Source organism: Pituophis catenifer, unplaced genomic scaffold, assembly GCF_029215685.1.
Source record: "Pituophis catenifer annectens isolate HBS135680 unplaced genomic scaffold, rPitCat1.0.hap2 SCAF_2, whole genome shotgun sequence".
Lineage (NCBI taxonomy): Eukaryota > Metazoa > Chordata > Lepidosauria > Squamata > Colubridae > Pituophis > Pituophis catenifer.
In genome coordinates this window covers 262,661,928-262,907,984 of record NW_027256882.1, presented here as the reverse complement: position 1 = coordinate 262,907,984, position 246,057 = coordinate 262,661,928, and the positions used below count along the sequence as shown (strand labels likewise).

Here is a 246,057-nt window from a genome sequence, read left to right as displayed (position 1 = left end):
AATCAAGGGATACTGTAATGTAGAATGGACGTTGTCTTACCTGAACGTCCTTTTTCTGGGCACTGCGTACACTATCCATGCATGCATGGGTTAATCCTTCAGTATTTGGCAACAACTGAGTGAAAAAAACAAAAGGCTCTTCCCCTTTCCGGCCCCCAAGCCACGCCTCTGTTCCCATGATCCCCCAGTCTGAACGAAAGGCGCAGCTAACAAGGAGTCCACAAGAGTAACTTTATCAAACTCAACTTTATTAACATCAACTTGAAAAAGGGGCCGATGAAAAAAGCCCAGACAGTCACAAAGGGATCAGTCAGCCCAAGAGGGAGGGTTATGGATAGTGTACGCAGCGCCCAGAAAAAGGACGTTCAGGTAAGACAACGTCCATTTTCCTGTGCGCTGCTCCCACTATCCATGCATGGGATATACCCAAGCTCAAATCCCCTGGGCGGGAGGCTGACTGTCTCCACCGTTGTCCTCCGACACCACTTTCTGAAGTACTCTGCGGCCAAATGACGCCTCAGCAGAGTTGAACACATCGATCTTGTAGTGGCGAATGAACGGCGTGAGGGACGACCAGGTCGCTGCCCTGCAGATGTCCACTACCGAGGCTTGAGTGGCCCAGGCCGCCGACGTGGCCGCACTGCGGGTAGAGTGGGGGAGGATTCTGTCCGGTGCCGGCCTGGAGCTTGAATCGTAGGCCATAGCGATGCAGGCCTTAATCCATCTGCTGACCGTGGCTGGTGATACCTTCTGACCCATGGACCTCGGACTAAAGGAAACCAGAAGGCCCTCGGTACGGCGGAAGGGCTTGGTCCGACGGATGTAGATGCGGATAGCACGTCGGACGTCCAGCGTGTGCCACCTCTCCTCCCTGGCATCTCGAGGTGAAGGACAGAAATCCGGTAGGATGAGTTCCTGGGCCCGATGAAACCACGAGTTGACCTTCGGGATGAAAGCCGGGTCCAGGCGTAGCGTCACTGTGGATTCACGAAATATGCATAAGTCCTTGCGGACTGAGAGAGCCGCTATCTCTGAGACTCTTCTTGCCGAGGTGATCGCCAGCAAGAAGGTCACCTTAAATGAGAGGTACTTGAGAGATACTGAGTTTAGGGGTTCGAAGGGGGGCTCGGTCAGTGCCCGCAGAACTAGAGTCAAGTCCCATGATGGGTACCGATGCACAGCGGGGGGTCGAAGGTTTGTGGCCCCATGAAGAAACCCCTTAATGCGTGGGTGGTGCGTGAGGGACTGGTACGGGGGGCAAGCGATGACCGTCGATAGCGCAGCTGTCTGCCTCCTTAAAGTTGCGGGGGTCAGGCCCTTGTCAAGGCCAGCTTGAAGGAATTGCAGGATATCACGAACATCGGCTGATGTAGGGTCGGTGTGTTGTCGGGTACTCCAGCGACAGAACGCCTGCCAAGACGCCTCGTAGATGCGGGTTGTAGACGGGCGTCTAGCCGCTTGGATGGTGGCCACGACTTCATCTGGTAGGTTGTCCTTTTTCAGGATGACACGTTCAAATGCCAGACGGCTAATTGCAGCCACTGGGGCTCTGGGTGCATGACCTCCCCCTGGCGAAGGACGAGCCGCCGTGGTGGGATCACCCACGGTTGGTCCACGGAGAGCGCCACTAGGTCGGCGTACCACGGCCGCCGGGGCCAGTTCGGGGCTACCAGGAGCAGATCGGCCTTCTCCGATAGCAGCTTTCGGATGAGGCGGGGAATTAGCGGCACTGGTGGAAACGCGTACAGGAGACCTTCGGGCCACCTGCAGCGCAGCGCGTCGTGGTCCTCCGCCAGAGGTGTCGGGTAGCGTGACACGAAGCGGGGAAGCTGAGCATTGGCCGGGGTTGCAAAGAGATCCACCACCGGGCTTCCGAAGCGTGAGGCAAGCTCCCGGAACAGTTGTGGGTGGAGTTGCCATTCCGCTTGGTCTATAGTCTCTCTGCTGAGCCAGTCTGCTCTGACATTGGATGCCCCCGAGATGTGATCTGCCCTGATCGAAAGGAGGTGGCTCTCTGCCCAGCTGAAGAGATCGGCGGCCTCTCGCATCAGGGTGCGGGACCTTGTGCCCCCCTCTCTGTTGACGTGCGCCTTGGCCGAGATGTTGTCGGTCAGGATCAGAACGTGATGTCCTCGCACCGTCGATTGGAACTCCCGAAGGGCCAGTCTGATCGCCCGAAGTTCCAGGAGGTTGATGCTGCACTGACTCTCCCGCCGGGACCACTTCCCTTGTGCCACCAGGTTGTGGAGGTGGGCTCCCCACCCTCGAAGGCTTGCGTCGGTGGTGATGATCAGTCGGTCCGGCTCTAGGAAACTGGACCCCTTGAGAAGCGATGGCGATGTCCACCACTTGAGGGACTGGCGGACCTGAAGAGTGAGGAGTACTGCCTGTTTGGAGTTGGCCCTGCCTGCTCGCTGAAATGGGAGCAAGAACCACTGCAGAGGTCTCGAATGTCTGCGTGCCCACGGAACGATGCCGAAGCAGGATACCATCTTTCCGAGTAGGCAAGACAGATGGATCAGGGCAACTCTCCTCTTCGACAGGATCTGTTGTATCAGAGTGCGGATGCTCTGGACTCTGTCCGGTGATAGGTAAACCTGGCCGCTGGCCGAGTCTATCAGTGCCCCCAGATGAAGTAGTCTGGTGGTGGGCTGCAGATGACTCTTTTCGAAGTTTATGGTGAAGCCATGATCCTGGAAGACCTGCAGGACTCTCCTCATGTCTTCGGTGGCCTGATCTCGAGTGGAGGACAGGATCAGAATGTCGTCCAGGTAGCAGAGCAACCGGATCGGGATGGTTCGAAGCCTGGCTGCTACCACCGCCACCAATTTGGTAAAGGTGCGGGGGGCTGACGACAGTCCGAATGGCATCGCACGGTACTGGTAATGTGTTCCCGCGAATTCGAATCTCAGGAACTGCCTGTGCTCCGGGTGAATGGGCACGTGAAGATAGGCCTCCCTGAGGTCGACCGATTGGAGCAAATCGCCCTGTCTCACCCCCGCTAGGATGGACTTGAGGGAGTGCATTTTGAACCTGTGGTATTGAACCGACAGGTTTAGCCGCTTTAAGTTTAGTATGCCCCTCCAGCCCCCGGAGTTCTTGGGTACTAGGAAGAGGGTTGAATAGAACCCGGAACCCCTCTGGGCGTGCGGCACTGCTTCGATGGCATTGACTTCCAGGAGGTGTTCTATCTCCTGCGACATTAAGTTCCGCTGTTCTGCGGAGCGGGGCATTGGACAGCGGACAAACCGATGGGGTGGCTGACCGGAGAATTCGATAGAAAGTCCCGAACCAGTCGTACGCCTTACCCAGGAGTCCGAGGTTGATCTGGCCCATTGCTGGTGGAAGTGAATGAGCCTTCCCCCTATGGGGCCTGCGAGCCTGGAGTCATTTCCCTCGTTTGGCTGGCTTCGACCCAGCACCACGAAAGTTGCGCCTCGGCTGTTGGTTTCGCCCTCGGTCTCGGAACTGCTGCCGGTCCTGGAACCTATCTCCTCCCTGATAGTGGGGACGATGAGAGGAGGACCCCCTGGGTCCCGCGCTGGCACGAAAGGGCTGTTGTAGCGGGTAAGGAGTGTACCGGCGTTCCTGGTGGCGGTAAGTCGATGGGAGGATCTTTCTCTTGTCCTTCCCCTCCACCAACAAAGGCTCCAGCGCGGCGCCGAAGAGCTCTGGGGCTTTGTAAGGTGCGGCCGCCAATTTCCATTTTGCTTTGAAATCGGCCTTCCAGGGCCTGAGCCAGAAGAGTCTTCTAGCCGAAAGGGTTGAGGCTAGAGTCCTCGAGGCAAATTTGGCTGCATTCAATGAACTGTCTGCTGAGTATTCAGTGGCGGCTATTATCTTGTTTATATCCTGCTGGAGCCTGGTGTCCTCAGGGGGTAGTCTGTCCTGCAGGTGCCGGAGCCAAATAAGCGACACGCGGTTGAAGAAGGACGTTGCTGTCGCAGCTCTGATTGCCCAGCCCGCCGCCTGATGTGCCTTTCGGAAGGCCCCCTCCATCCTCTTCTCCTCTGCCTTGAGAGAGTCAAGAGGGTCAGTGGAGATCAAGGAACCGGAGGACAAGGCTGCCACAGGCTGGTCAACCGTAGGGAGTGTTAGGAGGTCCTCTAGCTCCGGGGCTGCGCAGTAGAGCTTCTTGTCCAGATTGCTGGGTGTGGCCATGGAGGCTGGTTGTCCCCAGGGGTTCTGGATGACCTCCGCAAACAGCTGAGGGCACGGGATGAAATCCCTCTGCGGCTTTGATGAGTTGAAAAGCGCGTCGTGCGGCCCCGCTGCTGGTGGGGCGGCGGTTGTGACGTCCCCTGGCACTCCGAGATTGGTTGTGAGTCGAGCCTTGTGGAGGAGGGACTTGAACAAGGCTGGACGGAAGAGGCCTGTAAATGCCAGTGTGTCGGGTGCTAGGCCCTCATCCTCTGATAGCTCCATCTCCTCAGGCCCCTCCTCTGCTTGGTCTGACTCCTCCGAAGAGGAGTCCTGCCCTCGTCTGGGGAGAGGCTGGGGCTGGGGTTGGTGGCGCCGCGACTGGCTCGGGGCGGCTTGGGCTGGAGCCTGAGACGACTGCTGCAGGGTTGCGCTGAAGAAGGAGTAAAGTGCGGCCGAAAACATGGCCTGGAAGTCCAATGGGGGAGCCGTCCCTGGCCCCCCCTGGAGGTGCGGGTCAGCGCTTGGCGACGGGCTAGCTGCTTCCCTGGCCCGGTGATGTTGTGCAGGAAGGAGGGTCGATGAGGCCTCCGCTGCAAGCCCTGTGCCTGGCTCCGGGCGAGGTGTGCTGTGGCCAGACCTGGGCACATCTGGAGTTCTTGGGGTCACTGCAATGTCGGATACAGTTGAGATCCCCAACTCCATGCCTCTAGGGGAAGCACGCACTGGGTCCAAGGTCGCGGGCTCCCTGGATGGTGTTGCTGCCACAGCCCTCTGGGCCTTCTCCCACTGTCTCTCGAGAGCGTTGTGCCTCCTTAACGCATCTCTGTCCTGGAAGGGCAAGGCCCCCTCCGACGCAGCTCTGCTGGTGGTGCTTGTGTGCCTCTTTTTGGATTTCTTCTTGCCCCCTTTGCTGCTTTTGTGAGGGGGGCTAAGCTCCAATTCCATATCCGAAGAAGGAGGGGAGTGTGGCATGGTTGAGGCTTGAGAGCGCTGGGCAGACCCCCTGATGCTGCACTCCGCCACCAGAGGGCAGATCTCTCCAAAGGAGTTCAGCGTGTGCACAATCTTCTCCTCAGGTGGTAGAGGAGGAAGATGCTCAGCCCCCTTTTCAGGCGTGGGGGGGGGTCTGCAGCCGGCCCGCTGGTCTCTGAAGGTGCCGGCTGAAGAGTCTGTCCAAAATGGCGGCCCGCAGGTCCACCAATATGGCGCTGGCACGTGGCTCCGCTGTGCCTGACTCTGGCAGGGTCTTACACTGGCGGCCCGAGGGTCCGACCAGCTGCCGTGCGACTCCCCTGTGCCGGGGAAGGCTGCTGAGGCGTCTGGCGCTTTCCTCTTCGTCGCGCTAGTGCCAGCAGGTGGTTATCGGCGGCGGCTCGATCGGCGCTGCGTGGGCGGCCGGGGTTTTCAAACCCGCCGCCCAGCTGATGAGCGCGAAGCCGCCCGCAGTCCTCTCCCTCGTGTTCCGAGTGCCTGCTTAGAACGAGGGTGTGGGGCGAGGGAATCCGATGCCGCCGGCCAGCTGGAGGGGCGCGAATTGCTAGCGGGCGCGCCGCACGTGGGGAGAGGAATCCGATCAGATAAGAAGCCTGCCGAATGGATTCGGGCTGCAAGGCTCCGCTCCCCCCCCCCACCAGCTGTTAGAAAGTGCCTCGCGCCGGAGCGCCAGGCACAAGAGAAAAGGGGCGCGAAAAAACCACTATTCAAAATGAAAACAAACAAACGCCTAGACGCTTAAGAGAAGAGGAGAGCCTAGACTCTAAGAAAATTTAAAGAGAAGGAAGGAGCTGATCCCCACAGAAGCACAATACCTGGAAACCTGTGGAGCTCCAAAAATCACTTCAGTAGTTGCCAGCAACTGAGTGAAGACTGGGAACAGAGGCGTGGCTTGGGGGCCGGAAAGGGGAAGAGCCTTTTGTTTTTTTCACTCAGTTGTTGCCAAATACTGAAGGATTAACCCATGCATGCATGGATAGTGGGAGCAGCGCACAGGAAAAAAGTTTTGTTTCATAGTTCTTGAAGAAATCTATTTTAAAAGGCAGAAACTAGTTCCATCGCATTTATTCAAGTGTATAGTTAAGTATAAATGAAACAGGAGGTTCTTTCACCAATCAAGACCCTAAATTAGTTTGGAGCTCCCAAAGTTAAACCAACACATTTTTGTTTTAATCTGGAAAGAATTGTTTAATCTTATCAAGCATTCAATGTAGCTCTTTTGATGATGGATTCATCATAGTCTGAATCAGTAGCTTAGGTGTCATATTTTGCAATTCTGATTTTATTTAAGAACTGTTCTTTAAAAAAATGCATTTCAATTGTTTAGTCATTACATAAATAATACATGGATACCTGTTACCTGGTTAGCTAGCTAAGGAATGGTTGCAGGTGACACTAAAAATAATTGTTTTGCAGGATCCTTGCTGCCATCATCTGGGAAATCCAGGGTCAATATCAGATCAGAAAGCTTGTCCAGAATGTACATTTCTTTTTTCAAGGGAACCTATAATGTGTTTCTAGAATATGTTAAATCCCAACCATTAAGTTTTATTTTATAATGACTACAAGCCTTTTTGTTCCTCTGATTTAATTTCAATTGATTTATCCTGATTCAGACATTCAAGTGGGCAAACCAAATTTAAGTCTTTTTGGAACAGAGTGTGCTGCAAACTTTTTATTTTTTGGAATGAGTATGGACAATTTTCTTCCAAGAAGAGTTTCAACGGGGTTTTTTTCTGCCGTTCAATTGAATCCAGTTTTCAGAAACCATCTGGACAAGTCCCTGTTGGCAAGGTTTTCCAAAAGTGGCTTGCCATTGCCCATTTCCTCTAGGGCTGAGAGAAAATGGTTAGCCCAAGGATTCCCAGCTGCCTTTGTGCCTAAAGCAGAACTGGAACTCACAGTCTCCCAGTTTCTAATCTGAAGTTTTAAACACTACTCTAAACTTACTGTCTTCAAAAGTATATTGGATTTTTAAAACTTGGCAACATGATACATTAATAATCTACACTGACATTGGTATAAAAATAGAACTGAAACAATACTTATACCAGAGTTCTTCAAACTTGGCAGCTTTAAAACTTGTGGACTTCAACTCCCATAATTCTCCAGCCAGCATAGCTGGTTGGAGAATTCTGGGAGTTGAAGTCCATAAGTCTTAAAGCTGCCAAGTTTGGGGACCCCTGACTTATACTAATGTAATTCAGAACAACCAAAATATGAATTTTGATGTCTATTTAACAGATTTATAGGACTATCAGAGTCAAAGTGACTATGAATGATGTACATCAGAAACAAAACAATAAACAAAGTCAATAACCAAACCGTGTTTAAAAAGAAGTTGCTCTTACATTTGTCTGTATGGAATTTTTAACAACTTTAATACCGTATTTTCCAGCGTATAAGACGACTTAACACATGAAAATCTTCTCAAAAGTGGGGAGGTCATCTTATATGCCAGGTGTCGTTCTCCTGTAACCAGGCAGACCAGCCCAAAAGGCTCTGACGAGCCAAGCTCTGACCATCCCAGCTGAGTTGCCTGCTAATCAGGCAACTCAGCTTGGATCGCCAGAGCCATGTAAAAGGATAAAACTTTTTTTCTTTTACATGGCTCTGGCGATCCAAGCTCTGACGATCCCAGCTGAGTTGCCTGCTAATCAGGCAACTCAGCTGGGATCACCAGAGCCATGTAAAAGGAAAAAAGTTTTCCCCCTCCAGCTTGCTTACCTTAGCTGCTAGTCGCAACGCTTGCTTTGCTTCGCTTGCCTGAATCCATTCCATCAGCAAGCAACTCCCTGCCTGCAATCAAGCAGGCAGGGAGTTGTGGACTTCAACTCCCAGAATTCCTCAGCCAGCAAAACAAAGCTGGCTGAGGAATTCTGGGAGTTGAAGTCTACAAGTCTTAAAGTTGCCAAGGTTGGAGACCCCTGTTCTATTGGGTAAGTTTTTTTCCCCTTTGGGAGCTTTAAAAAAAATAGTTAATTGGGGTTTTTTTTAGTTGTTCTTTTTTAGACCTAGCCATTTAAAGTTTAGGAAGTTTTAAATTTAGCTTTCATATAAAAATAAAAATAAAAATAATATTTGTGCAGCTTTCTGAGATTTAGTGTGTTTCTGTAGTGTTTCACTCTAACTACACAAACACACAAAATCTCACAAAGCTGTATATGGAATTTTGGGTGTGTAAAGTGTGAAAGTTGGGTTTTTGGGCTTTTTGTGGCTGTATGAGGTTCCTGCTTGTTGCAGGGGCCATTTTGGGTCTAGCACAGCTGCTTTTACATTGTTGGTGAGCTAGTTGATGTTTTTTAATTTTTATTTGGTGTGCGTTGGAAGAGGGGTAGTCTTATATGGCGAGTATAGCCCAAACCCTATATTTTAACAGGAAAAGTCGGGGGCCGTCTTATATGCCGGAAAATACGGTAATTTGTCTGCAAGGTGGTACATGAATTTTATTTTTATTCTAATAGATGGATTCCTTATTTTATTAGATGTACATCTAGTTATTCTCCGGGACAGTCAGAATGCATAACTTAATAATAATATATTTGAAAATAAAGTAACTGGTACTCTAGAGTAGCTGTAATATATGGACGTTTTAGGTCTTGAAACTTTTCAGATAGGAAAATTTTATGTGTATTTATAATTTAACAAATTATACCTTTTGTGTGCAGCTTGGCAAAAGAAAAGGTTATGTATGAAAAAGAAGCAAAGCAACAAGAAGAAAAGATTGAAAAGATGAAAGCTGAAGATGGAGATAACTATGCAATTAAAAAGCAGGTAAAGTTCATGAGTGAGTGGCTGCTTCTGGGTGGGGGAGGGAGCGAAGTATTTGTAAGACTCACTGGGAAATTGGCACTGTTGAAAATGAAGATCACATGACTGCAGCAGCACTGAAGCAGCCACAATTTTCCCAAATGTCATTTCCGCGAGAGTCATGGGTCCAAATTATAACATAATTTGAATACAATTGTTTAACAATTGGGAGCTGCAAGTCTGCCACTAAGCAATGTGGTTCTTAAATGAAACATTACATGAACTTAACAAGCTTACAATTTCACTTCCATGATGGTCATTAACTAAATCACCTGCAAAACATCATTATGACTCTGCTTTGCAATTTTACTTCAGTTTTCTTCAATAAATCTGGTTTTCAGAATCCAGTTCTGAAGTATATAAATGGCGATCACCTCAGCATTGTGATGCTTTGACAGTCATAAGTGCAAGGACTAATCATAAAGTTAACTTTTCAGTGCTTCGTACCATTGAACGGGTTACTAAACAGTTACTAATCTGTTAAAAACTAGCTGTAGTCCAAGTCCAGTAGCTAATAAGTATAATTAAAAAAATATTCTTATCAACTGCTCTATAGGAAGGGAAAAGCAATAATGAAAATTCCAAGTTAGAATTTGTATATTTGGAATATATCATTGGATATTCCTTAGTGCACTCTGAATGTTGCAAAAAGTGAAATATCTATGCTGCCTATATACCAACTTTATCTTGGAATCTTTTCACAACTATGTATAGTCGTGTATACTGAACCTTATTTATAGTTCTAGAAATTACTGTTTCTGTTGGAATCTTCATGCTTAGTAATTTGCTAATTGATTTTTATTTCTAGCTACATTATACAGATATTTTTTTACAGATCTTTTCAGTTCATAAATTTGAGAGTTGAAAATACTCCATTAAAAAAAGGATGGTGTTGTGGAAAATTACAACATTGTCTTCTGGAGATGTATACAAGATGTTCAAATACATTGGGGTGCCAGATCAGTAATTTCTCACAAAAAGCATGGTGAGAATAATCTTTCGCCTAAAACAAAACCCAAGGATGAGTAATAACTTTTTTATGCATGATAAGCATCAAAAATATGAGCCTGCTGGTCTTTGCTTTTCATTTTTCTTTACCTTTTTCTCAGTCAGAACCTCCTGCAGTGAGCATCCAATGTGATCAATAACTCAATAACTTTTTTCATGCAGTAATTATCTCTGTGCGGTATTATCTGAACACTGTTTTTATTTATTACCCAAAAGATGTAGGAGATATTTATATAACCAGCTGATCCCATTTTGGATGAAGCTGTTTCTAACCGCAGGGGAAATAGTTTATATCAAATAGTATTTTAAATAACTATTTCATAGAAAGCTTTCTAATAGTTTTTGCTTGAAGGTAGAAATAATATTGAATACTCTTTCTTTAATAAAATACTGTTTATGCGTATGAATATATACATCAATGTGAGGTCTGGTTTTAGGCAGCTAATATCAAAATGGAAAGTTATCTCTTATTTCACTTTTTAGACTGAGATCTTGCAAGAATCTCGAATGATGATTCCTGATTGCCAACGCCGACTAGAAGCTGCACATTCTGACCTTGTTCAACTATTAGTAAGTATGGAAGAGGAATTTTTCTATAGGACTGCCAGCTGAACTTAGATTAGTTTATACATCTTGTTTTGATATATTACCAACTGTTAATGTGCATATCTCATTATTGCCAGCTCTTCAAAATAGACACATTAAAAATATGAATATATGAATATTTAAGAATAAAATTGGCAGTTTTACAGAAAAAGTATACTTCTTGAGACTTATTTATGTTTAAATGGCCAACTCAAAATAGTCTTCCTCCCCCCCTCTGTTTTTCAGTGATTTAAGAATTTCCATTTACAATCAGTCAGTTAATGCTTGATGCGAAATTTTAATCAGATGTTTAAATTGAAATATGGTTGATATAAAATATATGAAATGCAACGGGTGAAATATCAAAGTTGGCTTGAGGTAAGCAGGTTGACAATTAAGCTTGAGTATTGTGTGGAAATATAGTGGAAAGAAAATCATTTGTGGGTATTGGGATAAAAGAGAAACAAGAGCATAATCAGTCACTGAACATAATTCTTAAATGGGAGCTTTAGACAACCCTGTATTTAAGTTAGACTTTAAAAGAAATAACTTAAATATTTGCAGTACCAGTTCTTCTGAAAATTGCCATAGTCTTACTTTTCAGAATGACTGCTCTAAAGTGTTGGAAGCTATGCTTCAATGTATTAACAAATACAGAGCCTGATTCGTATGTTTTCCTCTTCAAGTCTATTTCAGAGTTGTAAGCTAAAGGAAATTTTCTAACCCAGCATTCACTGTTTATTAAAAGTTCTCATAGCTTTAGGAAACATTTCTTCAGCTGTGGCGCATAGGATCTTCATTTTAGATCTTTTCTGGAAGCTTTTTTCTGTAGCAATAGAAATAGCACTCAAACGGTTTAGAATCGGCATCCTTATTGGTAACACCAAAGGCAAAACTTGTTTAGCATCCTGTTTTTGACAGTAGAAAATCAGATGTTGCCAAGCCCAGAGTCAACACAATGAAGTCCAGTCAAGGTTCAGTCCTTTATTTGCTTACAGCTAATGGGCAGAATCTTGTCAAATGATGAAAGCTATACTCTTCTAACCTACTAGATATACCCTGTTTTCCTAAAAACAAAACCCAATCAGAAAATAAGCCATAGCATGATTTTTCAGGATGCTTGTAATTTAAACTCTACCCCAAAAATAAGCCCCAGTTAAGCAACCAAGAGGGATGCTGTACTGAATTGTATTTCCCCCAAAATAAGACCTAACCAGAAAATAAGCTCCAATGCGTCTTTTGGAGCAAAAATTGATATAAGACCTGGTCTTATTTTCATGGAAACATGAGTATCCTGAGAGATTCTAGGGCAGGGCTTATCTGAATCTCTTCTCCTATCCCCCATTCAGTTTGGGACTGTGTAGTCTCTTAATCCGGGCCTCTCTCTGGTAACCCAAACCCACCCACCCCCCACAGTACTTCAGGTGCACATTCCAGCACAAATGCCTTTGGGAAACCTTCATGTAGGATATAATTGCTTTCTCCTGCTGCTTTCTCCCAAAAATTGATGTTCATAGATAGATAGATAGATAGATAGATAGATAGATAGATAGATAGATAGATAGATAGATATTTAATTATTTAATTATTTAATTATTTAATTATTTTATTTGATTTCTATACCGCCCTACTCCCGAAGGACTCAGGGCGGTGCACAGCCAAACAATAAAATACATACATACAAAATTTAAAAGTGGAATTAAAATCAAATTAAATAGCTTTGGCCCAGACAAATTAAAACCCCAATCAATTTAAAACCAATTTTAAAATTTGAATATATAAAATACTAAAAAATATTAAAAATTAAAAATCTTTTATAAAAGAGGGAGAAAATTAGGCCAGGCCCGCCTGGTGAAATAAAAAGGTCTTTAAAGCGCAGCGGAAGGTGCGCAGATCCGGGATCCTCCGTATCTCCAGGGGGAGCTCGTTCCAGTTCGGCATTGTTTGGCCGACGGCACCCGGAGGAGCCCCTCTCTATGGGAGCGTACCGGCTGGTGGGAGGCTATTGGTGGTAGTAGGTGGTCCCACAAGTACCCAGGTCCTGAGCCATGGAGCGCTTTAAAGGTGGTAACCAAAACCTTGAAGCGCACCCGGAAGACCACCGGGAGCCAGTGCAGCTCGCGCAGGAGGGGTGTTACATGGGAACGCCATGTCGCTCCCATTACCATCCGCGCGGCCGCACTCTGCGCCAGTTGGAGCCTCCAGGTGCTCCTCAAGGGGAGCCCCATGTAGAGAGCGTTACAATAGTCCAGACGGGAGGTGACAAGGGCATGAGTGACTGTGTGTAAAGAGTCCCGATCCAGAAAGGGACACAACTGGCGAATCAGGCGAACCTGATGAAAAATCCTCCCGGTCACGGCCGTCAAGTGCTCAGCCATGAGTCCAGGAGGACGCCCAAGTTGCGAGCCCTCTCCGTGGGGCCCAGCGATTCGCCCCCAATAATCAGCGATGGCATCAACTGACTATATCGGGACGTTGGAAACCACAGCCACTCGGTCTTGGATGGGTTGAGCCTGAGCCTATTCCTCCCCATCCAGATCCGCACGGCCTCCAGGCACCGGGACATCACTTCAAGGGCATCGTTGGGGTGGTCTGGGGTGGAGATGTACTGCTGGGTGTCGTCAGCATACTGGTGGTACTTCACCCCAAAACCACGGATGATCTCGCCCAGTGGCTTCACATAAATGTTGAACAGGAGGGGCGAGAGGACCGACCCTTGCGGCACTCCGCATATGAGGGGCCTCGGGGTCGACCTCTGCCCCCCTATCAACACAGACTGCGACCGGTCAGAGAGAAAGGAGGAGAACCACTGCAACACAGTGCCTCCCACCCCTAACTCTTCCAACCGGTGCAGCATGATACCATGGTCGATGGTATCAAAAGCCGCTGAGAGATCTAATAGGACCAGGACAGAGGAGCACCCCCTGTCCCGAGCCCTCTAGAGATCATCAACCAACGCGACCAATGCCGTTTCCATGCTGTACCGGGCCTGAAGCCCAACTGGAACGGATCCAGATACGTCGTTTCATCCAGGTGCTGGGGGAGCTGTCGCGCAACCACACTCTCAACAACCTTCACCACAAAGCGAAGGTTGGAGACCGGACGATAGTTGGCCAATATTGCCGGATCCAGGGACGGCTTCTTGAGGAGAGGCCTCACCACCGCCTCTTTTAAGGCGGCGGGAAAGTCACCCTCACCCAAGGAAGCATTTATAATCCCTTGGAGCCAGCCTCATGTCACTTCCCGGGAAGCCAGCACTAACCAGGAAGGACATGGGTCCAATAAACAAGTGGTCGCATTCAGTCTGCCCAGAATCCTGTCCACGTCCTCAGGAGTCACAGGATCAAACTCATCCCAGATAACATTCTCAAGACCTGCCCCTGTCTCTCCCACCCAGTTGGAGTTCAAATCTTCCCGAATCTGAGTGATTTTGTCATACAGATACTGAACAAAATCCTCGGCTCTACCCTCCAAGGGGTCCTCCCGTGCTTCCTGATATGTTGGCTATTGTTTATGAGATACTATCATCACAGCTAATGTAGTCATTAATGGTATCTAATCTTGTTTCAGGTGTATTAGGCTGATTGGCATCACCTTGTGGCAGCTTTAAATTCCATATATTGTATATGAAAAAGGATTTCATTTTTGTCTTCTTACAATTGGATTTAAATCTCCAGATAAGGCTTACCAATTTAAAGATGGACTTTTGCGGAACACCATCTGAAATACCAGACAGTACTGTTTTAAATTAACTATAACAAAGTCCACGTATCTTGTCCTAGCCAAATAACTCTATGATCCCATTGTTTATTATTCCTAATGCCATTGGTACTAATAACAACAATTTCAGCATTATAGGATGTTATTTCTAAAGGTTGGAGGCATACTTTTAAAAATATTTAGAAGTTTTTATTTATTTTCAGGAAAATGAAAAAGAGTTGGAAGAAACTGAAGAATATAAAGATGCACAATCAGTACTGGGATCGATAAAGTTAGAAGCCTAGACTGATTTTTCCCCACGTAATGAATATGCTTCAATGTTGGGTCCATTGCTACTTTTTACAGTTTGGTCATTGCTATACATTTGTTCTAGTAATAATAAGAATGATAGTGTACTAAAATTGTATTTTATGCTATTACAAATTATTTAGTTCTTTTTATTTAATTTTTTGAGGAAAGCATTGTATAATCATACGAGATAAAAATAAAAACTTAAATCAAAACAAAAGAGCATTTTTCTAATTATTTTTAGCATAAATAATATATCCAGGATTGAATCAGGCTATCAACTGCATTCTCTGCCCCTAATAATGGGTACTGTTTCTGATTCTCATTTGCACATAATTTTCAGGAATTTACTAATATCCAGAATCCAAGATTTTTATCCATTGAAGTCAATGATGAGATAATAAGAAATACAGGTAGTCCTCGATTTACAATAGTTCATTTAGCAACTGTTCGAAGGCACAACAGCAGTGAAAAAAGTAACATGACCATTTTTCAGTTTTGACCATTGCAGCATCTCCATGGTCATGTGATTTACATTTGGATGCTTGGCAACTGACTCACATTTATGAGGATTGCAGTGTCCCCAGGTCATCTGATCCCCTTTTGCGACCTTCTGACAAGCAAAGTCAGTGGGGAAACCAGATTCACTTGACAGCTCTGTAACTTATTTAAGAACTGCAATGATTCACTTAACAAATGTGGTGAGAAAAGTCGTAAAATGGGACAAAAGTCACTTAACAAATTTCTCACTTAACAACATAAATTTTGGGCTGAATTGTGGTTGTAAATTGAGGACTACCTATAGAAAGTTTGATTCAAAACATGAGTGAGGGGAGTTTAACATTTCTCAGCAATTATTGCAGTTGTGAAAATATGTGTACTTGCATGTATTGGATTTATATACTGCTATTCTGCACACTTGAGCATCTCCAAAGGATTTCACAACCAATACATTTCTCCTCTTGTGCCACATCCAAACAACATGCTCATTTTTTTTCAATGGCTTGCCATAAGTAAGTATTACAGTACTACAAGTGCTAGGATGTCAAGTTTCTCTAACAACAAGGAACAGAAATGGTATTGGTAAATTCTTCATTGTGGAACTCAGACATAAAGAGCCTTGATGGCGCAGCAGATTAAAGTGGTGGTAAGTGACACCAACTGACTGCAATTACTGCAAGTTCGAATCTCACCAAGCTCAAGGTTGACTCAGCCTTCCATCCTTTCGAGGTAGGTAAAATGAGGACCCGGATTGTGGGGGCAATAAACTGACTTTGTATAAAAAAGAACACTGCTGGGTGGAGCCAAAAGCCCTACTAAGCAGGTATATACAAAAGTATGAAGGCTATTGCTTAATGCATTGTAAGCCACCCTGAGTCTCCGGAGAAGGGCAGCATATAAATTGAACCAATAAATAAATAAATTACTGTATTTCTCCCATGTATATTGTAGAGATTTGTATGCCAACAGAAGATTAAAATTGTTTTGTTTGTCTGCAAAATTCTGATATCCAGAATTTAAAGAGAGAGGGGGAGGGGGAGAGAGAGAGAGATACATAGATAGATACATAGATATAATTTTTTATTGGCCAAGTGTAATTGGACACACAAGGAATTTGTCTTTGGTGCATATGCTCTCAGTGTACAGAAAAAAAAAGATCTAATAAAGGACTCAGTGTACATAAAAAGAAAAGATATATTTGTCAAGAATCATAAGGTACAACACTTAATGATAGTCATAGGGTATAAATAAGCAATTGAATCATACTAGGAAACAATCAATATAAATCGTAAGGATACAGCCACAAGCTACAGTCATAAGTGGGAGGAGATGGATGATAGGAACAATGAGATATTCAAATCTCTTAAAACAGAGTTCTATTAATATAAATTCATTCATCGCCATTCTCCAGAGTGCCCCAAATAACTTCCAACACCTTTTATATCATCTTAACACCTGTTTTGAAAAAGCCTTTTACACTGACTTCCTTGTTGGTTAGAATCCTGCATTATTGGCATCCTAGATCATGTGAAAAGAGCCAATGTATAAAATATATAAAGGGTTCGCTTCCTGCACGTATTAGTATCAAGTAGAGTTATTTTTTCAGGAGGCTGTCATGCCTTGAATAACATCAGCAGAGGATGTGAGTATTACGGATAACATAATACTTAATATAGCTGTTATAGTCTCAAATTATGCTGAAACAGTATATTGCTTGCCCATGATATTAGACTGAAAAACTAAGATTGGAGAATTTGTTGCAATGACAAAATTGACATATTGCAACAGAAGTTTAACTAAATTCAAGTAGAAATAGCCTCCCTTATTTACAGTATATCAAAGAGATAGATTTAGATAAGGAATATTATTCTCAGGACTCACTACTAATGATTGAAAGTTCAAATATGGTTAGGGGATGGGTATGCAAATAGGGAAAGGGAAGATATATCAAAACATAAATTACTTCTTGTTTTACTATGTATTTTTAATACAAATGTAACCATTGATTTTCCTTTTAAAAAACATTCTTTGTATTTTAATATTTGTTTTTTCTACTTACTTTGTATTTCAGTATTTTAACAATAAACATATGGAAAAAATAAATAAAATGGTATGTATTCAAGACCCTAAATAGGGCAAATGTATCTAGGAGATATTTTCACCCATCCTGGTCACCAATATCTCTCTAAGCTGGAAATCTTTTGTAAATGGTGCGTATCCAAAGATCACAGAATACTAGTGGATTTAAATCATAGCATAAACTTCCTGAGCTCAAAGTGATAGTGTTGGCTGCTTTCCCTTTCCCCCAAAAATAGAACCCAATGAAATTGAACACTGAAAGAATCAAGATGGACAAAAGAATATTTGTTTGCACAATTTGTAATAAAATTTTGGAATTTGCTACCATGAAGTATGCTGGTTACCAGCTTGGCTGACTTCAAAGAAGGTTGGACTAATTTATAGAAGTCATAGGGATCGGTGACTAATAGCTTTGGTGGCAGTGTAGCTGCTTTGGAAAGCCATCAGCTGGGAGATGAGTAGGCTTCCTTGTGCAGTTGGCTGGCTGCTGTGTGAACAGGCTAATGGCCTAAATCAGCATCCCTCAACCAGGGACCAGTTCCATGGAGAAAAACTGGAGGGGTGTGGTTTTGCAAGCTGCCTGCATCCCATGGATGGGGCTTCGATTGATTCTATGGCCCAGTTCTAGCATGCTGTGGCCCAGTGGCGGTCTGCTTATATTCTTATGTACAATAACATGGCCTCAGTAAAGTGATGTACTAGGATGAAATCAAATCCTGTTATTAAGATAGTGGAAGGGGCAATGTTACATCATTGTCTCAACAGAACATGACGGGGACTCCTTCAATATGACTGATTTATTTTATCACATATAGAAACTGCCCATTTCCCCCACAGAGACTCTGATCTAACATGGACATGGGATAGTGGAGTTTATATTCACAGATGTTCTACAAGATTTGTCCGACCTTCAGAATATCTCTTTACTTCACCAGAAACCATAAGCTAAGACAGCTCCAGTTCTGTATGGAAGGAGCCCTACCCTCAAATGTTATGAATATTAAAATCTCTTTAAATATATGAAACAAGCTGGATGAATGAAAAGCTATCAAAATGGGCCTTTAAGAGGACCAAGGATTGATGCCAGTCAAGCAATCTTTCCCTTCCAGCACACCTGCCTTGACAATTAGGGTCAATGATCACCATGCCAGGTGGATCAAAGCTTGAGTATCCTACTATGGAACCTACTGAGCAGGTACAGAGGGCACCTCCACTAAAAGGAGTCACTATTTGCCTTTGCCACTATATTTAAGAGGGACTGCTGACAACATTTGCAAAGAGGAAATTATTTGGAAAAGTTGCTTGTGGACAAGGATAGAATTACCTTTTTGATTACCTTTTGATTATTCAATTAGGATGAGCTTCTAAATGCAGCTAGAACTGGGAACACACAGACTTTTGTTCTTCACAAGCAATTTAAGAAACTCAATATTATATTGCAATAGTTATTCCAGTTTCTAGCAGTGTATGTTTTAAATCCAGGGTATGCAACTAACTAGGGCAGTGATGGCTAACCTTTTTGCCATTGCGTGCCAAAAGCGGGGGGAACGCGGTGGGGTCACACGCACACGTGCCCACATCCATAATTCTATGTGCCACCCCGGGCTCCCCCCACTTTTAGCACATGATGGCACGGTGGGCCCGGTAGGCCCATTTTTTGCTCTCCCCAGGCTCCAGAGCAAAAACGGCCTTCCCCTCCCCCAGAGGCCCTTTGGAGGCTGGAAACAATGTGTTTCCTGACTTCTGGTGGGCCCAGAAGGCCTGAAAATCAGCTGGCTGGCACACACATCCATGCCGGAGCTGAGCTCACGTGCCCACCGATATGGCTCCACGTGCCACCTGTGGCACCCGTGCCATAGGTTTGCCATCATGGAACTAGGGCAAACAGCCACACTATAAATGCATTATTTTAAATATATTAAAACTATGTATAATGAATATGACTGCCAGCTCTGTTTTTTAATAATGTTTTCCTTCTGCTACATTAAAAGTGATCATTTGGGGGCAATTCTTCAAAACGCTCTAGAGTAGGGATGTCAAACTTGATTTATTGAGGGCCGCATCAGGGTTGTGTTTGACCTCAGGAGGCTGGGTGGGCGTGGCCAGGACAGGTGTGGCCAGATAGACGTCACTTGTGTCAGGGGCACCTGGTAGCCCTGGTGGCCCAGGCGGGGCTGGGGGTGGATCCTCCTGCAGCCCTCTGCCAGCAAAAACAGAGCCCGGGGTCTCCCTTTTCGCTGGCAGAGGCACTGTGGGCCAATCCTTCTCTATTTTGAGGGCACCCCACAGGCTGGATCCGGCCCACGGGCCTTGAGTTTGTCACCCCTGCTCTAGAGCTTCTTGAGTGTTTGGGGAAAGTATGCAACCCTATGACGGACTCTATACCTCTGGCACAATTTTGTATACAACTATTTTTTATAAAATTGCTCTAGTGGATCTAACATCTTTGAAAAGGTTATATGTTTTCTATACAACAGAGGGGATGGAAAGTTGTTGCAGTGTTGAAAAAACTATCATGCAGATCAGATACTTATTTCTCAGTTATGCTATTGAAGTGCACAAAGGCTGGGTCAACAAATGATAGCCGCTTCTAAATCTGTCTTAACCACTGCGTTAAGAACTCTCTGGTTCAACATTCTAACATTTAAATTTCAGTTTGCATTTTCCAGTTTTTTTTTTTTTTTGTTCAGATTTCAGTTCTGTTTCCCTTGATAACCTCTCTGGTTCAGGCTGGTTTTTCAAATGCTTGAATATAGTCAAAAGTAACATTTTAAATAAGTTAAACACAATATGCTACCTGCTACCATCAATAGCCTCCCACCGGCCGGTACGCTCCCATAGAGAGGGGCTCCTCCGGGTGCCGTCGGCCAAACAATGTCGACTGGCGGCCCCTAGGGGGAGAGCCTTCTCTGTGGGGGCACCTATGATCTGGAACGAGCTCCCCCCGGAGATACGGAGGATCCCGGATCTGCGCACCTTCCGTCGCGCGCTTAAAACGTTTTTATTTCATCAAGCTGGCCTGGCCTAAATCTTCTCCTCTTTTAAATTTAAATTTTAAATTTTAAATACAAATTTTAATTTGTTATGGGGTATTTTAAAATTCAGCCAAATTATTTAATTCGTTTTAATCTATTTTAAATTTTGTATCTCTGTGTTTTATCTTCTGGCTGTTCACCGCCCTGAGTCCTTCGGGAGAAGGGCGATATAGAAATTTAATAAAATAAATAAAATAAATAAATAAAATAAATATGGTCACTATTTCATTTTTTTTATTGGAGAGGCTTTATGATGCTTCCTCATTTTGAAGTAAATTCTTCATACATAGTTCATAGTGTGTAGAATTTCAGCTGCTAACTGAAGATACTGGCAATGTTTTCATTTTGTTGCAGCTGCTGTTTTGAGGACTCTTCACAAGCAAGTCTTACTATAACTACTGTTGTACTTTCCAAAATATGAATATTGTTTGATTTTTTATAAAACATTTTTCAAACCATTGTGTAAGGAAAGCTAAGTGGAGGAAGCCATTTAGGCCAATGAATCCAATTCTCTGTTCAACACAAGAATCCAATTTAAAGCATTTGTGCCAAATGGCAGACCATGGAATCAAACAAATTTGAACACTGAAACAGAATGATCAAATGCCTTTCATGACATAGCAAAGCTCTTTGAACCATTCCTTCTTAGATAATGCGTTATTGCATTTGCTTTAGCTTCAAGTGCTGTTCAGGAAAAAAATATTGCAGTAAGATGAATGTCCAAACATCTAAGTTAAAACTTTTGTTGTATCTGATGGCAAACCATGACTGGTGAAGCTTGTTGAATAAATGTTTGTATCTGATATGAACTTCTTTTTCATTCACTTTAAAACTTTTTCAACTGAGCCCAAAATTTCTGTTCTTAAGTTAAACACTTAAGTGTATTTTGCCTGATTTTATGACCTGTCCTGCCACAGTTGTTAAGTTAATCAGTGTAGTTGATAAATTAGTAATCTGGATGTTAAATGATCACATGACCCTGGGTCACTGCAACTATCATAAATATGAACCAATTGCCAAGCATCTGAATTTTGATCATATGATCATGGGAATTCTGCAATTTGAAAAAATGATCATAAATTTCTGAGCTGTTGTAACTTTGATCACTAAATGAACTATTGTAAGTCAAAGACAACCTGTACTTCAATATGATGGTTCATTAAAATATGTACATTATAAATTGATGATTATAAATCAGGAATACTGAGTGTCATGTGGTTTAATGACCTGAAAGTATTTCTAAACAAAGGAAAGTGTCTCAGTGAAAAATGAAACTTACCTAATCTCCTAACATCTATCCTGCAAAGTAGACACAGTGAGATATGAATGTTTAGATCAGTCCATTTGGTCATTTCCTTTGCTCTTGATGATTATTTGTGACCAATCAAACATATTAATAAAAATCTTCAGTGCTTAACTGGGATTCAGTTAATGTAAACCAGCATTGCAAAAATGATTTATGGCTAATAGTTCAGACTAGATTAGTTTCATTTTTCCTACCATAGCATTATACAAAGTACAATACAATTACTTGCACACTGAACATCTATTCAGGGTTGTCTAACTCCACAATTTTTGCTTCTAATCAATGTTTCAGGTTGGATTTTTTGGGAATCAAGTTAAGTAGTGGGCTTTTTCATGAACAGCTTATTGTTTGTGGTCTTGATCAGAAATTCCACCCAGCATAGGAAAAGGTTGCAAGTACTATATATTTGCTGAATGTTGCTGTACTCAGATATGTGTAACAGCAGTACAAATTGTTTTTATTGTTTATAGAGTTGACAGCTATAAATGTAAGTATTCTTATCCTAATAATAAATATATATTTTTATCCTATAAAGCCTATTGTTAAACTATGAACTTAACATTCTAAATTATACTTTAGTTTGTATGATAAAGAAGTTCAGAAAGACAAAAGATGTGTTGAGTACAATTCCTTTAACCAAGTCATCAAGGTCCAAGAATGGAAAAGCTGAACTCTGACCAGATCTCAAAAGGGGAGCATACCAAACAATCCAAAATATACATGACCATAAACTATGTAATCTGAGTTAACAGTCTCCTCTTTTCTGTTTTATATGATCATGCTGTGGTAATGCTTATGATCAATTTAAAAAGAACCATTGTGGTTTACATTGAATTTACGCAAGAGAAGTGATTCATCTTTCTGATAACAACTTGTTGATCAGAGAGGATACTGGATCTCCTCAAAGAAGAAAACAGTTTGCATTTTATAAGAAAGGGGAAATACAGAAATAAATACACTCTAAAGATGCAAATGAGTAGAAAGGATTAAGAATTAGAAAAAAAACCCATATGGAATATAAATACACACCCAGGTTATATGCTTTGAAAAAACTGTTGCAGTGTAGAAACTCACACCTAACAGTCTAAAATGAGATTGAAAGAAATAGTTAAAAGTTAACACTCAAGTAAATTATGCTCAGGGCAGGGCTTTTCACCACAATAAATGAGGGAATTAATCATGAGGTCTAAGACTTTTAACTATCAGGCCCTGACTACAAGAAGCAAGGGTAAATAACCATTTTATAGATCCCCAAGTCTAAAATCAAAATGCCCTAAAAGGAGCAAAGAAAATGAACATCACTAAACCAGAAAGAACAAAACACTGCAAACTTTGGAAGGAAGGTAAAGGATAAAGAACTGATCTTGTTGAATTAAAATAGGAACAAAAGCACCCACTAGATATGGTAGATATGAAGCTGGGCAGGAGATACAGATGCAAAGTGGAGTCACAAAACAAGATCAATTAAACAAGATCAATTTCACTTTCAACAAATGCACCAGGAAATTGTTGTCTCCTTTTGAATCTAGCTTTTCCCAAAGACAAGGCCAGCAAATATCAGAAATCTATCTTCTTAGGTCCGGGGTTTAACACCTTGTGAGTTTAAATTTTATAATATAGTCTATTCTTAGTTTAGATAATGTTGATTTTACCATGAAAGCATGTGCATCTTAGGACAGAAGAATCATGCTAAATGTGCTTAATATACCAAGGTCCCAATTGCTTTTAAATCATGGAATCTCCCATCCCTAGTCCATAAAATAGAACAGGCCAGGAAAAACTGCTCCAAATTCCCATCCACTGCATCTGTCTTGTGAGGCATTCTAAATTTGGAATAAAATACATGTAACAATCACAAAAAAGGGCTAATCACAAATGTCTTTTTTATTTTCTTGTAACGGGGCACATTAGGTATTGGATTAAGGATTTAGAAATTTCAATTATAGGTTGTAAATCATGCACGAGTACAAGTATGTTCAGTTAACATTTACTTTTCAGTTATTTCCTAGGATACTCTCCAGTTATTTCTTCCAGTATACCTGCTACTAAGTAAATAATATTTAATTCAGTGTTTTTCAACTTTGACACCTTTTAGATGTGTGAACTTCAACTTCCAGAATCCCACGGCCAAGCATGCTGGCTAAGGAATTCTGGGGATGGAAATCCATACATCTTAAAGATCCTAAGGTTGAAAAACACTGAATTTCTAGCTGCCCAAAGATAGCTGCATTATATGATGTTCAGTGATCTTTTCAGTCCCCTAGCATGGACACTTTATTATGACTATTTGTTATTGGTGCAGCAGACTAAAGTACTGTTAAGTAGCACCAGCTGCCTGCAATTACTGCAAGTTCGAATCTCACCAGGCTCAAGGTCGACTCAGCCTTCCATCCTTTCGAGGTAGGTAAAATGAGAACCCGGATTGTGGGGGCAATAAGCTGACTTTGTATAAAAAAGAACACCGCTTTGGGGCGGGGGGGGGCGAAAGCCCTACTAAGCAGGTATATACAAAAGTATGAAGGCAATTGCTTAATGCATTGTAAGCCGCCCTGAGTCCCCGGAGAAGGGCAGCATATAAATCAAACCAATAAAAAAAAAAAAAAATTTGAAGGGTGCCTGCAAGGAAGAGGCATTAGATATCCCAAACCCTGTATTGTAGGCTTGAACTTTGACAAATTTGTGGGTCCTTTTTAATATCCTTGTAATTTTCATTACTTTACTAAAAGATGTAACATACAACTAGACTGATTGCTACAATTAAAGGCTAATCAGTTTAGAAGTTTTGTGCTAGACCTTGAAATTAACCCTCTAAAAACAATGTAAAGAGATTCACTCATCCGTTCACACTATCACTTGGTTTTGGGTTCTTACCCAGAAAAAAACAAGAACACCATTTGAAAGAGTATCTTTTTTGTAGGTAGTTAACACAGATGTCTTCTTAGTAGAATGTATTCATTATTTGGTTAGTACTTTCCCTTGTCTTTCTCCAAAAGCAACATGGAGACCTCCCTCCCTTCTTTTTATGTTTACACCTTACAAACCCTATGCAGTAGATTGGACTATAAAGATATTGTAGCTTGATTCAGGGGTAATCTTTCCTAAGACAGCTTTACTACAGAACTGGCATATTAATTTAGCTTTTTGCTGTTGCTGAGATCTGTGTACAAATGTTTTGGCTTTTCTATAGCTGTAAAAGATATAATCAGAAGGCAAAGATGGAAATGGAAGTATCATGCTTTTTATTTGATGCTAAAACTGGTCTTCTGCACTGAGATGCTTAATATTAGTGTTGTCTAGCTATGCCATAAAGAGAGCTTTATAAAAATGGGAAACCAGAAATGATGGCATTAGCAATTACTTTGGCTGAAAATGGCTCCAATGGAGGGCAGGACTTGTCTCTTACACTTACCAGGTGGTTTCATCATTTCAATGGCACTGACAACAGAAAATTATAGCACCAGGCAGTTCTTAGAAGAGGATGAGCTACCACTAGGAGAGCCTATTTAACACTATAAGGACGAGAGCTATTCACTATTAGATTCAAAAAAAGTGGTGAGGATAAGAGCAATTAAAAGAAACTATCTGCAAATATTTTATTACATTTTTTTATCTGGAAATAGTTATTCACAACAGTCTTGAGGAATAATCATGCTTTCTGAAAGATGAAGCTGAGCTTTTTTTCTCATTCTCTACACAAAGGATGGGCAGAATTCTGGCTTGCAAAATCTACTTTGTTTCATTACTAGCAGCCCAAATGTCATTTACTGCAAAAGAAAGACATGTAATATTAAAGGTGTTTGAGCCCAGAAATTCAATCTTTACTGGATTGAAGGATTACAGAGTCCTTCTATTCAAGATTAGCTCCTGGTTTTTCCTAGCTTTCTAAATTTAAAAAATATAATTTAAGGCAGCAAGCAACTCATTTTGCAGGTATTGTTAAACATGAGGACCAATGCCTCTTTTGCAAAACAGTAGAGATCAACCTACATGGACCTATCCAGCCATTGCCTATTCCATAAATAGGAGTATATGGAGACACAAGTCACGGAGAAATATAAAATGTATGAGTAGAGCATTTATTGATGGCTGGGAAACCCTTACAGTTTTTTTGCATAAAACAGAAAAAAATGAATTTATGATCAATGGTTTTGACAATTGGACTGGATAATCTAATTTATTTAATTATTTTTCACATTTCCGTACCATCCATCTCCCTCAAAGAAGATCATTTTTTTCAGAGCTTCACTGGGTAAGAGATATGGAAAACCAGCAATTCCTTCACAATCAGAAGCAAATAATATAAATTTTAGATACAATGGCTAACAATTGATTCAATAATCAATTAAATATGAATTAAATACTATATATTATTGATTTAATCAACATGATTTGTAAATGTTTTAATTAAGTATTTATTTATTACAGTAGCTTATATCGTTGCTTCTTCAATTAAAAAGCAAAGAAAATAAAATATAGCAAATGAATGGAACATTCTTTAGCTAACAAGCACTTCAGAAGAGGAGGCAAAGTGACTATGACTCTTCAAACAACAAGTTTGTTCATCTTTGCTTACATTCATTTTCTAAAGAGAGTTGGTTTTTCCTAATTTTTTATGCCTACATTATGTAAACACGGTGAACTATTTTAATTAGCATTAGTTTGATTAGTAGTACAATGAGTAATTGAATAAACGAAACAGCAAGAAATAGAATATATTTGGAAGTAAGTCTTGAGTGGTGCCAACAATATAGTAAGTAGGTTTAGAATTGCAATTAAGAATCCTTTAATTAAGTCACAATTCTACCTTAGAGATTGAATTTTTTAGGGTTTTTACATTTATTAAGAACAATAATATTTAAAAGCTTTTAGACATTTATGAGCACATTTCTTCAATAGACATCTTCTACAGAAAGAATAGATTTATAGACAAATTTATGTGGAGTCCTACAAGATTTGAGTATAATGGAAAATTAATTAAGATTGCCTCATACTAAAAGACCAGCAAAGAAAACCTTAAGGACTTTAATAGTATCTATTAAATGCATAGTTTTAACATTATTTGTAAGAAATACTTTGAATCTTATCTCAACGCAGCTTCTCAGCTATTCAATAAAACAGCTGTTTTTTAAGGTTTTAATAACTTTAATACTTTAAGGAGTTGACTCATTAAAATTAATGTAACTCTGAAAACAGCAGTATTTTATTTCCAGACGTCTTTAATGCTGCTTTAATGAATAGCAGAGAGAAGTTGCATTCACTCCAGGTCTGAATAACTTTGTGCAAATTAGTTTCAAAGCCTGCAACACCCCAATATACAACCATACTTGGTTATCTAACACCCTTGAATTAACTTGGGAGGGGAAATAAATTCCTGTTAGTCACAGCTTGGAAAGGGCTTTCAGGGGGCTTGAGGAAACTTTTAAGTGACCTTGCAGCAATGGTGGGTTGCTTTTGGTTCTGTCCGGTTCTAAAGAACCGGTAGTAAAAGCGGCAGGAGGCTCCACCCACCCACCTGGACATCATAATTGATGATGTGTGCATGCGCGGGCGTGGGCATTCCCGTTGCAAACCAGTAATAAAGGTAAGTAGAACCCACTCCTGCCTTGCAGGGAAAAAGAGACGGAATCCTTGCCATTTTCTGCTTCTGAAGAAGTTACCGATGTTGCATTGTTAAACATTTTAAACTTGATTTAGAAAGGGAGGGGCAACCAGCTCAGTAGCAGATCACATGCTTACTATGGAGTCAGCAGAGAAACGGTTCACATAATAAAATAATCACTGCACCATTGTGATGCAAGCTTTGTCTCTTTCTTACATGCCCTCTGACCCTACAAACGCATACCAAAGAGCTGGAGCTTCTGATGGGAACAATACTTCGTCCCTCATTTTGATAAATGCATCAGATCCTTCAGACACTTCTGTTCCAGATTCAGTCCCAGATAACAGAAGCCTGCACTGGGTTGCTGCTGATGTTGAAGGCTTTCCCAGGTAAATGCACAAACATATCCTTGGATGGACGGCAAAGCAACTCAGACTTGGTCCAATGCTCAACACAGACTCCAGTTCCCTGGAAATGACAGCAGGATCCCCGTGACCTTGTGATACAATGTTTTTCTTAAATTACATTATTTTTCTTTCTAAAAATAAGCAAAGGAGTTGAGATAGCCGAGTTGGCCCTAAAAGTGAACTGTCCTTCCCCATTGATCAATTCGCTTCCATTTCCAAAGTCAGCACAGTGTAATCGAATGCATTGAACCAACTTGGGATGATTGAAAGGGTTTATCAATAGTTCCAAGGGAAAAGGCTGTAAAAGAGGGTTCTGCTTTCCAGAAGTTTTGGATACAACTCCCAGTATCTCTGACTAGTGGCAAAGCTGTCTGTGGATGATGGGGAGATTAACCCGCTCTTGTCAGCAGGCATGTTTGCACAGGAGAGAGATATATCTATAATATATCTCTCTCCTATATATATTATATAGATTCCATATCTATATCTATATCTATATCTATATCTATATGTATAGATATATAGATATACAAAGATGTGGCTGCATCTTTGTGCTTGAAATCCCATCATTTTTAACATGGATTCCATTTCATAACACAACTGAAAAGGGCAATTGTTTCATTCTGCCACCCTCTTAATTTTTTTGATACTCTCTCCCATACAGATGACGCTGTCCTACAGGACATCATGTTGCTGCCAGACAAATTCCATCACACAAATCTCAATTTTAACTCCCTCCCTTGACTCCTTTCATTCATCACACTTACCAGTATTTTCTTCTATGCCCCATCAAAGCCACTGCTGCCCCCACCAAGTTCTGGGAACCCTGTAATGAAGATCTGCAATCTACTACCTTTGCAGCTAATCCACCACTGCTACTTAAAACATAATAGTATCTTTGAAACACATACAGTATACCTAGCAAATCTCTTACAGATAATTCTCATGTGGCAACCACAATTGGGAATGGCAACTTGGCCGTTAACTAAGGTGGTCACTAAGTAAAACTGCAACTGTGCTTATGACCTTACTTTAGCTTTGCTTTGCTTTGCAGATCTGCAAAGGTTGTAAATGTGAGGACTGGTCATAAGTTTTTATCTCCATTGTAACTGCAAACAGTCACTAAATGAAGTGGTTGCTAAACAAGGACTACCTGTATGAAAAAAGGGTTCACTATAAGGTACCACCTAAAAATTAAAATTGTTCTTAGCAAAGCGAATGTTTTGGATAAACATACTGAATGTGCAAGTTTTGTTTCTGGTCTTTCTTAATAATTTTTGTGAGGGGTGTGAGGTAGTGGGTGGATGGGGGTATATGCAGTTATACAATTATATATTTGATTGTATTCTATGTTTATAGTACCCTGTTTCCCCCAAAATAAGACATCCCCTGATAATAAGCCCAATTGGGCTTTTGAGAGCATGGCAATAAAGCCAAGCGCTTATTTCAGGGTTCAAAAAAATATAAGACAGGGTCTTATTTTCAGGCAAACACGGTATTTAAATGAAGGTTAGTCTGTTTCTTTCCCCATGTCATGGGGAAAGTGTACCCAAGTGTATTCTCATCAAGCATTGGTTCAATAGTTCAGCAGTAATTTGTTTATATGGGACAAACTTCAAAGATTAAATGATATAAATACTGTACTTTATACTTGTGGCCTAAAACCTGCAAGATTTCTTTTAACCTTATGGTTTTACTATTTTTTCAGATAGATATTATTTACAATGAAAAGTTCACACATTCAACCAGTAATCATAGACAAAGATGATATATTGAAAAATGCAGACTCCTGATATCCTTCAGATTCTTTAATTCCCTGTGAATGTTTGGGCTTTTGTCTTCTTTTGTTACATTTATGAGTGCAAGCAGATAATTTTGCAGCAACTAATCTAGAATACTTCTATGCAACAGATCCTCAGTGATTTTGTATCAACGGCTATTGATGACCTCTCCAAGGTCTGAAGTTTCTGGAATAGAAGCCGATCAGAAGGGTATATATTGTACAGTCCAACTTCCCTTAAACTCCCAGAGAAGAGAGATATAGGTGTTACATGCTGTGATGCCTCAGTGTATGGGGGTTTACATGATTTCCACACTTGGAGAGAGGTGGGGAAAGAAATTTCTCTATTTTTTGCCTGGTGTATATTCCATATGGTTTGTGGTAAAGTATCTACCAGAATTAAAAGATAAGGTGAAAATGAATCAAACACAAAACTTACTTATTTTTAACTAATATTTCTCAGGACTCTCAGGACTTACCTTTGGTTACATTCAGGGGTGAAATCTAAATTTTTTCCCTACCAGTTCTGTGGGCGTGGCTTTGTGGGCGTGGCAGGGGAAGGATATTGCAAAATCTCCATTCCCATCCCACTCCAGATGAAGGATACTGCAACATCTCCATTCCCACCCCACTCTGGGGCCAGCCAGAGGGGGTATTTGCCGGTTCTCTGAACTACTCAAAATTTCCGCTACCGGTTCTCCGGAACCTGTTAGAACCTGCTGGATTTCACCCCTGGTTACATTAATATAGTATAAGGCTTATTCACCCTTTATCTGGTCAATAGATTATTAAAAAATTGAAAAATAGACCTGCAATTGTCATATGGATTTCAGCTGGACTAAACTGCTGAGTGTGAATCTATTATAAGACTGGAGTTGTACAAGTTACACTTTGCTTATGTGCATTCATGCTTTGTTGTGTAGACCACAAATGGCTAGTTCATGCAGTAAACACACTAAAGCAATGCCAAATAATTAAATTATAATTCAGTGTGATGCATAAAGCAGGTCTATTTTTCAATCTGTTGTGTTAAATGTAAACTGTTATTGTAAAAGACCAAATAATAATAACTGGAGACTATTTTGTCTTGTAGAGCCTATTATAACTTCAAGGAATATATTGTGAAGGAATTGTACAGCAGCTGTCTAAATTAAGTCAGAGACACTAACACAAACTTGTAGTTTTAACTACAAGTAGTAAACCCACACTTTACATGGACAGCAACCAATCATAGTGTAGATTACCTCGTGCATGAGCCAGCACACTTCATTCAATCAACTATAACTATTGTACTGTATTGTATTGTATTGTGTCCATTGTACACTTTACTGTTCCAGCTACTAAATTTAATATCCTAACAATCTTCCTGTTAGAAAAACTTCTAAAAAGAACATTTGAGATGTCTTCACTTTAATAGGAAACAAATGTGATAGCAAGAAAGAGTATGTTGGTATTGTTCCTTAGACCAATTCCAGCTTCCTCTGACCTGGTGCCCATCCCAGATGATGGATACTTAATTGGTTGGAAGTTATAATTTCAAGATACTTGGAATACATCAAGAAGGGACAGACAGACTTTATATTCACTGAATGCACAACAGATGTCTGCAAGTTGGGGTTCCTTAATATTTACAGAAGGAGCCTGGATAGCTCTGCGGACAAGACACTGTAATTTAACACCAGCTGTCTGCAATTAAAGTAAGTTCGAATCTTGCCAGGCTCAAGGTTGACTCAGCCTTCTATCCTTTCTAAGGTAGGTAAATTGAGGACCTAGTTTGTGGGGGCAATAAGCTGACTTTGTATAAAATATACAAAAGTATGAAGGCTATTGCTTAACGCAGTATAAGCCGCCCTGAGTCTCTGGAGAAGGGCGGCATATAAATCAAATTAAAAAAAAAAAAAGCCATTTCCACATACTGTGTTTTTATTTTTTTCCAGTCCAACAAAATGTTAGAAGGTGATTTAAAAAGGGCCTAGAACTCTGTCCATGCATTATCTGGATAATTCACTGAAAACATTGCAGAAAATGACCACATTTTTGGTGAGACAGAAGAACCTGACAAAACAAAGTTGGAGTTGACTTGGTTGGAGTACTTACAGTGCATCTGTATGGCCAGTGACTCCAAATGTTGCTGACTCCTCCTTTCCAAATCCTCCTTCTTTCCATCAGACACAGCCTATGACACCTGCTCTGCAATATCCCCCAAACACAAACAGGTTGCAACACTTATGTACCCATGCTGATTACAGGTAGTCCTTGACTTATCACCATAATAGAGCCCAACATTTCCATTGCTAAGCAAGCAGGCGTTAAGTGAGTGTTACCCCATTTTTACAACCTTTTTGGCAGAGTTGTTAGGCAAATCATGTCATTAAGCAAATCTGGCTTCCCCCATTGACTCTGCATGTCAGAAGCCAGCTGGGAAGAATATAAATGGTGATTGCATGACTCAGGGATGATGAAACTGTCATAAATACATGGCACTTGCCAAGTGCCTGAATTATGATCACGTGGCCATGGGAATGCTGTGAAAACTGTTCATGTCATCTTTTCAGTGCGGTTATGCAGTAGTGGGTTTCAATTTAGTTTGCGACTGGTTCGCTCGGGCGCGTGTGTGTGTGTGCACTCGTGCATGCATGCAATGCTTCTGCACATGTGCAGAAACATCCAGGTGGGTGGGCGGAACCTCCCTCTGCCGCCACCAGTTTGCCCGATCCAGGGCGAACTGGTAGCAACCTACCACTGCAGTTATGACTTCAAACAATCATTAAACAAGTAGTTGTAAATTGAAGACTACCTGTAATCCCCAAGAAGATGCACACAGACACACACACTGATTGATGTGTGCGTATGTGTGTGTGTATCTTCTTGGGGATTACACACACACTCATGCATGCTTACATTAATATATATGTGTGTGAGTGTGTGTGTATTTGTATGTGTACGTGTATGGATATGTGTACTTTTTTGAAAGTGGGCATCAGAATTTTATTTTTAAATGTGTGCCATTGTGTTCGCAGAAAAAAGTGACAATAAAGGTTATCTTATCTTATTATTACATAGAATTAAATGCAGACACTGCCCTGACTATTGCTGATAACAAAATTGGAAAGAATTTCCAAAGCCATGATACGCATGTTACTCTGCATTGAATTTTGGAAAGAAATTAGTTAATAGTCTCAGGATTGTGTTTACCTGATAGCAGAATAACTCAAAACTATGTAGTATTTGGTCTGGCAAGATAAGCCACCGCAACAACGACCAAGCTAAAAGATGAGCTGGATATGGCTCCAGCCTATGAAGAAAAAAAGGAAATCCAGAAAATAAGCCCCTCCTCCAGGATTCCAACGGAAGACCCCATTGGTCAGCAGTTTGAATGGCGTGGCTGCCCCTATTCCAAGGCTCAGCCTGTGGAATACCTCGTTGTCCCTTGACCCAGAGCGGAACTCTTATCAAGGGCTTAGGTGAGGCCTGCTGGCTTGCCTTGCTTTGTTTTGCCCGGGACTCTGCGCCTAGAAGGGGCCATTCATAGTACGATTCGAAACGGCCAGATGGATTTCTGTCTTTCCTTTCAGGCAATAAGATTAATAAAGTCCAACGTGATTTTCGGTTGCTGCTTATCCCAACGCTCGCTTTGACAGGCCGTTGATTTCAATGGGAAAAGGAACTGAGGTGGTGGGGGAGGGGAAATGCTGCCTCGCGGGCTACGGGGAGAACAGCGCCCTTTGCGGGGAGGGGCTGAGAGACACATTTTGCTTCTCCTCTCGGGCCTTCCAAAGGCGGCTGCAGGCGTCTCCGCTGACGGCGGGGGCTTCCTTCCAGGAACCGCTCCGAAACTTTGCTGGACAGAAGGGAGCGCCACATAGCGCCCCGCCTAGCCACGCTCTGGGCCTCCGCCGACGGCCTTTCCTTTCTCGCGGGAAGGGTCGGGAGGCGCCTTTGCCCGAGAGGGGCAGCTGGTTGCGCTCCCCCTGCTGCCTGGGTAGAGGCTGTGGTCACTGTCTCTCCCTCTCAGTCCCAGCTCCGGGGCCTGCGCGCTGCGGCCTGCTCCGAGGATCCTCGGGCCTTTGGAGAGACTGACGGCCCCTCTGCCAGGGCCCGGCAACCGGCTGGGCGGGAGAGCGACTGGGCCGGGCCGGGCCGGGCCGGGTGGCGGCGCGCTGGTTCTTCGTCTTCTCCGCCCCAGGCTCATTACCAGCCCTTAATGAGACCCCTTTACTCCGTGACGTGCAACCGCTCCATCTCATTAAGGAAATCGCTCTTCAATGCTGATTATTTTATTTGCAGCCATAATTATATTTCTTTCGGCTAAATCACGGTTTAATCGAGCCCACATGGAGGGCAGCAGCGCTAATTACGGCGGGAGATGCGGTGGCGGTAGCTCGCCTCTTGGACTGCTCGGCTGAAGCAGAAGGCGACCGAGGCGGGGCCCGTCCAGGATGCCCAGGCGCTTCTCGCCACGGGGCGGGGGGCGAAGCCGGAGAAGAAGCGGTCGGGAAGAGGAGCGGGGGGGGGAAGGGGGCCTGAAGCACAACAACTTATTACTTCTAATTCCCCAACTGTCACCAAATCACCTGCACGAAACAAGAATCTAATTTGTTAAGCTGGCATTTCTGCAGATGGAAGATCGATTTTCTCTTTAGATTTCTCTAATTGAGTGAATATAGACGCCCCGAATTAGCCGCATTTGGGGGCTGGAGGGAAAGGAGAAGAGGAATGGAGGTGGGTGCGAAGGGAGAGAATAAAAGAACCGGGTGGCCGGGGAGAGTCAACAAAAATCATCCTGGCAAAATAAGGCATCGCCACCTCCCGACCTGCCCCCGCTCCCCCCAGTAATAAAGGAGGGCTCGAAGGCCCCTCGATTGAGTGACAATCATATTTGTGGCACTAACTGGGTTTTAAAAGAAAAGGTTAGGACGGCTGGCGAATGCTAACCAAGCGGCAAAGGGGAAGAGAGAGAGAGGGCTGATCGCTGAAATTGCTTACAGAATTACATTTGTTTTTCTTGTGATTTTATTAAAAGTCACTCCTCATCTCCAGAATGCGTGAAAATATCTACTTTCCACTCAGATACACCGCATTAACTTGTTGGAGGCGAATTTGTTTGTTTGTCTATTTTATTTCTTTGGCTAGATAAGATTGATGCAGTCTTATTAGCGCTATATCTAGTTATAGAAAGAGATAAGGATGAGATGTTTTCTTTTTATTCCAATTACGAGGCTTGTCACCTAACTGAATAACTGATATATGATTATTTATCCTGAGCAAATAGAAATCAGAAAAGCGGCCCAACTTAACACATACAAACAAAAATATGTATGTTTCTTATTATAGTCAACCCCGGTAATTGGCCAGATTAACAGGGTGGCGTTGAAGACAGAAAGAAGGGAAACTTAAACGCTCGCTGTCAAGCTGCAGATAAATATTTTTGCCGCAGTCGCGTCTGATCGCCGATTTAGTAGTGGGGAGGGGGGCATTTTAGAAATACAAGCGAGGGTGATTTGTTGTTCTGCTCAGGTTGGGCTATTGCCAAAAATTGAGAGTCCTGGATAAACTTCGCAATACCTGTTTGGCCAAAGTTGTTTGGCTTTCAAGTTATATGTGTGTGTGTGTGTGTGTTTGTGTGTATGCACAGACACGCAATCGGTTGAATTAAGCGAAATAGCATGTTTCTTTCAAGTGGGCCTACTGAGAAGAAGGAAGCCGCTAATCATACTAATGCAAATAAAATACGAACACCACCACTAATAAAAGTAGGGTTTGGAATTGTCTGATTTGGTTTGTGCTAGAACATTGGGTTTTTTTTTGAGATGAAAGCTGTCTCTTAGTTTAGCAGCTTGCTCTCCCCCCCCCCCCAGGAAACCGATTGATGAGAAATTAATTGAAACGAGCCGGGCTCAAACACACCCTGGCGCACATAACTGGCGCCACGCCTCAGATTCTGCAAGCTGCGCTCTCTTTCTGCCTGCCTGGTCTATTTAGAAAGATACGTTTGCGGCATAAGAATCGGGGGGGGGGGAGGGAAGGGGGAGAAAGGAAAGGAGCCGGGCGGGGGCCGCGATCTCGCTCTCCTTTTGGGTGGGCGTCCTCCTCCATTGGAGCTTTTCTCTTTGTGGCCGTTTCAACTCTGGGCACAGTGGTGAAAAAATACATCCCAGTTAGATCCTTCGATTGAACCGAAATGCGAACCGAGCCGGAGTTTTCAAGCCAACCAGTGATCTGAGAAGCGGCTTGCTGAAATCCCTTTTCCTCTCCGTCCCCCTTTCCTTCTACCGTCTGATCCTTCAGAACAGACCAGGACCACCAGCTGCCTGCCCGCCTCGGTTCGTCGGCGGCTCTCCAGTCCAGGGAGGGCAGGAGGCGCAAAGAGCTGAAGGAGTGGCGCGACAGGCCTTCCGACCCGGGGTCTCTTACTATCGCCGCGGCAGCCTGTTCCACTCACGTGGCCGCGCCCCTCCTGCCTTCCTTTTCTAAAAGTGGGCCTGTAATTTACAAGGAATTAAAATTGATTCTTTTCATCAAGCACAGAAAATAGGAAAATGTGAGATCGTTAATTATTGAGGGAGGCGCTTTCTCATTAGAGGCACCGCTGTTACAATTCAGCATTTAAATAACTGCAAAGTGAGAATAATAATTATTGTAAGAATTCACATTTCAGCCTTTAAAAGACGCACTGATTTTTTTTTTCAGTGATTTCGTCCCCTTCCAGGGAAAACACAAAAGATGACACTTGTCTTCCAAAAACCAAAAAAGAGAGGTCCAAAACCGGCTACTCGGGCTGGGATTTTTTCCCAATAGAATCTAGATATAGCGCGGAAATAGAATTCTGCAAATCTGTGCCCTTTATGCCTGTCTTTGAATCAAAGTAACAATGGACTGGGTTTTAATAATATTAGCAATAATATAAAATAAGGCAAAATAAAATAAAAGTTTTAAAAAAGGGATCCACTCCTTCTGAGCACGGAACATTTATAAACTGTACAGATTCTGCACACCAGGATTGCCACGAAGATGACAACATCACGCTCTTCGAAGTTTCAGAACACACATTTCTATTTGCCATTTCTGTTTCTCCGGCCCCCAACCCTCTGTGCCCCAGGTGGCGCGAGACTTGCCAAATCAGGACCCCGGTCGGTCCCTGTGATGCCGTTTGGTCCCCCTGAAGAAATCGGGAAGGGAGCGAGGAAAAACCAGGGGTGGTGGCGAGGTTAGAATTTCCCTGCACGGAGCCCTTTGGCAGGCACTCTGGTACGAAATTCAATCTCTATTTTTTATGAGAAGTAAACCGTCTAAATAAATTTTATTAGGGGCAACCAATATATTTTTCTAGTCGCTCCCTTTGTTCCAGCCCTACGTGTGTGTAACAATCTAAAACCTATTTATGGTGGGAAAACTTGCCGGATCCGTCATAGAAAACCCGTTTACTTTGCGGAGAAAGTGATTTTCCCAAGCACGCCCTTGTCATGGTGGAGATTTGGGGACCAGAGCGCTAAGCCGAGCCTTGTTAGGGACTTCACTTTGCCTGATCAGGTGGGAAATACCTTCCATTATCCACGGAATGGCCTGACTGGCACTTTTCTGGCTGCGGAGGGGCGGGAGTGGGGGGTGGATAAAGCGAGGGGCGATGGAAAGGAAAGCGGGGGGGGGATGACGAGGGGCGGCCCGCGAGAGGCTTCTGTAAGTGCACCTCGGCTTCAACTCTGGCAGCATCAAATCTTCCTTCCCAAATCTTTGGATCGCAAAGCCGGAGAGGACCGCAGGGGGAGGAGGAACCAGGGCGAGCCCAACTCTGGCAACCCAAGCTGCCCTTTCGCCTTCTCCGCCTTAGAGCCCCTTCGTTCCTTCCCTTCCTTTTCTCTTTTCGCCTCCTTTTTTTTTCCCCTTTTCCCAACCCCTCGCCCCCGCGCTTTCAACTCTCGGAAGGAATGATTTAGTTTGTTTATCCTGCTATAAAAATCAAGAGCAATAGAAAAGTCATAAAAAGCAACGCGCCATCCATCACGCCGCAGCCTTGTTTTCCCGCGGCTCCTAAGCGAGATGGATCAGCCGCGGGCTTCGGCCCCCTTGTTAGCGCGCGGAGGGGCCTGCCCATTAACGATCACGCTTTTTATTTATCGACCTGGCAGCGGCCGAGCCCAGGATCAGTGGAGGGAGCCGAAGCGGGGGCTGGGGGGAGAGCAGCGTAGGAATACCCCGGAAGTTGGGATCGGGCCCCTAACTGAGAGGGAGGGGGGGTTGGGATCGGGTACAGAGAGCCGCCCTCCAAGGTGGGACGTGAGAAAAGAAGGTATGCGGGAAGCGAGTCGGCGGAACTCAGGGACACTTGCTTTCTCTCGGCTTCGGGCGATTTGCCTTCAGGAGAGAAGGAAGGCCCGCAGTCAGTCTTTGCCCCCACAGGCTTAGTCCTACTCCCTTAAGAGAAGGAGGAGGGGGCTCTCGGTATAGAGGAAAGCGACCATCGCAGCCGTCTTGAGCCGCGGCTCCCGGTCTCAAACCGCGCCCGCAGGCTGGCGCCCCTGTGCAGCATCCTGAGCCGAGAAGCCAGGCGCTTAGCGACCGGCGCATCCTTTGTCTCCCCCTCGAGGGCCAGGCAGAACCAACCTGCCCAAGACCCCCCCCCTTCACCCTTTCAACGACTGCCCGCTGCGCCCGGTTTGTGGGAGACACTTGGGCGGCGAAATGCCGCTGCCACCTCCCTCCCACAGAATCTTTTTTTGGCCTTTGGAGTCTTCAGCCCATAGGCTACGGGGTGAATCTCGCGGCCTCGCTCTCCCCGCCCCCCCCTTCCTTCCTTTTTCTTTGGGTGCAAGCTTTCTTTGCACTAAATGAATAATCTTAATTGCATCACTTTCGAATTAAAAATCAATGTTAATCAAGCTAGAAGTAGGAAATATCAGTTTTCATTGTGCCTGGCCTAGTTGGCATTTCCCTCCTTTTGAGAGTAAGGGGGAGATTAAAAAAATCAAATAACTTTAAAAGGCCATTCTGTTCTGCTACAAATACAATTGAAACGGATTGTTTAGAAGCGGATCAGAAACGGTACAGAATTTTGCACTTAATTTCCTCCGTTATCTTTTACAATAAGGACCTCTTGCCTTGACAGCCAAGTCTAAACAGTAGTAAATTAGTACAAATTTATACTGATTTTACTCTAATAATCGTAATAAAAGCTTATAGATTTGGCACTAATTACATAAATGCCTAATGATCTTGAAAATTACTCTGGTTAGAAATATATTACTAATCTAAACTTTGTTGTTGGCTGGCTTTGAAAAATCAGAACATTAGAAATGGTTCGCTTCCCTTGTGCAAAGCACTTAAAATTGTTGGGATAGTTTAACATATTCAAGAAGAAAATAATGTTTTCGATTTATTTTTTTTAAAACTTTATTTACTGCCTTCAATTGAGTTTGGAGAAGATGAACTTAGAAACTTTCACACCCGCCAAATGGGCCGATGCCGACCGGCATTTCTGGCGCTAGTTTTCTAAGCCAAACCGACAGCTGGAATTACATCTTGTTTTTAAATATACAAATATTTAATTCAAGGGGACTAAGATCATAGGAGGAGGGAGAGCGAAGAGGCATCCCGATTGGAGTATAAATTTCATCAGGGTTACACTCCACTTTGTTCCAATCATCCCAGACTGTAGCTTTACCAAGTTTGAAGTGGTCGGATTAGAGACCCTTTAAATAAAGACATCCAGCAAGTCATCCCTCTCTGCAGTTGTGTGGGACCTCTTGGCCCCTCTTTCCCCCGGGCCAAAAAAGGTGGGAGAAGTGCCCACCAGAGGGCTCAAGGCCTCCCTGCGATGAGGAGGAGGCCAGGCACCCCTCCAGCCATTGGCGTTTCCCCCCCAAAATGCCCCTTTTATTGCCTTGGCTTTGTCAGTCATTTCCAATTAATTTGATCAGGAGGTCAGAAGAAGAAGAAGAGGACGACGAGGACAAGGAGGAGGCGGGCGGGTTGTGGGGGAAGATTGTCCCTAATGCAGTCAATCAGTCGGGGGACCGAATTGGAAAGGGGGCTTTAAAAGCCCAGCCCGCGCGGCGTTCGGCTGGCGCGGCAGCGGCGGGTGCCGTGGCTGCGGGCGGGTGGAGCGGGGACTCTCTGGGTGCTGACATTTGCAGGCTGCCCTCCTGATTGGTCCCTTCGCTGAGCTGCTCACGGGTTCACTGAAGTGTTAAGCACCTCCCCGTCTCTCTAAAGGACATTATAATGCAAGAGACCCCCTTTTTAACCACACACCGAATTTTCTTTCATTTAGGCGATCTATATATAAATATATATCCATAAGCTGTGCGGAGGACCTAGATCTATTTTAACTTGCCCCCCTTTTTTTCTCATAAAAAAAATCAACAACCAACCGCTAAAATTTGGGGGGGAACAGCTTTCGCCCTGGAGCGGTGCGCGATGCTCTCACACGCCGACCTCCTGGACGCCCGGCTCGGTGAGTTGCCCCCAAGCTTTTTCCCCCCTTTTCCCCTGCTCCCTCTCCTCATCGCCAGCAGCCCAGGAAGAAACCGAGAGCAGGAAATTGACAATTTGTGCCTGATTTTACCTTAATGCGATCTAAATGGGCTAATTTCTTTAAAAGTAATTGTACTGTATTAAAGTTTAATTTGATTTAACATCGCCTCTTTAAAAAAAAAAAACAACAACTATGGAATATGTAGATCTAAAAGCGCAATTGGGGGCCATTTCGCTTGGAGTTTTGCCCCCTCTTCCTCCTCCTCCTCTTCTTCCTCCTCCTGGTCTTCGCCTTGGTTGTTTTCTTTCTTTCTTTCTTTTTTATTTATTTTGTTTCCCTTAAGTTCTTGTTAAAGAATTGAAGACATAGACTGATTTATAATTTCAGACATTTGTTGGGGTTTGGATAAATGGCTGTTGAGCCAAAGGAACTTACTTCTCGCTCGGGCGGGAAAGGGGCGGCCAGGGCCCCCATGCCGGGGCTCCTATTTAAGCGGGATGGTACTCGAGTTCCTTCCAAGTTGGCGGCTCCCTTCCTCCGGCGTGCCCGGGGCAGGATCCCGGCTCCGGCGCTCGGGGAAGGCTGCCGCCTTGCCCGCCTTTAGTGGATCCGACGCTGAAGCGGGGTGGGCCGCTGCTTTGCCTCCGCAGGAATGAAAGACGCCGCCGAGCTGTTGGGCCACCGGGAGGCCGTGAAGTGCCGCTTGGGCGTCGGAGGCTCGGAGCCCGGAGGCCACCCGGGGGACCTGGCGCCCAACTCGGACGCGGTGGAAGGGGCCACGTTGCTACCCGGAGAGGACATCACCACGGTGGGTTCGACGCCGAGCGCGCTGGCCGTGAGCGCCAAAGACCCCGACAAGCAGCCCGGGCCGCCGCAGAACCCCAGCCAGGCCGGACCGCAGCAGGGCCAGCAAAAGCAGAAACGGCACCGGACGCGCTTTACCCCGGCTCAGCTCAACGAGCTGGAGCGCAGCTTCGCCAAGACCCACTACCCGGACATCTTCATGCGCGAGGAGCTGGCTCTGCGCATCGGCCTCACCGAGTCGCGAGTCCAGGTATGCGGCTGAGCCACGGCAAGCCGGCCCTCTGCCTCCTTGCTTTCCTTCGGCCTCGGCAAGGGCCGGAGCAGCGCTTCCCCCTCCCCACCCACCCCCGGGAGCCCAGGGCCCTGCCAGGCCAAGGCTGGTCCTCCTCCTTAGGTCCCGGCCCGAGCAGTCAGGCGCAGAACAGGGAGAGTCAGAAAGGCGAGCCAAGCAAACGCTACAGCCATCCCGATTCCCTAACCCCGGGATAGAAAAGCTTTCAGGTTGCCGTGGCCCTTCTAAAGTTTGCCTGAAATGAAAGGATAAAAAGGCATCACGGGGCAAAGGCTTTTGCTTTCAAGAGGTGAAGACGAGTAATAATAATAATAATAATAATAATAATAATAATAATAATAATAATAATAATAATAATAATAATAATAATAATAATTTCGCCCGATTTGCTCCCAGCGCAAGGTTGAGCGGCATCCTAGATTTCTAGCAATGCTTTTATTTTGAACCTGCAAATTTAGTTGCTGCACTGCAACGCTAGGAAATTGGTTTCTGGTGCAACAGACTCCTTACTTAATTTAACTGCCACCAATTTCAGGGGGACAGATCTCCGAATAAAATCTTTGTGAAAGAAAGCTTAGAGGTTTTTATTCGTTCAGAGAATCTCTAGATCGACTCAAACTTTTTATTTGTGAACGTGATAAATATATTTGAGAAAAGATAATATATTTGTAAAACGTTGATTAAATTTGGTACATAGAAATAAATTTGGATTCACTTTAGTTCATCAAGTAGATATTATTATTTTAATTGTTCTAATTCTGATATCAAAATGATTTGAACTGGATTTGTGAGTCATTTTAAAGCAACTGCGCTGTCCTTAGTCCTGAACTTTTCTTTCCCTGATTATTTCGACCTTAGATTACACTACTTAAATATTTTGAAATCTAGTTTTACTTAGAGTCTAAAAAAATTCCATCGAAAGTTCGTGTTTTAATCTTACTAAATGTAGTTGGATCCAATAGAAATTGTCTTGGCTTGGCATTAAAAGGACAAAGAGAATTAAAAATCTGCTAATTTATTTCCAAACAAATTTTGATACAATTGGAGTATTGTCTGACTTTGCAGAGCAGATCTAATTAATTCATTGGCAACTGGAGAATGCCAGGGGAAATTCAATGGCATTTTTAAACTTGCATTTAGAAATCCTTAAGAGTTTAAAATATGTCTTTTCTGGATTGTTATCACCCATCTCTTTATTTTAAACACTTCCAGAAAAATAATAAACATACTTAAAAGGGAGATATCTGAAAATTAGGCCTATATTGTACAAAAATAAAAAGTGTCCAATGGCATGTTTTAATGAATAAAACTTAAGACATTTTTAAAAAGAAAATATTTTTCACAAGTAATAAGATTTAGTTAGAATACAACAGATATTACTATGAATTATATCTCAAGATTTCAGCTAAAATAAGAGGATCATTTAGTTGGTGACAAAATTAAAGAAAACAAGGTCATGTAAATTTCATTGGATTTTGGCAAAGGTTAATCAAAGCAGTTTTATTACCAGAAACTTGATTTTTTAAAAAAGCCAAAATGCAATATATTAAGGAAATGGTGGTTATTCATGTATTCTTCCTTCAACCAATACATTCCACAGAATGTTATTATTTATATGCCACTACAAATGTTTAATAAAAAAGGCAAATACACAGATTTTAAACTAAATGATTTTAGTTTTATTCTCATGAACTGAAAATGTACATTGACTTTGATTTACAATCATGTGGTAATATCCATGCCCTTAAAACCTCTTACCCTGGCTCTTTGCAACTATCTAAATTATTAGTTTAAAAATACAATTAAAATGTAGATTTTTTTAAAAAATTGAAAATATATAATTGCCTTTCTCTAGTTACATCTTACCTAAAGCCAATTTCCATAGACTTCAAGACTTTCTTATAAGCAAGCACAATTACATCAATTGGATTTATCTCTCAGTGAATTGCAAGCTAGAAAAAAATATCTTAATAACCGCTACATAATCCTACAGTCTTCTAATGGCTTCAGGCAGCTGAATAGAAACAGTTTAATCGAGTGGCAATTTAAATATTCTTTACAATAATGTTCTGCAGTTTAAAAAGTAATCAAATCAACATAACCTTCTTAATTAACACTTCAGAATGATTAACACTATGTAAGCTTGTGCAAAAAATAAATTATGGGAAATGTATTTACTTCCCAGTTCATTGTATTCTTGCTACTTGATGAAATGGAAGAGTAATGGCTGAGTTTATGGTCTCATACCACCTTTTCGGTGCGTGGGGACTCTACACATATCCAAAATGCTTCACACGCCCGCTTTTACTGCAGCAGCCTTGAATGTACCCTTACATGCAAGAATAAATTATATCTTTTCTATTTTCTGGTCTACATTTTAAAAAGCTATTCCTGCTTGTCAAGGCAGAAGCTTATTCTCCTTTATGTTACTGCTGTACTATTCCCCCATCTCCCCCCCCCCATCTTCTCAGACTGGGTGTAATAGTAATAAAACCATTCTTTTTATAGCATGCCATTATTAGAAACCAATTTCAGAATTATTTATAACCCAGAATGGCTTATTAAGCAGCAATGTGAGAATCATGCAAATGACAGCGATCCAATGCAATATAATAAGCATAATCATTAGTCTCTCGTGCTGATTAATTAACTTTCAATATTTTATTTACATAAAAAGCAAATCAGTGAAATAACTTCTGCTCAGCCCAAGCTTGCCTTTCAATATTTTACACCAACCTAAAAATAATGTGCAAGGATTCCATTGACCGTGTCCCTCTGCGCTGCCCATGTCACCTGCCACATCTTAATAGGGGACAAGCTGAGAGTATTTTCTAGTTTTCTAATGGAATGAGAAATTGCATTTTCTTCCTCTCCCAGCAACTATTAAAGCGTAATGAATTCGGCCTAGAGTTCACGGCTGGCTGATCGAAATGAACCTCAGATCTGAGCTTTAATGCAGCTCTCCAGATTTCCTACCAAATCTTCCCATTAATCATCTGATGGATTCCAGTGAGATCTTCATAAGGCTTTGGGAGAAGATAGAGAGGGGAATAAAAAGAGGAAGGAAGGAAGGAAGGAAGGAAGGAAGGAAGGAAGGAAGGAAGGAAGGAAGGAAGGAAGGAAGATAATATTCCCTTGACTACTTCTCCCGTTTATAGCTGGGGGATTAACAGGGCTATGTATCTCTAAATACATTTACAGTGTGTCTATATTACTGTAACTGCAGATTATCATGAAAATAGAGTTTCAAATTGCAAACTCCATTAGACCCTTAATACCATATTAATATCATTGGCTGATGCAGAAGCTGAGAGATAATTGTTGGTATGCCAATCTCAAGGCAAAGTTGCCCAAATGCCTCTGGCTAATATATTTCCAGAGCCAAGCTGTCAAGTGTGCTTTTTCCAAGTATCCTTCTGGTTCTTGCTCCTGTTTAATCTGTCATGCACTGGTTTCCAAGTGGATACATCCACATTTTCAAAAGCATATGCACTGTTGCTCTGAAATGAGGTGATCCAGACTTGATGGAAATTCTTTTACAACCCCAGTAAACCATGACACATAAAATGATTTTGTGGCCACCATTTAACTAACCCTAAAAGGTAATTGAACAAAATTCTTTCCCCTCTGCTCCACATCTTCCCCTCCCTTCTATTCAATTATTATTCTTATAACATTTAGACACTTAACAGCTGTTCTTTCTTGCTAATGGGCCCAAGCACGTTTCCCAGTCTAAATAAAAGGGATTGGAAAAATATGTCTCTTCTTGGGGCCCATACACCCCCAAAGTCAAGGCTCAGAAAGTGTCCTGGAGATTGTTTGAACAATGGTATTGTTGAAAAAAGCAAAGAGCAATCTCATTTTCAAACAAGGTGGAAATTGTGGACAAATCTGTAGTCCATATTACTCTGAAATTAACAAATGTGCTCCCTAAGGAGTTATGGTATTCTTAATACATGAACACAAAGATTAAAGATCTGTTAAAAGCGTTTAACAGAGTTAAAAGATTTGGAGAAAAAAAATGATAGAAACTAATCAGGAAACAACTAGTTTCTCCTTATCTGAATAGTATCTTTATTATCTTTTAAACAAGTGGATTTTTTAAAATATATTTTTACCCTACCTTTATAACTCAAGATGGCAAACATACATAATACTCTTTCCTCCTCCTATTTTTCTCATGTCAACAACCCTGTGAGGCAGATTGGGCTGAGAAAGTGTTTGGCCCAAAGTCACCTAGCTGACTTTCATACCTAAAAAACTGGACTAGAACTCAAGTCTTCTGGTTTCCAGATCAACATTACCACTACACCAAACTGGCTCTATGCTTGAGAATGCAAAACGAAACAAAATACTTACACCACTTGCCAGTTGACATCACCCAGGCTGATTAAAAACAAACCATATTCGCATAAAGCAAGAACAGACAATAGGAAAAGCCAAGCCAATTGGCTAAACAATAAAACAACAATAAAAGTTTAGCCTGGTTAAACTTTAGCTGGAGGAAGAGGACTGAAGGGCCAGCAACACATTCTTTTCAAACAGTAATTCATGAGCAGGCCCCTTCACTTAAAACAAATGACAGTTTTATAGATAAATATTGTATTTGAGATATGAACTGAAACAAAGTATACAAAGCCTAAATAGAAAATAGAGAAAGCTAACTGAAGGACACAGGTCTATATGTGAATTAAATGGAGTTTGTTTAGCATTATATTTAGAGCTAAGTGTGACAATCCTATTATACTTATTGTCATGCTTAAAATCATAGTGGTTGTTAGTTTTGAAGAGAAATTACACATGTAATTTCCAAAAGCTTTTAAATAAGTACTTACTTTTAGGAGTGGATTTTTAAAGGGTTCTTGAATTAAAAGGTTAAATGGAAGTGAAAAAATAAGCATAGGTAAGGTCAATAGTAGATGAAACTAATGAAAGCTTGGTTAACTAAAGCATCAGTGTGAATGCCTAAAACAAAATTCTGTACACATGCCAGCGCAGCTCCCTTGAGGTAACATTTTAGTAAGTAATCTTGCAGCATTTGAGTTTAATCCCCAATTTCAAAATGAATACTGAACTGTTTTCATTGAAATATCTAGATAATTGCTTAACTTTACTGAAATTTAGCTGAAGAAAATTTAAATTGCACACCTATTATACCTAAGCAATGGCTTTTCATTTCCAGTGTGGAAAATATGGTTATTTTAGATGATTAGAAAATATGAGACCCAATATAAAATAATTATGTCCATTCTCATTATAAATACATTTGGAATTTCTGGGAAAAAATGGGGAACTATTGGACAATTAGTCTAGGGTACCTCTTTCTTTTAAAACCAAATGCAATATTTGAACTGCTGTATAATTTATTAGATCTTGGTGGAACTCATTGTATACTGTTACACTGAGCCCTGAGACATCTTTTATTTTCAAAGGCATTATTTTAATTCTTGGGTCAGAGGAGGATGCATTGAACCATATAGTGTAATCTTCTTTGGGTTATGAATAAAAAAGTCACATACATGAATATATTTGGAAAAAAATAGACTGAATCATACTGGATAAACATTTATCTGGTCTGGATTCTTCTTAAAACATTTTAACTGGTGGGGTTTATGATGAGTTTACTCCAATAATCTGAACTGGTGGCAGTTACCATACTAGTATTAGGCATACCACTGATTTAGAAGAACCAGTAAGTATTCAAATGGTACTTACTTGCACCAAATATCAACATACAGTGGGTCTCAGTAAGTTGCTGCTTTAGGATATTTGTATGCAACATGACACTCTGTGTGTTACTGAATCCAAGGCTGAACTTAACGATTTAGCAATAATGGTTGTTTGTATGACTTCCATCCTTAAGACTGAGAATTAAGGATATAAAGTCCAACACAGAAACAGATAAAATGAAGGCTGCCATGTATTTTTCAACCTTCCTTTTGCTGTGGTTTGGAATGTAAATCTCCACATCTTTAATATTATACCATTTCAGTATTAGTGTGTGTGTGTGAGTGAGAGAGAGAGAGAGAGAGGGAGAGACAAAAGATTTATCAGGAATGTGCTACTAATTCTTGAACATATAGCAATAATGGAAAGGTAGAAGTACTATTTGGATATATTTGTTGATTAATAGAAGTCAGTGTCAAACGTATCAAAATAAGGAGTACTATATAAATTTAGACTTCCCTCTCCTTTCTTTTAAAATATAAAAATGCAGCCCAAATTACCATGACTCCCTCAATCATGTTGCATTATAGCTATAGTCTAATCTAATGTGATGATGTATCTGCTTTGATTATACTGTTTGGCTATTGTGTATTTCTGATAAGTTGGTCAAATAATAGCTTCAGTGGAATGAAGTACAATACTCAGCAATGAAGTAAAGTACTTATCAATAAACTATAATCTTGCACCAGGTAGTTTAATCTGAATTCTAAAACTTCATTAGATTTAAATGCAAGGATTTTATTATTCAGCAATGTGGAGATAAATACAATTATACTTATTTAAAAGTATTTATTTTTAAATCAGTGCTAGTAACATGCTGGGGCAGAAAATAACAATTGGATGTTAATGGAATGTTATAGCCGATAAGCAATTTAAATCCCACCCTACATTTTAGTTTCTTTTTTTTTTTTTCTATTTGCCCACTACCGGTAGCATCCCCTGAATGTAACAAAGTTCTCAATATTTAAGCAGATAAAAGTAACAACTACAGTACAGCAAAATTATCCTGACAAAAATAACCTAAATGTTTATTAAATGCAATGTATATTATTAGTAAGGTAATGGTGATGCTTGAGACAAATACTGTATTTCATTACAGAACAGAAATTAAGCATTGTATATTTACAATACAAGTTCAGTTTTGTTCTGTCCCTCGGACCATCTGTGTTTCGAACTGGCAGATGCCCCTTATTTAAAAGGAGATTCTTCCTTTTTCTACCAAAATCCCAATGGAAATATAATAGCCGCCCTTCACTATATATTCCTTTGTTTGTTAATTGAGTAACCATTCCCTGCTTCAGACGAAGTAGGAGAAAGCTCGCTTTCGCACAGAGGTTTCCACAGGGTAGCCCTCCTCTGGGTCTTCGGGGTTTCCTCGGCCGCTCAGGCCTTCCCGGGGACCGGGTGGCCTTGCGGGGATGGGGGTGGGGGCACGCCCTTGCGGCTTCGCCCGATGACAGCGCAGTCCTCCGTCGGTCTAACCCGGCCTTCTTTTCTCTTTCATGGGCCCTCTCTTCTCCTTTCCTTCTCCGGCGGCGACGGCTGATCCGAGCAGGTCTGGTTCCAGAACCGACGGGCCAAGTGGAAGAAGCGCAAGAAGACCACCAACGTGTTCCGCGCCCCCGGCACGCTGCTGCCCACGCCCGGCCTGCCCCAGTTCCCTTCCGCCGCCGCCGCCGCCGCGGCAGCCATGGGCGACAGCTTGTGTTCTTTCCACGCCAACGACACGCGTTGGGCCGCGGCCGCCATGCCGGGGGTGTCGCAGCTGCCCCTGCCGCCGGCCCTGGGCAGGCAGCAGGCCATGGCGCAGTCCCTGTCGCAGTGCAGCCTGGCGGCGGGCCCCCCACCCAACTCCATGGGCTTGTCCAACAGCCTGGCGGGCTCCAACGGCGCCGGCCTGCAGTCGCACCTCTACCAGCCCGCTTTCCCTGGCATGGTGCCCGCTTCCCTGCCAGGCCCCAGCAACGTGACGGGCTCGCCGCAGCTCTGCAGCTCCCCGGACAGCAGCGACGTGTGGCGGGGCACGAGCATCGCCTCCCTCCGCCGGAAAGCGCTGGAGCACACAGTCTCCATGAGTTTCACCTAATGGCGCCCCCGCCTTCCCAGCCAGCAGCCTCTCCCAGCCGCGCCTCCCGTTTTCCCGCCTTTTTCTTCACCTCCGTCCGGCCTCCCTGCTCTGACCCGAGCGGATCGCCTCGTTCCCGCCATTTTTTCCCCACCTTTTTAACCTAAAAGAGGAGGGGGAACCACTCACTTACCAGGGAGCCGACTCAGGATCTGAAACCAATGGGCTAGTTTTGTGAGGGAGAGAAAGACGCAAGTAAGGGCGCGCACACACACACACACACACGCGATCTCCGGTGAGCAACCCGGGCAAGTTCGAGTTGCAAAGGCGGAGACGGAGCCAACGCGTGTCTTAATTAAGATTTAAGAAATTCCTATCCTAAGGACTCAGCGGACCTCGTTTAAGTTCTGTCGAAGTTGCTCCCCGACCTACTCCTCACCCAGATCCACAGGAAAACGATAGATATATGTGCGTGCGTGCGTATGTATAAAGTATATATGTATACACACACACATGTACGTGTACATGTATACACACGTATGCATGTGTGTGCGTGTGGGTGTATACATACATGCATACAAAAACAATAGCCACGTTTTTTGCAGGGGTTTTGATAGCAGGTTTTTGAACGGGCGGCCGAGCTCGACCTTCGGGCGGGCGCGGTGGCGGCGGTGGGAACAGTGGCGATGACGTGAATCGTCCAGGGAAAACAGCCCATTTGATAACCCTTTTTAAGCGACGGGAGTCGAATTCAAATGATTTTTTTTTTTTAAAGGCGGCACAGAAACCTCCGCCCCTTCTTTTCCCGTCCTTCCCATTTTTGATGGGCTATTTAATTTCTAGGGCGATCCCGTTTCAGCTTTGGCGCCCCTCATTTTTTTCGCTTTGTTTCGGCCGCAGCCCCGCGCCCTCTCGGAACAGCGGGCGAGCGACGCCTGGCTGGCGTGGACCCGAGAGACCTCCAATCTGGCGAAGACTTTGTACAGATACAGCAAGCCGCTATTTCTCCCCCCTTTTCTGCATGTGCTGGTCCAAATCCAGAGAACAGAAGCTGTTTCGAAGAATGAACCCACGGTGAAATAGGATGTTTTGTGTAGATAAAGCATTCTTGTTACATACTGGTCGATTTGTGATATGTTTTAAAAAAAAATACTGTCTGTGCTTATTTATTATGGAATTTTGGGTTTCTTAATAAATGTTTGAGCCTATTACAAACCTATGATTTGACTTTTCCCAGCGAGTTGGCACCACATTAATGTAAATGGATAAATAAACTCATTTGCTAAGCGCCTAGTGGGAACCACGGTTGTGAGATAAGAGGTATTTTAAAACGAGTGAGCAAATAATTCATCCCCCCCCCAGTTTGAAATGGGGAGAATTGTCACATGTTTTGGGAATAGTTGGCTGATTTTCCAGTGAAGCTACAGCATTCCTTAATTACAATTTCAATAAACCGCTTGATCTCTTTGTGTCAAATGACTTAGTATAAGAAGCAAGGTTCTAATGGAAATAGCAGCAGCAAGAAGTATCTGAATCTAAAACAAGCACTTGCTTGCTTGATGCACATATAAGGGTTACAATAAAAATGGCAAATACCCAAGTTCCTTTGTTCTGGTGGTGAACCATTTGCAACAAATAATATTTTTCTTGGTAAGTTCTGAGCAAAACATTTGATCAGACCAAGCTACCATAGAGGACACAAGGCATTCAATAGGAAAAAACCCTCTTCAGATTTCTTAAAAATAATATTGCTTGTGTATATTTCATGTGGATTACGAACTCTGAACGACAGAGAGAAAAACAGAAGCTACCTTTTGTGACTATATTGGTAGTAAAAGGCAAATATTAAGATGGTAGGCTTAAATAATGCCCCATTTTTTTAAATCTTAAATTGAGTAAAGATTGGAGGGAGGGTGAAATGAAATTGAATGTACTCGGTGAAAACAGAAGGTATATTTGCCATTCATCTTTTTCCTGGCTCTGGAATTAGTGCCTGTTCTGGTTGCTGAGACTTGCTGCCACGGCAGAAGATGCTCACTTCCCTTCCTTGCGCTTTTGCAAAGTTGGTCTCAGAAAGGCCAAGTGAGGTTGCCAGGCATCAGGCAGAAAAGGACTCTGTCCTATTAATGGGATGCGCTCACTTCGTTTATGTCTGCACATCAATTACACATTTCTTAATTACACACTGGAGGATGCCATGTCCGGGAGCCTTTCACAGGAGGGCATTGCTGGCTCCCAGCAAGCATCACCCAGGATACACACACACACATAGAGTAATAATTTTGCTCCCCCCCTCAATATTTTAAGGAATTTTTAATTTCAAAATGATAACTGTTTATGATTAAATAATGCCTCTGAAAAAGACGTCTAATTAATGTGAGCTTTATGATACAGCATTTAAACAGCCAACACAAAGGCTGAAAATGTTTCAACATAAGCAATCATTCAAAAAATAAGTTCTAAAGACTCCCTATGCTTCAAGCAAAAATATTACCCTTATGGTACTCCTGATGACCCACTATTGCTTTGGAAAATGGCTACAGTACTCTTGAAATTTTAATATGCTGTTTGTTAAACTGGGAACAGCATCTTTATCCAAACAATGAGTTTAATGTTTTAATTATTTTAAACATGCAGCATCAGAGGAAATTTGGTCTTGAGTATACATTTAGAAGAATGGTTCTGTTTTGTTTTTTTATTTTAAAATCACTTTTGTGTTCTCTTGGGCCAGGATTCATTTACTGGTGTACTCTAATCTCTGTATTTTTCTATACTTCAGCTAGGAATCTCTGATGGATTCTAAATAATAGTGTATATTTAAATATTAACCTTGAACACAATAGTGGTTTTGAAACATAATAAAGAGTTCTTATTTAACCAGGGCCCCGTTTGGTATTTCCCTATAAAGAGGCATCTTTCTAGCCTGCCTTTTGTCTCTTAATTTAGATCATGGTATCCTTATCGTGTGCTTTTATTCCATTTTTGTGTCTTTTACCTACTTTTAATGTATTTTTTTAAAATAAAAGAATCTCCCTCTTCTTCGGATCTTGTTTGTGTGGTGTTCTTGGATTAAAAAGGTCCTAATTTTGAGCAGTTCTATTAACTCCATTTGGCACATAGAAAATCTAGTTTATGACAATTAAAATGGCTATGAGGGCAGACTTAGGGTTCGTCTATTCAACGCTTTAGCATTGCTTCAAAAGCAACATCACCCCTTGATCTCACACCACTTATCCTGATAGGCAGCTGAGCCGGGTTTTTTCCAGTTCAGTTGTGAAGCAAGTAAAATTGGAACACTTCTGTATTTTTCTTCCCTTGCAACTGTTAACCTGCTATAACATTTTAGTATTCTCACATTATGCTTCAGATCAGTTTTGCCTAATGACCTGTTTGTTTGTTATTTTATTGTTTTTTTTTTCCAGCCTTCTACCACAAAAGCAAACACAGTGGCAAGCTTTGGGGGTTCCCTATAGGTCAACAGGAGGGACTGCTGGCTGGTTCATCATGAGTTCTCACACTGGCATGGGTGAAGACAATTGTGGGTCATTATAAGATGAATTCAGAAGATTTGAGGAGTGACAATGGTGACTGTGTGGAAATGTCCATAGTTAGGAAACTGCAGCAATGTCTAAAATTAAACTAGGAGATCCCAAGCAAATTCTAACTTCTAACTGAAAGTACCTGCTAAGGCCTAAGGCAAGTAACTGTTCTTTCGCTTTGTGAGTTTCCTAATGAGGCACAAGAAAACCTTGAATTATTCAACAAAGAGCTGTCTCCAGACATGGTTCTTTGACTAGGGTTCTTACATAATGTATCTTTTAAATGAATGTATTATTTTCATGTAGAAAATGCTTATGTGCATAATTACAATATTAATGACGAGCACCCAAAAATGTAGCATACAAAATAACTCTTCGGTCCTCACATCCCAATTTGCAATATGGAGGTAATGATATATCTAATGTTATTAAATAATATTGATATAGCATTTTGAGTGCCTTTTTTGCAAAGTCAGAATAACCCAACTGCCAAGCTAGCTAGGTTACAAGCATTGTTAAACTATAGGAAGAATTAGCAATACTCCTAAGAGAATTCCACTGAAATCAGTAGTGATATTGGTATTTTAGTAGAGCCAGTTCAGTGTAATGGTTCAGGCACCAGGCTAGAAACCAGGATACCCTGAGTTCTAGTCTTGCTTTAGGTACAAAGTCAGCTGGGTGGCCCTTGGACCAGTCACTCAGCTCTAGGAAGGAGGCAATGAAAAATCACCTATGAAAAACCTTGCCACAAAAACTGCAGGGACTTGTCGAGACAATCTCCAGGAGTCAAGATTGACTGGAAGGCTCTTATTTATTTATTAATGATAGTAACATGACAGAAAAGCAGTAAACATACACTATAATATGCACAATAATCACCAATGTCCATAGCATTCCTGGGCTCCCTGGCTGGTGCTAAATGGGTGACAACTATCAGATGCAGCCAAACTGCCTCTTGGGTTTCATGGCCATGATAAAGTATATACCTCAAAAGTATTTAAATAAATAAATGAAATCACTATATAGTATTTAAGATGGAAAAGTATATTAAAATTGACCAGCTGGTATAAAGCAGTCTTCCTCAATCTGGTCCCTCACAGAAATGTTGAGATTAGAATTTCAGAACTCCTAACTTGCCTGATTGATAGCCTTCATGGCTGAGTATTTCGGCTGTTGTACAGTAGTCCAAAAACATTTGAAGGATAGCAGATGGGGAAAGGGCTCTTTCAAAGTCTGGTGCTTTAATATACCTAAGTATTTAATCTCACTAATGTCTGTTCTGGATACATGAACATGGACTGCAGTGTTCCTCATGTTAATTTAAAAATGCATTTAAATATCATGACACATGTCTGTACATTCAGATAAAATAGGATTGAAATAATTGTTACACTTGTCTGAATAAAACTGACTATATATCAATTCCTACACATTCCAAAGAACTGAACCAATGGCAACTATGTCCTGATGATATAGTTGTAATGTTAACACAACATAATCATGTCAATATGGGAACAGTATGGTTTTGTTTATCCATTTGAAATTGTGGATAACAGGATCATTTCACTTTTAGGAGATCTGTACATATCTGCCAGTTTCTACTTTCCAAAAAGTAGCAAAGGTTGTTTACAAGTATGTTAATTTTAATATGATATAACTTTAAGTGCAACAGGTTTATGATGTAGCTATGCAACAAAACAGTGTTTTCAAAAGCTTTTAAAAACTCCCAACCACATGCTTTAAGACGGTAGGGTGAAATGAGCACTTAAATTGGAGTGAGGTGAAAATTCTGAGCCAAAAGTAGAACTCCTTTCACTAATGGAAAATTCTGAAGCGTTGTAAAAACATTTTCACTTAATTATCATCCTTCCCAAATATCCATCATATTATCAAGAGTTTAATGAAAAATGTTGTGCTGATTCTGAATGAAGTTTCTTGATTTCATGCAGGCATTTGTTTCCATGGCAATAGATGTTTGCCTTAGATAAAGGCTTGGAAATTAGTGGAACCAGATGATCTGGGGTCCTATAGGGGAAATACTTGCTTCTGTCTATCATAGGAAAAATGATGCACTTAAATCAGGAATGCGGGGGGAAATGGAGTGCAATGTATTGGTGATTTTTATTGTGCAAAGTGCCTTACAAACTCTACTTCATACACATCCACATCCACAACAACATTTTACATATCGGACTCATTAATTTATGATTGAGGTAGATCATGGCTTGCTCAGGCCCTTTAGTTAATAGCCAGAAACTTTCATGCTTAATTTTAACATGACTTTTTTGTTATTAATAAGCCTACACAATTAATAAGTATTCTGTACTACTAAATAGGAGCCGAGAGTCACATGATTCTGAAAAGCTATTTTGTTCAAGGCTACCACATTCAGAAAGTCAGAATATTTATAGTTGAGGATTAAACTGTGGGGTCCTTTAGAAGACCCCCCTCCCCGCCCATGTGATAATTCATTTTCCCTTAATTTTGCACATTTTGTGATGCCTTTACTTTTGATATGTTAAGCTGTACTCTTCTGAGTTCTGAAGGATGAAAATATTTCAAATACATAAATGTAGGCATCTTCATGCTGGAATTAGCAAAAAGCATATAGGCTTACTGTATATTATCATAGGCTAATTTCATCCATAGGTTTCCGTGCATTTACATGCAGTAGCAAGACACAATTGATCATATCTTTCCATAATTTGAGGATGGTATAATATACATGGATGCAGCAAAGAACTAATATTTAACATTGTCAGATGAAAATATCTGTAGACCTGTTTCACATTTTGCAGTACCAAAGAGGTCCTAAAATTACTGATACAAAGCACATTTGGAGAGTATTTGACTGTAAATCAATTATCCCTTTAAAACTATTAATCAGAGTATTCTTACACCAATCAAATCAATATAATAAATAAATAGACAATCCCTCCTATATTAAGTCAACAGCGGTCAACCTTCGGATGCTTGGAAGATGGCTTCAGGGGCTGACAATAATATATGGTGAATGAGGTTTTGTCACATATTTGGAAAAGGACAATTTTTGACCTGAATTTTGGTAGCCTTTTTAGGACTACAGTTTTAATGAATATCCATAGTACTACAGTACTGTTCCAGTAGTAGACATCAGAGAAGCTAGTGTATTTATAGAGTCCTACAGCTTCAGATTGTCTACTCCTATATTATGCACCGGGTTTTGATGTGAAGAGCCTTCCTTAGCTTGTTTTCCAAAGAGTTAAGCAAAAGTGACCTCTCTGGATTCTTATGAGAACAAAGAAGGCAAAGTTTTTAATATAGCTCTCCTCCCATACAACTAAACATATGCAATGATGAATGGTCACACTTGGGATGTTCTTGCATGATTCAGATCATATATCCAGTCAATTTAATGATTGCTGATGTGCAAATACGAAAATAAATGCAGATAGAAATGCTTCTGTATCAGCACTGCACTGGCCTACATGTCACACTCCCTTGTTGGGCTGTAATAAAAGACTGCAGTGCATTGCCTATTAAGAGTGCTTTAAGAAGTAACTTCACAATACAAAGCAAATACATATATTCATCCCCCACACAAAATAAATTTATATTTAGACCCTTCCCTCATCTTCCAGCATAAGTGTGTTTTACTGTTTGACTGGGGTTACATTTACTCAACCCATTTGCTTGCCTTAGCTCCACTGACAATGTTAATCCAATTCAGGTATTAGTGAGTAGATATCGATTTATTTTCATGCCAGCATGCCTCCAAATACATTTGCGCTCTTTTAAATATTGCTTCACCCCGAATACCTACAGATGGTTACATAACTAAGCAAACACTGTTATTTATGTTTAGTGCTACATCGCTTTCTTTCTTACTTACTTTCTTCTCCTACACTTCTTTCTCATGAGAATGAAAAATATTTTCTCTTTTCTGTAGATCTGGGAGAGTTGCATTAAAAATCATTGACCCATTTACCTTCTCCTGCTTTCTGTTTGACAAACGATAATCCAAAGGATCTAACTAAGGTGGCAAAGCAATGAAGGATTATACTGGAATATTTCTTGTCATTGCTTCCTCCTTGATAGTTCTATAAGAGGCTTTAGTGGATAATGACTTCAGGTTGCAGAAACTTTGGAAAAGAGACACTATGGAATAGATTTTGCTACTTTAGTATCACTGGCAATAAATCTGGCCACTAACACACACCCCACACCCAAAATGAAAGAATGCAAAAAAGTATTAATTGGTGTTGTGCACCTTAAATCTTCATGTTCAGAATAAAAACCTCAAATCATTAAAATGTTTCTTGCAGCAATGGAAGGATGGTAGTTAACCTGTCAGATGAAACTGTATAACCTTTTCCTGCTCCTTTTCATGACAAAGATAATCTCAGCTGAGAACATTTATGTGAAAAAATAGAACTACAGCATGGAGAGATGCTTGGATCATTAATCCAGGCATCGACTTCCTACAGAGTTCTTTGATTAGTCCGATTCAATCGGGGGATGTTTCAGAGTAGTTATTTCCTTCATTTCTCACTATTGTTAGGTTCACCAAGTTCAGACTAAACTGAGGTAGAAGCAATGTTTATTAGTAATTTAGTAATACAGATTCTCCTAATAAAGCAGCATACATATCTTCTCTAAAAAACTGCAGCCCTTCCTTCTTATATCCTTGTACAAGATACAGCCATATTCAGAAGACATGGGTAATTAGACATCTATTTGGCATATTATATTATATTTTGAATATATTACATTGCAGGATTGCTGTATTTTATTTGGTACCAACATAGATAACATCCTTGTGTATCAGACATTTTTTTTAAAAAATATTCCTTTTAATTATTTTAAGAACAGAAGATAAAAGGCATAATATACACAGACATTATGATAAATGAATGGTTCTATTAATTTAAATAGGGTGAGTTTCAGGTGAGTTGTGCTTGTAAAAATATTTCATTTTGCTTCACATGTTAAAGAAATATTATATTTAGTGGCTAAAATTCATGCGCTAAGCAGTTGATATATACTGAGAATATTACGGTACTAGATTTCAATCCTACGTATTTTCTCACAACTGAATAACAGTTTGATCCTACCAGAGACCTCAAAACACCATCTAAGCTAAGGCTACTCATCATCTACCCACCTTCATTTTCACTGTCTCTGTTCATTCTGCTCCAGTTGATCATTCCCTTCTGTTGTCTTTTGCCTCTCATCAAGTCCCTCCATAAAAGGTGATCTCACTAAATTATACTTAGATTTGCTTTTTGGCACTGTCCCAAAAGTTCTGCCTCAAATTTCCCTTATTTTGTCTTGTTTTGTAACCTAGCATATTTACATTCAAAATAATGACACCGAGAATTATTTTAATAGTTACATATTTTGCATTTTTGTATTAAATTTCTAAATATATTTGAGAATTTGTGGCATCTTTAAACATTTTTAGTTAGAATTCCCTACAGTTTTGCAAGCCATAATCAATTAAACTATAATGCCTAAACAAAGCCAGATTGTTGTAGTAGTTGTGACATCAAGTTAGAAACCAGAAGACAAAATTCTAGTCCTGCCTTAGGCATGAAAGCCAATTTAGGTGACATTCCCACTCAGCCTTAATAAAGCAGACAATGGCAAATCACTTCTTCAATCTTGCCAAGAGAACTTCAAGGACTTATCCAAGCAGTTGCCAGGAGCCAAAAACTGACTGAAATCACCAACTCAGTTTTAGATGCTGAAATGGCCATCTCTAAAGCTAGAATGTTTTTTTTAGTAATAATGATATTTTGAAGGAAACTAGAGCAACAGTAGAGTGTTTTGAAACATTATTGACTGCCTTTTGCAAGGCTTGCAATTATTTGAAGTCTTAAATATTTGGGGAGTTCTAGAAACATCATCATTTCTCATTGTCTATACCTGTGATGGAAAGGGGTGGGTTCTACTTACCTTTACTACTGGTTCGCAATGGGAGTGTGCACACATTCTGTGCATGCGCAGATTGTCAATTATAACGTCCGGGCAGGTGGGCGGAGCCTCCTGCCACTTTTACTACCAGTTCTAAAGAACCGGACAGAACTGGGAGCAACCCACCATTGGTGATGGGGAATCTATGGCACACGTGCCGGAAGTGGCACACAGAGCCATCTCTCCAGGCATGTGAGCCGTTGCCCTTTGCTCTTCCAGGTTCTGGCGCACTGGCCAGCTGGTCTTCACACATGCGGGAGCACCAGAAACTGAAAGAGGAGCCTCCTAGTGTGCATGCGCGTGCCAGGAAGCTGATCTTCTGGTTTCCGGCATGCACATGTGGACCGGCCACTTGGTCTTCCGGTTTCTGGCATGCATGCATGTGCGGAGACCAGCTGGCCAGTGCACATGCATGCACCAGAAACCGGAAGATCATCTTCCTGGTGTGTGTACGCGCACTGGCCAGCTGCTCTTCCAGTTTCTGGTGCTCCCTCATGAGTGAAGTCCAGGTGGCCAGCGTGCTGGAACTCGTAAGAGTAAGGGGAGCAGAGCTGCCAGCCAGGACGGGGGGGCTGGGGCTTCCCTCCCTCCCTGCCTGAACAGGCTTCTTGCGTGACCCCAGCCCTCCAGCCTGCAGCACCGATGCGAGTCTGTGGTCCAGAACGCCTGGGCACATGGGGCAGCGGGCCAGTGTTTGCTGGCTGAGTGGTCATCCGCCCCGCCCTCTGCTCCTGGCACCGCGAGGGGTGAGGTGGTGGCAGTGATTCTCGTGCTGCCACTTCCGGCCGGGATGCTGGAGCAACCAGGAGGAAAAGGAAGAGGAGCTGCCTTTGGGGAGGCGAGCTGCCCCAGGAGGGCCAGAGGAGAATGCAGCTCCTCATGCATGGAGATGCCACCGAGGGGTAAGAGGCATGCCGGCCAGGGAGCAGGAAGGTGCTGCCAAGGGGTAAGAGGCACACAGGCCAGGAAGCGGCCAGGAAGGGGGGGCAGCACTGGCTTGTTCTCAGTGGTGGGCTGGGGAGGCTTCATCCTGGCCAGAGTTGGGGTGAAGCTCTCCCACATGCTGGCCTGCCAACCCAAGCCCCAGGAACACTGATGTCCCTTACCTTTGAGGCCGGGAAGGGGCTCTGGTTTTCCAGCGGAGGGAGGTGGCATTTCCCGCCCAACTTTCTCTCCCTGTCCGGGGCTGCAAAACTGGGTGGGCATGTCCCGCCACCCTGATGGGGACCAGGGGGGCGGGCAGGGATGTGCGAGGACCCCCAAAAGGCCACATGGAGCTGGCGCATGCACACCGGACAGCTGGTCTCATGCGTGGATGCATGCCAGAAACCTGCTGTTCTGGTTTCTGGCATGTGGGCCTGCTCCTGCGCTCCCATTTTGGCATTCGGTGCTGAAAAGGTTTGCCAACACTGGTCTACACATTTGAGAATGACCAAGACATGTAGCTTGTTTAGGGTGGTTTTAATTATAAACTACAGAGTTCAAATATTCTCTTACCCACCGGAAACTGCATATTCTGAGCAATCATTAAAAAGAAAAAGAGTTAATAATACAAAATGTTCTAGTTTTTTTTCTCACTCTACTTTAAATTTCAATGAAAATACAATAATTAAATCTGCAGTACAATAATTCTCATGTGCCTTTACACCCACATACCCCTCCCCTTGTCTCCTCTGTCTGGATAATAAATCCTTATGAAAGCTGCTGCTGTGACCAAGATGAGTTGTGAAATTGTTTAATAATGTTGGCTTTGATGGTGACATCACTTTTGGAGTTATTTATTTGTTATCATACCACCATTATAGCATGATGGTAGGACAATCAACATAAAACAAACCAAAATGGAAGAGAGATATAGTATGTGACTAAGGAAAAATGAGAAACCAAGAATCAGGACAAGCGAACAACTGCTTCTTTATCTTTTTCATTTTTAATTAAGAATTTTACCTGAAGTAAAAGGCAAATCTAAAGAAAAAGAAAAGGAAAAGAGAAGTATGAGAAAAAGAAAAAGAAAAAAAGAAACAAGAAGAGAAACTAAAGTTATGAAATATGACTTCTGACCTCTTCAAGCCGTTAATCATAATCTTATTCTTCCCTCCCTCCTAGATATTATATAATTCCCTTCAAATCCCCACAGTCGTTTTTAATCCTCAAACCCATAAATTATTTTATAATTTTTTCTTTTTTCAGCAAAAAGACCGTAAAGTTTCCAGTAAAGTTTTGTTGTTCTTCCATCACTGAGCATACAATAATCTTGGTACAATTACTAAATACAAAATTTAATTTTAATTTAATTTAATTTCGAATTTATATACCGCCCTTCTCCCTGAGGACTCAGGGCGGTGTACAGCCAAGATAAAAAACATAGAATACAAATATTAAAACATTTAAAAATATATATAAAATTTGGCCCAAAAAATTAAAAATCGCAGACTAATTAAAAGGATTTAAAATTTTTAAAAATTTCTTCTTAAGCCAACCCGGCTTGCTGAAAAAGATAGGTTTTCAGGGAACGACGGAAGGCATTGAGGTCCTGGATTCTTCTTATCTCCGGGGGCAACTGATTCCAGAGGGTGGGAGCCCCCACAGAGAAAGCCCTCCCCCTGGGGGCCACCAGCCTACATTGTTTGGCTGATGGCACCCTGAGGAGGCCCTCTCTGTGGGAGCGCACGGGTCGATGGGAGGTCATCGGTAGCAGCAGGCGGTCTCGGAGATAGCTAGGCCCTATGCCATGGAGCGCTTTAAAGGTGATAACCAACACCTTGAAGCGCACCCGGAAGACCACCGGGAGCCAGTGCAGCTCGCGCAGGAGTGGTGTTACATGGGAGCGCCATGTTGCTCCCATCACTACCCGCGCTGCTGCATTCTGGACCAGCTGGAGCCTCCGGGTGCTCTTCAAGGGGAGCCCCATGTAGAGAGCGTTACAGTAGTCAAGGCGAGAGGTGACGAGGGCGTGAGTGACTGTGCACAGGGAATCCCGATCAAGAAAGGGCCGCAACTGACGAATCAGGCGAACCTGATAAAAGGTCCCCCTGGTAACAGCCGTCAGATGTTCCTCCAAAGACAGCTGCCTATCCAGGAGGACTCCCAGATTGCGAGCCCTTTCAGTGGGGGCCAAAGACTCGCCCCCAATAGTCAGTGATGGAGTCAACTGACTATATCGGGATGCCGGGAGCCACAGCCACTCAGTCTTGGAAGGGTTGAGCCTGAGCCTGTCAGGGATAAATGCTCTGCCCGTGCCAGGGATCAGCTATAGTGCAGTAGTGCAGGGGTTAACCCAGACTCCCACCTGGTCAGCTCCTCCCATAGGCCCCTCCTTACCTGAATCCCCGCCCACAGGTATAAAAGGTGGGCACACCTCTCCTCACCCCAGTTCCTGATGCATTCAAGTGATGATGTGATGAACCTGCAAATAAAAGAGTTATATTTTACCAGATGACTCAAGTCTCTTTATTGGGCCTGATCCACCATTCCTTGTAACAAAATGGTAGCAGAGGATGGTTGGTAAGGCCCAAAGATCCCAAGCCACAAAACAAGGACCCATACCTACCTGCAGAATGGCGACACCTCCGAAGCAACGGGAGAGCAACCCATCGGACTCGCCAGGGAAGGCAGGAACCTCAGCCACCCCCAAAGCCACAGCGACAGAAGAAAGGGGGGAGATCGAAAAAGGAAAAAGGGCCCACCACCACGACCAAGAGGAAGAGAAGCTGCGACTCGACGTCCTGCAGCTGCTGAAAGAGCGAGCCGGTGACAAGAACCTCCTTGCCGACCTGCGGAGCTTCATAATCGACCGCGAAGTGGCAAGGAGCGAAGAGGGCTCGGACTCTGAACTTGAGGAGCTGGACTCGGTGAGTGGATCGCCCAAAAGGGCACTTCCAACGGCCACCGAGCCCCAAAGCCCTGCTCTAAATTTGAAACGGCGGCCATCTTTGTCCACATGGTCAGACAAGATGGCCGACCCCCAACCAATCAGCGATCAGAATTCAAAATGGCCGGCGCGCGAAAAATGCCGGGCCATAAACAATGATGAAAGTGACCAGGGAGAGGGAACCGAATCTGACTCCGACCCCTGGTACACCCCCAGCGAGCGGCAAGTCGATAGGGCCATGAAGACCCTTGCCGCCGCCTTCGGCCCAGGCCTCAAAATTACCAAAGAGAAGCCGGAGAGGCCGAAGCAGAAGGGAAGACGAGGAGAGGGACAGCGGAGCGCCCACCCAAGAGCCACCGACGCCCGCGGCGATTCGCCAGCCCACCTTCGCACCCCAGGGACACCGCGCCTCCGATCGCCCAGGCCGCGCACCCCGGACCGCATGGATTGGGGCAGCTACTTACAGCCGTCACCGGAGCCCCAACGCCGCCAGGATCTTCACTCGGGAGAAGCAGCCGCTGGACGATGCCCCCAGGAGCACATCTGGACCCCCAAGTACGAAGCCGAGGCCTACCCGACCGGCAGAGGCCTCCACAGCGGAGCCGCGATGAACAGGTCCTTCCTCGGCGACGGCGGAGCTGAAATGGACTTCGCGCATGCGCTCTTCCGCCTAGAAGAAGAAAAAAGAAAAAAATTACAAAGCGGGACTTTTAAATTACCGGCAAGCGTTCCTATGCCCTATTGCTGCTATAGAGACATAAGGAACCATGGACAGCAGCCAGCAGTAAGTAATTTTACTACTAGTGCTGGGAACTTACCTGTTGACTTTCCCAAGTTGAGGATGGATGGGGGCAATATCCTAGAGTGGTCACAGCAGCTCCAGGTGGTATTTCTGAAAGAAAACATGTCTCATTTTATTAATGACCCCCCTGAGAGACCATGGACTTTAGAGCTAGATTGCATGCACCATAAGGCATTTTACCTTTTAATTGCCAGTATTTCCCCCACCATTTACCACTGTATTGGCCACAACCTCACAGTATCCGAAATCATAGGGAAAATGTTTGGGTTGTTTTATAGTGAGAGTGTGTCCACCACCACACAAATTTCCAAGGAATTCTTTTCCGCCAGACTTAAGCCAGGGACACCCATGAGTGAGCACCTAGTGTCCTTAAGCGGTACCAGAGCAGAGCTACATCTTAGGGGAGAAGTTATTTCTGACCAAATCATGAAGAGTGTGATAATCAACTCTTTAGATCACTCATGGAATAGCTTCCTGACACACTTAGACACCGTCAGCCTAGGGATGCTGTCTGTGGAGAGGCTATCCAACAGGCTCATCGCAGAAGATAATCTGAGGAGGGGCCGCCCCGGCCCTCCCAGAGAACACAAGAGTGAGAAGAGAGTAGTCTTCCAAGAGAAACAACACAACACGCCCGAGTGCTACATCTGCGGGTCGAGGGGACACATCAAAAGGGACTGCCCCAAGAACTATAGGGAGAGAGGCAGGCCAGAGCATAGGTACAGACAAACAGAAAGGCACACATCCGAAGATAGGTATAGGCGTAGAGACTCACCCATCCCCAGGGATAGGAAGGGAAACAGGGACAGCTCACGCGACAGCAGGACAGGGTCCCTATATGGGATAGGGGAGCACACACACACCACACACCAAAACAAAGACACCAGCTCTTGGCTCCTGGACTCGGGAGCCTCCAACCACACCACATACAATCAGGAACTACTCTCATCATTCAAGAGAGAGGATTTTTCTATCAAAGTTGCAGACCAAAACCAAGTTAGAGTAACAGGCAAAGGGGCAATTACATTACCAGGCGTAGGGAAAATAGAGGGGGTACTACTAGTCCCGGAGATACCCCACAACATCCTGGCTGCAGTAAAACTTAGCAGGGAATCAGGGATTGAGGTGATATTCTCAAAAGGCAACGTGAAGGTTAGCAAGGACGGGAAGGATATAGGGAGAGTAACCATTGACCAAGGGTTACCATACATAACTTTCTGTGAGGATTACGCCCACAGCATAAACACCAGCTCAGAGAATGCAGAAGACACTGACCAAGGCAGGGCTGAGGGTGAACAGGTAGACGGGAGGGAGGTAGATAACAATGACAACACGACACCAGAGACACAACACAACAAATACACCCAAAGGAGACCCTCAATAGGCAAACCAATGCACGACAACTGTGCCCACCTGCTGCATCGCAAGCTTGGACACGCCAGTTTTCCTGTGATACAAAAAATGGCCAATTGTACCGAGGGTGCCATAATAAAAAACTGTGAAAACTACCTCGAGTGCTCGGTGTGCAAGTGTTCAAAACTAAAAGTAAAACCCAGACCCAAGAAGTCATTACGCGCCGCCAACCAAATATTCGACCTAGTACACATGGACCTGGTAGGGCCCCTAAGGCCATCCATAACTTATAAAAAAAGGTACTTCCTCACCATAGTGGATGACCATAGTCGATATGGCTTCGTCTACACCTTAAGAAAAAAGGATGAGGCCTTCCAAAAATTCAAAGAATTCTATAAAAGAGTAGAAATCCAAAACAACAAACAGATCAAACAGATCATGACCGACAGAGGGTCTGAGTTTCTATCTAAGGACTTCTCACATTGGCTCAGGTCCAAAGGCGTGATTCACTTTACGTCGTCCCCGTTTTCCGCCTTTCAGAACGGGGTCGCAGAACGACGGAACTCCACGCTGCAAACGATGGTCAGGTGCGCCCTAGAGGACGCGGGAATTGGCCAACACTTCTGGTCTGAAGCCCTGGTCTACTCCAACTATACATTAAATAGAACATGGTCCAGTGTGATAGACAAAACACCCTACGAGGTCATGTATAACAAGAAGCCGCAGATAGCACACCTACATGTGTTCGGTGTAACGGCTGATGTACACATACCCAAGCAGTTGCGCAAGAAAGGGGATAAGGTGTCCAGAAGGCTCAGGTTTATGGGGTACGAGCCAGGAACCAAGGGCTTCAGGTTTGTGGACAATAATAATAGGTTTGTGGTCTCCAGAACAGCGGCATTCCATGAGCAAGCCAACTGGTCCAGGTTACACCTAAATGAGGTACCCACCAAGCAGGAGGATAGCCCAATCGAGCAAACCCAAAACAAAAACAAGACAGTGAGTAAGCAGGAAGGGAGCAGGCCCAAGCCCGACCTCCAAGGCATCAAGGTTGAGGGATGGAAAGAGAATCATCCCAAGATAAGTGTCGAATCACTGACACAAAGAGAAGCCAGATATCTGCATGACACTGAGCAGGCAGCAACCAGGCCGGTCAGATCGACCAGAAACCAGCTGCCAAAAAGGTTAAATGATTACGTGATGCACGTGCATGCAAACCACGTTACGCCAAACTCATACGAAGAGGTGCTAAGACTACCCCAGGGGGAGAGGGTAAAGTGGGAGTTAGCCATGGCCAAGGAACTGGACAGCCTGAGGAAGCTGGAGGTGTACACCCCCACCAAAGTCCCAGAGGGCAAGAACACAATAGGCACCCGATGGATATTCAAAGTCAAGAACTTAGAGGGGGGCCAAAGCCTATACAAGGCAAGATTAGTTGCCCAGGGGTTTGCTCAAAGGTTTCCGGAGGATTACACAGACACCTATTCGCCCACCGTAAGAACAGAGAGCGTCAAGAGCGCCCTGGTCATCGCATCCTTGCTAGGGCTGGAAGTACACCAGTTCGATGTGCAGACCGCTTACCTGCACGCCAACCTAGACAAGGAGATATACATCAGAGCCCCCCACAGCAAAGAAACCAACAGAGGGGACACCTGGTTACTTCATAAGAGCCTGTATGGACTAAAGCAATCAGGCAAACGGTGGTACGAATGCCTGGTAGAGGCCCTGAAGTCTATGGGATTCACGGCGACCATAGCTGACAACTGTTTCTTCACCAGGAAAGAGGGGGACTCACCAGAATACATCCTAGTTTACGTGGATGACATTCTATACATCAGCAAACACGAAGCCAACCGCAACACCTTCGCCAGCAGGCTGAGCGAGCATTTCACCCTAAAGTACCTTGGGAGGATAAACCGATACCTGGGAGTACAAGTCAACCAGACGCCAAAGGGTTTCCAACTGTCGCAGAAAGAGAAGATAGAAGAGTTGCTCCATAAATGCAACATGGCAGACGCCAAGGGATGTGATTCACCCATGCAGGCGGACTTTCTAAAAAACATGCATGATGAATCACCCGAATTTGGAGACAACACGCTGTACAGGTCAATCATAGGCTCCCTCCTGTATATCGCCAACTGGACCAGACCGGACATTGCCCTATCCGTTAATTTACTATCCAGGCACGTGAGCAAACCCACCACATACCACTGGGACGCAGTGAAAAGGGTACTAAGATACCTGAAACAGAGTGTCAATGCATGCTTAACCCTAGAGCCTGAAAAATCCGAAGAACCCATCCTCTCATGCTACGCTGATGCTGACTGGGCCGGAGACGCCAAAGGCCGCAAAAGCACATCTGGGTACATATTCTACTTAAATAACTGCCCAGTGCATTGGTACTCAGGCAAACAAATCCTGGTGGCAACTTCGACTACCGAAGCCGAATACATATGCCTCTCCAAAGCCGCCAACAACCTCATCTGGTTCGACGACCTACTTGCCAGCGTGTGGAGAGAACCAGCTTACCCAATAAATATATATGAAGATAACAAAGCCGCCATAGAGATATCCATGTCCGACGCTGTAGGACAAAGGTCAAGGCACATAGACATAAAATATAAGCACGTTAGACAGCTCTCCAGAATTGGTTTCATAAAAGCCATACACTGCGATACAGAGGAACAGACCGCAGACATACTCACGAAACCCCTACAAGGCAAACAACACTCACACTTAGTTTCCAAGCTCAACATCCACCCCAGGGTACCAACTAGTCAGTCAGGCCTACAGACACGGGTCAGGCATTTAGAGGGGGATTTGTCAGGGATAAATGCTCTGCCCGTGCCAGGGATCAGCTATAGTGCAGTAGTGCAGGGGTTAACCCAGACTCCCACCTGGTCAGCTCCTCCCATAGGCCCCTCCTTACCTGAATCCCCGCCCACAGGTATAAAAGGTGGGCACACCTCTCCTCACCCCAGTTCCTGATGCATTCAAGTGATGATGTGATGAACCTGCAAATAAAAGAGTTATATTTTACCAGATGACTCAAGTCTCTTTATTGGGCCTGATCCACCATTCCTTGTAACAGAGCCTGGGGAATCAATCTCCCGTGAGTCTTTTCTAATACATTACCCTTAAAGTCCCAATAAGAAGAGTTCTGTTTTTTCCCAATATTTATCTTTAAAATCCACCGGCAATTTCCACTACTGGTTCGGGCAAACCGATCCAAACCAGCTGAATATACCCCTTGTAGCATCCCCATGATCATGTGATCAAAATTCATATGCTTGTCAACTGGTTCATACTTATGATCGTTGTTGTGTCCCAAGGTCGTGTGATCCCCTTTTGTGACTTTCTGACAAGCAAAGTCAATGGGGAAGCCAGATTCGCTTAACAACCGGGTTACTAATTTAACAACTGTAGTGATTCACTTAACAACTGTGGCAAGAAAGGTTGCAAAATGGGGCAAAACTCACTTAACAAATGTTTCACTTAACAACAGAAATTTTAGGCTCAATTGTGGTCGTAAATTGAGGATTAACTGTATGCCATTTAATAATGCTTTACAACCCTCTCTAAGTAGTCATCCTTAGAATTATAATGCTTCTCATTTGTCCCTTCCATTTTAATTTGATGATCAGCTTTCCAAACATACTTTTGTATTCTTCTCAGCAGCTCCAACATACTCTTCCTAAAGATAATCCCTAATTCCAACTGGAATTAGCCAGTTGTAAAGAGTAGATATGAACCAACGTATCATTTGTTGTTTTTTACTTCATGAAAATTGGCAGGCTTTAGACTACTAGCTTTGTACAGTTAATTGCTGCAAACCATGTCAGATATGAATTTGAATTTGCAAAACAAATGTCTGGTGAATTATTCAGTGACTGTTCTATTACCCATAAACCAAGTAAATTAAGCTAAGATTAAAGCATTATTTAATTGGTTAGCTAAATTTAGGGAAGGATCCTTTTAATTGATACAAAAGTTATTCTAATAATTCATCCGATAGTATTATAGAAATAAAGAGATATATATAGTATAAATCCTGCAAAAAAAGGCTTTTTACATTATAAAATTATAAGCCCAACTTTCCAGTTAAAATTATGCTAAAAATAAATTAAATGTGAAGCAAACATGATGCATGTCTTAGTTAAATCTTCATTTTGAAGCCACATCATAAAAATTTAATCCTAATTCTGATAACACTAGGGGTGGAAAAAAATTACTACCAGTAGTAACAGATGTGAAATTACATTAGATAAATATAATCATTAGTTTCAGTCTCACCCTGGTTAATTTGTTTGTGGAAATGTGCAACCCATTATTCATTAGGTAATTTTTCACACATTGATTAGAAAGCCATGTCAAATTGTGATCCCAACACATTTGGGCTTACCTATCTCACAGTGAACTGTATAGCTTACAATAGTGGAAATGGGGGACAAAATGTTTATCTCAGGCTGATTTTGTGCCAATAAATAAAGTAAATCAATAGCCAGTGAAGTGTGAACAGCATTTCTCTGCTGTATAATATGGTTTTGGGGGCAATTTGACATGCTACAAGGGGAAACAAGGGTCTTGAACAGAAAGGTAATAAAAGCAAATCATGCTGGTAACAGTTATTGAAGTTCTGTGTTTTTCTATACTTGGACAATTTTAGGATGTGAAAAATAATGCTCATAAAATTATAAAAACAATGAGACACTCCCAAATTTATTAGCTTATTAGATCTTATTTGTATAGTGAATGAAAGTGATGTTCACTGGAACCTTTTGATGAATGAGCCTTTTATTAAACAAAGATTCTTTTCCCCATTTCACTTTCTATTTCTGATACATTTAAAGAGGATCTGAAAAATGTTTGCAACTTTGAGCTGGGGTAAATTCAAAAGAAGAGCTGCTTTGCTTTGTGAAACTATCCCACCTATATCCACTTTGAATGTGATGCCAACTGATAAGAATTCTGAAACTTTATCATAACTGACTAGACTGGCATGAGAAATTAAGGAGAGTATTTCATTGCAGTATTTTGAGAGGGTTTTTTTGTGGGTCAGTGAGAGTATTAAATATTAAAAGCTACACAAAAAGAATAAATGTTTTTTAATTACACTTATTTTACAGCACACGGTCCCCAGCCTTTGTGGCCTGGCGGCCTGGTGAAGAGGATGGGGTGAGGAACCCGCCGCACGAGAAGCAGGCCTGGATGCATGCGTGCATCCACGCGACTCAATTTGTGTAAGTTGAGTTGCTCATGTGCACATGTGCACTGCCCTGCCACTCTCATGGCCCGGATGCGAATAGGCCATGACCCAGCAGTGGGCTGCGGTCCAGGGGTTGGGGTTGGAGACCCCTGTTTTACCGCAAAAGTGGCTAACCCTTTTCTTTTGAAGGTTACATTCCTTGAGAAGAAAAGTGTCAGAAAGTATATGCAAGGTAAGGTAAATGGATGCTATGATGGAAGCTCTGTTTGGGGTTTGTGTGTGTGTGTGTGTGTGTGTGTGTGTGTGTGTGTGTGTGTATGTGTGTTAGTTAGTTAGTTAGTTTATTATATTTGTATACCGCCCTTCTCCCGAAGGGGGCAGTGGAACAGCCATGATAAAAACAATGTACAACAAAAAATAAAAGCTTATTAAAATAATTAAATCATTCGGCCAAATTTAAAACATCCAACTAAGATCATTTTAAAACCCCTATCAAAACCCAATTTAAAAACCTTTATCCTGTCAGTCCAGCTTGCTGGAATAATAGGGTCTTCAGAGCGCGCCGGAAGGCACGGAGGTCGGAGATCCTTCGTATCCTCCGGGGGCAGTTCATTCCATAGGGCCGGGGCCCCCACAGAGAAGGCTCTCCCCCTGGGGGTCGCCAGCCTACACTGTTTGGCTGACGGCACCCTGAGGAGGCCCTCTCTGTGGGAGCGTATTGGTCGGTGGGAGGCAATCGGTGACAGAATGTGGTCCTGTAGATAACCAGGTCCTAAGCCATGGAGCACTTTAAAGGTGGTAACCAACACCTTGAAGCGCACCTGGAAGACCACCGGGAGCCAGTGCAGCTCGCGCAAGATGGGTGTTACATGGGAGTGACGAGTCGCCCCCATTATTACTCACGCGGCTGCATTCTGGACCAGCTGGAGCCTCCGGTTGCTCCTCAAGGGGAGCCCCATGTAGAGAGCATTACAATAGTCCAGCCGGGAAGTGACGAGGGCGTGAGTGACTGTGCGCAGGGCGTCCTGATCCAGAAAGGGACGCAACTGGGAGATCAGGCAAACCTGATAAAAGCCCCCCCTGGCCACGGCCATAATATGATCCTCCAAGGACAGCCGTGAGTCCAGGAGGACGCCCAAGTTGCAAGCCATCTCTGAGGGGGATAAGATCTCATCCCCAATAGTCAGCGATGGTGTCAGCTGGCTATATCGGGCCGTTGGGAGCCACAGCCACTCAGTCTTGGAGGGGTTGAGTCTGAGCCTGTTCCTCCCCATCCAGATCCGCACGGCCTCCAAGCAGCGGGACATCACGTCAAGGGCATCATTGGGGTGGCCTGGGGTAGAAATGTACAACTGCGTGTCATAGGCATACAGTTGACACTTCACCCCAAAGCCACGGATGATCTCACCCAGCGGCTTCACATAAATGTTAAACAGAAGAGGCGAGAGGACCGACCCTTGCGGCACCCCACAAGTGAGGAACCTCGAGGTCGACCTCTGCCCCCCCCCGTCAACACAAACTGCGTACGGTCAGAGAGGAAGGAGGAGAACCACCGTAGCACGGTGCCTCCCACCCCCTCTAGCCGACGCAGCATGATACCATGATCGATGGTATCAAAAGCCGCTGAGAGATCTAGGAGGACCAGGACAGAGGAGCAACCCCTGTCCCGGGCCCTCCAGAGATCATCAACCAATGCGATCAATGCCGTTTCCATGCTGTAACCTGCCCTGAAGCCCGACTGGCACCGATCTAGATAGACAGCTTCATCCAAGAATCGAGGAAGTTGTTGCGCCACCACACTCTCAACAACCTTCGCCGTGAAGCGGAAGTTGGAGACAGGACGATAATTAGCTAATACAACCGGGTCCAGGGAAGGCTTCTTGAGGAGGGGCCTCACCACCGCCTCTTTCAGGGTGGATGGGAAGACCCCCGTGTGTGTGTGTGTGTGTGTGTGTGTGTGTGTGTGTGTGTGAATCTCATACACTACTTTTTGGACTGTGTCCCCTGTGGACACACTACTTTGTAATTTTTTTCTCCACTATTTTCTATCTAATGTCAACAGCCCCATGTACATGTATAATAAATGCCACCCAAAATATAATATTAGATTTATATCAGTATTTTAACAGATGAGTTCTACTGCGTTGAATGGAAATAAATAGCATTTATTCAGTAGTAATAGTACTATTAATACTAGAAGTATAGTATCTTGTTTATTTATACTAGAGTTCTATCAATACAAAAGACTGTAGGTCTTTTTAATTAAAGTTAGCAATTTGAGGAAGGGATATGCAGCACATTATCTTAGTGAGGCTAATAAGACACTCCCACCCTCTGTCCAATCTCTCTCTCTCTCTCTCTCTCCCTCCCCCCCCTCTCGTCTCTGAACATGAAGGTCTGATATCCAAGGGGAGAATGGAATCTACAATTCACTGGACTTGCCCCAGACTTTGGCCCACAAAAAGCTCTTTGAATCTTTCATCTTCTAACTGTTTCCAATGATGGCTCAAGGCCTCAGATGTTTCTTTTTTTAAAATCCAGATTAAAATAATTTGAGGTTTCCGCATAATGCAAGCTGCATTAAAGCAATTAACATGTAATTAAAAACAGGTTTTCCTCAGCAGGTCAGATTCTGAAGGGCTCAGCGGTTGTTGCCATTGAAAATGGGGAAGGAGGGGAGGCCAAGTTGTTCAATCTGCAAAGAAAGAAGAGCTGTACTGGAGTTTCTGAGAGGTAGAAATCACAGCTGGAAGGATTGATGGATGGAAAAGTCATAGAGAATATGGCTTTTAAAAAAATAAATGTGGTACATTTGATGATAGAGTCTTTTAGACATCTTATTCTTTGATTGCTTGTAACCTAGACATGTAACCAGACTTTAACTCATAACATCTTGACATTCTATACTGAATGACACACAACCGTGATTCTCAGTCTGTGGTCCGTGGACCCCTGAGGGCCCGCGATGTCATCACAGGGGGTGAAGGCTTGAAGAAATGTTGAGTTAATATTGAATTAAGTCTGGGGGGGATCTGTGGCCACAGAAGGTATTTAAAGGGGGTCCGTGGTGAAGAAAAGATGGCAAACCACTGACACACAAAAGTTTCTTTAAAGGCCTTGTTTTCCATCTTTTATTCAATTTTTTTAAACCTTGATTTCCTTTCCTCTCTTCATTTAAAGTCATACAGGAAAAAAAAAAACCCTTTTAATTTCAGTTGCTCTGATTTTAGATACAATTCCCCATAACTTTGCTTTGGTCAGGAAAATTCAGGCAGTGTTGTGCCAAAATCTACCTACCTAAGGTTACTTTTTTTAAGTGGCAAAAAAGAACATAGCCCAATTAACTGGGAGGGGTCTATTTGTGCATTTAAATTAATGGGAAGTTAGGACCTTATCCTTTAAAGAGTAATATAGTTGATGCATTATGCAATATGCATAGGCCTTGAGAATACTGAAAATGTTTATTATTGGAGATCCCATGAATACATTGCACAACTTTAAAGAAAGATTTCTTTTCCAGAATTTGAAAGTCTAGGACCAAAGCTAACAATTTGTTTTGAGGACTGTTTTATATAGACAGTATAGAACTTTCACCATAAGAATATTGTCTGTACCTAGTGAAAAGAACCACCCCACTCTAATTATGAGACTGGATGTATGATAAAATGCGCAAATCTCCAGTTTGTTCTGTGTTATCTGCAGTGATGATATGAAAGCATGTTTGTGTAGATTCACCCATGTGCCAAAAATAATGTGCCACATTTGCTATTTATCCTGGTAAGATCTATTTCAAAGATGTCAATGCCTCTGGACATTTAATGTTGCTTATAAACTGAATATGCAAAGCCCATATGCTGTAAATTTGCTGCCATGGATTTCTTCCCACACTTGCATTTTTCTTTTGTTTTAGCATTATTATAAAATTGGTAGATTGATAGGATTACAAGTCCAGGGCAAAACTAATCATATATTTAGTGTATGGACATTTAAATATTTAAACAGATGGTTCCTGTGACCTTACACATCTCCTTTATAAATGTATGCTCTGTCTTATAGAACCATCTGCATCCTAATATGCAGGTCATATGTTTCCAAGTGTTTCCTTGTTAACCAGCGGAAAGCTCCAACGTCATCTCCTCCCTGCTGCTGGTTCAGATATTTCTCTCCATTACTTGAGTGGAACTTCAATTGACACCATGTGGAATTTGCTACTGTAAATTATCCCCAAGTGTCATATAGCTCACATGTTTTGTAATATAACATTTATCTTTGATTTATCTGTTAGTCAATAATTGGTAGAAATTCATACTGCATGATTTTTGTAAAGTAGCTTTGGGGACATTTCTAGTAAATAGATTTTCATTTCAGATCTGAAGAAAAATAATATTATTAGGCAAAGCTTAGTTATGTCTTATTTCCCAAAATTGTATTTAGTGTGAAGAAACTGTCTGCTAATTTCACCAATTTTATTTTCAAATCAGCCACATACCCAAAATGGGAAAAGAAAGGGGTCCATTCAATAGCATATGAGCTAACTTTTCATAACGCTATGAAATTTCCCCTTTGTCTCTCCTTCCTATGTTCCAGACTCCAAACCTATTTTAGAGTATTACTTATTCTTCTGCAGCAGATTTAGATATGTGCACGGAGAAAGTGAATCTGTTCCCACAGATAAAGTTGGATACAATCATTCACACTAATCCAGGGGTGAAATTCAGCAGGTTCTGACAGATTCTGGAGAACCGGTAGTGGAAATTTTGAGCAGTTGGCCCCAGAGTGGGGAGGGAATGCAGATTTTGCAATATCCCTCCCCCTGGAGTGGGGAGGGAATGGAGATTTTGCAGTATCCTTCCTCTGCCATGCCCCCCAAGCCACGCCTACAGAACCGGTAGGGAAAAATTTTGAATTTCACCCCTGACACTAATCATAAGAAAACTATTTTTAAAGCCATACAGTGATCAATTTTGAGATTCAGGCTGAAATCATCTCACCCAAGAGGCTTAAAGGTGAATATTGCTTAAAGCAGGTTTGTAATTTGAATGTCAAAACCTGCCTTGGCCTGAATATTTATTCACATTACAGAAATCACACTTTTAACCTCTACAATCAAATACTCATAAAAATAGCATAAGATAGGATTAAAAACAATCTAGCTTCACATATAATGACCCCAATCTAAACTAAAAATATAATGATTTTTTAAATTCATTGCTGGAAAGTTCTCACAACATGTTGTGCAAACACATTTGACCATGCGTCCTAGATAGCTTTGGCAAATTAATGCCCTTGTGCAGTCCTATTAAAACACTGTATAAGGTACTGTAGAAACTAGGTGCTATACAGAACTGAATAGGGCTAGGTATGTTTGGAAAATGATTGGGATGCATTGCAGGCAGCGCCTTTCTTCAGATTTATATGGAAGTTTGTAGAGGGGCTGCTTCAACTGATAGTAAAGAGAGATCCTGCTTTTGCCCCAAGGTCCGGAGCACTTCTTCCAAATTATTTTCCTAGCATGCATAACTTGCAGAACCAATTGGTTGTCCTGCACCAAAGTATACAGTATTGAAAATCTATTCTTAAAATTACTTAGCAGGTTCTAATGGGAGAAGCATGAATGGAAACAACTTGAAAAAAAAAGGAGAAGTCAAAGTAACAGCTGATTTGTCATCCAAGCTAATAGAGTTCATCCAGTTCTCCCACACAGAGATCTTGGTAGATGAGAAATGATGTAAAGAGGGGACCAAATGACAGCTTGTTCCATCTCCTCCCCTCCCTTCTCTCCAAAGTAAATATTGCAGCATTCTGATATTCTGGTGATATATAGTGAACAGTTTCCACCTAAATGATGTTCTGTGAAACTTCATTTGTAATTCAGGAAATCATCTTAAATGAACTAAATCAAAATCTTTGCCTAGATGCCACTTGGAAAAGTGTTTGGGGAAGCCCCAACTCATTTTTTTTAAGTTGGGGATTTAACTGTCATCTTCCTCCCTCCCTCCCTTCCAATGAACAATACAATTTTTTTTTAATAAGGAATGAAACATAAGAAGCTTTGAATAGTTGAATGGAAATAGCACATCATTAATTTATATTTCAATTAGGAAAAAAGGCAAAATGATACATGATGAGATATTGGCAAGAATCATACAGAACATTGTGCTTTAAGATTAACTGTAGTTCTATGCTAGTGCCTATGTGAATGAGCGTAATTAGCACCTATATTTTCAGTCATATCAGACTAAAGGTAATGGGGTGTAAGAAATGGTTCATTAGGCTTTCTGAAGTACTTTTATTTTGTCCATTCTATTTATATCAGCAAGAATGGAAAATCAGTGTCTTTAAATATCTCATCAAAGTGTTTGCCTTAAGCTTTTTTTCAGTTCAGGGCCTGAATAAAGTTTTTGTAACATTAAATGATAAAACCTGCATATAGTTGAAAGCTTAAGGCTTTCTTATTAGTAAGCACTACACATTATTTGATGTGTAGCAAATATTCATGGATACAAAATGCTTCTTCCTTCCCTATGTTTGACATGCAGAGTTGAACTATTGTAGTGGATGTTGTAATAAAGTGCTAGAGAGCTGTACTTCTAATATAATTATTTTTAAGAAACAGTATTTTTTTTCCTATTGGACTGGTATTGGGAATAATAGGTGCATATCTGGAAATAACCTCTACTGAACACAGTGGAGTTTATATCCATGAAGAAAAGCATCAAATTCTGTTTTAAATAAAAATACACAAAGCTTGATAAAGGAGTTATTGGTTCTCCACTGGAAAAAAATGAAGACGTATATTCCATTGGCTTCAATAGATCTTATTTCTATACAAAGATAGCTCTATCTAAAGATTAAATACATTTGAAGAAGTTCAAGCTTTACCAATTCATTGTTATTTTTATGCACTGAATATTTAATATATCCATGAATGTAGCTTGTTTTTTTCCCACCTAGAGTAATTTTTGCTGGCTACGTAGCTAGAGCTATAGAGGTTTCTTATTCCCAAATTGCCCTGCATGAAATACAGACTACCGTCTGCTAGTTCCTCTCAATTTGGTGCATAGGTGTCCCCAAGGGTAGGACAAAAAAGGCAGCCACTATATGAGAAATTAAATGGCTTAGATTGCCAACAAATATGCAAAGAGGATAAAAGCTAGTGAAGGAAATGAATGACTGTTTGGCCAAAATATTTGGATTTAAGGCAAATTATACAGATATTATTTAAGTCGGGCTGTTGCCTTATTTCTGAAAATAATATTCATGTTTTCATAGTTTTGATTTTGAAAAAAAAAGTGCCAGTTTAAAAAGGTAGTAAATTGCAGAGGACACTCAGAGCATGGTTATGGATCAGAGTATGCCTGGGGGAAATGGTCTAAGTATGAATAATGGCATAAAATTAAGAAAAGGAAATTTTAATTTAAACATCACGAAACGTTTCCTGGCAATTGAATCTCTACTATGGAGCTATCCCTTAAAGGAGAGTGTGAAGGCTCATCACATAAGAAATGTAAACAAGAATGGACAAACCACTTGAAAAAAGGAGAAGAAGAAGAACATTCAGAAGAGCCAGGAGAGAAGAATCAATGGCTTCGTGCTATTGTATATTTATACCATATTTTTCGCACTATAAGATGCTCTGGGCCATAAGACACACCTAGCTTTTGGGGAGGAAAACAAGAAAAAAAAATCTGCCTCTGCCTTCCAGCAATTTGCCTCCTTGCAGCAAACAGCAAACAGCCTGTTCAGCTTCAGCACAGCCTGATTTAGCACGAGCAGATGATTGGCGGTTGGAATACTGCCAATCAGCTGTTCCAGGCTGTGGGGATTGCTGCCGCCCATGACCACCATCGCTGCCCATCGCTGCCATCGTCACCTATCACTGCCTCTGCGTGCCCCATTTTTGGCCTCCACATGTTCTGTTTTTGCCCTCCATGCACCCCATTTTTGGCCTCTACGTGTCCCATTTTCGGCCCATTCCAGGTTGTGATAGGCAGCGGCAGGGGCAATCCCTGCCGCCTCGAACAGGCCAAAAACGGGACACAGAGGCTGAAAATGGGGCATGTGGAGGCCGAAAATGGGGCGTGTGGAGCCGGTGATAGGCAGAGGTGGCGATGGCAGCGATGGGCGGTGATGGCAGTGATGGGCAGCGGTGATCCCCGCAGCCTGGAACAGCTGATTGGCAGTATTCCCGGAGGCCGATCCAACTGCCAATCAGCTGCTTGTGCTAAATCAGGCTGTGCTGAAGCTGACCAGGCTGTTTGCTGTTTGCTGCAAGAAGGAAAATTGCTGGGAGGCAGAGGCTGAAGGATGGGGTTGGTGGGTGGGTGGGGCTTCAGTAACATTTGCTCTATAAAACGCACAGACATTTCCACCCACTTTGGGGGTGGGGAAGTGTGTCTTATAGACTAAAAAATATGGTAACTTAGTTTTCTGTAATTTCTGTACAAGTAAACAAAGCAGCCTGGCCATGCCCCCCGGCCCCCCGAGGTCAAATACAACCCTGATGTGGCCCTCAATGAAATCTAGTTTGACACCCCTGTCCTTCATTAATAGAGCACATTGCCATTCAGGGAACTTAACCATGGTTAGATTATGGATCCATGATTGGGAAGCTATACTCTCTTATCTCCTGCAGGAGGATCTAGAGTCCATGCATGAAGAACTAGCATGACACATTAATTGCTTAACCATTTTATGATTAAGTGGATATTTAAATGCATTTTAATGTATGCAGTTTGAAAGCATATTTTTCCTTACTGATGAGCATTTATATTTAGCCAACAAGGGGGAGTAATTAGAGTATTACTCATTATACTCCTAAAATTCTGTATTTCAGGAGTATAATTTAGGAAAGTAGAACTGAAGTTCAGTAACTGCTACGATCACTGAGAAGTTGAAAGTCAGAGATCACTAGCTGGAAAGATTGTCTTTACCCCACTTCCCTTAAAAAATAGTTGTGAGGAAACAGCCAGGGCAGCCAATATGCGGTTCTGAAATCTTTATAAATCTTTATAAAAAGTATTTATTTACTTGCTTTCATTTGCAACTATTTATTTAAACTATTATTATACATGGTCTTCTCTTGGGACATATTCTATGTGGCTGCAGTCCATAATAGGTTGTAGCTACCGTCCACATGAGTTGAATTCTGGAAATTGTATATTGTATCATATCTAATGGCCACCAAGTCAGAGAAGGAGAACTTATGCCATAATGAATATTAATCATTAAGTTCCTTGAAGCCTCAAAGCTCTATGATGTTTCTAAGTATGTACTAGGTTTTCATCACACCATTTAGAATATAAGATGGTTAATTTAACAGTGACAGCACTCTTTGAGATGTATTCCTGTAATGCAGTCACTTCAGGTTTATCCAATAATGCTGTAGGCCAGGCATCTCCAGAAATAGTAAGATGCTTGAATCATTCTAACCCTACATAGCTTTGATCAGCCTTGTGAATTTTGACAAAAGAAAGCAAAGCAAAGCAAAGCAAAGCAAAGCAAAGCAAAGCAAAGCAAAGCAAAGCAAAGCAAAGCAAAGCAAAGCAAAGCAAAGCAAAGCAAAGCAAAGCAAAGCAAAGCACACAAAAAATGTTCTCCACTCCTTCTCTATCATATATGATGACATTCTCCCTTTCTGCTTTCTGACCTATTTAAAGACACTTCTACTTTTCCATTGCACGGTTAGGTGATATGAGAGCCTGCTCTGATCTTTATTATTGTCAGTCTGGTCTAATGTTGCATTAATCTTGTAAACCAACATTTTTGGAGTACGAGCTATGACATGTGCCTGATACTATAATATCATGTTGCAAAAGACACAGTGCATAAACATGTAAGCAGGCAGTCTGGGATAGGACGTTGGCTCAGAAAAGATGAGTTAGAGCATTGTTCCTGCTTCACGACACGTCAAATAAATTGCTGTGTGAAACTGGCCACATGAGGTGTCCCAAGTCTTCCTGGATAGTTAAAAACAGGAAGGTAATGGAGGCAAAGGGCTTTCAGGATAGTTTTCAATATTAGAATCATTTTTAATTATCCACCTGCAAGCCTTTGGTTCTTAGTCTACAGTTAAAGTAGTTTTCAGCTATTCCAAAGGTGCTTTTTCATGAGGCAACTGGACTTTCTGATTTTTCTTTGGAGACGTTTCACTTCTCATCCAAGAAGCTTCTTCAGCTCTGAGGACAACCATGACCTGGATGACTGAGAATCTCCATAGATATTTAATTTTCAGCTACTTTAGGCAAAAGAAGTCAGGATTTTAAGGAAAAATCATGGGTACGTATGAACACCCCCTGACTCACAAGTTCTCCCTAATTCATGTTGCAATGCAAAGTGGCAGAGCTGTTACTCAGTTCAGTTTGTCTGAACACATTGTTTGTTCTGAGGAAGGAGATGCTTAGAAAGGCAAAGGGGCAATGGCGCAGCCCCACTGCAGGTTCCTGGGGGCCACCCCAGAACTGCCAGGACTAAGCCTGGGAGCCTGCTGCTCCCAACTGTCCAAAGAAACAAATGGGAGCAGGAGAAGAAGCTCCTCCACTGAGATCAGCCATACCCAAATACATTGGTTCCTTTGGTCTTGCCTTCATTGTTCAGCTTGCCATACTCATTACTTGCTTAGTCGTTACCTAATTTAGTTATATTCTTGCTCATCATTACCCTCTAGCATCCTCCTCATTTACAGAATTTCCTACAGTACCACATAGGGCCTGCGACATTCTTAGAAATTAAAACGATGGTGGTCTGCAAGCCAGAAGATGGTTAGACATGTCAGCAGTTCAGAAAGAAAAAAACATAAATAACCTAGGTTGGTAAAGAACATCTCAGCATGTGTGACACATTGGAGGAGAAGGGAAGGAGGAAACAGATGTCAAGGATCAACCCCACTAATTTATAACTGGTTTAATATACCTACCATGTCTAATTTACAGAGTCACCCATCTCACAGCAGCGACTCTGCTCATGGCTTCCATTATTTGAAAGAAAAGAATGTTCTTATGGTAGCCATTTTGTGAGCATGCCCACAACATGCTCTTAAACTTCCAGATGAACATTTTGTCCACTAGCCAAACTCCTGCCCTAATTTTATCTGAATTAAGTCTTTTGGCTTGCTTTCCCCCTATGTGCAGCCAACATTAGAGTGTAGTAGCTTTTTCTGTTATAAACCTCCTGATCACTTTGGCAAAGATTCCTGTGAATAAAAATCATACTTATGAACTATTTCACATATTTTCTTAGCTGCAGTTTCCTCTCCTTTCCACCTGAAAATTCAGGGGAATTCTAACACATTTTGCAATTAGTTAAGGATTATATTTCCTTATTTTTTATTAATTTTATGTAAAGTGGGATTTATCAGTGGAGCATTCATTGACACTGACTTCAATTTATTCTGATGAAACTGACTGACATCTGTGTGTGCTGTTCATCAGTCATAATTTAAACCATTCTTAATTGCATTAAATGTAAATTAAGACATTCAATTTCAGCCATTATTTTTCATAAAACACTGTGAACTGAATTTTAGTGGGTCATGAGATATTACGTTCAAGATAAATAGGGTAAATTCAAAACTTACCATTGATGTTCATATTTCACCCTTTGTCGACTGTATTTCTTTCATAGCTTACTAGATTGGAACAATTAATTTTAGCTGTGATAGGTGCATTATTGGATAAGAATAATGTGGCTAAATTTTCTCCCCCAAATAAATGACTTTCTTAGCCTTAGAGCTATCACTGAAGAACATTGCACAGTTTGAGTCAATTAAATTGCATTTTAGTTTAGAAGAAAAACTAAATTAAGCAGAAAAGATTAATATTCAGGAATCTAGTTTGAAGTGTCTTAAACATAAGCTTCTTAGGATAAAAATCTGGCTCTGCTGGGACACTTTAACCATGCGAGTTATTTCATCATGGGTGGAGAACATTATGCTATTTAGTTCTCCATTTTAAATATATTTATTTTCTTCTTGGAGAAAAGCAGAGGGAATGGCAGTGTTATAGGGAGAACATCCATGGGGGAAGTGCTTCTTTTTTTTTTTAGCCACTTCTAAGGAAGTTCTCCCTCCCTCGCTTTTTACAGGGGAGTAAACTTAATGGCAGTTTACACTATCACTGACTTCAGCAGGAAACACAAGGTATTGTCAGCCTCTTGCAAAGACCTGGGATACTTGGGTGCACAGAAGTATGAAAATACAATTTTCAAAGACTGTATAATATTGTTCACTGAAACAGAGACTACTGGACATCACTGAAGAATACTAATTCAGCAAGATATTTATCCAGGCAATGGGTCAAATATTCAAATACTGTGTATTACCAGGACTATAATTTAACCTGATGCCAGTTGGGTACTACCTTACTAACTGGAATTTTAGTGAATACTGGATGTTTCTATGCATGTTAAACATGGGCCACTTTTTGTAAAATAATTGTAACTGAGCCAATTTTTTTTTAAATGATGGAAATTAACACAGAACAAAATAAGAAAATTATTCCCAATCTGATAGGCATGCTCCCGAAAAAGAGAGTTCAAACAGAATACAAAGAAGTATTTTAGTCTAATTGATGGTAAAATTATCAGTTGTAAACTGTTATGGCATAGCATGATAAGAGCATTTGAGGGCGCTCACAAAACTTATACAAGCAAATCTATCTTTCATTTTAATTTGAACCATAGAGCTGACCAAAGTCCAGTTCCCTAGTAGTTCTCTGTCTCAATTTCACTACTGCCTTTCTTTTATCTAGCCATGCAGCCACCCACCTACCCATTCACCCACCCATTGTCTGTCATTCAGAATGATAAAACATTTTTCAAACTTCTCAGAAGCTAAGTCTACTAAGAGTCAGAGGTCCAACATATTCTTGACCTTTCTTGTTGACAATTTCATTTGTCAGAAGTGGAAGTAAGAACAACAGGCTCTCTTATCTTGGACCTAATCCCCACCAAGATTGAAAAACTGAAAGTGACTGGCAGCTTGGTGGAAACTGGCCATGTTAGCATTGAACTGGTGATATGAAAGGAGGAAGAACTAAGAGTCCAACATGCAACTTAGACTTCAGAAGCTCAGGTTTTGATGAACTCTGGTGACATTAAGGTAGCATCCAATGATTGAAATCCCAAAGAGAAGAATGTCCAGGAAGGTTGGGAAATTCTATGAAATGAGATACTGAAGATATAACTGCAAACAATTCTCATAAGGAGGACAAATGGAAGAAATCTAGACAGAGACTAGCCTGAATACATGCAGGGCTCTAAAATGTTTCAGAGAAAAGTGGGACATGTATGGGAAATGGAAAGGAGATTTACCAAAGAAAAATACAAAATAGGTTCCATAAATTGTAGTAATTATGTCAGAAAGAATCAGTTCAGAATGAATTGAGGCTTATGAGAGATACCAAAAAAACCAAACCAGCTAAATATCAAAGTTGGGTATATTAAAAAAGAAAAAAAGACAGAGAATGTAGGCCGTTCCCAAATAGAGATTGGAGATTAGAATATATTACGACTAGTAACTTGCATGGTTCCTACTTTTCTGATGTTTTGGGAGGCATTTAGAATCATTCTTTTTCAATGGCCCTTTGCTCCAAGATGAAGATTCTGAGAACAGTGTTTTCACTCTTTGGAATTTGCGTTCATTTTTGTGCATTACATTTATCCAGTCTCCCGTACAGTGTATCTATCAAGCTGTTTCCGTCTGAAGTTCAAGTCTAAATCCAGATTGTAAAGGATTGAAATAATTTTTTAATTCCACAAATTTTGGTTCTAGAACAACTGGCATGGTCCATCATGTATCATGTTGCAGGATAAAGATAAAGATGTGCTAGTACCTCGCAAATATGTGCTAGTTGTTCCTGACTCTAGGGGGCGGTGCTCATCTGTTTTCAAAGCCAAAGAGCCAAAGTCGTCTCTGTGGTCATGTGACCGGCATGACTAAACGCCAAAGGCACATGGAACGCTGTTACCTTCCCACCAAAGGTGGTCTCTATTTTTCTACTTGCATTTTTTACATGCTTTTGAATTGCTAGGTTGGCAGAAGCTGGGACAAGTAACGGGAGCTCACCCCGTTACGATACACTAGAGATTTGAACCACTGAACTGCTGACCTTTTGACGGACAAGCTCAGCATCTTAGCCACTGAACCACTGCGTCCCATATGTTGCAGGATACATAAGGCTTTAACCCATGCACTTTTGTTGGGAGTGGTTTCTACTGAATGTTGCATGATTCTGGTGAATCCTTTCTAAGACCTACTTTCTTGCTGTAATGCATTTATATTTTCACAGTAAAAAATAAGGCAGTCTTCTAAATGTATTGAAAACAATTGCTACTTGGGCACACATTCTCCTTCTCATATTTACTGTCCCATCTCTATTGCAGAAGAGAGAGGCAGCATGCAAAGCTATGAGTATTTACTCAGAAGTGAGGCCATGAAACTCAATAAAGTTTTCTTGTAAGCAGCTATGTATAGGATCACATAATGCAAAATTCTCGTGCATAAAGCACATTGGCATAAAAAAACAAACCCTGAAAAAGCTATACGCTAGATCTTTACATACAATGAACAATTTTGTGCAATGCTCTCACACTGTCCCATCTTTATATATCATGATCAAATCCTACATTAGTTGGTCATTAGTTCTGTGTTTATGCCACATACTAAATGGCAACAGCCCAATTCATACATCTGTTGAGGATCTGCAGCACAAGGAAATAAAACCCATGTCCATCAACTACAACGTCATGCCAGGGTTTCTATGCAAAACTCTTTTCAAGAAAGCATTTTGAAGGTGCTTCTCTCCTTGGAGAATATGCAACACAGGGAGGAATCCTTTTTGCCAAGAAAAAGTTGGACCTCAAAGGGATAACTGTGGCAAGCTGTGCTTCTTCTTGTAGTAAAATTTTAACGGACTACTCTATACGACATTTACACTGCCATGTCAGTTGAACTGATGGAGAATGAAGTGTTGCAATAAGTCTGGAGATGGGCAGTGATGCAATCACCCTCTCAGTTTCTTGCTATTAATATATGTCTCTTACTCATTTTTAAAGATAGCCTAAATGAGAGTACTGAATATAAATGGCTTTTGTAAGTCATTCAGGTCAGTGAAGCATGTCATTGTTTGCATCTACTGTTCCACAAAAGCCTCGGTTGGATGACAGGTTCACTATATATTTTTCTCATAGATAAAAAAAAACCATAAACAATATTCAGTATTTTTAATTAAAATGAAAAGAGAATATTGTCTACAGTGAATTTCCAGAGGCAGAAATGGTTGCCAGTGTTTTCTAACAGTATGACCTTACCAGCCTATCTTTTGAGGAGGACGTGATGCCTATATGCCAGTAGCATATAAATTATTTCCCTGCCTATGCATTAGCAAATGTTTGATTATGATTTATTTTGGGGTTCCCTGAAAGATGAAGGGAGTTCTTTCTAATATTAGCATTACTAATGATTTTAATGAGGCATTAAAATGTTGCAAGATTCTAGGAACATTTTTCTTTTTAAATATAATTTCATTAATAGTTTACATGAACATTCTTGCAGAATTAAGAAACCCACAAGCTGTCAGTGCCCTTCGTAGACTACCAGATGGGATTTCCCAATTTATCTGAAAACACTAGAAAAACACTCTAAGAGCTAAGTGAGGACAGGGATGTTTGGAGAACGCCATCTTCGGGACGTTAAAATGAACTAATCCAGTGTCCATCAGACCAGAGTTATTTTGGAGACTTCATGCTTCTCTGGATTTTGCAGATGGACCAGAACTTGGTGAAAGTTGTAATGGTTCTCTGAATTCTGTGCAACAAAGCACAGATCAACGAAATATCAGAAACAAAAACCATCCTGAGATGCTACTTTTGCAAATATGCATTTTGTACGAAAATATATTTAAAAATTCTGACTTAAATACATAATTACACTTTTTTTCTTAAAAGAAAAACCACAAGTTAATGCAGAAGTATGTAAGAATGGATTCTTGAACAGATATAATTAGAAAACAGAATTTGCTAAAACATCAGTCTTTAAATTTTCGTGCCTGAAAACATGTCCTACATTATTCACTGAGGTTTAATCCCAAGAACATGCTAGGCTGATACAGAATCTAGGCTGAAGAAGGTTTACTCTGCAGAAGGTCAGTGAATAATTCAGCATGATTTAAATAAAGCAGTGTGTGCAGAGGGATGTGTGAGTCAAAGCAGGCGAGGTCAGTATTGTGACATTGTCCTCAAAGCTTCACCCCTTTATATGTACATGCAACACACAAAGGACCTGGGCTTGGGTCACAATACCTTGACCACTAGCTTGCCTCTTTGGACATTGCCAAGCCCTAATGGCGGGTTGTGGGGTGATAAGTTGAATTGCAAAGTTGTCTCTAGTTTAGAGATCATAATATAGCTTGCATAATATAGCATGAGCATGTTTGTGGTGAATCTGAGCACTGGTTGTGTTGTGACATATTGGCCAAAATGTATCAGAAGGTAACTGGAACTGCATTGTTAGCAGGAAATACTGTAGGTGGGATGGGTACTACTAAAGTTGATGTTCTGATTTATTCCTTCTCTAACTTAATATTATATTATTATTATTATTATTATTATTATTATTATTATTATTATTGAGATTTATATGCCGCCCTATTTCAAGCCGGACTCAGGGTGGCTCACAACAGTAAGAAACATCTAATAAAAAGTTAAAAAATAAAATCCATATATAAATATATGTATGTATGTATATATATATATGTATGTATGTATATGTATATGTATGCATGTATATATATATGTGTGTGTGTGTGTGTGTGTGTGTGTGTGTGTGTATGTATGTGTGTGTGTGTGTGTGTGTGCAAAAGCCTCAGTTTTGACCAAAGTTATCATGGTTGAGTGAAATCATATAGGAAATCACTATTTGAAATGTGAAAGGAGTAAATTATAAACATGGGGATTAATATTTTCTTTTTCCTTTTTCATGCATTTATTTTTGTTTGTTTCATACTTCTTATTTCTTTATTTCTTTTCTTCTTTTTGCTTTGCATAATGTTACTTACCTTGAAATGAATAACATATGCATGCATGTATATTCAATCAGAGTTACCTCCAAGGAAACTGCATAGGATCTATCTACAAGTTAGCTTTCAGGAGCTAAAGATTCATGTCCCAAAGAACTTAGTTCACAATTAATCTGTTATCTTTACAATACAAACAGAGACCATTAGCTCTATAGCTAACACAGAGCAAATAGCAGTATTAACCTATAGAGTGCAAAAGGGCAAAAACAAAACAATGCATTAACAGTATTTCTGTTATATTTAATTCTTTCTCCAACCTTGGCCCCTCTGATGTGTTGAACTGGCTCAGTGGCAATTTCAAGGGAATTGTCTGCACAAATTGAGGCAAAGAACATAACATTTTTTTGCTGCTATCTACGACAAATCTGCATTCACACTAAACAACCCATTTGTTGAGTTAATACAATAGAATAGAGCCATGAACTAAACATACAGAGCCACCTGCTAAGTCACAAAACGTGCATGCAAAATTAATAGAACCAAGCTTAGTTTATGCTTCCATTTTCTCTGCTTGAGCTATACCTACTTGACTAGGTCCATTGTATTCTGTATCCATGGTCAAAGAACAGTACAGTCAATATATCTAGATCCATTCCAGTCGGGCTTCAGGCCTGGATACAGCACGAAAACGGCATTGGTCGCATTGGTAGATGATCTCTGAAGGGCCCGGGACAGGGGTTGTTCCTCTGTCCTGGTCCTATTAGACCTCTCAGCAGCTTTTGATACCATCGACCATGGTATCATGCTGCACCGGTTGGAAGAGTTAGGGGTGGGGGGCACCGTGTTGCGGTGGTTCTCCTCCTTTCTCTCTGATTGGTCGCAGTCTGTGTTGACAGGGGGGCAGAGGTCGACCCCGAGGCCCCTTGTATATGGGGTGCCACAGGGGTCGGTTCTCTCACCCCTTCTGTTCAACATTTATGTGAAGCCGCTGGGTGAGATCATCCGTGGTTTTGGGGTGAAGTATCATCAGTATGCTGATGATACTCAGCTTTACATCTCCACCCCGGACCACCCCAATGATGCCCTTAAAGTGATGTTCCAGTGCCTGGAGGCTGTACGGATCTGGATGGGGAGGAACAGACTCAGGCTCAACCCATCCAAGACCGAGTGGCTGTGGTTTCCAACGTCCTGATATAGTCAATTGGTGCCATCACTGACTATTGGGGATGAGTCATTGCCCCCCACGGAGAGGGTTCACAACTTAGGCGTCCTCTTGGACTCATGGCTGTCTTTAGAAGAACACTTGACGGCTGTGGCCGGGAGGTCTTTTTATCAGGTTCGCCTGATTCGCCAGTTGCGCCCCTTTCTGGATCGGGACTCGTTAAATACGGTCACTCATGCCCTCGTCACTTCACGCCTGGACTACTGTAATGCTCTCTACATGGGGCTCCCCTTGAGGAGCACCCGGAGGCTCCAGCTGGTCCAGAATGCGGCCGCGCGGGTAGTTATGGGAGCAGCATGGCGCTCCCATGTGGCTCCCCTCCTGCACAAGCTGCACTTGCTCCCTGTGGTCTTCCGGGTGCGCTTCAAGGTCTTAGTTACCACCTTTAGAGTGCTCCATGGCTTAGGACCTGGGTACTTACGAGACCGCCTTCTGCCACCAATAGCCTCTCACCACCCAGTACGCTCCCATAGAGAGGGGCTTCTCAGGGTGCCGTCAGCCAAACAGCGTCGACTGGCGGCCCCCAGGGGGAGAGCCTTTTCTGTGAGGGCACCCACCATCTGGAACGAGCTCCCCCCAGAGATACAGAAGATTCCGGATCTGCGCACTTTCCGCCGTGCCCTCAAAACATTCCTGTTTCAGCAGGCCGGCCTGGCCTAACTTTCCCTTTATATTGCTTTTCGATTTTATTTTAAACTGGGATGTCTTGAATTATCTAGGACCAGGGTGTTTAGTATATTTTAATTGGTTTTTTATTAACGTTTGTATTACATGTATTTTTATCGTTCGCTGTTCACCACCCTGAATCCCTTAGGAATAGGGCGGTATATAAATTTAATAAATAAATAAATAAATAAATAAATAAATAAATAAATAAATAAATAAATAAATAAATAAATATATGATGGTGTTGACTTGAATTAGGGAGACGAAGTTCGAGTTTCAAATAGACCATGGAAATCACTAGGTGTTTGAGGGCAAAGCATGGTCTCTCAGCCCAATTTACCACATATGATTGTTGTGAGGAAAAATTACAGAAGACCTCACCTTCAGCAACACAGGTTGCCTTGAATCCAGAAGATGTAATAAATGTAATTTTCATTCATGATTCACATATACATTCTATATATAAAAGATGTCACCGCAGGTCATTGAATCTTACCTAAATACATAGGGTTGATGAATGGGCAGTTTCTCTCACCACATCTGGGAAGCAGGGGAACCTAGTTTGGGAAATTTCTACTATTTATCTTCCAACATTTAGTGGGATCTATCTTTTTCTGCTTAATGGTAATGTTAGTCTTTTAATGTAGGCTGTTCAACAATTTCAAGTTGAACAACAGCCAAAACTGATGTCTGTGTTCTTGAAATTACAGAGTTGAAAGACATTTACTGCCAAAGAAGCAAGCATCAGATTAAAGAACTACTGCTAAATTTGGAACAAGGATCCATTATCTTCTGACAGCATCTGTAAGGTACTACTTACAGTTCTTTAGTAGAACTTCTTGTTTGGATATATTTTAATTTGGGTAAGGAGAAGACAAATGCATGGATGATTTCACTTTGGATAAAGGAACATCATCAATAACAAAAACCATGCTGGAATCTGACAAATCAATAAAATCATGTTTATTGCTACTATTATGGGATTGTTCCTCTTCCAGAGAGATTAATTGACTCATGATAAATACTGACTAGGGGGTCATTTTCAAGTTGGAATCTCTCCCAATATATCATTTTGCAAGAAGTTTGAAACATTTCTTCATTAAATCACCTACTGTGTTGCATTTCTGGGTGTAGAATTCTAGAAGAAACAGAAGGAAGTTTGCAGGACTTGGAAAAATTTGGAAGAGTCCTATGATATATAGGCAGAAGCTGCTAAACGTTTAAAAGGTATTACATCTGACTTGGCCATTTTTTGGTGGCTGGATCTGCACATCATATGGGGTCCTGAAAACCATGGTGGGTCAGAATAAATCCTAGCTAGCTTTTAGATGAGACAGAAATAGGAAGTCCCATAGCTATATGTTAGACTGAGACACTGAAAAATATTATGGGAAAAAGCCACATCACTTCCTTACTCAAGAAAACAGCAAGGTTGAGTTCATCAAGTCATCAGGAGACAAGTTTGACCTAAGGGAAACTTTATTATTTGGCCGTACTCCAGTCTTACAACTAGAAAAGGATCAGTGGTGGGTTGCCCCAGTTCGCACCGGTTCTATAGAACCGGTAATAAAACTGGCAGGAGGCTCTGCCCACCGACCCCAATGTCATCAGAATGCTTCTGTGCATGCGCAGAAGAGTGCACGTGTGCACGAGCAAAGCAAGCACGCGCATGCAGCCCTGTTGCAAACCAGTAGTAAAGGTAAGTAGAACCCACCCCTGAAAAGGATAGATTTGAAAGGCAGCACAGAGGTCATGATTGAGTGAATAAATGTTATATTCCTTTCCTATTTCAAGGGAAAGTAGACATCCCATTGCAAATTTTAAAGATCAGCCTTCTTCGTTTGAAGCAAGCCTCCAAAGACTTTGCTTCTTAATTTGGACCAGTGCAAGCATTTAGCATGGAAAAAGTGCAGGATTGCCAGAATTGAAGAGCCCAATTAGCTGTTACACTATTACCTATTCTGCATTACTTTTTTTTGCTTTCTCTTTTGCCAGGAGCAACCACAGTGGCCCGATGTGGCGTATAACTAAAATGCTGTGAGAGGAAATGGGCACTTTTTTACCTGACATCTTCTAGCAGTAGCTACTTATAGTGACACCTGCTTCAGTGGCAAGATAGAGACAGCAGCTACGTAGGGAAATGGTTAATTCTCATGCTATCAACCTGATCTAGACCTGACCAGGTATGGTTCAAAATCAGCTCACTGAAGCTGATTGCTTCCCTCTGTTGCATGGAAGGAGCCTCCGCTGTTTGATTCATTGGGAAAGAAAGAAGCACATACCTTTTGAAAAGAGCCTGCAAAGAAGACATTCCTATGGCCTCTGCAGATTTTGGCGAGGTGCGTGCATGGAATCATGCAAAGGTAAGAAAACCAGGAAGTCCTGCTGTTCAGTCGCCTGCATTCCAGCAAAACATCCCGAACTCACAAAATGCACATCTTCTTCCCTTCTTTATGGGCCCAGAGGCAGGATGATTTTCATCCACATTTCTGTATGGTTTATGCATTAGCTTACCTCTCTCTAATGTCACCATTATCGTTTTCTATAACCGCACAAAACATGAACAATTAAACGTTTCAAACTGACAGGATGATTAGCAACATTAGTCAATGAACATCACATATGAGCACCACTGTTTATACTGGGCCTTTTTAAAGACTAAATAATAATATTAGATTCCCCATCTTATAAAAAAGATAACTTCTTCATCCTAAAGGCAGCTCAGTAGCCAGAGCTTCAATTGCAGCATTAAAAAAAATTTACCCCCAAATTACTACCCTTCTCTTTCGAAGTTTGATTAAGGATGCCAAAGTGCTTATATAAAAAAGGTCAGTTTACCCTTTTCGCTACTAGAGGGGATTATTCTAACATGACATGTTTGCCTCCTATTGTGAGTTGCGAAAATCCCTCTGTATCCAGTGTGTTTTGTTTGGATTGAGATGGCATGCGGCTGATGTCTGTGACCTTCATGGTGGCTTAGATCCCTGGCTGGCACTGATTTTTGATTTAGTGCCGATCTGCTGCGCTTGTCACAGACTGCAAGGTGCTTTCCATGCACTAATGGAACAGCTCAAGGGCAGAGGGGCCCTGTAAATGTCTATCTCTCACCAGCAATGTGTTAAATAGAGAGCTGAGTTTTCTACATGTGAATGACAGACACTGAAATTGCAAAGGAGAAGGAAACATGGAGCTCTCGTATCTAGGCCAGCCCTGGGAAATAAGGAAAAGCAGCAATTGTAAAAGTGCAAACCTACTCTTATTCCAGGTGCTAATGAATATATATGCAGAGTGTTAAAACAGAATGCTTAAGACAAATACGGATAATATATCTTCATTTAATAGGAGGGGGATAACAGTTATGCATTCAAGATGCCATATTAAACACCATTGAAGTGAAGGGAATCTCACTGGGATAGGTTTGTGCTTATGTGTCCAGCCATGCATCTAAAGTTGCTAATAAATTTTGTTCCTTAATGATACATTGGGGGGGGGGGGGCGAGAGAGGAGGAGGAATCCAACCAGAAATTTTGCTTGGTAAGAAATCATCAAATTATTTTGCATACTGCCCCAAGCCAAAATTAGGAAGGCTAATATATTTATTATCCTGCTTTCGTTGTGACATTTCTGTATAAAATGCAGCCAACTTTCTGATATTTACTAGGATTAAATTGCCGTGATAGCTAGTTGGAGCTATCTTTGAAGTATTGATTTTTTAAAAAAATTAAATACAGTACATAAATAGAGACAGTGACAATAACACACACAAATAACCCCAAAATTGTTTTTTTAAAGATACGATTTGTTTAAGCAAATCATCAGTATCATTTCAAATATCTAAACATGATCTATGTGTATTTTAGAATGCAATTCAAATGATTGATGTCGGCTGGGAAGAAAATTATTAAGTAGGCCTTAATGATCACTTGAAAGGCATGAATCATATTTTTCCAAAGTTGAACTCTACAGAGAACTAAACAGTCTTTTGAGAGATCAACAAAGGCAGAAGGAATCTATTTCAAATCCTTAGCCCTGAGGCTCAGAAAAGCTTGCTCTGATCTTGGCTCCAGAAGTAAGCAGATGATGTGCTGTGGGGTTGATTATTTTAGTATAGGATGAAGCAAGCAATTTCCACCATTAATAAACTGGTGCTATACTTTAGCCTCTGTTAAATGCCAAAATGCCAAGTTTCTTTAATCAATGGCAGGAAGCAGATGATATTTGGATAATGTTGCTAAACGTGATTTTAAAAATATTTTTTTTCCTGGGATGAAGTGGATGGATTGCCAGAGGGTATATGGGGCAGAGTCGGAGAACCCATTTGCTTAGTGCACTAAGGGCTATTTTTAATTTTTAACCATTAGCTCTGGAGATGGAGGCATTCCAGTGGTGGGTTCCTCCCGGTTCAGCCCGGTTCTCCCGAGCCAGTAGCGGTGACGATATGACATAACTGAACCGGTTCTGCCCCCCCAAGCCCTCGCGCCCCCCACCCCCGCGTTATTCTTACCTTTTATTTGGCCCCACCCCCAATCTATTTCTGCGTCCTGAGTCCCAGCTGATGGCTAGAGGGGAAAAAAACTGTTTAAACTCTTGCCGCGGGGCTTCAAAGGGCTGCCCTACAGCTGATCAGTGTTAAAAGAAAATAAATGAGTAGACCAGTGCTGCAAAAATACATGAGTAGATCAGTGCCTGCAAAAATAAATGGGAGGACCAGTGCCTGCAAAAATACATGAGAAGATCAGTGCCTGCAAAAATAAATGGGAGAACCAGTGCCTGCAAAAATACATGAGTAAATCAGTGCCTGCAAAAATAAATGGGTAGACCAGTGCCTGCAAAAAATAGATCGATACAGCTCTGCAAGCAGTTAAAAGCCTGGTAGATCAGTACCTCTGCTAAATCCTAAATCATTGTCACATGACCATCAAGCCATGCCCACAAAATAAGCCACGCCCACAGAACCGGTAGTAAAAAAATTTAGAACCCACCCCCTCTGGTCTTCATATCAGAAGCAAAAGATAAAGAGTAGCAGAAAGTTGCAAGATTGCAGATAATGCAGAGATAGAAAATTGCTCTTCTCATTGGGTAGGCTATAAACAGGTAGTATAGGTTCTGCCGCTTGAGTAGCGGGCTGGACTAGAAGACCTTGAATGTCCCTTCCAGCTCATTCATTCTAAATCAGGTAACCAAATAAACTTCTTTCCTCCTATAAGCTGCATTTTACCTCTGCTCAGAAATGTTTTTAGAGCAAAAAAAAAAAGCAGTTTAACTACTTGCTTTTCCTTTGGATTGCTCTTGGGGGAGGTGAGCATTTCTCCTGGGAATATATCTGCCTCTTTCAGAGATTTCTAGGATCCTCCGCTTCTTTTGATATTGCATGCTGTTTTTAACAGCCGTTGGACAAGGGATCTGTTTTGAAATTGTGCCTAGAATTCAAAGCAGCCTCCCTAAACATGATTCTCCTCTGATGAGCTGGTACTAAAACAGAATTCCAAACCACCATGACCAAGGTGAGCCCACCATAGAATTTGTCTTTTGGTGGTTCTGACTGTTGCTTTTACATTTGGATTGGACCACATCCTGGAAGGAGTGGAACCAGAATAGATAGCATAAAGCAGCGGTTTCCCAACCTTTTTGGCACCGGGGATAGGTTTCATGGAAGATAATTTTACCATGAACCGGGTGGGTGGGTGGGTGGGAGCGAATTGGTTTTATTTTTCCTCACTTGCCTGCTGCTCACCTCCAGTTGTGTGGCTGGGACCGGTCCATGGCCGAGTTTGGGGACCCCTGGTATAAAAGCATGATAAGTGCCTTCTTTCTTTTTTATTCTTCATAAAATGCTCATAAAGAAAGAACAGGCATTCAACTGTGTGATTGCAGTCACCATCTTGACTGTTCTGATGCTTTCCCCATGCAGATGCTCCACAGCTCAGAATCCTACATCATTCGTAACTTTCATAGCAAAGAATTGAATTGGATAGATTCACTCGCATAGCTAAGGAAGCTTAAATATTTCATTCTCGGTGAATTTCATTGCACGTTTGAGCTATATAGGTAATGCTTGTTAAGCAACTGCCTCATTTAGCAATTGCTTGTAGTTACAATGAAGATGAAAGAGTAACTTTATCACCTGTCCTCGCATTTGTGACCTTTGCCCAGGTCTGTAAAGCAAAGGAAAATTGAAGTAAGGTTATAAGCAGGGTTGCAGTTTCATTTTGCAGTTGCTTCACTTAACGACCAATGTTGGTCATTAAATGAGGACAACCTGCATGCTCTGGTCTAATATATAAACAAGACTGTACAGTACTGTGTGAATTTTGCACTTCTGTAAATTTTGCATTGCAGTTTTCAACTCTAAAACATGTATTAAAAAGCATTTAAAATTTAACTTTTAGGGAAAAATATAAAGCAAAATCTGTAGTTTAATGGACCAGCTAGAGGGATGGGGGTGTCCATTATTCCTGATTGTCCATTAAATCGGAAAGTATGTCATCAACAGCAATGTTATTATGCAAATTATATTTGTGTCATTTCATGTCAATTGCATAATGACACAAATTGATGCAAATGATGTAATTATGCAAATGACCTAAATGATGTAAATACCACAAGAATTCATCTGTTGCATCCAAAATTCATTGCCTTAAGATCTGCCTTAAGGCAAAATTCATTGCCTTAAGATTTGGAATAAAATACATTCAGTCATGTATTGTGAGAAAATATGTACTTATATGTGTATGTATTTATTTATAGAGGTTACAATTTTTATATGCCTGTGAACAATCCATTTTTTTGTAAAACATTCCAAGGAGCAAAGCAGAATAAGAAGGGTATCACATGAAAAGAAGAAAAATCCTGAATGCCAGTACTTTGTTTTTCAGAAACATCAAGAGTATCAAAGCAATTTTGCACAATCTAATGCTATGAGAAATGCAGTCTAAGAAGCAAGAAGACATTGGGGCTGCCTTAAGACCAAAAGTGACACAGCTTAAATTGTTCAGCACCCAGTAATACTGACTTAGACTGTGTTGACTTTGAAGGAGAATATTTGTAGCTCATGGTTGAAATGAGGGGTCCTCTCTGAGCTTGCTTATTTTCTTGCAGACTTTTCATTACTCTAACTAGGTAGCATCATGTGTTGACTTTGTAGTGCAGCTCAAAAATAAGGGAATATCACTTTTAAGCCACCATGCCATTGGACTGATGACAACCAGCTCTTAGTGGCTAAATTTAAGCTGATTAAGTTTAGTCTAAATGAAGAAATAGTCATTCTAAAGGCACTCACAGCAACTGGCATATTGCCCCTATGTATTTATTGGGACTGAGAGCTGCATTCTTCCCGATGACTCCATGAGTTTACATCCATTCACACAAAAGCTGGAGCTGCTCACCCGAGAATGGAATGAGCTTCCTGTTCAGCTGCCACCCCTTCCACTTTGAGAAGATTAATCACAACTTTTTTTCTTGCTTTTTAGTTTGATCTTGTAAATATGCTTGTATGACTTATCTGTATTTACAGATTTATTATCTGTATCTTACTTTTTGTGGTTAGAGGCCTCAAGCCTCCTATAGGCAGAAAGACAAGATATATACAATGTAAATACATACTGCAGTGGTGAAATCCAATCTTTTTTTACTACCGGTTCTGTGGGCGTGGCTTGGTGGGCATGGTGTGCCTTGGTGGCCATGGCAGGGGAAGGATACTGCAAAATTCCCATTGCCACCCCACTCCTGGGGGAAGGATATTGCAAAATCTCCATTGCCACCCTACTCTGGGGCCAGCCTGAGGTGGTATTTGCCTGTTCTCCGAACTGCTCAAAATTTCCGCTACTGGTTCTCCAGAAGCTGTCAGAACCTGCTGGATTTCACCCCTGACATACTGAAATAGGAATAAATGAGGTTACCTGCCTCCCTGTCAATTCTTAAGAGCCCACATATATGTCAAAATGTCATAAGAATGCCAACTGCAATGTGGTATAATGTGTTCTGTAAACACACCTTTTATCTAATTTCCTTAAAAGATTAAATGTAATTGACTTAGTTTATTTTTTATGTTATTATTTCATTTCTTGGCTCAGTTCCACCTCTTATTTATTTTCCTACACATTATAAGATGCTCATATTATATGGGGCAAAACCCGGTCTTTTAACGTTGAACTCTACCCTTGGAGGGTAGAGCTGAGGACTTTGTACAGTATCTGTATGACAAAATCACTCAGATTCGAGAAGACCTGGACTCTGACTGGGTAGTTTCAGGGGGGATGACGGAGGCAGGTCTTGAGAATGTTATCTGGGATGAGTTTGATCCTGTGACTCCTGAGGACGTGGACAGGATTCTGGGCAGACTGAATGCGACCACGTTTGTTGGACCTGTGTCCCCCCTGGTTAGTGCTGGCTTCCCGGGAGGTGATGCGAGGCTGGCTCCAGGGGATTATAAATGCTTCATTGGGTGAGGGTGACTTCCCCGCCACCTTGAAAGAGGCGGTGGTGAGGCCTCTCCTCAAGAAGCCTTCCCTGGACCCGGCAGTGTTGGCTAATTATCGTTCGGTCTCCAACCTTCACTTTGTGGCGAAGGTTGTTGAGAGTGTGGTTGTGCGACAGCTCCCCCAGCACCTGGATGAAACAACGTATCTGGATTCGTTCCAGTCGGGCTTCAGGCCTGGGTACAGCACAGAAATGGCATTGGTCGCGTTGGTTGATGATCTCTGGAGGGCTCGGGACAGGGGTTGTTCCTCTGTCCTGGTCCTATTAGATCTCTCAGCGGCTTTTGATACCATCGACCATGGTATCATGCTGCACTGGTTGGAAGAGTTAGGGGTGGGGGTGTGTTGCGGTGGTTCTCCTCCTTTCTCTCCGACCGGTTGCAGTCTGTGTTGGCAGGGGGGCAGAGGTCGACCCCGAGGCCCCTCATATGTGGGGTGCCACAAGGGTCGGTCCTCTTGCCCCTTTTGTTCAACATTTATGTAAAGCCGCTGGGCAAGATCATCCGTGGTTTCGGGGTGAAGTACCACCAGTACGCTGACAAAACTCAGCTGTACATCTCCACCCCGGACCACCCCAACAATGCCCTTGAAGTGATGTCCCGGTGCCTGGAGGCCGTGCGGATCTGGATGGGGAGAAACAGGCTCAGGCTCAACCCATCCAAGACCGAGTGGCTGTGGTTTCCGATGTCCCGATATAGTCAGTTGGCGCCATCACTGACTATTGGGGGTGAATCTTTGGCCCCCACGAAGAGGGCTCACAACTTGGGCATCCTCCTGGATTCACGGCTGTCTTTAGAAGAGCATCTGACGGCCGTGACCGGGAAGATTTTTCATCAGGTTCGCCTGATTCGCCAGTTGCGTCCCTTTCTGGATCGGGACTCCTTACTCACGGTCACTCATGCCCTTGTCACTTCCCACCTGGACTATTGCAACGCTCTCTACATGGGGCTCCCCTTGAGGAGCACCTGGAGGCTCCAACTGGCGCAGAGTGCGGCCACACGGATGATTATGGGAGCGACATGGCGTTCCCATGTAACACCTCTCTTGCGCGAGCTGCACTGGCTCCTGGTGGTCTTCTGGGTGCGCTTCAAGGTTTTGGTTACCACTTATAGAGTGCTCCATGGCTTAGGACCTGGTTACCTACAGGACCGCCTGCTGCCACCAATAGCCTCCCACCGGCTGGTACGCTCTCATAGAGAGGGGCTCCTCCGGGTGCCATCAGCCAAACAATGTCGACTGGCGGCCCCCAGGGGGAGAGCCTTCTCTGTGGGGGCACCTACTATCTTGAATGACTCCCCCCGGAGATACGGAGGATCCTGGATCTGTGCACCTTCTGCCGTGCTCTTAAAACCTTTTTATTCCATCAGGCTGGCCTGGCCTAATCTTTTCCCTTTTTTCCCTTTTTAAAATGTAAATTTTAATCTGTTTTAAATTATTGGGGTGTTTTAAATCTGTCTTTGGCCAAATTGTTTAATTCGGTTTTACTTTGTTTTTAAATTTTGTATTTATGTGTTTTATCTTGTGGCTGTTCACCGCCCTGAGTCCTTCAGGAGTAGGGCTGTATATGAAAAAAAAATGAAAATGAAACTACGTTTTAAGAAGAAATACCTATCAGTGTGCATCTCAAGAGGATTTAGCTCTGAGGTCTAATCGCTGATATGCATCACGCATCCTTCTACTGAATTTAAAATACGGTATAGTCCTTCTCCTTGACTGGCCAAGGAGGTTGTAGAACCTGTGTAGAGGATCTTAATGGCAACTCCCGTGGAGGATGCAGAGCTGAAATGGGCACATTTGTTCAACCACTCAAGCTGAATACATATGCAATAAATACATGTGTGTATTTACATAATCACATTCAGCGGCTCCATTATGATGAAATGAGACATGCAAATAGGTGATGGATGCCACTTATCTGAATTTACAGTTAGTATGTTGTATGAATGTACCCAAAGGCGTGAAGAAAGAAAATATAACATACCGGGCTGCTCTGCAATCTGGCATGTGTGGTTTTGGTGTGCCTTGTGAACACAACCAACAGTGTATCTTCAGAATCTGAGCTTTAGCACAAGAAAATAAAAGACATTTTTCAACAATCTAGTTTTTAGATACGTTGTTGATTCCTTGGAAGAAAAATCATGGAAAGCAGTAATCAGTGCAATTTTTATGTTTATGTTTATGTTTATTAGATTTCTATACCGCCCTTCTCCCGAAGGACTCAGGGCGGTGTACAGCCATATTAAAACACATATAAATTTACAAAATTAAAACAATTTAAAATTGAATATATAAAAATTTGGCCCATAAATTAAAACACACATACACCCATTCTAAAATTCATATTAGGCCAGGCTGGCTTGTTGGAACAGAAGGGTCTTCAAGCGCGGAGAAAGGTACGCAGGTCGGGGATGAGACGAATCTCAAGGGGCAGCTCATTCCAGTGGACTGGCCCCCCCACAGAGAAGGCTCTCCCCCCGGGTATCGCCAGTTGGCATTGTCTGGCAGACGGCACCCTGACTTTTAGACATTTCTTATAGTTATAGACAGTCTAGAAATGTTTTATCTCTGTGGTAAAAAGTAAAGGTAATATAGTTTAAGAGACAAAAGCTATGTTGGCATAACATGCTCACCCATGGTTAACTTATCCATGTTTACCTCAGTGTTAACTCAGTGTTCTGGATTTATACTACACAGAGAATGATTAAATAATTATTTTTGCTGCAGTAGCAAAATATGCTATTTATTAAATAAACTATTAAATAGCAAATATTGCTATTTATAATATGCCACTGTAGGTCACCAAATTTGTCTTTCATCTTGAATCTGCTTTGGGGGGGGCATTGAAGGAAGAGCTCAAATCTTGGGGGTTTAGATGGCTCTGTGAGTGTAGCTCAAATCTCATTTCTCCTCCTGAAGTAAATAATTGGGTTACTTTCATGGTCTCAGATAAAAATCCTAATTAAAGGGAGGGATTGAGGATTATATAATCAACTCCTGTCAAAGTTCAGACTTGCTACTTTAATTTCCTAACTGAAAATACTGCTGATTGATATGTGGTCCTATACACAGAAAGTATGCATTCAGGATATACATTAAAGCACTTAGCACAAATATTTGCTTAAAATCCCACTAGATATGCCTACAATATTTTTTTGCTTTGGCTCTCTGATGTATTTTTGACCATTTGTTTATTATAAAGAGAATCCATATTGTCACAGTTCAAAGAATTGGTAGACCATTTCTTTCTGTCTGAGAAAAATGTAGTAAGGATGGGGGATTGGTTCTCTAATTCCACAATATGTGTAGTTAATAAATTTATATGGCTGCCCATGTCTGGGTGGCTAACAATACATTAAAACAACAAAAGTTAGTTTTCACTTCCCAATCCCCAACTTCTAATACTGACAAACAGAGCAAATATTCATTGTCCTATGAACCTGCTGTGGAATTTTTTTAAAAAAAACCTTATTCTCACTTCAAACAAAAGTGGAATAAAATAAATTGCCTGTACATCCTTATTTCTATCCTTACCTTATTTTGTGTACATTTGCTTAACTACATGCCCAAAGAATTGATCACGTTCCTCCACCTTTCTCCTTGAAAGGCCTACTTGGTTGCTGAAACTTAATAGCCAGGGGTCAGATTGCACATGGATGGGTATGCAAGCATTTGTACTAATAGGGAAATGTACCTCACCTGAGTCCAACGGAGCTCCAGCTTTTTTGTGCTACTTCTTTTCCAAACATACCATGTTTAAGTTAGAAACAGATTCCATTCTCAAACATAGCAGACAGTATGAGATCCAGAACTACTTCCAAATTGGTGCAGAATTATCATGTGACCTAAGTCAGTTTTCAATAGACCAAGTGAGAACTTGGTCTTCAATGGGGCTGAAAGATCTAAGAGTATATTTCAACGAAAGAAGGCAAGGTGAATTATGGAACAAGCAGAATGTCAACTTCTGGAGGGCTTAGCAACTATTTAACCTTCACCAGAGATGATGACCTCTCAGGAAAGCTGGTCCCAAGTTGTTTATGGATTTGCAATGAATGCTACTTGATATTTCCTTGACATCCAGCTGCAGCAATAGAATATAGAAAGGATTCCTCATTAAAAATTGTCTTTCAGTTGCACCAGTCAATGCATTTTTCCCTTCTAAATTGGGTTGCTGGAAAAAAAAAAAACCTTGGAGAAATCTTGTTCTAGTCACTCCTGAGTGAACACATGCTCAGAAGCAGTTGGGCCTGTATTCACACAACTTCTTCAGCCAAAAGATTCCAATAACCTCCCAGCAAGCACATTCTTACTTCAAACTTTACCCAAAGGCTAAATGATGGAGCAGTCACCATTTTAGATTTATCAGTCTGATTTCCAGGAATTCAAAATGCAGATGTTTCTGGGCTCAGACAACACAGTCAGTTTAAGATTTTGGATAAGGAGATGCATATTGATGGAGTAAAATGTGCATTCATTAGTTATTTCTATTAGTTTCCAGCATGTTGTATAAATCAAGTTTTTATGCTGATCTTTTGCACCTCAGGGTTATCACTGAAAAATAGAAATGTAGCAGGAAGAAATGTGCTCATGCATATTTGGAACACCAGTTCATGATACTGTGTTCAACTGTTACAGTAGTCCCAAATGATATCACATAGACAACGTTATGTGAAGAAAAGCAGCGAAGGCTTTTATCCAGATTTCTATGGATTTGAGACAAAAGGAGAAACAGAAGAGAATCGAGTAGCTTATAACACACTGCCATCTAGTGGCCAATCTCCATACAGGAGAAAGCTCAGAGAAAAAAACGTGGCAACCAAAAAGTTTGTCAGACTTTTTGCTTCTATTCCCGCCCCCCCTACTCTTCCATTTTCCTGAGTCTTCTACTAAGTTCTGAATCTGCTGTCAAAGTTTTATCACTTATCCATCCACTTTAAGGTGTGCTTAAAGTGAAGCACATCTTTGAGTTACATTATTCATTTAAAATTAACTGTATTACCAGCTTCACCGAACCATTAGCGGTGAAAGCTTTTGCAAAAGAAAGGCGCGCGCCCGGTGCCTCTCTCTGCCTCCCCCGTCAATTAACAAACTTTTTATGTTCATCACTCATCAATCGTCAGCCAGCGAGTCTGTTCTATTTAAATATGCAGGCTTTTTTTTTTCACTTAATGCATCCCATCTGTTTCTGAAATAAATTGCAATAATCCGTGTTTAATGTTAATCAATGTATTACTAAATATGCAAATTATATTAAAAGACGTGATTTGAAAAAGCTTTCATTTGTAAATATGGGAGCTCAAAAGAAGAAGCATATCTAAAAGGCATTTAGCTACAGTAGCCTAACTCTAACACTGTGGCAGATTTATAAAGCGGTTTGCGAGTTGATCTTTTCCCCACAAGGGGATATGTAAAACTATTGCATATCAGATGTTGTTAACATCTTATGGGCTAACAGAGTAGGAGCATAGTTTTGGAGGCATCTCTTTTTATATTTAAATTAATCCTAGTCTATCTTTTAAATTGTATTTGTTTATTATGGAAGATCATCTCAACACCAGCATGTTCTTCAAGAGTTGATGAACCAGAGTGAAAATTGCAACCTAAGGCAAAAGAATATAAGAACATCAAGATGTTCTTTCAGGCAGTGGCACCATAGAAATAAGACTAGAGGAGCAGATCTCTAGGGCTCCACTCCACAGAATAAGATGGGCCCGAAACAAGCTAACAACTTAACTTCTGAGATTTTACGGTTTTTTCCCCACAGCTGAATTGAAATGGCTATCCACCAATCCTTGAATCAGCAGAAACAATACTGGTATAAAGTTTCTGTCCCCATTGCTAATCCCACTCCTGACTTGGTTTCCAGACACTGCTGGAAGTGGAAAACAGTTTCTCTTGAGGAGATTCCCTAGTAGATTTGGAACAATTGCCCTTGTGTGATGTTGGAATTAGAGGGAAAGCATTACTTTAAGACTGGTATAGCTAAGGACAACTGTCCCAAAGGTGCTTTTTCAAGAGGCAACTGGACTTTCTGGTTTTTCTTTGAAGATGTTTCACTTTTCATCCAAGAAGCTTTTTCAGAGCTGAAGAAGCTGAAGAAGCTTCTTGGATGAGAAGCAAAATGTCTTTAAAGAAAAAACAGAAAGTCCAGTTGCCTCTTGAAAAAGCATCTTTGGGACAACCATGACCTGGATGACTGAGTACAGCTGAAATTCAAGATTAAAACAAAGTGATGGGGATATGGCAAACAGAATATTGCCAATGTTTATGCAAGGCCCTAAGTAAAGCACTGGAGACACATAGAGATAAACCACATTTATACACAATTCAAAAGAGACAATAAAGGCCTAAGAAGAAAACAAAAAGACTACCACATCTCCTTCAGCAGCCCACATTCAGATAAGCAGGGATCAGCACCAGACAAACAAGTAGTAAACAATAAACTAATCAAGAAACTACCAAGGAGAAAACCATATCCCCATCAACACTGGCAAGGCAACCAACTGTATATCAACAGCCAACAAACCCCATATTGATTTCTACTGATGATGTTACCTAGTCGGTTAATGAAATGTCTGCAAGCAAACAACCAGGCTCAGATAGCACCAAAGACTCCACAGTTCTACCTGGGTTTGCAGATATTTTCTATTTCGAAGTAATGTAATTTGCCATTCCCCAAAAAAGAAACATTAAGAATGCTTCTCTGTTGTCAAGTTAATGCGCTCTCCACCGGCCCTTGTAACAGCAGAAAACTATACTAACATAAAACATATTGTCCTCACTACTGATTGCTATCCTGCTACAGGTTAAGTACTACTTTAGTTACAATGTACAGAGCATATTAAGGGCAGAGATTTGTGGAGTCCCCTGAGTTTTCTTTTGTCCAGCTTACCAAAGATCACCAGCTGGCAGGAAAACATCCATTAATGAAACTGCTATATGTACCTCCAGCTGTTGCCTTGTGTTTTGGAGAGGGAGAGAGTTGCTTATTTTAATGTGTACCAAGTCCCCGAACTCATCCATCCATCCACCCACCCACCCACCCATCCATCCATCCATCCATCCATCCATCCATCCATCCATCCATCTGCATGACCAATTCTTGAGTCTGTGGGCAAGTTTATCAGGAGAACAAAATAGAGGAGATTTCTCCAGCTGTTAACTGGAGAAAAAAAAAGGATTTGAACAGGTCTTTCTATACATTTCTCTTAAACACTGCATACTGTTACATTGTTTTGGTTAAATGGTAAATTAAATCTGACTTTTAACAGATAGGGAATATATTTTCAATAACAACTTAAATATTTTTCCTGGTTTTATTCATCACATTTCTCTTACTCATTCACTTTTCAAATGTCTAGGATAGACAACCTAGAGTTCTCCAAAACAAAATACAATTCACTTATTTTCATCTTCTCTCTTAGAAATAATTACTCTTCTAAATTTCTCCAAAGACATAACAGGGATTTCTTCTCCCTCTCCCACCAGTACAAGAATCATGTAATTCTATAAGATTTGGTTAATTGACCCTCCACAATATAACACACAAATTCAAGGAATATAGAGCCTTGGTGGCGCAGCAGACTAAAGCACTGTTAAGTAACACCAGCTGCCTGCAATTACTGCAAGTTCAAATCTCACCAGGCTCAAGGTTGACTCAGCCTTCCATCCTTTCGAGGTAGGTAAAATGAGGACCCGGTTTGTGGGGCAATAAGCTGACTTTGTATAAAAAAGAACACCGCTTGGGGGGGGCAAAAGCGCTACTAAGCAGGTATATACAAAAGTATGAAGGCTATTGCTTAACGCATTGTAAGCCGCCCTGAGTCTCCGGAAAAGGGCGGCATATAAATCGAACCAATAAATAAATAAATAAATTTTCGGTCTTCAATAGTGGATATTCGTGGGAGAACACCAGAATGGAAGGAACCACTTATTTTTAAATGTATAGAAGATATATTTATTGTTACCTAGCAAATACCCTCTTTGTTTGTTTTCTCTAATTACAGTGTATTTCTTTGGTGTGATACTTGGATAATTAATCTTGCCATTACCCATCTTCCACATGGATACCTTTACCTGTCATGTTTTCCTAATAGAACTATGCGAGACAGATAGGGGAACCACTGCCTATATAAGAAGAAAAATGATAAAAGTGAAATACATTTTATAGCATGACTTTCTGATGCTGTTGAGGCATATGCCTAGGAAATTAGATCATCTCGTATAAACAAAATTCAACATTTTTCTTAAAAAAAGGAAAAGAAAAAAAAATTGCAAAACTTTCAGCGTTGGGCAAGATAAAAATAGAAAGGTGTGAAAACATAGGCAGATGGAAAATGCAAAAACAATAAACTCTGAACAGAACTTAAGTTTATATTAGTCTGTAACTTAAGATAACCTGAATAGAGAAAATGCACATTGGAGATCATAAAGCTTAAATAATTATATCCGTTCCCAAAATAAAAATAACATAAAGCCATGTTTCTAGTTCAAAATTGTTATCTATTTCTTAGAGACAAACATATAAACAAATTTTCCGATTACTTTCCTGGATCTTTCCAGGGTATAATAGCCTTTAATTAGAGGCTCCAGAGCAACATAACTTAACTTCATTCTCTTGCTTTTCTCTTGGATGACAAAAGCTCCTTATCTATTAAATAGGACACATTGGGAAAATCTACTTTTACAAGTAGTTCTCTTTTAGTAACTGCCTTGTACAGCAACTTTTCAAAGTTGTGGGGGTGATGAAAAAATAACGTTATGATCCATCCTTGCATTTACGACCTTTGCAGGTCTGTAAAACAAAGAAAAGCTAAAGTAAGATCATAAGTACAATTGCAGTTTTACTTGGTAACTCCTTGGTTTAATGAAGGAGTTGCCGCTCTTCTATGTTCACTAAAGGGGGGTTACCTAAGGGAAGTATTCTTCCTTTAAGATGTTGATTGAGCCTCTTGAGCATCCTTCACCTAAATATAGAAGCACCTCCCCAATTTTGGTTGATCTTGAAGGAAGGCAGAATCAGGCCTACCTTGTATTTGGATGAAATACTGGGAATTGGAGGCCGAAGATTAGATTGTGAAGTTAAAAAAAACAGAGCCCAACAAGATGGCAACTCTAAAATTCTTCTTGCATGGGGGATGTAGTTCTATGCTATTATGTCTTGGCAGTGAGTTCTGTAATGAAGAAATTAGGGTTTTTTTCTCAGTCTTTCTGTAACTCTAACTCTTTTCTTTGGAGGACTAGATATGCACAATAGTTCTCTAACATGATTGACTAGATTGAATTGGTTTAACTTTATATTCTTTCCTTTTACTTTTTGATTTTAAGTCCCCTCAAATAATGTCCTAGACCTAGAATTTGATTTCTTTTCATGGTTTCTTTATCACAAAATTCTTCAAAGCTTTAACAATTCTTTTTTTATAAATCCAATATAGGAAAACTATCCAGATCACTTTTGCGATTTGTTATTTGCCCTTTTAATTATTAAGATATTAGTTGGAATCTTTTATATGTCCAGTATAAGACCTTTCTCCATGTCATTCTTATAGCCTATCACTTTTGAATCCATTTTCAAATCTGTTTCAATCTTATCAAGTAGAAATTGTTCCTCTTCAATAGCATCTTTTAAAAAGAGTCTATCTATAGAGGAAGATACTGTTAAAATTAATTTCTGGGACTTTTGTTCAAAAATATCCTTCAATCTTAAAATCTTATTTTATTTTTTAAGAATTCAATCCAGAATTATTTTCCCCTGGGAAGGATCCTTTATAGTTAATTCCAAAATGTTTCAAATTTATTTAGATCCTTAGTATGTTTGTGATTTTCTAAAATTGAAGGTTTAATCACCTTTTGCTGTTTATTAAAAACACATTTAATGTCCTTAAACTTCTTTTTAAAGCTTCTATCACTAAAGATTGAAGGAAACTCACTTGGTGCTATAAAATTTGTTGATCCAAAAGTTCCGAATAGCTGACCAGCAGTTTCCAAAAGTGATTGAAAAGAAAATATGAAAATCTAGTATCGTTTTATAGGCATCAACTGTATTTTGAGGAAGATGGCTATTTCCTCATTTTCCAGAACTCTAAATCCTCCACAGACCACTACCTTGTGGTCTTTTTACAAGGAGCAACTGCCTGGAGCACTTCTAGGCAATCTCAAGTTATCTCCTTGTCCAGAGAGGAGTTATCAAAATATGGTCTACTCACCAGCACCTCATTCCGCTGCAGTCACTGACTCTGCTTTCTGTTGCATACCTTCTTCCCCATAAGTCCCCCAGTAGCATCAAGTTTCTATTTGGTAGAGGTTTCCCTAATACATTTTAGCAAAAATCCTTTTCTTTGACTTACATGAAAATGAGTGACCCTCCTATCAGCCTAAAAGAAGTTAATAGAGGGTAATGAAAAAACACACCATTTTTCCCTTCAAAAGAACGAATATTTTCCATGACAATATGAAGTGCCATAACAAAACTGCTAGTTAACTGATGCCTTCAACAATATGACAATAATCTTATCCAGGTTCCATCATACATAGCATCACTTTAATATTTGTGTGCAATAAAACTTTAGTAAATTCACGTTTCTCATAAATCTGTTAAAATGTAAATAATCTGACCGCAGCTATAACAATTAAAATCTATGGGGAGGTTTTTACAGAAGAGTGGCTGCAAGATCTCATTATGCAGTAAGCATTAATTTGCTGAATGCATTAAGAGTACAATTTCTGCTCTCATAGATGGGTCCTAGAATACCTGGAATCTTTAAAAGTAAACAGAAGAAAGTAAGATTCTATTTCTTTTGATCAAATCTATCATGAGGAATTGGAAAGGGAAAAAAGAAGCCTAAATCAAAGTAAAAATTCCTTCAGTACAAAAACATAATAAACCAAGGCTATAATGCCATCTGGGGGTTCACAGTCATATCACAGCAGCTCTCTTTTGGCATGTGACACATGAGGTCCTGATCCAACAGCATCCCTGACAACTGAAGTGATCTGCTCTGAACTCCATTTATCAAATGGTGTATGAATATGCAAACAGCTTCCTATTATTAATCATTGTTTTACAAGGAGCATGATGAGAAAATAAGGTGCAATGTTTATACAGGATAGATGGCAATCTATATAATTTCTCATGGCTGACTATGTGCAGTTACACCAATAAACCATTTACTAAAAAGCCTGTCTTGGAATGAGGCACTGTGGATAATAGGCAAAATATTTGTGTCATCACCAAAATACTCATTAGAAATTCTGTAACAACAAATGAAAAACTACAGCATGTCTCTTGGTTCCCATTAAGCAATCTACAACTGCTCCTTAGAATATAAAGATGGTGACAAAAAGAGAGAGAGAGAGAGAGAGAGAGAGAGAGAGAGAGAGAGTGTGTGTGTGTGTGTGTGTGAGAGAGAGAGAGAGAGAGAGAGAGAGAGGGAGGGATAGAAAGAATCAATGAACTCACAAAGACTTGGACTAGTAAAAGCTCCTTATAGCTAATTTGCATTAAAAGCTCTCCTAACAGTAGTAATTTTCTTTAAACACAGGGGATGTTTTAGTTCCTTCTGTTGCTTTGTACAGTGATTGTACTTGATTGTGCCTTAGCCAATTGATGCATTGCTAAGGGATGTCTATTACAGATATCAATATTAAAAATGTAAAAGATCAAGACAGAGTACCTCTGATCATATGCCAACTTCCAAAATAAATATCCAATGGGAGTGTGTGGCCAAGTGCAGCATGACTTCAGAACACATGCAGAGAAATCTAGCACATCATTACAAAGTGTCAAACGCCCACTTCCAATTCCACCCTCTCTCTAGTCCAGATAATAAACTCTTGCTAAATTTGTTCTGAAGATAACCAAGCAGATGTCGGACATGGATAAATTCTATAATGTTTTTTTCCAAAAACAAATCATCAACTTGACTAGTATCTGACCCTTCCTTCAAAAAATTAATGCCACTGCAGAATATATTAATAGAACTTGGGGGAAAGCACTGGATTGGGAAACATTGCTATGTAAATGCACTCTAGGTAAACCCAAACCACAAACTTAAGTAGTAACATTATTCTTTCTGGCCTTTTGATCGATTAAAACAATAATTATTATGTATTACGGTTATATCCCAACCTTTATTTGTACAACTTGAGGCAGCATACATAATGGCCACTCCTCCTATTTTCCCCACGACTAAAATCCGGTAGGTGGATTGACCTAAGAAAGAATGACTGCCTCAAAATCATACAGCTGGCTTCCATGACTAAAGGAGGACCAGAATTCATGGTCTCCCAGTTTTTAGTTCAGCTTCTGAGCCACTACACGAAAGGAGCTCTCAGTTGTTTGGATATCTTAATAAATGTTTATTTATTAAATACATTTAATAAATACATAAAGAAGATGTTTTGTTTGGAATACTTACTTATTCCTACAAAACGGTGAGCAAGAGTTAAAATAATAGACTTATGGAATTCTCTTGCATCAATAAAATGGACAGAATCAGTATCCTGTAGGCTTTCTAATGGGTAGGCCTTCTATAGCTTTTGGTGCAATACCACAAACTTTTCCTGGTTTAGATCTGAAAACTGTTAAGTAGCACTAAATAATTTAATACTGGTCAATAAACCTCACAAGGTTTATTTGTTATGCAAGTAACAAACTGTTTCGTGAAATGTCCAGAGAGGAAATTCTGTTTCAATTGCCACTGCAGGGTGATCTTTCTCCATGATAATTACCTAAGATAATTAGGTATTTAACTATCTATGATAGAGAGCCAGAACAGTTTCCATAGATTTATTAATTTCTTTACCTGCTGTATTTGTTAACAGCTCAATCTTATATTCTGCACAATATACAATTATAAAAACAGTTTTAAAACTCTTGTAAAAACAGAATATTATAATATGGTAATATTCAATTAAAGATTAAACAAAAATATACATGCTTGAAGGAAGACTCGTGGACTAATTATCTGGAGCAGAAAGTTAATTGTAAAACAACGGTTTTCACAACCTACTTAAATGCAAGAAGGTAACTTCTGACACTTTCTGACATTTGAACTGTGCCTGGAAATAATCTAGTTATTAGTGCATCAATGTATTAGCCATGTAAAACAGAACCCTTCAAAGGACCACACTCCACCCTATGAATCAGGTTACCCTATATAAGGACAACCCTAAAGTGTTGGGGTTTTAATGATTAACAGCACAGGGTGAGGAGATATTAATTCTTAAACTGGACAACCCATGATCTTATCAGACTTTTTAGAATAATCAAGGGGTATTCTTCATTCAATATGTATCCTGTTCTGTAATAACCAATATAATATTACTTAATATAACCTTCATCTTCTTTATTTTAAAAAGTGGAGACTGAACTTAGAAGGCTACCTGTTTAAGAAAGACAGAGATGGCATTATGGTAGGTGCTTCTCCAAATTTTGTGCTGGATTACTCCAATAGTTGACTCTTTCCCATGTTAGTTTGAGTTGGAGCTCAAAATCTGGAAAATCAGAGTGCTCATTCCTGCTTCAAAATACCACAAAATACCAATAGGAGATAAACACTTGACGGTATTCCCACTTACAGGCAAGGAGAAAAAATGGCTCCTGTTGGATTTTATGCCTGTCAAGCAATTGCTGAAAACTGTGACTCCCCTTATAAAAGCATCCAACCTCCCATAACCTGTGGATATTTCAAATCCAGATCCCTCCATTCCTAGCCAGTTCAGGTCATGCTGGCTGGGAATCGAGGGAATTGAAAGCCTATATATTGGGAGAGCACCAGGTTGACGGAAGACCTCCTGGCTCATGTATTAAGATTGACAGGGTGCCAATTTGGCACCTGATATACCATATAACAGTGGTCCCCAACCCCCGGTCCGCGGACCGGTGCCGGGCCGTGGAGTACCTGGCACCGGGCCGCGCAGCGGCCGGGGGACATGAACGCTGCAGCGCAAAGGCTCCTGGGCTGTGCGCAATGGGCCGTGCGCAAAAGCTCCTGGGCCGTGCCCCCACCCCTGCGCGCGCTCAGTGGGCCGCGGCGATAAAAAGGTTGGGGACCACTGCCATATAACATAGAATTGTTGGGCTGGAAGGGACCTTAGAGGCCTTCTAGTCCAACCCCTTGCTCAAGGCAAGAAACTTATAACATCCTGGTCAAATGGTTGTCCATTTGTTGGATCTAGTTTAGCAAAGTTGGATCTAGTTTAGCCGGATCTAGTTTAGCATCTAGTTCAATCTAGTTTAGCCGGATCTAGTTTAGCATTTAGTTCGATCTACTTTAGCCAGATCTAGTTTAGCATCTAGTTCGATCTACTCTAGTCGGATCTAGTTTAACATCTAGTCGGATCTACTTTAGTTGGATCTACTTTAGTATCTAGTTCGATCTAGTTTAGCCGGATCTAGTTAAGCATCTAGTCGGATCTACTTTAGTCGGATCTACTTTAGTATCTAGTTCGATCTAGTTTAGCCGGCTCTAATTTAGCATCTAGTCGGATCTACTTTAGTATCTAGTTCGATCTAGTTTAGCCGGATCTAGTTAAGCATCTAGTCGGATCTACTTTAGTCGGATCTAGTTTAACATCCAGGAAACCTGCAGAGGAGTTGAGGGAAAAACCAGTGTTTCTATCTCATGAGCCGATTAGCCGCGGAGGTATCTTCTGAATTTCCTCCCGCGACCAGCCGCCTCATTCCAATACCGGCCTCTCTGTTGCCGACTCTTCCCCTCCCCTCTCCCTGCCACCCCCCCCGCCCCCTTGCAAGTACGGCGAGAGGTGAGGGACAAGCCTTCCGCGTTAAGCCCAGGGACGCCAGCTGTGCCTGACAACTACCGGCATTTCAACCGGAGACGCGAAGGCCGTCATTCCAGGCGCCCGGACTCCGCCTCTCGCAATGCTGCGGTGGCTGATAGGAGGGGGCCGCGAGCCGCAAGGGTTGGCCGAGGTAAAAGCCCGCGATGGGTCTCGAGGAGGGGCGTTGATAAGTGGAGGTGCGGCGCGTCAACGGAATCCTTCCTTTTTCCTGTCCTGACAAAGGGAGGCATTTTGTTGATTTCCTTTCTGCCCGGTGGACGCAGCGCCGCATCTGCCTTTGAGGAAACCAGAGCAGTGTCGAGGGCTTTTTTTTCCTTATGCGTAGGCCAGTTACACAGCCTTGAGCCTTGGCAGGTGGTAGTTTTCTCCAAGCCCCCCCGAAGAGGCGGCCCTTCCCAATTCCCAGAGTTCCCACGTTGCTGGGAATTAGGGAAGTTGGTTATTTTTTTTAGAGACCTCGCAAGTTGCGAAAGACCGACCCCCTTGGTAACTACAGAAGAACCTTTATCCCTGCAACTGGTTTGCTCCAAGTAGGAGAATCGCCTCTTATTTTTCAAACGGAGTTCCTGCCCCTTCTCTGTGTGATTGTTTTAAGTGAATATGAAACACAACTGCGCAGCTACTCTTTCTTCCTCTTTTAAAAGAAAGGAATAAATAAAGGAAACCGAGGCAACAGACTGAAGAAACATGGAAGAGAAATCGTTGAAAGTGAGAGAGAACTCTTGAGAAAAGAAAAGTGGATTTAAAATGGGAAATGGCTGATATTCAGCTTCTTAGACTAAATGCACTCCTTTTTCAATGGAAACGATATGAGTTTAACAGCCACCTAGAAGACTTAAGGACTTGGCTTACTAATTTTCCTGTCACTTAGATTACAATAGAGGAAGAAATTGCCAAATGTTTTGTCAAGTTCATCCTCACTCCTAAATTGTTAAGTATCTAAACAATATAGTGCTGCCAGTGATTGGCTACAGTCTGCAGGATCTGGAAGTACATAAAATGGCCTTAGAACATATAGAATGGTATTGCCTCCCTCTCACTTAATAAGAATAGGAGAGTTATGCAAAACCCACTATTGACAGAAATAGCAGAAACCTTTAAATGATTCATTTAAGACTGAACCAGCAATCTCTCTCTCCCAGGTTAAATGTAATTCCCCCTTTTGTTTACAGACAGCAATGTATAGGCTGTTAAACAGATCAGTAGATAGAAGGCAAGTGAGGAAGAAGTGGTTGAGAAGTCATATACAGTCTTCCTACTTCATTATGCCTATTTCCTTTGCCAGCTGACTATCAGCTATGCTATTTTTGGACATACAAGGTAGTCCTTGACATACGACTGGTCATTTAACAACCATGACCATTCAAAATTAACAATGGGCTCAGAAAAGGTGCTTTCTAGTCTGCTTATCACTTTCAGCTACTTTCACTATTCAGACACCAAGTTATAACTTAAAGGAAAATTGGTACAAAATGCATTTATTTAAATTTATTAGATGCCTACCTCCAGCTGACTCTGGATGTCATACAAAGCTAGCAAAAAAGGAAAGAAAGAAAAACCAAAACCATAAAATCATAGAGATAGCCCAGACTGAAATAGTCTGATAACAAATGAAGACAAGCAATGTCTGAGATACCAGTCCCTATGCCCTAGATATTTTAAAATGTTGTATAGATGGTATACAACTCCACCAATAATAACTGAAACGAATCAGACTGCAATAAATGTTGGAAATGTCACGAAACAGAAGGAACATTTTACCACGTGATGACATGTAAAAGATCTTAAATGTACTAGAAAGCCATACATAATATAATGCAGAAAATTGTGATTTGAAATAAAATCACAATTTTTCCTAGTAGTAAATCTCAAGAAAAAAAAATCAAGAAAATAATTTAAAGAGATACATGATTAGAGCAGCAAAAATCAACTAGACTCAATATTGGAAGGCAAAATACAATTCCAACAATATCTGACTGGGAACTTAAACTTGGAAAATATGCAGCTATGCTTAAACTAACAGGATACTTATACAATAGAATTTTAACTAAATTTAAGAAAAATTGTTTCCATACATACAATATATTAGCATGGTAAATATATCTGCTTATACTCTGGCTTTTAAGTGGGGCTGAATATACAAATATTGTATATTAAATCAGGAGTTAGGATCAGACTAAGAGGAGTAGAAAATGGGTATAATCTATTGATTGAAAAATATTAAGACTATAAATTGTGTGATGCTCAGTTTTATTTTTCTAGAAATCTATACAGACTATTGGTGAAGAACAAGCTCAGAATCCATATACTGAGCTTCTTGTGCTGAAAGGTCACCATGATATAGTGCGTTTTCTAGTGGCAATTGATGACTACAGGTGAGACATTACTTCTGTATTCCTCGTTTGCACTGTAAAGATGACTTCAATTATTTTTTTAAAATGAATCTTAATGTTTTGCTTTCCCAAATTGAAAAATATATGATGAACAGCTTAGTTCTTATATATGAATTGATACAAGAAATCCCTACAAGCCTTCAGCTAAAACCCAATTAAAAGACATCTGTCAAAGATTTTGACAGAGCAAGTTGTATGATTTTAATTGCCATTAGCTTTCCCCACTTCACTGGAAACAGATGTCTCAAAATGCATTATTTCACAACAGTTATATACATTTTATAAGTTTTCTTATCAGCAAAATTGGAAAGAAAGCATTTTACACAAAACAAAAGATACCTTACTGTGATTTTGGTGAATCACAGAACAGATAGAATAAACTGTACAAATTATCTATTGTTATCAATTATATTTCTCAGACGTATGACATTTATTCCATATTTTTGAAGAGCAGGTTCTGTTAATTTGTACAAATGTTAAATTCAAGTTTCTTTACTTGAATAGTTTAAGTTTACACAGTGAAATGTAGTACCGAGTTTTAAAGTAAATTTGACATATTAAACTAAAATCACTTTTTGGATAATATTTAAAGAGGAATAATTTATACACAAGAACATTGCATCTTCCTTTAATTATAATACAATTTTATTTTCATTGTTCCTAATTCAGTCATTAGAGGATTTTTAACTAAAACATGATTATCTTATTTGAATACTTCCAACAATATTAGCATTGTTACCTGGTTTCTGAAACAATTTCATTTAGTTTTCATAGTTCTTTGATTGCATTTTTGTCAACTGTTGTAAGCCAGGTTTCATGCTTCAGCTCTCTAGATAATTTCATCTTATTGAGAATTTTGCAGAGGGATTTTCTTGTTTTCTCTGTGGCTCAGCTAAAACCAGTGAGTGGAAAATTTTCTCAGATTGGTTTCTGAAGATACTAAATAAATCCTGTATCAACCTAACAGGCAGCTGCTTTTCACTTCTTTTCTTTTATGTTTTTGAACATGAAGAGAAGGTCATATTGATTGCAAGATCACTAAAGAAGGCTAAGCCTTAGCAAGCATCTTTCAAAAAATGGAATGAAATAAAATTGCAAGTAATACTCTAGCATTTGACACATTAAACTGGACTGAATTCGTAACACACTTTAAAAATTGCTTGTTTGACCATTTGGTGCTCCTCCAGGAAATAGACAAGATTATAGAGGATGGTGATCATGACTGGAAAAGAATCAGATGACCCATGAAACACCAACTTGGTGAAAAGAAATCCATTTGCAATATGAGATTGATCTGGCAGGGGAATGTCACATGAAAGCCTGAGTTTCATAGTTTAATTTAAAAAAAAAAACATTGTTCTTATTGAGACATTAATTCTTTCTAGAAGATTTTAAAAAGTATGTGTTACATAATGTGATAGTAGTAATTCAATATATAGTTTCAGAATTAAATTTAGCTTGTAGGGGGCTAGTGTTTCTTATCTGGATTCAACCATTACTTTTTAAATAATGAATACCAAAAGTGTTTTAGGGTTACAACAAATGAATGCAGAGGTGCTAGAAATGGAAGCCTGATCAAATAAAAATATAATACACATTTATTCAATAATAAAAACAAAATCTCATTTTGGAGATTTAAGTATACTTTCTAAGGTTCTGTTAATGTTTTATCTCTCTTTGTATATATATCTGTCACTGGTCTATTTAAATAATGATTATCAATAAACATTTTTATTGCTTTTTTGTAATGTAATTACAGATGTCTTCAATATGTTTTTTTCATTACTAGGTTTGCATCTGCTGGTGATGATGGAATTGTATGTCTCTGGAATGTCCAGGTTTGTTTAGGAAATTAAACAATTGTTTATAAAAATATCCATAGATGTAGATGGTGATGTGGGTGATGTCTAAATTCATGACCTGCTGGAACATAAAATTAGCTATTATTTGTAATTCATATTCCAAAGATTTATAACAGAGGCATTATTGCAGAAGTAGAAATATAAATTTAAAAATGCATTCTGTAGGTCATAATAAAGAACCATGGGTTTGTGAATGTAATTTACAGTTGACAGGTGAAGATGAAACAGGCATTTAGATTATCAATACATTTGCATATCTGCAGTATTAGAATATGTGTGCAGAAATTATTTAACTACATCTTTTGTAATACTGTTAACAAACCAATGGACTATTTTTTAATTTTATATAACCAGACACTTATGCAATATAGATAGTCCTTGAGTTATGACAGCAATAGGGACTAGGATTGAGATAGCTCAACTATCTGATCTAAAGCGTGACATCATGTGATTGCATTGTTTAGCAATGACAATCCATGCAGTTCCATTTGTTATTGTAACCCCAAGATCTTTGGTTGTTTATCAGGAACCAGAGTGAGTCCCAGGTACAGACTGTTGGGGTACTGTGGGGGGGGGAGGGTACTGGAGGAAATTGGGGAAAGTCCTGAAAGGCTTGTTACAGGTGCACACAGGAGCTCACTAATTGCTCATTTATAATCAGACCACAACTGTTTATTACTTTGCTTCAGCTTTCCTTTTTCTCCCATTCTCCCATTCTCCCATTTTGAATGTTCATCCAGGTGCTGGGATAATTAGCAAAAAAGGAATTATTGTTTGTATTTACATTTATTAGAGAGGAAGGGATTGCAAGAGAGTAAGTAGTCACACAATAGGACATACACATAGAAAGAAATGTGCTAGCTTGTGCATGACTCCCTGCTCTGAATGCACCAGGCAAACAGCTGTGCTAGCAGATGTGTGTTCCTCATTGTATGTCTGCTTATTCTTTGTCATTTCTTCCTCTCCCGTCTCTCTGTTCTGCAAGACAGAGGGGATAAAAAACAATGGGTCAGTCACAGCAGAAATTTTCTAAAAATACTGCTTAAGGCATCTCTCCATTCTGCAAAGGGGGGGGGAGGATCCCATCAAGCACAAGACAATGCGTACTAACTGTAATGGCAAACTTGTGGAGAGACATACGTTGAAAAGGTCCTAATGTCTTGGCCTGGGTCACAAACTTACATTGTCAGCACCATCATATTGTTCAGTACCTTGGAAGGGTTGCTGTACCAAATCTACAGTACTTGTAGATGGCAGAATAGGTTGAAGCAGATCCTTCAGCTGTTCCTTGTGTGGCTGATGTCAGTTTTTACCTTTTTCTTTTTAAAAAGCATTTAAAGTCTAAAGTAGTAAAAACAAACGTCGTATTCTGTTCAAAGTGCCAACTAAATTTAAGAAGTCAGAGCAAAAATTTTACTTGGCTTAGGGATTCTGCATATCTATTCATTATGTTCCATACCTAGCATTAATACAATAAATAATTTTAGTTAATATAAACACAAATCAAATACGGTAATTTTTAAAAAAAACTATTTTGTCTTACTAACAAAATTCAACTTTCTAGTATAAGAACTCTGGTACATTTTTAGAAAAGGCTCTAAAATTGTATTTTAGAAAAGGCAGAATGTACTTCATACTGGCATTGAAACTTGCATGGTGAAATATACAAATATTTTTCAGATTTTGCTATAAGAATAGTTACAAAGGAATTGAAAGTCATCATTCTGGGGTAGATTTTCATTCATTCATGCTTGCATTCATTCATTCATTCACTTTGTATAGCCACCCATCTCACATTTATGACCCCATACAGAATCTGTGGTATTGCTAGAAAAGATCCTGCCTGAAATTTTGAGAGTTTCTACCACACAATGCTGGTTAACCTTCCTCAGCCTACCATTATCCAGATGTGTTTTCCGTCACTTAATGTAATCGTTAGCTAGCACAGTGAACAGATTTATAGGAATTGGCTGGGCTTTCTGGTAAATAACAGCAGCAGGTGAGGGAAGGTTAAGATAGATGGACCAGTTATTTGCATTGTATAGTATCAGTTCTCATTTTAAAATAAATAATATTTTGAAGATTCTGTATTGTTTCTTCATAACACATGTTTCTGTATTCATTTAGCACTGTTATAATACCAAGTTTGTTTTTGTTTTTCAGACTGGAGAAAAGTTATTTGAGCTACATGCACATACACAAAAAATCACAGCTCTTGCAGCTTTTCCTTTGTCAGATACATGTGAAGAAAAATGCCATATGATTTTGACAGCAAGTGCTGACAGAACTGTAGTTGTATCCTTTACTTTTTGGCTAGAGAAATGCAGAATTGGTTTGTGTTGCATAATAAATGATGCATATGGCTCATAGTGTTATTACATCAAAGTTTGGGGTTTTAATGAGCAAACTGCTATAAAAGCAATAGACTTTCATCATTTCCACGACAAATTGATGTATGGCTAAAGAGGTCAGTGATAAAATGCATTGTGAAACTGCACAATTCTTCATTGCATGGACAAAAAGGGCTGTTGGCGATAATAATCTTCAGGTTGATCAATAAAAACACTCAGGACAAGTTTTTACATGTTTGCATACCTGGTGCTTTTTCTTCTCTTACAGTCAGGAAATAATGACTTCTATCATTTGTGTGGTAGTAAGAGGCTCAAGGAAACACTTTTGCATAGGAAATCGTGTGGGAAATAGAATAATATCTAATGGACTCCTCCATTTTATGCCTCAATTTTTTTTTATTATAGTCATATAAGATATTTCAGCTGCTATTCTTAGTCCTTAATAATTGAAACCAGGTTTGGGATTGTGATAATGGCAGACAAATTCACAAAGTATCATGTTTTCATTCCACCGTAAAGGTAAGTAAAACTGGATGTGATTTTATCTATTTCATTTATTTAGATTTTAATCCTACGCCATCAGTTTTAAGGATGCAACTCTATCAGCTACATATTTGTTACATGCTGTAGAACCCAATTGCGGCTAACAAATTTGCAGGTTTAGTGTTTGCCTGTGTCTAATCTTAGATACTTTGGGTTCCTTTTTAGATACCTTGAGAGTTCAGTGAACCATATATTTTCAATCTTCTTAATTAGAACACATTATAATAGGATGGATTCAATCACTTTGTCCATTTTACAAGAATATTAATCACTAGTATAAATAGCTTTGTATAATCTTGGAAGCCTATGGATTGCAACCAATGTATTCTTGATTACTTCTCAAATTACATCTTTGAGATTATGGTGAAAGACTCCTTTAAATGCACAAATACATGTTTCTATCATTTATTAGAGAATTGCACAAAATTCTCATTTAATGATCACAATGGAAACCGGAATCTTGATTGCTGAATGAAGCAATCATTAAACAAAATGCTCACATGACTGCTTTGCTCAACAACTACAATCCCAGCACTACTAGTTGCAGTTGTTAAGTGATCCAAAAGATGGATCAAAAGAGCTCCCTGTCTTTCATTCTTAAGCTTTCCTGCAGCCACCAAAGGATTTCAGCTCCCCACTGTGTACCAAAAGGAGATCCTTCAGCAGACTGCAGGTACGGAGATGAAATCTTGAAGGATTTCAGTTTCCCTTTTCTCCTTTGCTTGCAACCTTCATGCTGTCTTCTCTATTGACTTTCAGGGAAAGCTGGTAGAGAAGATAGAAAATGACAACCACATGATCATGGGGCACTTGGCAATCAGTTGTAAATGTGAGTCAGTTTCTCAATGCCCGAAATGTGGTCATGTGACCAAGGGTGTGCAATGTTTTATGATAGGCAGAAATGCTTTACAGGCCACAAAGTAGTCTTTACAAGCTGACATCTTTGAATGGTCATTAAACAACTAGTCATAAGTCAAGATTGTCTGTACTAGGTTTCTATCTGACACAGAATGTGGAAAGCAATGTTAGTATTGGTCTTTAATATTGATACTTTTCAGGTGGCATACTGAGCTACTACTATATGGTAACTTCTCTGTAATGTAAAATCTTAATTTCAGTTTTGTATATTTAATGTTGACCTATTTGAAAAACCTGGAACATCTCAAGGACTAATTATTTTTGTGGTATTTAAAGTTTCATTTTGAGTTGCTTCCTTTTAAACAAAATTAGATGTGGGATATAAAAACTTTCTTAATGTGATATTGTCTTCACAAAAAATCTATTTCAAAGATTTGAAAAATATAGATTGCAATCCTACTTAATTTAAAAATAAGTGTTATTGAATATAGGGGGCACAATGGCTCAGAGGGTAAAGATGCTGAACTTGTCAGCTGGAAAGCTGACAGCCTGGGATCAAGACCGGAGTCCTGTGTGACCTAGCAGTTTGAAAGCATGCAAATGCAAGTAGATAAAAAGGTATCACTTTGATGAGAAGCTAACTGCATTCTGTGTGCCTTGGATATAGTCATACTAGCCATATAATCATGGAAATTTCCTTGGACAATGCTGGCTTCCTCAGCTAAGAAAGAGACATAAGCATTACCCCTAGAGTCAGGAATGTCCAGACGGGAAACCTTTACCTTTTTGCCTTTGAGAAGACATATTCAACTGCATTTATAATTCAACATGATCTTGAAATATTAGAATTCCCTTTTTTCCCTTTTTTCCTTTCTGCTTCATAAACTGCATAAAGCTCTATAAATGATTATAAATGTCACTGGGAGGAAATTAAATGTTTTAGTATCTGAATGATAGTAGGAAATTGAATGTTTTAGTATTGAAAACTGATGATTTTATTTGAAAACATACTTCAAAAATATTACACATTATATATCTGTATTTTGTATTTTGTAGTGTTTGACTGTTCTTCAAAGAATGGATGTATGGCTTTCTGGAGGAAGTGATTTGTGTGTTTGGAACCGAAAATTAGATCTCTTGTGTAAGACAAGTCATCTAACTGATGCAGGTAAACAAATTTAAATAACTTATTAAACAGTAGAATGAATCTATAAAATGTTATAGCATTAATTTGGCAAAGTCTCTTTGATTCTAATGATAACATATATTGAAGCTTAATAAAAGTTAAAATGGTTACTATTAACATTTCATACAGATGTTGATATGTAATATTTTATATAAATTACGTTAAATATACAGCTGTATAAAAATTGCATTTTAGAAGAAAAACTAATATTAAATAATACACTATATGCTATACAAAAAAATCCTACATATTACTAAAGCAAATATTAAATTTTAATATTTTATTTAAAATAAGATATTAATAAAGGAAGGAGACAGAAATGAAAAACATTGAATAAAAATATAAGTACAAAACTGAACCAAGCAAAGGAAATTTATATTGAATATGTATAGAGACAGAAAAAAATAATTAAAATTTTAGGTTATTCAAGTTTTGAAGTTTATAGTTTGGAATTTTGTCACTATTTTATTTTTAAAGAATGAATTAAATATGGATCATACTTGTCTTGCCACTCCTTCAGTATAAGTTAATTTGAAAAAGGGAATTGACAAATTATACATCCAAAGTTTTTCATCAATTGAGAAATTTATGTTTGTTTATATTTCTTGTTTCTAGAATGCCCGTCTTCTCAAATTTCAGAATTGGGAGATACAATTTAACAGTGTATATGGAACTATAAATTTACATACCCATACCAAATTTATTGATTTCAAATATATTAATTTCTGTTTCTAAAATATGAGTAAAAAAGGAATACCTCTTAGAATTTATTTTCTTACTGGACACATGTAGGACTTTCAAATATAACAGCAACAAAATCTTACTTGCATTTCCCATCATTTTTGTTGTGTCTTTTCATAACCCAATTAGTTTGCTTATCATCCTTGACTGAGATATCCTTTCATCTTTGATTATTCTTTGAATGGCTTATTGTTTGTTTCTTTATTCTTGTTTATCTGACACTGATTCCAACTTATCTGGTTGTTTATTAGATCTGTGATGGGATCTGATGTATCAGATAGAGCTGTTGGCCTCTTTCCTTGATTTATCTGCTAATGACTGACTTGTTTGTGTGCCAAGTCTTTAGGAATTATTTTGCATTCTTGGATCTGGCTCGGTCTAAAATTGCTATTATGTAGAAGAAACAGGTAGTAGATTGGCTGAACATATCTTTAAATGTGAATTGACAGAAGACATGTTGAAAGCTCCTTTTAATTTCATAATATACTGACAATTTCAAACACAGTTTGATTTGAAAACTGGACATTTTGACAATTGCCAGATGTAAACATGCAAAAGATTCCTAGAGAAGCCTGACATATATGTCTGGATTGAGACATGTATGTTTTGGCCTGGACATGGAATAGAATACAAATGTTCCAAGAATAAGTATTTGTATGTGGGAGAAGAAGAAAAATCCAAGATCATTGGTAGTATGCAGTAGCAAAGGTGAAGCAGTAAAAATAAAATGCTGGGAATATTGGGAGATGGATGGACCCAATGGGATATCCACCACCCCTGACTTTAAGTTCAGCATGTCCAAACTGCCTGCCCATTTCCCCAGTTTTCCTAGAGCTTGCCTTTCCGTACCTCCCTTTATACTGGTGTCCTTGGTTTCAAGTGCAACATAAGAAAAGATAGGGAATGAAAGGCACTTGGCTAATTAGTAGATGGGCCAGCTCACAGAGCGTTCAGGGAAAGATAGAAGAAATGGAGAAAACACACCAGTCTTGCCCTATTATGCTTGTGTGATTACCCTGGATTTTCTTTCAACTGAAGTCCAAACCCACCAATTTTTGGGGGAGGAGGGTTTGGTTTTTGCTGAACCACACTACATCCAGCACAATTTGGCAGAACTGCTGAACATAGTATTTGTTTCAGGTTTAAACGCATTTTCTGCTTCATGCACACCTTTAGCTATATCCAATAAGCGCTCCCAACACTAGCCATTGTCTCAAAATCTGTTGATAAAAAAAATCGGAACATCTTTCAGTGCGGGTGTCTTTGTGTTTCATCTCCTACAAAGATAAAAATGGTTTTCTATAACTTTTTTTTTTCATGGCTTTCATGGGAAGTGTTCCTAAGAAGAGCAAAACACCTGGAAATCATATATTGACTGGTTTAAGTAGCTCTCTGAGAGTAGTCAGAGAGTAGCACATAATTATTTTTTGAAATAACATGTAAGCTAGATATTAATTTCCTATTTGTTCTGCTTTCTCCCTTTCTTAATAAAGATATCAGTGCTATGATTGAATTGCCAAAAAATTGTGTGGCAGCAGCTGTTGGCAAAGAATTGAGTAAGTATCACTATAAATTAGAGGAGTACCAGCTCTTGTGGCTGAGCACCACATCTGATCTTTGAATGGCTAGAGCTGGAATCCACATTTCACATTTCAAACAATTGATGGAGCCAGAATAAGAAATGGAGTTTAACTTGTATATAATATAATTAATTAAAATGTAATATACCTAAATATAGATAAATTGATAGTTCACTGAGAATGGAATATTTTTTTTCTTCTGTCATTCAGATTTACATGTGGTTGTACACTCCTGCTATAAATAGTTATAGAGATAAGGAAGATGATCTTGATGGAGATAGGCAAACTCCAATAAGCCGTAAAACATTGTGATGTCCAGTGTATGTCCAGAGTATTCAGAAGTAGCTTGAGCAGACTCCTCCTTATAAGAGGAATAGAAAGTACAATATATTCAGAATTGAAGATCTTGCTCCTATAGCCAATCTTAATAAAACTAATTTTAGCCTTACTGTGGAGTTGATTTCTTGGCCTAGTCTAACTAGTGGGACTGACCTCAATCTTGCAAGCCACTTCCAAACATCTTGATATTCTCGACTTAGTGTTTAGGTTGGCAATGTAGCTTGTATAGCTCCATGAAGTTATCTTCTTTACTCTCTACAGTAGGGAAAATCTTATTCAGCTTTTTATATGTTAAAATGTGTTTATCAGTATTAGAATGATGATATTCTTTCCTTGAACATGTAATCTTTGAATTACAAGAGTTCATTTAGTGACCGTTTGAAGTTATAATGGCACTGAAAAAAGGGACTTATCGTTTTTCACATTTATGATCATTGTAGCATTCCCATGATCACTTAATCAAAATTCTTGACAATTGATTCATATTTATGACGGTTGTAGTGTCTCAGGGTCATGTGGTCACCCTTGGCAACCTTCTGATAAGCAAAGTCAATGGGGAAGCCTGATTCACTTAACAACTGCAGTGATTCACTTAACAAATGTGGCAAGAAAGGTCATAACATGGGGCAAAACTTATTTAACAAATGTCTCACTTAGCAACAGAAATTTTTAGCTCAATTGTCGTAAATTAAGGACTGCTGTAGTTAACTATAGTTATGAATTGTGATATCTAGTTTTTTCATTGAAATCAAGGAAAGGAGCCTAGATGATTTGCAGCATAGTGTACTGATAGATAATTTTCTAGCATCTCTATTATATATAACAAAACATTGTAATTTCAAACATTAAAAGGGATTTTTCACCCCTTTCATCCTCCCCAAATACTTCCTAACAATAATCTCAAGTAAACACAGAAAAAAAGGCATGATAATGGAATGGTATATCCTGGAAAAAAGTAGCATGGGCGAAAACTACTACAAACATGTTGCTGATAGGAAGTAAAGAACAATATTTCAGTTAATATAGTTTCCTATACTTTAATAAAGTTTTTTTTTTAACATGAATCTTGTCTTCCAAGTAATTCTAAAATTGAAAGCTTCCAGAGATGGAACCGAATGGGATGTGTCTGAAATAAAACGACTTATTGATCACCAGGATAATATTGTGTCATTGGTCAGTGTCAGTGGTAAGCTTGTTTCCAGTTTTATTATTTGTAACGATTGGTACAACACTCATTACACATTACATATTTTCATAACCATCTTCTACCTCTGCCAACTGGAGTTTATATACCTCTATAAACCTTTCCCTAATAAAGTTAGAAGTTTTTGTTTTTAAATATTCCAAATGTCTATACTAGAAATATGGAGAAGGAGGTCGGCAGTTCAGCGGTTCGAATCCTTAGTGCCGCGTAACGGGGTGAGCTCCCGTTACTTGTCCCAACTTCTGCCAACCTAGCAGTTCGAAAGCACATAAAAAATGCAAGTAGAAAAATAGGGACCACTTTTGGTGGGAAGGTAACAGCATTCCGTGCACCTTTGGCATTTATTCATGCTGGCCATATGACCATGGAGACGTCTTCAGACAGCGCTGGCTCTTTGGCTTTGAAACGGAGATGAGCACCGCCCCTTAGAGTCAGGAACGACTAGCACATATGTGCGAGGGAAACCTTTACACTTACCTTATGGGGAGGGGGGCAGGGAGGAATAAAGATGTTACATTCTTGTAGGCTGACTTGGTAAAGATACAGAATCTTTATATCTTATAAAGATGAGTCTTTTGTGATACACTAAGAGACAACATAGTTCTGCTGTCTAGTAGAAAGTTATGGTTTCTATTTTAGAGAGCTGAGACTAATGTAACAGCAAAGTGAAATTAAGCTTCTGGGAAATATTTTAATGGTTGGTTTCAGCAAGCCATAGTTAGTTTAAAGTTCATCTGTTACCAGTCAGTAGCCTGCAGTAATAAAACATTTTACTCTATGTTCTCTATGACTTTACTAAATCTTCCTGTTTGGAAAGGATTATACCCATTGCAAACATTTCTCTTTATAAAACATAATATATTGTTCATTTTTAAAATCCAAATGTTTGAATAAAGAATAGATTGCTATTTATCAATATCAATATTTACTATTTTGATATCTAGATTTGATTTTTGCGACTGGCTCCCATGCTGGTGAAATGATTGTGTGGAATTCATTGGACTGGACAATGCAAGGGTATGAATGCAATTGGGATGCATCTCTTCATGTGAACCCCCAACAAGAAATAAAATTATCACAAAGTCAAAATGAAATGTCAATTCAGGATTTAACTTCTGATCATGAGGTAAAAATAATACTATAAAAAGTATGTAAATTACATGTTTCATTGTTAATAAATGATACCTTATTACATAATTGGATTATTTTTCAGTTTTATTTTACGTTCAACCCAACTAGAAATACTGTTAATCAGTCCTAAGCAAAGGGTCTATGGATAAAGTAGTCTTAAGTTTGAAAATTTCCTTTAGCAGTGTAGATGAAAATCATTCATACATAAGACCATTAAATGCAGATGGATGACTTCATTTCAAAACTGAAGTAGAATATACTTTAATGTATTTTGTACAATATTAGTAATAATAAGGTACATGGGAATATGAAAAATATAATTTGTGAGTGAAATCCTCATTGAAATGAATTCTTATTCAGAAAAAAATTAAATTCTTTAATATTCCTCTTGTTTTTCTATTTTCCTTATATTTAATAGTAATCTTAACATTTTGGTTTACTTCATTGACTAACCATAATTTACTAAGAGTATTTGGCAGTCTGTGTACGTCAAGTTGATCTTGCTATATGAGTCAGAGGATTTATGATGCAGCTAGGAATACTATGCATGTTCTTTAAAGTTCCATGAAGGAAGGCGAAATGTACATGTACTAAACACATAAAATAATGATAACTTCCTTTGCAATTAAGTAAATTTTTGTATAATTGGTGCACATGAAGAGAAATATTGGCAAATTATTTTTTTTAAAATGTAAAACCTCAAATGCTGTAACACCCAGGAAATCACCTATACTTTGAGTTAGTGCAAACCTTGCATCTGATGGTGAATATTGAATTTGAGATTATTGAATTTGCTTCATCTCCAATTCACATGTTTATGATGGTCCTTGACTTACAACCAAAATTGAGTTCAAAATCTCTGTTGCTAAGCATTTGAATGAATACTGAATGATCTGTATATAGAGCAGTACAAAATGCTGGAAATACCAGGAGTTTTGTCCACAATCCAAAATAATTTTTTTTAAAGAAAAATTTCTGTTTAGCTCTTAGTAGGGAGGAAGAACATTAGATTCAGTGACTATCAGTGCTGTTCTTAAATCGGAGTGATTTTTGCAACTGCTTGTCAAAGTGCAGCCAGTTGGATAGATTAGGCCTGCGATGGCGAACCTATGGCACGCGTGCCACAGCTCGCACGCAGAGCCCTCTCTGCAGGCATGCGAGCCGTCACCCAGCTCAGCTCCATTGCGCATGTGTGTGCCTCCCGCTGGCCAGCTGATTTTTGGGATGCATGGGACGGGGCACATGTGGGAGACACGCGCACATGCGCGGGGTTCATATGCATGCGTGGAAGGAGTGCAGGGGTAGTGGCACGTTTGTATCAGAAGTGCAGAAACGGGCCAATTTCCAGCCTTCGGAGGGCCTCTGGAGCCTGGGGGAGGCTGTTTTCACTGTCCCAGAGGCTTGAGGAAAGCCTCCAGAGCCTGGGGAGGGCAAAAACACCCCCCCCACTGTGATACAAGTTGCTAAAAATTTTGAATCCCACCCCTTGCGCGCATGCATGGAGGGGGCGTGCATGCATGCGTGGGGGGCACACATTGCATTATGGCTGCCGGCACGAGCGTTGTACAGGCTCGCTTTTGGCACACAAAGAGAAAAAGGTTAGCCATCACTGGATTAGGCGATCATAGCGGGTGAAGAGACATAGCTGTATATTTAGGGATGCTGCAATAAAACATTATTTTCAATGAGGTTTCTTTTCATAAGGTTTCATAAGGAGCAGATAGAGGTAAATCCTAGAGAGGCAGGAAATACATCACTAAACAATGGAGATGAATGCTAGAGAGGAATAAAGCTGCATACAAGGCAGACATAACACCAGTAACAGCTTAGGCATGCGGGGAGGGGGCACGGGGAGCACATATGTGTGTGGAGCGCCCCCCCCGTGCCCTTATTTTGGTCCCAGGAGGGTTCAGGGAGGCCTGCTAGGCCCAAAACAGGGCACGGGGGGTCACATGCGCAGGGGGAAGGGGAGCTTGTGGGTTGGTGGTGCGCGCATGCGCAGGGGGGTGTTGTGCATGCATTGTATTATGGCTGTGGGCACGCGTGTGTGTGCTGCCATGCACACATGCGCACTTTCGGCACACAAGGACAAAAAGGTTAGCCCTCACTGGTATAGGGTCTCCTACTTGTACAGGGGTTGGCCTTAGAAGACCTTCAAGGTCCCTTCCAACTCTGTTATTCTGTTAAATAATTGAGTCGCTGGCAAAGACCTAATAAAATAGTTTTGTAGTTTTGAGTCCACTGAAATTTGGTGGCCAATAAATTTTGACAACAGTAGTAGTAATAATAATATCTGAAAAAAGTGTTTTTATGTTTCATATTAGATATAATTAATAATTTGATTATACTACTAATATAAACTGAAGTCTAATATATTTTAATAAATATAGTAGTTATAAATCAGGATGTGCATAGTTCTTCTCTTCTTACATATTTGACTTAATTAGAAATAATTGGAAACCTCTTACATAAAATATGTACCTTTTGTTAAGATGTTTTACTGACTTATTTTTTCCAGTGTGTTTTTGCTGCTGTTGGCAAAGGCATCTATGTATATAACCTTCAGATGAAACGTGTGATTGCCTTCCAGAAGACTGCTCATGATTCCACTGTCCTGCATATTACCAACATTCCCAATAGGTGCCATTTACATTACATAATTCATACATTCTTTACTTTCAGAAAAATGATCAGGGACATGCTTAATATTTATGCATTTTCTGTCTTAAACTTTCCTTACATTGAATTCTGTCATAGTCTGTGTGCAAGCAACCTAATCTTTAGCCTAAACAACCTGTTTTTAAATTTAAGATAATTTTTTAAAAAAGTATTAACAAAGAAACAAAAGTCTCGGATCTGTGAGAATCCCTAGATTTTATCCTTTGAGATAGCATAGCTCCACAGCATAGCTCCACAGAGGAGAAGCAAAACCTATCATAGAATCTTCCACAGACATGTTTTTCCCTCTTCCATTCTGGTTTAAATTGGATTATCTCATTTGTGATGAAACCACTTGTTTTAGCCTTAATTGTACGTGGTTTTTTTAACCATGATTGGTTATAAGCTGCCTAGACTGGTTGATAAAATAGCAAATTGCTATTGCTGAGCACATTGTAAGCCGCCCTGAGTCTTCGGAGAAGGGCGGCATATAAATCAAATTAAAAAAAAAAAAAAAATTGCATAGGTAAATCAATAAAAGCAATTCTAGAGATAAACGCTACTTTTAAAAAATTAGTGTCAACTGATTTTGTAGAGTTGTGCAAATATGCTTCTTCACAACTATTTGATTTATTCTTATAGAAAATTAATATCTTGTTCAGAAGATGGTAGTGTTCGTATGTGGGAATTACATGAAAAACAACATCTTACAGCTGAACCTGTTCCATCAGGTCTGTATACAAAAAAATAAGATTAATTGCATAAAAATGAGTGTGATCAGCCATAGCTTATCTACTTTAGAGTCCCATTTATAATAGTAAAGATGTTCTTCTGTCCTTTTATTATTAGTAGTATTTGTGAAAATTTTGAAAACAAAGCAGATCCTTTTTAATTTGAATCTAGCCAATATTTTATTTTCATTTTAGGAAAAAAGTAAAAAGCCTTTAGTAGAAAAATACACGTTCTCTAAATGGAACAATATTTCTCAGCTTAAGAATTGCATTTAATCCTAGAGCCACTTTATGGGTAAAGTAGAATTATTCCTTCTGAATAAGAAACTTATTGCCATATTATAGCCTTGAATAAAAATAGGTTACAGTAGGTTGTGGTGGTGTGGCTTTTCTCATAGATTGTCTTGGAATGGCAAGAATACATTTTATCCCATTAAATTTAATGAATAGCTAAATGAATTAGAGGTATGGTTGTTTCAGCCAAAAGGGTGTATACCAATATTGAAGAAAAGGCATGTCTGTGTATTGCTATATGGAGAATAAGCAGTCCTGTTTATAATCATGATAGCACTGTTCCAATATCTAAGGGGCTGGCATAAAGAAGAGGGGACCAACCTATTCTAAAGCACCTGAAGGTAGGACAAGAAGAAATGGATGGAAACTAATCAAGGAGAGAACTAACCTAGAACCAAGTAGACAATTAGAACAATTACCGGTAATCAGTGGAACAATTTGCCTCCAGAAGTTGTAAATGCTCCAACTCTAGAAGTTTTTTAAAAAGATATTGGACAACCATTTGGATCTTCTACTTGTGCTGGGGTTGGACTGGAAGACCTCCAAGGTCCCTTCCAATTCTGTTATTCTACACTGCTCAAAAAAATAAAGGGAACACAAGCAGAAGACATCCGAGATCTGAATGAATGAAATAGCCTTATTAAATACTTTGTTCGTTACATACAGTAGTTTTGTGTTCCCTTTAGTTGTTTGAGCAGTGTATAAACTACTATATATAAAGAACAAAGTATTTAATAAGGCTATTTCATTCATTCGGATCTTGGATGTCTTCTGCTTGTGTTCCCTTTATTTTTTTGAGCAGTATATTTTTCTGTTAAAAGTAGTCAAAATAAATCAATTTAAAAGTGCCAATGCAAGTTATTACTGGAACTTTCAAGCAAGTTCTCTAGTTCCAAAAATGTCATACATTAGGGAGGCACTGGTATCCAGATATACCATAAATCTGCCTTCCAGCTACACATTTAACTATGCCTTTCAGATAGCCCCTTATTTAGAAATGATAATAATAATAGCAAATATCAGGTTGTTTTAACAAACTAGATTAAATGCTTTTTCCTCACTGGCTGAAACATAATTTGAGTGGAATACCTTTTGCAAGAGGACTTTGTCATTGCAACAGCAAAGTGGTGGGGTTAGTGAAAATTAATCTGGCCTTTACAAAAAAAAACCAAGTCAAGGTTTATGTAATAAGTCAAGGTTTATATAAAAACCAAGGTTGATATAACTATAATTATATAGGTATAATTGTATAGGTTGAGGTAACTATAATTACCTCAGGCTCTTGTCCTGAAGTTATGACATGACTCTTCAGAAGGCTCTGGCAGTGGCTATTGAACTAAGGACACAGATAGTAAATTAAAGTACAATGGGCAGATTATCTTAGCTACATTTTTATCCATTTATTGTGGCTGCATATTTTATGGCTCAAAAATGTATATTATTTAATGTAAATAGTTAGTATTATTTATAACTGATTTCAGTCAACATTGGATCTATTGTTCACAATAAATGTTAGCATTTAATGATTTAGCTTATTCCAAACTATGTGATCTGAATTAGACATTTTTGTTCCTACATATAACATGTTTATGATTACATAATATTTTGAAGTGAAATGTAGTCTTCAGTGGCTGATAACTCACCCTCTATACATAGGCAATAGCAAGAATGGATGCAAATAAAAGAAATGCTAATTCAACAAAGTTTTTGATTATCAGATTTTGGGTGTGAACAAACAGAACAATGGTGGCTAGACAAACAACTCCTTTTTTTAAAAAAAACCTTTTCTTTATATTCCAGGTTTTTTCAATATATGGGGATTTGGTAGGACAAGCAAACAAGCAAATCACATAGCTAAAAAGGCACCAGAGTGTGCTACTATTTTTTCCCTTGACCTTACTGGGGATCTGATTGGACACTCTGCAGCTGTGCAGGTTTGTTGGATCGAGAACAGCAGTAACAGAAGTTGCTTTTGTATGGTGGCTACTTTTTAAGATAACTGTTACCTTGGCTTTGGTTATTTCATCCTTGGGGATTTTTTTGGTCCTAAGAACATTTTATCTTATACCTGCATTGGTGTAGGAAAAATGTTTGATAACTATGTATGAAATTACATGATCATGTTTAAACTGCAGTATTGCAGGTTAACTCTGCCCACAACCTGGAGTTCGATCCTGACTCAGGTTGACTCAACCTTCCATCTTTCCGAGGTTGGTAAAATGAGGATCCAGACTGTAAACATTATAACCACTTAGAGAGGACTGTAAAGCACTGTGAAGCGGTATATAAGTCTAAGTGCTACGGCTTTGCTATCATGGCAAAACAAAATGATCATGTTAAAAAGGTTCCCTAAAAACTGGTGAAATATGCAATATACTTGTCATTTCTGTCTATGAAGATTTATTTATGAGGTGACTCTTTAAAAATGGTTTCTTTTGTTTAGTGGGAATACAGGTAGTCCTCGATTTACGACCACAATTTCTCTTCTTAAGTGAGACATTTGTTAAGTGAGTTTTGCCCCATTTTACGACCTTTCTTGCCACAGTTGTTAAGGGAATCACTGCAGTTGATAAGTTAGTAACCCAGTTGTTAAATGAATCTGGCTTCCCTTTTGACTTTGCTTGTCAGACAGGTGATCCCAGGATGCTGCAACAGTCCTAAATATGAACCCACTGTCAAGCTTCCGAATTTTGATCACATGATCATGGAATGCTGCAAAGATCATTACTATAAAAAATGGACATAAATCACTTCAGTGCTATTATAACTTTGAATGGTTATTAAACGAGGGCTACCTGTATATTATTTTAACAAAACTCACCTGTTTATGCCTACAGTGTCACTTTGTGGATTGATACCAGTGGTGGGTTTCAAAATGTTTTACTACCAGTTCTTGGGTGTGGCTTGGTGGGCATGGCATGGCTTGGTGGGTGTGGCTTGGTGGGCATGTCAGGGGAAGGATACTGTAAAATCTCCATTCCCTCCCCAATCCAGGGGAAGGTTACTGCAAAATCCCCATTTCCTCCGGATCAGCTGGGACTTGGGAATAGAGAATAGATGGGGGCGGGGCCAGTAAGAATTTTTACTACCGGTTCTCCGAACTACTCAAAATTTCCGCCTCCGGTTCTCCAGAACTGGTCAGAACCTGCTGAAACCCACCTCTGATTGATACCAATCTGTCTTCAGCTATTTGAGTTACACTGAAATTTGCTATATGTTTATTCATTTGATATTCTGCTCGCCCAGAATTCTCAGATACTAAATTATTACTATTCTTTGCATTTTATTTAACACTTTATTGTTAAATGATGATTTTATCATGCAGATTTAGTATATTTGAACTAAAAACTAGATATAGATTTAATCAAAATGGAAACAATAATTCCACACAATGCTATTTACATAACATTATACCAAAGATAGAATAAGTTGTCTTTTTCATATAAAGATGTGGGCATACTGTTGTAATTTGATTGCATTTTGGTAATTTGCCAGCTACTTCATATGACATTTTGGATTTATTTCATAAAAAATATGAAGGCCTATTATAATAGGGGAATGTTTGTACAGTGTCTTGTACAATGAGGCTACAAACCTCATGCAGTGTAATCAAGCCTTTTAATATATCTCAAATCACTTTTTAGATCTTGACCTTTATGTTCACTTTTGGAATTATAATTTTATTATTTACAGCTGTTCTGAATTTTTTTTTTACCATTGCTAGTTTGCTTGGATGTTCTGAAGATAAATCTTGAACATGTTCATTACTATTCATTGCTTTGCTACTATTGTAATGAATTTGTACAATTATGTAAAAACACTTAACTAATTTTATTTTTAGGAATGTTTCTGACATCTGATAGTTGAGTACATTATTTTGATATTTTTAATTGCAGATGTTCCTTTATTTTGGTGAGCACGGCCTAGCAACATGTTCTGCTGATCATCTTATTATTTTATGGAAAGATGGAGAACGAGAATCAAGACTGCGCAGCTTAATATTATTTCATAAGTTGGAACAAATTGAAGATTTGCACTTAAGGTCTGAGATAAAGTAATGTATAAAATACAAATAGGATGTTTATATTAAATATTTAAAATAACTGTGGGTATAATTTTGTTTTGTTTTAAAAAATATATTTAAGGGGTGTTTTGAATTTGCCATAAATTTAGATGAATGAGGACCCAGCACTGTTAGTTTCTACACAGAAACTGAATTTTGGTACACAGACCATTCTGTTTAGCCCACAATGCCTTAATCAGGGATATTGCCAAATTTTGGATTTTTCACCAAATAAATACACCAAGGTTCTGATGCTGCCTTCAAGCAGTTCTTCACATTTCCTTAAGGACAGGTGAAACAAATGCAAATCTACAGTTTGAATTCAGTCACTAGTTATTTAGAACTGCATGACTGCCCTTTGCCAGATCCCAGGAAAAGCAAAATTTCATTTAAGGAATGGCAAGCAGTTGGTGTATGAGTATCCTACATATCCCGAAGCACCTTTTTGACTGAATCCAGATTGCTGTACAGCCCTATTAAATACTAGATATTAGAATGGCATATTTTCTTGCCAAGAAATAGCGTTTGATGATAGATAATAGAAGCAGTCAATTGGTATTTCATTTTGAAGATCTTGCTTTGCTCTAATTTAATATACAGCATAATAAATACACTTATGATTTTATGCCAAATGTTGAGATTCTGGCCAGATAAGTCTTCAGTGAATTTCTGTGATAACTTATTTATTTGTGAGTTTGAAGGATCCTCTCTGTCAGGAAGTAACAGTTTAGGATCTATAGATTGTCAAACTATTCTTTCCCCATATACCGCCAGGGGTTAAACTGAACATTGAGACAGACTTCTACAGAGAATTGTCTAGAGCTTTAGAAATATGTTGCAGATTTGTACAAAATAAACCTTTTAGGCAAAGAATTTCACTGAATGATTTGCCACCTCAAATATTTTGACAAAATAGTGTAGTCTATATTTGTTCTTCGAAGTCTACATTATATAGGACAATGTGTGAACAAAGAAAGTTAGTGTGCAAATCAGTAGAAGTATGCTGAAACATACAGGTTCAAAGCCAGCTCTGTTGAATTCTGCACGTCAAAATTCTTTGCTAACAAAGACTTGCAAGTAAATACAGAAGTGGAGGATTCTTGAAAGTCGAGGCTTTTGTTATATGAGGCATATTTTACAGTATTGTTGTCTTCATTGCTTATTATTTTGTGATTGAAAAACTGAATAGTGTACATGAGGAAAAATAAAATTTGGGCATGTATATAAAGATTTGAATTCAGTTTTTATTTCACAAGCGAGAGCAGCTCTTGAGCAGGGTTAATACAAAACACTCGCAGTGAAAGCAAAATGTGATCTACTATTACTTCCAACACATTTCACTGTTTTGGACAATATCCCCTGCCAATTTTTTTCTGAAGGGAAGGGTTCTCCTCCTGGATCAAATCCATTCCAAATAAAATGGCAAGTAAGGCAATATGAATAAAAGTTAATTAAAATTTAGTTAGATATAGGCTTTGATAGAAATACATAATAGCAATGATGAATTCTGCAGGAAATGCAAAATTTTTAAACACAATGTAGCACTTTAATACATAGCAACCAAAGTTAGATCCTATTACATTTTTAACAAAAATATAGCTTTTGTACATTTCTCAGCATGGGAATTATGAGAGTATACTTTTACATAACTTGATACAAAACATTGAAAAATGTTGGCACATTCTTTAAGCTACAATCATTGTCATTTTTCAGTTCACCTGTTTTATTTTCTCTGACTATACAGAAGAGAATCGGAGTCCTTTTTGATGGGCAGTATACTACTCTACATTAAATGTCAATTTTTCAAGAGCTGCTTATAAAGTACTATATAAATTATTAGTTAAGTAGAATAATATCTGAGTAATGACCAAGTAAGTGAAGATTGTCTAAACTCATGAGCTTATTTAAAGAATGCTTCTATTTTAATGAAAACTAGAAGTCAAGGTAATTAAAAAAAAACACCTCAATTTGTTAGGAATAGCTCCTGTGTGATCTCAGTTTAAATCAATGGCAGTTGTGTAAAAGCACAGATTTCATTCATTGTCCAGTGCAAGCCCCATCACAGTTTTCCACTATGTTTAAAGTAAATGTAAAAATATTTGTGCTTTGGCATCTAATGTAAAAACTTCATACTTGAATGAGAAAGTTACATTCAGTATATGAACCACATCATTAGGGCTATATTATTTTAGTTTTTTAAGTACATAGTTTTAATATTAGAGGTTTCAGCATTCAGCATATAAGTGGCTTATGTTCTTAACACTAAGGTCTTTAGAGTAATTGCTATGGCTGCAATCCAGGACATCAAGGCACTGGGGTTTCCTACCCCTCATAGAGGGATGAGCATCCATTTCCCTTCTTTAAGAAAGAGGGTTGGAGGTCTTTGTATGGGTGTCAGTTCTGGAGATTTTCTATTAATATGGCTCATATATTACATAATATATAAGCAGGACTTGTTTTATTTACGGCTCATGTATATAAAGCATCTGTCACTTTCTGCTCATAGGATCTGTCCCAGCAATTCCTCTTCTAAGCATGTAGATGAAATCTGGAACTGTACAACATCATAGAGCATGACATACTGTGGCAGATGCAAAGAAATGTTTTAAGATGGAGTGTTAGTTGTTCATTTTACTAGTTGTCTAGACTTTCATATATGGCTGATGTTACCTATTAAAAGGCAGAGAAAACGATGGGCTTGTTTAATTTGTGAATTTATATCAACTACAATTTTCTAAAAGATTAGTTAACAAGCAAAACACATACAAGGATTTCTTGTGTGTAAAAATCACAGTGTGCAGCAAGTCCTCACTGTAAAAAGGGCCAGTGAGGGAGCTATCTCTGTGCATACAAACTTGCCCCTGATAATGAAATCTGCTGGGAAACCTGCATAGGGAGGAGGGCTCCACACATAGACAGTCTTGAATCACAGTAATCATAAATGTATAAATGAGAACAAAGTCTGGCAGATCAGCAATTACATTAAGAAACGATTTCTCATTCAGTGGGGTCAACACATATGCTTTTTTGCTCTACTAATTGGAAGAAAGCAAGCAAATGGGTCCTTATAAGATTGTCTAGCTATCTGAAGGTAGAGCTCTGTCTCCCATGGCTGTGGCAGGAGGAAACCCAGAGATCTGCAGTAGATCCTGGAAGTAGATACAATGGGAAATGAGATATCGCCATGTTTGAGATATTAGAGTCTCTATGGATGAATTCAAATCAGTTGTTCTCAGGGTCAAAAAAGTGACCAGTGTATAATATAATACTTGCTATGAACAAGGCTTTTGTAAAATAAACTTTAAATTAAATATTGTTGATAATTTTTTTCAAAGAAGCTATTTTTTCTTGTTTTATATTTTATGTATAGAATTGATTTTGGCTAATAAATTAAATATCATTTGACAAATTACAATCATTTTATAAAACTACCCTTAAAAGGATCTATTATTCCACAAAAAACAGGATAGCATTTATAAACCATTTCTTGTCTTTAAATTATGTCCTTTATTTCAAAAAAAAGTCCACAGTTTTATAGAATTTTGAACTATTTAAAATTGAGAAACAATATTTTTCTCCGCATTTCCCAGTTGGTTACTTCATTGTGAAGGAAATTCAACCCTTCTTGGGTCCATACCAGTATATGGTTCACAGTGTACATGGTAGGCTATGATCTTTCTTTTGTTCTCTTCAGCTTCCAAGATTATTCTCTGAAGGGAGACGAAGACTCCTACACTTTGATTCATCTAATTTTTTCCAGTGTTTGTAGTTATTTGCTAGGTGTTGCATCAGACCAGGTAGATATGCAAATGCTGAGAGATACAGAAGGGTGGGATGGGGGAAGCAATGCCATACTTGTTTTAAAAGCATGAACAATTTCTGCATTCTTTCAGCCTTTGTATATTTAGGATCAATTGTTAGCATTATACAAAGAATCATTTTATATGCCTAGGAGTAGCACAACCAGGTAACGTAGCCCTTCTCTTCAAAATTTTTCCTCCCCCAGGTATAGCTTACAACAGAATGTGGGGTATCATTTCCAGTTTAGAACTTAATACGTCTTTTGCACATGTTCATTAACAAATTTATTCCATCATGCATCTGACTTAAAGTCATTTTTAAAAATACATGAAAATGTATATTTAAACATTTGTGAAATTTGGAGAATTCTGATTCATATAATTACATTCCAATTCATTTATGGGAGAAATCCACTGAGTTAATTTCAGACTCCTCCAGCAATGAACTCTTGCTGTAAATCACAGCTTTTAACATATAGAGCCAAGGTGACACAGTGGTTAGAGTGCAGTACTGCAGGCTACTTCAGCTGACTGCTAGCTGCAGTTTGGCAGTTCAAATCTCACCGGTTCAAGGTTGACTCAGCCTTCCATCCTTCCGAGGTGGGTAAAATGAGGACCCAAATTGTTTGGGGCAATAAGCTGACTCAGTAAACCGCTTAGAGAGGGCTGTAAAAGCACTGTGAAGCGGTATATAAATCTAAGTGCTATTGTTAAGTACTATTGCTATTGTCCTTGCCAATGATCAGCGTTCCGTGGCCCCTGAGCATGGCCAATCCTTATCAAACTGGTTTTCATCTCGCACCTATATTATATGGGAAACCATGCTGTTTTTCGTACTGATATTTTATGGTTTCATTTTCCCTTTACAATAACTCAGTGCTTCTGCCAGATTTAAAAACAAACAGCTGTAGAATTAAGAGTTGTAGAATTGTTAAATCCCATACAGCTGTCACTTAAATATAATCTCTCTCCATGCTAGCCTTTTAAAAATAGTTTTAAAATAACTTTAACTAGCATGAAACTCTAAGCTTCTTTTCAGAAGGCCACATAATCAATGGGCAGAGTTCCCCCTCCTCACCTCCACCCTCATATTCTCTTGCCAGAACAACTGTGTCTGGCTAGGGAACAACCTTCAGGCTCTAAATAACAGAAAGGACAAGGATATCCTTTAACACATAAGACCTGTTGGGCCACTTGGCAAAACAATAAAAAATGCATTGCTCAAAAGGGAAGAGGAAAAATGAAAATTCTTACCATCCCAAGCATCAAACATGTCCATTATAAAGTAATCAATGAAGGATATCTGAGACTTAGGGATGCTGCAGGTATTTCGATCAAATACGGGCATCACAACTGGTAGGCCCTGCTTCTTTTCTTCATCAGTCTGTGGGGGGAAATTTTCAACTTTACAACCAGGATGAAAATTACAAAAGTAGATCAATGGTCTGTTTTATAATTAATTATTGGGCTCATACTGATCTAGCAAAGACAACTTATATAACTCAATGAACAAAACTGAGTTTGTTGGCAACTGAAAATATAATCCTAAATGAAACTCGATCTACTGTCCTACTTTTTATAAGGGGAAATGTTAAATCATGGTCTGCTTTAACCAAACTGTACCCTAAGATAAACAGACATGTAATAGATCATGTGCATTTCACTTCTTATTTAGGATTATTTTACTGCTGCTTTTCTCACACATAATTCATATCTCAAGATCAGAATTTGTTTTGTCAGCAATTAACATGGTAGGAGCTGATGGTATTGCTCTGGCATTAGAGTCTATCTCTTACAAGATGATTGAGAAGCAGATTGTCCATTTTAACATGTTAATCACCCAAAGCCAAATATGTAAGTAGGGCACCATACAAATGGAATTAAATTAAAAACTATTGGGGAATGGGAAATAGTTGGTCAGTAAAGCGAATAAAATTATTACATTAAGATTTTCATACAGAAGCATTAGATTTTAGAATTATAAACTAAAACATTTATTTTCTAACAACAGTAAATTCATACCTGTGCAAAATATTCTTCAGAAATTCTCCCAGCCCATTCAATACACAATTCTAGGGGACGACATGGATTTGCAACATCTGCACATTTTATCATCATGCGCTTGATCAATGTTTGATTATCCGGAAAGTTCTTGAGACTGTTTGTGTATTCACAATCACCACTATCATTCTGGAAAATGATTGTTCATTCTGTCAGTTGGCATTACTGCTCAAGACGCTATATTATGTTATCATAATACTCTGTAAATATGCACTATAAGGAAAACTACACAGTTGCTTGGTTTTGGCTGGAATTCAATAGATTTGAGCAAGGTGAAGAAGTTGCTTTCTTACTTAGACTTATCAGAAGGTACAATAATTTTTTTAACTGAAATCATGTACTGCATTTATGATTTTACATTGCTTTTTGGGGCAGGGTGATGGTTTGTATGTTATTGTACAATCCTCAGGAAACGTGACTATTGGGTAGTCTCAGAATTCAGTCTAATGAATTCAAGGTTGTTAGAGAAATATTGTAAATCTCAATTTATAGTAATGTGATGACAATGAATCAACCAAAATAGAGATGAGGGATTCCTGTTTAGATGTGTCTGTCTTTGGCCACTCATTTATTGTATATCTTTATCTCACTATACAATAAACACATTTGTGTCAAGTGTCACAACATCTTGAAGCATTTTTAATAATAGAATATTAACTGCATACACTACACTTATTTCATTGAACCAATTTATTTTTATATATGCACTGGCTCATAACTTAACTGTAGAAAAATTTAAAAGTCCTATTTGAAATTATGCTATGTAAAACTCCAAAATATAACACAATTTGATAATATAATCAAAACAAAAGTATAAAAAGCCATAGATGTTCATTATACTGTATAGAAATAGCAATAGCATTTAGACTTACATACTGCACCATAGTGCTATAAAGCACTCTCTGGGCAGTTTACAATGTAAGCATTATTTGTATGTGGGTCCTTATTTTACCGGCCTCGGAAGGATGGAAGGCTGAGTCATCCTTGAGCCCCATCAGGATCAAACTCCAGGCTGTGGGCAGAATTTGCCTGCAATACTGCATTTTAACCACAGCCCCACCAGGGCTCTTGTATTTAGCACCTAATGCATAAGAACTAAGTATGCTGGCTCAGGAATTCTGGACTTGAAGTCCGCAGATTTTAAACTTGCCAAAGTTGAGAATTACTGGTGTAGATATAGGTGACTCCAATAGGAAAAATATTGTAAAAACTATTTATTGCAAATTTTCCTCTAGCCCTTTGTATATTTTTAGAAATCTTTCCACATGGATATTTATATTAATACAGTTATGAAAGTAACTCTCCCAAATCCATAGGAATATAAAATTATCATTTTGCCTGTAAATCTGAAGTCTTTTTATGCCTTCATTACTGCATGTGAACAGGTACATATTTAAAAGAATGTTGTGTTGGAGTTACTCTAAATAAAATCTTAGATCTCTACACATTGCTAAATTCCCACAAATACCAATCTTCAGTTAAGGGTGCTTATATTTACATATTCAGTGATGGCACCGTTCATAGAAAAGAAAGGGTCAGGAGAATCTGAGAACACTATGATTTGCAAAAGAACTAAAAAAAGTTAGGCTGAACATTTTCAGCATTCAATGAATGCTACCTGACTGCAAAGAACTTTAAAAGCCAAAGGCTCCAGTTTTACTTTGCTTTTTCAATGAGGATTGGCCGGGATGGAATGGGGTAAAGTGGTTGTAGACCAACTTCGCATCATTGCACAATGCAACATTTTATTGCAGCAGCTTATTTCCTGGACCAAAATGTAAGCTCCTTATGTAGCAACACCTCACTGAAAACTCTTTAAGAACCACAGCCAGACAGAAAGAGATAAAAACTGCTTGTGGGAACCAATCTTCCAATCTATCCTGAGTTAAACTGATTAAGGCTATTTTGTATGATCTCATGTATCGTTCACAAAGCCTTGAAACATTATTATTAATAATTTCCATGTTACTCAGTCTTTCCATTTTAATAAAACCTTCAAATTGTGAAGAAGCATGCATTACATTAATAATTCAAAATGCAAACATTAAAATAACATAAAAATAAAGAAGAATATACTCAGGCAAAATTATGGGCACTTATGGTTGAAAATGAAATGCAAATCACCCTTGTTCCCATTAGAATACTGCTGTCATATGAATGAAAGATGACCAAAGCTGAGAAAAGACATCTGACTGAAATGCTTTGGTTTATTCACAAGGTCTGGTGCTTACGTTGGAGTTGCTTTCATCTGAGGACAAGGGCTTGATGATGCTGTTCACAAACTTGTTCACATGCTCAAAGTGCTTTGTCATTTCTGTTGCCAAGACCATGTCAATAATTGCTTGACGAAGGGTTCGATAATGATTTCTGAAAAGAGAAAGAGCAATCTGAATAGGTATTGGTAGAACTGATTCCTGATTTCCCATGTATCAGGATAACATTGGCGAATCCATTTTTGACTGTACAGGTATCTCCTTGCAATGCAGCAATTATGTGTTACTAAAACATGCAATTTGACTGCACTACAAGTGGGCTTTAGCTTTTGAGGCCCACGAAAGCAGGTATGGCCAAAGCCAGCAGGCATTTGAGGTGGTCACAAACTCAACAGTAGGCTTCCTTTGGGGTAGGGCAGGGGTCAGCAACCTAAAATTCTCAAAGAACCATTTGGACCCATTTCCGACAGAAAAGAAAACACCGGGAGCCACAAAACCTGGATGGGTGTGGCCAACTTGACGTCACTCACTCCCACCCAGTCACATGATTCCCCCCCAGCCACGCCTACCCAGCTGGTCATTAGGGCAGAGAACTGGGTGTTAAATTATTTGCCACGTCTGGCCATGCCTCTCTCTCTCTCTTTCTCTTTCTCTCTGTCTATTTGTCTCTCTCTCTTTCTCTCTCTCCTTTCCACTATTTGAGCCCCTCTGGAAAAATTAAGCTTTCAAGTACAACTAAAGTTTAGCTCTCAGGTAGTTCAAAGACTTTAATCTGTTATATCAAAGAAAAGAAAAGTGTGCTAGAAGAGTAAATGGGGGTGGGGAAGAGAAACCAGGACATGGATTGCTTGATGGGTACAGAGATGAGAGTGGCTCCTGGGGCATCTTTTGCAGCATTCCCTTCAACACTGGCAGTGCCCTGGGATACCTCACTGAATTAAGAGGACACAGAGAAATACATTTTTCTGAAATTTAAATCATAGGGCACATGACAAGAAACTGCGTCAGGGAGAATGCACCCCTCTGTTATGACTTATCACCACTTAGTTTCAATGTGAGGAATTTCAATCACTCTCACAACTTGACTTCTCCCTGGGGTTAATTCTGAGAGCATGTTTTGGATGCTCTCATAAAATGGAAGCAGTGACAAATTTACTACTTCGTTGACAGTGGCCAATTACAAAGCATCTGATTATTAAAAGATCTGCTTCATTCCATCCCTTTTCCCAGTTTATCTTTGTCTTCCTTTTATGGGCAAATAGGCTCCTTTCTTAGTTGCAATACATAGGAATTAGTTGCCATCACTATTCAACTTGGTCCTAAATCTGTCTTGTAAAATACAATATTTACATTCATAATTTTATTTTTAATAAAACTTATATCCTATTGGATTATAAATGTTGTTTACTTCACTATTCTATTAATTTACGTTATATACTGGGAATATTTATACAATATTGAACTGAATATTTCTATTTCTTTGGGTATTATGATGTTGGCATTTGGTGTTATTTTAATTGCTTAACACAGGTAATCTGTGACTTACAACTATTTCCTGTGATTATTTGAAGTCACAACGGCACTGAAAAAAATGACCTATGATTGTTTATGACCGTTGCAGCATCCCCATGGTCACATGATCAAAATTCAGATGCATGGCAACTGGCTTGTATTTATGACAGATGCAATGTCCCAGGGTCATGTGATCACCTTTTCTGATCCTCTGACAAGCAAACCAATGGGGAAGCCAGACTCACTTAACAACCATATTACTAGCTTTACAATTGGAGTGAATCACATATCAACTGTGGCAAGAAAGATCATAAAATAGGGCAAAACCAGGGATGAAATGCTCTCAGTTCAGACCGGATCACCTGATCCGTTAGTGATGGCGACGGGTGGTTTGGAGGAAAAAAATCCCTGCACGCTCCCCCCCATGCCCAGCTAAGCCACGCGATCATCAGAGGCTTTTTTTTTTACTTTTAAAAGCATTTTTTCTACAACCTCTTCAGCTGAAAAGTAAAAAAAAAAAGCCTCTGATGATCGCGCGGCTCAGCTGGGATCGTCAGAGCCTTTTAAAAGCATTTTTTTACAACATCTTCGGCCGAAGAGGTTGTAGAAAGAATGGTTTTAAAAGTTAAAAAAAAAAAAAAAAAAGTTGGCCACGGCCACCCAGTCACATTCCCCCCCACCAAGCCACGCCCACAGAACCAGTAGTAACAAATTTTACATTTCACCACTGGACAAAACTCACTTAACAACTGTCTTTCTTAGTAATGGAAATTTTGGGCTCAATTGTGGTCATAAGTTGAGAACTAATTGTAAAGCAAAAATAAATTCACCATATTAATTTACTGGAACCATACTGCTATTGTGTTGCCTATGTCAAAATAATAAATTATCGGGGTAGTCCTCGACTTACAACAGTTCATTTAGTGACCGTTCAAAGTTACTACAGCACTGTGAAGTGACTTATGACTATTTTTCACACTTATGACCATTACAGCATCCCCATGGTCACATGATTTACATTTGGATGCTTGACAGTTGGTTCATATTTATGACCATTGCAGTGTCCCAGGGTCATATGATCATCTTTTGAGACCTTCTGACAAGCTAAGTCAATGGGGAAGCCAGCTTCACTTAACAACTGGGTTATTAATTTAACAACTGCAGTGATTCACTTAACAAATGTGGCAAGAAAAGTCATAAAACAGAGCAAAACTTGTTCAACAAATTTCTCACTTAGCAACATAAATTCTGGGCTCAATTGTGGCAATAAGTTAAGGACTAACTGTATACAGATAGTTCTTGATTTACAGCCATTCGTTTAAAGTTATGACAGCCTTGGAAAAAGTGATTTATGACCTATCCATCAAGTTATGATTATCATACCACTCCCGCACCATTTGGGCATTTGGGCAATCAGCTCACACTTACGAGATTAAATTGCATCCTACAGTAATCCTGTGGATCATCATTTGTGATCTTCTCTGCCGGTCTCCACTGAGCAACGTCAGTTGGAAAGGCCAGATTCACTTAAAGATCATATGATTCACTTAATCATAGTGATTTTCTTAATGACCTTAGTAAAATGATAATAAAATCAGGTCCGGTCATGTCATGACTTGCTTCATGACCACACTGCTTGGTGACCAAAATTCCAATCCCAATCGTGATTGTAAATTGAGAACTAGTATCTTTCCATAGTTGTTAGAAATATATTTTCATATTAACACATTCCATTGCAACGTATTTAATACGCACTTTATGCAAACATACAGTATACCGTATCTCCACAACGAAAAGAGTTCTGATAGAGATATAAATGTGAATTTCATTTGGAATCACATTTTTCAGATTTGGATATTCTGGTGAACTGATATTCATGAATGTCAGCAGTTTGCTATATTACACATACTGCAGTGGTGGGTTCCTCCCGGTTCGGCCCGGTTCTGCCGAGCTGGTAGCGGTGACGATATGATGTCACCGAAACGGTTCTGCCCCCCGCCCTCCCCGCCCCCCCCACCCCCACGTTATTCTTACCTTTTATTTGGCCCCACCCCCAATCTATTGCTGCCTCCTGAGACCCAGCTGATGGGCTATAATGAAAAAAACTGTTTAAACTCTTGCCTCAGGGCTTCAAAGGGCCGCCCTACAGCTGATCAGTGGTAAAAGGCAGTTTGGTGGTAGACTGGTGCCTCCAAAAACAAATGAGTAGACCAGTGCCTGCAAAAATAAATGGGTAGACCAGTGCCTGCAAAAATACATGAGTAGACCGGTACAGCTCTGCAAGCAGTTAAAAGCCTGGTAGACCAGTACCTCTGCTAAATCCTAAAGAATTGTTACATGACCATCAAGCCACGCCCACAAAATACAGAACCGGTAGTAAAAAAATTTAGAACCCACCCCTGACATACTGACTATTAAAGGAGACTAAATTTATACACTATACAGAGATCCAAACCCTATTCCCAGGCTCAAATCCAAGAAAAGTTTGAGGAGTCTAACCTGTTGAGATTTTTAAAAATGTTGCACTTGTTGTCTTTTGTTGTCAGCTGGAAGGCCAGAGCTGCGTGATGGCTTTCTAAGACAGCAGTGTCATTGTAGAGAACAGCTAGTTCACTGCCTGCATTGCACAAAAAAGAATTGGTCCGTCCTGGATGATCCACGTCATGAATTGTTGCCGCTATTAATGCAGCCACTTGGTCTAAATGATCAAGGCTTCCCTAGAAGGAAAAATTAAGTCTTTATCAGTTAAAATGTGTCAATCATCAATAAATCTGCATTCATATATGGATTCATGTAGGCAATATACATGGCTTTTCAGTAACATTGCCCTGTGATTCTTCATTAGTTTACCTATTCTTGTAAATGCAATAGGAAAATGCAGACTCAATTATATGAAATGCAGAGTCACATTCCAGAAGTATCTGGGGGGTGGGGGGATGGCTACAAAAAAAATAAAGATGGCGGACAGAATGCTACAGATGAAGCTCCATCTCTTTTGTACCTGCATCACAGACCACTCTGGCTACACAATTGCAGTGGTAGGTTGCTATCAGTTCGCCCCGGGTCAGGCGAACCGGTAGCAGCGGTGGCGAGAGGCTCCGCCCACCTGCCCGGACATCTCTGCGCATGTGCAGAAGCTTCTCCGCATGCACAGAAGCATTGTGTGTGCACACATCCACGAGCAAACCAGTTGCCTTACAGCAGATGGAAGCACCAAGTTAATCCTAGTGTGTTAAAAAAATTAAGCAGGATTGGATTTCCTTGGTGTGCCGTTTTTTTCTTATTCAGTGAAAGAATCTGAATTTATAATTTGGGAAAGGCTTCCAGTTAGGGTGCTTAGAGGCAAATCTTTTGTTATGTTGTTGCCCAATCCCATTCTCAAACTGTTTGATCATAGTAGGGAGAAACCCAGTATTTTTGTCCATTTGTAACTTCTTATTTTTCTCTAACTTCCATCTTTTATTTTAGCAAAACGAATAAGTTAGGAAAGGAAAGATGGATGCCTTTTTCCTCAGCATTTCATCTAAATGTACCTTCCTGTGATTTTCAAATCACTGCTTCTTGACTAATCTTTCTTTCTTATAAAATGAACTTGTTAATAACTCTTGAACCGGAATAGATAATTATCAGCACAAGCTGTACCTTAACTTTTTCTTTCCCCAGAAAAAATGCTGTAGCATGCAGAACATCTGCTGCGTGAGTGGAGTTATGGTAAGAATTGGAGGAGTGGTAGTTTGTTTCAATCACTTGGAACCATGCGCGCAGGGTGGCTTCTGAACAGTTTAAGAATTCACAGATGCCAAAACGGGAAAAAGTTTTCAAACCCAGGTAAACTAATGGCCTGGAACATAACAAGAGAGAAATTAAGAAACAAGGTCACTCATCACTGAACTTCTTATGTTTATAGACTTTGGTTACTGATAGTTTAACTTTATTAGATAAATTACAGGTAGGTCTTGACTTACAACAGTTTGTTTAGTGACCATTCAAAGTTACAATGGCACTGAAAAAAGTGACTTATGACACTTTTCACAGTTAGACGGTTGCACCATTTCCATGGTCACATGATCACATGATCACAATTCAGATGTTTTGGCAACTGGTTCATATTTGTGACGGTCGCAGTGTCCCTGGGTCATGTGATCACCTTTTGTGATCTTTTAACAAGCAAAGTCAATAGGGAAGCCTGATTCATTTAACAATTAACTGTTACTAACAGAACTGAAGTGATTCACTTAACAACTGTGACAAGAAAGATCATAAAATGACCAAAACCTCACTTAACAACTGTCTCACTTAGTGACATGAATTTTGGGCTCAATTGTGGTCGTAAGTCGAGGACCACCTGTATACCATCACTCTTGCTTCATTATAAATAGAGGTACAGCGTTCCATTTCCCCAAAGATAAACAACTAAACGACATCTGAAAGAAATTAGAGAAGGGAGACTAAAGGAAAGAAATAAAGGCCCAACTTGCGCCTTATCTGAAATGTAAGTTAGGTGTGTCCAGTTTGTACCTGACAGGAAAGGAATCTTTGGAATTTCAGATGAGAGGATTAGAAAAACAGAAAATGCCATTTTAGTAACATACATTCTTACAATCGAAGGTACCCAAAATTCATGTTTAATGAAATGAGGCTTAACGAGAGAAGGGTAATAAAGATATACTCTTAAATATTTAGAATAGCTTAGTTTCAATTTCTTCATGAAAGGAGAGGATATTTAGATACAATTTTGCAGATAAAATGTGATTCTATGTAGTTCTATCCATAAAAGTCACAAGTGGTAGAAACATGCTGTATCTTGGTTTAATCTATAGATTTCAAAGGAATTGACCATGAATTTCTATGGGAATAGTTTTAAAAGACAGATTAAACACAGCAACATTGAAGAGTCTGTTTTGCAGTTATTCTATCCTTTCTGATAAAAAATCCATCTAAAAATGTTTATGATGAATATGAAACTTCTTGAAACTTACATATGAAAGGAAATAGTTATATTTTTAAAAGTATAATATAAAGATTGTACCGGTATTAAAAAGACTGGATTTCGGAAATTAAGATAGCATTAACGAAAATGACTTTTAAACTATTTATTTGAAAATATATAGTATCAGCACAGTATTTTAGGGAACGTTTCATTTAAAAAAAGCTTATGTATTTTAGGAAAGCTGTGAATGACAATAAATGCTATTTTGTACCACCTTAAGTACTGTCAGCCCAGAACATGGCAATGTGCCATACCACATTGTTAACCAAACAATAAAACATATTTAACTATAATATATGAATTTCTATAAAATAATAAAATGATTAGATGGAATTAAAAAGGCTATTTTTAATATATTTAAAATTTACAAACCACTTGCATCAAACCTAGAAGCACAGAAAGAAAAGCACATCATTTACAGGTTTTACTCTGTTGATATTCATAATCCTGCCAGGGCTAGGTGACTGTCATGACCCTGTCGATTCCCAGTTTGGAGGAGGAAGAGTTGGAATTGGGACATTTCAGCAGAACATCCGGCTGTTCCAGGCCCTTCCGGCATTGGGGAAAGTGGTCGACTGGATGGGGAGCCACCTGCCTTCACAAACGCAGGGGAGGATCAGCTACAGATGGGCAGCAACAATGGGGAACGCTGAGGGGAATAAGATCCCCTCTGACAAGGAAAAGCTGCCTCCCCCACCTAATTCACGGTCATGGAGAGTGGAGCGGAGGGAAGCTCAGAGAAGGTCTGCAAAGCTGCTCATGAGGAGGCTGCCCTGCCCCTCTTCACAAGGAATACTTGGCTCGGGGTGATTTGACCAGAGACGGGGGAAGGTGTGTTTGTTGGGAACAACCATTTGTCTCAGCATGCATTCCCCAGACTTTTGGAAACCTTGACTCATGGACTTTGACTCATATTTCAGCCTTTGGATTTTCATACATTGCTTTACGGGCACTGACTCTGGATTGTAGTTTATGGATCTTATTTTGCAAACCATGCACCTGGTTTGTAGACCAACTTTCTTCCTGTTTGGGGTCTTGGTTCTGGTGGAACTGGGTTACACTGACTGTTGGTGGTTGTTTTGTGAGGGAAAGTGGAGTGGAGTTTTACCAACACCCCTGGAGGGCCTTCTGTTTAGTGGTGCAATAAAAGACTTTATTGATGCCTGCATTTGCCTAGGCGACCTGGGACAGCACAAAGACACAGCCAAACCAATTATAAATAAGCCACACATATTTAATTTATGACAAAACTGCAACTGCCCGCAACTTCTATTTTTATCCATCTAATGAACACAGGTATAAAGCTTGCCTTTTATTTGTAACAGCTTCCAGTTCAAAAATGTTGAAGTCCCAGCTCTCTTCATTATCCAATAAGTGTGCAATACAGGGTGGAGCATCACTGATGGTGACTGGCACTGATTGGTTCTGGTTCATATCTGTAGAAATGGGGAACAGGAAGGTTATGAATCTGTAAGCATGAGCCCAATTGAAGAACCCTTAATAAAAAGGAAGTCTCAAGGCTAAGCTGGAGATGTTAGCAGGCTTAAACAGAGAGAAGCCTCATGCCTGGGGAAAAACATGGATGTAAAATGGGGCTGCTGGAAAGGAGTGCCTTACCTTCTTATATTGTTATATTCAATTTGTATCATCTTACCCATTTACTGATGAAAAGAAGCTACTCCAAATCTCAACCAAATCCAAATCTCAACCAACAAATGCACTGGCAAAAAAAAAATCAGAGTACAAAATACAAGCTGGATGGATACGACCTCGTAGATGACCCTCACTCTGTCAAGGACCTTGGAATACTCATCTCAAATAATCTAAGTGCCAGGCTCACTGTAATAGCATTGCCAAAAAGGCATTAAGAGTTGTTAACCTAATCTTGCGAAGCTTCTTCTCCGGTAATATTGTACTGCAAACTAAGGCATATAAAAACTTTGCTAGACCAATTCTCAAATACAGCTCATCTGTCTGGAACCCGCACTGCATATTGGATGTTAATACAATTGAGCGAGTCCAGAGATATTTCACGAGAAAAGTCCTCCACTTCTCTGCTCACAACAGAATACCTTATGCCATCAGGCTCGAAATTTTGGGCTTAGACAATTTAGAACTACGCCACCTTCAGTCTGACCTAACTGTAGTACACAAAATTATCTGCTACAACATCCTACCTGTCAATAACTACTTCAGCTTCATCCGCAACAATACACAAGCACACAATAGATACAAACTTAAGGTAAACCGCTCCAAACTTGATTGCAGAAAATACGACTTCAGCAACAGAGTGGTCAATGCCTGGAATGCACTACCTGACTCTGGGGTTACTTCCCCAAACCCCCATAACTTTAACCTTAGACTGTCTACTGTTGACCTCACCCAGAAGTACACAGTCAAAGTCCCACTTTTGGTTTGCTTAATGTCTATGGAGATTCTCAGTCATCCAGGTCATGGTTGTCCCAAAGGTGCTTTTTTCATGAGGCAACTGGACTTTCTGGTTTTTCTTTGAAGACATTTTGCTTCTCATCCAAGAAGCTTCTTCAGCTCTTTTGGCTTGCTTATTTGGGGGGAAATGGCAGATTGATACATCTCTGTGAACAGCTGAGACAATGCTGCAGCAAAGACCAGCAATGTGGCATTAATCAATGGCACCTCTCCAGATAAGGACAGGCTGGGAGATTGCCCACCTATGCGGCTAAAGCCTGCTCCTTATGAGAAGACCTGCAAGATCTGAAAAGGTTCTGCAGGCTTATTGTGAGTCTGAAGGTCAAAGGCTGCAGAAGAAACAGCAAGCTCATAGCTGCAGTGGAGCCTGCAAAAGCTCTCACTTTCTTAAACTGGTTCTTAAAGGAACAATTTAAAGAATTTTAAATACAATAGAATGGAATAGAATATAATTCTTTATTGGCCAAGTATGATTGGACACACAAGAAATTTGTCTCTGGTGAATAAGCTCTCAGTGTACATGCAAGCAACAAGTGATAATCATGGTCATAATCATAAAATACAATCATTGTAAGTCATAAGATACAGCACAGTGATAGTCCTAGGATACTAAATAAAAACAATCAACATAATCATAAGACACAAACAACAAAGTTATAGTCATAAGATACTAAGGAATAGGTAATAGGAAAGATGAGAAGGATAGTAGTAGTACAGCCCTACTACAGCCCTACTACGTGGTTTGACATCCTAGGGCAGTGATGGTTAACCTTTTCGGCATCCAGTGCACACTGGAGCGCTGGAACCCAAAAGAGAGCAGCTGGCCAGTGCGCATGCATGCGGTGGCCAGCTGCTCTTCTGGGTTCCGTCACGCGCATGTGCGCCAGTCAGCTGGTCTGGCACACATGCGCACTGGCCAACTGCTCTCTTCCGGGTTCCGGCATATGCACCGGACCAGCTGGCTTTCTGAGTTGGTGCAGGAAGAACATTCTTTGTTGTGCTTTTTTATGAAGTTTTTGAAGTTAGGTGTTCATTTCAAGCCTTGAGATATTATAAAACCCAGAAACTTGAAGGTCTCTGTGGTTGATATTGTGTTGTCTAGTATTGTAAGAGGTGGTAGAATAGGGAGACTTCTCCTAAAATCTATTATCATCTCTATAATTTTGAGTGTGTTCAATTCAAGATTATTCCAGCTGCACCACAAGACCAGTTGTTCAATTTCCCATCTATATGCAGGCAAATAATAAATTACTCTATCTATAAATAAATAAATTATCCCATCTATAACTAAAGGCAAAAAGCTTGCCAATGGTTTAAATTAAAAAAATTTAAAATGAACTTGAGATTCTTGAAAGTTGAGGCTCTGGAAAGAGTGCAGAGAAGAGCAACAAAGATTATTAGGGACTGGAGGCTAAAACATATGAGGAATGGTTGCAGGAATTGAGTATATCTAGTCTGGTGAAAAGAAGGACTGGAGTGACATGATAGCAGTCTTTTAATATTTGAGGGTCACAAAGAAGAGGAAGTAAACCAATTTTTAAAGCACCAGAAGGCAGGTCAAGAAGCAATGGATGGAATCTAATTAAGGAGAGAACCAACCTAGAATTAAGGAGAAATTTCCTGACAATGAGAACAATTAACCTGTGGAAAGGCTTGCCTTCAGAAGTTGTGAAGTTGCTTCTTCACTCACAACTTTTAAGAAGAAATTGGACAGCCATTTGTCCAGAATGGTAAAGGCTTCCCCTTGAGCAGGGGACAGGATTAGAAAACCTCCAAAGTCCCTTCCAACTCTGTTATTCTGTTATTTCTTGTATTACAGCAAAACAAACTTAATGAATATTTCCTGTCTACTGCATTACAAGTAGTTTGGAATGATAAAAAGGGATAAACTTATCTTTCCAAATGTTGTGTGAAAACCTATTACATCTAAACTCTTTATGCACCAAATTCAATAGACAACTAATGAAATAAATTAAGATAATTCGTTTTGTATTTCTGATTTTTTTTCAGCAAAAGCAATTTTTCTGCAATGTTAACATGAATGAATGAATAAATAAAAAGAGAGTTTAACATAGAAACTTACTTTTAGAAAAGATATACTCATTTCCTGACAGTTTTTTCAAGCCATCCTGAAATAATGAAAAGAAGAAAAACATTCCATATACCAAGACAAAAAAGATTAAATTACATTTTAATAAATGTAATTTATTACATATATTATAGTTAAACAGCAAGAAAATTACATTTTTAATTTTTTTTTTTAATTTGATTTATATGCCGCCCTTCTCCGGAGACTCAGGGCGGCTTACAATGTGTTAAGCAATAGCCTTCATACTTTTGTATATTTATACAAAGTCAGCTTATTGCCCCCATAATCTGGGTCCTCATTTTACCTACCTTAGAAAGGATGGAAGGCTGAGTCAACCTTGAGCCTGGTGAGATTTGAACTTGCAGTAGTTGCAGGCAGCACATATAAGTGGATGTTAATTAGTCTGCTGAGCCACCAGAGCTCTTTGCTAATAGATACTATATGAATATGAACGTTAAAAATAATTATAAAGTGTCTATATGTCTATATAAAATTTCTACATAATCTGCAAAAAATCACTGCAACCTGATTCCTATCCAATATCTAATAAATACTGTTTTATTTCCTCAAGGTCTACTAAAGGACGTACCCCGGGTTTTCGAGTAAAAATGAGAAGATAACAACTAATCTCTTCTACCACACTTTCAACATTCATAAAAGCAAGATGTAGGTTTACAGAATTTTCATCACAACTTCATCTCAGTTTATGAAGGCTGTTTTATAATTAATCTAGAAGAGGTCTCTCATGTGAGGGGTCTCCAACCTTGGCAACTTTAAGACTTGTGGACTTCAACTCCCAGAAGCAAAGCTGGCTGAGGAATTCTGGGAGTTGAAGTCCACAATTCTTAAAGTTGCCAAGGTTGGAGATCCCTGTCTCATGACATTCTGTTCTCCTTATGGCCAAGAATCTAGAACTGTTTCTCCTGCAATGACTACAACTGCTTCGTTTTATACATTTATTTTTAGTATGTTTTTAATGGTAGAGATGTACAGCAAAAGGGCCCCTGACCTCAGCCACCAATTTTATAGTGATTCAGATTGTGTGATTTATGTCTCTTTACTCACCATCATCAGACCTCCGACAAGATCACTAGTATGAGGGTCATCATCTTTGGTTCCTAACTGTGGAGAATAGAGTTCTGTTGTTCGTAAGATTTCCAACACTCTATCCAAGGCTTCTGCTACAGTCACGGAACTATTCTCTTGAGCTGAATTGATTATATTAATAACCTGTAGGATTACAAATGGAAAAGAAATAACAAGGCCATTGCTGATTTCAATCCGGTATATTTATAAAATCTGTATGCAATATTGAGTTATCAATGTAAAAGAACTATGAACTGAATAAAGGAGTTTATTTATTTATTTATTTATTTGTCGCATTTCTATGCTGCCCAACTCCCAAGGGACTCTGGGCCGCTTACAACAAAGAATAAAACAATGCGAACAATATCCCATACAAAAGTTTAAAAGAAAGCTTTTTATTTATTTATTAAAATCCATACACTCCAATTCGTGGCCGAGTCTCGCAAGATAACTGTAGCGAGATCAACAGCCCCAAGCCTGCCGGAAGAGCCAGGTCTTCACCGGTTTCTGGAAGGCCAGTAGGGTGGGGGCAGTCCGGACTTCAGGGGGTAATTGGTTCCAGAGAGCCGGGGCAGCCACAGAGAAGGCCCTCCCCCGCGGGCCTGCCAACCGACATTGTTTAGCTGACGGGACCCGGAGGAGACCGACTCTGTGGGATCTTACCGGTCGCTGGGAGCTATGCGGTAGAAGGCGGTCTCGAAGATAGCCTGGTTCTGAGCCATGTAGGGCTTTAAAGGTAATAACCAACACCTTGAATTGCGCCCGGAGACTGATAGGGAGCCAGTGCAGCTTGCGGAGTATTGGTGCAATGTGGGTGTATCTAGGTGCACCCACAATAGCTCGTGCGGCTGCATTCTGGACCAACTGTAGTCTCCGAACGCTTTTCAAGGGTAGCCCCATGTAGAGCGCATTGCAATAATCCAACCGTGAGGTGACAAGGGCATGAGTGACTGTAAGGAGAGCCTCCTGATCCAAGTAGGGTCGCAATTGGTGCACCAGACAAACCTGTGCAAAGGTCCCCCTAGCTACAGCCGTCAGATGTTGTTCCAATCTCAGCTGTGAGTCTAGGAGGACACCCAAATTGCGAGCCCATTCTGAGGGGGGCACTTTATTGGTTGGCTTTTAAAATGATAAACTAATTCTTCAATCAATTAAATTTTTAAAAATGCGTATTTTAAAAAATCACTATACTATAAAGGTAAAGGTAAAGGTTCCCCCCTTTTGACTTTGTGCAAAACAACCATCTTATGTATAGTAAATCCCAACATCTCTGTGTGACATGAATTGATATATCAATAAGTATAATAAAAATAGACGTGCTCATTTTTATTTATTTTTTGCAAAGGATTGTTGATGCATAAAATGACATCAGAAAGTTTTTTGCCTCATACCTTTGTAATTGGAGCTTCTATTGTCATGGAGTGGATTCTTGCTATAGATGAATATCGATGATTCTGTAAACTTGTTGCTGCATTAAACGGAAAAGGCTTTTTAAAAAGGCTACTTGAAAAATTTAAAAATGCTACTTGTTTTTACATTGTATTATTTGAAATTAGATTGTTCCAAATAATATGTTCTTATGTTGTGTATATAGGTAGTCCCCACCTATTGACTGCTGGTTCAGTGACTGTTCAAAGTTATTAAAGTGTTGAAAAAAGAGATTTATGAGCACTCCTTGAAGATGTGGCCTTTGCAGCATCCCTTTGGATATGTGATTGCAATATGGGCACTTGGCAACCGACACATGTTGTCAGTTGTCAGTTACAGAATCCTATTGTCATGTGATCGTCATTTGCAACCTTCACTGCCAGTTTCCAGGAAGCAAAGTCAGTGGGGAAGTTAGCAAGAATTCTCAAATCGCAATCATGTGATGACTTGCTCAATGACCAAGGGTGATCCATTTAAGGACCACAGCTGAATGTCGTAGATCAGGCGTGATAACATGACATTTCACTTTGCATCTGTGTTGCTGAGTAAGAGAATTGCTAGTCCTAATTGTGGTCGGTACAAGAGGACTACCTGTATGATTAAAAAGTAAGAAGTTGCCTATTTTTTCCATAGTTTAAACTTAGCCTGCCTCTTCCTGCTATTAAATAGCCAAGATAGTTGGAAAAAGATTATAAAAAAATATTAAATCAAATGCCAGTCACTTAAATCATCAATTGCAGTTCCTTTTAACATAGGGCTCTGAATAGTATATCTCGCATATTTCATTTCTTACCATCACTACTTTGAGAAGTTATTGATTTTGCATCAATGGATTCTTTCCTCCTGTTCTTGCATCTGAAGGAGTGAGAGTCTATAAATGTTAAAGGAAAGGATTTAAAAAGGAGTAGGATTTATTTTCACAGCCACATTTGTCCACTAATTGCCTCCCAACTACAGATCAGAAATTTAAAAATTAACCCTTCCTCAATTACCAGTAAATAGGGAAGGATAACAGAAAACAAAGAAACCAAATTCTTTAATTTCCTAGCTTCAAAGGCAATTTTGCTACTGCCTTATTATATACTAAACTTGATTTGATTTAAAGATAATATGTTGTTAAAAAGCCTATCAGAGAATAACCAGGAATATATTAAGCCCATGAGTTTGACACCTCTGATCTATACCCTTAAAGTCAATCTCTTTATTCTATATTCTTCTATTTTCTTGCAATATTATGTCACAAATTATTTTAATGAAATATTCTTCCATTTTATTGCATATATTGAAAATTATATTTTTCAGCCTAGTGAAACATACGTGGACTGAAAAGACTGATTAGCTTAAGATTCTCTTCATATATAATAGAAGCAATCTACTAAAGAGTAATAACTCCTAATTTTAGAGTTTAAACTACTTCCAGATTTCAGATAGAACTTCCACTCCAGAATCAACTACCTCTGTATAAGTGCCATAATATATAAAGCATCCTTCAGCCTAACAGTAAGACTGGTTCTGATTCTTCAAATAATAGAAAGACTATTTTCTAACCTGATTGAAACTGATCTCCTGTGCACTTTTCATCATGATGTATTCTGTAAGTCTTGTGTTATATGAAAAAGGAAACATATAAGAGACATATAAGCACCCATCATAATAGCTAGATAAAGATCTGCCACAAAGCAGTGACTATCCCTTAACTTTCTTAATCAAAAACTGTTGAAGGCCACCAAAACAATTTTTTTAGACAGCTGCAACTTGGAGGTGTTCAGGGAATTGATTTTGTCTTCTATCAGCTTTTTGGTGGGATGTCAAAGAGAAAGTTAAGTTATTGTTGGAGGCCAAGGGTTTCCCATCTCTACTATATAGTCTGCTTGTGCTTATATCATATATCATCTGTTAAAAAGTTGAACCAGCTGTTATCTCTGTATAGCTACCTCCTCATTACATTGAATCTGAATGACTATAACAGTATAATTTGAAATACCATAACTTTCCACTACAAAACAGAGAAATTTGAATCTCATTAGCTGTATATAATAAGACATAGGAGAAGCCGCTAAAATAAATGCAAATCATCTTGCCAAGCAGCAAGATCCATTTTTTGATAATGTGATTTGACATTTATATTTTAAATAATACATAATTAAAGACTTTGGAAACATCCAGTTGTTAATAAGGAGGCAACAAGCAATTGTACAAAGGGAAAATCATACCTGTTTGCTTCTATCATTGCTGCAACACAGTTTTTTGATAGATACAAAATGTCGAATTTTTCTATGAATATAAAAAGAATCTACTATTATCAAATGCAGTATAAAAAAATCTCGATCCAATTAGTTTATTTCAATGCTGTATTTATTACTTATGGCAATTATTGAAGTCATTCTATAAAACACCCATAACTTATAATTGGCATACACTAATATTGGTGTGAGAAAAAAAGGGATCAAGAACACTAGATGATCTTTCAGCAGAATCCTGTACATGTAGAGCAAGGGTGTTAAACTCGCGACGTCACACTGCCATCACATGATGTATCGCAACCTTTTCCCCCTTCGCTAAAATGGGGTTGGGGAGTGGCCAGTGTGTGACGCATCCAGCTCGTGGGCTGCGAGTTTGACACTTCTGATGCAGAGCAGCATCATGATGTTAACAAAACTCTAAGGCTGCAACAAAAACTTCCGCCATCTCACTGAATGAGATAAATGGTATTTAATTTGTATAAAGTTTCTAACATGCCTGAGATAATCAAATCCTTAACTTCTGTCATTTTAATTTAGCAAAAGGTATTGGACATTCCAATGATGGAATTCCTTTACATTGTCAACTTTAATCTTTTGTAAGTTCACAGATGAGCAAGGACTAGAGTTATCATATACAGTTATCATACTTCACCAAAGTAGATCCTTTGAAAAGTAAATTAAGTATTAAGCATTTACTTATTTAAGTATTGTATTCTTGTCATTCTTTCTGATTTTTTTCTGTTTTCTTATATTCTAAATACATCCTATATTTTCAATTTATTTTATAAACTTGAGGATTAAATGTTGCTCTTTCATTATCTCTGAATTCATTAATTGCATAAATTAATGAATTCTAAGATAATGAAAGAGCAACATTTAATTTTTTTCCCTACAGAAAATAGAAGAAAAAACTAACAAGCTGCATCATGGATGGCAACATTTGTCATCTGAGTTCTGCTATGTAGCCTCTCAGTCTTTTGAAATGCCAGAGACCACTTAGCAAGATTTGAAGCAGATGAAATTATTTCAACCCCTTCGGTGCAGAGTTTAAGGGTAGATAAAGTGATAGAGCCCCCTACATCTACTCTGATTTCCACCTTAAATGAATATGTGAGTGAGTGAATGAGTGAATGAATGAATGAAAATCTAAAGATAATATTACTCAGATTTAATTATTTTGTCAACTTAAAAGCGCAGAAATGCAACCTATAGGATAGGTGCTACTTATCCCTGGTTGGATTTAAAACAAAGAGAAACCATGTCACCAGAACCTGATTCGAGAGGCAATCTTATCACCTGTAAATATGATAAATAAACAAACTTGATACACATTGCTTACGGTCAATGCATTTTTTTCATTAACACACTTACCCTCCTTGACCTGTCACAGGTGTTATCTTAACATGCTGTTGGATATTATCGCCTGATTTTCTTCGTGCGTAATAAACTCCTTGCCATTCCTAAAGAAGCCAAATGAAGCCATAGTAAAAAAAAAGGTAGTCAATCCGCCTTACTAAAAATAATAAAGCCCGTTGCAGTCCTTCTCTATGTGAGATCCACAAAGTTGCTGTCTATTCTTTCCCAGTCAGGTGGCCTTCTGACGCTTTCATGCAGCATGTCATATTCATATGTACCAAACATACAGAGAATCATAGAGTTAAAAGTCCCAAAGGTGCTTTTTCAGGAAGCAACTGGACTTTCTTATTAAAAAAAAAAAAAACACAAGAAAATCCAGTTGCCTCCTGAAAAAGCACCTTTGGGACAACCATGACCTGGGTCCAGTGGTGGGATTCAGCCGGTTTGGGTTGGTTTGAGTGAACCAGTAGTTAAATTACTGGCTGGCCCTGCCCCTCCCCTCCCCTTCCAGGAGTCTCCATGTGCCCCATTTTGGCTCCCAGGTAAATGCAGGGAGGCCTACTAGGCTCAAAATGGGACACTGGTGGGTGCGGCGTCCCCCCTGCCATCCGTTTTTGCTCCCAGGAGGCTTCAGAGAGGCTCCTAGGCCCAAAACAGGGCACGGGGGAGATGCGGCCCGTTTTTGCTCCAAGGACGCTGCAGGGAGGCCTACTGGGCCCAAAACGGGGCGCGGGGGGTGCAGCACATCCCCCTTGGCCTGGTTTTGCTCCCAGGGGGGTACAGGAGGTGAAGTGCTACCTGTCACACCCCTGGCCACATCCACCATGGCCATGCCCATCCAGCCGGTCATTAGGTCACTGAGAATCTCCATAGATTTATAAAAGGGGTCATGGACAGCACTGAGCCCAACCTTCTGCTCCAAGTTAAAACATCCATGGCAAATAACTACCCATTCTTTGCCTAATCCTCTCCAGTAAAGGAGAATCCACATCACAGTGATTTTTCATATTCAGATTGTAATAAATAAATTACATTAAAGAATGCAAAACACATTGGGTAATTATCACCCACTTTTCCTCTTTTGATGCATGTGTTGATTGTATCCAACAGGTCTGCATGGTTTCTGTCACTTTTTGGAAGCTCTGTAAGTTCTTTCCCTATTAATTCTCCCTTCTGATAGCCCATCATCTGTTCAAAGGCTGGGTTAACATACTGTAAAAAAAATTAAAATGAAATGAAGTTTATAAGCAAGTACAGAAAACTTAAAATCAAATTTTGATAATTTTCATATTCTGTTTGCATAATCCCAGTGTGGGAAACCTCCAATGCAAATACTTAAATAGAAAGGCTTTGCTTTGTATTCACTCAGTGCAAATGCACTGAGAATGCAATAGAAAAGGATTCCAAAATAAAATACAGAAAACTTTGCATGTTACCTCCCTAGACCAATAATATCTAAACAGAATTGATACCTATGTGCATATACTTCAGGCAAAATGGTGATTCTTTCCTTTATTGACATCTAGTTACATTGATAAATAAATTTTCTGAGGACAGTTGTACTTTTTTCCATACCTGAATAATATGATCTTCACTAGTTATTTCTATTGCTTCATGACAGTGCTCTAGTGCAGTGAATACCGAATTACAAGCCCTGTAATTAATCAATAAATAGAAACTATTAGAATCTATGACAGAACAATTCAGGATGCCATAACTGATTAATTCCTATGCAAATTCATGGAAATACGTCACCTTCCTGTAAAAATATACTTTTTAGAATATATTAGTTTACTATTAAACTATGCAACATTAATGTCATTAATATATGAATGATATACTATTAGTATTAATATAAATATTACTAATATATTACTATATATTACTATTAATAGTAATATAAATAGATCCCATTTCTCAAATAAAATTATAACTTTTATTTGGCAGGAGGAAAGAAATCAGAAAGGCATGGACTCAACAGAATTTTTCCAGATGTTTCCTCAGACGTATTAAATATGTATGTTTTTATTTATGTAACAATTTGCATCTTGCATGAGTGTGGAGAAAATCCAGTGATAAGTCTACCTTTGCAACCTAACACAAAGTGGCACTTTGTGGGGAAAATGTTTCTGATTAGGGAAGTTTAGAGTTCCACATAGTAAAGCAGGAGGAGGCAACCCATAACATACAAATTGAGGGTAGTTGAAATATATTTATGTGTCTTCCTGAGATTGTACCAACTAACATTTGGTGCTGCTCACGGAGGCAAATATTTCCATTGATTTTTCAAATAAAAATACATTTACAAAAATAGGCAAATCTCTGGATAAATAAATAAATAAATAAATAAATAAATAAATAAATAAATAAGCTAAAACCATAAACGGAATGCAATCCATCAAATAGCATTAAAAAATTAGTCCCACACATTCTCTGCAACATTGATCTGGTGTCTACTGAGTTGTTGGTTATTTTTTTCCCAAGTTTTTTTACTTTTTATTTTTTATCAAAATATCAAATCAATGTGTGAACAGTGTGGCAGCTGAGTGTCATACATTGTAATACAAATAAAACTAATCAAGTTAATCATAATCCTTACATTCAATCCGCTTATATATTTCTAATAATGCATACTTATATTAAGTTATAGTCTATCATTGTTCAATTATTCCACATTTTCTCTTGTTATTACTTTCATTTTATGATGTCAAAAAGTATATGCTAATGTTCCCCCTTTTCTTATTTCTATCACTTATTCTAGCTTTTGATCATATCACCCTTTGTTAAGAAACTTTTTCTTTCTTTCTTATCTAACTTCTAATCATATCACCTACTTAAAAAAAGAAAAAAGGGAAAGAAGAAGAGAGCGAGAGAAAAGAAAAAGTAACTCAAAACAACAGAAAAAAATCATTGTTGGCTATTTTTAAAGGGTAGTTGTAGCCATTAAGAAATTATCTGATCTGGAGATACAAAGGTATGGAAGTACCATAGTATAGATGAGACCTGAAAGACTCTTGGATGAAAAAAAAATCCTCATGCAAAACCTATCTGGCAATTATTCCTGAAATATAGGCAATTAGTTATTTGAGATTCTTTTTTTAGACTATGTTTATTTTAACAATCACAAACCTACAATCCAAAAGTCAGAAAAGCTATTCGTAATACATACAGATTAACAGATTAACAGAGTTAGAAGGGACTTTATAGGTCATCTAGTCCAACCCCCCGCTCAAGCAGGAGACCCTACACCATTTCTGACAAGTGGCATCCAATATTTTCTTGAAAGTCTCAAGTGATGAAGCTCCCACAACTTCTGAAGACAACTTCTGTTCCATTGCTTGATTGTTCTCACTGTCAGAAAGTTCCTCTTCATTTCTAGGCTGAATCTCTTCTCGGTCAGTTTCCATCCATTATTCCTTGTCTGGCCTTCAGGTGTTTTGGAAAACAGCTTGACCCCTCCTCTCTCTGGCAGCCCCTCAAGTATTGGAAGATGACTATCATGTCTCCCTTGGTCCTTCTTTTAATAAATACATAAATACCCAGCATCGGGGATACAGAATAACAGAGTTGTAAGGGACTTTGGAAGTCTTCTAATCCAACTCCCTGCTCAAGCAGGAAACCCTATACCATTTCAGACAAATAATTATCCAATTTCTTTTTAAAAGTTTCCAGTGTTGGAGCACCCACAATTTCTGGAGGCAAGTCATTCCACTGATTACTTGTTCTAACTTAGTTCTAGGTTTGTTCTCTCCTTGATTAATTTCCATTCTTCTTATTCTGCCAAAGATCTGGACAGAGTTATCTTAATATAATACTAGGACTCTGCTTTTCCTACTAACCCAGGGGATGAATGGTAACAAATATGCTTACATACCGTAATTTGAACTGTGATCGCACCTCACCATGTTCTATTTGAATCAGTTCATTGTAACAAGCAATGATGCTGTTATTCTCCAAAAATCTCTGGGAAATACGAAAACAAAAAGTAGATGTCACTGTTATAATAATTAACTTCTACAATCATCTGTCTCAGAGGTGGGTTTCAGCAGGTTCTGACCAGTTCTGGAGAACCGGTAGTGGAATTTTTGAGTAGTTCGGAGAACCGGTAGAAAAATTCTGACTGGTCCCACCCCCATCTATTCTCTGCCTCCCAAGTCCCAGCTGATCGGGAGGAAATGGGGATTTTGCAGTATCCTTCCCCTGGAGTGGGGTGGGAATGGAGATTTTACAGTATCTTCCCCTGTCACTCCCACCAAGCCACGCCCACCATGCCATGCCACGCCCACCAAGCCACACCCACAGAACCATTAGTAAAAAAATTTGAAACCCACGACCGATCTGTCTACTGATGAGTTAACCAATAAATACTTTTAGCTTACAAAACACCAAACTCAAGGGAATGCAATTCTAAAAGGCAAACAATATAGGGAAACCATGTAGACATTGGCTCCTGGTTTTTTTCAAATCCTTAATACAGAGGACTTCAAACTTGGCAGCTTTAAGACTTGTGGACTTCAACTCCCAGAATTCTCTAGCCAGCTATGCTAATTCTCCAGAAGCTATGCTGGCTGGAGAATTCTGGGAGTTGAAGTCCACAAGTCTTAAAGCTGCCAAGTTTGAAGACCTCTGCCTTAATAAATAGCAATGCTTTGAGCCAGATGAACCAGAAGAAGGAAGTGTCTTTGAATAAGGCATGAACAGTATTTAGGGATGCGGCCCAATTGCATCTCCAAAGCAATGCATTTGGTGATTCTTTTGTTCTCTACAGCTGCCAGGCAATCCAGTAGCTATAATGGCAGGCATAACTAATCACTGAAGCACCAATTTAAGGAAATGAGAATGAGTCTTCTGGGTGTTCACTGTTGTTCCAGAGGGATTTTTGTAAAGGTAAAAGCATTTCTGCACTAGAAGCTGGTGCCTGAATTTACATACGTCAGCTTCATATGTAATTTTTTTTAAAAAAATTAAATGACTTTTAAAAAATCTTTGGGCAAGAAGTATGGGAGATCACATTAGTGCCCATTCACATCATGTTGCCAACTTTGTGTTTTAATAAGAGAGGCCAGGATCCTGTTATTATCGACATATATTGATATTACAACTCTTAGAATTACAATCTCTGACACTGGCTTGCAGTCCTAGAAGTAATACTTCCATTTGGATGAGACGATTATCAGATTGGGGAAGCTATACTTCATCCTTCAGATGAAGGATACAACATCTCTCAATAAAAAATATGACTAAAGATTTTCATAAAAATAATTACCAAGGGAAAACAAGCGCTGTATTAGAAACTTGAATTGAAGTTATTCAGTGGTGGCATTCTTTTTTTTTTTTACTACCAGTTCTGTGGGCGTGGCTTGGTGGGGGTGGCAGGAGAAGGATACTGTAAAATCTCCATTCCCTCCCCACTCCAGGAGAAGATTACTGCAAAATCCCCATTTCCTCCTGATCAGCTGGGACTTGGGAAGCAGAGAATAGATGGGGGCGGGGCCAGTCAGAGATGTTATTTACCGGTTCTCCGAACTACTCAAAATTTCCACTCCAGAACTGGTCAGAACCTGCTGAATACCACCTCTGAAGTTATTGTATATATGCATCTTCTTTGCTTACAAAATAATATGCTGCTAGTGCAAGGTGAATGTATGCGTGCCTCCAGATTAGTCTTCTCTTCTGGCAACTATCTGGACAAGTCCCTGAAGTTTTCTTGGCAGGATCTTGGAAGTGGTTTTTTCCATTGCCTCTTTCCTAGGGTTGAGAAAGAGGGGCTGGCCAATGTCACCCAGTTGGCTTCATGCCTAAAATGGGACTAGAACTCATGATGTCTCACTTTCTAACCTGCCACCTTAACTATTACACTAAGTATAACAGTTTAATTGGACAAAATTAGGACAGAATTTCCTAATAGAAATTACTAACTAGCACATAACATGGATGTTTACTAATATCTGTCCATGGCACAATTGACAGGAAACTTCAACTGCTTTTGATTAATGCAAAAAGAATGCTCAGGCATACGGTAGTACATGAAAACTATGGTTTTAAGATACTTCAAACATCATTGGTATTCCTCTGGGAAATAAAGACAATAAATCATAGCCAAAATAATTATGGTTTCCTGTTATTTCCAATATTGATGATAGTGGATTTTGCCAGTGAAACTGCATATTATAGTAATATACAACTGGGGGAAAAAAAGCTTCTTTTAAGAGGACACATAACTTTGATGGCAATCTCAATGGATAATGCTATTTCTGATGTTACTTGCCCTAAATAAGAACAAACTGTCCCAGGGTCAACATACAAATCTTTGAAAAAATTTCAAAGGCACACAATGAAAGAAATGTAACATTAAAAGTGTGTCTCATATTCTTTATTTCTGTTTTGTCTTGAAAAAATACCAATGTTCATGTCATAACTGTAGCCTCCACCAACCATTCTGTATAATAGTCTCCCCTTTAGATGAGAAAGGGCGGTACCTAAATCTAATAAAAAATAAAATAGGCATGTACAAATGACAGCTGCACCTCAGGAACGGAATCTCTTAAAAGTAAGCAACGTCATCATTAACAGAAATAATTTCTATATAAATATGATTTGAACCTGTTGGATTTGCAACAATTATTCATGCCTTTGTGACATCACAACTGGAATATTGTAAAATATTGCTCTTGATAAAGATACTCTTGAAATATGTCTGGAAAGTGGCTGCTGAAGATTGTGGTAGTTAGGCTAGTACTAATCCAATACTAAGTAAGCTATGTCCACGATGAAAAGCCCGCACTGACTGGAAGTTATTTTCCAGGTATAATTTCAGGATTTGTGTTAATCTTGAATGCCCAGTACACCTTGCAATGTGTGATTATCTGAAGGACTGTATCTCTTAGCACAGATGCTAAAATCTTCAGGAGATGCATTTTAAATGCTTTTAGCCACCAAATTGCCAGGTACAGTATACCCAAAAGGACAAACTAATGAGAATGGGCAAGGTTTTATTAGTTCAAAGAAAAGAGACATTGCAACAAAAGACGAGGAGAATGCAGTCTAACTATATATAGTATCACCATTTACCAAGTCCACCAGCAATTTCCCTTCCTAAAATATAAGTGGATAAATGATACACGAAAAGAATCTCAAGATCCCGCAGGTCAGGTAAATTCTCATCCATCCTTCCACTCTATGAAAGGGGAGAGGAAATAGAAATAAGAATACTGCAATTGAAAGATTAGCTCTGCAAATGGTATCAATGGAAGATATTTTCTTTCTGGGATATGGCCTGAGCTACCCAGGTGATGTGTTGCTGGCATAAAATGGGTTGTATTTCATAAGGACAAATAAATATATGTTTATCAGAACAAGCTTTAAGCTTGATTAAGGTTGAAACAAAACCCTGAAATAAGGACCTTGAATGAACATTTGTATATAGTAGAATGTGGGAGTGTTTGTGAAACTGAGCTTTTAAAACCATTTTGTGGAAGAAGCCAGAAAGAACATTGACCTATAAAGTTCATTGGCCCATGCAGCGCATAACCTTTATGAGTTTGAGTTCATTTTGTTTATTTCCCATACTCTGAACTAAAATTCAGATTATGGAAAATAAACAAGATGAGTTCTCCATACAGAAATGCATGTGGGATATATTAGATGTAACAGAAATCTAGTGACATGATTCCCATTGTTAGAATATAGCAACCAAAAGATGCAATACTGTTTATTGAAAAGTAGAATTAGAAAACATTAAGTTGTATGTTAAACAGCATCTATTTTTGCTTAGAAATCCAAACAAATGAACTTAGTAACGTTGTAGAGATCAGCTAGGTAAATATAAATGAAGGAACAAATAAAAGCACTGTCTTTGGTATCTACATATTAAAAAAAAAGATGAAGATTTATTAATTTATTGATCATATGCAAAAAAGTAATGTATGCATATTGATACACATTTCAGGATTAGATAACAAAAATACTATTTTGAAAGGATAATTCTAATATTTAAATATATGATTTATTAATTGGTAAGTATGATACTTTTAATTTACTTTTCTATTTATTATGTAGTTATGAACTTTACTTATAAAGAATTATGTTTAGAAGGAAAGAAGGATATTTATTAGGTAAGGAAGAAGGGAGTCTCAGCTTTTTTCTCCTTGAACAAACAACCGTTCAAGTTAATCACTGAGGCATAGGAAGTGCCTCTGTTACTCTGTTCAATAATTACGTTAACGTCCATTCTTTGTTATGCTTATCTTTTTTTTTCCTGCAACTTATGAAATATACTGCGCAGGCTAACGATGGCAGGGGACTTTGTCTGAACAAGTTGGTTATTATTGTTGCTGCTCTGATGGCAAGTGTGCAAATATGCAAGAAAGATAAGAAAGAAATCTCAGTTGGTTATGATTCATGCCAGTGGAGGATGAAAATATAAGAGATGGTTATCAGCAGGGGTAAGCAACCTTTTGGGTTCAGTGGACAGACATGGAATATTAGAGCCTTTACACATTTTTATCAAATATTTAGATGGGATGGCCAGCCACAAAATATCAACTTGCTACTTGCAATTATTTCTTTACACTATACTGTATCTTAGTTATCTGAATATATTTACTCTCCCTATAGGATCCAAAAGCATTGGATGCTAGAGATTGGGGGCTTTCTTTTACATCAGGCAGCTTCCCTTTTTTAAGAAAATAAAAGTCAATTTCATTGACTTTTTACTTAGAGTCATTTGGGATTCCAGTAGGTAAGGTGTTGTCTAGCCCTAATTTCATATGAACTTAGATCTAGTGGTTACAAAGTTTTAGTATTTATAATGCTCCCATTCAGAGTAACACACTACCATCACAATTCCTTTTCTTTTCTTCTCCCTTTCCCTTAGGTTGTCCTATAGGCCTTCATAACACTTCCTGATGCTCTCTTCAGTTATCTTCCTTCCAGCTGCAGTTTCTTCACAAGGACAGTTTTTCCCCAAATGTCATCACTCTGCTAAACAACCAATTCCCACAACACTGTCAAATTATTTACTAAGACTGTATTTGTATTACTATTATTCTTCTCATCCTTCCTAGTACCTATCTCTTCCCATTCATGACTATAACCATATTGCTTGTATCTTTACAATTTATATTGTTTTATTTCCTACTACAATTTTATTTATTTATTTATTTATTATTTACATTTTTATACCGCCCTTCTCCCGAAGGACTCAGGATGGTGCACAGCCACAATAAAATAACATAGCTCCATAAAATTTAAAAACAGTTTAAAACATATTAAATAATTTGGCCCTTATTAAAAACTAAGAAACTAAAATACCCATTAAAATTATTTAAGCCAGCCCAGCCTGTTGAAATAGTAAGGTCTTAAGGGCACGGCGAAAGGTACGTAGGTCAGGGATCATACGTATCTCTGGAGGCAGTTCATTCCAGAGGGCAGGTGCCCCCAAAGAGAACGCCCTCCCCCTGGGGGTCGCCAATCAACATTGTTTGGCTGACAGCACCCTGAGGAGTCCCTCTCTGTGGGAGCATATTGGCCGGTGGGAGGCTATCGGTGGCAGAAGGCAATCTCGTAAGTACCCAGGTCCTAAGCCATGGAGCGCTTTAAAGATGGTAACCATCACCTTGAACCGCAGCTGGAAGACCACCGGCAGCCAGTGCAGCTCGCGCAGGAGAGGTGTTACATGGGTGCGTCGTGTCGCTCCCATAATCACCCACGCAGCCGCATTTTGGACAAGTTGGAGCCTCCGAGTGCTCTTCAAGGGGAGCCCCATGTAGAGAGCATTACAGTAGTCCAGATGGGAAGTGACGAGGGCATGAATGACCGTTTGATTGCTTATTAGTAACCTATGACTATCACTAAGTGTTGTATCTTATGATTCTTGATGAATGTATTTTATTTTTCTTTATGTACACTTAGAGCATATGTGCCAAAGACAAATTCCTTGTGTATCCAATCACATTTGGCCAATAAAGAATTCTATTCTATTCTATTCTATTCTATTCTATTCTATTCTATTCTATTCTATTCTATTCTATTCTATTCTATTCTATTCTATTCTATTCTTCTTATCCTAAACCTAAGTCTTAGTGTCTTTTCTATTTCCCTTCTATATCAGCTTTTTTCCAGATAGTTCATAAATGTATTGATGGCTGATGGCGAGAGAGAATGTTTCCTGCTGAAGCATTCTCAGAAAAAAAAAAACAATTTAGAGAGAGAAATAGTGGTGTATGTAATAAGTCTCATCAGAGTACTTTGTACACTTAAATATCTGAGGGGAGAGGTCAACAAATATATCAGTAACAATTACATCATAAGGAGCCAATAAATGCAATATTTTTGCAGGACCATATGGTATATTATGAAAACAGGAAGATACATATAGCAAGGAGGCATGCTAAAAGGATGGAACTAAAAGTTAGAAGGGAGACTGATTTTTAAAAAGTAACATCAGTTAAGTAAAGGCTAACTAAAGCTTTGTTCTTTCAGAAAAAACAACAACCATAGAATGAAGGCTTAATGGGACAAATCTCACCTATCAAGATATTCCAAAAACATAGAGCTAAGTAAAAGAGTACATCTTCAAGAATGAAATCTGGCAAGAAATCTGAGGTTTAATTTAAATCATTTAGAGGTAGTCCCCAACTTACAATTATTCGTTTGGCTACTATTCCAAGTTACAACTCTGATGAAAAAAGTGATTTATGATTGTCCCAATCATAAACGATCGCAGCAAACCCAAGTGATCAAAAATTGGGTGCTTGGCAACTGGCGTATATTTATGATAGTGGCAGCATCCCAGGGACATGTCATTGCCATTTGTGACCCTCCCAGCAATGTTCTAACAAATTAAGTCAAGAAGCCAGATTTGCTAAATGACCATGTGATTCACTTAACAACAGCAGTGATTCGCTTAATAACCATGGCAAAAAGGTAATAAAATTGGGCAGGAGTCACTTAATGCTCTCTACATGGGGCTCCCCTTGAAGAGCACTCGGAGGCTCCAGCTGGTCCAGAATGCGGCCGTGCGGGTGGTTATGGGCGCACCTCGTTGTGCCCGCGTGACACCCCTCCTGCGCGAGCTGCACTGGCTCTCAGTGGTCTTCCGGGTGCGATTCAAGGTATTGGTTACCACCTTTAAAGCGCTCCATGGCACAGGACCCGGGTACCTTCGAGACCGTCTTCTGCCACCAATAGCCTCCCACCGACCAGTCCGTTCCCACAGAGAGGGTCTCCTCAGGGTGCCATCAGCCAAGTTATGTCGGCTGGCGACACCCAGGGGGAGGGCCTTCTCTGTGGGAGCCCCAACCCTGTGGAATGAACTGCCCCCGGAAATACGTAAGATCTCCGACCTCCGGGTGTTCCGCTGCGCACTGAAGACCCTGTTGTTCCGCCAGGCAGGGCTGTCAATATAATAATTTTAAATTGGGGTATTTTAATTTTTGGGGTTTTAAATCGGCCAAATCTATTTAATTATTTTAATTTTTAATTATTGTTGTGTCTTGTGTTTTTAAATTGGCTGTACACCGCCCTGAGTCCTTCGGGAGAAGGGCGGTATAGAAATAAAATTATTATTATTATTATTATTATTATTATTATTATTATTATTATTATTATTATTATTATTATTATTATTATTATTAGCTGCCTTGTTTAGTAACAGAAGCTGTGATCCTAAATCAACAATTCCTTGTGTAGCACATTTTTCTTTTTAATTTCTGAAATCTGTTTCTTTTACACAGTCCAACATGCTGCTAGGAAAGGTGTGATCCTCCTTCCTAACCCCACCACCCAGGCCTATTTTCTCTTTACATAGTGATTGTGAAGGCAAAATTCCAACCAATTTCTTGAGTTCTTTTTCAATCAGCATTGGCTATGCTGCACCAGCAAATACAGAGCTTGAGGCAGTTACAGATGATTTATGTGATTACATTAGACAACCTTATTTTCAAACTGAACACACTTTTCTTGGTCTCTATTACAGGAAATCATGTCCAGGCTTGTAGAAATTTATTTGTCAGTATCTTTTCACCCCCTTATATCTAGCCAACAATAATACTCCTATAACTTAGTGTTTATTTATGGACTAAAATGTGGAGGAGCTGAAGGGGCCGCAGTTGTCACATGCAACAAATGCTTGCATGACAACAACACGAATGTCATGTTGACATGAAGGTTGATAAATCAATTGTTTATGGCCTAAGCAATCTGCAATAACTTTAACATACCCTATTAAATCCCGCATGGAGAAGTGGGAGAACAGAAGCTTCTTCCTGACCAGCAGATCTACAGAAATACAAAATATATTATCAGTCAATAGAGTCGATGTATGCGGTTGCTAAGAGTTGATACCACACCAACATGATGGCACTGAATCAATCAATCATTCAAAAAATCCATTTTTTGTGGTTGTATTTTATTTTGGTGTGGGGAGGTTAATATCTCTATGGACTACAGAAGAAATGGCAGAACTGTAGTAACATCTTCAGAGAGAGCAAGACTAAAAGGCTTGGTTTTTCTTTCCTTGATTTTTTTAAAAATCAAAATAGGTGTGTCATGCTTTTGGGGTTTTTTTAAAAAATAAAAGTCACATGAAAAACCATACATTTGCTGCCAAATTTTGCAAAGATCATTCTGAGAAGCTCTGGAGGCCACAAGAAAAAAAAATGGAGACACGGAGAGGCACCCTTCCTTACTGCCAAAGAAATATTCATGTTGCATTCACAAATGACAACTCATGATGGATATATTTATTGTTGTTCTTTCAGCTTCCCAACTATTATGAATTTTCTAAAATTTGGTCTTTTTTATGTGTTGCTAAGATGGGCACAGAAAAACCCAACTAAGCTGTGGTTTGTATGGTGTTTGATGGTAAAAGGTTTGAACTCGTCTCTTGGAACCCCTGTCAGAAACTCTGCTGCAGAGAAGGCTTGAGCGTTGTTTGCTTTGATCTCAAGTTTCCTTCCAGGAGCAACCATACCATGTCCTAATGGTTTCTAAATGAGGTTTCAACCATGTAATGATTTATGTGTCAAAAGAATCTTCTGATGGTTTTCTGATCATTTTCTAGGCCGGGAAAAAAATGAATTTCAATGACATGTTGATAATGGCAGTCCAGAAAGTAGTACCTTTCACCAGAACAAAGCTAGTTTTTATTACATTTACATTTAATTAAAATCAAATGTAATTATATTTGAGAGCTACATAGTTCTCCTTCTGTCCCCATTAACCATTACAATATTTGGTGGTCTTCAGCGGACACTACAGGCTTTAAAGAGTTGTATGCAGGTATGGGGCCTCAGCTTATCCACTGACATAAACTAAGATGTTCATAAGAAACTGCTACTTATTCACTGAATAACCATACCCATTAAAAAAAGTATATAAAATAAGCATGCGTCCCCAAAATACTTACACTTGTAAGGTAACAGCTATTATCACAGTATGTTCAGCAGGTTTTGTAGCACGAATTGACCTGGAATGAAGAAAGTTCAGGCCATATTTGATTAAACAATTTTATTAACAAAAATTTACCAACCACATTTTAAAATGGGTTGCATAATTATGTGAATCTTATTCTCTCTCTCTCTGTTTTTACACAGTGTAAAGACAGCAAGCAAATCGAATGTTGTTTTACTCACTGTTCTATTTTATGAAAGGCCAGGCCTAGATTGCTAAAAAAACAGATGAAACAATAAATTCTGCTAAATTGAAACAGATTCTTGGCAAGCAAGATTGGATCATATAGAACCAATATACTGAAAGCATATCTGTAGTTATGCAGGCTAGTAAGAAGAGAGTCCTTATTAAACTTGGGTTTTGAATTCTAAATAGATTATATTGGCTAAAACTCTTCCGTTAGAAGGATATTGTCTCAGAAGTCATTCAACTGAAACATTATATGGACTATATGGATGGTGGTCAGCAGTCAGAGAAGGAATATGGGTTGTTCAAAGCTTAACATAACAGTTTTGGCTTCTATAAAGCTGGCAAGAACAAGGTTCTATCAAAGCCCATAGTGACTGATTATTCAATTATCCCGCTCAGCTTATTATAACAAAACAGTGATTTTTTTGTCACAAGATCCTGAATATGGGATCATGTGTCCTTTCCCAAGAAAAGCAATATAAGCCTCATTTTCATCATTCTACTGCAGTATCCTGATTTTTTACACATGTACTTAATGCTGAAGATACAAGTTTTAGGCAGAGCTTAGACGCAGTGTTAAAGCAAAACATCTATTGGCTCTTTTGCAGTATATATGATTTGAAACAAATTACATGTTTGTGTACTCCAGAACCTAGTCTATAAATTAGAATCTGGCTAAGTCTTCATTTATGCTTCTCTATGCCAGCCCAGCTGATTGTTGCCATTTTTTTCCATCAAATATCAGACTTCAAGAGCATTTTTCCTAGCCACATTTGACATATTACCTTCAGCTGTTAGACATGATAAGATCCACTGTTTTGAATTTTTTTGCTACTATGGTTCTCATGCAACAGAGGATGTAGGCCTTGTTTTGTTATTTTGCAGTTTTTACAGAGATTTATGAGCCATATTAAACATGCCCCTTCTAAAAGACTTTTCTGGCATAGAAGATGAAATATAGATCTCATTCCTCCTATCCCATTATCAGATCAATATTACATATTTCACAGACAAATTTTGTTTAGCAGTCATGAAAATACACTCTTGGATTTGCCATAGCATATCAGAATAATTACAAAATTTTTGAAACTCCTCAGATTACTAATGATGCTACTACTATAAATAACGTGTGGAGGTCCAGGGTCCAGAGGTAAAAACGTTTACTTTGATTTTACTTTTGAGTTTAATTTTTCTATGTTACTTTTTTTGTATTTGCATGCTTCATCCGACCAGCCAGGGATAATCAATAGAATGTACTTCTACTGTTTATACAGGAATTGAATTTCATAAATGCCTTAATGGATGGACTTCGGAGGATCTGATCATTAACTGCACTGCTATGTAAGTAACTATCTGCAATATAGATCAGAGGTGAAATCCAATTTTTTTAAACTACCGGTTCTGTGGGCGTGGCTTGGTGGGTGTGGTGTGGCTTGGTGGATGTGGCTTGGTGGGCGTGGCAGGGGAAGGATACTGCAAAATCTCCATTTCCACCCCACTCCAGGGGAAGGATACTGAAAAATCCCCATTCCCTCCCCACTCTGGGGCCAGCCAGAGGTGGTATTTGTCGGTTCTCTGAACTGCTCAAAATTTCCGCTACCGATTCTCCCGAACCTGCTGGATTTCACCCCTGATATAAATGCATCTGACCCAACCATCAGTTAAAATGGCCAGAGCAATGGTCAGTTTAGTCTTTACTTTCTCAGCAAGACTCCTGATCTTATTTTTGGTTTATGGAGAGCCATCTCCCAGGCATGTCTTTTATTTGACTTTATGCCTGTCATTGGAAGACAGAACAAGGAAGAAATACCCTGGTTCCACAAGATTCTGGCATATGAAAACATCTTCCTAGAACCTCCACAGACTGGGAAGTTGCCATGACTCCATGATCAAAGCCCTGCTGCTTTTTCATATATGTTGCACATGTAACACATATAAAAAGGATGCAGCTATCACCTTGATTTTTTTTACCTCTTTCTCATATATGCCCCATGTAGAGAATTGATAAATCCTTCTCCTTAAAATCTAACTTTTTTTATATTCAGAGATTTCACACATTGATTTCATATGGAAGAACATCTCATCATATGACAGCCCACTCAATTGTCCAGAAACAGTTTCGATACTAAAGTTAGGAAGTGAATATAGAAATTGCATAATAGTATTTTCCTATACTGCCAGGGTCATATGAAATACAAGAATAAGTAATTACCTACAGATGGCTTCTGCATCAAAGTGTCTGGGGTTTCGATAATCTATAACAATTATTTCATGATGTTTATCAAGAAAGCATTCAAGTGCTGATTCTGGTGTCCGAGCAATGTTACACCTATACCCAGCTTTATTACAAGCCCACCAGAATCCATCACTCTGTTTGTCTTCTTTTGCAAAGATTAACAATACCTATAAAAATACAGAAGATAGTTTAAAATTACTATGCATTTAAAACAATAATTTTAGCCTATGACAATAAAATAAAATAAAATAAAATAAAGTAACAACTAAACTAACTCTTTCACTGTATAATTGACTCAGTAATGTTTAGTATTAAATTATTATTTTTTAAATATCCTCATAGCCCCCATGGATGCATTCACTTTTCAAAAGCAAGAAATAAAAAGCAATGTTTTAAATGTGTGTACATATTTGAATGTTATTTTTACTTTTAAAGACATAAGCTTTATATTGCCGAAGGGATATGTGTGAGCTTGTGAATGTGTCTATAAAGTTTCTATTCTTAACTATGTCTATTTCATTTCTAATGATGTCATCAATGGTCCAGAATATAATGATGCCACTACCTCCACCTTTCAGTTCAGTGAATAATATACATCTAGACTATCTATCTATCTATCTATCTATCTATCTATCTATCTATCTATCTATCTATCTACCTACCTACCTACCTACCTACCTACCTACCTACCTATCACCCAAATTATTGGGGTCAATATGCTGACTTTGTAAGCCTTAGAGAGGGTTGGAAAGCACTGTAAAGCGGTATATAAGTCTAAGTGCTATTGCTATTGCTATCTATCTATCTATCTTTATTTTATTATTTTATTAGTCATATTTCTATGCCGCCCACTCTCCGAAGACTCTGGGCGGCTTACACCAAAGACAGTATACTAAATAGCATATTTCCCCCAACAATCTGGGTCCCCATTTTACTCACCTCAGAAGATGGAAGGCTGAGTCAACCTTGAGCCGGTGAGATTTGATCCACTGATCTGTGAACTAGCAGTCAGCTGAAGTAGCTGCAGTACTGCACTCTAACCACTGCGCCACCTCGGCTCTTTTTATCTATCTATCTATCTATCTATCTATCTATCTATCTATCTATCTATCTATCATCTATCGTCTATCTATCTGTAGACTTTCTTAAACTTCCAGGAGGTATCCCCCAAGTATCTTTAAAGGATTCTTAAACCCTACAAAATGAGTTTTTTTGGGGGGGGGGGCTGTAGAACTTAATGTTTATTGGTAAAGACAGATAGGTTTTTTATTGCCAAATAAAAGAAGTCCTACCTGAATAGGATCTTGTGTCAGTCTCATAGGTCCAATTTCTGTCTCAGTAGTTGAAGCCTGCTTAAAAAAAAAAAGCAGCATGTAAGTCTTTGTTTTGTCCCATTGTGAGTCTATATTAATGACATTTCATTACAATGATTAAACTAATGAATAAAAATAATTTATTGTTTGATAATTTTCTCTACAGTTCTGGTTTCAAACAAAGCCCAGTCATATACTGTAAATTTTTGTGTTTTAAGCCAGAAGAATGATCCTTAGGTCTATACTGAATTATTCTTTCTATTTATACAGACTTCAGAATTCTGGACTTTCCTGCTAGGAAGCATAGCTATCAGTCTCTAGAAATTTATCAACAGCTTATTTATTGAGAGTTCTGCAACAGGAACTCTTCCAGTTATTCTTAGCACAACTCAGTCAAAATCACATTTTGCTCTTGAAACAAATCAGATTAACTATTCCTCTGGCAGGAAAAGACTATGGAAATGATTGGGGCTTGTGATTTCATAATCATATTCTGTCAGAACAGTCTTGCTTATTGTTCTATTCACACAATTTAAATGTCAGGTACTGAAGTGTAGCCTAACAGACCCTTTCTCTATATAGAAGACTAGGTTTCAGTGTTCAAAGATATTTTTATTCCTGTAAGACATGAAGCACTATAGTACATCATTTTGATTCTAAATGCTCCTTGAAGCGAATTAATGTTTAAAGACACATTCCATAACCATAAGCTAAAATCATACTTGGAATAAGTACAATTGAATTGAGTGAAACCTATTCAAGAAGAATATTTGTCAGATATCAACTGCAGACCACTGGGACTTCTTTGGGTTTCTGAAGTTTCACTCAATTTTATAAACTTCCAGTGGACTACCCTTGTATTTATATTTATCATTTTACCTAGAGCTGTGCAAAGAGTTCAAATTAGGTGTCCACAAAATACTTTAGTGCAAACAAAGCACCTCTCTTAAATGATTAAAGGAGCCACATCCTTTGGGAACTTCATTCAGCTGCTTCAAAAGCCTTCTTCCAATTATTTGCACATTTGTGTATTTAGACAGGCAATATTTTTGTTATGACTGCCAATGAAATGAGATTACTAGGCACGGACATGCTTGCAGTCAGGAACAGTTATATGAGCTTTAGATGAGCTTGCTCTCCCACAGACATCATACCAGATAGATTCTTTATTGCAAGTCATGAAGAACTGCCTGAAGAACACAGTTGCTAAAGTATCCAGGAGTCGAATCATATTTAATTATTTGAAGAGAGGTTTTTATTTGCTGTCATAAATTTTGTACAGCATCTTTCAAAAGTTTTGCTCAGTCCTAATTTTAGTTAGCTTACTTATTTATTTTACAAATTTCTATTCCATTGTTAGATTCTGGATAGTTGTCAAAAATGACCAACAGAATAACCACCATCAACAAAAGCCATGGTAAAATTAAACATTATAAAATCTTTACAAACAATGCAACTAATCCACAGCCCAAATCCTGATGATCCCATTACTTGACAAATACTTGACATAATTGGTTTTTCCATCCTCTTAAAATATTGTCTACCCTTTGGGGCAGGAGGACCCCTTCACAGCTAAAGAAGAAACAATTGAGAGGATTTATCATCAGCACTACCCCTTTTAGGCAAGAAGCCCCAAGGTTGCCCTCCATTGACATCATACCAGATAGGTTCTTTATTGCCAAGTAATGAAGAACTGCCTGAAGAAGACAGTTACTTAAGTATCCAGGAATCAAGCCACATAGAACTTCATAGATTAACCAGAACTTTGAATTGCAATCAGAAACTTTAATGAAATCTTTAATGAAAAGGACTAGGAGTGACATGATAGCAGTGTTCCAATATCTAAGGACCTGCCACAAAGAAGACGGTGACCAACCTATTCTTCAAAGCACCTGAAGGCAGAACTAGAAGCAATGGATGGAAACTAATCAAGGAGAGAAACAACCTAGAACTAAGGAAAAATTTATTCACAACTAGAATAATTCATCATTGGAATAACTTGCCTCCAGAAGTTGTGGGTACTCTGATGCTGGAGGTTTTTAAGAAAAGACTGGACAACCATTTGTCTGAAATAGTATAGGGTTTTTGCTTAAGCAGGGGGTTGAACTGGAAAACCTCCAAGGTCCTTTCCAACTCTGTTATTCTGTTAAAATTACTAGAAACTGGTGCAACATCTACAAAAGCATTGTAATGTGACTATAGCAGTGTCACTGGCCAAGAACTGAGTGGATGCAATATTGGACCAACTTTAGTTTCCAAGTGGTCTTCATGACAGCCCCAAGTAAAGCACATCACAATAGGCACTGCCCTATGATAAGGGCATGAGTCATTGTTGCAAGGACCCAGATTCAAATGACCCACTCCTTCAGCATGAATCTAGTTCACCCAAGCTTCTTTGATTGCCAAAAAAATAAAATAAAATGAAATTTTAGTGAAGAGAATTTGAAAAATGCTTTTGAGAATTATAACTGGTTTAATATGGTGATACAATTCTACTTTTATTGGAGTAAACATTCCGTTGTTTGGAACACTTCAAAAAACAGTTTCCCAGAAAAACACATCAAGAAATAATGCTCAACATGAATCCTATGTTTTCCTGATCTATAATTTGCCTCATTGATGCTTCTTTAGTGGTATCCAACATAAACTAAATTGTTTATTCTAACATTAATAGGCTGCTCAATTAGCCCAACTCAAACTCTCTTACTGAGTTACACCATAAGCACAATGCAGAATGAACGTACATTTCATTAACACTGTCAGTAATATGTAGCTAAGCATTTACATTAACTGCAGCTCACGAAAAACATGGCTGCACTGCACAAAAGAGTACCACAAAGCTGTCATTGTGCCAATTTCATGATAATTTTTGTGCAGCAAGTTAAATTAGTATTATTGTAAGATTCCTGTGCCAGTTTTTCCTTTAAAGACAGACTTGTTTGAGATTCATAAGTACTCCAAATAGCTATTCTCAACATGGTACATGCCTTTAAAGGTAGGCATTTTAAATGCAACCATATAATTTTTATTATTGCAGAATGGGGTGTGATGATGGGAGGGGTATCCAAGCATATCAACATGGAAAAGGCTATAGTTAAACAGACTTTTTTTTTCATAATAATGTGTGGTGTATAAGATATCTCAGAAGTTCTCCTTGAGATACTCTCATCCCTCTATAATAGAATATGATTCCTATAAACATGAAATAAAATTTGGATATATAAGCATGCCAATTAAGTACGCTGTCTTTTTTTTTTTTTAGTGCACATTTTAACATCTAGTTCCAACTACTATCTCAGGGTGGAGATTCTTTTATGCCTTTGAGTCAGTGTTGACATCTGGTAACTGCGGTTTTCTTGGCAATGTTTTTTTAATGTGGTTTGCTGTTGTCTCCTTCCTAGGAGTGAGAGAAAGTGTCTGGCCCAAGGTTATCCAATTGGCTTTGTGCCTAAGAAAGGAGTAGAACTCCATGTCATCAGGTTTCTAGCCTAATGCCTTAATCACTACACCGATCTGGCTCAGTGTAGAACTACCAGCTCTGGGGAGGTAAAAATCTGACTAGATGGCAAAAAAAAAAAAAAAAAAGAAATTCCTAATTCTTTCCTGCCAGTTAGTGGTTCCTTTGATTTCCATCACCCAAATCTGGTAGACCTAACTGAGTTAAAAATTTAAAGAAGCATTGATCTGTTTCTTAGATTTGTACTCTGATCTTTTTTTTTTTCCACACACCTCAGAATAACAAAACAAGCATCTATGTATTGTGATGAAAGCATCATCCCTTGCACATGTTTGTACAATGCCAACACACTTATATAAGGACAGAACTTGTATTGTAAGGCCGTGATAGTTGATTTGTTATGTACCTCATCCTGCCCATCCCTGCAAACAACGATGGCAGGGTATATGTTACATGAGCACAAAGTCCCAAATCCACTCCTCCCTGGCATCCTAGAAAGATTCTGCCCATCACTACTTATTGATGGAATAGAAATCTAACCTCAGAATAAGGCAATTCTAAATTTTTAATTTAGGTATCCAATGATCTGTTTCTAAGACATAGCTGAACAGCATCGTGATGTCTCTTACTCTCCGAGAATATGCATCAATCCATGCTACTGATTCATCCATTCCTGCTAAAGAATTTAGAACAAAGAAATGTGAACGCATTTGAAAGCTAATGACACACGATGAATAACAAACTTTTTTCATTTCATAACTGATTAAGAGTTTTGATGTCTTTTCTGTGCAGAGACTTCAAAATATCACACGAATAGCTTCTTATGACTGGCAGAATCATTTTCAGAACAATAGTTCTTACTGATTTGTTGGAAGCTCTATGTATTTTTCTTCAAGACTACTATTTTCTGGACACTAAAACTACTCCACTTTTGTACAGTACCAGGGAAACTAGACATCGTGCTCTAATGTAATTGCGGCATTGAATAGTGCTGCATCACTTGTCAGGAGTACATAGCCTATATTATTCGTGACAGAACTAGTAATGAGATTCACCAATATTTCTCTTTCATTGCCATGCCACTGTGCAAACTTCTAAGAGCCAAACTAGATGTGACAATGGGTGCTGTATAATGCACAGATGACATACCAGTTTTAATAATCAAAGGGGTTTGTTGCTAAAGAGCAGCTTTACTTCATCACAGACAACCACAAGGCCATTCTCCAAAGCTGAGGGCAATGGTGGTGTTAAAGACACTTCTATATTTGCTGCCTGAAGAAGCTCTTTTTATTCTGCCTAACGGCTGTCAGGGTACCCTAATAGGAACAAAAAGACTGAATGACGTCAGCAGGAGTTAAAAGCTCAGTTAACCTCTGGGGTACTGAGGTATCATTTCAGCTGACAGATTCTGGGACCACGTACTGCATGCCTGCAGAATATTTATCCTTGAGCTCTGTATTCTATTTTTGGCACTAACATCATGCTCTCCTGGGGGATTCCTCTTTTGAGAGAGAAGAAAAGCAGAGAATTCAGCCCAAGATACTTCTGCAGACCTACAACTTTCATGAAATAAGTACTTTAATTATTCATACCCATTCCTGCACATTGAATTCATGGTTTTTCCAAGGCTCTGAATGGCTTCAGTATGTGCTATTGATCTAGATTGGCAATTAGTCTGAATTAGCATAAGATAACTTCCAGTGTTCCTAGCCACACATTGTAATCTTCACATTACTAAAATGAAACCAGTCCACAGAATAGTTTCATTACAATGTGTTTTTATATAAAGAGCTTTTGGCTCATTGCTTGATTATTAATCCAGCCTAGGGTTTTTTTCGGGGTGGGGGGGAAGGAGGAGAATACAGCAGAGAAGGAGCAATGCATATGTCCCAGCATTTAATGAACATTTCATTTTATTTTTCTTGCTATTATTGAAAAAACACTATATGTTACCCCATTTCTTTATGCTGAAGTCTCTGTACACATTTCCAAAGCATCCTTAGAACACTGGCACAAAATTGTCAGCAATTTAAGCCAAAACCTGATAGATCAGGCTCTTTCTGTAACACAGTTTTAATGGAACTAATATGCTTTGGGGGTTTTTTTGATACATGGAATGAAATGACAGAAAAAATAACATAATGATAGGACTGCCATATTCAACTAAGATAAGATCTAAAACTAACTAGAAATGCATTATTATAGTAATCCCTAGACTTATTATGGAGAAATATGTTACTAATGTGACTGAATTTGTATTTTTTAACCATAGAAATAGCACTTAGACTTACTTACCACTTCACAGTGCTTTACAGCCCTCTCTAAGCAGTTTACAGAGTCAGCATATTGCCCCCAACATCTGGATCCTCATTTTACTGACCTCGGAAGAATGGAAGGCTGAGTCAATCTTGAACAGCTTAGAATCGAATTCCTGGGGTGAGCAGTGAGTTAGCACTGCAGTACTGCATTTTAACCACTGTACCACCATGGCTCTATCTATTCTATAGGGACTAAAAACACTTATTTTGAACATAATTTGTATATTTCCTTGGGTAAAACAGTAGGCCATTAGGAACACATGCTATCATGTCCTATGAAAGAAAAAAAATCATCATTACTGATTTATATATTATATATTTTATAATATAAAATGCATGCAAATCCAAAGTTGGAAATATTAAACTTACTACTGAACTTACTGATTATTTCATCTGCCCTTGCTGATTTGATCCTTTTAATTTTATTGCCTAACAAAAATCGCCTGGTTTTGCCAACAAAAGTACATATAGTCAAGACTATGATTTTCCCAGTTGCAATGTATGGCTGTGAAAGTTGGACCATAAGAAAGGCTGAGCACCAAAGAATTGAGGCATTTGAACTATGGTGCTGGAGAAGACTCTTGCGAGTCCCTTGGACTGCAAGGCATCAAACCGGTGAGTCCTAGAGGAGATCAACCCTGACTACTCTTTAGAAGGCCAGATCTTGAAGATGAAACTCAAATACTTTGGCCACTTAACGAGAAGGAAGGACTCACTGGAGAAGAACCTAATGCTGAGAAAGATTGAGGGCAAAAGAAGAACGGGATGACGGAGAATGAGGTGGCTGGATGGAGTCACTGAAGCAGTAGGCGTGAGCTTAAATGGAGTCCAGAGGCTGGTAGAGGACAGGAAGGCCTGGAGGAATGTTGTCCATGGGGTTGCGATGGGTCAGACACGACTTCTCAACTAACAACAACAAACCTGGTTATCTTATTAAAGGTAAACACAACTTTATCCTTGAGTAGAGTCCAGCTCCTAGAGAGCATAGGGAGACAACTGAATGGTTTTCCTAGCAACATTATAGAAGCATTTTGCCATTCTTTTGGGGGAGGGCAGATTTTTAAAAATTATTTCCCAATCTAATACAAAAAATTTCCTGATGGTCTCCTACTCAAGTACTGTACTAAATCTATCCAACATTTCTTATCTTTTGTAATAAATGGGCAGGAAATGATCAAGAAAATCACAGCGGAGATAGGGGGTAAGAAAGAGGGATTCTGCTCCAACTAGTCTGTTCCAGAGAGAAAAATAATGTTGACCGAACAGTATGTTATTGATCTTTTATCTATTTGAGTTGCTCTTTAAGCTTTATTGTCTCTTGGATTTGTTTTATATCCCTTCTCAGTTTTTTATACAACTTCTTTGGACCTTCTTAGAGCAGAGATCCTCTAATGTAGGGACAGATCAGCTTCCCTTATGTCTGCCCAGAGTCTGCCTTTTATAGTTTTCTATGGGAGAATCTTTTAAGCTGCTGAGCTCAGCCCTAATTGCTATATTTTCCAGATTCAGATATGGCCGGATAGCTGCTGAGACAATTATTTTACTGCTCTAGCAAAATATCCATCCCATCTGGGAATTTGAGAGAATACAAGTCCAATTCTTTTTTTCTCTGTTGAGTATTTCTACAGAAAGCAAATTTCCCTTTATTTTCAATCAGAAACTTCAGCGATGTGCTAATGAAATAAAGGAGTCTCTATGGAATTTTACTTGATTAGTCATTGTTGACTTTAGGGGACGGTGCTAATCTCCATTTCAAGGCCATTCAGCCAATGTCAGGAGAGCTTTCCATGGTACTGTGGCCAGCATGACATCACGGAGTCCTGTTACCTTCCCACTGAAGTGGTTCCTATTTATCTACTCACATTTGCATGCTTTCTAACTGCTAGGCTGGCAGGAGTTGGGGCGAGGATAGGAGCTCTGTTGCGTGGCACAAGCTGGCAGTCTCAAACCTGGACTGCTGGCTTTCCAGCTGACAAGCCCAGCGTCTTAATCACTGAGCACTGCGCCATCCACTAGTGAAATAAGAGAGTTTTAAAAGGATTTCACACACACACTCCCCATTCAGTTGTGTCTGATTCTTAGAGACTACCTGGATGAGTCCCTGCAGTTTTCTTGACAAGGTTCTTCAGAAGTGATTTGCTATTGCCTGCTTTCTAGGACTGAGAAAAAGTGACTGGCAGAAGATTATCTAGCTGGTTTTAAGCCCAGGAAGAAAAAAGTAGAATTCATTATCTTCTCATTTCTAGCCTGATGCCTTCACTACTACATCAAACTGGCTCTCTTAAAGTGTTTTACTTTGCTTAATTTATAGTCTATTGATATTTATTTATTCTATTTCTATAGCCATACAACTCAACCAGATGACTCTGGGCGGTTTACAATTCTAAAATTATAAAACAATTAAGAACATTAAAACAGTAACAACATCTACAAAATAAATAAATACAAACAGCAGCTATGATGATTAATCAACTAATAGTAAAGTTAGATAATGGTCCCTTAACACATTCCGAGCCCCAGGTCTGGGTATATAGCCAAGTTTTTAAAGCCTTATGAAATATAATATAATATAATATAATATTTATTTATTTATTTATTTATTTATTTATTTATTTATTTATTTATTTATTTATTTATTTATTTATTTATTGGTTCGATTTATATGCCGCTCTTCTCCGGAGACTCAGGGCGGCTTATAATGCGTTAAGCAATAGCCTTCATACTTTTGTATATACCGCTTAGTAGGGCTTTCGGCCCCCACCTAAGCGGTGTTCTTTTTTATACAAAGTCAGCTTATTGCCCCCACAATCCGGCTCCTCATTTTACCTACCTCGAAAAGATGGAAGGCTGAGTCAACCTTGAGCCTGGTAAGATTTGAACTTGCAGTAATCGCAGACAGCTGGTGCTACTTAACAGCACTTTAGTCTGCTGCACCACCAAGGCTCTTTAATAAACAGATATAATCTATATTTCACTCAAAGAATTCGAATAATTATTAGTTTGTTACTATTAGTTGCTTCAGTAGTGCATTTTCCATTAATTTGTATTAATATCAGGATTTTATTCCTACAACTCTAATCTTCATATTTTAGACATGATCTCAGAATATGATAAAATGAGCAGTTTACATGATAGCACATGCATTAGGAAAGAAATATGGAAAATTATTTTTTCTGTAGCACAAGTATAATCATTAGCTGAGTATTATGAGGAACAAATTTTAATACATGTAGTACAATGTGTTAGCAATGTTCTTTTCCATTATTTCATTATAATTCTGTGCAATAATTGTAATCCTTTGTTAAAGCAAAGGCATCTGAAACCATTTAGTAAAATTATAGTTTTAAAGGGTTTAGAAATCTATGTTTATGATTTCCCATATTATAAAGGAGCAAAAATCTTTCTTGGCTACAGCGAAAAATGGATTTTACTATGCCATGTTAGAGAGGATTCAGAGGAAAGCAACAAAGCTGATAGAGACTTGAGATGCCTTGTGAACACAGACTGAAAGAACTTGGGATATTTGGTTTGGAGAAAAGAAGACTAGGAGGAGACATGAAAGCTGCATCCAGATAGATAAATGGAATCTCCATGGAAGATGGGCAAGAACTATGTTCCAGGCTAGAGAAACTAAGACCAGAAGTAAGCAATCAGCCTTAGAAGTGACAATGAAGATATTGAAGTAGTAGATAGCTTTTGCCTTTAGGGTTGGCTATCAATAGTAAAGGATCCAGTAGAAATACACCACAGAGTTGCACGTTGTAGAGCCTTAATGAAAGCTGTGGAAAAGGTGTTCGGAGATCATGATGTGCCTATGCCTGCAAAGAGCAGAATGGTGCAGGCAATGCAGGCAGTCCTTGTAAATCCTTGACTTACAACCATTTGCTTAATGATCATTCAAAATTACAGCAGCACTGAAAAAAAGGGACCTCTGGCCAGTTTTCATACTTATGACCGTTGCTGCATCCCCATGGTCATGTGATCAAAACTTGGGCTCTCTGCAACTGGCACATATTTATGACAGTTACATTGTCCCAGGGTTATGCGATCACCATTTGTAACCTTCTTCGCAGCTGGCTTCCTTCCAGCAAGCAAAGTCAATGGGGAAAGCAGAATTTGCTTAATGACCACATAGTTCACTTAACAACTTCACTGTGGCAAAAAAGATTATAAGATGGGAGGCAACTCACTTAACAACTGTATTGTTAGCACTGGAAATTTTGGGCTCAATTCTGGCCATAGATTGAGGCCATAGTTTTCCCTGTGATATTTTATGGGAGCAAAGATTGGATTCTGGAGACTCACAATAGAAAAAGTATTGACTCTTTCGTGAATGGTACAGTGAAATAAACACTATAAAAAAGAATGCTAAAGTCACAATACATTATTGCTTAAAATTGGCTCACTACAGTAGCAGCAGCAAAACTGTTAGTCAACGACAAACAGATCTGAATTTCCATTTGTCAGTGAAACTGTTGAATAGTTCAAGGCTACAGAATCTCAATAATTCCTTCCCTCTTTTGGAGAACACTGTAGTGACATTGTCCAATGTAGGATAACTTTGTCCCAAAAAACTTGCTTTTAGTGAAAGGACAGTGCACACCAAGAACATTATTATTGCACAAAAAAACTTAGCTCTTCCAAAAACCTCTTTAATATAATTATGGAGAGAAAGTGCCTGGTACCCAGTATTAAGTAATCCAGTAATCCTAAATTTGCAAGGAAGATGACCTATTTGCTTGCTCTTCTGAAGTGGTTTCAAAAAAATTGTCACATCATTCTAATGAACACGAGTGCAATGTGTAAGTTTAATTTTATAACAAATCTTGGACCTGAATTTTAAATACTCCATGTGCTCATTTTGGATTGTTATAATGCACTGAGCCAGCATATTCACACTGCTGAATGTTTAATGTACTTTTTTTTCTCCTTTCAGCTGTCATTTGCAAAATATCATTTTGAGCTCTCTTCAATATTAAAAAAATAAAAAAATAACCTTTATTCTGCAGAGTAAGTATTAACCAAACTTAGAAATCCTTTAAGAAATTTCTTTTGCTGTATCAAATTATCTCATTTTAGTTGCGGTATTATTATAGAAGAGGATACATTAGCATAAAATGGCATGTTCTTCTTAGCTCATCTTAGATTACAATAAAACAGGGCCAATTTTCAGACTGCTCTTTGCCCAACTTTATTGTTATATAAATGACTTTAATATAAGAACAGAAGGGGGAAAATTGTCCCCCTTTCTCCTCAAGAAAAGTACATTCCTAATTTAAGTTATATAACTAATGGCTGAATATATTCACAATGAAAATAACTGACAGCTCTGAAATTTTACTAGAAGCCTTATTTATGGAAATTTCACAGAAAGTCTTCTGCATTATCTTGAAAGCAAAATGGGCTGTGCAAAGCAGTGATTGGTATTCTTTAATATCCCATATCTCTTCTCTTTTTTGAGGCCTCCAAGGTTCTGTCTGAGACTATTATTTGAAATCAGTGGTATGACCTTCCCACAGGTGATTCTCCAAAATCTGAGGAAGAGAACACAATAAGGACACCTATAACACAGTACATTTGGCTTAATTGTCCCATCTACTGCTGCCCTCTTATTCTGTGGTACTCTCAACCATCAAAAGTTTATCCAGTAACCCAGTGAAACTGGCTAGTAGAATCCCATCTATTTTTGAGGGTTATGCACCCATTTAGCCTAACACAAATGTGTCCTGTCTATAAAAGATGGATTTATATTAAACTATAGTTAAACAGTAATAATAAATCACTACCATGTACCTGTGTTGGCTAAAGCTGCTGACATAACTCTATGATTGATAGGTCTGTATCCAGATAATACCATATTTCAATATAATTGTGGACTGACTTGAAGGAACTTCACAGAAGACAGATGGCATTGAACTTCCAAATGTAAACCATGAGATTACTGGTTCTTTACAAAGTGACTCATCTTTAAATATAGAGAGAGGTGAGAATAACAATATATGAAGTGGAAGTGTTTTCATTGTTGTTACTCTTCTTAAAAGAGCTGCAATACTCTCTTTAAACTTTTGCAGAATGTAGTAGTTGAGGAAAAAACTTAACAAATTATGTCAAGAGAATATAGCAAGTTGCAACTTGACATTTTTATTTTGCAAAGCATTTGAATTCGCAGCCATCTAATCAATGGTTTTATGCTTAGTTGAACTATAATGGAATATATATGCACTCATATTTATAGTAGAATACAGGAGGTTCTTCCAATGATGCAGGGGTGGGTTCTACTTACCTTTACTACCAGTTCACAGCAGGGCCGCATGCACGCGCTCGCTTTGCTCCAGCAGAAGCATTTTGTTGATGTCAGGGTCGATGGGTGGAGCCTCCTGCTGGTTTTACTACCAGTTCTAAAGAACCAGTGCGAACCGAGGGCAACCCACCACTGCAATGATGGGTCGTATGCTTTTGTCCGCTTACTTGTATAGTGGGAAAATATGCAAATACAGTTCTGTGCATCAGGTTGCAACATTTTTAACTAGATTTAGATGGTTTCCATTTATGCATTTATATACCAAGTATATTTATTAGCCATATATTAAAACTTCATCTTTTTCCAAGGTATTTATTCATCCATATATATTATGGATCATTCTTTCTTCTGAAAGAATAGATGCTATTTACCATACAAAAAGAAAAGAGATTATGTAATCAAATACATCATACAAATCAACAACTTATTCATAAAACCACAAATCAATGTTTAAGCAAACCTAAGAGTAAATTAGTTGAAATAAACCAAATACAGAGCATAAATGCAACTTGACTATTATTACATTACATGTATATTAATAATAAGAACTGCGATCCAGAAGCTAAAAGAATATATACGGTATATATATTATATCTATCTATCTTGTAAAAAAATAAACAGATGGGACCAACCTTCTCTTGCCAGGGAGAGAATTCTATAGGGAATCAGTACAAAGAAATTACAAATAGGCAACTTTTTAATATCTGAGAATTATACTTTATTTCTCTCCCTCTTCCTAGGCTATTATTTTATATGGTCACTAAACAATCAGGACCAGAATTATTTGTGCATATTCTTTTCTAGGAAGAAGGGAATGTAATGTTTCTGCTTATCTAAAACTTATCAGATGAGCTATTTATCCATGCTGCCATTATTTGACAATTTATTGCCAAATTTTAGTGCTTCGTGACCAGTGGATTTCAGGGCTGCAAAAGATCTGGAGATCACATGTAATCTATGAGCTCACCAGTACCTCTCCCAATCAGGAGCTGATCTTAGCTTGAGCCTTAACCCTTTGCCAGCCTTAGCTTGCCTTTTACTAAGCAGTCTTGGGCTGACCTCATAGAAATTATATTTGTTGCTTATAATCTCAATTCCCGCACATTGGGCTTAATGTATAAGAATAAACAGTATAGTAAGTCTGTTCAGAAAAGGTACCAAAATACTGAAGAAAAGGAGTTCTGAGCACCTCCAAATTTCCATCCCTATATTCATTTTTTATTTGGCCCATATGTATGTCCATGGATCAGGTACAGATGGCCCTTGACTTACAACCATTTGTTGAGGGACTGTTCAAAGTTACAACAACACTGAAAAAAGTGACTTACAAGTTGTACTTATAACTGTTGCAGCATCCCTATGGTCACCTATTCAAAATTCAGTTGCTTGGCAACTGGCATGTATTTATGACAATCGCAGTGTCCCATTCATGTGATCCCCATTCCCGAACATCATGTGAACATCATTCCCGATCAGCTTCTGACAAGCAAAATCATTGGGAGAAGCTGGATTTGCTTAACGACTGCATGATTCACTTAATAACGGCAGTGATTTGCTTAATAATCATGGTAAAAAAGGTAAAATAGGATACAACTCACGTAACAATCACCTTGCTTAGGAACAGAAACTCTGGTCCTAATTTTGGTTGTAAAGCAAAGACTAGCTGTAATTTACTTCAGTCCCCCATGTACCTTTTAAGAACCATCTAGTGAATACTAATCCACCATGCTGGCTTTCTAAGATCTGTGCTGGTGCAGTGGTTAGAATGCAGTATTGCAGACTAATTCTGCTCACTGCCAGCAGTTCAATTCTCACCAGGACCCAGATTGTTGAGGGCATAATGCTGACTCTGTAAATCACTTAGAGGACTCTAAAGCACAATGAAGTGGTATATAAGCCTAAATTCTATTGCTATTGCTATTTTGTTAGCCTCTTATTTCCTTTCTTTCAGTTCCACTCTAATATGTATTTCAAAATGTCCAATATGTAATTTAAAATGTTGTTTATGAAAATGCAATGGTTAGAAATTCCAAAGAGGCATATAAATGACTCCTGCCCTTATTTCTTAAAATTCCACCAAAGAGTTCCAAGAAATGAACAAGTTATCTCCATTTAAGAATCAAAATAGAAGAAAGATATGTTTAGAGTTAATAACTATTTCAGATAAATTACATGAAGAAGCAGGGGCCCTAGGTTCAAGTTCTATATTCTAACCAAGAATAAAGCAACCAAGTCCAAATATTTTGAACTCGACTCCAGTTGATGCCAGCCAACATGGCGAAGACCACAAGATTCCCAAACTCTTCTGTGATCACTGTAGCAATCCTGTCAAATCCCAGGGATTCCCACTGTTTAAGTCTTCTTTGAGCACTTACTACTCACATCTGACAGTTTCCCAGGAATACTGAATGTGCTGCCTGGAGGAACTAGGCAAATATTATCCTTCATCCCTGCACCAGCTTAAATGAATTTATGTATTCTCTATTGTTGTTAAGAAAATTAATGGACTTGTTAACGTGGTCACCAAGAATTGACCTCTCTCAAGGGAGATTTTACTTACTTTGTGCTTTCATAAGGTGGTTCTGTTTTAACTCATATTCCACCATGTGTATTTAGATAAAGATGCATTTGGGATACATTCTGGTAGACAAAGCACATGGATTGATAAAGGTAAATACAATGAAGTTCCCAAAATATACAGAAACTTAACCCTGAATTTCAACATGATTCCTACCAGCCAATATACAGGAGAGGACATTGGCCAATGTACTTGTACCTGACCAGACAGGAAAAACCTGGAGAAGAAGTAAGCCATTGGATGCCATGGCAACCACCGCATCCCATGTGCATCTGCTGCAGCCTTTCTGATCGTCAACCTCGTGCTCTCTCCCTTATCACCTTCTGTAGAGCATGGGAGGTTCTGCCCCGACAGCCAAAACAATATCGTATGGAAGACTAAACGCACTGCCTTTTTTCTAGTCCCCTCGTCTCATAGTGGCTTTTATTGCTCATCTCCTGGGAAACAGATAAAAAAAACCTTGACTGAACAGCCCAAAGACAGTTTTAAGTTAGGTGGCTCAAGGCGCTTCATCTGTTCCTTTTTAGGCAGTTTTTAAATCAGCCTTTCCTCAGCTGAAGCCAGATGTGCTGGAATTTGAGACTGTCGAAAACAAAAGCTGCAGCTGAATCCAATAAGAGAATCTTAGATGGGGGAAAAACTGGACTAAACTATGAAAGGGAGTGTGAGCTAAACTTGGCAAAGGTACTCAGGAGTGAACTTCTGGCTTGGCTGGTTATTTCAAATGAGTGATTCCTAGTTAGGAGTTAAGGAATACTGGAGAGGGAAAGAATTGCCCAAGTAAAGTTCTTCTTCTGGGGAATATTGAGAGTCCCACTGAGATAATTACTATTTTGACCATAGGGTCAGGTGTTAGTTAGAAATCTCTGTTCCTGTGACTTCCTCAAGATGTCTCTGTTACCTGAAAGGATGATCTCTGGTGATGGAAGGACAAAAAAGTTTCTCCTTTTCTTCATCATGAGGTTCTTCCTCTTCAACCCAACCTCATGCCCTTCTGACCTTCCCCTCCTGGTGCCCTCCTAATGTGTTGGACTACAGCTTCCATGATCCCCATGTCAGTCCCAGACCTACCCCCCTTCACATCAGGTAAGGTTGATGACAGCTGTAGGGAGTCTGGTCCAACACACCTGGAAGGAAGCAGGTTGAAGGAAGGCTGCTCCGTCTTCCAGCTAGATGCAAGAGATCTGGATAGCGCCCAACAAGTGCAGTCCTTACCTTGACGCTACTCTGGCTGGTCTGGGTTTCCGCCTCGACGACGCCACAGCAGTGGTGACCCCCGCTCCTGCGCACCTCCCTGCGCGGGTAGGCCGGGCAGTTCGGCGGCGGCGGCGGCTGGCGACTCTGGTAGGCGAGCACCGAAGGGATGGAGTCGGCCGCGTCAGTCTTGATGAAGAGCCCGTGCAAAGTGGCGGCCGTTCCCTGCGAGACGGCGGCGGTCTGATGCGGCGAACTGGACTCTTCCGAGTCGCGGCAGTAGATCACGCCGCTCTGCGAGACGTGGATGCTGGGGGCGCAGCCCATCCCTCTGCCGCGCCGCCGCCGCCGCCGCCGCGCCGCCCTCGCTCGCTCCCACCGACCGAACAAGCCGGCGGGGGCCACACCAAGCCGCCCTCGCGCCTCTCGAGCTCTGCGGAACGCCGAGCCGAGCCGAGCGGGCAGCTCAGCCCAGAGCGGGAACATCGGCCGTCGGCCTTGGGCGGCGGCGGCGGCGACGGCGCCGATTGCGACTCGCCATCTCCTCCTCTCCGTCGGCGGAGGCTACGCGCTGCCCGACTCGGGGCGCAGGGAGCAGCCCTCCGGAGAGCCTCGCCGGTCCCCGCAGTGCTCTTTCCCTGCGGCGAGGGCGCCCTGTCCTTCCCCGCCGCCAGGCAGAGACGGGAGTGCGAGTCCGCCGCGCTCCATCATGGGGGCATCCCTCACAGCCCGCGTCAGGGAGGAGGCGGAGGCTGCCCGCCTGACGGAAACTTGGAGCAAGGCGGCCAGGCGCCCGGCGCTGCGCAGCCCAACCCAGACGGCAGCCGCCGCTCCCCGCTCCCTCAATTCGCCTTCAGGAATCGGGCAGCCTCCTCTCGGACTCCACTTCGGGCTTCCTCGTCTCTACCTCGGTCCCTTTATCTTATATCCCCCCCCCATTTCTCCTCTACGGATCGTCTGCAGCCGCTGGTTCCAGGGCACTGAAGCAACAGCTGCCTCAGTGCGTTTCGCCTGAGAATAAACCAAAGTGCATTCAGTTTTTGGTCGCCACGGTGTAAAAAAGATGTGGAGACTCTAGAAAGAGTGCGGAAAAGAGCAACAAATATGATTATTAGGGGACTGGAGGCTAAAACATATAAAGAACGGTTGCAGGAATTGGGTAGGTCTAGCCTGATGAAAAGAAGGACCAGGGGTTCCAATATCTCAGGAGTTGCCACAAAGGAGAGGGAGTCAAGCTATTCTCCAAAGCACCTAAAGGCAGGACAAGAAGCAATGGGTGGAAACTAACCAAGGAGAGAAGCAACTTAGAACTAAGGAGAAATTTCCTGAGAGTTAGAACAATTAATCAGTGGGACGACTTGCCTCCAGAAGTTGTAAATGCTCCCAACACTGGGAGTTTTTAAGAAGAGATTGGATAACCATTTGTCTGAAGTGATGTAGGGTTTCCTGCCTAAGCAGGGGGTTGGACTAGAAGACCTCCAAGGTCCCTTCCAACTCTGTTATTCTATTCTATTCTAAAGGAAACGGCGGGCGAGCTGAATATTTGTGAAAGGAGAACAGGCCACATTCTTTCTCCACCCTTCAGTACAGAAAGGGCATGGGAGGATCAGCTGGGCTGCATTTATCTATCTTAGCCTCCCCTCCTAGAAGAGGAAGAATTTTCGCCCCAAAGTTTTGTGAGGCCAAAAATATTGGATTAGAGCAGAGGTCTTCAAACTTGGCAGCTTTAAGACTTGTGGACTTCAACTCCCAGCTGGCTGAAAAATTCTGGGAGTTGAAGTCCACAAGTCTTAAAGCTGCCAACTTTGGGGACCCCTGGACTAGAGCAACAAGCAGCTGGCACCCCAGTCAACTACTTCATCCCACTGGGGAAACAGTACATCACTGTATGAAGTGAAAAAGAGCCTTCTCACTCCCCTTGAATGAAATTTTACCCCCTTTCTCTCTGGCAAATCCAGAGTTTTCTTTGAATGCTCTTCCAAATTTGCCATTAGTTTGTTTTCTCCAAACTGCCTTAATGAGAATCTTTGGGCACTGAGTGGGTTTCAGCAGGGACTCCTTCTCTTCAAACATACCAGCCATCCTATAGTTTCTGGATTATGGACTGTCCTCAAATCAAGGAATGTCTTTGGATTACAAAAACTGGCTTCAAAAATAAAATATAGTACATTAAACCAGGTGACTTGGGGGAGGACTATTGAGCACAAAGGTAGCATTTCTTTACAAGGTCTTTTTGAATCTTGAGTGCAATATAACCCAGGGTTTTTAACTTCAGCAACATTAAGATGTGTGAACTTCGATTCCCAAAATTCCCTGAGTAATATACTGACTAGGGAATTCTGAGAGCTGAAAACCATATAGGCAGTCCTCGACTTACGGCCACAGTGAGCCCAAAATTTTTGATGCTAAGTGAGACATCTGTTATATGAATTTTGCCCCATTTTATGATCTTTCTTGACACATTTGTTAAGTGAATTACTGCAGTTGATGAGTTAGTAACATGGTTGTAAAATGAATCTGGCTTCCCAATTGACTTTGCTTGTCAGAAAGTTGCAAAAGGTGATCACATGATCTTGGCATCATATTGCCAAGCGTTTGAATTTTGATCACATGTCCATGGAGATGCAGTAAAAAGTCATAAGTGTGGGAAATGATCATAAGTCACTTTTTTCATTGCTGTTGTAACTTTGAACAGTCACTAAAGAAAGAAGAGATCCAGAGCCCCTCTAAAAGTTGCTATTCAATTGTAATTTTTAAAAAATGAAAGGCGAAAGAAATGATTACCGGTACATATAGATATTCCATACATATATGGAATAATATTTGAGGGCTTGCTTTTAATTTAATTTATTAAAAAAATATTTAGGCTTCTGGTATATCTCTTGAAGGTTTTAAATGCAGTTCTCAAACAAAACAAAAAAGGTTATACATTCTTTATGTACCACTAAATTCATATTTTATATTTAAACAAGGCCTACTTTTATGTTCTTTAATTATTTATTAGTCTTAGATTTTTACACAAGTTTAAGGACACTTAGATATAGGTGCCTTGTAAGCACTATGTATTCCTAATAAATGTATGAATGCAGCTAATTCTGACATTCACAGGATTAATACAGATGTTTTCCATACTTTGGAAGATAATAATTCAGAGAAGGAAAATAAATTTGGAGTACTGTCATCAGTTTTAACTGTCATCAGCCTTGCATTCTGTATTTTTATTTTGAATTTTGATACAATGACAATAATTCAAATAGAAGCTTTAAGAATAGTAATGCATATCAATCCTAAGGCCTAACACCTACTAAGATAACTGACCAAATTTCAGATCATGAAAAGAAATGAGTCCTTGACAGACATGGGGTGAGAAAAGTCAACAGTAATGGCCTACTGCTTCTGAGTAAGTGTGCCAAGCACAATCTGTGCATCACTAACACAATGTTCAGACTTGCAACAACCTGCATGCATCCCAGGTCCAAACACTGGTATGTACTTAACTATGCCATAGTATGTCAGCACAACCTTAACAATGTCACCATTACCTGGATTATGTGAGATGCTGAGAGCTGGACAGATCATAGGCTGGTCTAGTCAATTCTCAACCTGCACATAATCCCTTTCATATTGTAAGCCGCCAAGGACTACCAGAGCATCATTCATCTTTAGCAGACTGCAAGATCCAGTCCAAATCCACTGTTTACAAAGTTACTTCATTTACTGCTTGTAGGAGCCTATTCTGAAAAGTGAACACAGTTTAAAGATGTTATAATACACACTACGACAACTGTACTCTTACTGAAAACCTGGTCATACCCTGGTTTGATGAAAATCACAAGACAATTTCAACAGCCCTCCAGGCCAAGAACAAGGCCTATGCAGACTAACAGAATGATCCATCATCTGTCTCAAAGAAAGGCAAGTTTAAACACCTGCTGTCCAAAGTACAGGCAGAACCTCAAGTAATGCAAAACAAGTTGTGGCAGAGAAAGGCTGAGAGCTGGTGGAGTTATGCAGACATGCGTGCCACCAGAGAGTTTATTCAGTGCCATAAAGCAGTTTATGGACCTTCTAAATCAGGATGTTCCCTCTTGCTGTCATCTGATGGGCCAAGCCTGACCAAAGACCAGGAAGGACTGAAAAATTGCTGGGCTGAACACTTTTCTAACCTACTCAGTAGACTATCCACAGTTGATCCTGTTGTCTTACAGCAGATTCCTCAGCAGCCAGTCTTGGTTGCCCTAGACCAGACTCCCTCTACTTACCGGATCAAGAAAGCAATCTTACAAATGAATTCAGATAAAACAACAGGGCAGGAGGGCATTCCTGCTGAGTCCTACAAAGCACTAAAGCTAAACACGTTGCAGGAGTTTCAAGATATCATGGAAGACATTTGCTCCACAGAGGGGATGCCTGACAATTTCCCCAATGTGGTCATTGAGTCTCTCTATAAAAATAAGGGAAGCAAATGAGATTGCGGAAACTACAGAGGTCTCTCACTGTTATACAAATACCAAGAACCAAAAATCACTGTTGACAATACCCAGGAGAAAAGGGCAAAAAGAAGTGTCGGAGGTAAAAGTAAAACACTTAGAAAATAACATTTCTATTTGTCTAGCTTGTTTTCTCTAGATCTATTGTAGGGAAATCACTCCTACCTTAGTAAATGTTCTCATATTTCCAAACTAAGCAAAAAAAAAAAATTAAAGATGGTTTAAGTGTCCTTTTTTATTATAAGGAAGCACAGCTTCTTAGCAATATTCATAGAACTTTCCACCACTAGGAAAAACGTGTAAAAGCATACAACAATGGATTATTGGAAGATTTCCTGTATAAAGTTTAAAAATGGGCATGAGCTGAAACAGTAAATTAAGGGATCATGGACTACAGCCTGAGACTGCACAATAAACAAAGCTCATTGCTACATAAGCATTAAGCAGCTTATCTGTTGTTTTGAAACACTTCTATGAATGGTTGGTTTTACAGCAAGAAGCTGCAAGTAACATAGAAAATATATTAGAGAAACAGAAACAAATTACTCTTTGTTTATCTTATATCCTTACAAAGGACTCTCTGCCTCCATGAATTCAAGGGCATATAGAAGAGTAACAAGTCAGACATTGGTTAAATATAATGATACATTTGTTGGAATTAGGAACAGCAATCATAATTTACTGACAGATGACTATGGCAGTTTGGTCATTTCCAGGATATAAAATATAAAATCAACCCTGATTCCAGCACTTAGAACACATTGATTCCATTCATTATCTAATCCTTCTATTGTATTATTTAGCAAAATTAAAAGCATCAAATTGTATTTGATACTAATGGACCACTAGTGGAACGGAAGTAGGGAGAAACTGTGTAACAGACTGGGTACCATTCAGAGAGAGGAGATAGGGAGAAAACTAATTATGTAACATTGATCACCGTACAACACAATTAAAATACATTTACCATGAGAAAAAAATCGCTAACTATCCGTGTTCCTTCAGTTTTCCTTTCTGTTTAACGTATCTCTAACATTCTCTGTCATTCATGCTTTACCTTCCCATGTGGTACAGTCAAACTCTGGTGACTACTTCCATTCACTTTTAAAGCAGTCATTCTTAGGCTGGAAATAGGGCTGTCCAAGCCAAAATGGCTTTAGATTTTCTTTCAGTGTCCATTTATTTTCAGGTTGGCCTCAGCAAGCCAGATGCATCTCACTGGGCTGTTTGCTTCAAAGCTCAGATGTTGCAACAGAAATGTTGGGTATATATGCTTCCAGCTAAGATCAGTTACGGCTACAGTTCCTCTACCAGTTTTCATATCTCTCTCATCTCACTTTCCTCGCATTTCCAATTCTTAAAAGACTCTGGCTTATGCTGACATTATTGTAAGAAGAGTCGGTTCCTTTTCTGTAACTGCAGCTTCCTAAAGTTCCAGCAGCACCCAGCAATCTCCTGTCACACAATAGTATAGGGACTGTCGCAGATCGCTATCTGCATCAGAAAGATGGAGCAGCAAAAGCAATCCATCTTGATCATGTCATGACTGTCAAGTCGGCTTCTCCAAATAAGAAACTTAGAAGAACATGCATTATAGCTGAAGCAGTTTGCTGCATTTGGGGTAAGTACATTCCAAGTTTTGTACCAATGTGGGGTACTTTCAGACGGTGGGGTACCCTATTTAGAACCACGAAAAGGCATGGCACTGCGGGTGTTTCAAAAAGAAGCCAGGATCTTAAATGAATGAATGAGGCTGCATATCCTCCTACAAAAGCCCTTTTTGCAAAGCAACCATGAGATAGCTGATGAAAAGCAGACAGTGCAAAATAATTATTGCTTTGTAATTTGACCTATCCAATAGTCACCAAACTGGATCGTTATTCTTAAAACTAAAGATCTTTGAAAATAAAAGTACCTGATTCAATTCCAAGGATCCCTGGTTGCAAAATCTAATAAAAAGAAAATACATTGCCGGCTCCCAATATCCTGATTTTTTTTGGTCAAATCTCCTCTGGGCATTTATTTCACCTCTGAAATCAATTGTATTCTGCAAAGATTCTTGCATTAATGTAAGAGCCACAGTGAGGGTATGGTTTGTTATTCTAAGCCAGAATCGGTGATTTAAATGCTACTAGGGAGGAAGTTGTTTACTCCCAGGAAATAACAAATCATATTAGAGGTTTTATTTAATGTGACAGCTAATTATAATTGATAGATCTATCACATTGTGTATGTGTGTGTGGTTCAGATTAATATCTACTGGGCACACAGTGAAATAAAATGCACATTTCACTTTCACTCTGAAAGTCCTCCGCAAATACAATTTGATACTTTTATATTTGGAGAAATTCATGCCCCCTTGAGTATGAATGCCCCCTTTAGGTGTCCTCAGCTAAGAAATAGCTGGTCAGTACTGGCGGTTATAGAATATTCTTAGCAAAATTGACTTCTCTGGAACTTACTTATGTATTTTTTCCAATAGCAAAGACTTTTTCATTCTCCCAAGTCTTTCCTACAATACTGTAGTCTTTAACATGCTTGTTGATCTTTTTTTCTTTGCTTTAATGTTTCTGCTATAACAACTGAATCCAAAATAAAACCTAGAGATCCAAAGGGAAGGGAGGGAGTACCCAGCAACTGCAAGGGACTATTGTCAACCAAGTCAGTGACTGAAATACTACATGTTGGTATTAAAAGTCAGTACAGGTAGTCCTTGATTTATTACCATAATTGAGCCCAACATTTCCGTTGCTAAGCAAGACATTGTTCCTTTTAAAAGGAAAAGTGTGCAGGCAAATTCTGATGGTTTGCTGCCAAATTTCAGCAGAGGAAATTGAGTCTGCAAGGTGACCTACAGATGCTAGGACAATTTTAGCAGCTAAGCTATGTAACAGTTAGAGCTTTGAAATGGTTGTCAAGAATAGTTATTCCATATTATAAATCCCAAATGCCTCCTCAACGTGGAGGTTAGTAGAGTACAGGAGCAATTCCTGTAACTTGGCTACCTTTATCCAGCCATTAAATCTTAAAAGTAATAGCAAACTCAATCTCCTCTCTATTTTAAATATTCTTGATCCATCAGCACCTGAACATAACTATACGCAACGCATTCTCAAAATAAAATTTATTGGGAAACTTTGTCATATGTTCTTTAATGCTGTTGGAATTATCCCCATGAACACAAAGCCAAACAAGAATGAATGGCCAGAAAATAAAACAAAGGAAGCTCATGAAGAACAATACTTGGCCCCTAAAGTGATACAGGTGCTCAGCAAGCTAAGATGAGATCATTTGAGACGTGCCAGCTGGTGATGGGATAACATGACAATTGATGTAAACATTAATGAACAACAATCAAGACCAAAACCAGAAGCCAAGGTCCAAGCACCACCCTGTGGCTTCCAGATGTTCAAAGGACAGGGGCTAAGGATTTTGCAAATAACAAACCTTATAATCAGAAACCACAGAACATTGCAAAATCTATTTCTTCCATACAGATATTATAACAATAAAAAATTGTTGCCTGATGGAATGGGGGAAAAAAATCACAATAGTATAATTTGACCGTTAACAAGTCCCAGTCCAAATATTGCAGGATAAAGTTGGAGTCAACTCAACTTGACTGATCAGCATATGGCTTCCTTAAGACCTACAGAAATTAATAATTATGCTTCAGAAGACACAGCTGGATGTATTCATAATTGCAGTGAAATATAAATAGTAAACTTTCAGTTTTACCAGTTTTTGTACAAAGAATGGAGGAGAAACAGGTAGAGTTTGATCACACCATCACAGCTGCCATCTTGACTGTTGTTGTTTTTTTTTAAATCTCATCCTTTGGACGTTCCTGGACAGCAAATTATCCTAGGCCAAATCTACTTAGTTTTGCCTTCACACTTTTTTGAGTGCTTTCAGATCTCTGAAATTAAGGCCTCTATATTTTATAAAGACCTGTTTTTTCACTGCTATTCTTATTCCTGTTATTCTTCATTTCACTGATGGGGAGTGACAGGTGAACCATAGTGCATAATGCAACAAGGCCCAGTGCTACCTGAATCTGTGACAATCATTATCTATGCAGGGAGCGTAAGGCTTCTTTGTTCATAAATATGCATAGTTTGAGCAGTCCTTTTTAAGTGAAAAAATACAGATTGAGAATGTGGAGGCACAAGAAGATAATTTAAGGCAAGTTTACTAATATTGCTGCACAGACTTCCTCTTGTGGCAACACTGTGTCTATGAAACTCTCTACATTACAATACCGTATTAATTAAAATCAGAACCTGTTCAAGTTAATTCATTTCAATAATATTTACCAGGTATAGGACATCTCGGTTACGGTATACACAATTATTTCCTAGATTTCAAAATGTGCCTTTGGACCCCAAACACTTATTAATAATTTTTGGAAAGATCTGAGATATCAATGTGCCATTTTTATATTAAAACAGCAAAATTCAAAGCTTGAGATACAATAAAAGATGAATATGTTCATAAAATAATCAAATTATAGCAAAGTAATTAAAAATTCAGGAAAACATGACAAAAATGAAAGAGGGATCAGCAAAAAAATCTGCTGATGTGTAGATGTATGTGTATACATATATGCAGTCTTCGATTTAACAACTCAATTAGTGACAGTTCAAAGTTACAATTGTGTATGTGTATATGCAGTCCTCGACTTAACAACTCATTTAGTGACCTTTCAAAGTTACAATAGCACTGGAAAAAGTGATTTATGACAATTTTTCACATTTATGATTGTTGCAGCCATCCCCATGGTCATGTGATCAAAATTCAGATGCTTGGCAACTGACTCATATTTATGATGGTGTCCCAGTGTCATGTGATCACTTTTTGCGATCTTCTGACAAGCAAAGCCAATTCACTCAACAACTGTGTTACTAACTTAACAACTGCAGTGATTCATTTAACAACTGTGGCAAACACAGTCATAAAATGGGGCAAAGCTCACTTAACTGTTTTGTTTAGCCACAGAAATTTTGGGTTCAATTGTGATTGTAAGCCGAGGGCTATATGTACTGTATATGTGTATGTGTATATGTATTTGTATGTGTATGTACACACTATGTGTGTATAATACAAGTGTACATAATGTGTCAGAGAGAGTGTAAGAGACAGTTTATATGCACACATACTCACTCACTCACTCCTATTCCTCCCACCTGCAAAATGGTCTGAGGCCTTCACCAGAAAACAATCTCCCTTCTGGTAGTAAATACAGTTAATGAGCAAGGGAAGATGGCAGCTATGCCAAGCAACTTCACAGAATCTACCACATTGTTGTGCACTGAGCTGTGAAAAAGGTAGGCTTTGATCAATAACAGAAAATAAATATTTTAGTCTCCAAACACACTGAAGTAAATAAATATTCTCAGTTGATTTCCATTCAATATAACCACAAAGGGAAGATATAATTAAATCATTTCAGGGTCAGTTTCAGAGTCTTTCTATTTCATCCACTAAAATAACAGAAAACAGGGATAATATCTCTGAGTTGATCTGAACATACCGCATTCCAGTCATTCGCTGTAGCTCTTTTTCAATAATAATAGTTTTAGGCTATGTACGAAGAGGTATAAAAAGCAAGGGGTGCCAAAACCTACTGTTCATTTCAAGAAGAACTGGATTTGACCTTGGTTATATTTAAAAAACAGTAGTAGGGGTGCAATCTCCACTTTGTTTGTCAAGTTTATTTTGTCCATTATAGGCTAATTCATTAATTCTGTATAGCTACTTAAATGTGTGAAAGATACATATAATAGCCAATAACAAATCTGCAAAAAAAAATTAGGGTATATACATATTCCATTGATATTCCTTAGTTCCAGATAAACAAAATTTACAGCCAATATGTTCAGGAAGATTCAACACAGTACTGAATATGAGTCTTGCAGTGGTGGAATTCAATTTTTTTTACTACCGGTTCTGTGAGTGAGGCTTTGTGGGTGTGGTGTGGCTTGGTGGGCATGGCTTGGTGGGCGTGGCAGGGGAAGGATACTGCAAAGTCTCATTCCCACCCCACTCCAGGGGAAGGATACTGCAAAATCCCCATTCCCTCCCTACTCCTGGGGGAAGGATATTGCAAAATCTCCATTCCCACCCCACTCTTGGGCCAGCCAGAGGTGGTATTTGCCAGCTCTCCGAACAACTCAAAATTTCCGCTACCGGTTCTCCAGAACCTGTCAGAACCTGCTGAATAGCACCCTTGGAGTCTTGATTCTGTGACCGTGTTTTCATGGAAAAAAATAAAGGACAAGCCTGACATCTGGAAGAAGAAATTATGGACTGAAGAAAAGCTGCACAAAAATGAAAGCCAATAATAACTGCAGTAAGGAAGGAAGAGATGGCATGCTGACCGTCTCTTTGAACTTCTCCCAATCAAGGAGTGGACGAGCCACAAGGAATCCAGACAGTTGCTCTTGAAAGGAGACCACAAGACAGAGTCTCCAATGGATTTTGACCACTAGAAGATGAGGTAATAGTCATCTTGCTCATACTATGGTCAATGCCTTCTGAAAACACACTAACTTTGCATACTTCTTTTTCTAATCATGTTTGGAAATTTCTTATTAACTACTTTTCAGTTATTATAAATGGTTTGATCCAACAAGTTTGAAAACACCAGGTGACTGTGCCTTCAATTCTTAGTAAAAGATAATTTTAACTACAAGCTGAATTTAAAAAAAAAAAGTTTTTGAAATAAATGCAAAATATTGATTAAAACTTTGATTTTATAAAGCTACAAATAAGTAAGGATCCAGATAAATTTGAAATAAGGTTTTTGGATTAATTATAAAAATCCTTCTAGTGGTAGAATACTTTTATTTTTAATTTTTTAAAAATCATAAAATTGTTAAAAATTGAACAATACAGGGAATTAGTGATTTCATTTAAAGGAGTAGAGCACATAAACTTGACTAACAGTTAGAGATTGGTGCAAAATATTCTAACATGAAATATTGATACTTTCAAAAAATCATGTCAGAAATTAATGTTAACAATGTCAAGTGCAATATCTGTCTTTATGGATAAACAGTGTCTAAAAGATGTAACGAAAGAGGAACAAGGCAGAGACTGAGTTAAAAGTGGACTTATAAATGACAGGTTACAGGAATGACATGGAAAAATATATTATATTGGACATACAAAAGAAATTAGCTGATGTTTTAATAATTAAGCAGAGCCTTAAACAATAAGCCAAGAGAGGAAATGATACACCAGCTCAATTTAATTAGAATCTGCAATCGCTGACTAAAACAGTGGTGGGTTGCCCCCAGTTCGGACCGGTTCTATAGAACCGGTAGTAAAACCGGAGGGAGGCTCCACCCACCGACCCTGTCATCATCAGAACTCTTCTGCACAGAAGAGTGCACGTGCGTGAGCGAAGCAAACGCGCACGCGCGGCCCCCATTGCAAACCGGTAGTAAAGGTAAGTAGAACCCACCCCTGGACTAAAAGGTTCTCTTCTTTAATCCCAGATGCATGAGAACTAGTCAAGAGTGCTCATAACTAAAAAAGGAGAAGGTTACAACCGTGATCTTGACATATACATTCAAATATACACATGTATTTGCCATGTACTTAAATGCACCCATATGTCACTAGTTACATTGCTGGACAGTTAGCATTTAGGTGCAATTTAAGATGCCAGTTGTCATCTAAAAAAATCTTCATGGCATATAGGGTGTTGAGGCACCACTTGTCTCCAGTTATTTCTGCCTATCTAATAAGATACAGTAGGGATGATCTGGGTGCCTTCATTTAAACAATGCCACCTAGTAGCATCCAGAGACATGCCTTCTCTGTCAATGTGTTTGCCCTCTGGCACAGCATCTCCCCAGAGGTGTGCATGACTCCCACCCTACATGGTTTTATAAGTCTGTTGTGGCCCATCAGCGGCCTGTGCAGATTGTAGCTGATTCCGACAATGAGGAGGCTGGTGTGGTGCTGCGTCAGCAGCCTGTGCAGCTGGCGCTCGAGTCGGACAGTGAGGAGGCTGTGGAAGATGTGGTGCTAGAGGCAGGGATTCAGCCAGAGCCTTCAGACCCTCCTTTAAGTGAAGGAGGAACCTCTTCTCAATGCACGGGCGTGCAGAGCTGCCAAAAGGCAGGAGTGGCTCCTCAGGAGGAGGTCTCCTCGAGAGTAAGGCTTGGGGCTAATTCGCCACTCCCTTAGCCTATTTAAGAAGGAACGCCACTTGCAACAAGCTGTAGAGAACAACTTTAGTTCACTCTCCTTCGTGTCTGCAAAATTGTTTCTGGGCTTTCTGCCAACTCTAGTAAGACTGTGATTACCTTATCTTAGAATTCTGGTAGGCTGTTAAGACAGTTCATTAACAGCCTTTGAATGATAAAGACTAAGTTATTTGAGTAAAATAAGCTTTGTATAGAGTTTGTGTGTGCTGCGTTCTTTGGGGTCCGTAGCTGGGGCAGAACAAAGTCTTTGAAAAGGTTCCTTTACTCCAGGCCTAAGGTTGTTGGTTTGTTGAGCAATGTGGGGTTGTTGTTTTTTGCAATGGGTGATGTTATTCAGGTGTACATGTTTTTTTAAAAAATTCTTTGAACTATGTAAGCTGCCCAGAGTCCTTTGGGAGCTGGGTAGCCTTTCCAAAACTACATAAATGTGTTCATTTTTCTCAACTTCAGAGAAATAAAGCTGAGAATAAAGCTGTGGCAACTGAACACCTATGGCAATAGCCCCCAATCTTTTCGGCACTAGCAACCGATTCCATGGAGAAAGGTTTTTCCGCGGACCAGAGGGGGCGAGGTTTTGCGTGCTGCCTGCATTCCATGGATGGGATTTTGCGTGTTTGTGTGGCCTGGTTGCTGGCATGCCACGGACCAGTGCTGGTCCATGGACCAAGAGTTAGGACCTGTGACCTATGGGAACAGGAGATAGAGTGGGGCAAATTTTCACCTACAAGCTCTGCAAATTTCACGTAAACAAGTCAGTAAATCACTTTTGTTACAATTTTGGATGTACCAGATAAGAACCTTTTAAAAAAGTTTTAGTAATAAATTGGCTCAGATCTCGGGCATGATCAACACTGTGATATTGGCCAAGTGTATAACTGATTCAAAGGTCTCTTATGGAAATGTTCTAGAAGGCATTCATGGAAGAAATTCCGTATTTCAAAATTCTGACCTTAATCCAACTGAAATGCTGTGGCATTTCAGTTTTTGTAAGACAGACTGAAATGAATTGTTCTCTGTGAACAAATCAACTGGTACAGGATATATTTGGTTGAAGTGATTGTGCTAGAGGAAGGGTCATCAGTTGCAATTCCAAAGCTTCTCGTATAGGTGGTCCTCATTTAATGATGGTAATTGCACCAGAATTTCCTTTGCTAACAAATAACTACCAGGATTTTTAATTACTGTTATTCCTTTCACTCTTATTCTTTACAGCTCACCCAAGTTTGCTGATTGATTCTCGTATAGCTATGGCGGCGTCTAGTGGCCAAAAGGAGCAATTGGAACAAAAATCTACAAATCCAGGAAGTTTAACACTATAGGTAGTCCTCAGTTAATGAAAATAATCCGGACTGGAATTTTCATTGCTAACCAATGCAGTCTAACAGATTTAACAGATTAACAGAGTTGGAAGGGACCTTGTAGGTCATCTAGTCCAACCCCCAACCCAAGCAGGAGACCCTACACCATTTCTGACAAATGGCAGTCCAATCTCTTCTTGAAAGCCTCCAGTGATGAAGTTCCCACAATTTCCAAAGGCAAGCTGTTCCATTGGTTGATTGTTCTCACTGTCAGAAAATTTCTCCTTATTTCTAGGATGAATTTCTCCTTGATAAGTTTCCATCCATTATTCCTTGTCTGGCTTTCGGGTGCTTTGGAAAATGGCTTGACTTCCTCCTCTCTGTGGTAGCCCCTCAAATATTGGAACACTTCTATCATGTCTGCCCTGGTCCTTCTCTTCACTAGACTAGCCATGCCCAGTTCCTGTAACCGTTCTTCATATGTTTTAGTCTCCAGTCCCTTAATCATCTTGATTAGTCCCCTAATGATCTAGTCATAAAGAATGATGTCACATGACCACACCACTTAGCGACAGCAGTTCCAGCACTTCTGGCTCTGTCATTAAGGGAATCCCCAGCCTTGTTAAATGCAACATTCAAGGTTGACTCAGCCTTCCATCCTTTCGAGGTAGGTAAAATGAGGACCCGGATTGTGGGGGCAATAAGCTGACTTTGTATATATAAAAAAAGAACACCGCTTGGGGGGGGAAAGCCCTACTAAAGCAGGTATATACAAAAGTATGAAGGCTATTGCTTAACGCATTGTAAGCCGCCCTGAGTCTCCAGAGAAGGGAGGCATATAAATCGAACCAATAAATAAATAAATAAACAAACAAACAAAGAAACAAACAAACAAACATCACGTAGTTGCCATATGTTGTAATTCTGAGCTGTTCTCTGAGCACCTGGATCATGAAAATGGGACCAGGGAAACACTACAAAGGAATGGTTGGTTATATGTTCTACTTGTTCAGCACAATTATAAGTTCTAACAGTCACTGAAGGAGTAGCTATTAATAATGTTGCCAGGTGTCCACTATTTGAGCGGACAGTCTGCTTTTTTCACATTATGTTCACTATTTTTTTTTCACAAAATAGTGGACATTTTTTTTATTCAAAAGCTTTATGATGAAATAAAATGTAATTTAATATTTTACATATTATTATAATATATTTGATGTTTTGAATTTTAAGTAAAGTTTTGAAGTGATTATTTTAATACATGTTAAAATGTTTGTAAGAAAATATATAATTTAATTGTAATTTTTTTTTATTTTTTTACTACTTAACACCCCCCCCCCCCGCTTGTCCGCTATTTTTTGGAAGCAGACCTGGCAACCCTAGCTATTAAGCAAGAATTATTTGTACTTTTCCCAGAAAAGTTGGCAAATGCAGTACACAATTTAATCTGTATCTCTTTAATAATGAAGTTTAGGTGAAACTCAAGATCATATTCTGTGTCATCAAACTACAGGCTAAGGAACAGTCTTCTCTCCCTTAATATCCAGCTTGGCTGGCAAAACATTAATCCGCTGTAAAGCTTTTCTAAAGCTTCGTCTTCATCTTGAGGGAATCTAAAGAGTAAATGGTTATTTACTCTTTAGTTATATTAAATAAATAAATGGAATTTTCTGGCAGAAAAATGTAAACAGCATTTTGGCTTTGGCTGTTCAACACCACAGACCAGAGGTTGTGGAGTGTACACGACCATTACATATCTTTAATGCTGGGAGTTACAAGATATAAAATATGAGATATAGAGAGATATGGTGGCACCTTTATATGATTAAGTTTTGTATTAAATATAAAATAGGAGAGTCCGTTTGGTGTAATAGTTAAGGCACCAGAAACCAAGAGACTCTGAGGGTGTTTTTCAAACTTGGCAACTTTAAGATGTGTGGACTTCAACTCCCAGAATCCTTCAGCCAGTTAAAGGAATCGTCAGTTGAAATGCAGAAAACTGCACGGATAAAATTGCGCACGGGTTCTTTAAGGCAAAGCACGTGATGGCCCGTGCCTCAAAAGAGGAAGTCGATGGGGAAAATTGGGGAATTGGTGAAGATATTTTCTTTCTTGTGTTTTTAAAAGGACAGCGATTGCTTTGCGTAAGGCTGTTGTCGAGAGTATTCTATAAAGGTCAGGATTTATTGAAAATGAGTTGGGTAGATTAAAGCTGCTTACAATTTGGAAGATCTTGCCGGGAAGGGTAAGTAGTTGGAAAGACAATACAAATTAAATCCGAACAAAATGGGCGGGAATATAAGCGTTAAATTCAAAAACCTTTTTGTATATCTCATTGGCTGGATTTATACCTTGTCCCAAAAGTAAAATCTAAAAGGAGACAAAAGGCAGCATGGCGTAGTTTGCTACCAATTTTTTTTGTAGCGCTTGCTGTTTAAAAAAAAGTTGAGAATGATTTTTACTCTCCTACCTTTTAGGCAGAAAGAGAGAAAGCTTCTTACAAACTTAAAAGTGTAATTCCTAGTGTAATTAAAGCTAGGGGAGATCTTAGGAAATGCTCACACATCTTTAGGATAAACAAGATTTTACATTCTTTTCAAAGTTAAACTGTACTGCTGCTGCACGTGGAGCAAAACCCACACACAATTGCGCCTTAGCCTTTCAAGCTCACACGTTGCCAGCAACAAGAGAATCGAGAATCTGGTGACTTGCATTTAGTAGATTATTACAGCAGTGATGCTTACATGCGTATACTGGGACAATGAGACAAACTCAATACACTGAAGTTTATTTGCATGTACTCTAAATGTGAAAAATAACAAATTATTTTCTTAAACTATTTGCATTTTCAGTTCCTTTATTTGTTCAGTATATCTGGGGACTGTTCTTTGTATTTGGGGGTGAGTGAAGAATTGGCAGATACTTTTATTGTATCACAATGAAAAAAATAAGCTTAATAAAATAACTTTCACTGTTGGGCCAAAGCGAATTCTTGATTGTTGTGTAAGTTCTCTGCCTGTAGCCACTTTTCCAGATATTGCAAACCGTCTATGAAATCTCTAGGGCTAAATGTTATTGCCTCCTGTGCAATTTATAAGTGGCCCATGGAAGGAGGTCTGAGAAAATAAGGCAGTTCCAAGTACTGCATTTATTGGTTACAACCTCCAAAATCAAATTGTGCAAAAGCAAGTCACATTCCTTTAACTTACTAGATATAGGAATACCTTTGCTACTTGCACATATTTTTCTCAAACTTCATGGCAGCTTAAAGTAGCTTTTCTAGCATTATTAAATAGCATTTTATAAATCATGTTTGATATTGAAACATATATAAAATTTTGTTGATTTGTAAATCTATAGCACGATAGGTTGCATACCTGAGTATAGATGTAGATGAATTATATGGTAAATATTAATTCAAACCTGTTTTCCTCCCAATAGGATTATCAAAAAAACTGAAAAACAGATCTTGCTACAGTAGGTATCTTATAAACATCAAACAAGATTTCCTTTCAACATGCCCTTTACAGAGCAATTTTAAATATCTAAGTTTACCATAGAATCACCACATTGTTACATTTGTTATATAACTTTTTCATATTATAGTTGATGAACTTCCACACATATATTCAACATTTTCACTTGTTACTGCATTGAAAAATGCAGTATTGTGACAATACTTTCAAAGAATCTAGGGCCTCTGTTGTGTACTTCTAAATCAAAATCAAATAAATGCCTTTATAATTTGATTTAATACATAAACTCAGCATATTCGAGTACCTTTCCACTTTTCACACTTATGTGAACCTATTTAAACATTCTTCAATTAAAATATATTATCATCAAATAATACATGCTGCCTTGGACCCAATTCTATTAATACTTAAAAACATGGTGGCTTGCTTTGAGAATTGTCTTGTTTTTGTATGAAACGGTTAAAAGTTTCATTTCTAAATTATAATTTAAACTATCACAACTGTCATTTTGTTCTTAGGCAGAACAAGGCAGTTGAAAAAAATTCCATAAAAACATGTCTGTTCCTGAAACGTTGCTGTTTGATGATCACAGAACTATGTGGATGATTGATATTAGCATTATTATGTTACAATTATTTCAATACAATTTTTTATTATTAGCTGTTTGAGAGCTAAGGAAGAAGACATAATTGAGCTATAATAGGTGCCTTTTAAAGAACTGAAGGCATTTTTGAATAATTAAGAAGGAACATGCCACCTCAAGCTGCTATTCCCAGTAATTTAATCTGAAAGATTAACTAGTTTTAAAATTAAATTAAATCAGTTTTACCCCTAGAAATTTAAATAGTGATATTTGGATGAAATGTGGGCTGAATGATCTTTGATGTAAGAATTCCAGCATCTTAAAAAAAAACAAAAAATAAAACCAAGTATTGGTCTATTAGCCATTGTTCAGATCAATTACCCACAATGCAGATTATTCTATATAATTATAAAACACAAATACAAATGTCATGTCATAACCTGGATGACTGAAAATATCCATAGACCCAAATATAAATGAAATTTGATTCAATTTTTCTTGTTTATCTTTTTTGTGATTTAAAAATTCACAGTACATCTTTTGAAAGCATGTTTATTAACATTTCAATAAATAAATCAGTCTCTACCTTGAAGAAAAATGGAGGAAAAAATAGAATCCAGCCTAAATTCCATTGCCAGCAACGGACAAAGGTTAATAAATAGTGCTTGTCTATTAAAAATCTTAAAGTGTATGGCAGTATAGACTGAAGATAAGAAGGCTAATAAGGCTAATAATAATAGGGCTTCAAGACAAGTTTATGGTACCAAAGTCCTAGACTGCCACTTCCAAATCTCTGATTGCATTTTCTACCTCAGAATTCCCTTCATACTGAAAAAACTAAACTGGATTAGAAACATCCTTGCATGTCATCAAAAACAATAATTAAATCCAGGAAGATTCTGAATTTTATAATAGTTCAGCCCCTGAACTATGTAATTCTGAATTCTAAAAAGTACAGATCAGACTATAGTATCATTTTCTAAACATGCTACCTGAATAGAATATTAGAAGCTTAATGTACAACCCTTAATAATTCTTCACAGAAGAAAATAAGGCCTTCTATATGGCCTTTGGTATATTGTTTTCTCACCAAAAATAGTGATATTGCATTTAGAACAGAATTGTCTAATTTTACTGTGTTTCCCCAAAAATATGACGTGTCCTGAAAATAAGGCCAAGCCTGATTTTTTTGGGGGGGAGCCGTAAATATTCACCCTCCCCCGAAAATAAGTCCTAGTGAAGAGGTGGGCGTGGCTAGCACAGGATGCAGCCCTTTATCCCTGGTCAGCTAATGGCTGCAGGGCCCCTTAATCGCAACCCACAGATCAGCTGAGCTTATTGGGAACTGCCTCTCTGTTCTATCTCTCCCCAGTGTTGTTGGCACTTACCCACCTCCCATCCATCCCCCTTGCCTGCAAATTCCCACCCCTCTCGCAAGAGCAGCCGCCTGGTACCTCTTGCCATGTAGTGCCCACCCAGCGGAGAACCCCCCCTCTGGCCAGTCAGAGTGCCACTCACAGACTGAGAAGTAAGAGACTGGTCAGGCCAGCCGCCTGCTGCTGAGTCTTCCAGGAGCCGGGGCAGGAGAGTCTTCTGGCAGTGGCCGCTCTGTGAGTGCGCTTCCCACTCTATGATTCCAGCTCCATGCGGGGCTGCAGCTCCCTTTGCTGCCTCTCTGCCCCGGCTGCCAGAAGACACGGCAGCAGGCGGCTGGCCCGACTGGTCTCTTCTCCACTTCCAGCCGGGATTTATGTCTTGTGGCCCGCCCCACCTGCCACCTCCAAATTGCGCCCTGCCACAAGATGCACATCTTACTGGAGACTGGCAGCTCCATCGCATCTCTCGGCCGGTCTGTGCAGGGAAACACCTTGCACAGTAAAGAAAAACTTCTTGCGAGTATGAGCAATTCGTGAGAAGTTTTTCTTGACCGTGCAAGACCCTGCAGAGACTGGCCAAAACGCGACAGAGCTGCCAGTCTCTGGCGAGACTCGTGGCCCGCCCCACCTGCCACCCCCAAATTGCACCCCACTGTGAGACAAGCATCTTACCGGAGACTGGCAGCTCCATCACGTTCCCTGCCGTTATGTCCAGGGAAACACATAAAAAAAACCTAGTGAGTTTGAGAAGTTTAATTGAACTTGCAAGGTTTTTTTTTACGTGTTTCCCTGGACACAACGGCAAGGAATGTGATGGAGGTGGAAAGGTAAGATGCGCGTCTTGCTTCTCACCCGCCCCACCTGCCAGAAATGAGTCTTTGTGAGACTCGTCCCGCCACTGCCTCGTGGAGCAGGGCTCTGCAAGACTTGTTGTGCTGTTGCATGCATGAACAGCAGCACTACCGCGAGGTTCGACATACCAGTGCAGCCATGAGCTGCAGGACACCAGCTGTGCCGGTATGATGAAGTTTGCAGTGATGCTGCAGTTCGTGCATGCAAGGCACAAGCCACGAGACGGAGGCGGGACACACCAGGGCAGCACCACCAGCTGCTTGGCTGGCGCGAAGAACAGGGAGGGGAGGCACTGGCGGCGACAGGACATCCAGTTCGATGCTCGCCACCTCCTGCAAATAATAAGAACCCCCCTGATAATAAGGCTACACCCTTATTTTGGGGGTCAAAAGAAAATAAGGCTGTCTTATTTTCGGGGAAACACGGTAGAAAATCTATTGATTTCATTTTATGAAAGTGAGATGCATCAGTATTGCTTTTCTTTTGGCTCTTGTTTCTTGGTTTCTGTTGCATCAGGCCACAGAATCCTTTGAGATCCATGAGGAATCAAAAAAGTGACAGAAATTAATTATTTCAACAAAGTGGTAGAATAAAAAAAAATCCTGAATTACCCTCATACTCGCTTCCAAAATTCTTCAAAAAGAACTGGGCCACTTAAGGCCATGCACATCTTATGATTAAAATTGGTGTCAGAGAAATAAATCAACATGTACAATGACAGTGCTTTACAATTAAGTGAGCGTATATAGCAGTTAATATACAACAAATACATTTCCACCTTTAAGGGAAAAAAACCATAATTACATAAACAAGCTAACAAATTATGAATTTAATTCTGGTGCTCTTCTAATTCAGGTTAGCTTCTTCGGTGCATTTTTGTGGAGTTTTAGAATCCTGAAACGTTTCTGCAAATCTTTCTCTCGCTTTTTCCCAGTTCCTTTTGTTTTTGGTACTGATGATCTGAATCTCTTCAGCAGAAATAGGCATACTTGCACCTAAGCCTGCATGCTTTCTGTGTAACTGAAGTTTGATCTGTTAAACATTAAATTTTTATAAATTAAATTCAGTAAATATGCATTCTATAATTTTAATTATGTTTTTAGGCATGGAAAAACACTGTTGTGTGCAGAACCTGGAAATAATGATCTTATTACTTTGCTAAAATATTAAGGTACTGTTGGTGTGTATTCATGCTTTGCATATACAAGTCCATCTGTCTTTTGGGGCACTAAGACACCCAAAATGGCCAATGGGAAAATATAATAACATATAGTTTGTTCTTCTGATATAGTTTGTTCTTCTGGCTACATTCTCAAAATATATTCAGGCTACAGAGAGAGAGGGAGGAAGATGGGAAGTCACACTCCATAGTACACTTAGATTTTATCAAGTATATTACAAGATCAGACATTAATCGAGAAATTTCCAGTATATTCAAGTGTGTTTAAGACTAATTTGTTTTAACAAAACAAGTAAATATGCCATGTCAAATTTCAAGTGTATGTTTCAATCTAGTAGACTACTAGTTCACCATTTAATTTTATCATACTATAGAACCTCTGGTCACAAACGCTTCTGACCATGACCAAATCAGGTTCCGCCCAAATAATTCACCCTCCCCCCACTCCCTCCCCCCCAGCTGATTTCCCTTTCTGCACCATTTTTTTGTAAGCACCAAATTTCCAAAATTAGGTTTGGGTCATGACTAAATCGAGTTGTGACCAAAGTTATGGAACTAATTATGGTCATGACCAGAGGTTCTACTGTACATGGGAAACTTTTCAATTTTCTTAGACAACTTAATTAAGCCTAATGTGAGTTTGGCAGCCACCATTCAGACACTAACATTTAATTCCCAGTTTCCCTCCTAAATTATCAGATCTGAAAAACTGAACTTATTACCTCTGACAAAAGCTCTTACAGTTTGAAAGACTTTTTCCAAATTTAATCATCCTTGTGTCTTACTGCTGTTTCAGACCAGATTTCTTAATTTCTTAACCCTGTTGCATATCATGTTAGCAAGACAGCCATGCGTATCATGCATGCATATCATGTTTCTTAGGCTTGTTAGTAAGCAGTAAAAATGAAAAGGTCACTGAGAAATTTGAATTTGTTTGCTTTATCAGTTCCAGTAAACATATTACAGTGCAGAAACTATATCCTTGCAAATACAATTTCATATGACATCTGTGCCTAGAACCCTTTGCTTTTAAAACAAAACTTTGCATTTTGTCAAAAACGGCAAGTTATTCCAACGCCATATGCCTGTGTGTAGGATTGTGCAAAACATTTGAAAGAGGTATTTTGCAAAGCAAACAATCATGTATAAAGTCAACTTTTCAATTATTGAAACATAATATATTTTAAAAGATTCACACAGATGCCTCTGCGTGTATACAAATGCACAGCTACTTTACTACAGCTGTTCGCAGGCTGATGGGAGATAGCTGCACCAACCTTACAAAAAATGCAGCTTTTGTTTTAATGATTGAATATATGCTTTGCTATTGTTTCTGCACACTGTAAAAGCATCTCATTGGAATGATTTGCTCATCCATACTACATTGTCAGGATGGTCAGTTCCCAATCACAAATATTTTAATACTGTAGTAGTAGGGATTACAAAATGTTGCATGCATGGAACAAGCAATACTTGTCCAAAGCACGTGTGTTATGTTCAGGCAGAAACTAGAATATTCATTCTGGGTCTGTGCCTGAACATAACATAACATTCTGAGCAGAGCTGTTCTGGTATGGGAAACCGAGGAGAAAATGCAAAACCATCAATATATTTGCATACTGCAGCAGTAAAGTGCATGTAATGGAGAATAAGGTGATGAAAAGATGGGATGGAGAGCAAGTGGGTAAGGTTGGGGGTGCCGTACACTACAGCAGTGACAGGGAAAGAAGGGAAAGAAAGGCACTAGACAACTGAGGAGGGACAGGTGGGCTCTGGCAGGAGACTGGTAGCCACGGATGAAGGAGGGTGCTGGGAGATCATGAAGACGGGTGGAGGGCAGCAGGTATCTTGCACCTGAACGTACATGTGGCAGCAGAAAGGAAATAAGCCGAGCACATGAGCACAGGGAACAGGATGGGCAAGACATCATATTCTACTTGCTTGTAAAACCCTTAAAATTTTCCCAGATGAAACCAGAAGCAATTAAAATGCTTATTAGAGTTTCAGCCTGGATAAATCATGACCTGCTCAGAATTGGCCAACTGAATTTCTGAACTTCTTGTTGGCAGATATAGAGGCTTAGCAGAACCTGAATAAGCAGCAGCAAATCTTAGGCTCTTCTCCAAGGGAATTGTGATGGCAGAAATTATGTGCCTCTGATAACCCTAAGTAACTAGAGAATTATACACCCAAGGTTCTTCGGGGCTAAAATCTAGTTTGCATTAGGCCCTAAGTGGTTATAACTATCCTTACTTAACAACCTTAATTGGGACCTGCAATTCCACAGTTAAGCAAAGCAGATGGCTAAATGGGAAATCACATGACTGCAACTGTGTTTTCTGTTTGGAAAGAGACAAAACTAGGCAGTTTCACACTTTCAGCTTTTGTTTGCTTCCCACCCATTCCTCTGCCCTTTGGAAAGGACAGTGGCCGCTTACTGTCTTGTACACATTAAAAAAAATGCAATGGTGCCAGCAGCTTAGGCTGAGAGCCACAGGCTTGCTACACAAACAACTAATAGTACTCTTTAAATCCCTTCTCCAATGTCTCCATTATGTGAGGGGATGGGGGGAAAGCAAGCACTTTCTGAAGGCAATTCTTTCCCAGAACTTCCCCCATTTGTAGAAGTGGAGAGATTGGAGAGGGATTTCAAGGGGGTACCGTAAGCTATTTCCCTAGTGTACCTGTAGCTCTCAACTCCAGGCTGCTGGTGGGATTGCTTTGCTTTCAGAGGATAGAAGAATAAATTGCTTACTCTCTTGCAGTCCCTTTCTTTCTGCACTGCAAGGAGCTAAAAAATGAAAAAACCCACAGGTCCGGTTCAGGATACTGACTATAATGGTGATCATGTGACTGCGGGTTGTAAATAGTCTTAAATTGGCCATAAAGTTATTTTTGCAGCACCGCTGTACTTCAAATGGTCACTGAGCAAGTGGTCAGTAAGTGAGGACTACCTGTAATGACTTTTTATGTAATTCAAAAATTAATTATGATAGATTTATCAATCAGATTATATATCTAATAACTGCCAAACAGTTGATTGCATTTTGATTGGAGAAGAAAAACCTGAAATGATACATGATTGTTATCTTGAAGTATGTAAAGGACTGTCATATAGAAGGCAAGGCAGAATTATTCAGACTCCTCCAGAAAACAGCATAAAAAACCCCAACAGGTTTAAATGACAAGGAAGCAGATTTAACTGGACACCAAAAAAAAGTCTTAAGGGTAAGAATTAAACAATGGAACAGGCTGCCTCATGAGATGATGAGCTGCCCTTTACTGGAGGTTGGCCATGTGCTGTTCCAGATGTGATGGTACTGGTTTCTTGCACTTGGGAAGGGTTTGGATGGAGTAATCTCCAAGGTCCTTTTCAACTCATAATATCCACCTTTTTTGGTATACGGAATATCTGTGTGTGCTCAGAAATCCATATAGTAAGTCTGCAGAGGTTTGCAAGACAAGTGCGTCCTACAGCACGGCACAAGTATACTTAAATTCTACTTATTTTAACAGGGTTCTTTTTTGATAAACAGAATTAAGAAGGTATTATTTATATGGGATTGCTCACTGAAAAAAAAAAAACCTACCGGATCTTTTATTCCACCACCACTTTTTCCAAGTCCTTCTCCTTTCTTCCATCCCATCTTCTCCAATAGTTTGTGTCCTTTGTTATTCTCACTAATTTCCCTTCAAAAGTAAAACAGCAAATATGGAAAAGAGGAATAATTGTTTAAATTTTTCAATAATGGAAGATACTGGGGTTATATTTTAATACTTATTTTGAAAATATATTTATATAAAATATGCCTTCTTATGCAAGGAAATATCTCTGAGTACCAAAGCTAACATACAACTACGACCAAAATACCTCACCAGCAATCTACATCCAGATGAACAGAGATTAACACCAAGATTAACATTAAAGTAGCAATCAAGAAGCAATAGCCCAATCAAGGAACTGCCAAACAAGCTAACAGTAACCAGCTCAACCAAGAGCACTCCCACCAACACGGACAGGGCAAGCCAGTAGAATATAGAATGAGAGCAAATCCCATTCCCTACAGTATTGATGATGTTACCTAATTTGGGTAATAAAAACAAGGAAAGAACTCAGCTCAGAGAGCATCAAGAACGCTTCATATAACTATGATATTTTGCAGTGTCTATTCTGATCATATTATACCAATCCTGACTTCCAATTAATGCAGATGTCAAATTCTTATCAAACCCAATTTAAAGTGCTTGTCTCTTACCATAATTTTAATGTATTTTAATCTTCGCTGTGATTGCAACATTGGTTGTTTTGACTTATTTTAATCAATATTTGTAATGTGCCAAATTATTTTAATTTTTTTAAGAAAATTGAATCTATGCAGTATTGTATATTAGTGCAACACCTTCTAATTATGAAAATAAAAGAAACCAACCAACTTACACATGTATAGAGGCTGGAGCATCATCTTTATAAAAGTTCCCTTCACTTCCAACTGTTTCACGGCGCTTTCCTGCTCTGTCTTTGTAATTCGGATTTTTCATAACCTTATCAACTTCATATTCTGTATTCTTTAAAAAACAAAAATAAATCTCATAAATTAAGTGTACTTTTAAAATCTTAGTTATATATATATATTGCTACAGGAAAGTGCAGTAAAAATAATGGGGCTTGAAAGATCTTAAAAAACAGACTGAGTTATTAATATTCTTTTAATTTAGAAAGAAATGACTAGGAGAGATAGAAAATAGTACAGGCTCATAAAGTATGCATAATAAATAGAATAGAACAGAACAGAACAGAATTTTTTATTGGCCAAGTGTGATTGGACACACACGGAATTTGTCTTCGGTGCATGTGCTCTCAGTGTACATAAAAGGAAAAGAAAAAAAATACATTCATCAAGAATCATTAAGATACAATACTTAGTGATAGTCATAGGTTACTAATAAGCAATCAAATCATATTGGAAACAAACAGAACAATATAAATTGTAAAAATACAAGCAACATGGTTATAGTCATAAGTGGGAGGAGATAGGTAATAGGAAGGATGAGAAGAATAATAGTAATACAATCTTAGTAAATAGTTTGACAGATTTTGCTTGTCAGAAGCCAGCTGGGAAGGTTAGAAATGGCAATCACATGACACCCTGGAACAGTGTAAGTCATAAATACATGCCAGTTGTCAAGCGTCCAAATTCTGATCATGTGACCATGCTGCTTTAGTCATAAGTGTGAAAACCAGCCATGTCACTTTTTTCAATGCTGTTGTAACTTCCAACGGTCTCTAAATGAATTGTTAAGTCAAAAACAACCTGTACACCCACATAGTTGTCAAAAACCCAGTTATTTGTGGGTTTTTGACAAGGAGCTCATTACCTGCAATAGGAGCTAGGTGTTGGATTAGAAGGGTCTCTTGATTTTATCCAGTAGGTCTGCTTTTACATTCTTAAGTTACTATAAAAATGAACCCCTTTAAAAGGCAATATTATGTTTACAATGGTGGTGTTAGAGCCTTTGCCTGTGGTCTAATCAGGCAAAAAAACACTCCTATAAATATGTGTTAAATGCTCACATAATCCATAAATGGAGCATAATTCATGCACTTATACCTGCCTTTTCTTTGGTAGTGCAGGGCAGTATATCCCCATGACACATAAAATAGCTTGGGTGAGAGAGAAGGACTAATTCAAAATTACTAAATGCGTTCCATGATTGAATAAGGACTTGAGCTAATGTCTCCACCATTTCAATCCAGTATGGTATCCTGATTCTTATTTGTAGTACATCTCATTCTGTATTACAGACCTTGATAACTATCATAATTGAGGAATATCGGAATAGACTAGAGTCCAAATGCTTAAAAAAAGTTCCAAAATGCATTATCAATTAAGAATACATTTAAAAATAAATCTACCTGTAAACCATATTTTACACGTATTTGTTTTAATTCTTTTCTTCTAACTAATTCCTTTTCTTCTTTTGTCAATGCAGGAACAACTGAAATACAAAGGATTTCATCAAGTAACAAAACCAATAACTTACTGCATGTAGATAGGAATCAAATTAGCCACATTAGACGTACACCAATCTACCTCATAGTACCTTTTTTTTTTTTTTTTTAAATTTGATTTATATGCCACCCTTCTCCGGAGACTCAGGGTGGCTTACAATGTGTTAAGCAACAGCCTTCATACTTTTGTATATTTATACGAAGTCAGCTTATTGCCCCCCAAACTGGATCCTCATTTAACCTACCTTAGAAAGGATGGAAGGCTGAGTCAACCTTGAGCCTGGTAAGATTCGAACCTGCAGTAATTGCAGGCAGCTGTGTTAATAACAGGGTGCTTTAAACCACTGTACTACCAAGGTTCTCTACCTTCAAGACTAACCAACATTAATGCGTGATCATTCGCAAGCAGGAGCTCACTCTCAGATGTTTAGAATGGGCATGGTTTTAATTGTAGAGACTGAGAGGAAGAGGTTGAGTACCTTATCAATTAGCAAATGGAAAAGGATAAGAACATTTGTTATTTGCTAAAAACACTCACTGTATTTAAAGTCCTATAAGAACAAACTATTCTATGCATCCAATAAACTATTGCTCACAAAGGTTTAAGCCCTAATGAAATTAGCTAGCTTTAAAAACGCTTCCAAATTCAACTAACACAATCTTCCCCTTCCATTATAAACCTGTGAAGGAGCTTAAGTTATTTACTATTTCTGAATTAATTTATTTCTGCCGATGAAAGACTAAGTTTTTATGTTCAATTGCTTTGAGATGAACAGGATACAAGTGCATATTCTTTTAATTGTCAGATGACTATGTACACAGGACAGCAGTATCCTATCTAACACTATACTTTTTAGCTTCTAACACTTGATACTTTTTAGCTTCACTTATAACTGAAGATGGTAATAAAGGAGTAATAACCTCATTATACAGACTATTGATTATCTAAATTCTTGTACTTGTATTACTGTGTAGTAACTACTTCGTTGGGTAGACTGGTAGATGAACTCCTGTACACTTTTTTTGCAATTCCCAGAACAACAGAAATCATGGTATCAAAATTCAGCAGTAAGCAGAGACATTATTTCTAGCCAATTTTCATCATCATACAAAATATAAAGTATGTCTGAGAATAGGACTAATATTAAGAAGCAGCCTATCACCGTGATGGTAAACCTATGGCATACATGCTGGAAGTGGCACGCAGAGCCATTGCCCGTTGCTCTTCCGGGTTCTGGCGTGCCAGCCAGCTGGACTTCTTACATGCGGGAGCGCCGGAAACCAGAAGAGCAGCTGGCCGGTGTGCATGCCGGGAAGATGATCTTCCGGTTTCTGGCACGCGCAAGCCCACCAGCCAGTTGGTGATAGTGCACACATGCACGCCATAAACTGGAAGACTAGATGGCTGGTATGCGTCGTAAACCGGAAGAGCAGCTGCGCGGCATGTGCATGTGCACTGGGTTGCTGCTCTTCCGGTTTCTGGCACGCGTGCACGTACACTCCCATTTCGGCACTCAATGCCAAAAAGGTTCTCTACCACTGGCTTATCACTTGGAAAAAACACATATGTAAAATTCCAAAATCCAGTCCTACCCATAACATTCTGCATAATTACCCAGATTGTTGTGGTTCTTAGTCACCCCCACAAAAATGTAGCCCTCCCCCCGAATGCAGAAATAAATATTGTCTTGAGCTATCTGTGAAGTTAATCTTATGCTAAACTGAGCACTGAGACTGGTTAATCCAATTAGAAAGGAGGCAAAGAACTGTGTTTTCCTCTAATATAGCTAGGATGAGATCAGATATAGCATAAGAGCTGTCAATTGACTAAAAGGTATAAATATATGTCTATATATTCTGCATCCTGAATTGAGAGAGAATTTGAGACTCTAACTTAAAACAGAGATGAAAAAATTAAGTTTGAAAACTTTCAGTTCTTGAATTCAGGCTGCTTAATATGGCTAAGACCATTAACGTACATCATTAGACAAACACCATTAGGTTGAATATTTTTGTGCATTAAAAACACAAAAAGTTTCAGTATTGAAAAGATCCATCTGCTTTTTTAAATATTAAGAATTTTCAGCAAATCTCAGTAAATGTTAAACATCAGCATTTTCAGTGGTCTGAAAAGTATACATCTTATAAATCTAATTTATTAAATAAACTCATTTTCTTTTTTATCTTAAGACTCTAACCATGCAAGCTTCATGACTTCAACTTTCTATTATTCTCTTTCTATCCTATCTGGGTTTTATAATATATTGCCTCATAAAAAGATCTTGAATGTTTCCTAACTTTGGATGATCCACATATCTATGTCTAAGAGTTTTTGAGGTTGACTTACTGATTTTACTCAATTTACTTACTGATTTTTTTTGGTGAGCTATGTTAAACTTAACTATACAATATTATTTTCAATATAATATTTTGTTTAAACTTTTCCTTAGAAGTTAACTTTAATATTTCATTACTTACTAGAAGATTCATTTTTCTTATCAAGGCGAAGATGAGCTCTGACTTGTCCTGGTTCACATCCATCACAAGTTTCACTACCAGGATGTATATGAAAAGATAGTACAGTTTCTCCAATCTTCACTTCATCACCGTGTTCCAGAACATGGGGCTCACTTTTTGTTTTAGGCTGTAAATAAATTAACACAAGAACTAGAAAGCAGAAAATTAAATGCTAATAAAAGAGCCTGGGACCATTACTTCAGAGAGAAAGGTACAGGGAGTGTGGCATGTGACACAGCAAAAACTTGCATTTAGCAGTGTCACAGCTGAGCAGAAAGGATAGAGAAGTGGCCATTTGAAGTGCTGGGCAAAGGCAGGGGTCAACAAAATCAGCCAAGAACAGGTCTCATTGTTATACTCACCTGAAGAATTTGGTTTCCATTAACCACAGTGCCATTCTGACTGCCTTGGTCCACAAGAACATAACTTTGCAATTCATGATCAAAGTATACTTCCACGTGGAACTAACAGAAAAATCAAATATTTTGATAGCAAGTACATAAATATTGTAAAGCATTTAAAATGTAATAAATCAATTTTTTCTACTGTAATCATCTTTACAATTCCATAAAAATCCTTAAAGAATAAACTACCTTGCTGACCGAGGCCTCTGGAATCTGCAGAGTATGTTCCATCCCTTTCTCTCTGTAAAAATTAGTAATTGTTAAAGTCTGGGGATACATGGCACACAAATTCACTCAGAAACAAGACTAGCCTCAGCAGTCCATGGCAGACTTGAGTTCACTGGCAGAATCCCTCATAGTGATTAGGTCAGCATTCCTTTAATTGCCTGATGGAAGCCTTTGGGTTACCAGAGGCACACTTTTTAAGAATTACCTTTTGAAAGCTGTAAGAACACTAGACACACAACTCTTTGAATTTTGAGGCTAAAATTATTTTTAGTAAAATAGTACCTTTCATATTAGAAAAGTTGAATGCTGATCTTTTAGTACTTTTTTATTTGGTTAAATAATGAACAGTATATCCTGGTTCCATCAAAATGGGCTTAGACAAGCCCTCTAAAGGTTGCCCGAAATTGATTCTTTTTTATTTCCCCACTTCACTGCGGAGCATTTGAATCTAGTTATTTTCATAACTTTCTACAAAGCCCTAGTGTAAATTGAATTAAATAGTAATTTCCTCCAGTATTGCTAGAAATGCCCATTAGGACACAGTTATTGCCAATATTATCCAGAGACATCAGTCAATTTAGAAGGGATTATTATTAGAAAGGAGCAGGGTTCAGATAGTCACCTACACACACACACAAAATGCTGGTTTTCTCATATCCAGCAGACCAGATTCAAGAGTCCATCAAAATGCCTTATAATGAGATGATAAACTAAGAGAAAAAGTGGAATTTACAAAAAAGAAGAAAAAATCCCAACCCCCAATGGATGCAAATGCCTTTAATGCAAGGATAGAAGTCTCTACCTAAGTAGCAATAAGGAAAGAAAAAAGGAGAAATGTGGACATAACTTGAGGACATCTTTCTTCACCTGTATCTCTTCAGTGCTCTTCCTACATATATAGTTACATATACATGCATCTGTTTTTGTGTATGTAATGAAAAAAAAATCTAATTTACTTGTTTTAAAAATGGTAAATCAGTACATTCATTATAATCAATACTTATACAAGATGAATTCAAAATGAAGTCTTAATTAAAGATGATCATTAAAAATATTACAAATATGAATAAACAGGATGGAATTAATGAGGAAATCTAGACATTAACAATTGTGTGGTACCTTCCAATTGTGGCAGGTTTCACAGCTGTGATGATATACAGAGACCCCATCTGCAGTACTGGTGACCTAATTACGATCACTCTGATACAAGGTGGCCAGATCTTGTCTTCATCTAAATAAATAAATCAATATCAGGCTAAGAAAGACAAACTTTCCTGTATTATGCAATCTGCATCTCCCGAAGAGAATTAGAAAGCACATTTGATTTTCAGCCATTATATATCTGGAAGCAATATATAAAATGTGCAAAAACTATGTAAAAATTAAAGTATGAATAATGCAACCATATCTACAAGTGAAAAATTGGCAAACTTATTTTCTCAAGGTGTAGCCATTAAAGATCAATGTTAATCAAGGTAACCCTTGATCTTGGTTACATGCATATCAAGGTAACCCTACCTTGGTTACATGCATATATGGGAAAAAATATAGCATTACTACAGTTAAAATAATCTTAGAGTAACCAAAGCAAAATTCAGACGCTTGGCAACTGACTCATATTTATGATGGTTGCAGTGTCTTAGGATCATGTGATCATCTTTTGCAACATTCTGATAGCAAAATCAATGGGGAAGCCAGATTCACTTAACAACCATGTTACTAACTTAACAACAGTGATTCACTTGACAACTACAGCAGTAAAGGCCATACAATGGGTCAAAATTCACAAGTGTTTTGCACAGAAATTTTGGGCTCAATTGTGATTGTAAATTGAGGAATACCTCGGTTGTCTATTTTTCTGGAGCAGTCTGGAACAAAGCAGAAGTGATACTTTTTCTCAGCAGTAGACTAAATGTTATTGAACATTTTGTGAACTTTAAATATTTTTTAAAGAGAATTACCATCTTAATAACTAATTGATATCAATAAGCATCTTATATCCACATGTAAAAATAGTTTTTCTGAACATGTGTTTTCAAGTCCGTTTACTTTTTTCTATCAGTATAAACAACAATGTGCACAGTAAGTTTTTACCTGATATATTTTTCTAATTATAGATCATACTTAACTGCAATATTCATAAGCAAGATATTGGGTTATATACTTCACTGAAGAACCTGATTTTGACAGTTTTGCATTCAAATGTGTATATTTCAACTTTCTGACAATTATTTTTTATCATTCCCAATCTGCAAATATTATTCCTAAATATCCTTCATAAAAACCTTCACCTTCACTGTCCACATCTTCTGAATTTACAGTTTCTTCACTTGTCGCTTCATTTTCACTGCTATATTCCTCCTGTTCGGTGTCTGTGATTTCACCTTCTTCTGGCTCACTTTCTGTATCTGTTTTACTGTCTTCTGTACTAGCAGTAAACTCTGTGTTTATACTACTTCCGTTGGCAGTAACTGATTCCTTAGTCTGTTGAGTGTTTCTAGTATCAATATCCACTTTAGCCTTTTTCACATCTGGACATTCTTCCTCTCCTGGAGAACTTGGTTCATTAGGGGCAAAAATGCAATTCAGATTGCTAGATGATTTTTGCTCCTCTGTGTTCAGATTCTGAAGATTTATAGAAAAAGGAATGTAGTTAAGTTTTAAAATTAGTGTGTGTGTGTTTGTGTGTACACATACAGACAGTATATAGCAGGATAATGAGAAATAACTGATCGCTTTTACAATTATGGCAAAATACAATGGTTGCATTCCCTTACTACTCTCAACACTTTTTTTTTTTTAAACAAATTGTGCCTTGCACTTGGGGATGTCACTTTCCTCCTAGCCTTTTGCCCCTAATGCATTTCCTACATTTTCCTTTAGTTCAGTAGTCTGTTAGAATAAACAGCTGGCCAACTAAGCATCATTTCCAAATTCTGTCAATAAACCTAGGAAAAATAGTTAGACTTTGTCTTCTCAAAAATAACTTTTAATTTCTCTTCTTAGGAAAAAACATATAGCTCCAACTGAATTACTTGACAAAAGAGAAGGACAAGACCAATTTTTTCTTTTACAGAAGTGAGTTTATTATATTCTGGATAGAATTGTTAGGATAGTTTTTTTATGGGAGAAAGACTGTCAACCATTGTTTTGTTAATTCTTTGTTACTTTTCTGGTTATCTATCCATATACTATTAAAACTCTTATTCCCATAATCTTTAACTGGACAACATGCTGCATTTTGTCAATTGTTTTCAACCAAGGTACCTCAGATGGGCTAACATAAAATGCATCCAAAATCCAGGATCTATAATTCCCAAAGGAAAGAATTTGTGCCTGTTTCAGTGCTGTTGAGCTGCTGCTAACTTATTTTATATTCACTTTTAAGGATACAAATTCTTACAATGAAGCCATAAGCAATTTAAGCTCCTTGTTTTATCTACCACTCATTTTACTTATTGTTAAGGCCAAAAAATTACTTACCTCAAAGCAGGAGAAGCAACTTCATGCATAATTTAGGACAAAGTGTAACACATATAGAGCCCATAAGTGTATTTTTAAAATTATCTGTAAGAACAGATAATTTCTGATGACTTACACCTAAATTCATTAGGGGGTGTTACTTGGAACCCTGACACCTGCCTTAATCTAACTAAAGGCAAAAAAGCAAATAAATCAAATTTCCTTCCAATCATCAGTATACATTTTTTTAAATAATCAAAATAATTTTATTGGGAAGTACGGCTTATTGGGGGGCATAATCCAACTCAGTATTCCAAAAGGAAACTTCTTTGTCAGTTCCAATTGGCCTTGAGATAATCAGAAAAAAAGCCACAAATTATGCTTTACTGTGACATCAAATATACAATAATTGTTGCCATAACTGCTCTGTATTTCAAATTATAATCACCATATTTTTCCTGAAGGGAAGACCTCCCCCCTCTCAAATTATTACCTGTGGAGGCCAAATTCAATTAAGTACATAGTACCGCACCTGGGAGTAAGAGCCACTGAATTCATTGGATCTTATTATATAGTAAGCATAGGATTTCTTATGCTTTCAGTTCAGAAGGAAGGTTTCTACTGATCCAGTTCAACTAAAGGAAGGTCCCAATTTTCACACACACCCAAAAAAATAAATGGGTATAAACATCTAGTCTGAACATAACAGCAATTTACACGTACTCACTTAGCAAAGAGAGTCACAGAATTCAATAGGATTTACTAAACATGCAGATTTAGGCCTGCTGAGCACAAGTGTCTGTAATTTCGGTCAGAGCATGCATGCCTGTGTGAGTGAGTGATCAACATAATTGCTTACACAAGAGATCAATACACAAGAGATCAATAAATGTTACCAAGGGGGCATATTATTTTACTGCATTTAATTATTATTTGATTATTACTACTAATGCACCACAAGCTGCCTTTTTACGAACTAAAAATCATTTGTTAAGTAAATACCTTGTGCTCATTTGTCCTAGAGCATTCTGCATCTTTTCGTTTCTTTTTGCTTTTTCTGTCTTTGCTGCTCTGAAGTGTTTCAGTTCCATAAGACTGTAGATCCACTCGAGAGTGGAACTGATATCGGCCACTTTCAACATCACAGTAATAATAAATTCCAGTGGTTGGATCATAATACAGCTGATTTTCCTTTAATAAAGTTAAATATGCATCATATCTTTACATCTGGTATTTTATACATGTTACTAGGTACTTTGACAGATACATACTATAACAACATTTGACAATACATTTGATAAAAATACTTTGCAAGAGATATAATCCCTAAAAGCAATTGATTTTAAAAATGATGTCATTTGATTCAAACAACTCTTCTGCTTTCCCTTACTGTATATATCATCCCAATTCCTTTCTGGACAATTGTGGACACTCTGGAACAAGTTCTGTATACTGTATATAATGAGTGGTGGAGAGGGAGGCATAAAATAAGTCTTGGTATATCTGCAAAAACCCATCTATGTAATGTTGAATGTAGTCCTTGACATAACTTTAATTCCAGAAAGTAATGGCAACATTCCTACTTCTGTTTGTGTAACAGATATCACTTGTGCCATTTTGTCTTCTCCTGTATGAATTACTGTAATTCACTTTAAACAAGACTGTTCTTTAAGATTATATGTAAACAATTACTGTATATCATATAGTAATTTCACTACCTATATCAACAGATTTCATAGCAGAATTCAAAGTACTAGTTTTCATAAATAAAGCCTTTTGTAGTTCAAATATCTACAAAATCATTTATCTCAGACAGATTCTGTCTCCCTTACCCAAGTGAATACCTGGAACAGGTTGCCCCCTAAGGATAGTTTCTACTATCATCCATTTTTGGAAGCTTGTAAAAAGTTGGGAATTTTAGAAGGCCTCTGAGACCGAATTGATATGGAATTGCTGGCACCAAATGTGTAACTGTTAAGTATAATACCATCCTTCTTGCAGTTTTTTGTACTTTTGTTTACATTGACTGTGTCATTCAAGGAAAAAAATGTGAAGAGGAAAGGAAGAGACAAAAAAAAAAGTAGATAGAAAAAATATTTTTTCTAATGCTTTTTCTTCATTCCTATTTTCTCCCCCCCCCCCCCATTTACTATATATTTTTCTTTGAATGTATTTCTTATTATATATTTCTCTGGAACCAATTACCTCCTGAAGTCCGGACCGCCCCCACCCTATTGGCCTTCTGGAAAGCGGTGAAGACCTGGCTCTTGGGCAGGCCTGGGGCCGTTGATCTCGTTATAGTGATTTTGCGAGACCTTGCAGGGGGTCTTCCCGCGCTCCCTGATATAGGAGGGAGCGGGTCACCCTAAACAAGGCGGCTGGGCGGTTATCTGCCGATGCAATAAGAGCGGAAAAGTGGTTACGCTTTGCCGCTTTTATCGCCACTAGATAGGTCTTAATATGAGACCTAACTAGTGTTCGGTCGGATTCGGAGCGACTAGCCCTCCAACCACTCTCTAGGCGTCTTTTCCGGCGCTTCATCTCCCTCAGCTCCTCGGAGAACCAAGGGGCCGGGCAGGTTCGGCGTCGGGTCAGAGGCCGCAAAGGCACGACTCGGTCCAGAGCACCGGCGGCTGTCCTATCCCAGGCAGCCACCAGATCTTCAGCCGAGTCGTGAGCCAGAGTTTCAGGAACTGGCCCAAGCTCCCTCTGGAACCTATCAGGATCCATCAGGCGCCTGGGGCGGAACCACCTGGTCGGTTCCGCCTCCCTGCAGTGGGGTGCAGCGGTCAAAAGGTCCAGTCTCAGGAGAGAATGGTCCGACCATGACAGGGGTTCAATAACTATATCCCCTATATCCAGACCACTCCGCCACTGACCAGAGATAAAAACCAAGTCCAGAGTGTGTCCTCCCAATTAATTATAAAATTGATGATAAAAATCAGTACCTTATTTTGTCATTGTTAGGTTAGTCCTAAAATATATGTTTAAGAATGTTTAATTGATACCGTTACATTAAACTCTTCTTCTGATTGCATCACTGATCTCTGAATATGAATATTAATTGGGTCACCCTACTGTAATTTCAATGCCCCTCTGCCCTCTGTAATTCAAAGCATTCCAACATGCTACTTTAAGGGGGGACAGTTCATGAACTATGCATTTGTAGATGCCCTTGAAAATATTCTCTGGTATCTGCTGAAACAAATTTCAGAGGCATGTCATCCTGTATATATTTTCTCATATTACTTTTACAATCCTTCCTTTACACAAACCAGTTTGAGATACACAAGCCCTGTTTTTAGTCAACCCATTTGTTAAATAGAACTGCTGATTACTTTCAAACAAACAACATGATGATTTGCTAACAGATTCTAATGGTTAAAATTTACTCACAAGAACATACTTTAGGTAAACAATGAAAACTTCAATGTAAAAAAACTTTACCGAATTATAATAGAATCCAGTGCTATGGTCATAATATAATCCAGTATTTTCATCATATGTAAATCCTGTTTGTGAAACAGCAGCTTCTGCAGCAGCTCTCAGACTTTCTGCTAATGTGCCTTCTGTTAATGAAACATCTTTTGATTTCTAGGATTAAGAAATACAATATGACATAATAAATTATGATATGTAGGAATATTGCAATTTTTATTTTGCAAACTTTATTTTATAGTAACTTTATAAAGGATTCACCAAATCCCAAACTAAGTTTAGATTTCATTCTGTGTGATAAGATTTCATTCCATATGTTCATTCGAAAATATTATCTGTTAAATGTATTAGTTTATAAAAGCAACCAATCCCATTTTTTTATTATAAATTATTTGTGTGTGAATCTCTAACATAATACAGTAATGTATGAATTGCTTCTTATATTTTTAAAAAGAAAAATTTTCCATATAAAATATTTAAAAAAATCATACTAACAAAAGAATTGTACAAACTTTGTAGAAAAGTACACTGTAAAAAAGGTATGTTTATTGTACAGAATAACAGAGTTAGAAAGGACCTTGAAGATCTTCTAGCCCAACCTCCGGCTTAGGCAGGAAACCCTACACCACTTCAGACAAGTGGTTATCCAATCTCCTCTTAAAAATTTCCAGCGTTGGAGCATTCACAACTTCTGCAGGCAAGTTGTTCCACTGATTAATTGTTCTAACTCTCAGGAAATTTCTCCTTAGTTCTAAGTTGCTTCTCTCCTTGGTTAGTTTCCACCCATTGCTTCTTGTCCTGCCCTCAGGTGCTTTGGAGAATAGCTTGACTCCCTCTCCTTTCTGGCAGCACCTGAGATATTGGAACACTGCTATCATGTCACTCCTGGTCCTTCTTTTCATCAAACTAGACATACCCAGTTCCAGCAACCGTTCTTTATGTGTTTTAGCCTCCAGTCCCCTAATCATCTTTGTTGCTCTTCTCTGCACTCTTTCTAGAGTCTCAACATCTTTTTTACATTGTGGTGACCAAAACTAGATGCAGTATTCAAAGTGTGGCCTTATCAAGGCATTATAAAGTGGTATTAACACTTCATGTGATCTTGATTCAGAATGATCTTGATACAGAATAAAGTATTTTTAAATTACTCCAAACTTTTCTTTTAGTAATTCTTAAAAGTCTCCAGAATCATGCAAATAAAATTCAGTGGCAGATTCCCAAATAGTTTTATTCATAGTTTTCTGCTAATTTCCAAAAGAACAGAAAGTAGTGACTGTTGCTAAAATTAACTCCATCTGTTCGTGAAATGCACTGATGTTATTACTGTAGTCACTAAAAATAGAATTTTAAAAAATATTATTTCATCTCTTCACTACAAAGCATTGCCTATGCAGACACAATCCTTCCACAATTAAAATAGACTATAAGGCTATTTTAAGATTATATCAAGAATGATCAATATGGAGGGAAGTTGCTAAAACGTAAAGTAGCACTTAGCGGCATGTGCTTTATCAATAATACACAGCTACTGTACAATAATATACAGCTACAATTAAGAATTTTAAGTTTATTTAGAGAAACATGTTTCTTCTTTCATGCATCATTATCTACATTTCATGTAGAAAATTCAAAATAATGCCTCAAGCACCAATAGACAGTATAATGACATATATAATTAATTGTTGACCCGGTAATTAATCTTAGTATCCTTTTAGTACATTGTTGTTTATTAGTGAACTTCCAGCATTTCTAAACAAAAACTAATTTAAAAGATGTTAGAAAAATGAAATGAACAATGAAATATGCCACAAACAATTTTTGGATGAAAAAAATATATAAATTTGACAAATAAGCAATCTTACCTGCACATTATTTATTATGTTGCCCTGTTCCTCAAGCTCATCCTGCTGTCTGTCTTTAACTTCTAAATGATTGTCTAATTGTAAATGATCTGTACAATTTGAGTTCAATATTTCATTATCGTTATTTGGCTGCACTGGTGCACTGGATAATTCAGAACAGTTGTAATAATTATGAGGATAGTAATAATCTGTTAAAAATCAGAGTGAAGAATTAGAAAAACTATTTTACATACGAGACAATATTCATTTTATTGATATATATAAAACCTATTTCCTAGTGTTCATGCATTAAAGTCCATCACAATTTAAATACCAAAGATTTTATTGACTTTTAAGAAGGTGGCTTTTAGTTCTCAGTTTAATTTCTACTGCATTATTTATCACAAAATAATAATGTACAGCAATTTGGTATTTGTAAACCTGCTTGGAAATCTTTTTAGTTTCATTAAGACAAGATAGACAGACAGACAGCTATGGATACACATCATATAAATAAATAGCATCAAAGCATGCAAAAAATATGAAGTGTTGTTAATCTGCCTATGCTAGGGCTCTGTGTAATATTGAGACTATTGACACTTCTAGAGTACCATATTTTCCTCCCAAAAGTGGGTGGAAATGTCTGTACGTCTTATGGAGCGAAACCAGGGCACGGCAGTGGGCGAGGGGAGGTGTCGGCGGCAACAGGCAGCAGCGACGAATGGTCTGCCGCCGCCGCATATTGCTGCCACTGCCACCAGGGAATGCTGGAGCCTTCGCCACTGAGCAGCTGATCGGTGGTTGTATTGGCCTCCCAGAATACCGTTGATCAGCTGTTCTAGGCGGTGGGGATCGCTGGTGCCTATCGCTGCTGCCACCTATCGCCAGCAAACAGTGCTGGCGGCAAACAGCGATCCCCGCCACCTGGAACAGCTGATTGACAGTATTCCAGAAGGCCGATCCAACCACTCAGCTGCTCAGCAGTGAAGACTCCAGCGTTCCCCGGAGGAGGCAGCAATGGCACGGAGGAGGCAACAATGGCAGCATTTCTGGTCAGCCAGCTCACTGATCGGCGGGGCTACGGGAGGCCAGGATCCAGCCGTTGCTCAGGTAACCGGTGGTGGGCACAACGCAGAGGAGCTCTGATGAGCCACGTGCTGGGGCTCAGAGCAGAGGCAGATTTTTTTTCTTGTTTTCCTCCTTTAAAGCTAGGTGCGTCTTATGGTCTGGAGCATCTTACGGAGTGAAAAATGTGGTAATTCAAAGATACACAAGAAAACTATAAGACATTCCAATCATTGTGAACACTTAAAAGCATATTTTTCCTCAGTGGATTTGCCTCGGGGAATAGCCTTAACTATTTTGATAGCAACTGATTTTGATAGCTTCTCTGGAGAGGTAGAAGCTAGGGATAAGCAAACAGGAATGTTAGATTTGTTACCCATTTATTTTTTAGTTTTAAAGTATATTGTCATTATGAATCTTTACTGTTGGACAAAATATTAAACCCAAAGATAGCACAGGGATTAATAATGAATTTATATAACCAAATAGATACTTGAAAAAGGCAGGGTTGATTTTGATTGACTCAAATTGTATCATATCTAGTTATTTGATTGAACTTTTGTCATTATAGCTGGTCATGATATGAACTGTAATTTTAAACACTGCTACATTAAACTTCCTTCTACCTTCTCTTTCCCACCACCCTTTTTTATTTTCAAATAATGTATTTGTGTCTATAAAGGGAAGTAATTATTTAAATATTACTATTTTTAGGTTGCACTGGCAGCTATTGTCTAAATAATTTCATAACAAAGTTTTAATAATAAATGTAGACTTACAATGCAACTTGGAGCATTTTGTATCGGTTAGGACAAAGTACTTTATCAGCAAGAAAAAAACAACAGGCATGTATCTAATAGCCACAAGTTTATTTTGAATCTAATAAAGGAGAATATTTGTAGTTCAGGGTTCAAACAAGAGGTCCTTGTTGCTCTCTGAGCTTGGTTGTTTTTTTGCAGACGTTCCATTATCCAAACTAGGTAACATCATCAGCGCTAACAAACAATGTTAGAAAACAAACCAAGCTCAGAGCAACAAGGGCCCCTTATTTTGTATTTTCATAGGATTTCCATTATTTCTTATTACCTGCATATAACCATGCAGCAGAGTCTTCAGTTTGCACTTCTACAGTAGATGTTGTCCTATCATTTCTTTCACTATTGCTGACTTTACAAAGTTTTTCAACCTATAAAATAAAACAAGCAGTTAAAAATTAAACCCACAACATAGATTAGTATGACTTATTCAACCAAAAAATATTATTTCAAATAGATCAGGCCCTCCTTTGTTTAGAAAGGAAAAAAAGTGTTGCTGGACATGCATGTTAATTTGACTGCCAGACAAAATTTAATACTTTCAGATAACTACATTCTTTTGAATTACTAGCACTTAGAAATTGACCACTGAACAACCAAAATGGATTTTCCATGCTCTGCTTAACAGTAACAGGGTTGTCCTTCATCACTGGAAAGGTACACTTATGGTGCATAGTTCAAATGTTACTTGCAATATATGAAAGAGTTGCTTACAGACGTGGATTATGTATTGAAAATAATAGTCAAACTTTATTGAAACTTTGTGTGCATATATATGTTATAGTGTATATATTTTTATTGTTGGTTGCTTCTTTTTTGCTTTTGCTTTTTGTGTCTATTCTCTTTAATTAAGGGGAGGGGGAAATAAAAAAAACTGAGCCCAAAACAAAATCTTGTAAGATATGGTCATGCCTGCCAGTCTAATCATCTTCTAGCATGCCATTAGCTGTATAGCTAATCCTCAATTTATAACTGCAATTAGGACTGAAATGTCCATCGTTAAGTATTGTGATAGTTAAGTGAACTATGCCTGAATTTATGGCCATTTTTGCTGCAGTCATTAAGTGATTCACCGCAGCCATTAAGCAAATTCAGCTTCTCCCTATTGAATTTGCTTATCGTAAGTCCCCCAGAAGGTCAATAAAGGTGATCACTTGACCTAGGACACCAGGACTTTTGCAAATGTAAATGTGGGCTTGCCACAAGCCTGACTTTTGATCACACAGAGATGCTGCAGTAGCCATAAGTGCAAGGACCGGTTGCAAGTCATTTTTTTACAGCAGCAGCATAATTTCAAATGGTCAATGAACAAAGTCAAACACTGCCTGTAAATGGATTGTGCCACCTAATTCATCTTTTATCCATCACGTTGGCTTGCTTTTCTCTCTTTTTAATAGATTCGTAATGTTCCGTGGCTCTGAAACTCCCGAGAGTCCTTAACTACCTTCTGAATCATTTGAGAGAACTTATGTCTAAGCCTACCTTCCTCTGGAATACAAGTATTAGGAATAGATCATAATGTGTGTGTGTGTGTGGAGGGGATGGATGTAGTCCCCAACAGTCAAAAAACGATGTGATGATGGTATTTAATGAGTCAACAGGCCAACTGCAAGCCAGAAATAAATAAATACAGGGCAGCTGCTATGTTGAGAGAAGAACGGCAGATGCTAAGCCAGGATCTAAGGAGGGAAATCTTAGGGAAAGCTGGACCAGGACGGTTCAAGTCAAGGCCAACATCTTTTCCAGACTCTGCTCCCTGGCAGGGAAACTGAAGTAGAGGTAGCTGAGGCGCAGGGTTGCCTCCTGTCTCTATCCAAGGCCCGGCAGTGAATCAAAGAGGACCTCCTCCCTTCAACAGAGGCGACAAACAACCGACTCCCGGCTGCGCAGCCTCAGCAGAGCGACTGCCTGTCCCCGAGAAGCCGGCCGGAGTGGAAAGGCGCAAGAGCCGCGGGGCCTCCCCGAGAGCTCCCGCCAGAGCGCCTCACCTGCTTCCGTAACTTGGCCGAGCAGGCCTGGGCTTGGAGGCGCCGCTTCTTTTCCCGCTCAAGCCGGCTCCGGCAGGCGCTCAACTCCGCTTCCAGCGCAGCCACTTTCTCCCGTAGGGCAGCCGCCGGGGACTCGCCGGTCGCCTCGGCCATCCCTTCCCCCCACCCGCTCTCCCTGCGAGGAGGCGCGGCGGCTGCTCAGCGATCAGCCGGACAGGCTGAGGAGCAGCGACCTCGGCGCCTGTTCAGCAGCGCCGCCGCCGGTGCCTCCGCAACGTCCCTCGCGCCCATCGCAGCCGCGAGAGGCCCCGGCGCCGTCTGCCGCTTCCCTTTTTCTCCTCACGCCGCCCCGCCCCTCGGCTCCTCGTGGGCCTTCCTCCCTCAAGAAAACATAACAAAGTTCGTCGGGGATTATGGGCGGCCCCGTCGCTCTTCCTGAGAAGGGAGGAAGTGACGCCTTTCTGCGCCAAAGGAGGATCGGCTCGGCTCGGCTGCGTCCTCTTCCCGGCCTGCATTTTGGTGGCCGAGGAGGGCGCGGAAAGTCTTTGTCCGTCCCTCACCTGGATTTTTTTTTTTTTTTTTTTGCATGCTGTTTTAGGGCTGGACTCCCAAAGGTTCTTCTCCCCCCCCCCCCCCCCCAAGAGGCAACTGGACTGTCTGGTTTTTCTTTGAAGACGTTTCGCTTCTCATCCAAGAAGCTTATTTAAGTCATAAGTTTATTTTGTCAAGCATATATAAGATAACATGTAAAAGTATAAACATAATTTGAATACATGAAAAGAGTAAGTAAAAAGGAATACTAGGTCAGGGACGGTAGGTACGCTGGTGATTTTATGCACGCTCCTTACAGACCTCTTAGGAATGGGGTGAGGTCAAAAGTAGGCAGTTTACGGTTAAAGTTTTGGGGGTTTGGGGAAGAAACTACAGAGTCAGGTAGTGCAGGGGTGGGCAAATGTGGCCCTTTTACAACCTGTGGACTTAAACTCCCAGAATTCCTGAGACAGCTTGGCAGGCCGGGAAGAGGACGCAGCCGATCCGATTCGGTCCTCCAGTCGAGCTACGCTGTTAAAGAACAGTGATTTTCATCACTGAATGAATATAAATGAATATAATTACGGATACATTGAATTATTTATACACTGCCAGTGAGTCATTATTAGATGCTTCCTCCCCCCCCCAACAAATAACCTTCCCCCTTTAAGGGCAAGAATAGTATTTTCATATTAAATGTCAGTTCAAATAGTGGATATCTTCTGAAAAAGCAGTGCTTCAATGTACCTTGTGTTTTATCAAATACCCAAGATGAATGGAGCAAAGCAGTTTTCCCACAGTAGCAATGAAGGACTTACCTTAACCTGGACATTTCTAATAATTCCGAATGAATTTTGGAATAATGCAAAAAGCAATCCGCAGGTTTACGGAATAGGCTACTTTGGTTTCATTCTTCTATGAAAGGCCAAGATGAGAAGTGAAAGAAAATAATTGAGTTACTGAAATATTTATGCTGGGGTTTTTTTTCCCTAATTTTTTCCCCATTTTTAAAATTGGCAATCCTCAAAGATGGTTTCTCTAGAACAGCAGTTCCCAAAGTTTCCAGATTCCTGAAAGTCGGTCTACAAAATCAAATAAATATTTTAAAATTTCTCAGTTTTAATTTATAATACAGTACACATTGATAAATATAACCCCATAAAACAAAGCTGCTTGTATTCTCAGTAATTTTTAAAGTGAAGTTTTGAGACCAAATATTTGAGAAATGCTGCCCTAGAAGATCACTTTCACCAGTCATAAATGCAAGCCGGTTGCCAAGTGCCCAAAATACAATAGTGACTTCTAGAGGGGCATCAATCATAACATTGAGGATGGGTTTTAAGTAGCTTTTAAAGTCTGATGTTACTGAATGGTTAAACAAGGACAACCTGTATTGCAATTATCTCTCACAGTTGGAAAAAAAAGCCAGAGTTGATTTACACTCCTGGTTGAGCAATAAGTGAGTGCAAAATCAGCTTTTGGTAGTATTGTCAGCACTACCTTGGCCATTCGCAGGGCAAGGAAAAAAACAACTTAGTTTTAATTCCCTTAAGAAGAGCCTATAAACCAGGAGGCAGAAAATAGAGGGAGTTCTTGTCGGAACGAAAGCTGCCCAGCTTGGCAGCAATGTATCTCAAAACAAAAAATGGAAATTAATTTTATATTTTGGGATTTTGTGCAGCCAAGGCTCTCGGGAAGCTTTCTAGATAGTCACTCACAGCTGGATTATTATAATGCACTCAACATGGGACTGCCCTAGAAGACGATTCAGGAGCTACAGCTGGTCCAAAATGGAATAGCGCAAGCAGTGTTGGACAATTCTTAGTCACCCATTTACACTGATTGTCATGGAGCCTGGATGCAATATGGTTATCACCCATAAATAGAGCCAAGTTATCTAAGGTGCCACTTGTCTCCCATATTTTCAACTTGCCCTGTAAGATCAGACAGATGCAATGCAGTTTGACTCCCTTCAATTAAAAAATGCTATCTTTCGGGCCCCAGTAAGTATGCCTTCCCTGTTGTAGCTCCCACCTTCTGGAATGATATCCTCCATGAGATTTGGATGGGTCTTTCACTGATAACATTCTAGAAGTGTTTCAAAACTTGGCTATTCTCCCAGGCACTGGAGTAGGTTTCTGAATCCCTGTTCTGCTTATTGTCGCATTAGTTAGTTTTATTACTTCTTTTTTAAAAATGTAAACCACCCAGGGTTGGAGATGGTGACACTATAAATAAGTAAATAAATAAATAAAAATGTACACAAAATTTAGCTCAATTGCTGAAAGACAACACCAACTTGACAATAAGGATATGGTGGTGTTCATTGGAGCCAGGCCCTCTGTGATAAAACCTTAAGCCTATCACCTTCATCCAATTTTGCCCTCAAATTTTAAAAACTGTAGAAGCTTCTTTTTAAAAAATCAAACTTTAAAATGTAAACATGACAGATTTATCTACTCGGAGCTGTTACGTTCATCCAATTTTATTAAAAATGTTCTTAAAAAATTTTAATTTCCCATTTTTAGTAATAGCTAGTAAGAAAAATGAAAATCTGGATTTCTTAATCTCATTTTGAATTTAGATCGTGTTTAAATAGGTAGTTTTTGACTTAGAGACTTCTCTAATTTGGAGATGATCTGAATTATTTTCAGAACTGGAATCTGAACCAAATCTTTTGGTTATTGCATAACCTCACATGTGTTTTTTTGTCCTTGTGGTTTGTTGTACTGAAACTTACTTTCAACCTTCAGCTGTCTAGATACTTTCATTAGAATCCAGTAGATGGTGTTGGTGTACTGCTAACCACAATAGTATATTTTGTCACATGTTGCCAAACAGTTCTGTTCCTATTTACTACCATTCTTTATGAAGAATTGCTATCAAACTGGCAAACCATATTTTGTTTAATAAATGAGAAAGAAATGTATTCAACATGTTTCTCTAATCCTTTTGTCACTTACAATTTCATATAGAAGCTTCTGTTTAATGAGAATATATTAGACAAAAGTCCAACTCGACTTCTAAAAAGATGTATACAACTTATAAAAATATTGGTGAGCAATCCTTCTTTTCTATAAAGTCACATTGTGATGTTAATGAAGATCAGGTGCAAGGTGATTGCCTTCTTAAATGGAAAGCCTTTGAATGTATAGGATTTAGTGCACATAAAAATCTTCCCATGAACAGTTCCATATCCAGAGTTCCTTCATTTCTGTAAAGAGCACCGCCTTAATGGAGAGAGGGAAGATCTCTTACCAACGCAACAAAGAGGAAAACATAGCTGGAGTCCAGACAAAGTGGATTACAAAAATCTTTTAGCCTAGTCTACCTTATAGGGTTGACAACTGAAGACTTTGCACTGCTGTTGTGGAGAACAGTTTGACTGGTGACAGTGTGACTTTACAGAAGAAAATTTATGGTACACCAGGATTATTAGAATCAGAAGAAGGTTAAGTAACACTCAGGTTTCCTTGATTTGATTAATAAACTTCATGCCCATGTTTGGCTTTTTGAAGAGATTTTGCATCATAAATTTATTCAGATATTAATATATTTGAAGTTAAATGCATTATATTTGAGAAAATGTATGAAGTAATGCATTTGCTGTCTTGTTTCCTATTGCATATATGGAGCATACAATGCAGCATTTCCTGGAATGACAATCTGACCTTCATCCAGCAAATTAAAAGACCAATATGAAAAAATAAATAAGAAACCTGCCTCAAAAGAATAGACAGAAAATAAAATAAGCTTTATCCAGTTCAGCTTATTTTTACTTATGATGGGGGTGTACCTGAAAATCCTAACTACAGAATATTTTTTGACATAGGATTTGTTTTACCAGTGGTTATATAATAGAGGTAAAAATTAGAAGTTGGTAGAATACCATTATGTACAAGAAAATAATAATATTATTACTATTATTATGTATAACTAAATTGTCTCAGGAAGTACACTGTTTAATAAGGACTTACGTATGTTAAAGAAAAATGTATAAATAAAATATTTTTAAAAAATCCTAACTGTTCTAAAATATTCAATGATAGACCAATTTAACCAGTTTACTGGATAACATACTTGAATTAATGCTTTAGGCCTAGTTTTGTAGCACAACCAGTCTTGGTCATTTTGCAGCATGAGCTATGCTAAGAAAAGGATGGGAAGAATGTAGCCATCTTGGCTGTCAAAGCAGCTTTTAATATATACATACCGAATATACATATATACATGTATTTCTTTGTTATTAGTCAGTAGTAAGTATTTCAACCCCATACAACATCTGACGAAGGTACTATTTTCCTCTGAAAAGAAGACTTTTGATGGTAAGTATTGTTAGCTGCTCTTGGACCAAATATGTGTATTTCTCAGTTCTCAAGCTACATTATCTATGATTTGCATTCTGTCAAAGTGAAGCTTTTACAAAGTTATCTTTTTGCCTTGCTTTTTGCTTAGTAGTTCTGAATCCCTTCTTAGTTTGTGGAAGCAATCAATCATCAAGTCACCATGCTGATTTATCTTTTGATATATCTGGTAATAACAGAAAAAAAGGAACACAGCTATAAATACTTTTATCATCAATTACAGGTTAAACCCATTTCTGTGAAAGAGCTAATTTACTAAGAGATATAAGATTTGTTGTACTTTTAGGTTTGTCATAAGACCAAAAAAGGTCATAAGACATTTGTGTCTTGAAGATATAACTGCTCTAAAAAAGAACAATTATTAATAGTAAACTATTATTTATATTATGTTATTAATAATGTAGGCTTTACAAATATTATTATCCCAAAAGTTAGCAAATTTTGAAACTTAATCCATTCTTTGCTAACTGATGTATAGGTTTAGAAAAGTAGTATCATATCAATATAAAGATATGAACAGAGACATAAAGTAATTACAAGTCTACATGATAATCCATACCTAGAAGGCCAGACACATGGAGTCTATCTCCCCATATTCACACCGCATTTGAATAGAATAGTGGCACCAGTATTGTGGAAGGGATATTCATGTACAGGTAGCTCTTGACTTACAAACATTTGTTTAGTGACCATTCAAAGTTACAATGCCACTGAAAAATGTGACTTATGACTATTTTTCACACTTAATGACCATTGCAGCATCCCTATGGTCATGAGGAAAGTTCAGATGCTTGGCAACTGGTTTATATTTAGATGGTTGCTGTGTCCTGGGGTCATGCAACTTTTGAAGCAGTCTGACGAGCAAAGTCAATGAGGAAGCCGGGTTCACTTAACAACCATGTTACCATGTTTCCCCGAAAATAAGACTGTCTTATATTTTTTTGAACCCTGAAATAAGCACTTGGCCTTATGCCATGCGCTCAAAAGCCCGATTGGGCTTATTATCAGGGGAAACAGGGTACTAATTTAACAACTGCAATGATTCGCTTAACAACTGTGGCAAGAACAGTCATAAAATGGGCAAAACTCACTTAAGAAATGTCTTGCTTAGCAGCATAATTTTTGGGCTCAGTTGTGATCGTAATTCGAGGGTTACCTGTACTGCATGTCTTTCTGCTCTAATCTAGGAGAGCTACCAAATGAGTCTCTCTCCTCTTTTCCAAAGTTCTCAAACCATGAACCATTAAAGCACTTGTAGATAACAACAGAATCCCAAAATATGGAACTTTATCATTTCTGTTTCCTCTGGGCTTAGGAAATCTCATTTATAGAAAACCAGAGACATAAAATGATACCTAAAACAAGTGAATTAAATGGAAAACTCTGTTTAGCTGCTTTAGCTGGGCAGCTCTGAAAGGTGCTTGCTTCATTTTCAGAACACAAAGATAGGGCTTTCTTGATAGGGTTGCTCCAGGGCAGCCTCCCCTTGGCAAACAAGAAATTCCAGAAGATGAAGTGCCAAAGTAAATGTCTAGAATGACATGGCAAAAGACAAGGAATGAAGATGACCAGAATCATACATGTTCAGGCTTTACCGCATGGAGTAAAACAATCTGAGATCGAAACATAACAAGATAGATTTATGACTACAGAAACTCTGTGGTTCTATTATTTTAATGAGGCTATGTTTCTTCTGAAGGAACTGGAATGCAATTTCAATTCCAATTTTTTTCTTGGAGTCACAACTTTTATGGGAACAGCAGGTGGCCAGCTTTGGTAGCCAAACTAGGAGGTGCTGAAAACAGTGGCTCATTAGTTAGATGTGCTTTAAGTAGGATTGCCCTTGAAGACAAGCTGGAAGTGGCAGCTGGCACAGAATACAGGTTTCTGTTTGCTATCAAACAGCAGCCACTTCTGCAGAATAACACATTTATGTGTAGGTGTATTTCTGGACACCATGCAAGGTGTTGGAGTGTACTTACAAAGACCTAAATGCTTACATTCAGGACCATTATCTCAAAATAGAATTCACTTCATCCCTACTTGATCTAAAAAGGAAAAAAAACCATTAAGAAAGAGTGCTCACTTTGATTAAAACCATCACTTTGAGAATGTATATCAAAACTGGAATTTTGAAATACTACCATATTTTGGAAATCTTCTTGTCCCTTACACTTGGGATGTTCTGTTTAGGCATATACAGAAGGAGGGAAAAAATCTTGAATGACGAAATAGTTAAGCTCCATTCCTTTGTCTTCCTTTGGCTCATTCAGCAGAGTGAATAGAACAGAGTATTCTGCAATGTTGTTTAAAGTTTGATCTAGACTTCTGTGTTACTGCACATTAGAGAACATATATGTCTGCCATTCGGAGATGATTGCATAGTTGTTCCATTTATACTTCTGCAAATGTTAACATTGTTTGAATGTGCTTTGCCTTCTGCCTGTCTCCCAACAGGAATTCGGATCAACCAATCAGCAAGCAGGATGCACATCTCCACACAATATGTAGTTGAGATTTGGAAGGTGTGCACATTGGCCTGTCTGCAATCATCTATAACCTATACTTACCCATCAATCCTTTTGCAGTATAGGTTTGTGTCAATGCCTACGCACAGTTGAGGCCAAATCTGAATCAAGCCTGACACAGATCTTCTCCTGGCCATGTGCTAAACACACTATACCAATATAAGGATAGCCTGCCAAGCAGTGGTGAGATCCAAATTTTTTTACTACCAGTTCTGTGGGTGTGGCTTGGTGGGTGTGGTGTGGCTTGGTGGGCATGGCAGGAGAAGGATACTGCAAAATATCCATTCCCACCCCACTCCAGGGGAAGGATACTGCAAAATATCCATTCCCACCCCAGCCAGAGGTGGTATTTGCCAGTTCTCCGAACTATTCAAAATTTCCGCTACCGGTTCTCCGAACTGCTCAAAATTTCCGCTACCAGTTCTCCAGAACCTGTCAGAACCTGCTGGATTTCACCCCTGCTGCCAAGGGAAATTCTCTGCCAAAACTGAGGTAGATAAATGTATAATATATGATTAGGGGTACTTCAGAAATTTATTTTTCAAAAAAGTAAAATGGTATTTGCAGTACTAAAGTGTTCTTTCAATTGTTAGTGGAAATAACTGGAAAAATATTTTTAGCAGTGTTTATTAATGGAAATGACAAGGCACAGAGACAATTAGATTAACTGCATAAAAGTCATTTTATGTTATGAAAAGGATTAATTATGCCTTTGTAGTTGTGTATACAGTTTACTTTTAACATGTGACAAGTGCAAATGCGCAACATTAGCTTAAGAAATGCAGATACAATTTGCATATGAGGGGGCAGTTTGGGGTGCGTCATACAAATTTGGTGAGAGCGAAACAGTGTCATTACTGGGAAATGTCAGGTATTTAAGTCAAATGGAATTTGGATTATTACAAAAAGGTAACCTTTCCTTTTCACTAATCTAGTTTATGGCAAGATGAGAGGCATTCTTTTCGGTTTGGTGAGCCATGTTGGACTCTATCAAAATTATTTCGGCTGGTGAAGTGAAATCATGCACATCTATATGTACCACACATGCAGATTGTCCTCGACTTAATGACCACAATTGAGCTCAAAATTGCTGTTGCTTAACTGAGACAGTTGTTATGTGAATTTTTGCCCCATTTTATGACCTTTCTTGCCACAGCTGTTAAGCGAATCACTGCAGTTGTTAAGTTAGTAACATGGTTGTTAAGTAATCTGGCTTCCCTGTTGACTTTGCTTCGGTGGTGGGTTGTCCCCGGTTCGCACCAGTTCTATAGAACCGGTAGTAAAATTCCACCCACCGACCCCGACGTCCAGGGGTGAGTTTTAAATTTTTTTACTACCGGTTCTGTGGGCGTGGCTTATTTTGTAGGCGTGGTTTGATGGTCATGTGACAATTCTTTAGGGTTTAGCAGAAGTACTGGTCTACCAGGCTTTTAACTGCTTGCAGAGCTGTACCGGTCTACCCATTTGTTCTTGGAGCATTCTAGTCTACCCATTTGTTTTGGAGACACCGGTCTACCCATATGTTTTTCGAGCGCACTGATCTACCACCACACTGCCTTTTAACATGGCTCTCTACATGGGGCTCCCCTTGAGGAGCACCCGGAGGCTCCAGCTGGTCCAGAATGCAGCCGCGCGGGTAATTATGGGGGCAACATGGCGCTCCCATGTAACACCTCTCCTGCACGAGCTGCACTGGCTCCCGGTGGTCTTCCGGATGTGCTTCAAGGTATTGGTTCTCATCTTTAAAGCGCTCCATGGCTTAGGGCCCAGGTATTTATGAGACCACCTTCTGCCACTGATAACCTCCCACCGGCCAATCCACTCCCACAGAGAGGGTCTCCTCGGTGCCGTTGGTCAAGCAATGTCGACTGATGACCCCCAGGGGGAGAGCCTTCTCTGTGGGGGCACCCGCCCTCTGGAATGAGCTACCCCCAGGAATACGAGTGATCCCGGACCTTTGTACTTTCCACCGAACGTTGAAGACCCTCTTATTTCAGTAAACCGAGCTGGCTTAAAATTTTAATGGGCTATTTTATGGGTAAGGGGTTTTAAAATTTGGGGAAGCCAAACTAATTTAATTCTGTTTTAATTTATTTTAATTTTTATACTGTATGTATTTTAATTTTGGCTGTTCACCGCCCTGACTCCTTCGGGAGAAGGGCGGTATATAAATTCAATAAACCTAACCTAACCTAACCTAACACTGATCAGCTGTAGGGCGGCCCTTTGAAGCCCTGCGGCAAGAGTTTAAACAGTTTTTTTCCTTCTAGCCGATCAGCTGGGACTCGGGAGGCAGTGAATAGATTGGGGGCGGGGCCAAATAAAAGGTAAGAATAATACTGGGGGGAGGCGGGAGGGCCCAGCTCCCGAACAAAGAGAACCGGTTTGGTGATGTCATATCATCACCACTACCGGCTCAGCTGAACCAGGCCGAACCGGGAGGAACCCATCACTGCCGACATCATCAAAATGCTTCTGCACCTGTGCAAAAGAGCGCGCGTGGCCCCGCTACAAACCAGTAGTAAAGGTAAGTAGAATCCACCCCTGCTTTGCTTGTCAGAAGGTTGCAAAAGGTGATCACATGACCCTGAGATACTGCAATGATCATAAATATGAGTCAGTTGCCAAGTGTCCAATTTTGATCATGTGACCATGGGGAAGCTGCAATGGTAAAAAAAAAACCGGTAAAAAAAAATCATGTCACTTTTTTCAGTGCCATTGTAACTTTGAATGGTCACTAAACAAATTGTTATAAGTTGAGGACTACCTGTATTCATTATATCAGGAAAAGGGAAGAAATCAGTTTACTTTACAAGGAGAGAGATAATAATATTTTAAAATTGCTTGTTTGGAAAGAAATATAAAGTAAGAAAGAAGAATTCAACACCTGATGAATACATGGACTCATTCATACAGGTGTTTGAACAGCACTCTAGCTAACAGCCTTCATATTCCCATGTATAATTATTAACCAACCCAACCTTGCTGAGTTTCTGAGGTCCATGGTTGGCCAGGTGCTGCTATCTATGAATTGTTGTTTGCGGTTTCCCATTGTCACCTGAATTGAACAAGGAACAACTGAATTGTTTCTTTCCTAGGACAAAGTGCAATACAATCCACTGTGCTTTACCTAGAAGATGTGGGTAATAACCACCCTGTTGAAAACAGCAGATAATCAAGTGTTTGTTGTAACATCTAAATACATGTGAGATGGGCCTGCTAGGGTGAAAGGTGAAGGTGTTTCCACCCTCAGCTCCCATTTACATATCTCCACTCCTTCTTGCCTAGCTGTGGTTTCTTAGTAGTTTATTGCTCCCACCAACTATTTCCAGGAAAAAGGAATGACCAGACATTGTTTCCTTCCCTAGCTGTATATAAGAGAGGAAGAATATTGTACAAGCTGGGCACTTGCTTGCCAGTAGACTAGGTATAATAACAATAATCACTTTATCATTCTATAGTCATGTTCATCCAGATAATGTTGATACCCAAAATAATGAGTTCATCATATAGTTAATATTTCATTTGGTCTTTTGTTATGATGTTCCACTTTAGGCCAAGATCCTTTTGTTGATCATTTCTCCATCTCGTAGGAGGTCATTCAAGAGGGCATGCATAATTGATAGTGACTGGGGCTGGGGTTTTCTGTGGATTCTTAGTATTTGATAGAAGTTCA

General features: G+C 39.4%; 5 protein-coding genes and 1 non-coding gene across 9 annotated transcripts in view; 4 read left to right on the top strand and 2 right to left on the bottom strand.

Moving 5' to 3' along the window:
* TBCA (tubulin folding cofactor A) overlaps positions 1-14,767 on the top strand; it is a 46,337-nt gene extending 31,570 nt beyond the window's left edge. The window contains exons 2-4 of the mRNA XM_070935835.1: positions 8,805-8,910; positions 10,438-10,524; positions 14,463-14,767. Of these exons, the coding sequence (XP_070791936.1) occupies positions 8,805-8,910; positions 10,438-10,524; positions 14,463-14,543 (274 nt within the window). The 3' untranslated portion in view covers positions 14,544-14,767. The remainder of the gene's footprint in view (positions 1-8,804; positions 8,911-10,437; positions 10,525-14,462) is intronic.
* A 24,900-nt stretch (positions 14,768-39,667) lies between these two features.
* OTP (orthopedia homeobox) lies at positions 39,668-48,634 on the top strand. The gene is made up of 3 exons (XM_070935834.1): positions 39,668-39,704; positions 40,376-40,779; positions 48,104-48,634. Exons 1-3 carry the CDS (start codon positions 39,668-39,670, stop codon positions 48,632-48,634), a joined length of 972 nt encoding a protein of 323 aa, XP_070791935.1.
* A 62,893-nt stretch (positions 48,635-111,527) lies between these two features.
* On the top strand, positions 111,528-136,135 carry WDR41 (WD repeat domain 41). Of its 3 annotated transcripts, XM_070938828.1 has the most exons (14): positions 111,528-111,648; positions 113,781-113,893; positions 115,701-115,749; positions 117,937-118,068; positions 118,581-118,643; positions 120,582-120,693; positions 122,946-123,008; positions 124,450-124,557; positions 125,520-125,701; positions 128,225-128,346; positions 129,007-129,095; positions 131,190-131,323; positions 133,286-133,431; positions 135,959-136,135. In XM_070938828.1, the coding sequence occupies exons 1-14, from the start codon at positions 111,598-111,600 to the stop codon at positions 136,020-136,022; spliced, it is 1,428 nt and encodes a 475-aa protein (XP_070794929.1). In that variant the 5' UTR covers positions 111,528-111,597; the 3' UTR covers positions 136,023-136,135. The 3 variants fall into 3 exon arrangements, with proteins under 3 accessions (XP_070794929.1, XP_070794926.1, XP_070794928.1); XM_070938825.1 differs by lacking the exon at positions 135,959-136,135 and having other exon boundaries at positions 133,286-135,007; XM_070938827.1 differs by lacking the exons at positions 111,528-111,648; positions 135,959-136,135 and adding an exon at positions 112,055-112,226 and having other exon boundaries at positions 133,286-135,007.
* A 21-nt stretch (positions 136,136-136,156) lies between these two features.
* PDE8B (phosphodiesterase 8B) lies at positions 136,157-192,058 on the bottom strand. 2 transcript variants are annotated; one of them, XM_070938824.1, is made up of 22 exons: positions 191,738-192,058; positions 175,848-175,904; positions 174,532-174,722; positions 172,087-172,146; positions 170,900-170,957; positions 162,553-162,641; positions 160,254-160,332; positions 159,750-159,890; positions 158,694-158,782; positions 157,293-157,353; positions 156,628-156,679; positions 155,873-155,950; positions 155,043-155,119; positions 153,631-153,795; positions 152,560-152,605; positions 149,338-149,464; positions 146,681-146,879; positions 145,538-145,755; positions 141,545-141,680; positions 139,275-139,442; positions 138,507-138,636; positions 136,157-136,601 (listed from the first exon to the last, which is right to left on the bottom strand). In XM_070938824.1, exons 1-22 carry the CDS (start codon positions 192,041-192,043, stop codon positions 136,534-136,536), a joined length of 2,595 nt encoding a protein of 864 aa, XP_070794925.1. In that variant the 5' UTR covers positions 192,044-192,058; the 3' UTR covers positions 136,157-136,533. The 2 variants fall into 2 exon arrangements, with proteins under 2 accessions (XP_070794925.1, XP_070794924.1); XM_070938823.1 differs by lacking the exon at positions 136,157-136,601 and adding an exon at positions 136,977-137,264.
* A 16,774-nt stretch (positions 192,059-208,832) lies between these two features.
* On the top strand, positions 208,833-208,969 carry LOC139313504 (small nucleolar RNA SNORA47). Its single transcript, XR_011600112.1, has one exon. It is a non-coding gene; the product is annotated as a small nucleolar RNA SNORA47 (small nucleolar RNA).
* Positions 208,970-212,768: 3,799 nt separating this feature from the next.
* AGGF1 (angiogenic factor with G-patch and FHA domains 1) lies at positions 212,769-235,377 on the bottom strand. The gene is made up of 14 exons (XM_070938822.1): positions 234,959-235,377; positions 233,242-233,341; positions 231,112-231,299; positions 229,259-229,405; positions 226,814-227,002; positions 224,641-224,974; positions 223,469-223,580; positions 222,311-222,362; positions 222,080-222,181; positions 221,679-221,844; positions 219,105-219,187; positions 217,629-217,756; positions 216,781-216,880; positions 212,769-213,042 (listed from the first exon to the last, which is right to left on the bottom strand). The coding sequence occupies exons 1-14, from the start codon at positions 235,109-235,111 to the stop codon at positions 212,857-212,859; spliced, it is 2,040 nt and encodes a 679-aa protein (XP_070794923.1). The 5' UTR covers positions 235,112-235,377; the 3' UTR covers positions 212,769-212,856.
* Positions 235,378-246,057: the final 10,680 nt, after the last annotated feature.

Excerpts from the sequence above, each read along its gene's own strand:
- OTP (XM_070935834.1), top strand. The coding sequence starts at position 39,668 with ATGCTCTCACACGCCGACCTCCTGGACGCCCGGCTCG. Across the intron at positions 39,705-40,375 it reads CCTCCTGGACGCCCGGCTCG|GAATGAAAGACGCCGCCGAG; the intron begins GTGAGTTGCCCC and ends TTGCCTCCGCAG. Across the intron at positions 40,780-48,103 it reads TCACCGAGTCGCGAGTCCAG|GTCTGGTTCCAGAACCGACG; the intron begins GTATGCGGCTGA and ends TGATCCGAGCAG.
- WDR41 (XM_070938828.1), top strand. The coding sequence starts at position 111,598 with ATGCTGCGGTGGCTGATAGGAGGGGGCCGCGAGCCGCAAGGGTTGGCC. Across the intron at positions 120,694-122,945 it reads AAGTCATCTAACTGATGCAG|ATATCAGTGCTATGATTGAA; the intron begins GTAAACAAATTT and ends TTCTTAATAAAG. Across the intron at positions 123,009-124,449 it reads AGCTGTTGGCAAAGAATTGA|TAATTCTAAAATTGAAAGCT; the intron begins GTAAGTATCACT and ends TTGTCTTCCAAG.
- PDE8B (XM_070938823.1), bottom strand. The coding sequence starts at position 192,043 with ATGGGCTGCGCCCCCAGCATCCACGTCTCGCAGAGCGGCGTGATCTAC. Across the intron at positions 172,147-174,531 it reads GATGCAGAAGCCATCTGTAG|GTCAATTCGTGCTACAAAAC; the intron begins GTAATTACTTAT and ends TCTTCATTCCAG. Across the intron at positions 159,891-160,253 it reads GTGAAGATCATATTATTCAG|TATGTTAACCCAGCCTTTGA; the intron begins GTATGGAAAAAA and ends TTTTTTTTACAG.
- AGGF1 (XM_070938822.1), bottom strand. The coding sequence starts at position 235,111 with ATGGCCGAGGCGACCGGCGAGTCCCCGGCGGCTGCCCTACGGGAGAAA. Across the intron at positions 233,342-234,958 it reads CGGCCAAGTTACGGAAGCAG|GTTGAAAAACTTTGTAAAGT; the intron begins GTGAGGCGCTCT and ends TTTATTTTATAG. Across the intron at positions 227,003-229,258 it reads CTGGATTCTATTATAATTCG|GAAAATCAGCTGTATTATGA; the intron begins GTAAAGTTTTTT and ends ACTTTATTAAAG.